Source organism: Plectropomus leopardus, chromosome 3 (assembly GCF_026936395.1).
Source record: "Plectropomus leopardus strain MGB_pleo_1.0 chromosome 3, ASM2693639v1, whole genome shotgun sequence".
NCBI classification, from domain to species: Eukaryota; Metazoa; Chordata; class Actinopteri; order Perciformes; family Serranidae; genus Plectropomus; species Plectropomus leopardus.
Window position 1 is genome coordinate 3,289,025 of NC_142178.1, and position 288,358 is coordinate 3,577,382.

General features: G+C 39.6%; 4 protein-coding genes across 11 annotated transcripts in view; 3 read left to right on the forward strand and 1 right to left on the reverse strand.

The window, feature by feature from the left end:
- The first annotated feature begins 7,955 nt into the window (after nt 1-7,955).
- Nucleotides 7,956-58,569, forward strand: LOC121941947 (SEC14-like protein 1). 3 transcript variants are annotated; one of them, XM_088075348.1, is made up of 18 exons: nt 7,956-8,343; nt 8,707-8,722; nt 10,082-10,171; nt 38,979-39,128; nt 40,102-40,233; nt 42,899-43,027; nt 43,613-43,886; nt 44,123-44,232; nt 45,090-45,279; nt 46,834-46,922; nt 47,175-47,245; nt 48,496-48,667; nt 49,221-49,355; nt 49,502-49,636; nt 50,800-51,051; nt 51,630-51,808; nt 52,262-52,288; nt 54,687-58,569. In XM_088075348.1, the coding sequence occupies exons 2-18, from the start codon at nt 8,717-8,719 to the stop codon at nt 54,790-54,792; spliced, it is 2,247 nt and encodes a 748-aa protein (XP_087931474.1). In that variant the 5' UTR covers nt 7,956-8,343; nt 8,707-8,716; the 3' UTR covers nt 54,793-58,569. The 3 variants fall into 3 exon arrangements, with proteins under 3 accessions (XP_087931474.1, XP_087931476.1, XP_087931475.1); XM_088075350.1 differs by lacking the exon at nt 8,707-8,722; XM_088075349.1 differs by lacking the exon at nt 52,262-52,288 and having other exon boundaries at nt 7,957-8,343.
- A 3,149-nt stretch (nt 58,570-61,718) lies between these two features.
- LOC121942501 (endonuclease V-like) lies at nt 61,719-206,915 on the forward strand. Of its 3 annotated transcripts, XR_015776169.1 has the most exons (11): nt 61,719-61,842; nt 64,017-64,188; nt 67,468-67,602; nt 70,803-70,842; nt 73,379-73,491; nt 95,104-95,172; nt 95,395-95,523; nt 126,548-126,617; nt 183,888-184,030; nt 199,272-199,446; nt 205,866-206,915. XR_015776169.1 is itself a non-coding variant. In XM_042485721.2 (9 exons), exons 1-8 carry the CDS (start codon nt 61,799-61,801, stop codon nt 126,614-126,616), a joined length of 771 nt encoding a protein of 256 aa, XP_042341655.2. In that variant the 5' UTR covers nt 61,719-61,798; the 3' UTR covers nt 126,617; nt 176,503-177,008. The 3 variants fall into 3 exon arrangements, 2 of the variants coding, with proteins under 2 accessions (XP_042341655.2, XP_042341654.2); XM_042485721.2 differs by lacking the exons at nt 183,888-184,030; nt 199,272-199,446; nt 205,866-206,915 and adding an exon at nt 176,503-177,008; XM_042485720.2 differs by lacking the exons at nt 183,888-184,030; nt 199,272-199,446; nt 205,866-206,915 and adding an exon at nt 134,546-135,001.
- A 5,243-nt stretch (nt 206,916-212,158) lies between these two features.
- Nucleotides 212,159-218,025, reverse strand: LOC121942379 (neuronal pentraxin-1-like). The gene is made up of 5 exons (XM_042485564.2): nt 217,476-218,025; nt 216,913-217,120; nt 215,345-215,586; nt 214,781-214,960; nt 212,159-213,425 (listed from the first exon to the last, which is right to left on the reverse strand). Exons 1-5 carry the CDS (start codon nt 217,902-217,904, stop codon nt 213,204-213,206), a joined length of 1,281 nt encoding a protein of 426 aa, XP_042341498.1. The 5' UTR covers nt 217,905-218,025; the 3' UTR covers nt 212,159-213,203.
- Nucleotides 218,026-254,123: 36,098 nt separating this feature from the next.
- rptor (regulatory associated protein of MTOR, complex 1) overlaps nt 254,124-288,358 on the forward strand; it is a 256,587-nt gene continuing 222,352 nt past the window's right edge. For all 4 annotated transcript variants that reach the window (XM_042484972.2, XM_088075352.1, XM_088075351.1 and 1 more), the window contains exons 1-4: nt 254,124-254,568; nt 258,004-258,178; nt 284,577-284,679; nt 287,693-287,775. In XM_042484972.2, the coding sequence (XP_042340906.1) occupies nt 258,011-258,178; nt 284,577-284,679; nt 287,693-287,775 (354 nt within the window). In that variant the 5' untranslated portion in view covers nt 254,124-254,568; nt 258,004-258,010. The remainder of the gene's footprint in view (nt 254,569-258,003; nt 258,179-284,576; nt 284,680-287,692; nt 287,776-288,358) is intronic.

A 288,358-nucleotide genomic window follows, 5' to 3' on the forward strand; every position in this document is an offset into this window, starting at 1 on the left:
AGGTCTTAAGTCTAGCCTTAAAAGTGGAAACGGTATCTGCCTCCCTGACCGAAACTGGAAGAAGGTTCCATAAGAGAGGCGCATAGTAACTGAAGGCTCTGGTTCCTATCCTACCTTTGGAGACTTTGGGAACCACAAGTAACCCTACGTTTTCAGAGGGCAGTGATCTTGAGGGTTGGTAGGGAACTATACTACTATACTACTGTAACAGCTAAGACGGAGCCTGACCATTTAGAGCTTTGTTAGAACGGAGAAGGGTTTTAAATTAAATTCTGGATTTTACAGGGAGCCAGTGCAAAGAAGCTAAAACAGGAGAAATATGTTCCCTTTTCTGGGTTCCTGTTGATACACATTCAGCAGCGTTCTGCACCAGTTGGAGAGACTTCAGAGATTTGTTGGGGCAACCGAATAATAGGGAGTTACAGTAATCCAGCCTAGAACTAACAAATGCATCTACTAATTTTTTGGATATGTCTAATTTTTGCAATGTTATGCAAGTGAAAGAAAGCAGTCCTTGAAGTTTGTTTTATATCGGAGGCAAAAGATAAATCTTGATCGAATATAACTCCTTCCTTCCTCCGTTACTGACAGTTGTGCTAGAGGCCAAGGTAATGCCATCTAGAGAAATCACATCGTTAGAAAGGGAGTTTCTGAGGCGTTTGGGTCCAAGAACCATAACTTCAGTTTTGTCTGAATTTAACATCAAGAAATTGCGGCTCATCCAGGCTTTTATGTCCATAAGACATGCTTATAGTCTAGAAAACTGATCAGTTTCATAATTAGTTACAGTTGCATATCATCCACATAACGATGGAAATTTACAGAGTGATTTCTAATAATGTTGCCTAGGGGAAGCATATATAGAGTGAAAAGAATTGGTCCAAACACAGAATGTGTGTAAGTGTATGATGCATTTGAAAGGTATACTTAGATATGCACAGTTTGTTTTGATATTATATATATATATATATATATATATATATATATATATATATATATATATATATATATATATATATATATATATATATATATATATATATATATAATTTTGTATTTTTTATTGTAAATTCTGCATTTTTTTCAGTTGTTAACTCTGAGCACAAATTAATTTCTTTCAAAAACATGGAGAAAAGGTAACATCAGGCTTACACTGCCCAAAGGTTTTACATGGCCCCAAAATTAGTGTAAATAAATAAATAAATAAATTAATGGAAACAAAAAAAATGTACAAGAAAATAACCTGAAAATAATCAAAAGAAAAGGAGAAAAATCACACAGTAACAAACAAGAAAATGACCTACAGTGCTTAAAAAATACATATGATAGATTTATTTATTTATTTATTTTGTGTAACATATTTTTATAAAATATTTATTACAATTATAAATGTAGGTATTTTTTGATAATTTTGTAATAACCTTCCTCTTTTTTTAACAATAATTTTTAGATAAGTTTCTTGTCACCTTTTACAAAACACTTCATGCCAAGTTGGTCATTTCCTTTTTCGCCCATGTTTTCGAAAGAAATCAAACCAGTTTCAAAGTTTCAAAGGCTCAAAGAACTTGTGAAAGTCGTCTTGATGCAGCACAAGGAACCTGATGTCGATCCAGGTTTCAAAGGGTTAATGAAAAATAAAAACCCAACCTCAAACTCAAAATCTATTAGAACAATTAAATGATTGAAAAATATAATGAATCAAAAGTTTAAATATCGTTACTGCTCAGCAGTGTAGTTGTATTAATTTGAATGACATAAACAAACAGGGACATTTCTCCTGTTTGACAAAATCAACATTTTAAATGATTTGCATGGAAAAATCTTTATTATTAATAATACTATGATCTGTAAGTAAAGGAGTGACAGTATCAGCACGCTATCAGCTACCTGTGGGTGTGTGGAATGTTGACTGTTAACATCAGTTTCCTGTTGAAGCGAGGCTGCACTTCCTGCTGATATTGGTTTGTCAGACTGAAAAAACCACTTCCTGCACTCATGCTGCTCTTTGCTCAAACACACCTGCAAGAGACTTCTGTGTCCCATTCAGGCCACATGTTACCACTCATGTCAGCTGATGGCTGATGGTAAAATGACAGTGGAAAGCAAGTTATTGAAACCACTGCAGCAAATATTTTATCTAATATGCACATATTCAAACATGAACCGGACTGATGATTTCTTCATTCAAAGCTCCTGTTTGTGCCAAATCTGCTTCAATTCATATGTTACCTCAAAGTAAGCTACAAGTTATTACATAGGACCAACTCAGACATACATACCTTTTTCTTTTTTTTATTGTTTTTATTTAAAGAATCAGTTATAGGAAGACACTGGAATTTTGTTTTGTTTTATTTAGGCCCTCTGGTGGCTGTGTAATGTTATACATTTAAAGGGACAATTCCGTTCATGAAATGTAGTTTTACACCTGCCAAAAACTAATCCTATCTAAGTTTCTAACTTTGACTTTGACTATCTTGTGACTGACAGGTTACATATGCCTCAAAATGAATGTTTTTTATTAATGGCGGTTATATTTGAGAGTTTATCGCTCATCCAGTCCTTTTTACCAGTTTAAATATACCCTTGAAGAGGTCATTCAAACCATAAAAAGCAGTTTAAAACCTGACAAAAAGTGATTTTACCTCCTATCTTGTGACTAAAAGGTTACCCATGCCTCACAATGAGTTGATTTCATTCATGATGATTTTATGTGACAGATTATATCTCACCAAGTAATTTTTATTGGTTGAAATATCTTTAAAGGGGAACTAGACAATCCATTAAATGCAGTTTTACACCCCCCAAAAAAGAGAATCAGCTGTGATCTTATAATGCAATTGTTTGAATATTTTTTGAGGCAAAATTAAATCACTTCGCACCAGCCTAAAGTGATTTTAGTTCTTGTGAGTGAAAGGTTATATGTGTCAAAATGACTTGATTTCATTCAATGATGGTTATATTTTACAAATTATTGCTCTCCTAGTCCTGTTTACCATTTGAAATACCTTTAAAGGGACAATTCAACCTATAAAATAACATTTTTTGTTTGTTTGTTTTGTTTCTGTTAAGCATCTTTGAGTAATGTGAAAAGCACTTTAATAATAAAATGTATTATTATTATTATCATTATTATCATTACTAGAATGCAGTTTTACACCTGGTAAAAAGTGATTTCAGCTCCTCGTAACTAAAAGGTTATAGATGTGTCTAAACGATTTGATTTCAGTTGTGACAGGTTTATGTGAAAGACTGTAGCTCACTTATTCCTTTTCACCAGTTGAAATCCTATTAAAAGGAAAATTCAACCCATAAAATGCAGTTTATCAATTGCCAAAAAGGGATTTCAGCTCCTATCTTGTGCCTGAAAAGTTATATGTATTTGCCTCAAAATTACTTGATTTCATTCATGATGGATTTTGTGACCAAGTATAGCTCACCCAATATTTTTTTTACCAGTTAAAATACTTAAGTAGGGACAAGTTAACAGTTTCCACTTGCAAAAAAGTGATTTTTAGCTGCTATCTTGTGACTGAAAGGTTATAGAAGCCTCAAAATTCATGAGGTTTTAATTTAAGGGATTATAGCTAACCTAGCTTTTATAGCTTTTATTGGTAACAAAAAAATCTTTTAAGGGACCATTCTGATCCACGTCAGAACTCCACATTAACTACATTTTATCTGAGGTGAGTAAGTACCAAAAAATGATATTGCAAGGGTAGGTCATTACAAGTGAGAAGTCAAGTTCATCAAACTCGTTAGACAGGATGAAGTAGCTGATCCTGAGAGGTCAGCACAAACTGCCACAACACTTGCATGAATTGCAATTTGATGTATGTGCAGCTGTTGCCCAGTAGAGGGCGCTGCATATCCATGTGAATTCCTCCAAGTAATACAGTATCATTTTTTTCCCCATACAATATTTCTTATTGTCTGTTGTGATTGATCCAGCGTAGCATATCTCAATTTTCCACAGGTGCTACTCTATCTGTATCTGTATTCTGTCAATGAATAATTTCATATATTTTCAAACAACAAAAATGGTAATAATAATAGTAATAATAATAATAATAATAATAATAACGATAATAATAATAATAATAGTAATAATTATTATTATTATTATTATTATTATTATTATTATTATTATTATTATTATTCATTTTATTCAGGACACTTCACAGAGGTCAAAAAAAATTAATAAAATAAATACATGAAAATGCATAATAAAATACACACAATGTTACAATTTATGAAACAATAATTAGACATTAGATTAGATTAATTAGACATTAATTACATTAAGAGCAGTTTGGGATTTTTTTTAGATTATTTTTCTGGCATTTTTGCCTTTATTAGATAGGACAGATCAGCAGTGTGAAAGGGGGAGAGCGAGGGGATGACATGCAGCAAAGGGCTGCGAGCCGGGCTCGAACCCACGGCTGCTGCAGCACAGACAGTGCCATTATTGATTATTGATAATTTATCCACTAAGCCCTTAAGGCTTTGACGCCCCTTAAGAGCAATTTTGAAACAGGTGAGTTTTGATGAGTGTTTTTAAGGTTAACCCCCTGTAGGCCTTCAAATCTAACTATTGACAATTCCAACACACAAGTACATGGAGGACGAGACTTCTAGAAGTCTATAAATATGAAGATTTTTTTTTTATTATATATTTTTTATTATATTTCTAACATTAAAAAAATACACACAAGAAGATTACCAACACATCACAAACCATCAACATGCCACAAACAGATGACAAAGACATTATTCATTACTAAAGAAAAAAACAAATAAAAGCACAGTCATCATGATAATCAGTCTTCTAAACATGGCCTAAATCTATTCCATTTTCTTTCATAGTGCTGCACTGTTCCCTGTCTATCTGTGGTATTGCCCTCTAACCTGAAATAATGTTTCAAAAAGAGAAAAAATGAGGGAATGTCAAACGTTCTTTTTCTTTTAGTTCAAAAATAAATCTTTTACCCAGTAAAATAACTCTATTTAGAATAACTGGACATCCATTTCTTAATTCACTCCATATTACAATTCGAGGGCATACAGTTATTCATTTTTGCCTTCACTGGATTGTTGAGAGTGCAGGGAATGATGGGAAGATGAATACAAGGAGGTAATAAAAACCAGGATGTATATGGAGCTGAGATATCGCTGTTTGGTATTTTTCGTCAGCCTGCCGAGCTTATTCTGCTCTGCATGATTTAGGCCTAAATGTTCTGTTTTTACTGACTAAAGTGACCACAGACCAACACACAACATGATGACCTTTTGCAATGATTGAATCCGAGCCAAAGCTGTGATATTTATACACATCCTGTTTTTGTGATAACACTATGAATGGCGTATTCCTTTATCATAATGGATTCTCATCAGATCACATCATTTATGCACACATTCTCCTCCGGCCAGACATTATGTCACCATGCAATAACACTGGGATGGACCTGCTGCTGTTGTTGAGCTGCTGTTGTTTGGTGTGGCGGCTGTACAAACTAGCCTGTCCTTTGAGACACAATCGCCTTACTGCTATCGTCCACCGCCATCGCTGCTAAACCTCTTACATAATTAGGATGTGAATGTATTTAACTCTGAGAACTAAACAGAGGCTTTACGGGCCACACCAGTCCAGACAAGGGTTGTGCAACTCTATACACACAGTACAAAAAATCTGTACTCGTAAAGCTTCAGTTTTAACCCCTTGAAACCTAAAGTCCTGAAAACGATATTTAGAATGATAATAATTTCATATTTAAAATAATGTTACAAAAAAATGCTTAAATATATAAAATAAATATATATTTTTTGGATTGTCAGCACTTTTGAGGTCATTTTCTTGAGTATTTCTTGTTTGTTTTCTTTTACTTTTTATATTTTGTTATACACACACACACACACACGTATATGTATGTATGTATACATACATATATATATATATTATTTCTAGGTTATTTTCTTGTAACTTTTTTTAATAATTTCTTGCTATTTTTCGGGCCATGTCTTGTTAAGTTGCTTGTTGCATGTTTTTAAAGGAAATCAAACCAATTTGAACAGATTTTAAAGGGTTAATTGTTCATAGATAAACCACATAAATGTTTTTTTCCATTTCATTTGAGGGTTTTTTTGTAGCTGTTTTTTTTTTTTTGTTCCAACAGTCATTCTCCCACCACGGATACTTTCAGGGTAACCTTACACCATTAGTTCCTGTTTTTGTTTATGTTAACGGCAGCAGCCATGTTCCGTGTCAGGTGTGTAAGTTAGCTGGTTCATATTTAGGATCAGCACTCGTTTACAAAGCTCCTTTTACATGTCAGTGATACAGTGACCATCGAATGTGTGCGCTGGTGTTGATTACCTGTGGTCTAAAATGGCTCAGGTTTCAAAGGGTTAAAATTGTGGTATCTAGGCCTTTGCCTCTATTCTGGACATACTATTTCAAAATCGTGTCTCTTTATGAAGTGCAAATTTTAAGTTGCTGGAATCTCCCTTTAAGTAAGCAGGTCAGTTTAAAATAAACTCCCACCTGCTCATGCTCAAAGTATATGTTATGTATCCTTTCGGTGAACTGTCAGCAGTGGTGTTGTTAGGCTTTGCTGTCCAAGCCCTCAGTGTTTTAAAATAGCCTTGGATCTAAATATGTAAGCTAAATGTATGTTAAAGACCTTTGGCCTAATAATGATGGTAATGGTAATGGTAATGGAATGGTAAAAGCCCCAGATCTAATGATTTATCATTCCGTTTGTACATGTACTTTAATAAATGCACTTACTTACATTTCACCACTGTTGAAATCAACTGATACATTTGACTGTATTTCCAACTGTAGTGAATAAATGTTTAATGCTAGCAGTTGTAAAGTATTCTGTTTTTACTCAATACAAACTACTTACAAGTGAACTACTACTCATTTTAACACCAAAATTAAAGATCCTGTAAAGGAAAAAAAGAGTTTAAAAAAAGCTGCCAGGATGCATAAAAAAGCATCAATATAGAGCTTGTTCATCATCAATTTAAAAAAAAAAAAAAAGAAATCCACAGCATGATCCCCCATTCTCCTCTCTGGAGGTCTGGGCTAAGCCCCCAGTATCCCAAATTTCTAGGAACACCACTAAATGTAAGTCTCAGTTGCAATGGGTATATATATATATATATATATATATATATATATATATATATATATATATATATATATATATATATATATATATCAGATTATAAGTAAACCTCATGGTGGAAAGCATTCAATTAAATAAAGATAATTATACGGAAAAAAAGAAAGAGAAAAAAAGCTGTAACACACTGCAGTGGAAACCCTTTGAAACCAGAGAAAATTGGCTTGATTTCTTTCGGAAACATGGGAGGAGTGCAATGACCAACGAAAGAAGAAATGACCTCCAAATGATTAAGAAAATAGCCATAGAATAATCAGAATTATTAGAAATATTTTTCAAAAGAAGAATGGTCTAAATAGAAGCAGTGGTATCATGATTTTGACCTGTTGAAACCTGATCATATTGGCTTGATTTCTTTTAAACACATGGGAAGAAGTCAATGAGCAACAAAACAAAACACCCAAATATTTGCAAAAAACAAAAACAAAAAAACAAAAAACAAACCGAAATTAGTTACAAAAAAAACTTGAAAATTACCTGAAAATTGGTTTGAAAGGGTAATCTAGTGGCCGCTGCTCATCTGTTTGCAAAAATGAAAACTACAGATAATTGTGCACATCCCTTGTGACTGCAGCATAATTCATTAGATTCCATGAAATAAAGCAATAATATCGTGCCTTAAGGAGTAGGCTATGTTTCATTCAGGACTGACGGTTAGCTTTGCTCACAGATGACTGTCCTCCGGTGTCCTTCCGTGGAACAGATGTGCTCAGAGGATTTTTATGAACGCAGCTCTGACTGTGGGAGCTGGAAAAAACCTGAGCGGAGGAAGCGGGGCGGAGCGACGGCATCACAGGCATGACTGAGAGAGGAGGAGGACCTGACTGAGACACTCTTGTCCTCCTGCCGACACTTCCACACAGGCGTTAATTCAACACCGTTGAGGAGACTTAGTCCATCGCTGTCTCTGTGGTCATCGGAGTCGGACTGTGAGGAGGACTGCTGCCACCATTAGCCCGTTAGCTCCGGCTACATGGCAAGCTAGCATAATATAGCTAACCCCCCCTTAGCTTCTAGCTTCATCTGAGCACCCGGACCCGGCGAAGTGAGGAGACGAGGAGGGGAATGGCAAGAGTTGGCTTGGAAAGCCCATTCAGAAGAAATAACGACTAACCAGAATAAACCTGCCCAATTTCTTTAGTTCTTTAGATCCACGGTAAGCATCATTTATGGGATGTATTTCAAGTTGACAGCGATGTAATAGAAATAAGCGCTAGCTGACGGGCTAGCCTCAATTAGCGAACACTGTGGTTATGTAAGCTAACAAGTCGGCGTGGCAAATGTTGTTAAACACTGTCAAGGTGGCTGTGTTAAAATAACTACCCAAGTGTCATTATTTGAATTTTAGCTAAAACATAACACTTGGAGATTTAAACATTTTTCCAGCCCGGTTTCAGTTAAAACTGTCGAACGTTGCAGCCTGTTCCTGTTTACATTTTTGACAATGTGTCACCTGAAATCTCTTCATGAACACTTAAGTAACTGTCTCGTTTTGACATGTCTTTGTATTTGCTGACAGATCCTGAAGCATGACGGTAATTGTGTATTTCAGTAGTTATAGTTAGACGTAGCTGACTACTGAGGTTTGTATATTGTTAGCACCAGCCCGGTTATTATTAGTCTGCCTGTCCTGATCCCTGTGTAAGTAGTGCCGGGAATGAAGCTCACACCCCTGCTCTCAGCCACGGTGTTCCCATCCCTGCATTGCAGGAATTACAGGCATGTATGAGCATGCTGGACAGACACAGAACATCAAGTTCAGGCCACACTTTGAGCTTCCTTAAAAATACTAGGAGTAAGCAGAATATTGTCTTTACACGACATTGTTTATTTTTCAGTAGAACACGACATGCATTTGTCTTTTAACCCTTTGAAACCTGAGCAAGTTTGCTTGATTTTTTTCAAAAACATAGTATGAAGACAATCAGTATCAAAAGAAGAAATGACCCCCAAAATAGCAAGAAATTAGTAAAACGTTAAAGAAAATGACTTATAAAAATAGTAAAAAGAAGGAAAAAAGAGAAGAAAATCCACATGTACTAAAATAAAAACAAAAACAAAACAGCAGTTCTAAGCACATTTTCACAATATTATTTTGTCATGGACGATATGATGTGGCACATCCCTACTCCAGTCTCATCTTGTTCTCTCGCCTTCAGCATGTTCCATTTGAAGAATTAGTCTGTCTTTTTTTAATTGTTGTCATTATTGATGTGTAGATGTGACCTGAGCTTCTGTTAAGATAGTAGATGAACCCAACTAACCCGCTCTTCCTGAGGTTTCTTCCTCTTTTTTTTCCCCGTTACAGGGGTTCTTTTTGGGGAGTTTTTCCTTGGGTGATGTGAGGGTCTAAGGGCAGAGGGATGTCGTACACTGTAAAGCCCTCTGAGGCAAACCTTGTTTTGTGATAATGGGCTATATAAATAAAACTGAAAACTGAAACTAAGTTATATTCTCAGTAGTAGCAGTGAAAAGCGATTGCAGTGGTCCAGTCTCTGATAAATGAGCTGGACATGCTGCATCCATTGATCAGTGACATCGTGGTCACAGTTCAGGAGAGTTCCTCTCTGCAACCCATTACTATACATGGTTTTCTAGTTCTTTGGGCTACTTGCCATCACACACACACAGATACACACACACACAAAAGCACCTGGCATCATTCAATCAGTAAGCCAAAGCACACCTTTACTTAATTTCACGCTGAGTCAACTATTGTCGGGCCAGATGCAGCTATAATGCTGAATTTTTGGCACTCAAGTTTGCAAATGGTTATTGTGATGATGCCAAGAGTGAATAAAATATCTTGCATCGCAGCTTTTTTTCTTTCACCAAGGCATATGATCATAGTTTGTTTCTTTTTTTAATTTGATTTTATTCTTCTTTCTGTTCAGGTTGTTGGTGTTGCTGTAATCCCCACCATGGTGCAGAAGTACCAGTCCCCTGTGCGGGTGTATAAGCATCCCTTTGAGCTGGTGATGGCGGTAAGTGTCTTTACCTGTATTTGCAGTGGACTCTGTGTCCACATGAATATTGCATGCCATAGATGTAAAGTTATGTAATGCTGGCGAGTGGGCGTTTCAGAGGTCACTTGGAAGGTAGTCATTGAATTACACACCTTGCATATGATTGGCTCACAGATTCAAAATGCTGCTGTTGAAGGCACACTGCACTGCATGAAGTGTACTTTATGTTCCCACATCACCATTCGAATCCACGGAGTTCGGTGTTGGCTTGCTGCACTGGCAGGAGTGGCTTCTAATAAGCAGTGACAACATAAAACTTAACAGTTTATATCTCAGATTAAAGAAACTGACTTGGAGCATTTTGATTTGCTTGCAGTGTAAACACCAGCAGCAGCCTAAAACAGGCAAGTGATTATCTAGCTACAGTCATGACTGTGTAACTCTAGAGGTTATGCCCCTGCGGCCCACAACACACACATCATGTGGGCTACCTGCTCCATCGGGCTTCCTGCCATCTCAAGGTCTAAGATTTGTTCACTGTTCACTGAGGTGTGGAACCATTGCGCTGTACATCTGCACACTCAGCATCTGAATATACGACACCACTGTGCAGTTCTGTCGAACAGAGGTTCCACCTCAGGTCTGGTGTAAAAAATTCAGTGCCTTGCCTGGCTTTTAGCGTTTGCCTTACTGTGTGTTGTTGACTTTCAAGCATGAGTTCTCATGTTGAGTGCAGAGGGAGCTGTGGATTTGCATGTCCCTCTGGTTCTTATTTGCTCTTTTTTAAATCACCTTCTCAGCAGTGTTTCTAGTGCCATCTTTGCTTTCTCTGCCTGCATTTTGGAACTTGTGTTAATTTCCTCTTTTATACCTATAGTTTGCCATACAAAGCAACTTGCCAGGAAATGGAAAACACAAACTGAAGCCCATTGTAAGAGCCACTTAATCACATATTTTATACTAGGTAAAAATGTTAATGTTGGTACATGACATATTATATAGGTTTTGATATGATTCAAGTTTTTGCAACAGTTTCTGTATATTTTGAATGGTGTATAGTAGAAGTGTAAACTAAAGTTATGTTTGTCATGTACCACAGCTATGGTGTCATAAGGCAGTTTAGTGCGCATGACAAAAGAGGATACGATGACAACATGCTAGAAGATGACGACAAGTCTGCATAGGTGTGGATCGATAGAAGTTTTTGACCGGGCTTTATCGTATAGGAATGTGTTTCGCCGTTTTATGGGAGATGGGAACAGGCATCAAGTTGGTAGTGGAGCAGATGAGATGTGATTATGAAAAGACTTTGCTGGCTGTATTTTTTTTTTTTTTTGTATTCCAAAATAAACCTTGTTAATGTTTTTCCAGCCTTGCATGAGTACTTGGATTTTACATAACGAACTTGAACATGAGTCAAAACGAGACACATTGCAGACTAAAAGGCCTAGGAACTATGGTGTGTTGAAAGGGCCACTATACCCCTGCAAACCTGACATTATCTAGACATAACCGTGCATTTGTGAACAGAGCAAGGCATTGTTTTGAGAATTCACCACGAGTAAGTAAGTGTATGGAGACATTTTTTAAGTGATTTTTTTGCGGAAAAGGAAGAAAGAAGAAATTTACAAAAAGATGGCAACAAGAATGTCTACCTGGAGAGTCAACGAGGTCTGGGAACTTCTGTCGATATGAGCAGGCGTCAAAATGGTCAGATGAATTTAAGGAACGAAAAAAGACTGTTGTTTTGGGCTAAATTACAAACTGACTACGGAACCGCAGTGCAATCTGCGTCATGTCCTGCCTCCTGCGCACTCTACCCAGGCACTGCCCCTCACCTAAGCCAAACAGAATACTTCGAGTGGGTGAGAATGCTTCTGCCACATACCCCCTTTTCAGCAAAATCAGCATGTCTTGCAGGTTTTTAAACACTGGAAAACCCGCTAAAAACAGGCAATAGGCAGTAGACCAGAGTGGTTTACAGGGCTCTGCTGCAGACAGTATGCTTGTCTGTGTGTGTGATTGTGTTTTTGTCTTTTTTCTGGTGAGTCATGTTTGACTTCACAGATAGGCCAATTTTGTATGGAAAACAGAGTAATAAACTAAAGCAGCATGGAGGCCAGTGAAAATGTTACAGCGGTAACCTCTTTTTCATACTTCTTACTTACTTAGTCTCTCTTTCAAATTCAGTGCAGACTCATTTGGAATGAGCGCTGCTTGGATTGAGACAGACCTTGCTTTCTGGTGGCCCATTGTTGCATCGCGCTGGCAAAGGGGACGAAATTTGCATGTTGTATTTCCATTAATGGTGGTGGAAGCAGATCAGAGCAGAAGCCGATAAATAATAGAGACTACTGCAGAGTCATTTGACCTGGGAGTGAATGCCATTGTAACCTCTCCCATAAAACAGCCAGATGTTAATGGCTGTTAGTAGGGTTTTTTATGTGCAGTGGGAAAAGGGCTACAGAAAGTCTCCTGTTGTGTGCTACATGTGTGAAAGGGAAACTCTCGACAGTGCGTGGACCTGATTCTCTGAACATTGTCCGGAGTTCAAATGTTTGATTTAGCCTCTGCATTGCAGTGTCTCTTCCTATAATGTATTTTCTGGACACCACTGGGTCTGGAAGACATGAGAGAATACATTTTCCTCATATTTTCACACATCATTTCTTTATCATTTAACTGAGATCTATTTTCTTTCTAAAAACAGTGAAAGAGAAAGTAATGATAAGCTATTGCATGCTACACCATAAACTATCATTTCACAGTAGATGGATGGTTTACTCTGCAGTGTTTTGACCTCAGCTGCTGTTTCTCAGTAATGTGGCCTGCAGAGCCCTGGCCTGATTACACAACGTCAATTTCAACCAAACACTCTAACTAGTCACAGATTCGTTGAGTGGACTTCCTTTTGTTACATGGTTTAGCACGCTAGGTGCAAAGGGCTGTTTTTTTTTAAATGGGATGAGCTTTCTACACCAGCGAGAATGAGGATGCAGGAAGACTAAATCTCCTTAGCACAGGCAGGATTGAGCACTGGGCAAACAGATGGCTATATATAGAGGGCTGGTACCTACACCTGGGTCTTAAGCATGCAGCTGAAGGGGGAAATAATAATGACAGCAAAGCAGAGTTACACCATATAGTAAGCTGGAGATGACCCACCACATGGGCTTTTTGTCGATGGGACAGGCTTAGTTTTGCAAAAACTAATTGAGTAGCCCTGGGTGTATCTAAACTAGGGCAGCAGCGGATAAGGTAGATGTTAAAAGTCAGGATACAGAAAAACATTTACTTTACGTTTACTAGTGTAATGATCTAATGGTAAGACACAAGCAATGTGGTCACAATAGTGCTGCGCGATATGGAAAAAAGTCTTAACACGATATTTTTTTTATATCAGTGGATATCAGTATGTCATGACTTACATTAAATAACTATTTCTGTCAAGCTTAAATGTTTCCTTTTACTCATAAGTGAGATATGAAGATATCATAAGTTTAATTTTAGTTTAAATATTTATTTTCTGTTAGACATTGAACATGACAAATATACTGTAGAACAGGCATCACCAACTGGCGGTCTAGTTATTAAAATTTCCTCCCAGCAAAGGTCCAAACCTCATACCTAAAATCAGTGTCACAATTAATTGAACATTTTACTTCAAGTACGATTAATGAATGATTATTTTGCTTTTTGCTTTTTTGTGTGAGTTTTTTTGCCCTCGTAGTTCACTAAATGTAAGCAAATTGTGCTGATAATAGGCCAACCTCTCCTGACTGCAGGACTCTGACTTTAACTTCTGTGAATCTTCTGTGAAACTTCTGTGCTATTAATCATTTAACTCAGGGGGAAAAGAACAACTTTTGGGTAGGCCTACTTCTCCTATAGCTGCCAACAGCTCACCAACATTCCCAGTCAGAGAAAAGGGTGAAAATAAGGTAATGTGCCTGCGGCTGTAGGCCCCCAAAACATTACATCTGCCCCCGGTAATAATAATGAGAGCTCAGCGCGAGCGGCTGGATGAGACATGGAGTGATGCATCCTGTTGTTTCTAAATAATTCACCCAAAGCCAGATTAAATCTGAAAATAACACAAAGTAGTCTGTAGATGGCACTTTCCACCAAATGTCTCCGTTTCAGACACTTTGGTTCTGTGAAGCTCCGCTCTGTGTGTCTCACTGCGCTGCTGTTGGACCATCAGCTGTTTAATCCACGATATTGAAACACTGTGGAAGCGCAAACTACTCGGTTGTCAAACACTCAGCTGTATTATAGAGTTAAAGTTGTTCTTTGCATTTGGTTCGCTGGGACGCTATTCGTATTATCATTGGCTGTTCTTGTTGTCTGTCAAAACATGGCTGGAATGCGTTCTATCAACTACATCTCATATTTCAATGGAGGAAAAGTTATTTCGCGTACACCTGTTTTAATGAGACACAAATAAGACAGAAGTTCTGATAACTACTATATGACTACAGCTTTCACTACCGTTGATGTGCAGAGCAGCCACTTTGGGTTTTGGAATCAGGGTTGGTGAGGTTTTTTGCCGATTGGAAATCTAACTTGAGGGGGTGTTCCAGTTGAAATTTCTGAATGGGAATGTGGAAATTCTGCAAATGGAATGCACCATTACTTCTCTGGTTTCTGGCTTTAATGAAGAGGAGCTGATGTTCACAAATATTGAGTTGACTTTCCAAGGCCATGGAAATGACAAATTCTTAATTTAGGTGGTGTTCCCCTTTTAAGATCAGACTACTGTCAATTTCCGATGTGCATAAGGTGTTCATATTATGCAAGCAGGCCTAGGCATTATGCAGAGTGGTTCCAAATAATATGCACATTACTGTATCGGGCCAAAGCTAAGTTCAACCTTGTTATTCTTCCCTCCAGTTCTTCTGTCAGATACGTCTTGAATATTTGCCAGTAGCGGCTTTCCCTTTCATCTGGTGGGGGATTATATTTGACATTTTGCTTTGAGGAATTTGGTGTTCTCTCTCCACTTGACTCTGTTGTTTGGATACTGCCAGTTCTTTGAAATGTCCATTTACTCTTCTGAGGGTAAAGACCAAGGCTCTACATTCCTTCATTAAAGCTGTTAAATGCATTCTTTTAGTTTAGATGATATTTAGCCTTGAGGAGCCACTCTGCTCACTGACAGGTGCTGTTAATGTATTTCAACCTCTGGCTAACACTGCTTTGCCTTGAGTGTACTCTTGCATAAGTCATGTTTGTATCTCAGATGCCCTTCAGCTGTGTTTGTTCTGCAGTGGTTACTGTACTCTACTTGGAACATGTTATTCTCAGTATTCCCAGTGTTGACAGCTTATTGGCACATTTGACACTCTCCTCACAATTTATGCATTCATTCATTCATTTTCCATAACTGCTGGTCCTCGCAAGGGTCGAGGTGGGGTACACCCTGGACAGGTTGCCACACTATCGCAGGGGCGACACGTATTGCCAGACAACCTCTCACGCTCACAGTTACACCTAAGGGCAATTTAGAGTCACCAATCAACCTGACCTGCATGTCTCTGGACTGTGGGAGGAAGCCGGAGACCCTGGAGAGAACCCACGCAGACACCAGGAGAATACATGCTATCTCCGCACAGAAGGGCCCCCACCCACGGACCGAAACCCTGTTCCTCTTCAAAATTTAGTAGTTGAAATTCGAATCTCTTGATTTTGCAATCTGTATTTTTAACCACAACAATTATGACATATTCTAGCATGGGCTGTAAAGGCAATCAATTTTATTCTTTAGAATGAAATTACCCATGTGTACTACGACATGGACATAATGAAGCAACAAAAAAAACTGAAGACTAACTGCCAGTACCTTTGTGTCACTGGGTGGTGTTGCTTTGCTTGTTTTGATTTTTGGCTTGTGCTTTAGACATGACATGTAATTAAAGATTCTGCTGTACTGTTTCACTCAGTGATTTATCATAGGAACGCCTGATGTTGAGGATTGCCTGACACCAAAGAGACCAGCTGAAACAACTCACTAGCTTGGAATGGTGCCATGGTAAAACGCACAACATGGCACCTTCAGTATGTACTCTAAAGGCCCAGATACACCAAATCGACATCAGAGAAGTAGTGGCGATGAAAGCTGCCTATTGCGTCCCCTCCCGTCGCCTGTGTCTTGCTGCGCATAAACACACTGCAAAGATTACAGCCGATGGGCAACAAACTATTTATGTCCTGTGCCTGCATGAAAGGCAATGCACCTCTGTAATGTGATTGTCTGTAATTGTTATTCAAAAAGGGTAACCGGAAGACCATCTTGAGGTTAGTTTGTCAGTTAACATGTTAATAATACAATACAATGTTGAAAGAACAAAGCATATTTACTTTGTACTTTGAACAACAACACAAGCATCAGGAAAGGTTTCTGCCAAAGAAAAACAATCTTTACTTAAATAACAAATTTGTTTCTATTAGGATTGTGTGTTATTGAATATTTCATAGCGTCATACCTTCCTGAAATTTCACTGGGGTTTGCGGTATATCATGGTATAAGTTTGCAGCACTAACAACCTCCCACGAAGAGTGCGGTACATACTTTCAGCTTTTCAGATTAATAATACACAATAGAAACCCCAAAAATATGAAGAAACACACCTATTATCCTTATTCGACAAAAAAAATACAACTGGACACTTTTTGAATTCAACTTTCTCTCTGTCACGGAAGACTGATGAGGCTTAATGGCCTTGCTAACTCATCATAAAACACACTTAATTCAAACTTGACAGACACAAAATTAATCTCATCCAAACAGTCTTGGTAAAGAAGTTCACTGTTCCAACAATCATCAGCTCCGGTTTGATCAAAATAAATCATTTATTCACCGAGTTAGATTTAATAAAACATGCCATTATTCCCACAGTCTCTCTCTGCCTGCTGATCCCTGGCTGAGCTCTGGTGGTATGTGCTGTGCACCACATAGAGTGACTTTAATAGAAAGAGCACCAGCGAGGGCAAACGGCATGGGACACACCACAGCGGCTAGGGCGATTGACACTCAACGACAGCTCAAGATCGACTGGTGGCTGACTGTCTGCTCTGTGTGTCAGAGCCTTTAAACCCTAAACTTCCTTTAGAGATAAAGTAAACTCAGGCGCAGATGTCAGACGACTGTTGTTGACTCTCAGTGGCGGTGTACCAACACAGCTGACTGGGTTTGTTTGAGCTTCCAAAAAGCACACAAACACCAATGTGTATAAGCATTGACCTTGATAGCCTTCTTATCGCTCCACAAAGTTGACTTTTTTTTAAGGGTTTATAAAAGAGTATCACTCAAGTAAGGAAGTACAGAAGCAGTTGTTTTTTTATTAGAATCACCCTCAGCCACAGCGGTCCCTTGAGTTTGCTGCTGCATCTCAATAACAGGAAATGTAGTCGTGCTGTTGCTGCCATTATCGCAGCAGTCCAGTCTCAGAGCCTCTAGTCTGTCCTCAGGGAGTCACATAGGAATGTGAAAAGCACAACACAATACCCCTCTTGCTGTTGTTTCAGACCTGAAGCGACAGTTGTTTCTGGAACACATCCACAGATGAGAATGACTTCAGTAGCCACAAGGGGGAATAAAAAACAGGCTTACCCTGAAATAGTAAATAACTACTAAGTTGATGCTGCCTGTTATAGTTCAGCTTAAAAGACAATAAGTATATCTTAAGTCCCTCAATTCCCAGATCAGTATGCATGCTACAGAGAGAGGTAATTAATTGAGTCTAAGCCTACCATAGCCTAACCTGCTCCATGGAAACGTATGGGCCTAATCCACAAGGACAAAGTGCTTTGGTCTTGCCCCTGTCCTGGTGGAGTTTCTGCAGGGGGGAAGAACAGGATGTGCCATGCTAGTTTAATGCCTGCTGGGCTTGTTGGCACTATCGGCAGCAGGATGTTTCCTTCTTTAGTGGCTAAATCCTCTCTATCAGTGGCAGCACAAACAAATGCATACACTAAACACTAATTGTAATCGTGTGTCATCGCACATTACAGATGTACTGTTTAGTGTAGAGAACATACAATCAAATATATTGGCTTAAAGATGAGGAACCAGTGCAAAAATACATTTAACTAACAGAAATGGCATAAAAAGACAGACATAAGGAAAGAGAATGAAAGGGAGTGGCAGAGTTACCCCAGACTGTGTTAGCAACATTAGGCTGAGCTCTGCCTGCAAACACAGTTGCCTTTGGGCAACAAACGTGCAACTTAAGATTCTCTGAATTTCAGTGTTCACACTCTCTGTTATAGTAAGGTGAAAGCAAAGGGTGACAGGGTGCACTGCACACACCTCCTCCTCAGACAGACTGAGAGCTGTTGTTTGCTCTAACACAAGTTGTTACCAGAGGCTCATTAATGAGACCTTCAGTGTATTGCTGCAAATGATTGTTTCCTATAATCCAGATTGTATGAGCTGCTCTTTCATAACTCAGTTATTGTATGTACCAGCTGTGAAAACAGAGAGTCCTCATCACATGGACACCTGTGATAGTTGGTAGGGTACCTTATCATGAAAGTTTTGTGATTGTTTAATTGTGTTATCAGCTTTGTGTCAATTCATGGGAAACATAAATACCAGGGTGTAAATCACTGGTTTCATCACGATACAATATTATATTGATACTTTGGACAACAATACACTATTTGCCAACATCAAAAAGTCTGCCACTTTGATGATTTATGAGCCCCAAGTTAGGCTGGGCGATGTGACCGCAAATCAATATCACGATCAATTGAACAATTTACCTTGATTATGATTTACAAACAATTATTTTGTTTTTTGCTTTTTTTTTGTTTGTTTTTTTTAAAAAAATAATTAAAAGCTTGATGTTACACAAACTTGAGGTAAATGGGGTTCCTGACAAAACCTGAAACTAAAACAAATTAGTCTGTAGAAGTCTAAAGAAATCACTTTTCACTGCCAGTTATTTGTCTGTTTGCTCATTCAGACACTTTGGTGCTGTGAGGAGAAGCTCCACTCTGTTTGTCTTTCTCACTGCGCTGCTGTCAGACCATCAGCAGTTTGATCCGCCATAATGAAACGCCGTGGAAGCACATACAACTCTGTTGTCAAAGACTCAGCTGTATTTCTGCATTACATGATTTCTCGACACCTCTCACGCCAATGTTTTGGCGTGAGATTTTCCTCGGTGTCCTGAGAGTGTGAGACAGAGCCCAAAAGTGTGAGACTCATGCCAGATGCATGAGAGATGGCAACTTTGGTGGGAAAAGGATTAACAGAATATAAAAAATCCGAAACATCTGGCATGGGTGAGATTACGTCGCTAAGAATTTCGGTTTCGATTAATTTTCAATCAATTGCCAGCCCTTAGCGCCAAGCCAATTTTCTCATGATCTTTTGTCAGGTAGCTCCAGAAACTGATGGCAAGACGAAAATCAGGGCTAAAGTCATGTTGTGCGAACTTGGCATAAGGAAATGTTTTTAAAATCTGAGCCCCTATCATGCAAAGCAGAAATAAAAACAGTTTGGAAGTGCATGTGTCGAATAGATGCATATCTGTGTCTGTTTTGCCTTTTGGTCGGTTAGTTAGCGGCAACGAAACCCAGCTGTTTGAAGACAACAGGGCTCATGTTACCAGGATTTCTGATAATTTTTGCTGCTGCACTTGGGAGCTCTGATCCTGTAATCCGCTCATTCTGTCTTCTTTTACACCATGAACTACTTTGAGCTCCTTGTGCCTCCTCTAACTGTCTATAAGTGGGTCATCCTTAGCACGCTTCTCCAAGTGTTGAAACGCCAACACATTGTTTTGTGCCTGTTTGCTGTCGAGCCAGTGTTTCAGAACTTGGCTCATCCTTCTGTCCTGCTTCACTCTGTGTTGTCTGGCTAAGCGCAGAGTGGCCCTGCCAGGGTGACATCCTGTCCCACCGTGTCCTGACCCAATTCTGGCCAGGTCTGGTTAAGGCTGTTGCAACCCAATTCTACGGCGCAGCAGCATTACTCAATTGTTTTAATCCATCTGTGAGCTGCTGGCTTGTCCGTTACTTCTATCAGCTAATGGTCTCCCGTCTGCAGGCGTGCACTCACAGAAGCTGAGATTCACCTTCCTGTTTGCATTGAGCAGAGAAATAAGGTCATTTTATTCACACTATCTTTTCTCTCATGCCACAGTGGTGTGTTGAACAAGAAAGCACAGATGAATAAAATGAAAACTGGTTACACTTGTAGTTATTCAGAGAGAGCTCATGATTGGAGATTTAGAGTCAAGACAGAAATGTAGTGTGCCTGCCCCAGTGCAGCCCTTGCTGATTTTTTGCTTTCCCCAGCATTTCACCTGTCTGTTCTGATTCAGAGAATTTCCGTCCACTCTTCTGAATGAATCTGAGCTTGCCTGCAGTGTCTAATTCACTTACTCAGCTAGCTGCCGTTTGCCAAAAACAATGAAGAGTTACGGCCTGCATCGGGGAGGGCAGCTTATCTTCCAGCACGCTGCTTCACACAGCATTAATAAAGAACTGTGGCACCATCACGTGACTCTGGGAGCCTATGAGAAAATTCTGGAGCTGATTTCATTCACTGATCGCCAGGACACTCATTCACCCTCATTCTTGCTGCAAGGTCGAGATGCTGCCCCAACAGCTCCCCTCCCCCCCTCTGCTTCGCTCTGCTAGACACAGATGAATGTGTACGCACATACTTTTACACAACGACCCTGTATTTTACACCGCAACCGTGCTACAGTGTGTAGCAGTAGAAAGTGACTCAATCTATGCAGCAGCTTTGTGACGTACAGTATGCTGTCATGGTCTATCCTAAGATGTGTATGCCTGCTGCCTTTTTTCCCTGATAATGTGAGGTTTTATTTTAGGACTGATTAAAGCTCTTTCTCCTTGATTTTAACTTGTAAAAGGCAAGGTTCATCTTTTTAAGTCTATTGGAAGGCAAAAAATCTGAAAAGGGTGTTTACTTGAAATAGAAACCAAAAGGCAACAACTGCCTTGTGTGAGAAAGGACTACTCTGCACTCAGATTTTCAATGTGACCCAGTGTGAGTGGTAGGTGACAAACCACCCCCATACAGCTTTATATTCCTTCCCTACTATGTATCGCTTTTCTTTTCCCCTTAGCTTTGTGTGCATTCTCACAAACCCTTTTTACACAGAGACTGCACTATAGGGCGACAACAAAGTCCTTTCTTTATGCTGCCCTGGCATTTTTACACAAAATCAAACAACAATGGCATCATGTAACTCCAGTGGGTGTTTATTGGCTATATGCTGGAATTGCAGAACCAAAACACGTGTGACATGCATAGCATGTAACACAACAGCGCCTGCCCCCAGGGTGACATAAAAAATATGTATTTGTAGTGCTTTCAAACCATTAACAATGGAATAACATGAAAACAACAATCATTTGATCAGCTGCCATCTCTGTTATACAGCAGCTGATCTTGTCCTCTGCTCGGAGCGGAAGGAGCTCCTGGACCTTATTGTTCTCCTAATTTTTGAGTTAGTAGCTAACTGTTAACATTGGTGGTTCGCACTTATAACAAGTTGGCAAAACGTCACACCTGTTCTGCCTATGATCCCATCCTTCCCGTTTTTCTCTTTTATACAGACATTGTTTCTGTTGCTACCCATTGTAGCAGATTAAAGGTGAGACCACTCTGTCCAGTCCCACCTTATAGACCTTTTCATTGCTATTCTGTTGCTACGGCAGCAGCTTTAGTCCCTGTTTATTCCTGTCAGTTACTTCATTTACAAACATTCCAACAGGAAATACACTCGGACCCATTTAGAATGATTATGATGTCATGTTTAAAAAGGTCTATACACAGAACTAGGGATTGACAATATGGATAAGTGATAGTTTGTGCACATCTGAAGGTAAAAAAGGCTAAGATGTAGCTGAAATTTATTGCAAATATTAATTGGCAGCTTCAACCAACTTTAAAGGTGTACCCCCAGCCACTGCATTGGGGTGTGTAGTTGCTGCCCTCAGTAAATAAATGAAAGTAGTCTGGCTTCATATTGTCAGCGCTATTTATGGGCTTAAAATCTAAGTATTGGAATAATACGTCATGATAAAAATGCCCCATTATCAGCCGATAATTTGTTGGCCTGATATATATTGTAAATCCCTATACAGAACTGCGAGGTGGCATAATTGCACAATAAAAAAAGGCTACATTCATTCCCTACTCACACAGAGAGTGGTCCATTCATCTCTGAAGAGAAGTGATCAGAAATCTCCAGTATCACTGCCCCCCCCCCCGCTGCAAGTTCATCACAGTTAATAAAACAATTGGTTGTTGTTCTATATTGGCAGAGCAGTGAATGTGCTTTGCCAGCACCTCTTCTTACCTTACTGTAAGGCAGGATATCAATAATGCTGCAGTTTCCTGTAACACGTTGCTCATGAGGAGTTCTCATTCTGCAGTGGTTTGGTCCTGTGTGGAGAACACAGTGATGAGTGCGGCCACTCAGGAGGAACAGCATTGATCATCTTGAACGCTTGAACAGATAATGTGTCACAAATTATGTTACACTTTGTTTTCATATTTGTGGCTATAGAGGATATTGTTTATGACAGGCAGTATCAAATTGTATTTTATGGAAAAGATTTAATTGATACAATAATGTTCAACTTCAGATGGTAAAAAAATAAAGTTGTGATTGACATATCTCTTAAAATGCTCAGTGACACTCCTATAAAACCAGCTACACTTGCAGGATGTTCAACTTTTGTGGGGCATATTTCATATTCCTAATTTTGAGTTTGTTTTATTTCATTATTGGGGTGTTTGCATTGCTTATTTCTTTTTGAAAGTAGATTTCAGCAAGACCCTTTTCAACTTATGGTGTCTTTTGTGAGTTATTCTTTTGTTTCTGTTGTTATTTATTTTGTAAATGTCAGTAGTGTTTCAGAAAATTGCTGAAAACTAACCTTCAACAGATTTGGTAAGGCTCCATATCCAATGAGTTGATTGCATACTGGATTCAGATTTGGTAAAATATAATTGAATCGCATAGAAAATTGTTCTAAGACACTTGCCCTGTGTCATTATTTTGAAGCATTTTTTTTTAAATAAGCTGACAGATTTAAGGCTTATTTCAATATGTCTATGTAAGCCTTACACCAACAAAAATGTATATAATTCAGCATTTCTTGTTCTTACTGTAATGACTTTTTGATAGCTGACAGATGGCCGGTCCTGCTGCTTTCTGTTCCCTGGTGCACACATATATCCAGTCATGCATGCCTAACCCAGCACTGCAGCTTAGCTTATTGCACGGCCCACCAAATATTTAGGGCCTTACATTTATATAAGCTCTGTGTGCAGGCAGATTGTCCCCCTCCTCTCTCCATGTTGGTAGTTCCAGGCAGTTCTGCAATTATAATGCGCAGTGAGATCACTGAAGGAGATAAGTGGGTGGTATGGCATGCAGAGACCAAACACTCTGTTGTTGCATCTGTTCAATCAGGAGCTTGTTCTCTCTCCGACCCTACATCCAGTCCACACCTAAGCCCAGATGCATTTGGACCTGCTGGGTGAAGAAACTTTGCATCTTGGCCTAATTTTAGGTAGTGCTATGATTAGCCTTGATTTGCCATTATGACCCTTTTCCATCACACTGACCCGCATCTTCTCTCTCTTTAGATTCAACAATAGGTCAAAGCATTTCCCTGTTAAGGTACAACAAATATTATGTTAAGGACTCAACAAATAAAACAGTATTTGTGCTATACTATATATCCCTGTAGTCTCAGTGTAAAGCTGTTAAACAGGTTGGCCCAGCCATGGAGAACAGGGATATGGAGGCTTTTGGATACATTACACAATCTTTTCCCGGGAGTGGTTTCACCTACTTATGCTCACAGAAGCAGCTCCCTTTTCAAAAGCTCTGTCTGTACACATTCATTCAAAAGCTGTCCTGTGTCATAGTGAAACCATGCTTTTTGAAAAACTAAGTGGTAAAGTTCTACTGCCATTGTTAAGGTCTATACATAAAGATGGATTAAATGTCAGCTCCCCGAAAGTGAAGTCAAAACTGCAGTATAGGTCAGTAACCCCACCCCTCTATGCTAGTGAATGGGTCACAGGCCAAAATAAAAATTGGCACCGGATGTATGGGTAATAAATACAACACCACGGTGATCGCTACTGCGCAGATGTTGGCTCCAAATGAAGTCGCCAGAGCAAGAAGGGTTGACCGTGTAGGGGATATTTTGTATAGTCAGGTCAAGTAGAGACATTTCGTCCATCTTTATGTAAAGTGTATGGTTTGGGCCCTCAAAAATGTGGAAAAGAAAGGAAAATGAACACTGCATCTTTTGACTTCTCTGAACCACAAAAAGTAAAAAAAAACTTAAATTATACTCCTTTCTCACCAAAATTAGCGCATGGATTGCTCGCAAGTTTTTGAAACACTGGTAAACCCGCTAAATATAGGCGATCGACTGCATTCCCACTGACAGTGAACACACTACTGGAGCACAAGAGTCTGCCACTCTGTCTGCTTTTGTTGATGTGTCTGCGCAACGTCATTGACAGGCAGGAGAACAGGTAAACCGTAGACAGCAGTAGGAACAGAGGTCTTTGAGAACTTTTCAGTGGTTTCTTCTCTTTATTTATCTCTTACTTATTCAGCCTCTCTTTCAAACTCGGTACAGATCAATATGGATCAGTGTTTTAGCTGCTTAGGAGGAGATGGACTGTAATTAGTGTTGGCGTGTCATTGCATCTCACCGGTTAAAGAGCTAAAATTATTAAATTCCCGCGTGTGAATGCTGATGGTACATTCTCATTGCATTAAAAAGCCAGATGTTAGTGGCTATAAGCAGGTGTTTTTGTGCAGTAGGAATTAGGCTTTACACTCATTGCAAAGATTTAGATGTAAGGATTAGAGTCCCCAAATGTTTTTGCAGTAACTGTAGCATTAAGTCAATGAAATGTCAGGAAGGGAAATAAGATCTATTCACAGAACTTGTAAAATTTGGAAAGCTTTATCTCTTCTTTACAGTTACATCAAGAATAAGACATTTTGCTTCCTCTTGACCACCGCTTGTACCCTGATAAACCAGCAGAGCCTGCCTTAAATGTAATTCCAGTCAAGAGAAACCCTGAATTTTCCAATCTGCGTGCTCAGTAACTTTCTTCCTGCTCTCCCTCCATCCTCATCGATGACCTAGTTTGGAGTTTATAGCTTTGCTCTCTGAAATGAAAACCAGGAGCAGTTTTCCTCTCCATATGCCGTTCCTTATGCCTCATTCTCTATAACTTATCCACCTCAAACTATGTAAACAGATGCCATCAAGGCCTTTTGCGTCAGGACCATTATATCCAGAGGTGGTTTGAGTGTCTAAGTCAACATGTCTCATGAACAAACCAGACATCTTTCATTTGACCAGTGATAGCCAGGAGTGGCTCACTTATCTATAAGCCTAATTGTCCCTCAAATGTTGTCATTATCTACCAGGCAGCATCTTAACATCCTCTTTGTGAGCAACAACAAATATGACCCAGTCAGACAATGCGCCAAAAGAATGCAATTATGTGACAGGACTAGCATGTGATCTCACCCCCTGTGATGATGTTCCCAACAGGTCAAGGCCCAGGACAGCCTGAGGTGGGGGGTGAGAGCTCATAATGATTTTTGCCACCCAACACTGGTTAAATGACGTCACACCCCGGCCGGCAGCACTCACTCAAAGCCTGGCTTGTTTGTGTCTGACGTCAAGGATGGTGTGTATTTGTTATACAATATTATTGGGTCTTTTAAGAGGAAACATGGGAGAGCAGCTTCAGAGAAAGCCTGTGGCAGCACTACAGATAATGTAGCCTGTTGTTAGTCGTCTGACAGCGGGCCTCATATATCAGTGTGGCTGAATGCATGTGACACCGAAAGATAGTGAAATGTTCCGAGGGAAGTTTGAGTGTTTTAGGAAGCACTTGTTGACATTTGCTATCTTTTCTGTGCACTCAATGTGTATGCCACCGGTTTTACAACAGAAACCAGATGTGTGTCATCCTGACTCATTTGTTTGTTTGAATGCCAACAAAAGGCATAGTTTGTTCTGTATTCAAACATCGGAACCATTGAACCTCTGAAGAGAGAATGTCAGGTGTTTCTTATATAACTCTGTAGTTAGTCACTCTTTTTCCTGCGAGTTTTCCTGTGATTACACAGGAAATGCAGCCAGATCGTCTGCTGCGTCTCAGTTTTTTTGCTTTGTTTGCTGCTATGATTTGACATCATTTCTAAGCTGTCCTAATCAAGTATGTTAATCTTAAAAGTTCCCCCGACCAAAATTTTCCCGTTTTCCCAGCTACCAGAAAAGCCAGCTGATAAAAATAGCAGAGGCCTACCTCTGGGCGGCTGTTGTCTCTATTACACAACCATTTTCATAAGCTACAGAGATGTGACACTGCTACTGAGGAAGCAGGAAGTGTTCTCCAGTCACTGATGGTCCCAGGACACATACAGTTCAAGGATTTTAATCTTAACCATAGCATTTGCTGCAGGGCATTATTCCCCAACAAAAAATAGCCCAGTCTTAACTGGTAATCTGTGTTTTACAGTCTGATGTAAAGTCTCTCCAAAATAAAATGAATGCAAGAGCTTGTTTCACTCAAGTAAAAGGAATGTAGTGCAATCTACATTTAACAGTCCAACAGCAAAATAAATAAAACAATGTAAAATTCAAGTCACCTTCAGGAGGAGTAACAAAACAGTTACTCTTTGTAACAGTAACAAACCTCAAATCTAGCAGTCCAACAAAACATCTTACAGTAAAATTAGTGCAATTTGAAAAACACTCTAACTTTTCTCTAACAGAAATAATTATAACTAGTAGATTCTTTCTGCATCAGAATAGTCCATCCTTAACTGGGCCTTAAGGCATATCGCTGCCTGCTGATATGAGTGCTGTATTTTCATATTTATGAGCATATATTCCACTCATTTATGAAATTATACAAGCTCCTGCACAGCTGACAACCCCGTCCTGTAAACGTTCAAAATAAAATGCATTTCATCAGCAGCTGATGATGCACAGTCAGCTTTTGTTTTGAAAGGGAAGCAAGGAAGTTGTGGTAAAACAAACATCTTTGTACTTCCTCATCTCTGTGACAGAGAGAGACTTAAAACTGCGTATAAAGTCATATAGAGTCAACAAATGCCCTAGCCCTAAATAAAATACAATTACAAGGAAATTAAATGAAGCACTTTTATAATAAAATTTAAAAAAATATTGTTTTAGTAAATAAGTCAAAGCGGAACACGTGGTGCTTTTTGAAAGACCTTGCTCGTCTCAGTCCGGCAGTGTCAATGTTTGTGCCGTGGACTTGAAGCTACTAGTCAACAGTTGGATGTTAGCATTAGTAGAGTTTAAACTGTAACGGCGGTATTAGGGTTAAACCACTGCTAGCTGGATACAAACTAACAGCTCTCCAGTTCATAGATTGCAAAGATTTTCCACGTCGCACTGGGGCTCCGTGGTCACAAAATGTGACTAAATAGTTGTCATCAGAGCTCTGCAGATAGAAAAACACAAAGCCTCACCTGCTCACATTGCCACCACCACCACTCATTAAGTTAGACTGTTACCGTGGCGCGTTAAACACGATGATTTATTCACTGTAAGCTGGAAAAAAAACTAACAACTCTCCAGTTCAGATATTAATCGTAATTGCAAATCGCACGATGTTCATGATATAGTCATTTTGTATATTGCATGTGAAACAAACTGTGATACCTCGATTATTTTCGACATATCGCCCTCCCCTAAGTGGAACCAAGGTTTTTTCAAAGTCTTCTGCAGTCTAGCAGCAACTAGAAAATGTCTTCACAGTTCAAAAATGTCATCCAAAATGCTAATCATGATTATTTCAATCAGTACCGAGATCACAATAAAGGATTAGGGGCAATTTTTTAAAATTTACTTTTACATTTAAATGAGTAGAGCACTGCGTTCACTTTAGGGGTGGGAATCATCAGAGGCCCCACGATAAGATATTATCACAATACTTAAGTCTCGATACAATATTATTGCAATTTTAAATGTTTTGGGATGTGCTTAGTATTTTGATACCATATATCGCAATATATAACTATTTATTACCATGATTTAACTGAAAATTAGGTCCACATAGGAAAGCTTTGACAAGTTTCCAGGCTGTTCATCTCACTTCAATCATTTTATTGCATCAAATTGTATGTAGTGGACCGAAAAAGCAATTGATTTTATTATTATAGTAGGCTACCAAAATATTAATAGTTTTGTATTATAAATATTTCATATAATAAAAACAAAACTACTCTTGCAGTTGATGTAGCGATATGATATTGACACGGAAAATATTGCAATACGATGCCTGTGCATCCTGCTTATGTACTAATATTAGCATGAAAATACAGCTTAGAATAAGTCCAATGCAGTGCATCGCCTATGGATATGCATCCACCCACTGTATATTTAATTTTTTACAGTTCAGGTACCATAAGGTACTGCAACATCACTTTCATGGACGTCTGAGTTGATCCTGGACAAGGACTAGGATTCAGTGAGGTGACTTTAGGGAAGTTATGCTTCTGGTGATTCATGCATTCATCATACTGCAGTTTGTGGTGTTTCTTTGGGTGGTTAAACAAGTCAGTTGTGTTGCTTTGTGGCACAGGCAAAAGTCTCATGCACTCTTTGCATATAATTTGTGTCTCATAAATGCTAAATTCTTCCAAACAATGGTTCATAACTGCAGATTTTTGTTTTTCCTGTCTGCAGTTGCAACATTCAGGAAAGTTTGACACAGCTGCTGCTGACGGATGCAGTGTGTTCATTTGATTGTGGGAAGTAAGAATCATGACCATAGTTAATATTCGATTAATTGTTCTTCCGTAGTCTTGTCTAACAAAAATTGAGTAGCCCTGTGTGTTTGTGGCAGTTTGTTTTCGGTTGTGTAACTGAGGCTCATGTGAAGGCGTTCTAACATACCAGAACATTTTCAATCGTGTTGGTTCATGCCTTCTGCAACTGGCGGTTCCCTCTAGTTCTTTTGAACAGCTGTAAGTTGACAGAAACATTGCATCAGAGTTGTTATGTTACATCTGCTTTGCCTTTGGGGGAAGGTGTTCCTTATTTTTTCATTTAATCCTGTGCAACTGTTCTTGTGGTACCATATTGCAATTCATTGGTGGACACATAACACCCTCCTTCTCTAACCACAGTCACCTTATTTTTCAAACGGCCCTGCACAAACTTTGCCTTCTCTGATTAGTTTTAAGCCACCTAAAAAAAATATATATATATCAGTAGAAGTGGATGCTATATTTAGAATATTTTACCCGCTTTACCTTGCCGTATAACAGCCCTTACTGACGAGGATTTGAAAGCTGTTATATCAAAACACCAGACTCCATTGTGAGAAAAAGCTATTTTACTCCACTGAACGGCTTCCAGTGCCTCTGTCAGCTGCTGTGTTGGTAAAGAAGAGAGAATATTCAATTATTGTGAACACTTAAAATGACATTGATTTTGTTTTAGATGGCTAAAGAAAGTTTTGCTGCAGCTCCATCCACAGTAGGGCATCACTTAGCTTCCGTGTTGGTGTTGTGGGACTGTTCTTTATTTATCAGAGGAGGGGCGTGGCTGGAGTGTGACTTTTTTATTTAAAATAAATAAAATTCTACAATTTTAAGTTGTATGTCCCTAAGCCAAAATTAAAAATACAAGTCTCTCCTCAGTGCTTACATTTTTTCAAATGGCCTTTTTTGCCGTAGTCCTTCTCCCTTCATAAGTGATGAACCGTTCCTATCCGTAAACACGGGGGGAGGCTGCTGCGGTGACTAGGAGCATGCACAGGTCACCTAGTCTAGTTAAGTATGACGCAACACTTCTAGCTCCAATCATATGATCTGGTTGTGTTTGTCCAATTTCAGTTGGACTCATATGTTTACATGTAATTTAAAAGTCCAGTTTTAGTGTGACTAACACAATAATTTGACTTTTTCTAACATCATGTAAACATACTGAATGACATTAAACAGAACTTGTTTGGCATTTCTTCTAGAAATATTGATAGTCTAATTATCAAAGTTATATCAGATAAATTCTCTCTCTCAGTCAGCTAATCAATTAATCGACTTAATCTTCACAGCTGTTCTTCATTTGCTAAAGGTTAAACTGCAGAGATGTCACACTCAAACTTTAATTTTTTCATTTAAAGAAACTTGTAATGTACTAGTGAGCTCTTTTTCCTGTATTTGTTTGGATCCCTCCTGCAGCTATTATGCTTGTGCCATAACTTCAGGCCAGATAATGGCTGGGCTGGTCGCCAGCTCTCTTGTTTTCTTGCCCGATAGTACGTTATGCACCTAGACATGCACCATGCATTCCTTAGCAGTTTTAAAATTGATTATGTATCCCCTCGGAACTCCTGCATTTCCTGAATGTCCCTTCCTGAGCAGAGTAGCTGTTGTTTCCCATACCCATGCCCTTGTCCAAAGGAAAAAAGTTGTCTGTGTTTGCAGGAAGGGATTGATTGGCCATGTATTGTTTTTATATTTTCTCTCATGTGCCCCTGGAAAGCGCATGAAATCTCAAGCCAAATTCCAGGAACCATTAGTCATTGCTTGGCCGAGCGAGTTGTGTCCAAACATCCCATCACCACGGACACCCGAGGACATTGTTCCTGCAGTCTTTCTCTCAAATTCCCAGTTGTTTTATCTAGCTGGGAAACTTGGATAGTTTTTGTGTTGTTATATTTTTTTGTCTCAGTGTGCAAACATTGCTCAAGGAAGAGTTGAGGCAAAGGAAAAATGCATATTTACAGTGGTGGAGTTTGTTTACAATGTCTGTTTGTGTTGGTCTTCGTCATCATCTGCTCCATATCCCAAAGACTGTCCTCAGGCCATGTGAATATTTGTCATTAAACTGCTGCTTTGGCCGGTTATTGACAAGTCACATGATAATCAGGTTTTAATATTGTAAATAGAGCATCGCAGGTGTTAAATTATAGCTTTTTGATTATATATGACACACACTTGGCAATGTTATGTGATGATGGATCCATTATGTGTTATGTTAAACAAATGCATTAGTAGATTTTGGGGCTATCGGCATTGTTTCTCTCTCTCTTACAGTTGGAAAGAAAATAATGAAAATATGTTTTAATGAAATACTCTTGTTGGACCCCATGAAACCTATTTTTTTCCAGATTCTTTTTTTTGTTTTTTGTTTTTTTTCCAAATTCCTCCCTTGTTTTTCATTTTCATTTTTCTGAATTCTGTGTTTTACAATTTTGTCACAATTTGTCATCAGAAAGATTGTCTAATCATGGATGAACACAATACTAACAATTCAGTTATACAATTTTCAAAAAAATATTAACATTGTACTTTTCTAATCAAAGAAAGTGCCTCTATGCAGTTATAAAATCTTTTAAAAATCCATCTTTTTATAAAATTAAGTGCTTCACATCTGACCTTCATGTTGCACTGCTCTTAAAAGCTTAGTTTGTGGGGTATTTTTGACATCACAGAGGGCCTCTATAAGATCCACAGCTCTTACAGCCATCAACATTAATTGTCATCATCAAAATATGAAGTAATCTCCCTTACAATTTAGTGGGATTTCTAAATTAATAATAGATAATTACTTTAATTTATTTTATTTTTATTTTTTTTATTATATTGAATTTAACCTTTATTTAACCAGGAAGGTAAAATTAAATAAAATAAGAAAATATCCATTATAAATTTTATAGATAACCTCTTTTTAAGTACTCTCTGTGAATATAATCCAATTAAATCCAATTAATCCAAATCTGAAAACTAATTTTAACTTTAAGTCCAGAATGCAGAGTTTTTTTTTCTTTTCGTTTTGCTTAAGCATTATGGAAAAAAAAAATCTTATCATGGTAGGTAAAACCCTATTTTTTTATTATTGGCATCCATATTTTGGCAAATTCCACGACATGATTTATTATCAAATTCGGCACTTGTCCATGTTCTTCACTTCAGGTAAATTTTAGGGCGCTGTTTAAAGTGTTACACTCTTCCACATTGTTTGCCAACATTAAATTGTAGGTCAGTATGCACTTGAGTAATTCTCTGTATAAATGCCAGATCATCTAAATATTAACTATGTTGTGTTATTTACTCACAGCATTTAGCTGTGCATGTGAGTCATGCCTCAAGAGTAAGTCACAACATGACGTGTGACTGAAGGAGGGTTATAGATGACATGAATGTAGATTAGATCCTGTTGTTGGTGAGTTGACACATCCTGGATGAACTGTAGCCTCGAGGCTCATTTACTCACACAAGTACTTGTGTAAATATCTGCTGTGCAGTGAACACTCTTTAAAGTTTGCATTTACCTTTGAGGTCAAAGAGGCAAAGGGCTAAGAAATGAACAAGAAGTTAACTGCAATATGTGGTGCAATATTTCAATAACAAAAATCCTACTACAACTATTCAAATGTGCAATAATTCTCCAACTCTTGAATGTATGCTATATTTAACATGTGGCACATATTGTATATATTCTTACTGTTGTTCTAAGTTATGCATATCTATGTTGCTCATTGTAGCTTTGCACACATATTTATATTTATAACTTACATACTAGTTTTGTGCATTGCATTGTAGCATAAGGCACAATTATAGTTTACACACTTTCAACACTCAGCACTTTATCTGTATAATCTAAATATCCCATTGCTGTTTACATACTATTGCTAATTTTGTATTACTGTATTTCTTTACATTTATATTTTATTTTATTCTTTACATTTTTTATTTATTTTATTTTGATGGTTTACTATTGCTGTGTTGCTATGTTGTATTTATATTTTGAAATACTTGTGCTGGTAGTTATTTCTACTTGTAGAGCGTCTTTGAGTACTTAGAAAACCGCTATATGGGGCCGTCTCTTCTTCTTCTTCTTCTTCTTACTGTTTTTATTTTTATTTTTACTTATTTATTTTTTTTAATTTTAATTTTTATTTTTATTTTTATTTTTATATTACTTGTTATTATATTCCATTTCGGCTTTGGAGCAACTGTAACAAGCCACCGGTGATTAATAAAGTATTTCTGATTCTGATTAGATGTGACCAGATTGTGCTTCCGTGTCTTTTTAAAGCCACCAGTGGAGCCAGTCAGCATGCTCTTACATTCCCTTTTTGAGGATTGACCTTCCTTTTTCCTGTTTTTAATACTAAAACAGCTGAGTTATTTTCAGTGCACAGGAGCAGTAGCTGAAACTTTTTTCATCGAGCAGAGCAAGGCTTGTTCCTCTCAGTGGTTTACTGTCTCATGTAAAGCAAACCCTGTATTTTTGAAGAGTATGTAAGCCTATTGTTTGGGACTGCACATGGCAATTGTGGTTGGGTTTATTGTTGACGTATGGCTGCTTTTAATGGGCGAAAGTGTTGTTTACAGTCAGTGCTGTTGTGCTGACGGCAGTACAAAGCCTGCGCCCAGTGTTCCAGAGCATCAGCGCTGAAAAACAGAGCTCAGCATTCACTCAGTCAGGGGACAGTGGGCAGCTGAGTGGCTCTGTGGCCCTGGCAGCGGTATGCCAGGAGCTGCTGAACCCTACTGACTGCCTACTCGCACACAAAACAACGACATGCTCAACAGTCTTAACCTAACCTTTGTTTCATTGTGTGGACATGCTCCGAGCAAGGCAATTCAGTTTCAACCACTCATAAAGATAAAAAAATGATATTGACAGTAATATGCAAATAGTCTGATGGATACAAGTGGCTCCAGATCAAACATCTAACTTGCTTTTTGTTCAGTTAAATTGAATTTATAATCCATGTTATGTCACAGTTATTTCTGTTATTGTGGTTTTCACAGAATACAGCTCCTTTATCAGGGAGACTCAGCTGACTCTAACTCAGCTAACCCCCGAAAGTCTCATGTGCAGCACTCATTCCTTCAGTTGATCTTGCACAGTCTATTCCTGCTCTTGTCCTTCAGGCGCTCTTCTCACCAGGCATACTGTATATGGGCCATCGGATCACCTCATAGTTCCCTGTGATTCAGGCCGCACAAGATACCAAACTGCAGGGAGCAAAAAATGCTCAGTTCAAAGGGAACTGAGAACTGTGTCAGGAACAACGGTTCATCAGTTCACCAGAAGCTGACAAAAAATGAATTAAATGCAACATTCATAGTTATCCAGGATGACATATTGACATAACTTAATAATAATCTGTAAATAATCAACATGTAATCACAATAACCTTCAAATAATCCACATGATTAGTTAGGGTTGGGCATTTTAAGTAACTTTGATATTCTAGTGCTCACCTTTTATTAATATATAAGAGTAACAACAAAACAAAACAAAAACAAAACACACAACCCACCCAACCTAGACACACCCAAGACTAAATCAAAATATCCTACATTCAGTTAATAGCTAGAACCATCAAATGGCATTACACTGCTGTTTTCTCCAAATATTGAATAAAAGGTTGTCAGATGGCATTATATAATTTTGCCAGCTCATTGCTAATATATCTTATCCTCTCCAGCTCAAGAGTACTGATGAGATCATCAAGCCACATTTTAACATCAGGGATGCTTCTACCTTCATTTACTTATATTAGATTTGGGAAAAAGAGTTCTAAAATACTCCTAAAACAAAATCGAATATAAGAATAGGAATGCAAACAAGCGCAGTCTGAAGTGTATTTGTTGAAGAACCAGGCTTCAATTAACCTGTTAAACAATAAATTGAAAAAATCAGCATGCTTTCTGTTGTTACTGTTAACGATACGGGTTAAAGGCAGCACCAAGTCAATTCATCATCTGCCCTGCATGAGCTAACACGGCAACAGCTGCTGACACTCTGCTAACAGCCAACACTGAGCTGTTTGAAGGTCCCTCTAAAGCTCTACATTAAAATAAGATTTTACCTAGTAAAACAACAACTTAAAAGTCATGTTCACATGTAGGAGTGGCAGGCAAGTACTCTATATGTTGAATTAAAGCTGATATCCTAATCTGCACACGTGTACTCGTGCCCGTCCCTCATATTAATCTCTTCAGGCATGACATTGTGCATCTTATACATTGTTTCTGTGCACTGTGGAACAGACTGCAGCTCTGGTTTCTGGTCTTTGTACCCGATGATGAAGTGATAGATTTGCACTGCCACATTCCACATGTCCTGGTATTTCCTGTGTCTTTCTTAATGTCTGTCTATGCTTCTCTGTTCCTTTTTTTTCTTCATCGTTTATCCGTTTGCTCATTCACTCACAGATAAATGCGTTCATTCATATCCTGGAGACTTCGGTTACAGGATGGAGTTTCACAAGCTGATAAAAATGAGGAAATATCCTGTTGGTTTATGCAGAAAGGACACATGACATAACAGACTCAGACCAGCTCAGTGTTTTGACTTTAACTCGGCCATCTCCAGCAAACTTTATCATGGACATCACTATTTGCTGTTGACTTACAAGTCTAGTCTAGTGTCTAAAGACTTTCCAGTTTTGCAGCAACGCCTATCAGATGGGAGATGAGAGACTGCTGCTGATAAAGAAAACGAAACAGCCGCCACTGCTGCACATTGTGCCAGCCAAGGCCTTGTTGCATAACAGCTGGCTCTCCTCCACACACAAGTTTGCCTGTGTTTTGCATTTATGAGAATACATCATTTGGAGACACAGCGTGACCCTTGGGCTCAGCAGCACTTATTGTGTATTAAGCCCTTTTGTGTAAAGGAATTAAAAAGTTCTTTAGTTGAGTCAGAGCCATTCTTTGCTGTTGCTCGGCTTGAGTGAAAAGTTTGGGATCGTGCAAAGTTGAAGGAGCTTTTGTTCGGCCTCTCATGTGTTTACTGCTTAAAGCTATTCTCTGCCCACCTATTCAAATTCTTTAGTTCCTTTTGGCTCAATACCTACATTCTTACAGGATACGTTTTACTTTTTTTCTAATGAAGTTTATGTAAGCTGGCATTACAAGACTTTTAGAATGTATCCTGAGCCTTTCAATCCTATCTTTTTAAAATCAACATCGGCAGAGCTTCTCTGAATAAGACCTTTTCCAAATGCTGTTAAAAAAGTTAAACATTTTTTAAAACTCTCTGCATAAAATTGAAAAGGGAATAGTTTTAACACCGAAAGTGGAGCATGAGCAGCCACTTTTCAAATTAACTTTTTTTAATCACTGGCCCAGGGGACCGATAGATGGAAAAAATCCACTGGCCAAACATTTTTTTCCCACACCAATGTAACGTTGGCAAACAGCAGACCTGCTGCAATTAATCAAGTTATGTGTAGGTCAAGTTTGCATATTCAACCAACCAAAATGCATGTATATGTACGACTTTAGTATTTAATTATTTATAAATGCAGTAAAACAACTTTAAAATAATCACAGAAGTATTGTATTAATATTGTAATATTATGGCAGTTTGCAGATCACAATTTTGATTTTTTTAACAGATTTTTAAAAATAAATAATGAATGGAAATAAATGGAACATTGTTCTGATTTTAGCATCTAATTGTTTAAAACGTAGTTGTAAACAGTAAAAAAGTAATGACAGATCTATTACAACAAAGGGAAAAAAGTAGAAACTGTCCATCCATCCATCCATCCATTATCTACCGCTTATCCGGGGTCGGGTCGCGGGGGCAGCAGCCTACGCAGGGAAGCCCAGACTTTCCTCACCCCGGCCACTTCGTCCAGCTCTTCCAGGAGGATCCTGAGGCGTTCCCAGGCCAGCTGGGAGACATAGTCTTTCCAGCGTGTCCTGGGTCTTCCCCGGGGCCTCCTACCGGTGGGACGTGCCCTGAACACCTCACCAGGGAGGCATCCGCGAGGAATCCTATTTAGATATCCGAGCCAACTCAATGCGGAGGAGCAGCGGCTCTACTCCGAGCTCCTCCCGCATGACCGAGCTTCTCACCCTATCTCTAAGGGAGAGCCCAGCCACCCTACAGAGGAAGCTCATTTCGGTGGCTTGTTTCCGCGATCTTGTTCTTTTGGTCACTACCCAAAACTCGTGACCATAGGTGAGGGTAGTAACGAAGATCGACCGGTAAATCGAGAGCTTTGCCTTTCGGCTCAGTTCCCTCTTCATCACGACAGATCGGTGCGGCGTCCGCATTACTGCAGACGCCGCACCGATCTGCCTGTCGATCTCCCGCTCCATCCTTCCCTCACTTGTCAACAAGACCCTGAGGTACTTAAACTCCTCCACTTGGGGCAGGATCTCCTCCCCGATCTGGAGAGGGCACTCCATCCTTTTCCGGCTGAGAACCATGGCCTCGGACTTGGAGGTGCTGATTCTTATCCCGGCCGCTTCACACTCGAACCGATCCAGTGAGAGCTGGAGGTCACAGCCCTGAGGTCAGCAAACCGCACCCCCTCAACGCCCTGGCTTCGCCTAGAAATTCTGTCCATAAAAGTTATGAACAGAATCGGTGACAAAGGGCAGCCCAGGTGGAGTCCAACCCTCACCGGAAACGAGTTCGACTTACTCCGATAGTCTGATACCCCATACTCCCGGAGAGCCCCCCACAGGACTCCCCGAGGGACACTGTCAAATGCCTTCTCCAAGTCCACAAAGTACATGTGGGCTGGTTGGGCAAACTCCCATGAACCCTCAAGGACTGGCAAACTCCCATGAACCCTCAAGGACTGGGCCAAGGGTCCAGAGCTGGTCCACAGCTCCACAACCAGCACGAAAACACATTGCTCCTCCTGGATCTGAGCTTCGACTAATTGGCGGACCCTCCTCTCTAGTACCCCTGAATAGACCTTACCAGGGAGGCTGAGGAGTGTGATCCCTCTATAGTTGAAACACACCCTCCGGTCCCCTTTCTTAAAAAGAGGGACCACCAGCCCGGTCTGCCAGTCCAGAGGCACTGCCCCCGATGTCCACGCAATGCTGCAGAGACGTGTCAACCATGACAGCCCCACAACATCAAGGGCCTTAAGGAACTCTGGGTGGGTCTCATCCAACCCTGGGGCCCTGCCATCAAGGAGCTTTTTGACCAGAATTAGAAACTGTTGTTTTAAACAACCTCCATGGCCATTTGAGAATAGATGACTGAGTTTACAAGGTTCACTTGAATGCACCATGCTCAGCATCCAGTTCCACACGCTTTGCTGTACAAAGCAATTTAGATTTCAGAGTTTACAGGGTGCGCTTGAATACACCGTGAGTGTTAAACTTGTCATCTGAGACACAGACAGACAGCAGAGGACAGAAGTAACACGGTTGTAAATGACACCAAAACGTGCTGTAGAGTAGCAGCACAGTTTTTTTATTACGTGACTATTTTGGTACAAACATTTACCCGCCAGTGTGGCGGATAGGCACCTGAGATATACATGCCAAAAAAAAATCTACTCTAGTGGGTGTTGATTTCTGTCCCTGTAAGCAGCCATATCATGTTTGTTTCCAGTCTATTATTCTGGTTTTCAGAAGTAAAAAAAAAAAAAAAAAAAAAGCTTGCTTTGCTGGATAAAATGTATAAACCACTGTGACTCTCTGCAGAAAAGAGATTGCAAAGAGATGTCTCTTGCTTAATCTAAAGCCTATTTTACTACCTTCATTAATAGACTGAAGATGTACCAAAATGCTCCCTCTAATAAATAAGTTGTCTGAAGCACTACTGTTGATTTCTGTCTGCCTGCTTCTCAGCTGTAGTGAGACAGAGAAATAAGACACGCTAGTTATTGAAACCTCACCTCTTTTAGTCCAACGTCATTCACAAAAATGAAACTTGAAACCTAAAAGATATATATCCTCCCAGACTGAAAACCACTGCGTTAGCTGACACTTCTGTTTCCCTCTTCTTTTTTCAGGCCTATGAGCGCCGGTTCCCCACCTGTCACCTCATCCCCATGTTTGTGGCGAGCGACGTGGTGGAAGAGGAGACCAATGAGGACGGTTCCATCAACAGGGTGGAGCGACGCTGTGCCCTGGATGTCGACGCCCCGCGCCTGCTCAAAAGGGTATGTTTCATCACAGATGATCAGCTAATGTGTATCTGAAATTTGAAAAGGGTTCATATGATCATGAAAAACCTGGGAAGTCATGGAATTTGCAAATAGAAATTCCAAGCCTGGAAAAGTTTTGCAAAACTAAGGATACTCTGAAATTTTAGGAAAAGTAATGGAAATTTGTTTCACAAACCTGTAAAAATAATAAATGCTGTGTCCAAGGACCATTGGAAATATGAAAATCCATCAATAATTTCTGTCTTTACAGTTTCTGTTAGTCATAAATGGTGTGATTTTGGTGATTTCTAAAGAAAACATGTGTGGGTTTGGATGGTATGTTTTAAAGAAAAAAAATGGCTAAAATGTTTTGTTTAAAAATCACAAAAAAGCATTTTTTTCCCTCAAATATCACCCAAAATTTTTAAAAGAAAAATTTAAAAAATTCCAAAATATTTTCTTCAAAAACCTTCAAATATTAAAAACAAAAATCGCCAAAATGTTTTCTTTAAAAAATGCCAAAAAATGTAAAGAAAAAAAAACAAGCCGATTTGAAAGGCATGTTTTCTTTTAAGAAAAAAGTCTGTAAAATAACATAAATAACACTTGTTAACACTTGTCTTAGTTATATATACATATTCAGTATTAATCCTGTTCTGAATTTGGTACTTTTTAAAATGATATATATTTTAGAAAAATATTAATATAGTAATGAAAAATGATTAGTATGGATGTTGTTTTCAGAGAATGTATGGTCTCAAAGTCATGGAAAAATCATGGACATTTCTTGGTGAACTCATCACTGCTTGAGGGATTTAAATTGGTTTTCATTAGTTGGCAAGTTTGATTTATGTATAAACAGTTTAATAGTGTGTTTATTTTTTCAAGGCCTACGTTAAATACTTTATGAAGGTGTTTTGGTTACTCATGTCTGTTAATTTTCTTGTTACATGAGTTGTTGTTGTGTATGTGTGTGTGTGGTTTGCAGATTGCAGGTGTGGACTATGTCTATTTCATCCAGAAAAACACGCTGAACCGGAAGGAGAGGACACTTCACATCGAGTCCCATAATGAGACCTTCTCCAACAGGGTCATCATCCATGAGACCTGCTGCTATTCGGTCAGTGGCATACACACCACCATTTAGTGCAAACTGTCGTCCAAAAGCACCTCATAACACACTAGTGTGTGTATTCGCTTGTTCAGATTTACCCAGAGAGAGCAGTTTTTATGACATGCTCAACCCACTGAGTTATACAGAAGCACACGTGTATATCCCCACAGACAAATGAGCAAACACACACGCGCTGTGTAAAGCTGCTGTTCAGCTGCTGAAAGGCAAACTGCTGCCAGTGCACCAATGTTAATGTTTGTGTCTCCTCTAATCTCTTCCCTGCTTCTCTGCACAGAAAGCCATGTTTCGACTTGCACTAAGCATGTCGTTAGCTTTCTCAGCCTCTCTCTCTCTGTGAATTATTCAGTCCGCTCACATTCTCTCAAGTACTGATCTGAAACCAGCATGTCTTCCTTTTTCTCCCAGCTCCAGTTCTGTGTGCCTCATGCTTTACCCTGACCTCAGATCTGCCTTCTTCATGAATGAATGTACTCTGCGTTAATGAGGTCAAGCACATTGTATTAGCCCCCAACCAACTAATGTGCTAATTTTAGGTCCAAGGCAGCACCGAGGATCTTGTTGTGTGCTTTAGCACAGCGTGCTAACAGTAATTGGGATGGACAGCTCAATTAGACTGAGCTAATGGACCTGGCTAAAGCTGAAATATTTTGGTAGCCAAGGGTAATGAAGCTAATAGTATGGTGCCTTCAGAAGGCATAGCACTCTTACTTTCTTTCCAGTTTTAAGGATGTTGTCGCTTGAATCAAAAAGGATTTAAATCATTTGTTAAAAAATATTAAGTATGTCCCAATCAAGTTTTTTTTTTACCCAGATCAGAGCCATGTGATATTGGCCCAGGTTTTAGGGCTGTGCTATATGACGAAATACATTGTCAGACGATTAAAAAAAAGGTCTTTGGTTTCATATTATGCTATATCCTTTATTTTATTTATTTCGTCTAATAACGCTTCCATCTGCATGGCAGAGGGGGCGTCTACACAATGCACGGCACCAAAATAGACAAACATGGAGGACCTGGAAAGCGATACTGAACATGGAGATTCAACACAAGACACTGATATTGTTGTCGTTTTGCTAGCCAACGACCATGGAGCACTACTGAAATTAGCAAATATTATTAATATCTGAACTTGAGAGCTGTTCACCTTTAACAGTGCTGTGGTAACAGTCTAACTTAACGAGTGGTAGTGGTGGTAATGTGAGCAAGTGAGGCGTGTTTTTCTGTCTGCAGAGCTCCAATCACGACTGTTAAGTCACATTTTGCAACCAGGAGCAGCAGTGCGACGTGGAAATCTTTGCAGTCTATGAAGTGGAGAGCCGTTAGTTTGTTTCAGGCTCTCAGTGGATGAATCCTCACACTGTGGTTACCCTTTCCCTTTCTGCTGACATCCAACTGTTGACCAGAAGCTTCAAGTCCACAGCAAAAACATCAACCCTTCTGGCCTGAGATAAGCCAGGTCCTTCAAAATAAAAGCACCATGGGCTCTGCTCTAAGTTATTTAATTATCACAATACTTTACTGAACTTTACGAAGCCGTACTGTATTTAACTTTATACTTTACTGTATTTAACATTATAACAGTATTTTATTAAACTTTGTTATAACAGTACTTCATTTTATCACAGTAGCTACTTTATTTGTAACTGTAGTTCATTTGATAATTTTATATTTAAGTGTATTACAGTAGTTAAGAGGAGATTCCAAAGTATGGAAATATATTTTGTGTATCATGATATAGCCTAAAAATATTGTGATATTATTTTTATGCCATATATATATTTACCTAAAAGTCAATTAAATATGCATCACATCGAAACACATTGTGACCAAAATTCTCTCATCACCCCCAAAAAACAGAAAAGTTTGAGTAAACAAACACAATATGCGCTGCTTGTCCCCGTCCGACCTCTTCTGACATTTAATTTCATGTTGCCGTGCTGGGCACACAGTCTTTGCAAACATAATATTATGTTAGTCTTGTTTTCATATTGATTCTAACTAATGCAATACATGCTGGATTTAACTCTGTGAAGCCATTGGCACAGGTTGCTGATGTACTTTTTAATTTGCCAGAATGTCTCACAGTGATAATTCTGGTTCAGCCGGTTTGCATGAAACCAAACTGGTTTCAGCTCACTCATGGGACAGGACCAGCAAAACCAGAAATCGACCCAACTCTAGGATCTATAACAATATACCCGGATCAGCCAGATACCAGTCCTTTGGATCAGCCCGTGACATCCTCGTAGAATATACAAAGAGTATAAAAAAATTGAAATATTTCTAGATATGTCTTTCATCTCAAGCACCACCCCCATGGAGCTGCCTTGGCTATGCTAGATTTAGATGAAAAACAGATGGAAAATAATTGTGCTTTGTATCTGGTACTGACCAGCTACTGCTGATGATTCTTTTCAGTTTTGTCTAAAAGAGACTCTGTTCACAAACGTGTATGTTTGTACGGCTAATTTGACATGGAGGGACTGGCACACAAACGCCCACTCACAGTGCACAGTGTGAAAATTGCTTGCTATGTGCGTCATCATCGAGTGAAGCTGGGTGTGTGGTTACCATAGTAACCTGGTCATCTTGTTTCTTCATGGGTGTACAGTATAATATACAGTACGTGTTTGTGTGTGTTTGGTACAGGTTCATCCGGAGAATGAGGACTGGACGTGTTTTGAGCAGACGGCCAGCCTGGACATCAAGTCCTTCTTTGGCTTTGAGAGCACTGTGGAAAAGATCGCTATGAAGCAGTACGCCAGCAGTATCAAAAAGGTGTGTGTGTGTGTGTGTGTGTGTGTGTGTGTGTGTGTGTGTGTGTGTGTGTGTGTGTGTGTGTGTGTGTGTGTGTGTGTGTGTGTGTGTGTGTGTGTGTGTGTGTGTGTGTGTGTGTGTGTGTGTGTATTGTACCTAATCACTACATTCACATGTCTCCTGTGTACAGAAACCTGAGTTCCCAGTAGGTGAAGAGTTGCAGGATATCTATGTATGTTGTGTGGATTATGCAAACTGACATCAGTCTGTTGTTTGGTGTTTCTAGAGTTAGTCACTCTGTCTCATGCTGTAATTGCATAAATAAGCTTATATAATCTCTTTGAGTGGACAGGGGTCTTCTGCTTAGCACCCAGTGAGTCATCTGTTAGGATGGATGTGGGCAACGCTGAGCACATTCCCTATAACATCTCTCAGTTTCCATCGCACTTTAGATGGAAACACTGAATGAATAAAGTACATATGAAGATACAGTATCATGAATATTGTTGGTCTTTATGCCAGATTCCTCACATCAGTAGAATTTCTGGGATTTGACAGCCTCTTCTGCTGTTTTTATCCTCATTTCTTCATTTGTATTCCTCACAGGGAAAAGAAATCATAGAGTTCTACCTAAAGGAGCTCCAAGATGAAGGGATCACCCATGTGCCACGCTGGACTCCCTCCTCCCTTCCCCTGCCTCTTCCCAGACCAACCAGCCTCGCCACCAGCCCACCTGTTGACCCCAAACCCGCTGTCACGCCTGCCATTTTGATCCCGCTGCCCACTGATGCCAAGGACAGCACCTCTCAGGATGCCAAGCAGGACAGCAGCGTACTTCAGGCAGACAGCTTAACAGAGATCTTGGCAGGGACTCCTGAAGGTCTGTTCCTGCTGGTGATTAAAAAATGAGAGCCAGCTTTCTTTGCGTGTGTTCTGTGTAAAAGAGAAAAATACTAAGACAATGACTCTATAATAGGTCTTGCATTGACACAAGAATGACAGCATATTATGGGGTTTCATTACAGATGTGTACCACATGTCAAGGCAGATGTATACCAAGTGTCAAGTGTTTGACTAAATAATGTTGATCAGAGATGTTATTATTTCTTGTTTTAGATAAGTTGGATGCAGACTATATCAAGCGTTACCTCGGCGACCTGACCCCCCTGCAGGAGAGCTGCCTGATCCGACTTCGCAAATGGCTGCAGGAGACGCACAAGGGAAAGGTCATTTTTTGCATTCTTTGTAATTATGGAATCACACAGAATTGCCCTTTTTAGGTATGTTGCACTAAAACTGGGCATACACTGTACAATTTTAGAAAACTTCTGCAATGTCAAGCCAAAGCTCACGATTAATGTGCTCACATTATATGGTCCGATGTCAAGCCACAACCTGAGAGTATGTGTAAAAACTGCCCGTTGGCCTCTGCGGACGGTCCTGGCTATTGACAATTGTCAATACAGATGAGCTTAAAGTCTCTGAGGCAGCTAACATTCCTTGTTGTGCATTCTCCATCCAGCGGCATGTTGCCATGGCATTTTCAGATGCTCCGTTTGCCACTTCGCACAGGTGCAATGAGAAAAAAAGGCACTGATATTTGGGATTTGACTCGTGGCTCTGACATTTCAGACATTCATCTGACCATCTGATGGCTGTTCAGGAGTAAAAGATCAGTCCTCGCTCCCCCCGTACACTGCACGTCAAACCACGCCTGATGATGTCAAAATTTGGCCTAACTCTAAAATGAGTTGTGTGGCTCAAAAATCAGGTCAAAATTGTGCTAAAATTATAGTTTATACTAGGATCAAGAAGAGGTTTTTTTTCCCCACATCCAGATTTTAACAGGGACTTCTGATTTTAAATCATGTCTAAGTCTGAAAGCTACCACCTGCTTTTTACATGCTAACATGCTAACTGACTTAACTGTCTGCTGCAATAAAAATGGTCTATTTCAATCAGCCAGTTGACAGTGTCATTGGCAGCGTTGTTGCAGTTATGAAAGTTTTTTGTTCTTTTGTCATGTTTTATTTAATCTGTTCACAAATCGAGTACAGCTCAACGCTCTCCCCTTACAATCCAGATCCCCAAGGACGAGCACATACTGCGTTTCCTGCGTGCCAGGGACTTTAACATTGACAAGGCGCGGGAGATCCTTTGCCAGTCGCTGACCTGGAGGAAGCAGCACCAGGTTGACTACCTGCTGGAGACCTGGACCTCACCACAGGTCCTCCAGGACTACTACACTGGGGGCTGGCACCACCATGATAGAGGTAGGACCTGACAGATGGAATTAGAGTTTGCATTTTATTCAAGGAATTAACGGAAATGCTCCCACCTACAGCCATCCACAGTCATCAAAAGTGCACACCTATGGAAATTAAAGTGCGCTTGTGATTTCTGTTGGCCATTGTCAGAGTTGGCTATACTTGCAGATTAATGGAGGAAGATCTCCAGTTTGTTAAGCCCTGTTTGCACCTTGTGGTAACATGTGTCTTGGATGATCAGGTCACAAGTGGACTGGTGTAAACAACCACCAATACACATTGTCATCTGCTCACTGAAACCACTTGCTGAGGTGGTATTGTATGCGTCGGACCACAAATCTTCAGTAGTGTAAATGCTAATGCATACTGATGTGTCCGTGACAAGGACTGCGTCACCAGTGCAGGAGGTGATGGCTGTTTTGGTGACAGCACTTTCTACAGGGTTCCCACAGTCATGGAAAACCTTGAAATTCATGCTGTCATGATATTGGTAAAAAATCATTTAAAAAAAACTGCAAAAGTCATGGAATTTTGTTGTGTGTAATGAAATTGTTACAGTAATCTTCCCCAGAAAACCTTCCCTGTAATGTAACATACTGGCGAATTTATTTACTGTAGCTTTACATAACCTACCTTTAATATGCATCAACTCAGGGCTGCACAGTATATCGTTTTTAGCATCAAAATTGCGACATGTGATGTCACGTAAGGCGAATCAACTCAAATGCTGCTTGATACAAATGCAAAACTGGCACCATTTTTATTAACATGCCTATCACTGACCAAACTTTCCCCCTTTAAGACAGGTGATGTGTATTTGTGACCCAGTGTGGGCGGTGTTTGCTATGTGAAGTGTGCTTTCAGAAAAGAACCGTAACCAGGTTGACAATTGCTGCAGACACAGTGAAGTGCACTTTTTTCGGAAATGGAAATGCTATTATTTATCCTTAAAAAGTCATGGAAAAGTTTTTCCATGAGAATGTGTGGGAACCCTCTCTCTATAACTGGTCCATTTTACCATGTGTTAGACGTAGACAGTAATGAAATCTGAACACAAGCTGGAGAGGTGTTACAGATACAGGTGTGAAAGGCAATGTGTCTCATCGTAACACGTGTTGATACCAGGTGTAAACAGGCCCTTATAGACTCAAGTTACACACCACTTGCTCTAAAGTTACTCTTAGCAACCCACAGCCTTCAGCCATCCAAGTGAATTAAACATGAGGCCAACTTGTCGGCCCTTCTTGGTCACCCAGATAGTTTACACACACTCACACACACTCACATTCTTCATTTTGATGTATGCTGTGGGTTTCTTGTTGAGAACAGAGTGTGACTGTTTATAGTATAAATCAAATTAAAATGACTATTATTTTCTCATTCTCATCTTTCCACAACTATTTGTTTGGGATCCACGGAGACAAAACATGAAAGCATTACTGTGTGCGTAGTCACTTATTGTGTCCGGCAACAGGGGAACAGATCCTTCCATGTAACATGCAGCCATGTTGAATGTAAATTGTGTTATGGAACGTGTAAATATTTGGTTTACCCCTCTAGATGGTCGTCCTCTGTACATCCTGAGGCTGGGCCAGATGGACACCAAAGGGTTGGTCCGCGCCCTTGGAGAGGAGTCTCTGCTCAGACATGTATGTAATACACTTGAAGCTTGCGTGTATCAGTGTGTATCAATGCAGGTCGATAAGCTTACAGGTCAGGTTGGTGGTTTGGATTACAGATTAGAGAATTAATGTCCTCTGGCATGTCCTGACAGATGTATTAACACCAGGATGTATACAGCACAGGGAATATATAAATAGCCTGTGAATTAGTGATGTTGTGCTCACTGTCAGCTCAGGTTACAGGTGTGAGAGCACTGAGGTCATGTCTTGTCCTTTCAGGTGCTGTCCATTAATGAGGAGGGCCTGAGACGCTGTGAGGAGAACACCAAGGTGTTTGGCCGACCCATCAGGTAAACCTTCAGCACAGATCAGAGCTGAAAAAAATCAATGTGAAAGATCAATGGAAAAATTGATAATCAATTAAAGATGTAATTCATTTATCAAGGAAAATGCAAACAGTTTCTAGTTCTGGCTTCTCATATTTGTAGATTTGCATCTTTTCTTTATTAAGTATTGTTATAAAGTCAATATCTTTGATTTCTGGACTGTTAGTTGGAAAAACAAGTAATTTGGAGACACCTTGGGACCTGAAAATGAATGATGATTATGTTTTACTTTTTTGCCATGTTCAAAATGTAGAGTGACATCTTAGATTGCTATATACAGTAAAGAATACTACATTGAACTAAGAGGAAAAATTAGGTGTGGGAGAAAAAAATCAATACAGTGTAGTATTGTGATAGTATGAGTGGGAATATTGTACTGATACACGGGAACTAAGTACAGATTTTTAAAAAATTTTTATGAGTTATTAATATTGCTAATACAGGTTGAACTTTTTGTGTAATATTCAACTTATTTTGCAGTCTGTCCTGAAAATTACTCACAATTTAAAAAAAACTACTGTTAATGAAAATAATTTTTAGTTGCAGCCCTAGATCGATGCAAGTGTCTCAGTAAAATTGTTGCAAAAGCTTTAAATGTGGATTCAGATAAATAGAAATGCAGGGTTAGATTAATGGGAAAGATGAAAGACGTTTACTTTTTTGACTACCAAGCAGCATTTGAGTCAGTGGCATTCAGTGATGAGTGAGTCCGGAGGAGAATTATGTCCCCAAAAACGGAAAGTATGCAGGACGCTGTGTGAGTGCACTGATTCAGATGGCAGTGGAGAGAGTGAGAGGGAGGAAGCGGAGATGGAATCTGTCATTTGTCAGCCCTCTCAAACAGGAGGCAGGGATAAGAGCCACGCAGGAAGGCATGTGAGCCGTGAATGGCTGTCACGTCACAGCCCTCAGACACGATAGACAGAGGGAAAGGATGTCCAGAATTAGCAAGCTTTGCCTTCACTGCTGTAGCCTCACTTCAGGGTGACAGGTGCTAAGTGGTCGGAAAGAGGCTGTGGCCCAGTTTTGTGTGTGTGTGTGTGTGTGTGTGTGTGTGTGTGTGTGTGTGTGTGTGTGTGTGTGTGTGTGTGTGTGTGTGTGTGTGTGGGTGTGTGTGTGTGTGTGTGTGTGTGTGTGTGTGTGTGTGTGTGTGTGTGTGTGTGTGTGTGTGTGTGTTTATCCACAGTCTAATCCTCTCTCTTCCTCCTCTGTAGCTGCTGGACGTGTCTGGTTGATCTTGAGGGGCTGAACATGCGTCACCTGTGGCGACCAGGCGTCAAGGCGCTGCTGAGGATCATTGAGGTCGTGGAGGCCAACTATCCCGAGACTCTGGGACGGCTGCTTATCTTGAGAGCTCCCAGGGTTTTCCCGGTCCTCTGGACACTGGTAAGATCCAGGAGGGGATCATCACTGGCTCTTACAGTCTTCTCACAGAAAAAAAACTTTATATGGATTTGAAAGATGTTTCCAGTGTGTGGTCCACCCTCATTTTTATACATTAAGACATCATAAATATCAGTGTATCCCAGCGCACTACCAACCCAGTTCAGACCCAAGATGAGTTGAAGCATGCACCAGCTGCTGGTGGTTTGACCAGCTGAGCTCCAGGAGACACCATCAGCTGGTCTGAGCCAAGCTGAGACCAGCCAGTTCACTCCACTGCAACTTTTCTCTGCAGCGTTCTAAAACAGTTTCATTTTGTCACCAATCTGTGGTCTGAGTTGGACTTTAACAGCACCTTTAAAACCACATAATAGACTGAAAATGCCCCTGTTCACAAACCCAAGCTTAACAAACTGATAACTCAGACTATAACCACAACAAACAGTAGTTTCTGCTTGTTATTTTTGTAAATTCATACATTTTTGCCATGGAAAGACTAGGATACAGCTAATTTGGTATGCCATAAAACATACCCACATCTGTCTCTGCTCTTTAGGTGAGTCCATTCATTGATGAAAACACCCGCAAGAAGTTCCTCATATATGCAGGCAATGACTACCAGGGTCCTGGGGGGCTGGTGGACTACATAGATAAGGAGATCATCCCTGACTTCCTGGCAGGAGAGTGTATGGTGAGTGACCACTTACACTCTTAGATTATCATTATGAATATCATTTAATTCTGAATCTGAACATTTTGGAGACGTGACTGCACCCACATTGAGATCTCTGCTGACCCAATTCTGTGTGTTTTTGTGTGTGTGCGCATGTTCTGCAGTGTGAGGTGCCAGAGGGCGGCCTGGTTCCCAAGTCGATGTACCGCACAGCCGAGGAGCTGGAGAACGAAGATGTCCGCTTGTGGACCGAGACCATCTACCAAAGCGCCAGCATCTTCAAGGGAGCTCCACACGAGGTAAGGCTCAGCATGAGAGCACGAGAGTGAGAAGAAAAGATGGAAGTCTGCAGTGATGTTTGAAATGAATATGTAGGGCAGCACATCATCGAGCTCCTGTCAAGTTCTGTTGTCAGGTCTGCCATCTAGTGGCTGTATGTGGTAGATGACTTCTAAATGGTTTTTCAATTCAGATGGGGAACAAATTTGGCATGGCTATGAAGCATAATCTGTCTGCAGTGACATAGCGTTAATAACGTTACATCATTTATACCAGCGGGAGAAATGCATCGTCATACATAATCATCCCTCTGGAAATGGGTTTTATTTCAAGTTGATGAGCTCACAAACTCACAAACAGATGCTCAGTTTTCTCTCACTGCTCGCTGTCACTTAAATTGTTTTTATTTGGCCACATTTAGCTTGTGGGCAATAAAAGCTTGTGCTTGTGTTTAAATCACCACAAACCTACAGACTTCTGATGTATCAAAAATTGGGCCTACAGTGCATCAAAAGGTTTGACTGTGAACATATACTTGCAAATTTATGCTAAACAAATCTTCATGAAAAAATTGACAAAATTTTGCTGTCATGGTAGATTAAGAGTGTAACATTCCAGGATTTTATCTCAAAAACTGATTTTTTGACAGCATTTTGAATTCTGTCCTCATGTAAACTATTGCAGTCTATGGGAAAATCGCACCTTTAAACATCAGTTTTTACTGATGGAGCAAATCAATCTTTGTTAAAATAAAAAAAGGTTGACATCTCTTTGCTGTCAGGATTGAGATTCTTAGCATTTTGTCTTGATAACTGAATTTTTGATAGCAGTTTGAAATCTGCCTGTCCATGCACAGACAGCTGATATCCTGCCTCCTTGTCAGTCATAGTGTGAAGATCTGTTTTCTCACTTTACTTGCCATGAAGCTCACTGGGATAGTGACTTGCCCCTTGGAGTCTGAGGTTATGAGTTCAAGCCTCATGTAATGCAGAATGTACATTCTAGTGTGTACTCATTCATTGTCTCCCAATTTGTCTGCTGTTTGCTGCTAAAAATGCCTGGCCCCGACCCACTGCTGTGCAGCAGCTATAATTTCTTGTTTCTCTTCTGAAACATCTGTCAATTTCTGTCCAGTCTTCTCATGTTCGTCTTCCCTCCCTCCCTCCCTCTCTCCCCCAACCAGCTTCTGATCGAGATCATCGATGCCTCCTCTGTCATCACCTGGGACTTTGACATGTGCAAAGGCGATGTGGTTTTCAACATCTACCACTCCAAGCGGGCCCCCCAGCCTCCGCGCAAAGACCCACTGGGAGCCCATGGCATCACCTCCCCAGTAGGCAACAACGTCCAGCTTATTGACAAATCATGGACGCTGGGGCAAGATTACAGCATGGTGGAGTCCCCGCTCATCTGCAAGGAGGGCGAGAGTGTGCAGGTGAGCTTACACCATTGTGAACCGATGCACAATAGTCCTGTTGTTTTTGTGCCTCCACATCGACAATAGCTGTGGTCAAAGGCATTGTGTTTTTTGGTTATCCGTCTGTCCATCAGTGTGTCATATTCACGTGAACCTGATATCTCAAGAACACCTTGAGGAATATTCTAAAAATTTGGCACAAACATCTGCTCGGACTCATTGAAGAACTGATTAGAATTTTTTGGTCAAAAGTTGAGGTCACTATGAGCTTGCATCCATCCTGTTCCTGTGAATGCAATGTCTTAAGAACGCCTTGAGGAAATGTCTTGAAAGTTATTTAGTTCCATATGTCAGGATCTTACTTATTCAGTCAGATACTGAAATGGTGATCTTGGGTGTCCACCTTGAAACTGTATTGACTGTAGAGATCATCTGTGCTGCCAGAGGAGAAAAAAAGTGTTTTCACAGACATGGATGTAAACTGTAAGAGAAACTTGGCATTTAACCACAAAGCTGTAAATCTAGTTGAAATGTATTTTATGTCTTGGTTTTCAGTCATTGATGTTGTCTTTCCTATTAATGTGTCCTCTCCTCAGGGCTCACATATCACGCGGTGGCCAGGTTTCTACATCCTCCAGTGGAAGTTCCACAACATGCCAGCCTGCTCTGCCACCAACCTGCCCCGAGTGGACGACGTGCTGGCCACTCTGCAGGTCTCCTCGCACAAGTGCAAAGTCATGTACTACACTGAGGTTCTGGGCTCTGAGGACTTCAGGTTAGTAACTGAGAGTGTGTGTGTGTGTGTGTGTGAGAGTGTGAGTGAAAGACATACATTTGTGTCCATGCTATATACATGAAGTGTTTGTGTCCATATTTTTTGCAGTTTGAAGGTGTTTTACCATGTTGTTGTGATAGTTTTAATTTCCAACATTATTCCTTTATGACTGCTCATTTTTACTCCTTCCTTCTTTCAGTTTCCCCCCTCTACAACCTACCACGTAGTGCCACGTATGACATTTAAGATTTGAATGAATAGAATCTGTCATGTTGTTAAAATGACACTGATAAGACTTAAGAGCACCATGAGTTTTCTAGGCCCTGAATTTTGAAATGAGGATGCTTCCCTCCTTCAGAGACTCCTTTAATTCAGCTTTTTTTCTGTCCAATCCACTCCTGTTCTATCGCTCACAACCCTCTCCTCCTCCTGCTCTGTCTTCTTCCTGTGAAGAACGGCTTGCTGTGATGTGCAGAGTCTGTAAGTGGCTCAGTGTTTGCCCCTTTTTCTTTGGCTCTAGCTCATTTTCATTGCTGCTATTTCGAATGCCACCCCCCCTCCCCTCCATGGCAGTCACGCTTCTGATGCAGCAAAGAGATGCTTGTGTGCATCTGTTCCCGCTCATGGCTGTAGCTAGCATTTGCTAACAGGATGTTCCTGCTTTGTTCACTCTGAAGAAAGAAACCTTGCACTGAGATGACAGTCTGACTATCCCCCTGCTGGCCTCAGTCCCCTGCCTGCATGACTAACAGTATCAGGAATCCTAGGCTGGGTTAAGTTCAGCACACTTGTGCTCGACTGCTGTTTATCCAAGTGTGCAACTACGCAGCAGACATTTACACATGCACTTATACAGCACTTCCACAGATATTTCCTTTCATTTCTACTTGTTTTTCTTCACTCATCCATTTGTACTACCAGCTTACTGAATCTCACTTTGCTTTTAATGCACCTGCTGTTTTTACTTTAACATCTGAGACTGACCTGAGATCACCATCTAACTCATCGTAATTGAATTTCACAGGATGTCTTGCTAATGCTTGACGCATCTGTTTGAGTCTGAAATATCTTCATATTTGAAACATCAGCCTGAATTAAGACTGTGGAATGTAGGTAACCCTTTCGTTTGCCATGTCTGTAATGTACCTGCAAAACAACCCATAAGCACATGCCAAGCATTCAGAATGCAATAGCACAGTGGTGTTACAGAGTGATGCTTTTAGACCCTGAGCTCAGGCTAAGAGTCGGTCATGGCCCTGTCTAAATACATATCACACTATAGAGCCACTACCAAGTCTTGTCTTCACGTCGCTTTGCGTTTGTTTTTTACACAGAACCAAACAACGGCATCATGCTGCTCCAGTGTGTGATTTTAAATAACATCTAGAATCGCAGAATCAAAAGGTTATGGCGTTTAGGACAACAGGGTCGGCCTCTGGTGTGACATAAAACATGCAGCACTTTATAAACAATAACAAAGGCATAACCTGTCAATCACAGTCATTTAGCATCTCTGTCATATGGCGGCTGATCTTCCTCTGCTCAGAGTAAGGAGCTCCTGAATTTCATTGTTTCCTCAATTTGCTGACATTTACAGCTGCTGTTATGACCCCCATTGGCCGCTTAAAGGCAAGACATCTCTGCCCCCCTACTCCGCCATCATATCTTACATACAGAATGGCGAGGCAGCATAATGTGCTTAAGTGTAATGTTAGTTACCGTTAACAACAGCAGATTTGTTTGTTTGTTTTTCTAAAATAAAAGATGATCATAAGCACCTTCTAAACTGTAAAAGCTACATGTCATATTTGACCTTCTAAAATATCACAGTTATATTTGTATGTCCTTTTAAGCTTGATTCAAAAACATTGTAATGTATTTTCGTGTTTTGTCATGAATTATATAGTGTGTGTGTGTGTAGGATACATTACAGACATGGGCATCAGAGAGAGTATTGCTAAAATGTTCATGTTGTTTTTTTATCCAAACATCAAGCAGCCAACATTCTACATAAATAAAAAACAGACTTCCTTTTACTTGTTTTTCAGTTATTATTAGTCATTATTTTAGTTCTAAAATGAATGTAGACACAAAAAGAGCAGAATGCATCATGCTTTGCCACAGGCAGGAAGTGACAATGTTTGTGATACAGAGTGGATCTGCCTCTGCTCTCAACAACACACTCTGAATTCCCACCACAGTAAAATACTTCACTCAAACAAGTAAAGAATTTTACATTCTGAGATCCTCTCACACATAAGCATTTATACATAGACGCTGCGTTGACTGTGTTGGCTGTATGACAGCGCGTCTGCCATATTGGATGTGACAGATCTGTTCTGTGAACAAACACAAGTAGATGTAAAAACTGTGGGGTTTTGTGAGTAAAAAGCACTAAATCATTGTCATTATTATTACTTAAATGGATATAAATCATTGAATAAAAAAACAATTCACTGAAGTCAGTTAAATGTAAGCGTTAATGCTTTTTATTCAGAAAACCCACAGTTTTTACTTGTATTTGTTTACAGGGCAGATCTCTCATGTCCAGTATAGTGGACGTGCTGACTTATCTCACCAGCGGGCCAACACGGTCGATGCTGCGTCTACGTATATATGTCTATGCTCACACACTTCAGCCTGTCCACCTGATCCACTGTTGGCTGTTGCAGTTGATGGCAGAGTCTGAGCGTAGTGTTCCACGCAGTGAGTTAACCTCCCCCCTGTAGGTTTGTTGTGGCTGCATGGTTGTGCATCATGAGTGCGAGTCGTGCACACAGAATGCGTTCAGTCAGTGAGCGGCAGACTGCAGCAGCACATGTGCAGTGAACAGTGTGTGCGTAATGTGCGCTCACATGTTCTCTGTCTTTTACATCAGGGGTTCAATGACCAGCCTGGAGTCCAGCCACAGCGGCTTCTCTCAGCTCAGCGCCGCCACCACCTCCTCAAGCCAATCACAGTCCAGCTCCATGATCTCCAGGTAGAAACCAGGAGCTGAGGACCCCCCCCCCCCTTCCACTGCCCTTACCATCTACACAGAAGCCAACTGTCCTCCTGCCCCTATTGGTCATCTTTGGACTCTGTTCCTCTTGCACAGCCAGTCTCTGTGGAACTGAAGCATGCTTGCACAAACAGAAGACAAAGAATTTAAAAAAAAAAATCTGAGGCAAAAAGAAAAAAACAGACTGTGTACACAATTTAAAGGGCTGATTTTTGCACAAAGGTCATATATTTTTTTGTGCCTGACATCTGTGCCGGGCAGCAGTTTGAATCAGAACATAAGCGAATGTTTGTTTGTGTGGAGAGGTCAAAGGTCGGGAGGTGAATTGTGGTGCCTTTGTGGTACCAGAAGCTGCAAGAAGCAATATTCTCATCCTTGGAGCGATGGGGACGTAATGAAGACACTGGAGGCACTGTTACATATATGCATTCACATCTCCTCCTACATTTACAGCACTGAGACGATGCATACCTCATTCATGTGCACTCTCTGAAAAACTGGATGTGCTGTTACATACAAACACACACACAAGCAGAAACACACACGTCTGATGACATGCAAAAATTGACAGTGTTTGCCATATTACCAGAGGATTGTTCAATCTGGTGAATTGTTTATAGGTCAAGCGTGGGTGGGCGGGGTAAACCATGAACTGGACCTGGGTCAAAGACTTTTTTGTTTTTGTTTTTAAATCAGCATGGAGTTACGGAGTGGGTGGAGCTTACCAAATCAAAACAATGCGGATGATGTCAGCAAAGTTGCCCGTTGACAGGAAAATGTGTCGATATTTTCCCGTGGCCGTGTGAGCTTTCTGTCATTTCATTTTATTGTCTCATGTGGCGAGGCCCCACCCCTCCGTCTCACGAGGGCTTTATCACAAGCATTTGAACCTTTGACCCGGAGTCTGACTCTTAGCGAAGTAACTCCTCTAGCAGCAATAACACGAATTTAACTTTCTACTGTGTGAAATATTTCTATTTATCATCAAGATGTTTGTGGATGATCATGGGTGCTGATTGCAGGTTTCTGTTGTGTACCGGCAGACATGGACAAACTGAGCCAGTAAACAAAGTTTCGTGGCGCCACTTCTTGTCTCTGTTACCACCCTGTCAGGAGAGAAACAAAAATAACTTGCCAGATTTTCTCTCCTGAGCACTTTTTAAAATTTTATTCAGAATGATCACAGTTAGCTTTATTCCAGCGTCTGCACGATTGAGGAACTCGGCTCAAAATCAAGCCATGCCTTGTTACTGAGTTGTGAATGTGCTACTGATTGGCTAGTGCTCGCCAGCCAATGAAATGCCTGAATTTGGAGGGTTGTGATGTAACTGGGGCATCATTCATGAGTTACTTTTCAGAGTGATGTAGATTTCAGTGTGCATTATGGATGAATGTTTGTGATTATCATTTGACAGCGCGCCAGTAGATGACATATTGATACTGTACATGTGCTAGTTGGAGTGTGTTACTGTCTTTTGGAGATGAGTACTTGACGGGGTGATGCGGTGTGGTGTGTTGCTGCATGCTCACGTGGTGATTGGGTTTACAGATATTATTATTTAAAGATTTAAGATATAGCCATTTTAAGAGTCATGTGTCAATAAATACCATTTTAGCCTTTGTAAAGCATCACTTAGAAACGTACCTGCTTTTTTCAAGGTCACCACTGTAACAGATTGTGAATTTAGTGAACATTTCTTCATGCAACAGTTTTATTTGGATGAGTAGCGATGAGTACGTTTACATGCACAGTTTTTCCCCTTATTCTGAAAAGACAACACTCCTACTGAGCTGTTTACATGACTAATAAGAATGAATATTCCACTAACACTCCTGTTTACATGCAGCCGTGCATACTCCAATTAACGTCATTTATCACATCAAAAAATGGATAAGTAGAACAGCTGGAGACACTTCTCTTTTTTGTTTTTTTTTTTTGCATCAAAATAGTTTTTTTACTGCAATATTTGCGCATGGGGCTGGGCGGTATGGCCATATATATATGTATCTCACAATATTTTTGATTTCCTCAAAAGCTTCATAAATGGTGGACTGGGCAACAAAATCAAATGTCACAATATGACAAAATACCTAGATATTGATACTGTGACAATATTTTAGGGATGACTGTTTGTACTTGGACACAATATTAACCCAGTGAGATTTTTGATTATCATCAGTAATGTGGATTTAATGACTTGAGTGGGGGAAAACAAGTATTACAACAAATGTAACAGTCTGGTAAGTTTAGAAAATGACATCACTTTACTGCAGCCTTTAACATCAGGAAAAGACAACACAACATATCATGATGTGACGATATCCAGACTCTTAGACGGTATGTGGTCTCATATCACGGTAACAGTGTGTCGTGTATAGTGCCCAGCCCTGTTTGCGCATATCTGAGAACCGATTGAAATCCAAGTATGTCAAAATCTCTAAAAGCAGGTGTGTTTCTCCTTCTGATCAGAAATGAGGGCTTTTGGGCAGCCATCTCTAACCCACAGCTTTGCAAACTGGTGGCGAGATGGTTTGTGTGCAATGTATCTGTGCACTTTGGAGATGCAATGCTGCATTTTAAAGAAAATCTGTGTGAGACTGTGTGTCGCAAACTGCAGTGAAACCCACAACTGAGGCGCATATTTGGAATTGGCTGCATACATGCCCAAATAATGCTCTGAAGACCCAACTATACCAGCACATGAATGATTGGGAAATGCTATATTCGAAAAAACAGCCTAATTTGGAATATTCAAACGGATTATGCTGTTTATATGACCTGTCTGAAATGCAGAATATTCAGAATTATAGGGGGAACACTGGTGTGCATGTAGCCGTAGCCATTGACAGCTTCCTGTAGATGTGAGTCCCTGTAGGGGACAGATATTATCACCATTGCCAAGAGTCATTCTTGTGCTGTTGCCATCTTTACCAAGTGCAGCTGACAGCAAAAGAAGAAACAAACACATGAGACGGTTTTTCTCCCAACACGAGAATTAGACTCCTTTCTTTTGATACATGAAACTGCTTGGTTTTTTTAATTATTGTGAAAGGTCAAGGGTTAACTTTATGTGTTGTTAACTGCAATAACATGGAATGCTTTACTGAGAAAAAGGACCTCCTCAGATTTGGGGTTATAAAAAGTGTGTATGATGGTGTGTAAGAGTGAATGGAAAATGGTGGGGATAAAAGCCTGTAAAAATGTGTGTTGACACTCTTCTTTTCTTCACCTGGTTCTTCCCTCGGGAGGCTTGGGTTTTCCATTTCTTCTCTGGTTCGACTGATGATGAATCATCGGACCAAACTTCTCTTATAGTTGCTTTTGTATCTTTCTCGCTATCATTTCTGTACACTCCAATTTTGCTATTTTCATTTTTCATATATCTCAGAAAGCAGACTGGACCTTGATTGAAGCCAAAGGCATTTAGAGGAAGTGGACTCAGATCAGATGTTTCATTTCCGTCTCAGTTCAGTGGAACCAGAAAACTCCCCGTGGTCTTCTGTCTCCTGCCTCTCTGACTTCAGCTCTGACCACGTGCACACATTTCATCAAGATCTCATCGATGAATGAGGGCTATAACTGTTTGTCTCAACTGTTCAACACATTTCTCTTTCTCTCTGCTTCCTTCTCTGACGTCGTTGCATATCTTCTCTCTTTACCTTGATGTGAGGAATTGTGTAAAAAGTACATGTTTGGATTAATGAGAATATGGCGCCTTTACATTTTTTGAAAACATTAAACTTGAATTATGAGAAAATACACCTGCTTTTGTCACATTCTTTTTTTCTTTTTTTTTCCCCGCACAATTAACTTTGACTAATCCCTTGAAACCGAAGCAAATTTGCCTGATTTCTGTCATGAACATGAGAAGAAGCCACTGTGAAATGACCCCCAAATTATCAAGAAATTATTAAAAGAACTAGAAATTTAGTATAAAATTTGTAAAAAAAAAAAAATAAAATAAAAAAAATAGATAAATAAATAAATAATAATAATAAAATAATGAAATAACAGGACAAACAAGACTTTAAAACAAGTGCTCACAAAATATAATAATTCTGTGACCTTAATTTAAAATATGTAATTAGGATAATTATAGTTTTTCCCTAGCTTTTTCATACTTTTCCCGAGACATTTTCCCTAGCTTTTATTTTTTATTTTTTAAAGTCTAAATCCACTGGTTTTTATTTTTTTGCAATTTGTTGAACATTTCTTAACAAGTGGCTCTTTACCTTTACCTTAAACTGTTTTTGCTGGTGCCTTGAAAAACACCACCAATGTCCAATCGCACCAATTTGCACAAGGTTCAAAAGTTAAAATACTTGTGAAAGGCGCCTGAAAGCAGCACAGGAACAGTGATGTCGCTCCAGGTTTCAAAGGGTTAACTGAGACTGTAACTCTTAAACTGCATCTTTTGCCAAACTGTTTTGTTGTCCACATTGTTAATAGATTGAAATTGCCGAAACTGAGTCGTTGTGTTTCCCTACATTTTATAATCTCAGTATTTGCTTTTCATCACTTGTTAACCCTTTGAAACCGCGCTGCGTTCAGGTACCTTCACAAGTATTTTAACATATAAAATCTGAGCAATTTGGTTTACTTTCTTTTGAAACATGGGAAAAAAGCCAATAAGCATCTTGGCAAGAACTGTTCCTCAAATTGCAAGAAATTAGCAGCTAATTTTCGAAAAAGATCAAGAAAAATGTTCAAAAAAACTAGATTTATAATTCTGTAAGTCATTTTAGAGAATTAATGTTATTATAAACACTTTTTTTGGTAATTTTGGTAATAGGTGTTTTATAGTGTTTTAGTTATTTTTTTCCTTTTCTTGTTATTTTTTGGGGGGTCATTTCTTCTTAAGTTGCTCATAGCCCTTTTCCCATGTATTAAAAAACAAATTTAAAAAATACAAATTAAGCCAATTTGCTCAGGTTTCAAAGAATTATTAATGAGAATTCTAAAAATGGGTTTCATGTTTGCTGCATCACCGACTTTAATGATCAGAAAGATCATCTGTTCCCACTGACCTGAATCTCCTTTTTCCAAACTGCAGTTTTTCATGCTCATTTTTCCCGCTAACGTACGCTCAGTCCTGCCGTCAGTGCGACTGTATGTAGGTGGAAGAAAGTGGTGCTGTTGACTTTCTGAGATTAGGATCAAAAGGATGAGAGAAGGATCAAAAGTAACGCTGAGAATCTTGGCAGTCGAACACCATGAGATCACACAGTTTTGAAGAAACACTATTAAATCATGCCTGTGGAGCAGCACCACAGGCAGCATTTTCCCTCTTTTCAGAATATAGAAAATAAACAGCTGCCATGCTAGGCTCTGATTTCGCAATCGTGGTGTCATTGTCTGCACATGCACATAGAGCGGTGTATCATCTGTGTGGCAGCAGAAATTCATTCTGTGATTTTTGTATAATTTATATAATTTAGAGGAGGAAAAAAGAAGAGCAGAGGACCAAAACAACAACAAAATGAGGCGAAACCAGCACATGAGCTGCGTTCATGTGATGTTGGAAGGTCCTAGTTTCCGAGTTGGTAATTCGTTCTTCTGACTTCTTTGTGTTCATGAGCTTTGATGTTGTAAAGTGGGAACAACATGGAAGCTAAAAAGAGGATGGGCTGCATATTAATGCTAAGAGCATTTAAAGAAGAGGATGATAGCTGTTTCCAGTTAATTTATATTTGGATATATTATTTTATATTTTATATATTGTAAATAAACATGGACAGCAGTTAACATTAATACCACATTGCACTTTAGATGTGATCAAAAATCAATATTTGATACATGAATTCATTAAAAAGGTTCTTTGACCAAACTTTTGGCTGGCATGTTTATGCATTTATGATGTCAAGTCAGCAACTCGTGTTATAAAATAACGTTATCAGTGTTAGTGTACTCACCTGGCATGTTTTATGGTTAAAAATTTGCTTGCCTGCTGCAGCTAATAGATGCATATGTTGCAATGTGCAATTACTAAAAGTAAATGATAGCTATGAGAAACAAAATAATGAAATATATATATTTTTTACCGTCAATTGTTGACGGTGTCTCCATGTTTTCTGCTATTTCTGCTGCCCTGAAACTTCACTCAAACGTCACCAATCAGTAACTCTGGTATCATTGAAATTTCCCAATTTCCCCTCATAATTACGATATTCAAGGGATGTTCATGTGCTTATCACTCATAAATACAGAAAATATGATATATGATATGGAGCACGTGCAGGCAGAATTAGTCTGTGTGTCTTGCTTGTGCATAAGAAGTGGTTGGGCCTTTTACGTGTCTGTGCCCTGGGGCCCACTGTCTCATAATCTGCCCTTGAGTGTCTGTAATATCAGAAAACCCTGCTAAAATAATACAAAACACAAAAGGCAGCTAAAAAAACAGCCCATGCCATGGTAGCTGGTTCCAGTTAGTTATAGCTGGTAGAAGATGGTCTGAGATGGTCCTGACCCAGTTCTTGCTGGCCTTGCTGGTGGTTTGACATGCTGGAGTGAGCAGCCTGTCAAGCTGGGCACATTTATCTTTATGCACGATACATGACAGAAGGCTGAACTGATTTATGCCTTTTGCTTTTCATACTTCCCCCTCATGACACTGTTATGTCTCCAAACTCATGCACATTGTTTGGTTTCTGTTTTACAGGAACTTTATTGGAAAAAGCAGCTAGAGTGACCATCACAAGCTGATTTGAGCAGCTAAACCATCAAAAATGATGCAAAAACATACTTTAAGCTGGTCAAGCTGTTTTTATTTTTTAGCAGGGAAATGAAATGCATGCATAAAGATGTTGGGAATAAAGTTGATTTTTTTTACAGTGTAATTCATACTTTTGACCACAAAATGGCAGGATTGACCCGCTGAACACCACAGTGACATCAGCTGCAGGCCCCGCCCCCTTAGTGACGCCAGTACACGGAAGCAAAATAGGAACTCTCGCTCAGCCGGTGGTGTCCCGTCAGCAGGCTGTCCCAGATGTCCTCTCCTCCTGCAGAAGAGCTGGTCAGAGAGTGGGAGAGGTCAGAGAGCTCTGCTAACCTTTCTTCATCTTCACAGATTCACAGCACAACTGGTATCACTGACACACTGACACAAGTGCAGGCACTGTTTATCACAAACAACCTCGAGTATTAACTTGGTAAAAAACAACAACGAAGTAACGACAGAGTGTTTGACAGGCTGATGATGGATGTTTGTCCTCCTCTGTGTCTCTGTGTTGTTGTAACTCTGCTGTCAGCGCTGTGGGTTCGTGCCTCCTCTTAGTTTGGAAAGACAAGGCCAAGATAACACTGTGATTCTGTATGTGCTTATGCTGCCTGCCACCTCCAGCTCTAATGTGTGTGTGTGTGTGTGTGTGTGAGACTGTGGCTGCAAGTCCCAACACGTAAGTCCACAGCTCCTTTTCTCAGACAGAGCAGCAGAACTTCTGTGCAGATCACTTTGTGCAAATTGAGAAAAAGGAAAAAATGTTTTTAATTCCCTTTAATTTCCCATTGAATTAATCTGGAATTATTTCAGCTTTTTTTTTTTTGGAAAGATAAAATGCCCTTTAACATGTTGCGCCTTTGCAGCATTTTCATGTCACCAATCTTGAAGTCATATGCTTTTTGCAGGGGTATATGTTTACTTCGAAGGTTAAAGTAAGTGCACTTAGTTTTTGCAATGTGTTTTATTTCATTTTGTTCTAAGCCCTCATGTTGTTGACATTTTGTGAATTAAAATTAAATATATGGTAATTTTTCTTACAAACTCTGGACCCTGTGCCTGGACTATATGGGAACCATTGTTACCATATAGACCAAACAATTCATAGGGAACACTCCATAACACTTGAAGAATTTTGCAGAATCACACCCTGTGTTTATTCCTTCAACATATCGTATTGCTCTACAGTATGATGTGTTGCCGGGGATATTTTAGTATTTATAATCATAAAATGTAAACTCTCAAAACATCTGCGTTTAATGTGTTTCTCAACTACTCATAACTAAAAATAATTTTTTAATTATTACTATTATGAACAAATTATATTATAAATCTTTATTCAACCCTTAGGGGCTGTTTGGCACATTTTATGTCATTTTAATTCTTCATTTTTTAAATAATTTTGGCTATGTTCTTGCATATGGCATATACTTTTTCAAGATTGTGTATTTATGTTTAATCTGTGAATTTCCAGCTCAGCTCCTACAATTGACTTAGGTTACAGTCAGAACGTTAAGGTCAAAAAATGGGCCATTGAAACCCATTCAAACGGACATTTTTGACCCCACAGCCATCAAAGTGTAAAAACACTGTATTGCACTGTATTGCACTATGCACTGTATTATTTCTGGGTGTCATTCTGGGCTTTTGCCTTGAAATTTTTCATTTTTTAAATTTTTACTATTTTTCACCTTATATTTTAGCATATGGAGAAAATACATGCTATATCCACAAGGTGCACTGTCACAAACAGTGTTGCTGCAAATCATTGACATATCCCAGACTGTGATCATCAAAAAAAATCAAAAATAATAATTTACATTGCATGTAGGCAAGTATATTGAAAATAATTATTTTTTGTCTTTTTTTCCCCCATCTGAAAGCATAGAGAGGCATCATGAAAAAAAGGCATTTAAACGGTTAAAATACTGAAAATTAATGAATATTTGACACTTATGTTTAGGACTGATGTCGGTTAAAAAAAATTAACTCAATGAAAGCAGAAAATAGAATTATATTATAATATATTTTTAGCCTGATTTTGAAAATGGCGCAGAGTGATACGAGTGTGTGGAATATCATAGCGGGCTATAACAGGTTAATCAGTCCCACTGAGATCGAGATGTCAAATGTAAGAGAGACATGAGTGCATAAATAAAGACATAAAACAAACATTTTAAATTGTACAATATCAATCGTTGTAAATAAAATAATGTAAAATAATTTTAATAAATCATAAAAAAACAGTAAAGCAATATAATACAATAATAAGTCCGTTAAAAACGGTCAGAGTAAAATCAGCCATGGCTTTCAGCAGTGTCCTTAAACTCTGAGAAGTTGCTGTAAAGTTGTCCATGTGATAAAACACAGATCTTGTGTTGAGATTTGTTATTTGTGTCAGTCTGAATGTCCCTGTGTGTGTCCTGTGACTGCACTGTAAGACTAACTGTGGCCTGTGTGTGTCCTGTTGTGTGTGTCCTGTGTGCAGCGAGCAGGCTCGTCTCCGGCTGCAGCTGGTGGAGGAGGACACTGAGGACTGGCAGAGAAGTCCAGACTTCTCTGGCCTGGACAGAGTCGGAGGGGTGGACCTGTCCTTCATTAAAGGGGACGATGTGAACGCCTGCGCTCAGCTGGTGGTGCTCAGCTTCCCCGACCTGCAGGTAACCTGTCCCCTCACATTAATCACTGCACACAGTGTTTCCACAGGAACTGACTACGAGCTCTGTCGGCCTCTGGTGGTCACAGCTGGACACAGCAGCAGTAGCTCTCACAGAACAGATTAACCCTTTGAACCCTGTAGTGACATCTTCTGATGCCACTCTCACCCTCTTTCACAAGTATTTGAACCTGAAGCAAACTGTTCAAATCATGAGAAAAAAGACAAAGAGCAACATGGTTAAGACATATTCTATAAAGTGCAAGAAATATGTAAATTCATTAAAAAATCAAGAAAAAATGTCGACGGGGAAAAAAAAATTAACAATTGGGAAAATAACTATTTGTAATCATCATAATTCCATATTTAAAATTATGTTACAGAATTATTATATATATGTTTTAAGTGTTTTAAATGTTTTTTATCAGGTCTCATTTACCTTGTTTTTTGTGTGTTTGTGTTTTACTTTTTTGTCTTTTTTATTTTCTTTTGTTTTGTTTTGTTTTACTAATTTTTTAGGTGATTTTCCTGTAGTATTTTACTAATTTCTTGTCAGTTTTTGGGGGATTTCTTCTGTCATTACAATGCCTTCTTGCCATGTTTTTGAAAGAAATCAAGACAATTTGTGTCGATTTGAAAGAGTTAAAACTTGTGTCTTTAGTCAAAGTCAAAGGACCTTGTTGATTTATGTTGTAGAATTGCCTCATAATCACTCTCATTGGTTTGATAAATTGTAATATTTGTAACCCAAAAAGTGTGTAGATGTCTAACGTCTTCCCACAGTCAGCCTCAGCCTTTGAAGCATAGAAAGCAACATTAATACACAGCAGAGCTCAGCTTTAATGCACCCAGCAGCTCAAGGTGGAATCTTATTGTTAAAGTGACTGTGGCAATCCCAATTATCATTTCATTTTTCATACAGCCTTTCACACACACTCGTCCTCACTGGTGTTTATGTGTGCATTAATTTGAGCTACTGCCACCATCTCATTATAGAAGCCGTTATCATTAATGTCACTGTATGTTAATGCTACGTGGACCAAAGCAGCCTAACCAAATGCTGTCCAGTAGTCGGATCATTTTCCCTGCTTTCATGCCACTCACCTGAGGCAGCACAGGATCAACGTGTGTGTGTGTGTGTGTGTGTGTGTGTGTGTGTGTGTGTGTGTGTGTGTGTGTGTGTGTGTGTGTGTGTCATAGTCCTGAGGGCTATTGCACAAAACCTGGATAGTGGATCAAGCTGGGATTTTCCAGGTATCCGGGCTGAATTTAGACGTGACTCAGTTGCATGAAAGCAGAGGCACATCAGTTACCATGGAGATTTATTCTGTGCAGCTGGCCTGCTCCTGACCTGACCAGGCTAACAGCCAGGCTTGTTTTATCCTGGAGCCTGACTGGTTCAGTCAGCTGTCACAGAAATAAATATGTTTTTATAATTTTTCCATGGTCTTCCCGGCCTATGTATTTTTTTATTTATTTCTATTAGCCTGCATTAAAACAGGCTTCCAACCTGTGATTCAGTGAAACAGACCTGTTGTTTTGTTGTTGTTTTTATTGTAAAGTTAAAGTGAGATTCAAACCTGGGCCAATCAGTTAAAAGTCAGCACACCATCCATAACACCATCTCCTCTCCTGTTCATGTCACCCTCAAAAGGTCAGTCAATATGTAGCAAATACCGGTAGGTGATTATTACAGTTGTTGAGCTGATTAAAAACGACTGTCGCAGTGGAAGTTGCAAAGGTTATTTCAGTGAAATCAGTGATGAGGTCAACAACCTGCCTTTAAAAACTCAGACTGTTTAACAAGTTTGGTTTTAAATTTAGAGAAAACCATCTATTGACTCAACATCTGCATGTACATAATGCACTGATACGCAGACAGACAACAGTGCTGCAGTCACGTTGCGCTGAGTCAGACTCGAGCCATGAATGTGATGACATCAGACTCGTCTCGATAAAATCAATAAGCGTTTAAAATTAAGACTGTTACTCCAATGACTCAGGACTTCACTGGACTTTTGACTCAGAGTGTGCAACCAATCAACTTTTTAATCTCCTGACAGAGTTTGATCTAATTTGATCTAATTATCCAGCAGCCAATCACAGCCTGCTGACAAGCAGACAGATGATAGCCGACGTACAAAACACTCAGCGGAGAAGATTGGAGATGTGTCACACATTTTTTTCTTTCTTTCTTTTTTTTTTTTTTTTTACATCTTCATCTCACAAAACAACCACATTTGGGGGCTGAAAAGTTAAAAGAAAAACAGTCACCCACATTTTGGGGGCTTGAAAAAGAGACTTGAAAAAAAGTTGTTTGAAAACAGCAACAGGTTGCTAAAAATGCCCACGTATAATGCCTAAAAAGTTGTTGGAAAAACAGTGACAGTTCCCTGAAAACACCCAGGCCTGGTGCCTAAAAAGCTGCTACAACCACAATTATGGGTGGCAACAAAACAAGCAGAATTATGCTGGAAAAACAGCTAAAGGTGGCTAAAAATTACACGTTTGTTGCCTATAAAGCCACAGGAAGGACAACTTTAGGTCAGCACAAACAGCCACATTTGGGGACTGAAAAGTTGCTTAAAAAAACAGCCACAGGTTGTTAAAAAACGCAGATGTTTGATGCTTCAAAAGACAACAACCATTTTCGGTCTGTAGCTTGTCGACTGCCTCGCCTCGGTGTCAGGCCATCCATCATCCCCTCCACCTCCAGAAGACTATGTTAGCTCATATACTACGCCACTTTAAAAATGTTGATATGATACCTATGAAACCTGTAAATGAAACATATTCCTGTTTTGCAGAAATGTGCAGTGCCAACATTTTATTCTTGGCTGATGCTGTAGCGCACAAAGTATATTACAGCATATAATGCTGTCCATTTGTGAGCAGGAAACTTAAACACAGTAGCTTTGGTGATGTTCAGAACATGTTCACAGCCTTAAATCAATAAGTAACAGGTGTTTCTTTTGTGCCAGATGGGGGTGTTAGTGGTTCTGTTGCACAGCTTGTGTGTGTGATTATACATTGATACATTGATAGATTGAAGCATGCAGCTCCTGAACCCTGGCAGTGCCGCTGTCTGAGCTGCAGGACCATGGAAGCATGTATCCAAGCTCAGGGCTGATATTGCAGTAAACTAACACCGTGTCACACTGTGTGTCACACTGAGCGAGCATGGAGGGGATCAGTACGCTGCTCAGGTCACTGGACATAAATGTCTGTGGATGGACTGCGGGGAAAGATTAACCAGTGTTTCTGTCTCCTTGTCTCCTCCCAGCTGCTGCATGAGGACAGTCAGATGGTGACCCTGACGGCCCCCTACGTAGCTGGCTTCCTGGCTTTTAGAGAGACCCCCTTCCTCCTGGAGGCCCTGCAGCGGCTGGAGAGGAACCAGCCCCAACTAATGCCTCAGGTCAGCTTCTTCTCACACACACACACACACACACACACACACACACACACACACACACACACACACACACACACACACACACACACACACACACACACACACTAATGGGGTCATGTTCAGTATTATTTTATGAATGAATGTCTTTAACCTGTTTGAGGACTTATTGTTGTAACTGTAGTTAGGACATTACATGTAATTGGAAGAGGAATGCCTTAGATAATCCGTCCCACTACAAAATTACTACAGACAGTCAAAAAGACTACAGAGACTCAAAACAACCACAAAGAGACTCAAAATGATCCCAAAGAGACACAAAACAACTACAAAGAGACTTAAAAGGACCACAGACACAAAAAGACTACAAAAGACTCCAAACAACTACAAAGAGACACAAAATGACTACAAAGAGAATCAAAATCAGGGCAGTACCCAAAGCAGAATTATGCCAGTTGAATCGGTTTTGGGCTTCAGTTAGATATTTGATGACTGGCTTTGTTGTCCATACAAAGTTTTAAAGTCTGATGCTCAGTGTGACAGTGACATTTATGTAATATTGTAAACAATAGACATCAACAAAAGCCAGAGACTGTTTTTTATTAATTTGCCGTTACCTGTAAATTTACCAAATCTTCACCTTACGGTGTAGTCTCTCTCTCCCTCCATGCTGCTGACTGAGTGACATTTGAGTCAAGGCTATCAGTCGTGCACTTGTTTTTCTCCGGAGGGGTCTCCGACTGATGATTTTAGCCTTCGACTTTCAAGGGATAGCCCCACTCAAAATGAATATTAAGGGTGTAAAATGACCACAGAGATACATAATGACTAAGAAGAGACACAAGGGAATTGAAGGGACACAACATGACTTCAGAGGGACACAAAATGACTAATGAAATGCACAATTACTTCAATTATTTCTATGAAATAGTAAAAAAAAAAAAATAGTTTAGTTTAAGTATAGTATAAAATTTTGGGGTGAACTACCTCTTAAAGTCCAGAGGAAGCTGCTGTTTTGCTGATTCCTTTTTGGGGAATCCAGGATGAACTGAAGTTAACAAAAATGATTTTAACATGAGTTTTGAGTCACTGACAGACCCAATAACACTGACAGCTCACTGACACTATGGGCTCATGTAAATGGTCAAATCTTCCCAAACGTCCTGCACATTAACACACAGACAGAGTTGCAACTAACAAGCTCCACTGTTCTCTGTCACTGTTCCTCAGAAAGTCGCCCTTAATTCATCCTCACCCACTCACTTCTGTTTGTCTCAGCCCACACGCCTCCCACACTTCCTCCCCCATACACACACACACACACACACACACACACACACACACACACACACGCACACACGCACACACACTCACACTCACAGAGTTTTTCTTCTCCTGACATTTAGCCCTGGACAGACACAGTCACCGCTCCCTTTATCTGCAACCTTTGAAGTGAGTGTTTCGTGGTGACTCATGATTCAGCGCTGAAATATGTCCGCAGAGTCACCTTTGGCTCTGAGAATTCAGCGGTGTGGTGGGGCTGGAGGAGTTAGAGTATCAGTGTGAGGATCTTTTCTCTTACTAACTTTGCCTTTTGGAGCTCGAGATAAAGACTTTCTGCTATCTCACTCTGCGTCTGACACCAGGCAGCAGCGCACGCGGCTGGGGTCACACGCTGTAGATCAGAAGAACATTTCACTGCAGACATTTGAACTCATCATATCAGGAAAAACCAAGGTGAACAGATAATAGGTCTCAAATTGCACGAAATTGAAATTGCAAATATAAAATATGCAAAAAAGTTTTTACACTCGCATGAGGTGGTATTTCAGGCGATTTTGAAAAAGCCATGCAATGGAAACGCTCCCACGTATAAGGGGCTCATCTTTCCATTATAGCTCCATAACTCGCCTACGTGGCCTTGGATTGTAAATAATGACGGCGAGTGAGGTAGCTACAATAGAAATAAAGTTACTAATGTTTTGAACATCCATCACCATGCTTCTTGGAATGTTATCACCAGAGGAGAAGTTGAAGAACATCACTCAGTGGAAATACAGTCATCTTGCAATTGTGTTCTATCAACATTTTAAAAATATCGCTTAAGTTTTTTGCAAATCTGTAATGGAAACTTGCCTGGTGCCTTGGCTCCACTGTGTCTCAGCAGCTATGATTAACAATAATAATCACACCTGTACTTTTCCTGTTGTGACGCATCAAAAGAGGTTCGTTCAAGAGGTGATCGGGAGCCCACTTTTCCAGCAGCCTTCAGTCTGTACAGGAATTCACAGAAACACACACATCCTGTTCAGTTTGATTCCTGTTCATTAAAATCTTATCATACACGTATATCAGTGTATTCTGTCTCAAATCATTGTCATCATGACTCAGCAACCTGATAAAGGCGATCTGAAGCTTCTGTTCATGGCTCGGCCTTCATTTCACATGAATTCTCAAGTAGATCAGCATCACATCAATTTGCTTTTGTATAGAAATCATCTGATATGCAGAATAAGTGTCCGCCTCAGACTACATTAATAAATTAAAATGATTAGCCCAAATAATCAAAGAACAGCTTTCAGTCCAGATCAGTCAGACAGCCAGCAGCTTCACATCTGTACACATTATTTAAATAATCCTCACATCCCACTCAGGCTGCTGACCACAGTATTGGTGTTGTTAAATAGTCCTACTTACAATAATTAAACTACTAACAAAATCAAACTACTTACAATAATTAAACGAGTCCAGTGTTAATATAACAGAGTGCGTACAGTCAGTTTATGATGAATGTATTTAGTCTCTCTGATGGCTAAACTTCACCATCAGCCACAACATGTATTATGTCATCAGAATAAAATAAAAAGTTTACGTGAAACATCATATTGTTGAGCCAGCATTTAAACCAATCAGCTACTCAATCAGCTGAGAGCCAGGCGTTTCCCATCATGCCCCGGGTCTTGCTGATGGGTGGAGAACAGCTGCAGCTCCTGGCTCTAACATGTGCAGCCACCTTCATCTCTCGACATAATCGGCGTCCACTTTTGCATGATGTCAGAACAAGTTGGGATGAAGTCGGACATTGTGTGGCGATCGCTGGTGATGGACTCTGCACATGACTGGCTCAGCTCAAACAGGATGAAATGAACAGCTCAGTTTTGATTTGTGTCACAGGTGAATTAATGTCAGTCGTGTCCTCTCCACAGGTGGTGTTTGTGGATGGGAATGGAGTCTTCCACTACAGAGGTAAGTCCAGCTGCTCCACACTGATCTACTCTGCAAAATTCACTGTCAATAATCTGCTCAAAATTCATCCAAATCTCTCATTCTACACAAACTGTAGTTATTGCATTCACCTTTTGGATTAATTGTACAGTTTATCAGTTGATGTGTTTTCGGTTTCCATTGAATATTATATCACATGTCCATAAAATAAATCATGTAGTTGGGGACGGTTAGTTTACACAAAGATAGTAAAGGAGGTTCTTTAAGGAAAAAAGGTTGAGAACTGCTGCTCTAAACGGCATGACATGAATGTGGCGTGTGAGGGATGAAGCTGGCAGGCATCAGGCGGATTTTCAAAAGTAAGGTTTTATTTACCTGAAAATGAAACGTGCTTATCTGACTGAGACAAGTCAAGATGGCCATGAGAAAGACCCATTGCTGTCAAATCCTTAGAACCACTGATGGCACGAGTTGCATTCATATTTTGTTAATAACCCCAAATTATTTAAAAAATAAATGTAAAGTGATGTAGAAAACAATCCTCCTGGAGGGAATATATTGAGATTTGACATATTTTGTTAAAATGTTTTTTGCTTTCTTCCTGAGAGTGAGAGGAGAAGAGCTGGAGTCAGGCCGTGGTTACTGAGCCACAGAGTTCCAGCAGGTTTTTATTTTTTACCCCAAAAAAGAAAGAGACATTATAAACCAATTTTTGAACAACTAGACCTATAAACAGTGTATCTATTCTCAAGATGACAGCTAAACCTAACCCTTCAGACACTTTTCACAAGTGTTTAAACCTTGGAGACCCTCAGCAGATTAGTTTGCTTTCTTTTGAAAACATGGCGAAAAGGGCAATAAGCAACTTGGCTAGAAGTGCTCCACAAATTGCTGGAAATGATGAGTTTTAGAAAATTATTTTTTAAAAGACGGGGAAATTTCCTGAAAAACTATATTTTCAATTATCATAATTATTATTTAAAATAATTTTACAGATTTATTATTATTTTAAGCACTTTTCAGGTCATTTCATTTTTTGTTTTGCTTTTTTTTTCTAATTAACTTTTTTCCCCCATATTTTTAGGTAATTATTTTTGTTTTTACAAGTTTTTACATTTTTTGTTGGGATTATTTTTGCACATTTTTAGGCCATTGCTTGAAAAATCAAGGCAATTTGCTCCAGTTTTTTAAAGGGTGAATAAACAAACTAACCTGTCACTCTTGAGGGGTCATGGGAACGTGGGTCATGTAAACATCATATTCCGTGTAAATATTCTGAATTAGGCTGTCTTCTGAGTTCAGCATTTTCTGAGGAAGAGGTGGGATATACTGGTATTATTTAGTTTTAAGGAGCATTATTTGGACATGTATAGAGCAAATTTGGAATACTGTGTAGGTAGCTTGATTTTGAAAAGCGCATTTTGTTTGCAGAGTGATATGTGTGTGTGTGTGTGTGTGTGTGTGTGTGTGTGTGTGTGTAATATTAAAGTGGGCCCTAAAGGTAACTCATGCCCAGACATGAGATTATTATCAATCTCCTCATCTCACTTTGGGTTAAAAAGCAAATAAATTATATTTTTCTAAGTGTTACAAATATTCTTTTGAGCAATTTTATGAGACAGGGAGGGAGAACAAGATGAAGTACTGCGTGCTTAAATGCAGCCCACAGGAGGCGCCGTACAGACACTGAGGTCAACTTATTAAATCACATATTTAGATTTGGATCCACTTGAGCTCATTTAAAAGCACCGGTTAAGAGTTGAAGGTGAGCGCAGCAGGCTGTGGAGGTCAGCTGGATACATTTCTCAAGCTGACTTACCTCGCTCTAAAAAACAGCCTCGGCAGTGGTTTGTCTTATGTGCATCATTGTTACGGTCTATAACAAAACTAACAAAAGGCTCAACAAAGACCACAGCATATGAAGGACGCCAGACAGTTGAATACCGAATTAAGACAAGACTTTATTCAATACTGGTAAATTACCTTGTTTAAACCCCCTTTGTGATTGCTCTGCTGGTAACCCCCAACCCAAACTAACATAACAAACTAAAACAACAAAACACGGCAATCTAGACATGCCGGGGTGAAAGGAAAGAAACAAAAACCTAGGGAGAGAACCCCCACAAACCTGGCTGCCGTGCTGCCTCCTCCTCGTGCGGCACACGTCTCAGAGAGCAAGCCTCCCACTCTGCACCCCCTTACCTGCCCTCCTGAATGAAGGAATTAGCAACAGGTGCTCAGGAAGGAGGGCGGAGGGAGCGCACAGGAAGAGGAGGAGGACAGCAACCGCAGCAACCGCAACAACACAGTACATAATTTACGTACACAACCGGGCAGCACGCAACATCATCATGCAAGTATTATACATGATTAAATCACACTCTCTCTTGCCTATTGTCAGCTGAAATAGGCTCCAGTCCCCTGTGACCCTGAACAGGTTATAAGCAGTTATGGATAATAAAAGATTGAATATCACACTAAGTCACTGCTGTTGTGTGAGGAGCAGCTCTTGTTGCTCTGGCTTCAGATTTGACGTGCTCTCTATTTGGATTTGCAGAGTTTGGCCTGGCGTGTCATCTGGGAGTGCTGTCGGGTCTGCCGTGTGTGGGCGTGGCCAAAAACCTGCTGCAGGTGCAGGGCGTAAACAACAGTGAGGAGCACCAGTCACAGGTGAGACTTCCTGTTCTCATGTCTGCAACGGCGATACAAGTGGCAGGAGGTATTGTTTTTTTTCAGTTGTAAGTCCATCCCATTCTTGTGAATGGGATGTCTCAGGAACGCATCAAGTGATTTTTTTAAAATTTGGCACCCTCTCGACATCCTGACATCCTCTCGGACTCAAGAATGTACTGGTTAAATTTTAGTCGTCATAGGTCAAAGGTCAAGATCACTCTGTGACTCTGTATGTCTCATTCTTGTGTATCTGATATCTAAAAACACTGAGGAATATTTTTTTAATTTGGCACAAACTTTCAAGGGAAGGTCAAGGAAAGATATGAAGGAGAACTGATAAGGACTTAGGAAAAGACAATCACGGTGTTTAGAGAATCTGACTGTACTCCTCCTCACTCTGTGAGGATGCGACAGCGTATGTTATTGACGTTGGTCTGCTGTGATTAAACTACGATGTTCATATGATGGACTACAAAAAGCACATCCTCTTATGCAGCTAAAAGTTTTTTTTTGTAATTGTTTTATTTGTGTTTTAACTTTATTTGCTGCCTTCTTCAAGCCCTTTGTAATGTGAATCTGAAAAAGTGCGCCATAGACTCTGAGTATTAATATTATGACTTTAATTATTATTATTACTGATATATTTATTGTTATCATTATTATCTTAATCAGGCCTACTTCGCTCTGTGCGTACTCGCCACATTGTTTAATGCACGTTATAAAGGCTAATTGAGGACAACCCGATGAAAAATATTACATCATTACCAAGGTGAGAATGAAAGACAAACAGGAATAAAGGCTGCCAGTCATGGAGGTGACATGTAACATTGTCACACAAGTTGGTTGCTCACAATCACCCTCCTTTCCCTCATATTTATCGTCACAAATCCTTATGTGATTTTGTAAAAATAGCCTAATAAATATAGAAATTTGTATGATGTGTTAGATCCACTACTGTACATATGATCATTCTAACATTTCAAATGTGATGAATTGGAAACATCAGTTGTCTTAAAACATCCCCTCGTGTTAATTTGCTGATTCTGATCTTATAGGCTACGGATACAAGCTCTATTAGAAACAACAGTCAATAGTTAATATTAAATAAACACAAAACATGATAAAATACAATAACAAAATGAGAATATACATAGGATGTATGTATATAACAAATAATATATTATTTGATAATAAATGTATTTTTTCATAAATATAGGCCAGATTATGATTAAGATCTGATTATGAGCCTGTGTCTACAACAGCTTAAGAAGCAGCACACAACTGTGTAAATAGCTCTATGTTGACGTGATCGTGTTTTAAAGTTGTTTCGGCTCATACAGACTGTGGATCTGTGATGTCATGAAACAGCTGATTCCCCAAATAGCGGCTGATGTCGCGCGTCACTTTAAAAGATGTCACTGCAAAGAATTGTGGGGCGGATTCTCTGTTTTCCTTTGGTAAAGGATGGTCTGGTGTATACTATGCTAAAGCCCTGACGCAACTTTCCTTGATATTAGGAGAATTCAAACAGCTCTTATCATGGCAGCCATTCAGGTACTTCAGGTTCATCTCACTCAGTTAGGAACCTTCTTAAGCAAAAAGAGGTATTTCGACTGCAGCCTTGGACTCAAGGATGATGTGATTAGATTTTGGTGGTCAAAGGTTCAAGGGCTGGGTGACCTTGAGTCCATCACATTCTGTGCGTGTGATATCTTAACCCTCATGGTACGCATTATGACGCCAGCTGGTAAAAAAAAATGTAATGTTTTTTGTTTTGTTTGGGTTTTTGTCATAAAATAGCCTAAGTGAACATAATTTTCTAAATTTTTTCAAAAAATCACTTCAGGGTACACTTTTGGGTATGTTACCCTAAAGCAACACCGTACCATAATGGTTAAAAAAAATGAAAAAAATAGGGTGATTTTTTTAAACATTTTGATCAAATTTTGCACAGATCTCATTGAAAATATTCAATGACCATGAGTTTAAAAGACATGCCATTCAAAATAGAAAAAAATTAAAAATGAACAATTTTCTTAAGTTTGTTTGTTCGATCATAACTCTCCGTTAACCAGGATTGTACCACGGTAGAACAGCCCAGACAAATGAATGTGCTAATGAGTTTAAGCATATTTCAGCAAACTTTACATAAACAGTTTATCACAACCAATAGATCATAACCCTCCTTTAATTAAGACAGAGTTATATTTCAATGTGTGAGTATTTGTCGATGCCTGTTGTCAGTTTCCTGACAACACACAGTCTGACAGACTGTATGTTGATGCCATTTGTTGAGTTGCTGCTCTGTTTCTAACAGCTTCTAATTTCTGATTTATCTAATAGTTTTACCCTCCTCCCCTTAGAAAAGTCACAAAGTAATATTGCAGTCATGCTGTAAATGGAAGTAAAATGTGTGTAAAATAGAAGTATACAGTCTGCTCTGGAGCCAGGACTGACAAAGTACAGTGTCATAGCCTCAACTTTAATGTAAATAATACTGTTAATGCCGAGTTATCTAGTTTAATATTTAGAATTAAAAAGAAAATTATGATGACTTTCATGCATTTGAATAGTATATAAAGTTAAATACACAATACTAACGAGATTGGTCATATTCCATAACTGTACGATGTTGCGTCAAGGCAACATTTGCATTTGAGCAATTTTATATTAATTATTATCAAATTAAGTGCTATAAACAATAAAAAATAGCAAGAAATAAAAGGTGCAAGAAAATTACCTTAAAATTAGTAAAAATTAATTAATAAATAAAAAAAAAAGTTAAAAGAAGCAAAAACTACCCTCCACAAAGTTCTCAAAAATTATAAGAATTTTAAATATGTTATCTTAGCTTTTTTACAAATAGTGTTCTAGTTCTAAACATTTTTTTGATATTTGTGGAACATTTCGTACCAAGCTACTCATTACCTTTTTCCCGTGTTTTTGAAAGTAATGGCACCATTTTGCCCAAAGGTTTTAATATTTGTGAAAAGGTGTCTGAAAGCAGCACAAAAAAGTACTGTCCCTACAGGTTTCAAAGGGTTAATAGATACATTATTTAAGTTAAGTTATCAAGGTGTTATCACTTTTTTCTGTTGTGTTGTGTCTGCTTTCTAAAATAAGCAAAATAAATGTCAGAGGGACGAAGCAAAGGACAGAATCCTCAATTACTTTTGGTTGTGCATGAGAACTAACGCTTTCATGTGTGTTTGTGCGTGCATGTGAATATGTGCGTGTATTAGTGTGTGTGCTGTTTTGACAGGGTGACTTTTATTGCAAGCCAAGGCCTTCCTGTGTAGCTCATGCACAGCGAGTCCTGTGACTTTTGGAATACAAATCAAGCTGGAACACATAGCTGTTGGTCAAAGTAAACCTGTGGGACAGCAAGAAGTGGGTTTCATTAATATGCAAATGTTCATTTTGTTTCAGCCTAGAGCCTCAGTGACCTGTTAAGGAAAGAATCAAATGCCTAATGTGCAGATGTCTGTACTATGCTGGTTCAACATAGCCAGAACATCTTCAGGTTATCTGGCTTTATTAACCCTAATGTTGGCTGTCTGAGTAACCAGTGACATGAAGCAGGTTATTAGTGATGTCAGTCAGCTGTGGTTTTCCTCTCCAGCTAGGAGTACGTTCATGTGAAAGTTGTTAAAATGCAAGCAACACCATTAGAATCATGAAGTACTTCATATGAAGATGTAGTGATGTCACCAAAACCAATACTTCAGTACCAACATTCTGAAAATGTGACGGTGCTTGTCTCTCTGCAGTAGCGTAGTCACTGTCATTCACATAACAGTTAAAGTTCTCAGTCACTATGACAGATGTTTGTCATTTAAGGTTCATTTTAAGGCCATTTTTTAAATTTAAGGCCATTTTAAGGCCATTTTTTTAATTTGTGTGAAACTGAGGACAAAAAAGACCCCATCACAACAAGTAACAAGGTCACTGATGCTCTGTAGATGAGAACCAGCAATGTTCTGGGCAGTTTTAATCATCTGCTGTAGAGCTGTCCTGTCCTGGGCCATGCACAAACCATGCTAGTTGGTGATGTTTCCATTCAGTATGTTTTCTCTTGCTCCTCTGAAGAAGTTAACCAGGATCTTAAGATAGGTTCTCTGGGGGGGCTCCGGTGTTAAGCACTAATGTAGAGGAGGTGTGACTGCTAATTCGAACTCTCTGTGCTCTGCATGTGAGGAAGTCCAGTATCCAATTGCAGAGTGTTGTACTAATGCCTGTGTTAAGTTTTCAAATCACCTTCATGGGAGAGATTGTGTTGAATGCTGAGCTGAAGTCGACAAGCAGCATTCTGATGTAGTTGTTCTTACTCTCCAGGTGAGTGAAAACTGAGTGAAGAGCAGTAGATATGGCATCCTCTGTGGATCTGTTGGTTCAGAAAGCATACTGGTGAGGGTCCAGGCTGACAGGGATGTTGTCATTGATGTGCTGGAGAACCAGTTTGTTAAAGCACTTCGTGAGGGTGGGGGTAAGAGCCACAGGGCGGTAGTCATTAAGACTAAACGCTGCAGACTTTTCAGGTATAGGGACGATGCTGGCTGTCTTGAGGTAGGAGGCAACAGTCTCTTGTGAGAGTGAGATGTTAAAAATGTCAGTTATAACATTAACTAGCTGATCAGCACAAGTTTTTAGTATGCGTCCAGGAATGTTGCCTGGGCAGGTGGACTTGTTTATATTCCCTCTCAGCAGGAGTTTTTTCACATCATAATCACATCAGTAGGGATAAAACAAAGATAAGTCTATAAAAACAGATGAATAAGAGATAGATGAACAAGTAAATACATTCAAAACATGAAAAGGTGTTAAGAACAGGACATCAGAAGGATAAAGAATAGATAGATAAAGAACAGCAAAAAATAATAAATGAATAAATAAGTAAAGGTGACTTCACATAAAAGCAAGTCTGTAAAATTGAGTTTTAAGAAGTTATTTAAAATATGTCACTGATAATGACTTTATTCTTATATAACTTTTCAGAGATCATATCTCAGAGATATGTTAAATATATTTTGAATGTGCAGACAGTTGATATCTTGAAATATGAGCAGGAAAGTTACTAAAACACACATGGGCTAAAGTCCAAACTTTATGTATTATTGCTCTTTATTTTATTATTATTTTTTTTCCACCGTGATATTAAATTTGGTATTGGTACCAACTACTAAATTTTCCCAAATTTCCCAAAAAAGATGAGTCAATTATACTGTCAAAAAGTCATATTATCAGACTGGAATGTATAAAAATATGTGTAGGTATTATTATATATGACTTAAGTAGAGAGTGAGTATTTTTTGCTATGAGGTTGGATGAAGACAAGCAACTTTAAAGTGATGCCAGACTCTTTCTGCTCCTGAAGTTAAGGGCTGATGCGTAGTTACCGACTGTGTTACTTTGAGCTGCAGTGATGGAATCAGACTATGAAATCAGCCACACGGTCGGCTCTCACTGCGGGGATAAAATAAACTTTATGTCATTAAAATGCAGCTGAAATCAGCCGTGTGTGTTGAGTGTTGCAAATTATCTCTCACTATGATAGAAGCTCTGTTTTAAAACCAGAGTGGAAAGCCTGGAACAATAATATAACTATGTGGCATATGAAAAATGAAGTCCTCTCTTTTAACAGTAACTCACTTTCATGCCTCCGCCCCTGTGATAGCTGTGGTCAGAGGCATTATGTTTACGGGTTGTCTGTTCGTCTCATTCTTATGAAGGGATTCTTTAAATTTGGCACAAACGTCCATAAACTGGTAAGATTTTGGTGGTCAAAGTCACTGTAACCTGGCTGCATCCCATTCTTCTAAACACAATTTGTTAATAAAGCCCTGATGGAATTTCTTAAAATTTGTCACTAATGTTAATAATAGTAATAATGATGATGATAATAATAAGCGGCCCATAATAATACTAATACTAATACTAATACTAATACTAATAATAATAATAATAATAATAATAATAATAATGATAACAATAGTAGTATTTGTATTGCACCTTTGATACATAAAATGTGTTCTAAAGTATTTTACACGAAAGAGTGCTGAAATTTAAAACCTATCAATATATAGAAATATATTCATAAATAAATAGATAAATGAAATAAAATCATTACACAGCACAAGGAAACCATAACTGGAAATCAGTTGCAGACAGGCCAGAGGCCAAATGTCCACTTGGACTCAAGAATGAACTGATTAGATTTTGGTTGCCAAAGGTCTTCCTAAGAGCATCTTAAGAAGCTGCTTAAGAAGAAATTATGCAAACACAAATAGCACAAAATCAAAAACAAGTACAAGGCCTGAAAGTTATCAAAAAACAACAAACAAGTTAAAAAAAAGCCAAGAAAAGTACATGAACATTAACAAAAATAAAAGGAAAGTTAAAAAAGCCAAGGAAATGACCCTAAAAAAGTATCAAATACATAATTATAATAATTATAAATATAGTAAAATGGAAATTTTCCTCAAGCTTTTTTAAAATTATATAAAATCTTATATATTTTTATATTGTAAAAAATTCTACTATCTACTAATTTCTTTCAATGTACAGGACATTTTTTGCCAAGTTCCCACCTTTTTCCTATGTTTTCAAAAGATTTAATACCATTTGCTTCATGTTGAAAGATTTAAATACTAAATTTAAGCAGCTGAATGCAGCACAAGAAAATTGATATTGATCCAGGTTTCAAAGGGTTATTATTATTATTATATTCATATAAAAGCTTATTGACTCAGGCTGAGGAGCGTGTGACCGCATAGGTCTGCTTTACATTTAGGGACGACAGGTAACTGAGACAAGTTGCACAATGAAAAAAAAAAACAAAACAAAGAATCACCAAGACAACTACTATTTAAACTGTTGCATTTTTTGTTTGTTTTTTTAATAATATTTTAATGATGAATTATATTGTATCTATTATATTATATTATATTTTTTTATTAGAGCCATGCAGCCATTGCAACAGAACCTACAGCTGTGATAGAGAGTGCATGTCCATGTGGCAGTTATAGTCTACATTTTTTGGACACTTTGTAGCAGTTTTATGCAAAAGCAAAACAACAGGATGAGTCATATTTAAATCAAGAAGACAAGAATACTACCTTAAAGAAAAAGACAGTTAATAAATAACAGCTATTAAAATAATACCCAACTCAGCCACTCCCTTGAAAAAAAAAACCCAAACAAGCAAACAAAAAATGACATAACGGCAACAGTATCAGTACTTTTCTTCAGCTATATTTTGAAGCATTAGAAAGTAGAAGGTAATTTTTTATCATTAAAATGAAATTACATTTGTCCTCAATCCTGCATCATCATCAACATCTTTGGAGTTGAAGGATGAGTTGATAAAATCAGCAGCTAATATGACAATTCCATCTGGCTGCTTGGGCATGTTGCTGGTGATGGCTAATTCCTGCAGTGCGTTTTTTAAATTTGCATCAGAGTCTTGTGTCCTGTCTGATTTACTGTTGCTGAGTGAGCCTCAGTCACATCTCATCCACTTTATTCTCCTGCGATTAGACATTAGCTAGAAGAAGAGTTGGTAGAGGAACAGCTCTCGGTCGGAGTCGGGTCAGCCTTGCCCTGATGCCAGCTCTCCTCCCTCTCTTTGTCTGGAGCTTTCGGTTTTGTTTCTTTCCTCTGGTCTGACTGGCCACTCAGCGTATGCTGTTGGTGAGGATCCACCCTTTGTCTGCTGCATTCAGTCCAAACCCCACACCACTTTTCCCATTGTTGATGAGTGCTTCTCTATCTCTATCAAGAAAAGGCAGCCAGCCTTCAGCAGAAGGGGCCATGAAGTCGAAGAAATTGAAAAATAAAGCAAAAAAGTACCAAGGATTTGAGGAGCTACAGGCCTCTGCGTCTACACGAACTGTTGTAGATTGATGGCAGAAGTGATTAATATGTAGCTGTAGATCCTTAGATAACAGTCAGACTATGATGTTATAGCAATTCTCCAACTCAGATCAATTTCCTCTGCTGCACCGCCAGTCCATGTTGACTCAAACTGACACTAATGTGAGATTTAATTCGTAGCCTCCGCTCACATGCATTTTGATAAATGCCGAGCTTTGCGTGGAAATAACTGTATGCCCAGTTTTCTGTTGTATGTTCATTTCTTAAATGAGGGTCAGTGTGTTGTTAATGCATCTGTCGTCCCTCTTGAGCTCCAGTGTTTTGGGTGCGTAACGCTCAGCAAACTGACACCAACATCGTGAAAGAAGCTCCTCATATAAAGAGGCTGATTCTCTTGTCAAGTGCTGTACCTGAAGAAAATATCTTTGTAGATTTTTAGAATAGCACTCATTTCTTGCACTGATGATGACAAATGCTATTGAAAAGTTTCAAAGAGGACCAGCATCATCTCATCCTCTGCTAACTCAGTTAGCAGGCAAAGAGACTCTGCTCGTAACCCCGGTGCTCTCCATGCAGCAGTGTGACATACTAATTCAATTTCGCTGTAGGAGTGTATCCATCTCCCGCAATTACTGTTAGTGGCTTTGGCGTCAGAAAATGTTGCCTTGTCGCCACCAAAGGGAAGAATCTGATCTCTTTGTTTCTGCAGATCATGATCACCTCAGAGGATACAGTTGCACATCTGCTGATACTTATCCCGCTGGCTCTGTTATGTTCATTTTAGATATCAGGTAGCATCGGCACTGCACGTCCATGTTGCACCTTTGGGCTCAAGCTATCAGATTTAGATCAGTATGTGTGCATGAAATTTTAGAATTCCCTCCCCATCCATACTTATGTAATAGTCACTCTGGGGCTCAGTCTAATTTTTCTCAGGGCTCGGCACAGAATTGTGACACCTCAGGTCGCCATTGGCATTGGTGTTCAAGCACTTTTGTAGGAAATAAACTATGAAGTAATCTATGAAACACAAGCTGTATTAGCCTCCTTACCAAAATTGCAGAGAATTAGCCAAGAAGAAATAAGATTAGCCATGACATGATCTACACGTATACTGCAACGCCCCGCGGACTAGTAGTGCGCTGCCATACTCACTTAGATGTCAGAAAAAGTTTTCAAAAACACTACCAGCTTTCAAAAAACAATCTGCAGTCTGATTCTGAAGGTTACAGAGAACTTCCTCTCAGTCGATGTAATTAAATGTGCGAGTCTCGAGAGGAAAAGTGTGTGTGTGTGTGTGTGTGTGTGTGTGTGTGTGTGTGCGTGTGTGTGTGTGTGTGTGTGTGTGTGTGTGTGTGTGAAAGAGAGCACAGAAGATATTAAAGTGAAGATAAAACACTTTGAAGCATAGGTATCGTGTGAGTGCATGCACACATACTGGGTTAAAGACATAGTCCTCGTCTCAGACACCTTTCACAAGCTATTTGATTTTTTTGAAACCCGAGCAAATTGGTCTGATTCTTTCAAAAACATGGGGGGAAAAAACAATGATAAACTTTGCAAGAAATGCCCCGCAAATTGCAAGAAATTATTAAAATGCGACAATAAAATTACCTAAAAATTAGTTTTCAAAAAGAGGGGTGGAATAATAACAATAATAATAATAATAATAATAATAATAATAATAATAATAATAAAAACTTTATTTATATAGCGCCTTTTAAAAACACAGCTTACCATTGCTTTGACAAACAAAGCAAAGCCACGGCAGTAAAACCCCACAGATAATAAAACAATTGAGGTTAGTCAGTAAGAAGGGGCAGACTAAGGCAGAGTTAAGGCAGAATTAAATAGGAGATTGAAGGCAGAAACATATTAGAAAATACAGTAACAAAATACAGGCAGTAGACACAGAATATTGATGATAATGATAATAATAATAATAATAATAATAATAATAATAATAATATGATAATAATAATAATAATAAGCGGGATCAGGGTAGAATAGAAAGTCAGTGACAAGATAAGTTAAAAGCTAATATTAAAAGACAAAATAAAATACTAAAAGCTAAGTTAAAAGACAAATTAAAGGACAAGTTAAAAGATGACATCACATAAAGGTGAGTCTATAAAAATGGTTTTTAATACGTGATTTAAAAGAAGACACTGATTATGCCATCCATTTAGGAATATCCGAAAATGATCCAAAAATAGGGAAAAGAGTCCGGAAAACATAAAAATATGATGAAATATTTAAAATAAAAACTTTAAAAAGAAAATCAGAACTTTTTCGATCATTTTTTGTCTGTTTGTTTTTTTTAATTTAGGTAATTTTCTTGTAACTTCATTGTTTTTGTTGCTAATTTTTGGGCCATGTCTTGTTAAGTTGCTTGTTACCTCCTGTCAATGTTTTTGAAAGACATCAAATCAATTTGTTCAGGTTTCAAAGGATTAACTTTTGAGAAGATCTATATCACTCATGTGTATTAACGTGGAGCTGCAGCCAGTAGATCAACATTTAATTTTGATTTGATTTATTTTGAACAAGTAAAAAAGAAAATAGAGAAATTATTATAGAAACAAACAGACAATTTACAGACAATGAAAAACATAAAGCAAAAGATATGATGACTTGTTTTATTTATTTATTTATTTGAAAAGGAGTGAGAAGAAGTACAAACTTATTTCATCACACCACCTCCCCAAGTCATTAAATTTTAATTAACCGGTGTCCTTAATAATTTAAACCTATACTCTGATCAATTAAACATATATGCTTGCAACCACATAATCAAAATCACATACTGTGCAGCCATTTTGAAACATTCTGTAGATGTTTTTACTAATTTGCAGACTGACATGAACATTTATTGCTGTTTGGACAATAACATAAATACAGCAAATACAGCCACATTAAAAATTCTTGAAAATTAAATAAAAATTAAAAACAACTGTAGATTGGGGAAAATTCAGTTGTTCCAGTGCAGGATAATTACAAAGTAACTCTTGAAACAAGTCAGATGAAAAATTTCTTTTTCCTTCAGCAGTAAACAGTGGACCAAGTAACTCGTTAAGATGAAATATGCACAGTCCCCTGAACAGCTAATGTGTCCATTAAAGGTTGCTCTGAAGTGTCCTTGAACAAAACAGCATGTCTCCACCTGCCCGCTCACTGTACGTTTCCTGCAGCTGAATGCCCAGCAGATGTAAATGTAATGTGTCTGTGCTTGAATAGAAGCAGAGTGTATTCTCATCTGTGCAGTCTGAGACAAAACAAAAAAGATAAAACTGTAGAAAAAAAAACATCTTCTTTGTTCCTCTTTGTCCTCCATACACTTTGGGAAAATGACATCCTTGTTGTTGAAGTTCATGCTGCTCAGCGTTCTTCAGATCTCTTGTCCTCTGTATTTGTCTCTCTTCCTCTCTCTCTCCTTTGTCACCTTCAGTGTCCTCACCCACCCCCCATCCCCTGTCTCCCTCTCAATTTCTTTTTCTCCCATCTCTCCTCTTTTACTTTCATCCCTCTGCGTATCTCTCTCTCTCTCACTGATCGCCTGGCTCTAACTCAAACTACCGTGTTATTGATGACTTGCTCTGTCTTTCTGACTTCTGCTGTTCTGGCTTCAGTCCTACTCTTGCCTCGCAGGAGCCAAACTTCCCTCTCTCACAGGCACACACACACTGTTGGCCTCATCCCAGCCGGGATCGGAGGCCCCGTGCAGCCCCTCCTGTCTCCCTGCTGGCTGCTTGCTGTAATCAGTCATAGTAGAGCGGACACCCCATCCATCATGGAGGCTAAGCTCCCTTCATCACGGTGGCCCATAACCCACAGCAGCCCTGTCAACAGCGGCCCACATCACCACATCTGACTTTGCACCATCTCTTCAACTATGAGACCAAAACTTTAGTTCCTGTAGACAAAAATATTTTTTAAATGCAGTTTGAGTTCATCATCCACTAAGAAATATGAAGAATCCTAAAGAGTTATAATCTCTTTTTATTACATAACAAATAGTACCTAGTCAGTGTCATCAAGTCCGATTTATTTATTTATTTAAGTTTTTATGAGTGTTTCAATACAAGACTAATCTCTGGACTCATATCATCAGCAATCAGTATATTTACATGCACAGTTAAGTCGAGCTACGATTACAGCTCGATTAGGCCGTTTAATTAGACCGCTGTCCTTGTTCCAGTATACAAGCAGCAGGGGAGAATCCATTTATTGACAGAAGTTTTTCCGACTGCCACAGTAGGTGGAAATCTGCCCCCTTTCAGCTAAATGCAAAAAAAAAAAAAAAATCTATATTATTTATACAGTCTATGATTTACATTGAATCACCATCATAAGTGTTTATTTGCAATAACTTCAAGCTGCCGCGTCACGCACATACAATCAAACCACACTGGGTAAACTCTGCCTTCGGGGATTAGTTTTTAAAAAAAATCAATATCCATCAAAGTGTATTCAACGCTATATTTTTTAGAATATTTTCAGCGCTTTACCTTGTTGTAAGACAGCTCTTACAGACGAGGATTTTAAGCTGTTCTATCAAAAACAGAACACTTAATCCAGTTAAAGTCAGACTGAGGTGTGCACACGGCAGAGAAAATCCACTTCCGACCAAAACTTTATTGGCTTTTTAAACAATTATAACATTAAACCAACAAAACAACCATAAAGAAACTACAAGGATACATAAAAAAATAAAATAAAAAAAAAAATATATATATATATATATATATATATATATACACATATATATACACACATACATACATATACATACATATATGTACATACATGCACATACACACACATATAATACACATTAATACATAGACATATACATATATATACATGCACACATACACATAGTTAATATAAATAAAGTTAATTAAATTAAATTAAGTTAACAGAAAAATAAATAAAAGATCAAAATATCAGCATAGAAGTGCAGGGCTAAAGCAGAATATAGCATATTCAGTGTGTATCAAGATACAAAGGAATTACTACAAAAAGGGGCTACTGCCTGATCATGAGATGTAGCCAAGGTACTTGTTCCATTTCAATTCATACCTATCCACCTGGTTGTTAATCCTAAAGGACAGTTTCTCCAGTGCTGCCACCGTTCCAAGCTGTGAAAACCATACATGTACCGGAGGAAGATCAAGCTGATTTCCATTCTTTAACAATTATCTTCCCTACCCAACATAATTGCTGTGTGTATCCAGTCGGCTAGAGGTGCAGGGAGGGTGCTTAGCGGGGATTGGTCCCCCAGAACATACAGACTAGGTGTGTAAGGTATATCTTGACCTGTAATCTGCTTTATATTTTCATGTATAGCACCCACAAAGTCTGCACCTTGGGACATTCCCACAAAAAATGGATGAGTGTACCATGATCATTCTCACATCTCCAGCAAGTTGGACTATCTCTAAGTTTAACTCGGTACAGTCTTGATGGTGTCCAGTATACTCTGTTAATTATTTTAAATTGTACTAGTCTAGTTCTGAGTTCCCGTGACATCTTTTGAATTGAATTGGGGATTATTTTCCATTCTGTATCATTAAAATTTTGCTTCAAATTCGACCTCCCAGGACTTCTTAAGATTAGAGGCTGGTCCTTGCTGTACCAGTAATATTGAGTAGTATTTTGGCGCTTCATGACCAGCTCAAAGATGGTAACTATTACTTTAAGGAGGTCAAACTCTAATAACAGATTGAGGTTGGGCCTAAAATTGTCAATAATAAATGTCTGATTTGAAGATACTTCCAGAAATTGTTATGTGGAAGGTTGTATTGCTCTTTGAGCTTTGCAAAACTTTTTCACTGTAGACCCCTCATACATATCTTTTAGTGCCAGGATGCCTTTTCTCTTACAATTTCCAGAAAAATGTTTTTTACCCGATAAGGAGTCTCAGTTTAGCCAGATGCTGGAAGATGGGTTAAGATAAAATTAAATTTGAAAATAGAAGACAACCTCTTCCAAATCCATCTTAGATGGAGAAATATGGGATGATCACTAACAGTCTCTGGTAGTTGAGCAGTGGTAAAATATATCAGAGGAAGACTGTCACAGATATAGTTCTCTATTTGGAACCACGGTGGTGCCGTTTTCAAGAGTAGGGTCCAGTGGGCGAGGTGTCTCATACTGAAAGCGTAATGATAAAGCAATAAATTTGGAATACCCAATCCGCCCTGATCCACTGGCCTTTGCAATTTTTTCAGGCCAAGTCTAGGACGTTTGTTGCTCCACAAAAATTGATTACATAGTCTGTCAAATTGTTTGAAATATTTAAGTGGGATCTTAACCGGGAGGGCTTGTATAAGATAGTTAAATTTAGGTGCACAATTCATCTTGAGAACATTAGCCTTCCCCCACAGAGATAAGAATAGGGGTTCCATCTTTCTATATCATTCTTAAACCTATCCAAGAGAGGACTATATTAACACTAACCAAATCTTTAATAAGGGGGGGGAATGTTATACCTAAATAGGTAATTCCCTTTTTAGGCCACTGTAACTTGTCCACCTGAAACAATGTTTTAGGGCAGTAAGTTGTCAAGGAAGAGCTTCAGATTTTGCCCAGTTAACCTTATAGCCAGAGAGTCTTGAGAATGATTCCATAATATCAAAAGGGCGGTGGTGACTTTTCAGGCTCTTGAGACAAAAATCAAAATATCATCCGCATACAGCATTATTTTATGAGCTGTCTCTCAATTTGTATCCCTGGAAAATTTCCAGCATTACAGGATGGCTTAATGGCCAGAGGTTCAAGTGCCAGAGCAAAAAGGATGGGGGACAAGGGATCTCCCTGTGCAGTGCCTCTACCAAGTTCAAAGTTTGGGGAAATGATACCATTGGTCAGAACTGATGCTTTGGGATTGGCATATAGAAGCTGAATCCATCTAATACATTTTTGGCTAAATCCATATTGTTCAAGAGTAAGAAATAAATAGGGCCACTCCACTCTATCAAACGCCTTCTCCGCGTCCAAAGAAATTGTTGCCATAGGACCACTCTCACCCCGAGAGAACCACATAATGTTGAGAAGGCGTCTGATGTTGTCTGCAAAACTTCTTGAACGAATAAAACCGACTTGATCGGGATGAATCAAACTTGTCATAATTTTATCAATTCGATTAGCCAAAATTTTTGAAAAGATCTTCCGGTCTTGTCCCAGAAGAGAAATGGGTCTATAATTTTTACAATCAGAAGCCGGTTTACCCTTTTTAAGAATCAAAGGTAATTAGAGCCTCGTTCAGAGAAGGTGGCAAGGTGCCTTTCTCCATTGCTTCCTCATACATACTTAGCAGTAGTACTGAGGCGATTTCATCCACGTAGATCTTATAAAACTTCGGCCGTGTAATCCAATCCTGGCGCCGCCCTCCATGAATTTTTTAATGGTCTCTTTCAGTTCTTCTATCGTAATGGGCCTATCTAACAACTCCCGCTGCTCTTCAGACAGGGAGGGGATTGTCAGACTACTCAGAAATGAAGAAATCTCCTGAGTATCTGCCTGCAGTTCTGATTTGTATAATTTTTTATAGTAGTTTCTGAATATCTCATTAATTGAGGTGGAACTAGTCTGTAGAGTGCCGCTCTCATCTGTGACGCCTAGTATAATACTTGCATTTTCCTGCTGTCTGATGTACCTAGATAACATCCTACCTGCCTTATCCCCTTCCTCAAAATGTTTTATGCCTTGCTCTAAAGAGGGGCAAACTCTGTTCTCTGGGTCAATATGGAATTGAATTCATACTTCAGGCAGGTAAGGACCATGAGATTAGATGAGGACATATCCTGTTTGAAAGTTCTCTCTGCTGTCTGAATCTGCTCTTCAAGCTCCAAATATTTGGTCATACTGGCCTTTTTTTTAAAGGAGGCATACTGAATAATATGACCTCTTATAAACGCTTTAAGGGCTTCCCAAGCCACTCCAGCAGATGGTGTGGATGGTAAATTTGTTTCCATATATAAATTGATTTGGTCACACAGAGCTTTATTAAAATCAACATCCAAGAGCAAACTAGAGTTAAGCCTCCACCTAGGTGTCCTATTTTTTTTTGCAAATGGGAAGGTGACCAAAATAACAGGTGCGTGGTCTGAGATATGTATACTGCCTATAGTACATGATACTGTGGAAGAGACAACTGCATTTGTAACAAAAAAGTAATCAATCCTGGATAAAAAGTATTATGAGGGAGAAAAGAATGTAAAATCACTGGCTGACGGGTTATGGAAGCGCCAAACATCAAGCAATCCCCAAATCCTCACACATGGCCTTCAGTATATTTGTTGAGCAGCGAGGATGAGGGAGAAGGTGGTTTCACAGTCAAGGAAAGGGTCCATAACCTGATTAAAGTCACCCCTAAAATAATAGGAAAATCCCCATTTCTCAACCCTTCTCTCAATTTCCCCAAAAAAGCTTGGATCATGTATGTTCGGTGCATAAGCATTAGCCAGAATCAATGTGAACCCCTGTATTTCTACTAAAATCAATATAAGTCTCCCTGATTCATCTCTATTTTCCTTTATGCATTTAAAATGCAGGCCTTTTCACAAATTGCTACTCCCTCTGCTTTTTGTTGAGCCACTAGAAGTATGAATGTACTTACCCAGCCGACACCCAACTTTTTAATCTCTGCAACTGCTAGATGTGTTTCTTGCAGAAATGCCACATCACAATTTTTAGATCTAAGGAATGATAAACATTTTTTCCTTTTGGCCGGATTATTTAATCCCTTAACATTCCATGAAATCAGGCAAAGCCCCCTATGACTGTCAGTAGACATCATGAAAAGTATAAGCCCAGAGTCCTCTTGCTGGTAGATATAGCCGCCACAGCAACCGTGTGAGCAATAAGTAAAGAAAAAGAACAAAACAACAGTAAAAGTCCAAAGAAAATAAAAAGGGATGAAGGAAAAAGATCATCCCACTACTCCTCCCTCATCATGAGGGTGTAAAAACAAAAAAAGTCATACTGGTCCATAACACGCAGAGAACAGCTGCCATCCAACCCACCTCCACTAAGTAAGAACAAATTAAGAACCAAGAGAAACAATTAACGTGTTCACAGTGTTTAACCAACACCCCCTACCCCAAAACCTGGCTTTCCCCTTTAATGGGCACTATTGTGAAATGACTGGGATTATGTAAGCATATTACTCAAAACAAAGTTAGCAGCTAGTATGAAAGAAAAGAAAAGAAGAACCAAAAATATTACATTGTATGGTTTACTGATAAACCAATGGCAGAATAATGCAATGTGTGCACAGACTAACACCAGGTCTCAGTTAATGTCTCCAGAAAATAGGTGCATCATGCTGCTGCTTTTAACTCGGTTATAAATTAATTTAACTTGACTTTTTACCTGAGGTCTCTGTGAAGAAGGAGAATCATAGTCCAGAACAAGCCATGAATGGGGGGCAACGTGGGTTGCTCTTCGTGAGTAAGATGAATTCACCCAGTAAAGGTCGCAAACAGCAGCGTAAATCACCAGGGAAGTCCGTCAATTAATGTCGAGCGGGTGGGGGGCGGTAGTATCAGAAGGCTCCGTCTACAGTGTGTTTATGAAAGAGAGAGAGAGCTTGTTTGGGGTTATCAAACGTCTTCTGTCCGTCTTTCGTCTTGAACACCAGGGTAGCGGGGAATTTCAGGGCGAACTTAATGTGGCGCTCATGAAGCAGACGTTTGCACTGATTAAACTGACGTCGCTTTTCATCCACAATCTGAGAATAGTCCGGAGAAAAGCATAATCGATGGCCTTGGTGACATTCTCCCGTTCACGAAATGACTCTCAGGATCCGTTCTTTGTCTTGGTATCGCAAGAATCTCACCATAAAAGTGTCGGTGGTTTCCCGTCCGGTCGGTCGATTGGCCGAAGATCAGTGAGCCGGTCAGGATTCGAGCCCTCTTGGGAACTCCAAGCCCAGAATTTCAGGGAGAGAGGCCTGTAGGAAAGAGAGGGGTCCCCTTCTGCATAGAACTGGAAGCCCACGATCCGTGATTATTCGCCTCCCGCGGTTATCGAGCTCATCCACTTTTTGGCGTAATGCATCCAAATCAGCCATGCTAGCTGGCGGGTTGGCTTTCAGAGCTCTGTCGGCATCCTCCAGAAAGTCCAGGCGGCCCTCGATGTCATTGATGCGGCTAGTCAGCTCGGTTAGCTTACCATCCATGGAATCCGTGGCTCTCTTGATATCATTCAGTTTAGTTTCTTGCTGCTCGGATGTCTTCTGGAGAAGTTCATAAATTCTTGCAATATCCCTCGCCATGACGCTCTCGTTGCCAGCAGTGTTAGTATCGTCCTTTATACGGTCGGTGGTAGCATCCGAAGCAGCACCAGCGGCTACATTAGCATAGCTGACACCACGATGCTCTCCCGTGCTAGCAGGTGTAGAGCTTACATTAGCAGCTTTTCTCCCCTTTCTGTCCACTTTTTCATTTACTGGAGCCATGTGAACACTGTTAAATCTCTTAATACAGTATCTTGTCTCTCATTGGTAACTTTAAACGTGGAATGTTGAAGAGGTGGCAAGAGCGAAGTTTTCAAGCAGCCATTCTCCGACAGGCGTCACGTGACTCCTTGAGAAAATCCACTTCCAATCGAATTACGTGGGTTTGTTAGTCCGACTTAGATAAATTTGGTTTAGTCTGATTTCAGTCGGACTAACATGTTTACATGTATTTAAAAGTCCAGTTTTAGTGGGACTAACACAATAACTCGACTTAACTGAATGATAAAGCATGAGGCATGTTGAAATAATTGATGTAGACTTATGCACATCTTATTTTTCAGGAGCTATTGATCTGAATATTGAAGTCCTCCTGATTCAGAACTATTTAGTTTAAATCACTGATATGATATGAGAATTCTCACTCCTTAATCTCCTTAAACTGAGGTGATGCAAACTGCCAGAGAGAAGAGGTATCACTCTGTTGCAAAGCTGGAACACTTGCAGCTATATAAGGTTCTTCTCTCACAAAAGATCTTTGATTTCAAATGATCAGCATGAATTTTTTTTACTAATTTTTCTTTTTCTCTCATCATCAACAGCATCTAAAATAATAAAGAGGATTAAATAAAGAGGATTTTTATAAGTATTTAAACAATTGTTTGGAAGAAATTTCATATTTGTTGGGGCTCCCAGCAGCTCACCTGGTAGAGCAGGCACCCCATGTTCAGAGGCTGTGTACTTGCTGCAGCGCACATGGGTTCTGCTCCAACCTGTGGCCCTCTGTTACACGTCATCCCCTCGCTCTCCCCTTTTATGCTTGGCTGTCCTGTCAGTAAATGGCAAAAAGCCCCAAAATAAAATCTGAATAAAGAAAAATTCACATTTCTTGACAAGTTGTCATTTCCAAAGACAAACATTTTGTCACCAATAGTTGTCTTTTTTTTCAACAATGTTCCTGAAAAAAGGTTTTTTATATATTTTATTATTATTATTATTAAATATAATAAAACACACATACCTGGACCCCTCTGCTCTATCCAACTTCAGACCAATCTCTAAATCTCCCCTTGTCTGAAGTGCTGGAAAAAGTTATTTTTACACACTTGCAATAATTTTTTTAGTACAGAATGATATCGCTGAAAAGTTTCAGTTGGGTTTTAGGCCTTGCCACAGTACAGAAACTGCTATTTTGCAAGTTTTTAATTTTTTAAAAATTATTATAACTGTTGATTCAGGATGCGCTGCTATTTTAGTGACCTTAGATCTAACCGCTGCTTTTGATACTGTTGATCCCGCCTAGAGCACTGTGTAGGTATTAAAGGCTCTGCCCTCATGTTGCTCCAGTCTTACCTGACTGACAGGGGTTTTGCTGTCCACTTAGAGGATTTCTCCTCAAATGTGGCCCCTCTTACATGTGGTGTCCCACAAGGATCCTCTTGGGTCCTTTATTGTATTCTTTTTACATGCTGCCCCTGGGTTCAATCCTCCGTTAGCATAATGTGTCTTTTCATTGTTTTGCAGATGATGTTTGTTTTTACTTGTGCATTTTATACTGCATTTTATGTCTTTTATTGATTATTTATTTTGTGTAGTACTTTTGTACAGCACTTTGGTCAACCGTGTTTGTTTTTTAAATGTACTACATAAAAAAAAATGATCTTGACCTTAAACCTGTTTTCCACAGTATTAAAAAATATATTTTTTGAATATTTTCTGACAAATGCTTTGCAAAAAAAAAAACAAAAAACAAACAAACATTTTAACACTTCTACAAACACTTTTTCAGACACTATATACAATATAGAAAGTATATTACCTACAGCAGGCAAAAGAACTGGTTGTTATAATTGATGAAATCTCTTGCTATAGTTTCCCTGCTGCACTAAATGCCTTTGATCAGTACTACATTTCTCCTGAATAAAAAAAATGAACTCAGTCCAAACTAGAGGATGTCGCTACATAAAATTTTTCCCGGTAGAAAAAAATACTGTTTTCTTTACTTTCCTTTTTCTTAGAGTCCTAAAGCTTCACCTTGATAAAACACACATACTGGGGTTTTTTGGGGTTTTTTTGCATATTAATGCAGTATGTATTATGATCAGACGCGTAGCGGATGTGGGGTACGTGTGGGACATGTCACACTTGCCGTATCTGTGCCTTCTGTCCCCTGCATTTAAAAAAATTTTTTTTTGCTATCGCTCAATTCATTTGTAGCATGTCGTACCCATGGTCGTACCTCATTTTTCCAAGCGGTCTTGAAATGCACCGTGCATAGAGGTGCAAAGATAAAAACGTGATTTAAAATGATTTAAAATCTTGTTTAAAAAAGTCTGTAGTCATTATCGGGTGGAGTAGGCAGTGAAAAAAGTATTTAGCTTTGACTTAAAAGCAGCTCACAGCAGTCAGGACAGAGAACAGGCTGCAGCACTGACCATCAGCCTGAGGCTTCACAGGTGAGGACAGATTAAAACTGGCTAAGGACATGTCTGTAGGATAACAGAGACTCTGGGATTAATTTCCAAAGCTATTGCTGAACTTGTCATGTTCAGCGTTGTCACTTAGCCTTAATTATCTGGCTTCTTACTCTGTAGATGCTTGAGGGCCATTCTGTGTTAACTCAACCAGAGCTTGGCAGCTCAAACTTTTGAATTTTGATAGTATTTGATTTTGATCATTTTCAAAGAACTTGAAAGAGTTGGTCCCTCGAGTGCCATGCTGTGGCTGTTTGTGGTTATCTGGTTCTTTAGCCACTAAAGAGAGACACAATAGAATGTGAGAGGATGATAAGTCACTCAATAAAAGTCAGCTTATTCCTGAACAGTCCGTCCCCCTCACTTATGAAATGATGGCTATGCCCCTAATTATGAAGTCTTTCACTGATGTCGTTAAAGTTGACACATTAAAAACAGGGTCACACTGACAACATTTTTTTTTTTTCTGGTGCAGCATTGTCATTAGATTGTCGACACTTTAACGTCATTCTTGGTTTTAGTGGCAATGTGACACTATTTGTATTTTGTCAGTAAAGAACTTCATTTGCCATCCTTTGAAAACAAAAAAGAAGCTACAGTTAGTTATTAGTTTGGAGCTTAAAAACATATCACAGCTCCAAATGTGTGGCCATGAAAGTGAGGTCACACAGAGGTTAAAGAATAAGAAGAGAGTGTGAAGCCTCCACTGCAGGTTAATGGTTAGTTTTGGTTGGCTGCTGTTTGTATTGGCATGCTGTACATCTTTTTTTGACTTTGATTTTTGTGCCTTTGCCTCCGCAGATAGCTGCTCTGCAGAAAGGAGGAGACAGCTTCCCACTCACAGCCGCCTCGGGCAAAGTGCTTGGAAAGGTATGGCAAAGGACAGACACACGAAAAATAGAAGCAAATCCGTTAACAAACAGTTTGTTTTGTTGCAGCTGACTTCAAAGGACAGCCATCCTGCTAAAAGTCAAACTGCAAAATGTGTATCACAACCACAAAGAGGGAGACATGTCAAGACAGTTTTTGTGTTTGTTTGTTTGTCTGTGTGTGTGTGTGTGTGCGTGCGTGCGTGCGTGCGTGTGTGTCCAGGCACTGCGAAGCTCCGACGAGAGCTCTAAGCCGGTCTACGTGTCTGTTGGCCACAAGATAAGTGTGGACACAGCTGTACGCCTCACACACTCCTGCTGCCGTTACCGGGTCCCAGAGCCCATCAGACAGGTACACACACACACACTTGCACACACACACAAAGCACAAAGCAAGAAGCAAAAAGAATCAGTGATGAGACCAAAGTAGAACTCGTCAGCTGTAAGACATAGTGAGCAGTGCTTGTCACTTGTGTAACAGCGTCCTGCTGTGGAGGGAGGAGGTGTGAGCGTCACGCTGTGTGTTTCTGCAGCAGGGCCTGGGAGGCTTGGAACAATACAGGGAACAATGCATGCAGCCAAATTAGGGATGCTCCAAATTTTAACTATTATAATGATTTTTATATTGCAGTATCAATGCATGTTTCAGATAATAACACAAGGCTTATTGTCAGGGACTGTTCCTACAAAGATACAGCAACAGTGATTATTATTTTTGCTTTAAACCAGACAATCATTTTTCTGCCTTGCAGCATATTGCCAATGCTGTCACTATTATCCCAAAAATATTTTGCTCTGACATCATCCGGTGTGTTGACAGCATTGAGTGGATGGTAGGGTATCATGAAATACTCTGAAGCACTTATTCTCCTGATGCTCTGCACACTTACTGAGGACATGTTGTTTATCAAAACTCATGGAATTCCACTCTCACATTTTCCAGGCTTGGGAAAGTCATGGAATTGGGAAAATCCTTGAAAGCTTTGGAACAGTCATGGGATTTTTTGTAATCAGGGTTTCCACAGTTTAAGGCAAGTTAGATTTAAGACTTTTTCAGACTTTTTAATGCTTCTCTGAATTAAATTTAAGACCAATTCTTACAAGTGCCAAAGTCTGCTGCTGACCCTGGTGCTGGCATCAGGCGTGGCAGAGACAAGAGTACAACAGAACTGGGAAACACCTGGAGTTTGTTGGCAAATTTTCTCAGCAATTTTGTGTAATCAATCTTCATGGAATTTGCACTTTGCCATGTCGCCCAGAATACTAGAGCAAATACTGATTTTATAGTGGAAAAATTCACTGATTACCGATATGACGACCGATATAGTGAATTTTTGAGCTGGAATGAAAATAGATCATTTCTATGTGGATTGTGCACTGACTTTGCACCAATATGACTATGCAAAAGCACACTCAAGGCTGCTTTCTTATACAAACAACTTTTATTTAACAATTTACTTATTGAACATTACACCCAAACAAAAATCTAGAATAGATAAAAATGAAATACACATCAGTTCTGCATGGTCTTTGCTGACCATTTAAGTAAAGAATAAATACAAAAAATAAATAGTTAAAGAAACATCAGTACTGGTCAGAATCAGTCAGTTGCTGACCATTCCTAAACCACCCAAACATAATTTTTTGCATTATATGGTCTGTAAAAAGACCATATAATGTTTTCTTATCCGTGCATAATGGAAAAAATATATGCCGATGTCGATATGCTCCGATGTGCTCTGATGTCTGTGAAAGGCCCATATGGGTCGATAACAGCAGTTGACCGATAATATTGGACTATTGGACTCTGCTCTGAGTATCCCGACTAGAAACAAAATAGAGTCGCTGTTGGTGTTGCTGTTCGTAATCTGTGTCACGTTGATGCAGGAGGCATTCGGTTATTGATTTAAAAAAGAAATCTGTTACCAATGATGTTGATATTTTACAAATTAAGAGTTTTAAAGGTTGATTTAGAACAACTTAATTGTAACTAATGCCTTATTTTTAAATTCATTAATTCAGTGCCTTTCTTCCGTGGATAGTCTTGTCATGTCATGTCTATTTCATTTAACATAGCAGCAAATTTGCTCTCAGTAGCTGTTGAAGAGTTTCCTAACTCCAATATGTGTCGATGGGTGATGTTTTGTCTACCATCACATACTTTTTTTTTAATCATTTTCTGAACTTCATTCTATCAAACTATCATTCTGACTGAACTATCCCTCTCTGGGAGCACTTCTGCTCTGTGTCCATGAAACGCCTATAATATAATTCATATTTAAAGTGTACTACACAGTGCTGCTGGTCTTGTGAATAGTCATGGAATTTCTTATTATGGGTCCTTGATAAGTCATGGAAAACTTTTGACATTTTGTCCACTTTTTTGTGGTACCTTGTGTATCCGGTTCTTTGATGCAAGGTAATGTCAGCCAGTGCAACATTTTCAGTTCTATATTTGCTTTGAATGTTGATTGGTAGATCGTCGGCATCGTTGTTTCGGCTCATCTCTCAGCCAAGTCCTGGAGAAGAGATGCTGCAGGATAACAGACACCTTGTGTTGATGAGACGATTCATTTTTAAGCAGGACAATGATAGCAAGCAAACAGCCAACTCTTGAATTACCAACAAGATGAAAGTCCTTGATGTTTACAGCCACATCTCAGATACCGAGGGACAAATGAAAAAAAAAAAAATAAAATAGAGAGTGGAGTAACATAACAAATGCAGAAGCGTCCATACTGAATAGTTTGAAGAAAATTATGTGAATCATATACTGTGGCCTTCACAGTCTCCGTGTGAGACATCACTCCTGACCCCATCATCAAAAAAACATATGAGGAAATGTCATTAGAGAGAATGCTGCTCATTTCTCGTATAGAGTTTCAGAGACTCAGGGAATCTGAGTGGGCTTGTGGTGGCCGAACACATAACAGTACTACAACACTTTGTGAATCCCACTGAAAATCTGTCGAATAATTTGAAAATTACAGAACTTTTTACAGGTTTTAATGGGTGTCTGTAAAATATTGATTCCATAAAACCTCTGAGAACCAAAATCACCAAAAGCTTTATTCATATGTAATTTAGGGTCTTCCATGCATAATAAAAAGCATAAAAAATGATCAGACATTACCCTCAATTTGAAATATTGTCATTTTAGTTGTTTCCTGAAGCTGGGTTGATTTGGGTGAGGTCTTCGATCCATATCACATAATATGAATAAAGCCACTCAAAAACTCAAAGTCAGCTGTCAGTTGATACTAATTTAACATGCCAAACTGAAATCCCTCAAAGCTCCTTTTTAATAGGTTGCGTTTTGAAACACTCACTGTGAGTGCCGGAGCCACTCTGGCTCAAACTGGATCGTTGGTAAATTTGAAGCACTGTTGGAATTTACCATTCAGTAATTCAGAGCAGTGCACTCTGGGAGTGTCAGAGTGACTCTGGGCACTCTGACACTCCCAGGAGCAGCAAAGTGCTGAACGGAGTGAATGCATGATGACCTTAACTGTTTGTTAATTCAGAAAAAATTCAGAGAAACAGAACGCTCTCTGACTTTGAACAACAGCTCTCTCATTTTAGTGTAGAGCGTCAGACTGGATTTAGGAATGCAGTCAGAGTCAGAGGGCTGGAACAGATAGAGCTGTACCACGCCAACTCTGCTTTGCTCCATGGTTGTCATCGTGGAGATAAGAGACAGCTGACAAAGGAGGGATCCAATGAGGTGTCAATCAAAATGATCTGCCACGCCCACGCAGTCTGGAGAAATGCTGTTATCCTCAAAATGAAATGTTTTCAACTCGCTTTTCTAATAGTTGTGAACATTTCACTCAGATTTTTGTAGATACTTAATGAGACACTCAACTATAATATGTGCTTTCTTACTATTTCAAGCCACATTTCCAGAGGCTAGAATTCTTATCTGACGTGACAGCTCCAACAGCTTTGTCCTCTCTGGACAAACAGCAGCACAGGGTCTCTCTGACCATCCTTTGTTGCACAAGACAGTGTAAGATCACCTACATTATAAATGATTGTATTCTATTATCACCTGTCGTTGGTTGTCTGCCATTTAAATCATGGAAGACTTGCAAGACATTTTTATGGCTCCGTGCTGGCGACAGCCGTGGCTGGAGGCATTATGTTTTTGGGTTGCCCGTCCTGTATGTCAAGAATGCCTTGAAGGAATTTCCTCAAATTTGGAAATTTTTTATTTGCAAATGTTTACTTCGACTGAAAGGTCACTGTGACCTCACAGAACACATTTTTGGCCATAACTCAAGAACTCATATGCTAATTATGACAAAATTTCACACAAACGTCTAAGAGATTAGTATTGTGAAGTAATGGAACAATAAAATGATTCTGTGACCTATAAAAATAAAACTTTCACCTTTAGCCTGTCACTCACTCACTTTTTATGCCTCCACGCTTGTGATAGCTGTGGCCGGAAGTATTATGTTTTGGGATTGTCTGTCTATCCCGTTCTTGTCAATGCTATATTTCAAGAACACACAAACACACACAAATGTTCACTTGGACTTAACAATGAATTATTCAACTCGAAGGTCACTGTGACCTCACAAAATGTTTTTTTGCCCATAACTAAAGGAAATATGCTAATTATGATGATTGTCTAATAGGACAAAATGATGACTTGCTGACATTTTATATCCAAAAGGTCAAAGTTCAGCTTCACTGTAACATCATAATGTTCAGCAAAAACACTTTTCTGGTTGTTATCGGTGCCATAAAAGAAGGGAGACAATTGGTCAGATACTGAATTATTGATAAGAGATCTCTTGTGCTGTGGTTTTGCTGAAAAACTACACTTAATGCCTTTTCATTAAATGCCTTCAAAGTCTTTATTACATATGAATCTGGAAAGACATGGGTGTAAACCACAGCATGACTGGTTGGTGGAGGCATATAAAGTTGAGGTGATAATTCTAGTTTGGGATATAACTTTATGTCAAATTGTTCTTTCTCTTTTCCGGTGAGGTACGGCTCCGTGGTGACAGCTGTAGTTCTTTCTTCTTTATTTGTTTGGCTCCCCTGTTATACTTCTGACACTAGATTGTGTTTCGATTGCTGATTTCAAATGACACACTGTGTAGTTCTTATTTTTACCTGTGGGTGACATTTCTGTTAGTGAGTGTTTTGGAAAGACTGCTGTATTTGCCGTCTATAGCGTAACATCTCCAGCCTATCCAGTGCAGTGCTAAGACACTCAGCAGGATAAGTGGGTACAGAAAATTAGTGGCAGTTTTACAGGTTTCACAGCTCCTTGTGTTTTATTTTAGCCAAAAATTGGTCTCATTTAAGGTCGTTCATGGAGTGGTTTGAACTGATCTCGCCTTGGGCTCTTTGTCTTTCTGCCACTAGGCTGTGCTGTGCTTCTGCTGTTCAGTGTGCTCTAACTTCTACTGCACGAAAAACACACATTCACACACACTGACACACATGCACACACACACACACACACACACACACACACACACACACACACACACACACACACACACACACATCTCAAATCAGTTTCTTTTTGTTTTTTTTTTTACCAGGGGAGCTGCAGTAGCAGCGGCTAACTCATCTCCTCCTGTGTGTGTGTGTGTTTATTTCATCAAAGTATAAGAGTGATGTGTTTAGCTGGTGGGAGGAGCAGGAGGAGAAGGGGGCGGAGGAGGAGGGGGAGGAGACAGCTACAGGGACAGAATGTGGACATCAGAGAGAAATAGGGACACTCACCTTCCTCTGTCCAATCACTGGCCTCTCTGTCTTCATTTTTCTCTCCGTCAAACTGTCTTCCTGTCTCTCCACAACTTCCAAATTCCCTTTTTCTCTCCCGTGTTTGTCCCATGGTCTCTCCCTCGCTCTCTCCCACAGATATTTTCTATTCTCTTTACTGCTGACATCACAGAAGCAACCCCTCACAGATCCACTTCTGTGAGTGTCACATTTGGAGCTGAACTCTGAGTTTGCTTCACTGTTTCGTGGGCAGAGCTAGATTCACATCCCTCAGGCCTGAGAAACCTCAGACGCAACTTGTGAAGAAGAAATCAAAAAAAGCTGTCAGTCCGACAGGAAGACTCTCAGAGTTACATAACAGTTGTCTTTTTGAAGTTTGCAGATAATAGAAGGCGAGCTGCAGTATTCTGTCCCCCTGTCCAGACACTCATTAAGGCTGGCTGAAGGCAAACAATACACACACGCACACACGTGCAGACCTACTTACCAACATAAAGTCAAGTGCATATACATAATGATATGTAAATCTACCAAGTGGATATTTGCACTTATTAGCATGCACTTGGTCAGACTCAGCAGCTGAAGGTTGCCACGGTCTCTGTGGCCGACAGTGTTGTGGTTTGTGTCTGGTTGTAATTCACCCCTGACACACACACACACACACACACACAAACTGAGGAGCGGTCACATAAGGGCACGGTAAATGTTTATGTGTTCTGGAGAGAATCATTGTGAGAGCTTAATGGCACTGACTTTGCCTGCTCTGGAGGAGCAGGATGTGTGGCAGATAATGTGGCCTGATATGTGGATAGACTGAGAAATCTATGGAGAGTAAAACCAGCCTGTTCTCTCCGTGGACTTGTCAAATTATGCCGTTCTGTCAGTGCCTTTGGTGCATGAGCGTGATGCCAAAGCCACCTTCCGCGTCCAACCGGAATGTGGCTGGATGGCGTCAGATGAGAACCACCTTGTACAGAACTGGTGTTGTTTTTTTTAATGGTGGGGGCCAGAGGGCACTGGGTACATCCACATGCAACATGTCCAGGTAGCATCACCGTCCCAAATAACTCACTTTCACACGGGAGTCTGGAGTTCACTTCTCATGTCGATGTATATGTTTAATTCTACATCTTACCATGTGCCTCTTTTGCCTGAACCTAACCATCTGTGACTTTGTTGCCTAATCCTAACCATCATGACGGTCTACACTGTTGTGTAAACATAAGGACTGTGCTGCTTTACAGTAACGTGCTGCGTCATCCCAGGCTGATTGCTGATGATCAACTGTTGCTGCCTTTCTAAAGCAGGGCTAAAGGACCGTCTCCGTGAACTTCTCTCCTTCTGCTCTCTGCGTGTCTCTGCCTGAGCTTACACAGCAAACATTGGACACCGTGCCATTAAACAGCCCCAATAATCTAACAGCAAAATGGCTCAACTCTGTCATTAAAATCATTGATAAAAGTTGGGTAAGGTTAGCTGTGTGATACCAACAGTTATTCCTTTCAGAGTGTATGTGACTCTGTCACAAGTGCAGTAGTAGTTTCATGATAAACAGAAAGAGAGATTGGGGAAAGTAGGGGCTGAGTGAATCAATATGCTGTCCACAGCTCTACAATGAAATGAGATTTTAACATTACCTGTTTTAAAAAGTCAAATGCAGTGAAGCTGCAGTGATTTGATAAAATTTCAACACTGTGCAAAAGCCACAGGGATTGGCTGACTTCATGTGAATTGCTGCGATTGCAACATCTTGAAATCCTGGAGGGACTGTCGAATGATAGTGTACTGTAAAGAAGGGCTGCCCCCTGAAAGTTGGAGATTCAAATGATCAGTCAGAGACCTCTCAGTCAACAGAGATTGCTTAAAATTGAGTTTTTGCTAGTCACTGTGCTGTGCACTGTACTTCTGTAGACTTTTGGAGCGGAGTGAGCAATCTTGACTTTCATAATACTCTTTGATACAGGCTGCTGCGTAGATGCGATGCAGCAGCACAGAGAAAGCAAGATTCTGCACCATAAAGCCCTGAGACAACATCACCCTCTCTCTTTTGCTAGAGGAAGTTAATTTAAAGCCTACAGTAACATAATATAACACAGTGTCTGGTTTATCTGTGATTTGTAGTGTTGGCAAAAAATGTTGTTGCACACTACCTATCTGCTGTTAGCTTTTGTACTTTATTACATGAATGTCACTGTCACACCGAACATCCCACTGATGGTGGGATTTGGTTCAGAGTTAGGAACAGCCCTACTATAATAGTTAATTTTAGCCAGAATTTCCCAAATCTGACACTTTGGACCCCCACCTCAGTCAGCTGCCCATCCAGACACCATCTGCCCTACTTACTATCACTTCATTATGGCGACTTCAAGTATTTTAACTGCCCCCCTGAGTTGTGTATCCCAGCTGTTACTGCAGTATGCATTCGTGAATGGGCCAAATCAGCAGCCAAACCACAGAAACTTTTGCCCCCCTTGAAAATGAGATTCATTTCAAGAGGTTTATCCTAATGGCTCAACTTGTATAACAACAACAGCAGACTTTTAGTTGCTGTCAGAACACTGGCATGCTCCTGTGCTTTTCATCTTATCAGTGTCTTTGCTTCACATACTGTATCTCCCTTCACACCTTTCAACTGTCCCTGCCTGCAGCTCCAGCGTACCTGCTCCTGTTCAGTTCTGCTCATCACACAGCAATAGATAGCATTAGCCTTCAGCTTGACTACATTATCAAACAGCTAATAATGTGTTGGCAATGTTAAATAGACCTTGTTCTCGATTGCCAGCTCTGACAAGTTGGTGTGAAAGAGAAACTTAAAGCTTGCAAAATATAGCTAGTCCCATTACACCTTGTTTTACCATAACATTGACAGGATTGGTTCCAAATACCCCAAAGACTCAGTTAGTATCTGCTGTGACATCATTTGCCACATGCAGTATGGCACAGTGTATTCACATAGAATTGATCATATTGTTGATTGTGGCCTGTGGAGTGTTGGCCCTCTCCTCTTCAGTAGCTGTTGCTGGATATTGGCAGGAACTGAAACAAGCTGTTGTACATGCCGATCCAGAGCATCCCAAACATGCTTAATGGGTGACATGTCTGATAAGTTTGCAGACTGACCAAGAACTGGGAAGTGTTCAGCTTATAGGAATTTTAGAAGGAGAAGAAGGTAGTCAGTGTATGCAGAAATTCTTCAGTTGTGCAAACCAGTTGTTGCATCAGCCTTTCAGTTGGCAGCTGTCTGGCAATCATGCAGGTGAAAATGCTGGATGAGGTGCTGAAGTGGTGTGGTTACACATGATCTGTGGTTGTGAGGCTGGTTGGATGTACTGCCAAATTCAAAGAAACAACATTGGAGACATCTTTAGGCTAATTCATACTCCCTTTGCGTACAAAAATGGATATCCGTTTCAAAAGTTGTGAATGTTACTATCCTCATACTTCCTTGCGTCCTTTATGTTGGCATATATACTGCTAATAGATGGCACTAGACGGCAGAGTTAAGAGTTTCACACAACAAACACAGTGATGTTGGAGGAGGTGATAATATTTTACCTTCTCATGGAGGCAGTGTTGTAGACGCTGGAGATCGGAGAATTTTTTTTTTTTACTAATATAACTATACATTATACTATATTCATGCAGTTTTAATATTTTTTATATTTCCAATTCACCATTCCACCATTATTTAAATTTATGCACCCCCTCCCACAGTCTTATCTTGCTTGAGCCACTGTACACTGCCTGCGGTGTACTGCTCCATTTCGTCCGTATCAGTAAGCTCCCAAAAAACATGCACAAATACAAAAAAGCTGAGCATAAATGAGCCCTTATGGTAGTGAAATGAACATTCATTTCATGGGCAATAGCTCTGGTGGACCATCCTGCAGTCAGCATGCTTATGGCACACTTCCCCAAAGCTTTTAACTGTATCTGTGTAGTTGTGTTGTGTAATCAGACTACACATGTTAGTGTCCTTTTTATTGTGACCATCCCAAGACACACCTGTGTAGTGATGATGCTATTTAATCAGCATCTTGATATGTCACACCTGTCGGCTGGATGGATTATATCGGAAAATGACAAGTGCTCATTAACATGGATTTTAACAGATAAGTGACCAAAACTTAAGAGAAATTCATAAATATTAAATATTTAAATATTAATAATGTATAAAAAGTGAAAACAAAAAACAAAAAAGAAAACAAAAGTTTTTATATTTTATGAAAATTCTGGCAAATTTCTGACTGGAAAAAAACCCAACAAAAAACAGAACAGAAACACTTACTTCACTTGATTAGTAATGTTTTGTTTTCAGACTGTCATAAGATATTTCATGTGCTGTTGCTGTATGGTGCCTGTGCTGTGAAGACAAAATGTCTTTAACCCTGTGAAACCCTAGCATATTGGCTTGGTTTCTCATGAAAACATAGAAAAAGGCAAATTAGCAAGAAATTCTAAAGAAAAAAACAGGAAATGACCTGAAAAAAAGTTTTATTATTAAAAAAAGTTAATGATAAAATTAATGATTATAGTAATAAAAATGATAATGATAATACATTTTCTGTGATGTAGTATGTAATTAAGTATGTAATTATAATCAATATAAATATAGTTTTCTTGATATTTTTCCTGAGTTTTTTAAAATCTTTCTAATGACTCTCTTTCTTTTTCAAAGCTAATTGTCAGGTCATTTTCTTGTCACCTTTCATACATTTTTTAACAAATTGCGGGATGTTTCATGCCAAGTTTCTGTCTCTTATGTTTTGCTCACATTTCAAAGGTTTAAATGCTTGTGAAAGGTGTCTGAAGGCAGCACAAGAAAAGTTTGAGCCAAGTTTCAAAGGGATTTTTTTCTTTGTGTTTAATTTTAAAAAATAGAAGAAAGCAGCAAAAGTTTTGAGAAACTGAAGGAAACGAATATGAAAAACTATAAACATCATCAATTCTCAACATTTAAAAATCTGTTGATTAATTGTTTAGGCACCACTTCTCTCTAGAAAAAAAGGGCATCTTAACATTATTAGAATACTTTATTTTTTATTACATTTCAGCAGAATGGATTTGGGGTAAGGTAGAAATTATGTTTTGCAATAGAGCAGGAAGTCAGTTGCTTCCTAAAGTTTTAATACTCAGTAATCAGACCTGGAGATGTAAAGTTATCTACTGCTTCACATTGTCATAGCAGCTGGATGTTCTTTTCCTGAAACGCCAAGTACAAATTAACCCTTTACTCTTCAGCTTCCTGTCTTCACCAGCCCTCTCTTCTCTATCTAATAACATCCTCTCACTTTACATCCTGACTGAAAGAAACCCCTCCTTTCACAGTCAGAGATTCACAGAGAGAGAGATGAAAGGAAAAGATGACATCATGGTTGGATTCTGCAGTGAAGGCTCATGTGTGGAAGCACTGCAGCAGAATCTCTTATACCACAGTGGAAAGGGAAAACACACACACACACACACACACACACACACACACACACACACACACACACACACACACACACACACACACACACACAGACACAGGAGAGAGCTCAGACTAATTCACGCCCAATCTCAGCCATGCTCCCAAACACCATTAAATTCTCACACTTCTTCTGTATCTGTCGCTTCACCTGCATGCAAGAGGAAGTGGAGGGCGAGCTGACACCTGCCTCCATTCATCCTCTGCCTTTTTTTCTCTGCCATCACTGTGACAGCCAGAGAGTGACAAGCAGAGGTCAGAGACAGGAAGCTTACACATCAGAGGGATGTTGTATTAGTGGCCACTCCGTCCCTGTAAAGGCACACTGTGGGTTGTGTGGTTCATTGTCTGTGGTTGTAGACACTAATGTCTCGTAGTTGTCTTGTGTTTTTACTGCCATCATCTGAAGTGGAACTGACTATGGTGTCCATGTGTTCTTGCAGATTAGCAGAGCAGTCCTCAGTATTATGATACATTACTTCATATTTGGAGATTTAATCACAAGCCCAAAAATGATAAAAGCAGCAGGAAAGTGGATAAAACTGTGCTCATGTTGCAGAAATAAACACCTAGAATACATGCACTCTTATATCTGTCAAGGGGATAAGTTTTTTCATCTTATTCTGCGTAATGGTAATGGTAACGCTGATTTTGCAAGTCCATATTCTAAATAATTCCTGATAAGGCTTCTTGGAAAGAACAATGTAATTTGGCACCAACTATAGAGACAGTGTTCAATAAGCACACTTCCAATACATTCATTTGGTTACACTTTCTGTGACGACCACATCTTTAATGCATTATGAAAGCATTCATGGTGAATTATAATGCATTCATAATGCTTTATGACTACACTCATAAACACACATAATGCTTACTGATGCACTATATCTACAGTCATAAAACATTATAGAAGTGGCTTAGAATGAATTATAATTGTCAAGTGTCTTATGGATGCTCTTGACTAGTTGTAAACTAGAGGCTGAATGATGTGTTTGTGAGTGTAGTCATAAATAATTATGAATGCATTATAATTCGCTGTGAATGCGCTTATAATGCATTATAGATGTAGTCTTCATTAACAGTACTGTGTTACCATTAATTTCAATTAATTTGAATTTACCACCAAGATGCATTGTAATCTGATCATTCAAACCACTTGCCGAGATGGTTTGGGATTCATTTTAAGACACATCTTTTGTAGTGTAAACTAATAAACCCTGATACGCCCCCGACAATGAGTATGTCATCAGTACATGACATGGTGGTTGTTATGGTACCAGTGTGCAAATTTTACCATTACTTACCTGTTTTTATGTCGTTAGACAGTTTAGAATTGTAGGGTTCTGGAATGTTATGATGTAATTGTAGAATGTTACAAATCTAGACTGGTATGATGCAAGTGTAGAGTGATATAGTTCTAGACTGGTATGATGGAGTTGTAGAATTATACAGTTCTAGAATATTACAGGTCTAGAATGTTATAGTTCTTGAATGTTTTGAGGTTATTGTAGAGTGACAGTTCTAGCATTTAAAATTTCTGGAATGTTACTTTTCTACAATGTTTTCTACAAATTTTGTTGTCAATGCAGAAAGACTTAGTTGTAGAATTTAAGAGTTCTGGAATGTTATTCTTCTAAAATGTTTTGTAGAATGTTATAGTTCTAGAATGTTTTAAGGTAATTTAAAAATAGCCCAGTTCTAGACGGGTATGATGGAATTGTAGAATGATACAGTTTTAGAATAGACTAGACTAGAAGTCTAGAATGTTATAGTTCTAGAATGTTATGATGTAATTTCAGAATGACTCAGTTCTGGAATTTAAGAGTTCTGGAATGTTTTTTTTTTACTAATAATTGTGGAATGTTACAGTTTTAGAATGTTTTGAGGTACCTGTAAAATAGCACTGTTCTAGAATGTGATGATGTAATTGTAGAATGATGCAGTTCTGGAATATTACAGGTCTAGAATGTTTTTGTTCTAGAATGTTTTGGGGGAAATTTTGGTAGTATCTATTCAAACTATTTTTTTTGCAGTTTGTTTAATATTTTTTGCCTAGTTGCTCATTATGCTTTTCTAGTGTTTTTGAAAGAAATCAAACCACTTTTCTCAGGTTTCATAGGTTTAAATGCTAGAGAGAGAAGACTGAATGCGGCACAGGAAAACTGCTGTAGATTCGGGTGTGAAGGGATTAATTGTTTTGTTCTTTGTTTAGTTTAGGCAGTTGTTTTGATATTGATAAGTCTTTTAAACCACTTATCAAAGAAAAATGCAGAATATTTGCTGGCTTCAGCTTCTCCAATGCAAAGATTTGATAATTACCCCGTTGGTTGGACAAAAAACGAGACATTTGAAGACGGCACGCTGAGCTTTGTGAAACTATGATAGACACTCATCACTCTTTTCTCACATTTTGGGGAACTTCTCCTTTAATTAGTGTCAAATTACATACCTTTCCCAAGAAACCTAACGAAAACATTAGTAAATAACACTGGTAAAATAACACCAAGAGAGTAGCTTTTCCCTCCTACATGTCCAACTGTGAAACATGCAGCCCTGCAGTCACAAGCTCACTCTGCTGACCTCTCTGCTCACAACACATGTGTATACACAGTGCACCCACAGACACACATAAAAGCCTGTACACATACCCACAAGCACATACACTACACTACACTACACACACACACACACACACACACACACACAGAGAGAGAGGCTCATCTCCTGTTCCTTCCTTCCTCTCCTTGGGCAGTCAGTTAAAAGCTCTAATGGACAGCAGTACAAGTGAAACCTAATTCTCTCTCAGCTAATGTTCCCTGACAAACATACTGCTGCTCTGTCAGTAGGGCTCACTTGGAATTAGTAGGCCTGTCTGTTGTCTCTTTAGGAAACAGATACAGAAAATAATTTTAAAAAAAGGAACGGTTGTAATGGATTGTGGATGAAAGCCCTATAACTCTACCAGCTCCAGGTACCGCCTCCTTTCTGACAGGTTTCTCACTCATAGCAACAAGTATGATATTTCCTTTTAGTCAACAGCAAGGAAAAAAGATATTTTTGACAAATGTGTATGTGTGTGTGTGTGTATATGTATGTGGATATGTTATTAAAAACTAAACATAGGATGTATTCTGAATTGCATACTTTTTTTGTTTAACTTTTAGTAGGTAGTGGCTGCCCTTGCAAAGTATGCTGTGTTGCATGCAGTATGCACATGATCAGGGGTTCTTTGATAAACTTTAACCTCTTTCTCATATATCCGTTACCATGGAGATACAACAGAGACAGAGATCAACCTGGAGAGCTCTGCAGTTGTTACTTTGCAGTTTTTAACTTGTAAATAGTGTATTTTAGCATTTTATACACATTAAATTAGCCTACATGTGAATTTCTCCTGTCATTATTTTCTAACCCCCTTTTTTTGGGTTTTCTTTGGTTTTGTCATATATATATAGTATGGGTATGGTGTGGGTATTGGAATGTACAGATGACCTCAATATTTACTCACCAGTTCCAAGCTGTTGTCAGTTGTTAATGGTTTTCTGTACCATGCATATTTTGTGTCATGCAAAGGCTCAGAGGAGATGAACTCATATGTGATCATTTGTTTCATATTTTTTCTATTAGCTGCTACTTAGGATAAGTTGGGTTGATCTCATTACTTTTGATTTGCACTTCCATCATTTTTTAATTAATATATCAGACTGGGCTGTTGTCTCATCATAAAATTAACTCTGCTCTGTGCACTTTTCTTACTTACCATGAGTGGCATCATTACTTTAAATAAAAAAACAAAACATAAATTTCCTTTTACAAATCAAAAAGGATGGATTTAAAAGTAGGGCTGCCTCCTGAAAGTCGGACAATGAAATCAACAGTTGGAGAGCCAGAGTCAAGTTACAGAGTAAGCGCTCCTCACACCCCTCTTTGGTACAGGTGGCTGTGGGCCCGCAGGCAGCTTCAGTCAGACTGCTCTCATTCCCAACTCATCAAATACCACTGCTCGGTCGGTGATTTCAGCGTCAGACATTGACACAAAAAATCACCTTTCATTGCTGTATGATACATCCAACAAACCCCCAAATTTTACTGGGAGCCTGCTGATCACTTAGTTAGTTAGTTAGTTAGTTGGTAAGTAAGTTTTTTTATTTCGGTGTCATGCCATTTCTGGCCCATCTCACATAAGATTGCATGACGCCATCACAATACAAAGCATGTGTCATCTTCCGGTTTTACAGATATCAGCAAAAAAGGAAAAAGTAGGTACATGAAATAAATTAAGTAACAAAATAATATATGACCAATATTCTTGCAAAAAATGAATTGTACAATGAAACATACATTTTACAAATTTTACAAATCTACAGTTTATCTTGATAAAGAGCTTGTTTTCTCATCTCCCATGCTTTCTCCAAATAACGAGCTAATCAAAATGTTTCACATGTAAATAACCAACTTTATCTTTGTGCATCATCCAGATGTACTAAATCAATATCTGTTTTTATGCTACTAAAAAAAAGTTGCACAGTTCCACATAAAAAGGGCAGTAAAAACAAAATGTGAGCCAGTTTTATTTTATTTTATTTTATTAGCACACAAGATTACGTAAAAGCAAGTATGTAATAAACGTAACAAAAATTGTGCAGGAGAGGTTTAGAAACCTGAATAGCCTCGTAGTAAAAACCTCCCCTCTAGAATTTACAATCTATTCATATACCAATGGTAATTTTCTCCTTGACATGACAGTATAACAAACATGTATTTATAATAAACATAGATGGAGCAGACGCATGCACAGTACACATCAGCACAGTTAATACATTAACTACAGCCCAGATTTTTTTTCAAGTTAGATTTAAATGAGAATAATGATAGACCAGTTTTAATAAACTGAGGAGTGGTATTCCACAGTAATGGTCCTCTTTATTTCCAAACCTAACCATGTGCTTTTGTTGACTAAACTTAACCACATGCTGGTGTTGCACAAGGAAATAAACATAAACAGGTGTTTTACAGATTTAAGTTTATTCTAAAAAAGACATCTTACAAAGAGTAACTGTACATTTCCTGTGAAAATGGAAGTGTTAACAGGCATAATTTGGCACAGGAAGGTCCCAGCGCATCGCATGTAGACTTGAATGACGCTGATGAAGTAGTCGGGATGACAATGTGTTGACCTGGAGGAGGAGAGGCTTTGCCCCGTCAGGCTTTGAGTTTTCTTCTACCTTCTAGAACCTACCTCTAGTGTGTTGTATAGTTCTTCTATTAAGAACTATACAACACACTCTTACTTAATTCTCCCAGTCTGATAGCGATTGTTAGCAAACTTTATGATAGATATTGCTGTGTGGCTCTTCACTTGTGCAACTCTTACACTGTCTTAGTGTGTCACAGATAAACATTTCAGTGTGTTTTATCTCAGAAGTCAAACAAAAAGTAAACACAGCATATCTCACCAGGGTTTTTTGTTTCCTGTTTGTGGTCTCTTCACATTGCTTAATAAAGTCTTTAAATTATCATAGAAAACAGACTGACCCACTTTAAACACCCACCGTGTTTTCACAACGTCCCCATCTTGTTGCCTTCTGCTCATCACATCCAAACATACACATGGATGAGTGATAATCTTCAACAGGTTAGCTTATGTTGCTGTGTCATGTGTGGAGTTGTGGGCTACATCTGGTCCATCAGTCAACATCTCCAGGATCAAATCTATTACTCCCAGTCTCCTCCTCCTCCTCCACACACAGTAATGGGAAGACATTCAGTAATGGGACTCTCAGGAGCTGCATGAGTCGTACAGTAACAGCCTGTTTCCAGACCTCTCCTCTCTGTCTGAGTGCTTGGCACGGAGCGGAAGTCACTAATTATGTTTCTTCTATAGATTGTGCAACAGAAGAGGACGCAGCCTTCAGGTCTGAAAGTGAAGCAGATGTGAAAGTGCCTTAAATCGGCATGTTTTTTTCTTCTAATGGCCAGCAGGGGGTGACTCCACTGGTGTTTTTTAAAATTCAGTAAAATTCAAGTTTTATTTATCCCAGAGGGCAATTTTGGTTCAACAGTCTAGAGACCATACAAACATTTAGAAATAAACAGCAGATAACAGTAAGGAGTATATCCGAGACAATAATTAAACCAATCAATATGTTGACAAGCATAATGGCGCCCTCGTGTGTCCCCTTAAGTAGTGAAAAACACACGAGAGAAGGGCAAGGACTATAAAAAGAATTCAGATGGAAAGTTCTCAATCTGAACCCCAGCTACAAGTGGGCCCAGTGGGTCTCGAAAAGCCAGAGGGTTTGGGCTGAAAAGGTGTGTTAATTGGCTGGTTCAGAGAGATAGAGAGAAAGAGAGAGAGGGAGGGAGACAGAGAGAGAAAAAAGAGAGAGAGAAAGAGAGAGAGAGAGGGTCGGGCTCGATCAGGCTCAGGTTTATTATTTTTAGATGATTTCAGACGGGCTGGGTTCAGGCTTAAACTCGATTTGGATTAAAAGTTTTTCGGCCTGTTAAGACCTTTAGTCAAATTGTATAAAATGACTTCACTTGGTTTGTTACCTCAGTAAACTCTTAACGAGTGCATGGTCTCAGTCACCAGTCTTCTCTGTTACAGCATGATGTTAATTTTTGTGAATTAGGGTCCAATTTAATGTAAAATAGGTAATAAAGCAAGGTTTGGTTTAGGGTGTCTATCCTGTCAGATCCAGCTCTCACTCCTTCACAGCTCCACCCTTTGCTCTAAATATGGCTCCAATAAACCAAGATAGTGACGGCCAAAATGCCAAACTTAAGGCTTCAAAACACATGTGCTCAAGCCAGTGATGTCCTGGTGGCTACATCCACTTCTTAAATACAGTCTACAGAGGTTTATACAGAGGTGGCGCTATAGAGCCACTCCAAAGTCCCTTTTTTATGCTGCTCTTGCAACTCCATGGTGTGATTATAGACAGCATGCCAGCATTACTTCAAAAGAGGCGGGACGGGCATGATGTTTTACACAACAGCTTCTGCCTCTTCTGTGACATACAATATATGTTATGGCAGCTCTTCATGAAGAATAACATGGCATAACATGTCACTCACAGTTATTTACTGTCTCTGTTACATGGCTGATCTCTGCCTTTGCCCAGAGGGAAAGGAGCTCCTGAATTTAATTGTTTTCCCAATTTGCAGACATTTATGGCTGCTGTTCTTCTTTGAGTTAGATGCTAACTGCTACTAACTGTGAACAGCACCGGTTTTGCATGAAACGTTGAACTTTTGTTGTGGTTTGGCTTTTCATTCTCATGACAACAGCGTTTTGGGGGCCTGAACACGCAAACTTTTAAAACCTTTGAAAACGCCACCCCTACTATTGCTGTGTAAACTAGCAATGCACTGACTCTGTGAGAACGGTGATGTCACGCCCGAGCTTTGCACATGTGCATTCGAATACAGACAAACAGCCATGCATGAGAAAGAGGACAACAGTAACAACAATGGTGTACTACTAAGCTGTGTTTGTGCTGGCCAACAGTACGACTTCATTGTCTGTCTTGACAAAGCTCTCAGTTCTCATGTGTGCCTTCGCCATCGTCTTCTTCTTTGTTTGCACTCGCTACTCTGTAGAAGAACGCCTTTATGCGTAGGTGTTCTATGTTGTGTCATTACAAAGTTACACAGCCATGACATGCATACTACAGCATTTTCAGTTGGTTTTGCGGATCCGTCTACACGAGGATCATTTTCACAATGTTATCATGTGAACGCCTATTTTTTTTAAAACACAGATGAACCACTTTTCTGAATTTAGTTGGGCAGTTCTCGTCTAAATGGGGCCGAAATCCCCTGCTGTGGGTCGCACGCATAACATCAAAATGTCTCATCTGTCCCACACATGATCCCATCCTACTGACTGTCCCTTTTACACAGACCTCAGTTCAGCACTGTTACTACCTCTGTTGGCGGCTTAAAGGCGAGACAACTCTGCCCCCCCCATTCCATGATCATACCTTGTATATAGAACTGCAAGACGACACAACAGCATTATATTCCTGCCTTGAACATCCAGTCTAAAAAGGACTTATGGTTCTCTCTCCTTCTGCTGCAGTCACATTTACACTGTACATATGAGGCATATAAAGTTGGTCTTGTCTTGCACACAGTTTCCTGGAACTATCAGAGGGTTTTGACTGGTATTTCTGTGCGGCTGAAGTTTATCCACGGCAGCACTGAAACAATCTCCCTGCAGAGCCGCCCTTGCTAACAGCAGCTTCCCTCACATGGCTGGAAGCTGTGTACAGTTTGCCCACTAAAAGACAATAAATGTGGCATGGCGATCCTCTATCTGTTTTGGGTTTCCATATATCCCTCACCCCCCGCTACCCCCCACCCCCCAGCCTCTGTGCTGAGCAGGAAGACAGGGAATGTGAAAGCTCCACAGCTGCACTCCCAGATTGCAAAAACAGATGGAATTTCGATGTGAGTGATAGGTGATGGGGAGCTGCATGCATAGAATAAAAGAGATTGAGGGATGCACTTTGTGTGTGGCTATAAGGGGGAAAAAAAGGAGGAGGAGACAAGTGTTTGTGTGTGTGTGTGTGTGTGTGTGTGCGCGTGTGTGTGTGTGTGTGCGTGCGCGTGCATGTGTGTGCTTTAGAGAAATATTGCTGATGTGTGTTTTTTGTGCGCAGATATTGAAGAGCAGGATATATTTGTGTGTGAGAAGCAAAGATTTCTGGTTTTATTATTTTTTTGTTTGTTTGTTTGTTTTAGAACTGAAGTCTGCAGATGCAACAATTCATAGCGCTCCCCAGCATGCCATAACAAAATGTATGTTTTTCTGTGTGTGTGTTCTCTCTTATTTCCCCACCACCTGCGTGTGTCAGGTGTGTGTGGCTTGCTTTTCATGACTCCTCACTTTTTCAACTTTCTCTCACCTCCTTGTTCTCACCGACTTTGTCCGTCCTCGCTGCACTGTTCCTCTATTCTGTCGCCACCGTCTCTCATTCATCCATCTATCTCCACCCCCACCCCCTGCTGCTCCTGAATAATTCAGCCCTGCACAGCAAGTGTATTTTTGGTTGTTGTCACCTCTGCAGTAACACAAACACAGCCTATATGAGCGAGCATGCACACAAATACACTTATACATGCAGCCAACATGCACACGCGCGCGCACACACACACACACACACACACACACACACACACACACAAAAGAGGCGTCCAAAAGCAGCAAAAAAGTACTTGGTGAGACAGTTGAGACACGCTAACTACCAAGAATTACAGGGATTTCCAGCCCGTCTCAGCTCTGCTGTCCCAACAATGAATAATAATTTGTCTCACTTTTCTGTGTCTTCTACAGTTACACAAAGTTTGACAGTAAAGTAGCAAGTTAGGAAAGACATAACTTGGAAAGTCGAAGCTTCCACTACCCAGTTTTTTGTTCAGGCAGTCAATGGGAATAAATTTGGAGGTCATCGTTCAGCAATTTAAAGAAAGCAGCTGCATTCATTGATTTTTTTGCTTTTTAGGGAGAACCAAAAAAATCTGAAAATGCAAACCAAACACCAACATCACCTCACAAAGTAAGCAAATGTGTGAGCATGCAATTGCCTATTTAACCCTAATACACACTCATATTGTTCTGAGCACAAAATGGGCTTTTCAAAATCAAGCTATAATATTCATTAATATTCAGAATTTCAACCCATTAAATGCCCGGTCTTTTTTATGATGCCACTGTTTTTAGATGAAAAAGAAACAAAAAAAACATTGAATTATCACAGCCTGGGATATGTCGATGATTAGCAGCAACATTGATTTTTATACATTATTATTTTTTGTGCAGTGTCAAATCCTCAAACTCATACCGTTCTGCACATAAAATTGGCTTTTCAAAATCAGACTATAAAAAAATATTATACAGTCATATGATTTTCTATGTTCTACTGCTACAGTTCTCTTCCAACAATTTTAATATGTAAAGTTGTATTGCTCTTAAGCTCAGCCTTGGCCTTGACCATTTTCACATAGTCAAACATCTACCAACAAAGCTTGCACCTGGCATTTTACAAGTTTTACAATCCTCATGCAAGTCACAATAGATGAACACATTTTCTCTCATTTTTGCCCATATCTGGGATTTGTTCTTATTTTGTTAGTACTCAATGATTTCTGGGATTCAACAATGTTTTCTTATTTTTGCTCAGTAAGTTAAAATTTTATGAGTGATCGAGAGCACAAAATCTTGTTTTCACAGACCACTGATTGTTGTCCAGTGCAGGGAAAAATATGTTTTATATTTGAGCAACATTTAAAAAATGAATATAATGAATATATAATTTCATCAATTTAGATCATGTTTGACTGTAATCCTAATGACTGGATTATTCAATGTCAGGGCTGAAGAGATATTACTATACTTGGTGCATTGATCCCAATTACTCTGATTTCAGTTACTGTGCATCCCTTTGCTTATCAGAGCTGGAATGTAACTAAGCACATGTAGTCAAGTACTGTACTTAATAATAATAATAATAATAATAGATAAGACTTATGTAGCGCTTTTCTAGGTACTCAAAGACTTAAGTAGATATCTGAGCAACTTTCACACTACCTAAGTATTTTTATCTCATGCCACATTTCACTTCTTTTTTTTTTTTAGATTTTTTTTTGGCATTTTTGCCTCTATTGGACAGGACAGAGTGACAGTGTGAATGAGGGTGGGGGGAGAAGGGACGACATGCAGTAAAGGGCTGTGAGCTGGAGTCGAACCCCAACCGCTGCAGCAAGGACATTGCCTTCATACATAGGGCGCCTGCTCTATCCACTGAGCCACTGAATGCCCCAGAATTTCACTTCTACTCCATTACAGTTCAGTGGAAAGTACTGTACTCCACTACAACAATTAGATAACTACTTTACAAATTAAGAATTTTGCCCACAAACCAAAATTATGAAAATATGCAAGTGCAGCTGAAATGATTGGTTGATTAGTCAGAAAATTAATTGGCAACTATTTTTTATCATTGTCAATATTTATGGAAAAAAATTAATGGTTCCAACTTCTCATGTATGCTTTTTGAATGAGTACTTTTACTTCTAATACTAAAGTACATTTCCCTGAAATCATATTTACTTTTCTTAAGTTAATGAAACAGTACGTCAGTATTACTTCTGCAGAAGTTCTTCTTTTAGCCTTTTTGGTGTCATCTCTTCAGTCTTTGCACACAGCACCTCACCTGCCCTTATGCAGTCTTCGGGGGGCATACCTGTGCTAACAGGTGACTTATGATCAGCACTAAGCACACCTGGTCAGAGCAGATTTGGATGGTTAAGAGCATTTGGTTCATCTGGAGCTGACTTCTCTTATATTTTCTCTTACTAGAAATTTTTAGAGAAATTTAAGTGAATGTTGCTGCATGAAGCCCATGGAGAGTAGGGCAATATTTGTGCATTACATTGCCATGTCAGTTTTAGTTGGATTGATCATTCAGCCCTAATCAGCACTGAACACGAAGTACAGCTGAGACTGTTGTTATTTTTGCAGGTATTTGGTTATAAACCAAAGTACCAGACAAACAGAAATGGCGAGCTGCAGGGAGCACTAGCAGAGAGGTCTGGAGATCACCACAGTCATTAGCTTTCATTTTCTGGGGTCTGCATTTGATGGCAATGCATTCAATATTTATGGAAATATTTTTGTCTGGTGGGCTGACTGTCTGACCAACATTGCTCTAAAATATGAGGATTTACTACTTTTATCTTTTTATATATATATTTGTGTGAATTGAACATCTTTGGGTTTGGACTGTCAGTCAAACTAAAAAGGCAATCTAGAGTTGTCACTTTGGGATCTGGGAAACTGTGATGGGTGTTTTTCCACTGCTGTCTGATTTTTTATTGAACATTTTATAGACAACTGATCAAAAAATGCATCTGATTAATCAGTATTGAAAATAACTGACCAAAAAAAAATAGCCTGCTTGTTGCTTGAAAACCTCTTTGGGGGCAGCTAGGACATCACCAAAAAAAAGAGAGGTGGACAAGCTTGTATAGCTATGAAACGATCACGTCGGACAGCTGACGGGGTAAAACATCCGTGCAGATTGACAGCGGTGCTGCGCTGGTGCCAGCTGTACCAGTCGGAACTTTTCTGAACATGCAGAGAGGATGTGACTGATTTCAACCACAGCTCCCCTTCGGGCCCCAAGGCTGTCTAAATGTTAATATATGGCTGTCTGACATTCTGGTGCTTCAGCCACTGGTCTCTGGACCTCCGCAGAGAGACTGGAGGAGGGCTGGAGAGAGACCACAGAGCTGCAGGGGGGCTGCGAGAGGGGGACATCGAGATCTAGAGGAAAAAGTTTAACGATTGGAGCGATAAAAAGGATTTGGTGTGAAAACAGTTGGTGGATTCCAGGGAGAAGAGGAATTATAAAACTGATTTGGAAAAGGAAGGAGGGATATGAGAAGGTGAGCAGACTGGCATCGCTTCAGGGCTTGAGGGGCTTTGGGGGGCTGGAGGATAAAGACCTGCCCTAGGCCACTGGACCAAAGCCAGGACTCAGACACATTTGTGTGTGTGTGTGTGTGTGTGTTTGTGTGTGTGTGGAGGGAGCCAGCAGTGCACATCTGTTCACCTGTGCATTCCCACCTTGCCAGGGACTGTGAGGAAGCCAGTTCTGATCGGATCACACTTCAGCTGAGAGTTTTTCTTTGCTCTGCAGCAACACAGCTGTCACATTCTTTTCAGTTTACTGCAGGGTTTTTTTTGCTCCTTTTTGTCTTTGTCAGGTACACACAGAGCAATAATTTATGGCGCTCGCAACCAGACAGGGAATTTTTTCTTTTCTGCATTATTTACAAGGTTTGTTTTGGTTTGAACTATCTAATTAGATCAAACATTTTGGTTTTAAAATTTGGGTTCTTTTCCAGCAGCTGCCTCAGTGACAATTTTTCCTGCTATAAAGAATATATTTTGGAAATGCTCTCATCTTGCTTTCTTGCCAAAACATTTGAAAGAGAAGATGGATACCACTCCCATGTCTGTAGCCTGAACAGGGTTCCTACAACTTAAAGCCCGAAATACACTGTGTGTGGGTTGTCTCAGATAAAAGATAACCATGGTGAAAGAAACATGGCAATATCTTTGGTCACGGCTCTAAAGCAGTGGTCCTATGTCGCACAGTGAAAGAGGTTCAAGGATGGCCGTTGTCATGGTTTTGCGATCAAAGACAGTCTAGGATCTAATTCTGACAGTGTCAGAAATTTGGGATAAGCATCTCACTGTGTGACTGGTGTTACCACCTACATCTACTAACCAACCAACAGAAATGCAGCATGAAATGATGCACTGATCAGCACACCTATGGAAGTGAATACTAAATGCTAATAGATGCAAATACTTACTTTGAGCTTATGTTGCAAAATTGGTGTGCCAAGTTGACCACTTTTCCCAGCCATGACCGTGTTCACACTCTCTTCCTCTTCTTGAGACTTTATTTTCACTTTTTCGTTTGCATTTTGCACTTACCACTACAGCGGTGTAGATGTATGACGCACGCCTGCTGACGTTTTGTTCTTTCATGTTGATGTCAATAGAAGCACGTCATAGCATGCGATTCAGTAGGTGATGTCATCACACAGTCTGCATACATCAAACTCAATGTCTTACCCAAATTTATTAAGATCCATGTCACACAGTGTAGCTGTACTAAACTTTTAAGATTGCAAAAATCTTACAGTCTGCAGGAGGCTTAACCCTCTGAAACCTGGATCAGCATCAGTTTTCTTCTGCCACGTTCAGACATCCTTCTTAAGCATGTAAACCTTTGAAATGTATGAAAATGTATTACTTTTGATTTCTTTCAAAAACATTGGGAAAAGGAAATCAGAGACTTGGCCTGTGCATATATATATATATATATATATATATATATATATATATATATATATATATATATATATATATATATATATATTAGTGCTGGGCATAGATTAATTTTTAATCTAGATTAATCTCACTGCAATCCTGTAGTTAATCTAGATTAATGTAGATTAAAATTATAGATTTGAATTTTGCCAAAGACATTCAAAATAATATCTATCTATCTAAATGATGAAAATGCATCACAAACTGCTTGAGAAAGCTGTTCTACTATAATATTTGGTAAGAAAATAATGTTCCATAAGATTTACTTTGGTGTTTAACTTTTTTTATTTTGTTAAACACAGACATTTAGGAACACAGGTTCTGTCTCCATGTGGAAAAAGCTTTTCCTGCTAACTGGAATGAACAGCAGAGGGTGCAACCTCTGATAACATGACCCTAACTGAACTGTGGGCCTACATTAGAGGTCATGAAGAAGACCATTAACAGTCAGTAGCTTTGTGACACGGCTTGAGCCAATCACTCCAGTCTCTGCTTCTCCTTTTTCCACCAGTCACTCAGGCAGACCAGCTTCCGCCTTGTTCACGCCCCCTCCGTGTAATTCGACCAGGTATACATCTGCGCTTAAACAACAAAGTGAAATTGGTGCCTTGCTCACTGTATAGACCCAACTTAGTGAATAGTTTATCGCGCGATAATTTGCTTATCGCGCGATAAGAATCCCGCGTTAATGCAGCACGTTAACGCCGTTAACGGCCCAGCACTAATATATTATATATTATATATAATATATATATATATATATATATATATATATATATAATTACTGATATTTTTGTTTTATTTTATTCACTTTTTTCTCTTTTTTACTTTTACTTTTTTGCTAATTTTAGGTATTAGTCTTTTAACCTTTAAGAACTTCCTTTTTCAAGTTGCTCATCGCTCTTTCCGTATATTTGAAAGAAATTGAGTTAATTTGCTCAAGTTTCAAAGAGTTATTTTGCTCAAGTTGTTTTAGAGGCAAATTCACACTTTTTAAGACGTTTTTAATGCCACACCATCAATCACTCTTTGATGGTGTGGCATCTCTTGTGGGGAAAACAAAGGGAAGAGCAGAATTGGGAAATACCTTGCAGTTGTTTTTTTGTGAGCAACTGTGTGTTTTCCATTCTCAAGTCAAGTCTATTATTTTGAACATGATGTGAAATTCATTCATAATTCATTCATGTATCCATAGCATAAGCTCAGTTTGTTAAAATAAGAATCCTCCATGTGAATCACAATGAGCTGTAGACAGTTATATGGATTAAACAAAGCTTTGGTGAAGATAATTTGCATCGATTTTCAATTTCAGTCCTAAATGCAACATCAAAACCAAAAACAAATCATAAATTTCCACCTCCTGTATCTTGGCATTTTCAAGACTTAAAAGATTGTTTCAAGTAATTTTAATTCAAATTAAGACCTTATTTTTAAGATTAATGAATTCAGTGCTTTTTAAGACTTTTTAAAGGATCTGTGGGAGCCCTGCTAAATATGGAGCTGGAGCCAGTTAAGCATGGTGTAAAGACTGGAAATCACTGGAAACCACTAACAACATGTAACAAAATCCACCTACCAGCATCTCTAAAGCTCACTAATGAACTCCCCGAGTTAAGTGGCTGCTGCTGTTACTCTTTGCAAGAAAGCAAAAAAAGAGAAACCTGCATCCTGTTGGTCAGTGATGAGGATGACACTGGGGTCCCTTTGAGGTTCACCTCTGACTATTCACAGTGATAAAGTCAAATCTGAATGTAAGTAAAGCTGCCTGTTCCTCTCCCACAGGACGAAAGCACAAAATGTAGTGCTTGTAGTTAAATATTCAAGATGGGCTATAAACTCTAACATACCTTTTAATGACAGAAAATAAAGTAGAATCTTCATGCGAGTAAAGCTGCCCACTCTAGCTCCTACACAAAGGAAAGAAATAAAAGGCATAGTGATGTGTTAGTTAAGTTTGCTTAGTTTAGTGCTAGTAAGCTAATCAGCTACTATATTTACTGCTGGAAGATACATTGTTATGCACCTTTTCATTGCTTTTTTCTTGGTTGTGGAGCAGCGATGGACTCTTCATTTCCTGTCAGCAATGCATTAACAAACATAGCAATGGAAAATATACTTGGCAAAAATGTAAATGCATCTTTTTTGTTATAGCTTCCATTTGACATAGGTTTAAGTTAAAGATCCAAGACGGACATAATTCGGACATAATTCTGTGCAGAAATTCTTCGGTTGTGCTAAATAATTGTTGTGTCCGCTGCTTGGGTGGCACACAGTGTTCTAGTTTGTTCTCATTCTGAACTGATTTCAGCATAACATCTAAATGCTAAAAGCCACTTTTCGCGTCTGCATGATACGCCACTGGAGGGCGTCAGCTGAGAACGCAGCTGGAAAGAACCATTTCTGGTGTTATTAAACACTGACAGACAAACAAAAAGGCAGTTCATTAATTTTGGCTGGTAAAACATATGCTTGGCTGGTAGATTTTTCTTACCTAATTGGCTGGTGAATCAAAAAGTTAATTCTGGACACTAACTGTCAGACTGTAACGCATCAACCAAAGTTAGCAGCCACAATCACCTACAGATGCAGGAAAGCTGAATGTGTAGCCTCTCCCTCCCCCTTCGGAAAACGTGCTAGGTTTTCAGAAGTGTATTAGTACTTTTTGAACATTTTCCAGCACATTTTGATATTATCACGATATATTGATTATTGCGATAATTTTCGTCACGATTATCGTGATATAAAAATTTAATATCGTTACATCTCTAATAGCGACAAATACTCATTGTTTTGCCGACATGGATCAAAGGATCGTCTCCGGGTTTGTGTCCCGCAAGTAGGGAATGGCAGATGGGACGGATGGCGCAGTGTTCATGTTGTTATATTTGGTCTGTGTGCGCATGTTTGTGTGTGTGTGTCTACATGAAAGCCCAGCTCAAGCAGCTGTGGGCTCCTACACATATATTTTCTAATGGCACTGCGAATAAGCATTCTCAAACCTGCTGTTCTGTTCCATTCTGTTTTTAGGTTTTCCGACATTTCTCCAGCTGTAGCGTTCTACCTGTATCTGCCTCTCAACTCAGAGTATTTTTACCCACGATTCCTAGCTACAGTTTGTGCAGGGACAGAAAACAGTGCGACAGGTTTATCACTGTGTGCTACACTAATTCTCATCACCATAGGTACTTTCTATTCAGAAGACTGAACAAACATATAATGAGTATGATTCAACATTTCCAGGCAGTGACGACTTCATTCAGTTACTCTGTGTGTGTGTGTGTGTGTGTGTGTGTGTGTGTGTGTGTGTGTGTGTGTGTGTGTGTGTGCGTGCGTGTGTGTGTGTGTTGATTTTTATTTGATTTATCAGACATAATGGCTTCACTTTCATTGGTACAAAAGTGTTTCTCTCCCATATGACACACACACACACACACACACACACACACACACACACACACACACACACACACACACACACACACAAACATGCATCTAAATGGCCTAACCAGCATCAGATGACTGTGTGGAGCAGTTTGATCAGAGGAGACCAGGTTTATGGATTCAAACAGCTTCACTGAATCACAGCACTGATCAAACGCTGATGTGTGTAACCTCTGTTTGATGCACAAATTGGACAAAAATAATCAAAGTGGGCCTTATTTTTCCTTTGCCATTTTGACATTTAATAGCAGCAGAGCGTCGCCTTCGTCAGGTTTTTTAGAGATTTGCTTTGATTAATCACCAATCAAGGGGATAACACGTATGAGTGAGAATACTAATCTCTAACACAGTCCCAAGACATTCAAAGACAGACACAAATCACAACATAGAAGTGACTGATTTAGCCTAACTCCCTCAATAGCCTTCCCTGTCTAGTTTTGTTATACCCGAGTTCCGCTAGAATTTGCATGTGTACGTAGGTTTTTTTAAACATGAGTAAACCTGCTAAAAATAGGCTCTAAGTGCCTCTCATTGCCAGTAGAGCAGAGCTGTGTACAGAGTTCTGCAGTAGACAAGCATGCCTGTCTGTGTGTGTGTGGGATCTCAGAGCAGACTGATTTGGATTAATGTTTTAGCACTGCTTGGGTAGCGATAGGCGATACTTTGTGTTAGCACATAATCGCATCGTGCCAGTGAAGGGGCTGGAATTAGCATGTTCACTTGGGTGTGAATGTACAATTTCCCATAGCATTTACACTAGGAGGCCAGAATTCTGTTCCCTGTAAGCAAGGCTGATTCCAAACTCCATAATCTCTCATGATAAATACACGAAATATTTTTTGTATGTGCCTTCTAATCTTATTTATTTATTTATTTTTATTGGATGATGTGTTCTGTATAGTGTCATTTTTTAAAAAATTTAACATTATTTTGGTAGAGGCTCTAAAGAAGCCGCATGGGTTTCTCTGTCTCTCCCTGCACTGCATGTCTTTGTCATCCTTGTGTGCCTGTGTATGTTCCAGTCTCCCCTACTTTTGTCCCACAAAACAGCACAACTCATGTTAACTAAGATGCAGCTGCCTAACATTTCAAGTGAAAATTCAGACATTTTTAGGAAAAAGTCAGGGATCAGCTGCACTGTCATTTTTAATTCACCAAGGTTATATGACATATAAATCTGAAAACAGTCAAAATGACCGTCATGACCGTTCTAGTGTTAAAGAGCCCGATGTTAGTGGGTGGTAGTGGGTTTTTGTCAGTGGAAAAGAGGCTTTAGCTACATATGTAATGACAGGCTTTTTCTCAGTACACCAGTGAACAAAAAGAGCTTTTTGCGACAATATATACTCAAGGCACTTTAAATAAGAAGTAATGCTTTTCCATATTCTCCAGTGACATGTTGCAGGTTAACTTCATCTCTAAATTCTCTGAGGATGGGATGCAAACAATTATAGGGACAAATCAAAGGACAGCTGTTATGCAGGTTCTATATCCTTAATACAGAGCTTTTAAGGTGTCAAACAAGTTGCTTGACTAATTTTAATAGAGGGCTAATATAGGTTAAATGTGCCCTAAAAGCTTTGTAATTTAAGTAGAACTGAAAAAAATATTGTTTTGTGAAATGTGATACCTGAACTTTAGAATAGAAATGACAGACTGGGATGTGGATTTAAAAAGATACTTGCAGCAGTGATCAGAATCTTGGATAATCCTAGAATTGTACAAGGATGTTAACACCATTCGATAGCCCAACTGTGGGTCCTTGTACACTTTATTAGATGATTATGATATGTAAACAACTGCTGTGTGAAAGCGCTTTACAACCAATCGTTAGACAGCTTCTGTCCTTGCAGTTTGATTAATGATGACAATTTCAAGATACAACCACCACAGCACATGGTTCCTCTGTTGTCTTAACAATACTGATTTCTTATCAATTAAGGCTATCTAGAAGTGTTGTGATATACATTAAGCTCCTAAATAAATATTTCTATCTTTGTTCATTTGTTTTTCACTCATAATCACACGCTCAGTACGTTGTTTGACCCTCTTTTTTTTAGCAGCACTGCTTATGCAGCCAGTGTGTTCCAGGCGTTACACTGCACATTTACAACTAAGCTGACCACTTTCACTGTTCGGCAAAGACCTGTTTCTCTGTTCCATATACTCTGATGCATTCACTGACACTTGAATTACCCACTCGCACGCTTTCACACGACACTGGCCTGTCTCTAAACAAGATAACACAATCTTACCAACGAAGGCACAGAGTAGCCAATCCGAGGCAGAGTTGGGTGGGTCATGAATCCTGCATCCTTTACATCTCCATAGCATGAGTTTTGTTGTGTTCTGAACCATTATTTAGAAAGAGTTACTCACAGCTCACTTTTATAGTAAATTATGTATCTCTATCATTTGTGGAGCCACTGAAGGGATCACAAAAAGACTTTTCAGATGTTTGGATCTGAGTACAGGCGCTGTAACATCCTTAATGAGAAGGCAATGCTGCCGCAGTAACATTTGTACAAATAAGCGGCTCTGTCTCAGTCATTTATGCTGTTTGTCAGATTTGGCAGCAAACAGAGGAGCTTAATTTGTTCTGTGTAAAGTCAGCATCAAGGCACTTAATTTTAATTTCAAACTTCAGAGGAACACGTTCAGTGTGTGAGTGCATTGATGCTCACCTCTGATCGCAGCTGAAAACAGTTTGTGACAGCTTGCTAAATGTTTTTCTCTCACTCCCTCTCTTCCTCTGGCTCCCTCCATCCTCGTTCTCCCTCTCCTCTTCCACAGGCCGACATTCGCTCCAGGGAATACCTTCGCACAAACTTCCCAGCGGTAGAAACGTCAAACAAGGAATGAGGTAAGTGACAAAACGCACCATATATGTTTCGGTTCTCACACTCCAAAGAAAACACTCGCTAGTACACGTACACACACACACCTACACACCCACCCACCCACACACACACACACACAAACACAAACACTTTGGCAAATGATGAGAGAGGAGTGATTTACACAGGCTTAAAATAGGCTTAAAAGCCACAGCAAGTGACTCATCAAGGAATTTCCCCAAATCTGAAAGTAAAGCCACGTTTCATGGTAGAAAGCCCAATTATTCTCATCTCATTTACTGTTTAAGTTAAGCAAATTTCTTATCAAGGAGGATAAACACTCTACTATCTTCAGAAAACTGATTTGTTTCTGAATATGACAGAAAACAATTTGTCTCAAAATTTTCCTCTTTCAGCTTTATTAGCTGGGGCGCAGCAGGGACAGAGGAAAGATATAGCAAGAGAATAATTTAAATCAACACTGTCAAATTAAACGTATACATTACAAACAGTCTACAAAGCATAGGTTCTACTTATTTTTTGTTTCATCCCTAACTGGCAGTAGAGTTGCAACGGTGCGTGATTTTTACGGTACAATGATTGTCTTAGAAAATATCTTGCTATATGATATTACACTATTATTGTTATTATTATTAATAACACAGTAACAGTGACCCCTAAAGAAAGGGGAAAAAAGAGAAAAGATTTGTATGGATGTGGGCCTAACAGTGTTGTTTGAGCTGGATCAGGAAGGAATTTGCAGAGCTACCTTGTTGTTGTGGTGTTGGAAGCCACGTGCTCATGTTGTGCAAACATAAACTTGCAGCGTCATACCACCATGTACATTGTTGATGTCACAGTAGCAGAATCTTGGAGCATAAAAAGCAGAAGCAGAAGGACTCCAAAAATGTAAAAATGGACGTGGAAGTCCTCTGACAGAGGTTGCAATATGTGACGACATGGGATGAGAACGAGTTGCGCACACACACACACTTATATCAGCTCTGCTGATGAGGTAAAGTTTGGTGTGTGTTTGTTTGTGTGTGTGTTCCTTTATTGGGGTCAGATCATGGTCAGTGTGTGGACAGAAAATGCAGATGAAACCAGAAGCTGGCCAGGATGTTGGAAAAATGATTTTAATGGCGGATTTTGGTGGAAGAGTTAAAAACAGCACACATACATTGATCTGCACGGAGCAATGGTTATCTCCGTGATGTGCTAACATGTTTGATGTGTTTGCATCCTCATTTTTTGCAAATTGGAAATCTTTATTTTAACATTTATTCTGAGGGTGTCAGCCTCGCTTCTCTCTGCCATTTTCTCCGCCACTGCTTGTGTGTGTGTAGTGCAAGCTGACGAGTCTTACAAGTAGTCGGGAAGGAGAGGAGATGGTCATTTTCATGTGAGATTCTCCAACCGGTGGCATTTTTTTCTCAATAACGGTGAAAAACAAATTGTACAATAAGCATAAATTCAAATTACACAATGACTGTAATTGGCAGGGAGGTCAAAGGTCAGTAGCAGCAGTAGTCCCGCAGCTTGTTGGGATTGCAGTTTCTTGCTTAAGGAAGGGAGCTTGAACTCAGGCTTCCTGTTTCAGTGAAAGTACACACCTCCATCCTGCTGCAGCACAGGAGCAAGTTTAAGACTTCAAGAGCTTTTGACAAGTTCTCTGCTTTTTCGGAGGGGTGTGGACGGGGCAGAGGTGAGCCAAGGACGCCTGAGGTTAAGCAGAAACACACAGGCAGAAAAAGAGCAGGAACGATGAGGAGAGAAGGAGCCTTTGATCCTGTGATTCTCATCCGCAATAACAGGCAGCGCCGCTCACTTCGAGCCTTCCTTCCTCATTACCGATCAAAGCCGCAAACCATTTGCACACTCAGAATCTTCGAAAACTCAATCATCCTTCGCTCTCACTCTCCACAGCCAAGTATTTTTAAACGTGCACAGAATTGAACACTCAGGACAGGAAGTGCTGCAGCTCACACTCACAGGGTTGTTCACAGTTGCTCCCACGCAGGCTCACGAGGGCTGTGTGCACTCCCATATCCCTCAGCAACCCCGCTGGGAAACATAATGGGATGTCCGTGTTGATCCTCTCAGAAGCTCCCTGACGTGGTGAATCCTCTGAGCGCACTCGGCTCTTTGATCAGCCCCTCTACAAAGAGACTGAGACAGGGAGGGAGGCTTTGTGCTGAGTCGGCAGGGCTGTAGCAGGTTCCTCTAGGCCTTAACCCAGCTTTACCCTCGCACTCACTCAACAGGCTGCAGGAACATTCCAGCACACACACTGTACCTCTGCAGCTGGGGCTGCTGGGACATGTGATCTCTTACTAAACATCAGAGCAGGACTATTATTTGTATCTGTGTATCATTATCACTAAGAAATTGCACATGGGTACATACCCATGTGCAATTTCAGATTGATTGGGTAACCCATCGAGGAGAAAAATGGGTGCAGACTGACAGACAGACAGACAGACAGAAGGTGGATTTCCATTAACCCTCAAATTGCGCAAATTTAAATTGCAAATACAAAACACTCCTAATGGAAACATGTCAATTTTGAAAAAAGTCCCATTAATCACCAAAAAGTTTTTACACTTGCATGAGGTGGCGATTTGAAAAAGCCATATTTCGCTGGCTGCATGCGCCTGAAAGCTGAAGGACAGCGTCAGATAATAATGCTGCCGGTAACTGCATAATATAAGGAGCCTGAGAGTGCTTATATAGCGGGCGGATGGTAAAGTGGATGGGTCCCACAAAAAACACTTTTGTGTGAGTTTGGAGTTGGCTTCCCGCATGGATGTGTGTGGGGTTTTTTCAACACCTTACCATGTGCCTCTTTTGCCTTAACCTAACCATCTGTGACTTTAGCGCCAAATCTCAATCAGCATGACAGTTGTCTCTTTCAGGTAAACATAAGTTTCAATCGTGCTGCTTCATCCCACCATGTGCATTTGTTGACATCATGGTAACGGCATCCCAGAACATAAACAGCTGATACACAAGGATGCCTAAAACGTCATAGGCTGGCGCAGAAGGGCCTGAAAGAGCGGCACCATGTGATGAGTTCGAAGTGAGAATGTGTTGGGTTCATGCAGGGAGGAAAAAATTAAAGTGGGGCCACTTGGGCCTGCAGTGTGAACGTAGTGTAAGAGAAGCTGCTGTAGGTGTTTGCTGGATCTTCAAAAAGGTAAAATGATTTGCCCAAACTGTTTTCCTCAACTTCGATCTAACTTGTGGGCCCTCTTTGTGTGCAACCTGGCAATGATGCATTCACTTGTGTTCTGGCATGTTGTTAGCATGGGTTAGCAGCTCTTTCTGGCTGAGTCAGTTTTAACTGCAGCACCGAGCTCCACAGTAACAGGCTGAACTCATTCCAGTGTTCACCTGCAGGTAGTCTTGCAGAGCGAGCGGCTCCACAGCGGACTCTGAGTTGTGTCCCTGGGTGGCAGAGGAAGAGAAACAGCGTTTCTGTCTCTGTCAAAGAGAGAGGAGAGAGACATGAAAGACAGAGCAGCAGGAGAGGAGATGAAGAGGTCCGAACAGAAGAGGGAAACAACAGGGGTGCAGAGGGAAGGAGGGGAAGAGCAGGAGTGTGGAAAAATCAATGCCTGAGTAAGAGAAGAAAAGAGAGGAGTCAAGGCAGGAGGATAAAAACTTCTCAGTGTTTGGAGTGATGGAGTGGTGCTCTTGTTGTTTCTGGATTTAACTTCCTTTGCTGCTATTGATTGCTTTTATTGCTGAACAGCCATTTGATTTGCCTGATACCTAAACTATGGAGAGCGGGACATCTACCCCCTCTCTCTGCTGCTTTGCTGTCTCTGTTTTATGACAACAACAAAGACAACAACTATTTGAAAATCCATCATGCATTTCTTTAATATATCACTCACTGCGTTTCTCCTTTGACCTCACATCTCAACTTGTGTCTGACTTGGTAATGTGAAATGTATGAGCCAAATTCTGTATTTGGTACTTTAGAGTTAAATCTAGGAGACGGGAACTTTTACGGGAACAGCTTCGTATTCGGTCCTCTTAGCCTTTGTTTCTCCTTTGCAGTGGAGGTCCTCAGTAGGACCACTGGACTCTGGAGTTGACATAATCATTCTACAACAGTTTCAATCATGATTTAATCCTTCTTCTTCTTGGCAGTACATCCAACCAGCCTGTGTTCTCTTTTTTTAACCAAGTGATGTTTTTTGTGATGTGAGATTGATGTCAGTTCAACGTTACCAGTAGTTTCATATCTGCTATTTGCTCTTTTCTAAAAATAGGTAAATAAATTAAAAGAAAAATACATTGATAATAATAATAATAATAATAATAATAATAATAATAATAATAACATTTGTGGCATTTGACAAATTAAATGAAAAAGAAAATACTTCACTTAATTGTTCAACACTATAATCAGACAGGAAGCACAAGGAACTCAACAAGGAAGGAAGGAAGCAACAAAGGTCCCAGCTGAACTGAGAACATTGACATAAGATATTCATCATCACCAGTTTGCTACCAGAACAACCCCCAAAACCAAACTATATTTTGCGCGAGTCAGATTTGTCCCATCGGCCAAAACTATCACTACACCATCGGACCATCAGTCCTCTGGTTAAACTTTGAAATCATTTCAATCAACTGTATGCAGTTATACAAACCTTACTGCCCTTTTTGAAAAACATTTGTAAAATGTCATGGAAAACATTGTGGAGGCAGTCAGCCTAGGTCGGAGTGATGAGCTCTGTTGGGAGCAGACGCTCTCATTAAAAAGTTATAGTGATACAAGGACACAGCTTGTTGCTTCAGGTACTATTCAGCTCAGTATTAACTGGAGGACTGAGCTGCAGAGGCGATGAATGTTTCACTGGCTGTGTACCTGACATTTTTTAAAACACCATCACCCCATCTCACCTCACTTTAATTCAGATTAACCTGTTAAGGCTGAGCTATCGACCAGCTGGGCCACTGTGGGAAAAAAAAAAGTGTGTGCATGTGTTTTTGTCACATCATGCTGGATTTCTGATGACTTTTTTCAGTAAAAAATAAAACTGATGTCCCCATTTTGGAAAAAAAAACCTCACTTTTATTCATTTATTTTTGACTAAGAAGCAAGTGCGTATGCTTGATTTTGCATTATTTTGGGACAGCCATCAAGAAAATGTTGACAGTTTTTAAATGATAGTTTGTGAGCACAAATAATGTGATTTGAAAAACAAAGTAGAGTTTTTTTCCCGCTTTCAGTCTTACACATTCTTATCCTTACTCATCAAATATCGCCACTCAATGCCATTCACCTCTACATATAACTTGCTAGGTTTCCTCCTGTGTCTGTTGTTGACATTGGAGGATGTCATGTCAATTTATGTCTGTCAAATGCATTGTGTCTTTTCAAAAAACACTTTAGTTTTCACAGGAAATGTACAGTTTTTACCCGTTCGAGGCATACAGTCTTTTTAGAAAAAAAACAACTTGTGAAGTTAGTATAAAACTACTTATATTTTGGTTTAAATCATTGTGCAACACAAGCACGTTGTAAGGCTTAAAGAAAATCATCATGGTTTGGCTCAACATTCATACGTGGTCACTCCCACGTATGAGGGCCTTGCCTTTCCATTATCGCTCCATAACAGGCATACGTGGCCTTGGATTGGAAATAATGACAGCTAGTGAGGTGGCTGCAATAGAAATAAAGCTGCTAATGTTTTGAACATCAATCGTCATGCTTCTTGGAATGTTATCACCAGAGGAGAAGTCTGATAACACCACTTAATGGAAACATCATCTCACAATCAACATTTCAAAAATATCGGTTTAGTTTTGCACAAATCTGTAATGGAAATTGCTTATAGTCAATGTTGTGCTCCATGGTGTCACATGATGGACCCGGTCGTTGTAATTCCTGTTTTGGCCAGTCAGTGAAATTGGCTCAAAGCCTGGCACTGGTCCTGGGGCCATAAGGCTATGGCAATAACAAACCTGGGCAGATTCAAGTCAGCTAGGGTTTACTTCATAAAGTCATTTCTCCATTTCAAAGATAAATCCATTTCAAAGTTTTATTTTTCATTTCCACATATACATAGTGCTGCTTTGAGGTTGGAGTTCATCTGTTATAGTTAAATAGTTAATATTAGTTGACACAGTGTCTCAAAGTCTGCTTAACCTGAGTGTGTGTGTGTGTGTGTGTGTGTGTGTGTGTGTGTGTGTGTGTGTGTGTGTGTGTGTGTGTGTGTGTGTGTGTGTGTGTGTGTGTGTGTGTGTGTGTGTGTGTGTGTGTCTGTGTCTGTGTCTGTGTGCGTGTGTGTCCAGAATGTGTCCTGAAGGACTATAGCCTCTGGTAGTGTGTATTGGGCGCTGGGCCCAGACTGACCCAGACTGTGGAACTAACAGTTCTGACGCCAACTCTGTTTCTGAGAGACGGTTAATAAAACATGTTCAGGTGACTCAGGGGCTCAGCGGTCTAATGATACTTTTTTTTTCTCTCCGTCTGTCTCTAGCTCTGTGTCTCTGTTCTCCAGGCTTGTTCTTTCTCTCTCTCACACACACACACAGTGAATCAAGGTTAATGTGGAGGACTGAAGGATAGGCTCACTATTTGTCAAAGTCTGTCTTAAAGCTGTAGTCAGGTCATGTGGATGTTGAGACAGATTTTGCTTCCTAATCACTCCCCCTGTTTATACTGTCCATTAAAACATCCCTAACAGGCTCTCAGTGTTAGAAATGGGGGACAAAATCCACACTCCTTGTTCTGTGCAAACATTTATTCCACAGTTAAACCAGAATTATTACTTTAAAGCTATGGTTGGTAACTTTTATATAAAAAACAACCCACAACTTGTTATCATATTTGTTGAAACTGTCTCTATTCACACAGCACTAAATGAGATGGATAATCTGAGAAAAAAATCCTACCCCTGTGTCTACTCTTTGGCCTTGTAGGGCTCAATCGCATCACTGTAAAAGATTAAAAACATCAAATTAGAGCAAAGTCTCACAGCTGTCAATCAGGATGTTTCTAAGAATTGAGTACATATCTTGGATTTTAGGAGTATCAGAGTGGGTCATACGTAGGCAGGTTTCCATGATCCCTCAAATTGTGTGAATTGAAATTGTGAATACGAAATATGCCTAATGGAAACACATCAATGAAAAAAAAACAACTCCTGTTTATCTCAAAAAAGTTTTTACATTCGCATGAGGTGGTATTCCAGGCGTTTTGAAAAAGCCATATTTTGCAAAACTGCAATGGAAACATTTTTTCGCTTATAGATCGTATGATGTGCAACACTGGGTGGCGGTAACGCGACTTTATGGATGCAAACTGCCATTAAACCCAAATAAGAAAGATGTGTGACCGTAGGTGTGGACGGAGGAAGAGACCGAGACAAAAAAAGAAGGCAGTATTAGATTGGCTTTATTGAGTGGCTAAACCTGCCAATGTTGTGAACATTCATTGCTATGTTTCTTGGAATGTTATTGCGAGAGAAAAGTTGCGTAATATTGCAAGAAAGTTGCATAACATTACCTAATGGAAACTGTGTTGCAATTGCGTTTTATTGAAATTTCCAAAATAGTGTTCAGTTTTGCGCAAATCTATAATAGAAACCTGCCTAGTGATAATTTGAGAAAGTTTACTTTTGTATAAGTCTATACATTGTTTTTAAGAAAAATCCTACATAGTATACCCTTAAGCTTGATATGGTGTTCTGCCCCTAAGCAGCCAAAAAGCAGACTACCGCTGCTTTAAAGGACATATTTGTTATTACTAGCCATCATTAATTACACTAAAGATATGTTTCAATAAATAGCCAATGTCAGATGTTACTTATCAGTCTAAATGAAACTCTGTGAGTTCAGCATCAAACTGCATCTTTTTACTTTTCAAGAACCGTCTCCAATATTATTATAATAATTTTGCTTCTACTTTCATCTCTTCCTCTCTTTGCTGCAGAGTGTTGCTTCTTTCTGGGAGCTGCTTGTGATGGAGATAACGGTTGTCTTCCTGGAGCTACTGCCACCGCTGTGTTTCTTACTGACTAATTCACTGAGACTGTAACTTCTATGCTGTATCTATTGACTCTGTGCTCCGGCTAACTCAACTTCTTCATCCTCTCCTGTGGCTCACTGAAGGCTACAGTGACTCACTATCGCCTCTCAGGCCAGGATGTATTATTACAGAAGGGACAGCCTTACCCTGGCTGCTTAGCAGTGAATATCTCTGCAATTCAATATATAGGCATCCTGGACATAACGTCAAAGGTGTTTCTTCTCCACAATCTGTTGATAGGTTAGTTCATTTTTTGAATGTTGTAAAGTAAAGTTATGTCCAGATCTAACAAAATGCACCTTTAAAACCTATGTTGTAAAGAGTATACTTCTGCCATTAAAGCTTGTTTTTTCATGACTTCTGTTTCAAGAACAGTTGCATGGAGAGTCCATTTATTCTGGCAATATCCAGTCAACTTTTATATGCTTGATCATCAGACTGCAAAACTGCAGCCCTGCTTGTAATTTAGTAGTTTAGCTGTAGTTAGTTGTAGAATAGTCCTTTCCTTTTCCTCAAAATCCTTGAATCCTTTTATCAAATGCATTTTATCACATACTTTGTGAGTGCTAAGTTTTTGTCACAGCATTATAGCAGTTTGCAGTGCTGTGTCTTCACAGTTTGTGTATGCATGAACATCAAACAGAAAGCACTCTCTTTTTAATTTAATGTCAGAATCGAAAGCTGGAGTTATGAAACCATTTTTCTCCACTCAAGAATCTCCCCAGGTATTTCCCCTATGGCTCTCTTGTTTCCTTTTCGTATTTGTCCTTGTTTTACCTTCCTCACTCATTGTTCCCTTGTTTGTTCCAGTTCCACTGGCTCAGCATCATCAGGATGTGTTTGTGCTTTGTATATATTCAGCCCTCTCTAATCGCTTCTGTGCGGCTCCTCCCTTATCTGGCTGCAAGATGAAATCATTGGCACATACTGCTTTTTGTTGAGATATTCACAGATGGAGTCATTAGTAATTTTTAACCAGTGAAGGACAACTCTCAGCCAAGAGGCTTTTTTCTTTATTAATTGACTTCTCCAGTATTTTGGGCATGCATGTTTTTCTGTCTTTTTTTGCTGCTTTTTTATCACTTGACCCTCCATTGCCTTGATGTGTCTTTCCCTCCCTGTGGAGAGAGCTTCACTGTGTGCCTGAGGCAGCTGCAGGCATCGAGTGAAGCCCGCATAGTACAGTAACTGTGTGTGTGTGTGTGTGTGTGCACAGAAGGAAATACTCAACCTGCTTTGCTTGGGGGCCACTTTTGCAAAATAACAGAAGGCCAGGGGCCAGTTGCAGCAGGCCCACAGACATGCTTCTAGGACATTTTTACAATTGATTGTAAATTACAAATGATTATAGGACATTTCTATAGGACAAGTCTCTAGGATTTAAGAATGTTTCTGCAATTTTCAGACATTTTTAGAATTTTAGGACATTTTGACTTCGACTTTTCGAGGATCTCAGGATGTTTCTAGGATTGTATGACATTTCTAGGATCTTTGGGGTGTCTGAAATATTTTAGCAGATTTCTTGAAATTTAGAACATTTCTAGGATTTCAGGAAATTCCTAGGATTTTAGTACATTTGGGTTTTAGGATGTGTCTAGAATTTGGGGCTTTCAAGGATTAGCTAGGACCTCTGTTCGGGGTGTGGGTTTCCTCCACTGGCACTTTAAAAAAAAAGTTCTATTTTGATGCTGTTTATGCTCTGTGGCCCCTCGTGTTTTCTAAAAGTTAAAAAAAAAAAAAAAATCCAGGTTGATTCACTTTATTTTTATAGTGAATTAGAGAATGGTTGGGGTTGACATCCTGTCAGGGACCAGATTTGGCCCACGGGCCGTTAGTTGAGCATCACTGGTGTACAGTGTCTGTGTGTCTTGGTGTGTTTATGCATTGCAATTCACTGGGGGAACAAGAGGGAGATGATGGCGAAGGAGATAAATTGCAAAAAGGTCAGAAAGTGGAAGGGTGGCAAGGGGGTTTGCACCTGTGTGTGTGTGTGTGTGTGTGTGTGCTGATTTAGGGGGTTGAGAGCACAGATAATAGGAAGGGAGATAAATCATGAGATGTTTGAAAGTTAAAGGGTGGGTGGGAGCGAGAGGGAGAGTTGACATCTTTGGACTTTGAAAGAGTTTCTCTCCCTGTTCATTCCCTACATCGGCATTCTGTCATCTGTTTCCACGCCAAAAGAAATACAAATTACATAGGAAAGAGAAAAAAGGGAAAGCAAAAATAGTGTGTGTTGCACATTTGCAGAGCAAAGCCTTAAAGACTGACTCCCTGGGACGAGGAAGAGGGGGGTGATGTGGAGCTGAGGGAGAGAAGCTGATGCTCGATGTGGACGCCTGCAGACAGAGGAAAGACCCTCCCCTCTCTATTTCTCTCTCCATCCATTCTCTGTACTGTCTGACTGAGGCAGCTGAGGAGAAACCGCATCCATTTCATCACGCCTGGCCTCACACAGAAAAACCCTCAGTGTCGTGTTTTGCGTGGCCTCGCCTCCCTCTGCCAGAACGCCACCATGCGCCACTCAAGTGTTGATAAATTGCCGCCACCTGCCTCATTTTTCACCAGCGCCGCCTGGTCGTCAAACACATACGCACTGACACAACCCCCCCTCCAGTGCACTCCTCAGCGATAACAAGAACTATCGCTGAGCCCTGGGAATGAGAGATGGGAAGAGAGAAAAAAGAAAATGGGTGGGTGAAGAAGTGGGTGGGGTCTGGGGAGGAGGCAGATGGAGAAAGCAAGCGGAAAACATGGCCTCATTTAGTCGTTGACAGACAGGTAGACAGTTTGCCAATGACAAAATCACTGTATGCTGAAGAAAAAATGCTCAGTTTTATTTCAGTTGACTAAAGTTTAGTTATTTTCAGTTTGGCTGTACAGACTTAAAGACTGCTGCTTTTAGTCATGCTAAGAAAAAAGGTATAAAAAAGCTGGAAAGCCGGAGTGTTTGAACCCTGGGAAAATTGCCTTGATTTCTTTCAAAAACATGGAAAGAAGGCAATGAGCAACAAAATCTACTGATTTCTTGCAGTTTGCAGGACAAGTTTCTCATTGCCTTTTTCCTCCTTTTTTGAAAGAATATCAAACCAGTTAGCCCAATAAGTTCAAAGGTTTAAATACTTGTGAAAGGCATCTGAACGCATTACAAGAAAAATGATGTCAATCCTGGTTTCACAGGGCTAACCAATATTAATGATTCTTCTAGCTGCTTAATAGCAGTGTCATATTTTTGGATTTATGGTTACCTGCTCTTTCTACATGCCCAATCATGGAGCTCTCGGTCAGTTATTTTCCATTTACCCAGGTTTTAACGGTCTTCAGCACTAGCCATGCTCACCTCATGAAGCCAACTTAGTTCACCTGATCCTCATTACTCTCAGCCAGCATATATACCCCAGCACCACAGTATTGCTGTCAGATTGTTCTTCGCCATGCATGCAAGACTCTCTGTACTTTCTTCCGGACTGACCCTCTGTCACCTGACCTCGACAGCTGCTTTCGTGTCCCTGGTACGTTTGCCTGTGGCTGCTTGGCATTACCATCCGACAACCGTGCTAAAATAAGAGTGTTCTGTTAGCTTCCTGCAGTCCAGAGACCTGCAGAGTCATCCCTCTATGTGCTTTTGTTGACACAGCATCCTGAAACAATATGTGACAACTTGGGATGAGAACATGTTGCCCCTGGTTGTTTGTATGCTTGGACTATATTCTTACCTGGTTCCAGATTTTCTGCCTGCGCAACTTTGTCCCCTAGCTTCTCTTCCATGGTACCCTTGCTAGCTGTTGACCTAGACTGTGTCTGTTGGGCTAAAGCAACCGCTTACTCACCTGTCTCTCAGCCCGGTTTGCCCCGCCAAGGACTTTGTAAAGAGACCTTGCTGAAGTGTTGAACTGTATTGTGTGCTATTCACCTGCCCTGTTCTGTACCTGCTGTGTAGTGGCATTAAACATCATTATCACCTGTTCCTGGTATCCAGTGTGCATTTGGGTTTAAACACAACCCATCACAAGCAGTGGCTTATAAACAGTGTCCCTGTTTCCCATAAACACCTCGTCGTGGGGCGTCGCTGGCTTAATGCATAGCAGGTGCCCCATGAATGAAGGCAGAGTCCTTGCAGCAGCCGCCTTGGGTTCGACTCCTGCTCGAGGCCCTTTGCTGCATGTCGTCCCCTCTCTCTCCCCCTTTCACGCTATTAATCTAATCTGCCCTATCCAATAAAGGCTAAAATGCCAAAAAATAATCTAAAAAAAAAAAATCCTTGTCGTAACCACTCCGTCATTTCCAGTGGCCATTACTATAAATCACACCCTGAGACAGTTGTGTCTGAGGGGTTGAGTCATGCCATAGATTTATGTGGTACACTACAGTGATCAGAAGACATCACTATGGCAGGAGAAAGGTCTGGAGCTGACTCAGACATATAGAAAGACACATGGCAGAGTTAATCAATAGAAAGTCTGTTTCTCCAGGCTCCCATCATGCTTTGACCTTTTCACAAGGACTTTCTTCCTGCTGGCAGATGATGTCAGTGATGCAGTCATGCTCGGATTCAGATTCATTAGGTGGAAAGATCATGTTTTTAAGAGGTAGATGTGTATTGCACCATCTTGATTTACTTCAGCTTTTGCTCCTGGCTCCAAAATACAAGAATAGCTTCAGAAGTTACCCTCTACACAATGTGTTTATTTAGTTTAATTCAGGAGAAAAAAACTGTGACATGGCTAAAATGTTTTTCCAACTGGCTGCAGTGGAGAAGTTGGCATTTATAATGAGAAATTTACGGATGGCCGCAGCAGATTTTCCAAATACACCTTTACGTTACGGGACCTGCTCCTGCCCACTGTACTGTAGATGGAGCATTCATATCAAGCTGCCTCTCACCGTTACATGCTGCCACTCAACCACAGTAAAGAATATAGAATCCAGTAATAACACTGTTGCATGACATCCCTGTCTTTCACCACAGCAGCTGACAAAAACAACACATGGGGTGACAAAATCATCAATAAAACATGGATACCATCTTAGGTGCAAAGCAGTGCTAGAATGCTTAGAAGTCTCAGAGTTATTGGTTAAATATGTCAGATTGTCACCTCTTTGAGAATATATCTGTGTAAAAGTGTAATTGATAGAATGTTAGGGATTCATATTTAGTCGGCAGAAATGTCAGAAATTTGCTTAAATTTGCTTGCTGTGAGTCATTTACAGACACAGGCAATCTGAGCATTGAAATGTTGATTTAATTTGAGTGTATTCAGGATTGGTATGATTGTTACTGTATGTTTACTATGATTTAACCTTTCAGAAGACACTCATTCCATAAAATGTCATATTTTTAAGGTTTTCTGATAAATTAAAGGGGCAATCCACTAATTTCACACGTGAAGTCAGTTTATGGAATACATGTGAGGAGCACAAAATGCCCAAACTCCATGCACTATGTAACTGAAGGTGCCCCGTCTCTCTCTTTGACTTTCTGTCTCTCTCTCTCTCTCTCTCTCTCTCTCTCTCTCTCAATTCATTTAAATTCAAATAGCTTTATTGGCATGAATATTTTAACAGAATTGCCAAAGCATCAGGTATAATACAGTTCAATAGGGATACATTAAAATAAACAACACAATGCAACAGAAATAGATACATAAATAATTATAACACGAAAATGTCAGAAAACACTAAAGACATGTTTTGTGTGTGTGTGTGTGTGTGTGTGTGATATGTCCGCTGCATATAGAAGTAGTTAATGTTTGTTTTGCATTGAAAAGAAAAACAACATAAATTAACACAAAATTGCAAATGTTGTGGGGAAAGAAAAAGACTAAATCAATAAGGCAGGGTGTGAGTTGTGAGGAGACTAGTTCCAGCTGTCAGGTTGTTGTGCTGGTTGTCTCTTAGGCTGTGACATGAAAAATACATCATTCTCTCTCTCTCTCTTTCTCTCTTTTAAAATCTGACTGTCGTCATCTACTGTAATTTAATTGTTTTTTTTACGACATCTATTGCACGTCTTACCATCCTGGAAGAGGGATCCCTCCTTAGTCCCTCTTCCTGAGATTTCTACCATTTTTTCGCCCCGTTATAGGGATTTTTGTGGGAGCTTTTCCTTAGTCGATGTGAGGGTTTAAGGACAGAGGGGTGTCGTATGCAGCCCTCTGAGGCAAACTGTGGTTTGTGATAATGTGCTTCATAAATAAAATTGACTTGACTTGAAATTGACTTGTTGAAAACCCATGGTATAATGAAAGTTTCAGTAGAGTTCCATGATGGGAAACATAGGATCCAGAGTTTTTTAACTTAACTCATACTAGGGACTTAAAGTCAGGATGTCTCAGCCTCTGCTGCTTCAATTTTCATAATTTTTTAAAAAAAAGATCTATCTTGCACAGGTCTCTCTGCTTTTTGGATATGCAATAGTAGATCACTGGAGTAGAGCTTTGAAAAGGTCAGGTCCAGTAGAGCATTTTAGTACCTACAGATGAATAATTTTATGTGATGGGCAGGTATTGCTCAGCCCATGATGACACACTGTACTCTGGCAAGAAGCCTGCCACTGCATGCAAACTGTGTATCAGAGTAAAGTAAAAGTGTCCCGAAGGTGTATTTGAGTGTAGCTCAGCATTTGTTCATCCACTTATGACATTCGAAGAATTTTCTGTAAGGTTAAACAGAAGCGCTGTGTGTATATTGTGTTATGTATTTCTGTTGACTCTGAAAGAGACAAAAACAAGTCCCTGCAGCGTTGTACCTTTTCTGCACTGTTGTCAGTAGCGTCTTGTTCTGTTGTGGCATCCTGACGTGTGTGATTGATAGATGACCGGGCCAACACCGCCTGCCACTTGAGTTATAATGACAGGTTAGCTGCTGCAGCACCAGACAAATGGCCTTGTTTTCCTCTGATAGAAACCCGGGCACGAAGCACACCCACTCAAACCAACCGCCCACACACACACACACACACACACACACACACACACACACACATTCACACACACACGCGCACACACACACACACACACACACCTGTATATCCTCACCTCTGCACCCTCTCATGCACACATGAACAGCCCGGGTGTCCTGCCATCCACTTTAACACCAACTCCAACTTCTCGCATGCCCTCGTTATAAACCAGAAAATCGATGGTGCCTTATGTTCCATAAGGCTTCTAAAGACAAATCAATTGAGGCCGATCTATTGTAATAAGGACGCGTCAGCCTTGGATGAGGCAGAGGAGATGCTGCTAACATCAGTTATTAGATTTTCCGGCGAGGAGAAAAGAGGCTCAGCAGACAGGGCCAGGGCTTTTGTTTTCATTGAGTGGCTGTTATGTGAAGTCCACCCCTGCTTAGTAACTCCATCGTCGCTGCCAGCAGGCCACTGCTCTCCCGCTTGTGAGGTGCTTCAGTCAGCAGCGATGCTCGGATCGTCAGGAGTGGGATTAACACTCTCAGAAGCCTCTTCCACTGACTGCAGGCTTTAGACATTAATGAGATTCCCACCTTAGCTTTGTTGTGTAACATTGAACTCTGTGTTGAATCTATGAGCAGAATGTTAAATTCATTTTCACAAATACGGTGCAACAAAAAGTGAATTATTGGTTATTGGTCCAGCAGTTTGTTGAGTTGAAATCCTCAACCTGCTGGGTCCCCAAAACCCCTACCAAACTGTTCCTTTACCTGTTTCCTTTATCCTAACCTGTTGTGCAATGCTATTATCAGAAAATAGTACATTATGGATGTAACTCTCAGCTTTGTGTGTTGTGTTCAAGCCCCTGGGAAATGCACTGGGCTTTGAAGTACATTTTACATAGTGGCCAAAAGTTTAATACCATCTGAGTCTGTCACATGATGCCATGGAGCCAGAGTGACTTTTTCTAATTGACTTACATTTGGAGAGAGACATCTATAAAATTACTAAATGAAACCTAAACTTTAACAAGGAGGAACAACAAAATGTTGCATTAAAATTTTTGCTCAGTGTAATTTGTCACTGCTTGTGAGGCACTATGACATTAATTTAATCAAAATTAATGTATTGCGGTGTGGAATGAATAGTGAAGTTCCAAGGAACTGTTTTTGTTTCCACAGTATACTGTGGCATTTAGTTGCCTCATAAACCCTCTCACCCTCCCTCCCTCAAACTGTTTTCGTATTCCAGTGTACATCTTTCAAAATATTCAGACAACATGTTCCATTACGGTGGCTCAGAATTCTTCAAAGCCCTGTTTACTCTGTTTTTTGCTCCATGAAAAGTAATCAGCTTTTCTTTAGACTCACGGGCTCATTCACATCAATGCTGTCCCGACATCTCTGGGAATAATACCTGGAAAGATGATTTGTTTAACTTTGTGCATATGTTTGTGCGACTGTGTTTTTGTGCAATTGATCAGACTTGGCTGATGCTGATGAATATTAATAATCCTACGGAGTGCATTAGCTAGACATCTGCCCTGAACACTTCAGTGCACCTCATCACAGTGAATTGAGCCAAGCACACTGCATAAAGAGCAGCTTGTCTGTTCTCCTGCTGTATATGTCATGTGTCAGGTAGAGCTTTGCTAAACCACTCAACTAGTCAAACTAGTCCAGTAGTATGTAAGCCTGTGCTTTGTAATGCTAACATAATTTTACTTAACATAAACCAGATTTACAATAGTAAATGTGTAAAACACATTTACTTATTTATCAGTATTATAAACACTGCATGGATAATTATTGTTGAAAAAGCATGTAGGAGAATAGGCCAAAAAATGGGGACTGGCAAACCCTCAAATTGTGCAAATTGAAGTTGTCAATTTAAAAAAAAAAAAAAAAAAGCACAAAAAAACTCCCATTTAGGCATTTCCGAATCCTCACCATCACCTCCAGGAAATCCCTCATACGTAGGAGCAGGGGCTCGCCTTTCCATTACTGCTCCACAACACGCTTATGTGACCTTGGATTAGAAATAGTGACGGCTAGTGCGGTGGCTGCAATAGAAATACGGCTGCTAATGTTTTGAATATCCATCGCCATGCTTCTTGGAATGTTATCACCATCTCACAATTGTGTTTTATTGGCATTTTGAAGTGTCAGAGCTATGTTGACTAGCTCTTTACTAGTTTTCAAAACCTTGCATTAGTCAGTGTATCCTCATACAACAGCATGTGTTTGTATTTGTTTGTGATATCTAATGAATTAGCGCCCCTCGAACAACATCACGTGCTTTATGTAAAGTTACATACATACATAATTATTCTTAAGTTACGTAGGTTAGATTCAGGAAAGAAACATGGTGACGAGGTACCTTAAAATAACTTACCTCTAACACTGTCAATTCTAAATACCTGTACTCGCTTCCAAAGATGTCAATACCCAACGTATCCTCAAACAGCAGTTCTTATGATATCTAACGAATAGCACTCAACAAATAGCATTGTCACTTAACATACTTAACATACTTAATACATTACATAAGTCAATGTAAAGTTAGGTTAGGTTCAGGAAAAGAAACATGGTGATGAAGTTAATTAAAACAATTCAAAGTTCACTGGGTTTCACACGGTCTGAACACCAGTCTCCTGAGGTGAAGTCCTGTGTTTGTCGAACCCACTACCCCAACCTGTCTCCTTACTCTGACTTTTGATCTTTATAGCCTACTACTTTCCTCTTTACTCTCATCGGTATATTGGTCACATGTACACATGGATTTCCATGTATTACTGGCTCATTATTGCAAGTGTTAAATGAGTTGTGGTCCATTACTTTTCATATGTATACTTACAAAAAACAGTGCATGCAAACAGCCTTCAATAGTAAAAATGTTCAAATGTGAAACCACTTCTGACTAGCTGTCTAGCTAGCTGTCTTGCAGGTTATTTTTCCAGTTGTGCATTTAATTAGCTAAACAGATAGTTAGAAGAATACTTGGTGTTTTAGTTAGGTACCTACATCACCAGCTGTATTTCTGTCAGTCTAACTTTAGAGGTAAATTTCTTGATAAATGTCCATCTCCATCTGTCCACTGTAGCTATGGATCATAGCTACTATGGAGGACACTAGTTCATATGCATTTTTTAAAGGGTCCAGATAAAGCATGGCAGACCTATCAAACACGACATTATCATAATTTGTTGTCAGTGTCAGACAATAATTCCCTGAAACACCGTTATTGTCTGTGGTCCAAAGGTCAACATGTTGCTCCTGGGCAGGCAAGTTGTTCCACTTTTCTCCTGGGCTATTAACACCCACGACAAAGTTGATCTGAGGAGGTCATGCACAAAAATAATCAACAAGTAAACTAAGAACAGAGCATTATCATTAGTGTTTTTCCAAATGAATAATAAAATATTAATGACAATTATAAAAGAATGCTGAAAAAAACAGTTTACCAGCTGCTTTTGACCTTTACGGTCCATGATATTGTTGTGCAAATTTACACTTGAAGTTCACATTCATAATTCACAATTTAAGTCTTGAACTACAGTCACAATCCTAAAACTGACATAGTTTATGTTAATTTCTTTTTTTTAAATAGCTGCTCCAAACTATTACTAATGTAAAACTAACTATCCATCTCCAGCCCCAAATCATTGCAACTGCCCACCTTCTAAACTAAATAAATTACTGTACACTACTATAGAGAGGATCACAAATAGAGATAACTTTTAAAAGCCAAGAAAACTACTGTAAGTATATGTTTTACCACGTAAACATATATGACGTTATGCAGAAAGTGGGAAAAGACATGCAGTATATGTAAACTGTAGATGCAATGGAGATTTTTATTTAGCCTGCATGAACCAAATTATGCAGCAGTTCAAAAACATCAAGTATAAGATTCATGCTTCCAAGCGAGCTGGTACAGGCTCCACTGCTGGCTCCTTTACAGTCACTACAGCTGAGAGATGTGTTTGGATTTAAATTCTGCAGAGCATATGATTTTAAGAAAGCAATAATAGGGGGAAAAAGACCAGAACTTTACAGCTGATGATTGGTGGTTTTCTTGAGAGGCAGGGTTGTGGGCCCGTCAAATACTCACTGCAAGAGTAATTTCTTGTGATCATCATTTACTCGCAGATATTTCCCAAGACTGGTCGAATGCTTCAACTCGATATGTTGTTGCAAACAATGTTGATGGGGCTGTGGTTCAGACTTGTACTTTCAGACCTGGTGGGCAAAATTTGCATATGATTTTGTTAGAATTCTTTTGAATGATTTTTTTTTTCATGAAAATCCTACAAATAGTCTTATGAATGTGTTCAGCAGTGCTTGTAGCTGAATTCCCTGAAGTGTAATTAGCATTAGCCATACTGTTGAGTTTTGAGATGGCATTTACGGCCTTGAATGCCATGAAAAGAGTGTTGTGAATTGTTGTGAGAGTGAACACCACATGTGCATTCAGTTTACCATTTACCACAAACTGAGTATCTTTAATGAATGCACACTTTTAGCACTTTTTAAGGTATCCATGAACTGTTCCATAAGACTCTGAAGGACTTCAGTGACAAACTGATTGCCAAGCCTTAAAATTTTAGAAAATCACCATACCTTAAATCATATACATCTTTGTCCACCAGAGCCATCCATATTCCATGGCAGACTGTAACCTCACATTTTAGGTATGCTGGAGCTAAAGTGCCATTTAAAAATAGTGTAGCTCCTTTAAAATATAAAAAAAAAAGAATAAAAGCAATAGCAATAAAGACTAAAGGTTGTTTGCACATAACATCATGACATCATGTCACCGTGAAGAACTGCAGATGGTGGGCAGGAAGTGATTTCTGCATGGAGAAGCGCTATAAAAATGCCAAAGTTTTGTGCTGTTTACAGCTGCTCCAGCTGGTCCGAAGAAAACTGGAAAGAAAAACAAGAGTAACTCTCAAGTCCCAAAAGTATTGGCACATATAGGCAAGAGTTTAAGAACACTAAGGTAAGGTAACATAAGGTAGGTAAGGTAAGGTATAGTGCTTTCAGAATTGTTTCTCCCCTCTGGTCTGACTAGCTGTTCGGCACAGACCACCATTGGGATTACGAAACACAGGATAAGATGTAGATTTCCTTTGTGCAAGCACTTACAAGGGAGTGTCATCTTGATGTCGTCTTGATGGTGACGGTGGACACAAGGCAGCCTGGGCTGGGTTCGGACGCATTATCAGTAGTGTATCTTTGGTTTTGCGGGTGTTTCGGCCATTCACACTATACACCCTCCTTAAAGGTGGCCAGCTACAGGGTGATCAAACCTGAGCTTGCAGCCCATACCCACTTGTTCATAAGAGCCGCCTTGTTGTTGAGAGTGGCAGACATCTAATGGGACTATGCATGGCAGGGGCGTCCTATTCCCTGAGTCAAGCCTAAGCTGACTGCATACCTCCTGGTCTGCTACTTTGGAGCCCAGCAGGGGTCTTTCCTCTTGATCAAGAGCCACTGACTGCTTTTGTTCTGCTGCCTCCGCTGCAGCTGTGATGGCTGAGCATTGATTCTGGCCTCTTATTCCCAGCTCTACAAGCAGTCTGGTGGTAGATGTTGCCACAAATCCTGGGAACCCCACTTCCACTGGGTGGACTTCAGTGTTCCAGCCACGATGCTTCGGAAGCTAAATCTGCATAGGGAAGCTGTTAACGCTCGTAAACCTCATCCACTGAGTCCTCCCAAGGTACCGTGAGCTTGATGATGTACACCTTTCTGAGAGAAGGAGACCAGAGTACCAAGTAAGGTCTTAGGGTGGTGGTAGCAATCTCAGGAGGAAACATAAGCTGTTGGCCAATGTCAGCCAGCATCTTTTAGTTGGAGATCCTCTCGCAGTCCACTGCACTCAGTCCAAGCCACAAACAGCTTCTCCCAATGCTGACAACTGCCACTCTGTCGTAGAAAAGTCATGCCTCAGTAGAGGGAGCTGTGGTATCGACTAAATAGAAAAATATAAAAAGTAGCAAGGATTTGCGAAGCTACCGGCTGCTGCATCTACACGTGCTGCCATCGCCATAGCAACGCCATAGCATTTCTCACAGAGAAATGGCAGCAGACATGCATTAAAAACCCTCCATCTAAAGTCTGGAGGAGCGCAGGCAGACTATGCTTATGTATGCAGTGACAACTTTATTAAAGGTAAAGCTACAATCATTTTGCTACTTAACTTTATACATCTGGCTAAAATTTAAAGAGATACAGACCAGAGTTGCACTATTTCTGTTACAATATCACTCAGTAGAGTTGACCATAGTCTGATGCTAGTGCTGCATCCTTCCATGTAAAGTCACTTTAGAGATGAAAATGCAATATAAAAAAGACCGATTCTCAAGCAAACGCACTCACCCAGGAAGAAACAAGACAGCAGTAATGCAATGCTACTTCAGGTCCGATGTTGTTGACCCAGCCACACACAAAATAGTTATAAGCCTCAAGACTCTTGTCACCTTCTCTTGACTAGCCATTTCTGATATTGATTGCCTCCACACCAGACATATCAGTCAACCCCATGTCAAAAATAACTTAAAGTATAAGTATCATATTCATGTGACTAGAAATTTTCTAATGATAGCTGCAGCATGCAGGTCCATCTAAGGCTTTCAAACGATTACCAACCGGTGTTCTTTACTTCCTGACCCTAATCTGACTTCCATGTTATCAGAATCACGTGACTGCAAACAAGCTGAATAAAAACAATAGAAGTGCGCTCAGTAGCGTGTAGATCTCTGCCACAAGGCTGTTTGAGCTGATCACAAATGCATATGCTCTGGTTCAAAATAATACCAAACTTTTCTTTGGATGTAAGTTTTGAGCCACCACAAATACCAAAATGTATCCTGCAACAGACAGTAGGGTGTGTTGTTTGAGCCGAGCCGATTTCTAGAAAACTTAGGGCCCTTATCGGCTAATTAAAAACACATGGAAAAACTTGAAGCCAATTGGTTTAGTAGTTTGCAAGATTAGCTGTGGAGAAATAGAAATACACACTCACACACACACACACACACACACACACACACACACACACACATTCACACATGCACACACACACAACCAAATGAACTTACCCAACCTATTACCGCCGTTCCAGCTGGATTAAGAGTATTGTTCCCTAAAGATATTCTCCTGAGGTCTGTCAGCGTCTTCTCATTCACCGTGAAATTGTGATGATTCATAGTACAATGCATTAGAAAGATGTGGCTTCCCAAAGACATGATGCATAGAGGGTTCTTGTTTTTTTCTCATTTTGGAGAAAAACTGCTCAGCTGTTTGAGAATACACCCAACCAGGTTGTTTGTTGACAAGGCAAATTATGCTCTTGTGTTTGCCTCATGGAGAGTGTTGTCAAGCACATGCCACAGGCTCCTTTTTCAACTTTAAAAAGTTGAGATTTCGTGGTGCGGCCTCAGCCAGTCTGCCTTCATTTGGCTTGGGGGGCTTTTTGTCTGGCTCACGCAAGATGGTTTGAGTAACCCAACCTTTGGCAAATCTTCCCATTGCCACATTTGGCAGGTACTTTGAAAGAGAACAGCGCGTCTTTAAAATCTCATTGACTTTCTGCTCTCACATTAAACATAACTGCATTCTCAGTTCCACAAGCGTACATTATCACTACCCAGCCACATAAAAAAGGAAAAGGAATTGAAATATAAGTACACTGACAATGAAAAGTGTTAAATGGAATGGAGAACACCTTACTGATGATGTTTAATGATGATGTTGAAAATGTTCACTTACTCTTCATAAAGCCTTGCCAAAGGAACAGATTGCCAAAAATCTTTATAGTCGACCTGGCCATCAAATTGAGATGGCGGCTCTTGGAGGTCGGTCACTCATTGAAAGAAGAAATAAGCACTCACTTGGCATGCTGAATAGTCCCGTCTTGCGCAAATCCATAATCACAACATGAGAATGGTCTACTCAGTTTAAACAACAAAAGTTATAATCGTGATAAAATAACTTCAAAAGCAGGGATGGAGATTGATATTTTTTATTGATATTGATACCATTATCAAGATTTCTTAACAATCCGAGTCCTTATCGATACCACCATTGATAGTTTTCTGTTATTTGATGAAAGACAAGTCAAAAGCTCGTTTTTACCAGAACTGGTTTTACTGTCACTTTCAGTAATGTTTTAGTGATTAGATAATAATTATTGTATTTGAATAAAAATATTTACTGTGAAAATCTTGGCATTAGTTTTAATTATGTCTTATAAGATGATTAGAGCTCATGATAGGATGTTAAACAGGTTGTAATTATCCATTTATATAACTGGAAAAACAAATGTCTCACCCAAAATCATTTGTATTCAAGTTTTGTGACAAAAACTATTTTTTTTTTTTCTTGATGTTACATTTGATTATATTATGATGTTTTATTTACCTTTGCCTGATAGTCATTTTACTGAGCCAACCCTGAACAAATCAGACTAAAGCCTTACACAACTTCGTTTATTTAGCTAACTAGTTCTTATCCTGCTGATTTCAACTCGTTTTCAACATTGGATTTCTTTTTTTAAGTGACAGGAGTTCTACTAAGTTTGGGTATGCTTACAGACAGCTGCTGTGAGTGGATGATGATGAAGACTGTGTTGCAGCAGCAGCAGCTGACAAAGTTGAAGGAGTTTTTTTGTTTTTACCTCAAAGACGGTCAAAGGTTCTGCATAGAGGTTTAATCTGACGTACAGTTGATTAATATGGACCAATGATTTGATTTAAATGAAGTGACTCGACTCGAGATTTAATGTCACATTATAGGTCCCATGGGACTCAACAATAGTATCAGTAAACTCAAATGTTATTGATTTTGGGGTTTTAAAAGGTGGATCATTAGTAGAACCGGGTTTTGATCCCCATCTGTTTTCAAAATGAAAGTACCCGTGGAGTATTGAATGGTGGTCTGGATATTTTTTGATTGTTTGCAGCTTGTAACGCCTCCCACTAATGTATGGTTCTTTAAATGGATGTACAGGAAAAACTGTCAGGTTGATATCAAATGAAACGGAATACAGGCTAACACATACAACGTAGCAAACTTGTATTACCAGAAGAGTTCCTGAGAAATAGGCAGAGATGATGTGCCAAAAATTATGCGACCCCCTCTGCCCACTGGCGATAGTGGTAAAATGTGCCACATGCGGCACATTTTTCACAACATGTTGTTGGATCTGCAGAAGTGGATGTTGAAGTCTCGTTAGTGGCATGATGGTTACCACATGATAGACTTAAATTTAAGCATGCATGGTACTGAAAAATTCAGCAATAACAATTTCTGTAATCAAATGGAACCTGCTCTCAACAGTAACTGAACTGACTGACTCCTCCAAAAAAGCTAAGATTGTCACACAGAGAGAGCTACTTTGCCACAATGCTCATGGTGATACAAAAGTATGGTGCGAGATCTGCTCATATAAAATTTGTCCTGAAATAACTTTTGTTTTGACTTGGCACAAAATGATAATAACATGGACTCCTCCTGTGGAACCAAGTGCCTTGGCATATCAGATGACTAACAGTACCAAGTTTTTTGGAAGGTTTGTTGGCACAGCTTTATGTAATATAAGGTACTCTACCATTTCCACTAGCTCCTTTCCTTCTGAGGGATACAGAGGAATACCTTCAGCATGTGTCATACCACAGGTGCTGTCTCAGCTGAAAATGCCTCAGAAAAGTATTCACAACATGTAACAATCAAGACCCGACTTTTTCATAAAAAGTCGGGTCTTGATTGTTACATGTGCCACTTGGCTATCGATTTGTGTGGGCAGGATTGCCATGTGTTTTTGGTATCATCATGGTGGACGATGATCCTCCTCAAAGTAGAGGAAGAGGAGATGTGTGGTTCCAATCTAAAAAATAAATGCATCCAAATAAATGCACCACAGACCGAATATGGTCCCAGTTGTAGTAATTTAAAAAAAATATGTGGAGGTGGTCCGTTAGGCTTAACACAACTTTTACTAAAGCTTGTGAAGTACATGTGGTGGGGAGCAGGCCTGCATACAATTCCAGCCCGCTATATGATCAGACACACTCTTTTATAGACTAACAAAATAACGTCAGAAGCTTTGGCATGCATTAACCGTAACCGTTAGAAACACCCTAACACGTGCCTTGACCCAATCCCATAATTATTACCTGTTAATCTGTTGCTATTCTCTGCTCTCCAAAAGGGACAACAGTGGTCTTAAAAAAACAGCCAAAACACATTCCTGGTATTCCTCTGTCATTAACTGAGCCCAACTGTATTCTATATTCATAGGAGCTTCTGCATGACTATAAACCTGTGATTACTCAGAGCAGATAAGAAGATATAACTTTCAGATATAAAGTGAGGTATGATATGTGAAATGTAACAATAACATATCATTAACAAAGTAACAACCATAGACTGTATATAAAGATGGACAACATGCCCCCACTCACCCCTGCTTTATGCAGAAGTGAGGTCAAAATATCTGGGATACGGGCATTGCTGTCATGTGCTAGTGATGTCATTATGAGATGGATTCTGCGCAGTAGAGATATCCGCAGTGGGGGAGTTCCTACCAAAACACTCACCCGACCAGTCGCGAGCAGCTCCATTGAATATGAGCACATTTGGCTGTCACCAAAAAGCAAGCTTATCATAACAAACACTTGAACAAACATCTGGGACAGAAACCATCTTTGGGAAATAATTATTTGGTGTGTACTTTGAGTTTTTAGTTTTTTTCATTCACTAACATGGAGGGGCAGGCTTTGGTGACTTATACTGCATTCAGACACCAGAGGGCGATCAGGAACTGTCATGTTGTCCATCTTTTTCTACAGTCCATGGTAACAACAAGTACATAGAACTCACCCAATATATACTATTATATATATTATAATATTATATTATAATATAATATATAATATTATATTAATATAATAGATTATAATAATATAACTTGACAAGACACTTGGTGGTTTATACATATTACATTAGTATTTATTTGGACATGAACGCAATGAACAGGACCCTTAAAGGTCCTGAAAACAATGAAAGTTCCTCTCGTTTGTCAGTGCACACTGACTGTAGATAGTAATTTGCTGTAATGTCTGGTGTTTTGGATGAGTGGTGCCTTTGTATTTGCATTTTGGTGTTTTTAAAATGGAGCTGTAATGTACATAAAGATGATGTTTTGAACTGTGACATCAGTATTTTGGGGGCTGTGGAAATATGATGGCCTCTTGCTGAAACTGTAGTTGTTGCTGTAATTTCTGGGGCCTTCATTGTCTGAGCCGCAGACGCTACTGACATTGCAGTCAGAGCTGCTGTAGTTGCCAGAGCTAGAATCACTGGAGACCAAGTTGTTGTCATTACCACTGTTACTGTAGCCATTGCCATAGCCAACGTTGCCATGGTAATAGGGAGGTCAGTGCGGCAATTTCAAAAGTGATAAAAGAATAGCTACTGTAAGGGCCTTTTGTCTGCAAAAATTAAAATCAAACTTAAATCAAACAATCAAAGGGCTGCTGATGCACAATGGGCATGTGTTGTACACAGGCAACAAACCAAGTTTGTGCCGCACATGGCGATAATTAGCTGCTTCACAGGGCGTAAAATATACTAATGTACTAATTATATGTGTTAACAATGATCATCCCCTCCACTGATGAAGAGAAAATACATTATATAGGTAGAGGTACAGTTACTTTTCACGGATATCCGAAGCAAATCAGTTCATGTTAGCATTGCTATTTTAAGTTTAACGGGCACCTCACTAATAAAAAAAGTAAATAAATAGCCAGCAAGCCACCATGTTCTGACACATTTTAAACACCCACATAAAGTAATATTGTGTTTTGGAGCATTAAACAGTAAACTTAACTGCAAAGGTAAAACTACGCACTCCAGCACTAGGCATGATGGGAATGTGGGAATCGCTACAGTAAGTTAGCATCTCTTCAGGGGGAGATCCCGAGGGGGCTGAATGTTTCTGAAAATGTTGTGAAATATTGTGGGATGTCAGAAGGCTAGCATGTATTACAAAGTGGAGATGATGGTACGATGTAGTATGGAAGCTACACTAATGATATCTATAATTTATCCGCAATAGTACCATTGTAAATGTGAGTAATGAGAAAGTAAGTGCTTACATATTTCAGTGGGTATGTCGCTGAGACCACAGCTGATAGGTTAGTGGTTTGTTCACATGAAGTGACGGAGGTCTGTTTTAATGGGTGCAGAGTGGACACAGAGCATGCCATGTAATGCGATGCGGTTCAATATCTGACGCTCACATCCAGTTAGGACACGGTGTAAGACAAAATTTAAAAGGTGATGTAGGAGATTCTAGAAACATGCAAAAAAAACTTGTATTTGTAAGTACATAATTTGAAAAAGCTGCTTGTGTGCTTGCCTAAAACTAAATTTTTGCTAAATAAACGTGTTAATCCTGAAATTGTGCTGTTAAACCCACATTATTATACCAGCATTACCAACAGGTCAGAACCTGAATCTAAATCTCATTTGGAATGTGAAAGCTGGCACAAACATTAAATGAGCCCACAGGATGTCCTGGGGCACAGAAATAACATCTTAGTTCATAATATGAGAGGCATTATCCCTTAAGGAAATATGGAGACCATTCAGAATTCAAATTAAATGCATGACATTCATATTGATGAACTTAGCTCAATATTTAGACATCTTGTGGCCCTGCAAATGAGCCATAAGGCGAAGGTACAAATGTAGTCCAAGACCAATATTTCAATTTGAAAACCTTTTTAATTTGTGTTATCTGGTCAGAATTTTCTAAAGGGTGTGGTGCATTGGGGCAATTATACACACTCGTATTGCTCAGCACACAAAATGTGCTTTTCAAAATCAAACGAAAAATATCATATGTTAATATTATTTTCTACTTTTATTGAGTTAATGTTTTAACCAACAGTCCCGATCATTAATATCGAATATTAATTAATTTATATTAAATATACTGTATATATATATATATATATATATATATATATATACATAATAAATTAATATGATTTTCTACTTTTATTGAGTTTTTTTTTTGTTAAACCAACACTAGTACTAATCATAAATAATACATTTTCATAAATTTTCAGAATTATAACCTTTTAAATGCCAGGTTTTTGTCATAATGCCACAATGTTTTTAGATAACAACCCCACACCACACACACACACACACACACACACACACACACAAAAATGAATTATTTTCAATATACTACATATATAATGTGGATTGTTTTTTTGTTTTGATAATCACAGTCCGACACCCAGAAATAATACAATGCATGTTTTTATGCTTTGATGGCTGTGGGGTCAAAAATTGCAGTTTGAATGGGTTTCAAAGGAGCATTTGTTGATGAATGTAACAATTTAGTTTCCACAGTGTATTTTAGACTTATTGTAGGAGCTGAGCTGGAAATTCCATGAGTAACCAAAAATACACGATCTTGCCAAAATGTATGCCATATGCATGAACACAGCCAAAATGATCATAAAAAGAATGAAAAGTCTGTAAAATGCACCAAACAGTCCTAAAAGGACTGCCAGCTTACTGTCGAGCTATCTGCAGTTGTTTTCCTCTAATATTGTCATCTCCCTGTCTGTCTGTCATCTTAATTCACAAAACACCCACGCACTTTCCTGTACACTCTCCCTCTTTCTGTTACACATTGCACACATTTATGGCCACAGACACTCATCATAACCCCCTGAGGAAATAATGGATGCAGCTCACAGGTTCAAACCTGGAATAATCACATGCTGATCTGCAGCGTCAGCCTCATCTCAGCCCCGCCATCAGTAGCTCCTGTGTCGTAAGCCCTCTCACACACGTGCTCTTTCACTCACATTTCACACCGTACCCCAGAGATCCACTCTGCATCAATGTGTGCTCACAAGTATGTTTTATTTTACTTGTTTATTGCAATATGCCATCACGCTCACTGTGGGAAAACCAGCAACTCCTACGCACAAACACCTCCCCTCACTCACACACATCATTACTCACCATAAAGAAGCGGCAGCATGCAGGCTCCTTCACCGCAGCCCACCATAATGCCTGGCCTCCCAGGCCATTCATAAGCCGTAATGTGCGTGTTGGTGCAGAGTAGATCAACATGAGTGGTGGAGGCTTGTATCAGCTGCGAGTTTCCCGAAGACACTACATCCAATTCCATGCATCACACCCACTACAGCTCATTTTCCACAAAGTAATATGGTATATTACTACGGGCGAGGCAATGGTGTGATTTGTCGATGAGATGAGCCCTGAATCAATGATGTTGATATTTGACTGCAGACTCAAATGTCACACGAATGTGTTTTTTCTCCCTTTGTGTTTGCAAACACGTGCAGAGCTGGTAGATTTATGAATGACGTGGTGGTGTAATGCTCCATAGTTACAGAGCTCGCTGTGCTTGGTGGTAAATCTTGGCTGCAGGAGAGGCAGTGGTGCAGATTGTTAGGTGCACAGATTGTACTATTCGTTATGTCAATTCTTTTCACTGATGGAATTTAACACAAGGACCCTTCATCTCTCCTCCTCCTCCTCATCCTACCCTTCAGTGTCAAGGCTCAGCTGCCTTACAAAGCCTGCGCTTTTATGTCAGCCAGCTTCAAACATCCTTTCTTTCTCTTTGTTTAGTTTCTGTCTTTCTCACCCCCTCTGCCTGTGTCCTATTTGGAACGTCTCTTTACTCTGTCTTCATTTCCTCTCTTCCTCACTCCCTCTGTCATCACACCTTGCTCTTTTTTCTTCACCTGCCTTTGCCTCCCTCTTTCTCATCTCTCCCCCGTCCCGGCCGTCTCTCTAACTCTGCCTCCCCTCCATCACCTTCTCACTCTGGTACACAGCTGTCAGACATAGCAGCGAATTGTTTCGCACTGACCCAATCAGAATTCAGTATGAGGGGGCATCTCTTCAAAGCCATGTGGCGATTGGTAAGCAGCTGCTGTGGAGCAGAGAGAGACGGAGAGACGGACAGACAGACGGGAGGCAACGGGGACTCAACTTCTCACTGTTGACTGATTTCTCTCTGCCTGGAATTCCTGATTAGGCGGGATGCTGTAGGTGTTGTTAAAAGGGCAGAACTCTGAACGTCTGAATTTACGGTGGCAGTGATTAAAGAACTCAACCTGATAAAGTTGACTTCATTGGGCAGTATATGGTGTGAGCCTCCAAACTGAAATATGATATAAAAATGTGCTTTATTACAAACCCCACAGTATCTGTCAACCACCACAATAGTGGAATGTTCCTTTTCACTTCCACTAGTTGAAGAGAGGGCAATATTATTTTTTTTGCAAATAATTCTCTTGGGGAAGGAGCCAGTGGGCTTCAGCAGGCAGGCTGTCGATGTTAACAACGCCAAAAACTGTTTTTGGTTTCTGCTGCTGCTTGGATTTTGGTGTGTTAGGACAAAATATTGTACAATCTCTTAACATGTCATTAACTGTCCCACTGTATAATGTATACATTATTAGCACCACTGCTGCTGCTATTGCTGCTTTCCAGCTAGCAGGGAACGTTCCTACAACATTGGCTAACGTTACCTACAAGTTGTAATCATGTTTTAAAGAAACAATTTAATTTAATGTTCAAAGAACTTTTTAAAGATTAATGACCGTTCCTTTGTTTACTCCCATAAAAGGGCATTGGTCATGTGATTGCAGCCTTTCAAAAGTCATGAGACAAGTACGACATTTGGGGCATTACTTTTCAGAAACGTACAGTTTTTAAGAACAGCCTGCTGTGCGAGTAGCCTTCTGTTACACTTACTATTATTAATATCATTGTCACCAACTTGAGTTCAACATTGGGGGTGGCAAAAACATTCTGGTAAAGTGATGTCATCATGCTCTTACTACATTAGTTTCAGTGTAATGGTGTATTATACCCTAAATATATACATCGCTTTTGATACAAGCAACAACTTACTTTGGTTTATAATTAAATAATTTCATTATTTATGACAGATCCCTGCCTGCACTGTGCTGCGTTGGTATGTAGCCTATCTTAGATTCCAGTAGTTTGATAATGTTCCATAAAGACTGCACTGTTAATACAGGAGCATCTCTCTCTTGAGCGCAGTGGGCTGGAGAGTGTTCGAATCAGAGACCACAATGAAAGTGCCATTTTTTTTTTTTAAGGGAAACGGCTAACAAATATGGGTTCAAGCAGAATTTTTTGTAAGATGAAGATGTATTTTTTTTGTAAGTTATTTCATCCATATGCTTTCAATTCATTTTGACTTTTTGACTTTTCAACACTATGGGACATTTTGGGATCACACTGAAACTGTTGAGCTTTGATGTTAGATACCCTTCCTTCATCAGCAGGATGTGGCTACTTATTCATTTTAAGTCATTTCAAATTACTCAATAGCCTGTGAAGTTTGCAAACATGTAACGTCCTAAATTTTTCCATTGAAAAAAACTATTTTATTCTACTAATATCTTATTTATAGCGACACTGAGCTGACTCGGCATGTTTGTGTACATCTGTGCAGTATTTATTCAGTGTGAGAAATCCTTCAAAAGAAGCACCTGGATCCTAACCGCATCACTGTTATGCCACCGTTTAACCCTCTGGTGTAGAATTGCTTAGATGATATCTTAAAATAAAGAGTGAAAACCTGTTTGGGTTGATCTCAGATCACTTTATGCTTTGGTTCTTGCAAACCTTATATTTCACAGGCCCATCTAAATGAATATTTGGCAGTTTATGACCAAGTTGGATACAGTTTAGTGGAAGCAGCAAGCACAGCCAACCAGCATGACCAACCTTCTTATGCTACAGCTAAACAGTATACTTAAAATATGTTTCTGAAAACACCTGAGGTGAGAAATAGGTGATCCAGTAACAGAATGTTGGTGTCACATTTGATCAGCACTTCCTGCTTTGACAGTTTGTTCGCAGTTCACAAGCAGTGACTGGCATGATTGACAGCTGCGTTGCAGCTCTGATTGGGTGTTTTGGTTTACATGGAGAAAGGCCAGGAGTCAGATTTTTTTTTTTACAGGTTAACTGTCTCATTTAGGCCTAGTCTACACATACATGGATATTTTTAGAAATACATATTTTCCACCTCTGGTAAAAAAAAAAAAAGCCTGTCCACACCAACACAATATAAAAAAAATTTCCATCCACAACAAAATGGAAACGCAGGCTGTCAAGCACATGCCAAAGGAACACGTGGTGATATAATATCTACCGTAAGGCCATGCTGGCCAATCAGAAGCCTGAAGTCATTAACAGAAAACACACAACAACAACAACAACAATAGCGCATCACAGGGAAGACTGAAGTGAAGTTACACACACCCTGCCTGTGTGAGCAGGCACATCTAGAGAATCAGCAGCTCACCAATTTTTTCAGCGTACCACGCACATTTGTCTGCAGAAATAGACAGACAAAAATGTGTTTTGATAATTATATTGAATCTATAACACCTTTTATCACAGCTTCAATGTCTTCATCTGTCAAAATGATGTGAAAATACAAATGCATTTGTTGCACTCAAACTTCCTTGATTCCTTTTCAAAATAAACACACACATGACAACATCTCTGTGGACCCAATCTCATCAGTTGTTCACACAAGGCATTTTATTGTCAAACATATGCAGGAGCTGCACGACCATAAAAGAGTGGAATATGCACTTATAAATGTGGAAATACAGAACTCATAGCAGCAGGGAGCCCTCCAGAAGCGTCACAGCTACAATGCTGAGCGTGAAACACACTGCATGGCGAGGTTGCCGTCACACGCTGCTCAGGCGTGCAGTGAGTTACAGGTGGAGATAATGAGGCACACTCTGAGGTCAAAAACAAGGAGGCAACACAAAAAAAGAGAGTCTAAATATCTCCACCCTGGCCGGAGTTTTCCAAAATGTCCGTTTTCAGTGACTAGAAACTCTGGTTGTGTGTGTATGGAAGGCCAAAATGCACAGAAAAAGCTACATGTTAAAAAATACCCATGTATGTGTGGACTAGCCCTTAGTGCTGCGTGAATGTAGTGACAGTGTCAGCAGATATCAATAATACAGGGTTTTTTTTTAAAAAAAAATATGAGTTACTAACAATAGCTTTATTTAGTAGATTTTGCTGATCTGTTAACATCAGCTGAAAATCTTTTTTTCTGACTGAGATTCCTCAGCTCTGATTCTCGTTAATATCATCAGAAGCATAGCAAGACTGCACATTTTTAACAACTGCAAGACTGTTGTATCAGACTGCATTAGTTGTAGCAAGGTGTACCTTATAAACTGCAAACTGGGTGCAAAAGGAGCATTTTAATGTTGTAGCTTGTGAAGGTGGAGAAGGTGAATTTCCCCACTGCAGGACTAATAAAGGATTATCTTATTTTATCTCAGTCTTGTACTTTATTACCTTAGTAACTGTACTTACATCTACTGCTACTGCTAGTATTACTACTTTAGGTGTGTGTCATAAATATTAGGCAGAAGTGTCAACTCCTATAAAATGTGCTGTAGATGTCATTTTGAATCATGAAGGCACAAGTTCCTAAAAACTCACCCTCTGATCTTGACTTGCGGCCTGTCACCGCAGCGCAGATGTTGCCCATAAATTTAGGTGTTTCTGGGTTGTTTTTTTTTCCTCCAGAAGTCGATGAGCGGTTTGCGTAGGTAGTGAGCATCTCCCGGGGACTGGATCAATGGCAGGTGTCTCTGTCCCTGTCACGCTGCCATGTCCTCATCACTCAGGTCACTGCTAACGTCACACAGCGTAGGTCTGAGACCTGCCACTGCATCTGATACACTCGTCAATTCCCTTTCATCATGGCTGACGTCCCACTCATCCCTTCACTTTGAACTACATGCGGTTTTGTAAGTTTTTCAGAATCTCCTCAACTTTATACCTTCATGAGTTTTTTTTCCGTGTTATGTTGATGTGAATACTGGGAAAGTAAGACCAATGCTGTCATAAAAATGGACTTAAAAAACTGAGGAAAAGGTGCGTTTCTGCGACCAAACCGGCCGCCTGCATTTTCATGAGATTCTGTTTAATCAGCCTGCTCTCAAACGAAGTCATGAAGGAATATTGAGCACAGAAGGAGCTCAGTATGAGTTATTTTACTTCAGCTCATTTGATTAGTTAAAGGTTGGGAAAAAAAGGCTGAACTTTGATGAAATCCGGAAGGTTTTGGGAATCTGTGTGAAATAAAAAGACCTTGAGGCCAAACCACGGCATGAGCGCACATTTTTTAAAGGTTTACATGAACGCACCAATTCAGACACACAAATAGCAGCGAGATGCATCATATTTGCCTTACACAACATTTTATCCAAACCCAAGGTAAAAAGGAGCCTGCATACACTTTGACTATCAAAATGAATCCAGTAGAGATGACACTTTATAGTCTGGCGTGCAGCAGAGGCATTTAATATTATGAATGTTACTTATAGTTTAAAATTGTTATTTTGTTTGTATGAAATGTACAGTATGAGTAAGAAAACAATACTGATGATTTATATTGATGATTGAGCTCTTAGAGGAGGTTTAGAGTTCCAATCACCAGTAATGCAAATTTGTTATTTAACCATTTTATGGGACCCTTTGGAACACAAACACATACATCTTTATTTTAGGTTTTTCAATACTATTACTTTTCAATACTACTTAGAACACTGAAACCACACTCATGTCTGTCTGTTAACCCTTCAAAATCAACATCAGTTTTCTAGTGCTGTGTTCAGACACCTTTCACATATAAATCTTTGAAACCTGAGCAAATTGGTTTGATTTCAATCCTTCATGACTGGGAGCATACATTTTTAAGGTAAAATGTTTTGTTTTATACTTTTCATTCATAAATTGGTGCCTTCGCCAGGGATAAATAAATTATGACCAGAATGCACCATATTGCACCATAAAGATTTTTTTTTTTTAATAGTTGACTATTTTCCTTCAGGGCTCTTCAGCTTTGCCACACACCCTTAACACCACAAAAAGAAATTTAGTTGAAACACAATTTTCTCACTAGCACCCATGAGTATCAAAAGACGGCCTTCAGTGACTTTCCAACCAGCCACAGTTAGCCCAACAACCGACAATCTATATCTATATTCATTTACTGCATTCAATCTCAACAGAAGCAAAACAAAATTTACCAAAACTTTCACATTCATTAGTCCCCTTTTTCAACAATCGCTAACTCAGTCGAAATGAAAATCTTAATTCACAGAGGATAAGATGTGAAATGTACAGTAGTAGCCCTAGCACACCATCACCCAAGTGAAAAAGCTTTAAATAAGGTGCACACAGGCGCTCCATGGTTTGCTTGCAACAGCATCCGACATTAACTGCCCATGCTGTGCAGCTCAGTTGTTCTGTTTCTGTTAGAATCAGAGGTTAATTTGAGCAACAGCACCACCAGTCGCTGTTTGCTCTCAGCATCTCAGGTTTTGTAGCCGTTTCTTCTTGCATAAATTGAATTAAATACCATGCTTGAATATCAAAGTTAGCTTAAAAACACTGTAAAAAGTTTCCTTGTCCATAATGCCCTCTGCACTCACTATAAATGATGTCATTTTTGCTGTAGGACATGTGGCTAGTTTACAATGGAAGTGGATACCCAGAGATGTTCAGAGAAATCCAACCTAAAATATCTTATATAAATAGCTCTGAGAACCACTGATCTCAGACAGAAACAGCAGATTTTGAAGCAGCCCTCAGAGACACAGAGAACACTGTAAATAAGGTTTTGTTGTCTGTCACATATATCCCTAATTTGGAATGATGAAAAAAAGGTTGAAAAATAGCAAAACTTTTCTTTAAAGAAGGTTCAGATGGATTCTGTTCCCATGAGATAGTTTGTAATGTGCATTACACAAAAATGCATGCTGCCAACAAAACATACAGTAATGTAAAGTTGATATTATGAGCTGCCAGCAAAAAACGTAACATTTATATACAGTATCTATAGTTCCTATCTAAAAGATCAATGTATTTGTCTTATAGCTTTAGTCTTCAGATTCTTAAAAATCCTATCTTCTACATAAAGAGATGCAGAGCCTGCCTCGTCTCCTTTACAACAAAAGTACAATATGTGTATCGGTCAGGAAAGGTGAGTGAAAGCTGTTGAGCAAATCACAGGGCATGTTTCTGCAGTTTTCCTTCACCTTTTAGTTGTTACATAAAACTGTGAATCCAGCGACCTCATCTGCATCAGTGAAAACAGCTCTGCCCCTCCACTCTGCTGACACTGTCTGAACAAGATCCTTGGCCTCTCTCTGCACCCCTCAATACATACACACACACACACACACACACACCCAAAGACCATAAAGGGCAGCCTTCGCAGGGCACATCAGGGCCCCCTTCCCTCTCTCACACACAGTGACAGCATCCACCATGATTCATCTCTGGCAGTGTGAAGTGTAAAGGAGATTATTACCAGTGAAGGGCTCAGCCCCCCTGAAGATCTACTGCTCTCCTGTCTGCCCTGCAGAGGAAATGGGAAAATATTGCTAATGTTTACAGCCCTGTGTGTGTGTGTGTGTGTGTGTGTGTCCGTGTGCGTGCATGCATGCGTGTGTATTTGTGTGTGCGTGTGTGTGAGGGGGGGGTTCATGTTATGTGTACTAGTAATGCCTGAAGCCTGACCAGCATGGCTAAGCAGTTCCCAGGCTTGTTTACTGTCTCCAAATGTGCTGACATCAGGGGGTTTTGAGTGCAAATGTTTTTGTATGCATGCGTTTGCTGAAGTGAATGTGTGCTGTGTGTGCGCGTGTGTGTGTGTCTGTGTGTGGCCATGGGTGTGTCATCATGTGTAAATTTAGTTTTGCTCATCAATAAATCCAGCAACCAGCTGGTGTTGCAGCATGTACAGCAGGGATACTCAACCTGCTTTGCTTGGGGGCCACTTTTGCAACATGACAGTAGGCCAGGGGCCAGTCACAGCAGCCCCATACATGTTCCTAGGATTTTAGGACATCTCTAGGATTTTATGATGTTTCTAGGATTTTACAACATTTCTCAGATTTTAGTGCGCTTTGATGATTTTTGAACATTTCTTGGATTTCACGACATTTCTAGATTTATACGATGTTTCCAGGATTTCAGGATGTTGCTAAGATTTAAAGACATTAGGGACTTAGCTAGGACCTTCATCGGTGTGGTGCAGGGGATTCCTCACTGGCACTTTTTTTTTTAATAGCTCTTCTTTGATGCTGTTTTATGCACTCCAGCACCTTTTGTAGAGTAAAAGTACAAAAACAATTCTCATTTTGATTCAATTCATTTTAATTGTGAAGAGAAAATGGTTGGGGGGTCAGCGGGCACCCTATGGGGGGCCCCAGATTTGGTCCACAGGCCATAAGTTGGGTATCAGTATGTTTACAGTGTTTCTCTTTTCTTCTTTCTCTGTTCGTTGGCTTCACATTTGATATTCAGACTAAAACAGAGCTGAGGCCCATTTAAAATGACCAAACAAATAGTTTCATTATGACAAAATCATCATGCTGCTCTGATCACTAACTGTGCTCAGTGAGAGGAAGCTGACTAATATGCTAATCTAAATAAAAGCCTATTTGCACATATCATGTAAATGATACAGAGGGTCACTCTCATTATTTCTTAATGAGTTGTAGAATAAGGGCCTCTATATCAAGACTGCACTCAGTTCACCAATTAGCATAAAGATTTAGCAAAAGTACCCAGAACAAGTTGCTATAATTGTGGTTAGAGCATGCAGGTGGTGCAAGGAGGAATGTGCAGAGGCCCAGTTTTTCTCATTTGTCCTCTTTCTTCTGGCTTTATGCCACAACAGGATTTGCATTAATTGCCAAAGATTAAATTTGTTAGATTGCTCTTGCAGTGAAAATTTATTGAGTATGGAATTTAATATAGCTTCCCCTTATTATTAGCATCTTAATGAGATTTGATTATCACTGTGAAATTTGAAAGGAATGTCAATTAATACATTGTTAACAAAATGACCATAAATTAAAAGGTAAAATTTTTTTTAAAAAAGACTGCTTCCCCTTTTCCACCAACATTATTGTGTGTACACAGATTTTTGAACACTGGGTAAAGCCACTAAAAATAGGCTTTAGACTCCTTTCCCAAACGCTGAAGCATACAAGCATGGTTTACTGTTTTTGTTTTTGTTTCTTTCTTTGATTTGCTAGTGTGTCATGATTGACATCACAGACAGTTCAGAAAACAGGTTAGTAAACACTAGAAAGCAGCATGGAGGCCTGTGAAAATGTTACAATGTTTTGTTTTTTTTTTCTTGCATATTCAGCTGAGCAGACAAAGTGGGAACAATGTGTGAGCTCTACTTGGGTGGAGACAGACAGTATGTTGTATTGGCGTGTCATTGCATCTTGCTGGCAAATGTTGTCTGACAGACAGACTGCGGTAGGCCCATGAAAGCAGAGCTGTCCTTTGCTGTCGAGTGCACAGACAGTCGGGTCAAACAGGTTAGCAGAGATGATGGTTCACCTGGCTACTGAAGGCCAAAGGTCAACCATTTCATTGCTTTTTCTGTTTCAACAACAAACTGCTTAAGTTTTGTTATAAAATCCCATATATTTTAATACAGTATATTAAAGGCTAATAAAACATTAAATCTGTAAAGATGAACAGAACACAAGCACCAGAAATATAGAAAATATATATAAAAGATCAGCAATGCTTACAGTGAACAATAAACTGAATGTACAGGTCGAGTTTACTGAATATGAACACAACTTTAGCATAAGACTAAATAAAACACGTACTATACAAAGGCTACAAACTAGCCTATTAGTCAGAATCTTCAATTACAGGGGAGAAGATCAAAGTCTTCATAAACAGGATTTAAAATGATGCTCTAAAATCATTTGAGGCTTTAAAATTGCTTTCTTGATGAAACTGTGAGACATATCAGGAGGTTTAACAATACTGGTGCAACTTGCTCTATGTGAAATCAGGTTTGGAGAAAGCTTTGCAAAGATAAAGCAGATTGGTGCCTTGAGACCCAAGAGATTTGCTGGGTTTATAAAGAGACAAGCGAAGATAAATAGAGATAAGAGAGACTTTGTCGTCATCCATCTATATACAGTGCAGCACAGCACATAGAGGAACAAAACTGTGGACAAACAAGGACGTGACTGATTTGTTGTGTGGTCCAGAACATTGAGAGCTTTGGACAGAAGAAGGACAATCTCAAGTTGGACTGGCAATGAAAGTAACAAGTAGCCTAAAACTGTTTCTAAAGATAATTCTGAATGAACCTCGAACCATGAGTAGTTTTAGTAGGAAAATTGTTGAAGAGGGAAATGCAGTAATTCTGCCTGTTCATATCAGGCACTGTGAGTTTCCACTGTCAGATTGTCAGCATAGGGAGTGTTTCTTACTAGAAATGCTATTAATGTGGTCCCGAAAGTTCAAAGTTCAGTGACCCCTAAATTTTTAATTTACATTTTAAATGACTGAGTTTGATGTCTTTGCAACCACAACCAGAGGTATACGAGCAGTTTATCAGAGTCTATGGGATTCTTACTTAGATCTTAAAATTAAAATATTTTTTGGGAGTGTAATCCCTGTTTCCTAGGAAACACACAGAGTCTGACTAATAACTGGAAAACAAGTTTTCAGGACTGTTTTACTTAAATACATGATTTAGAAAATATTCTGTGTTGTATATCTCTATTCAATGATTTTCTGGTGATTTTATTCATTTATTAGGCACAGACCATTTAGAAACTGTGCTGTTGCTCAAGTGACTATACCATAGCAAAACTACAGATTAAAGATCATCAAATTTAGAGCCATTTATGCATTAAAGGGAGCTCTGACAGAACAGCTTTGCCCAGTTTTTTTTATTTTTTTTTATTATTACTTGTTTACTTTGAGATTGTATTTTTATTTTATTATCCATCTTCACTTTTGCACACTTATTTGCACATTTTATTCTTTTTTATTGCTCTTTTTAATAATTTAATCATTCATGCTTTTTGTTTATTTGTTTGTTTTCTGTACATACTGTACATATCTTTATTATTATTGTTGTTATTTTATTTTCTTCTATTTTTGCTGCTGTAACAAAACAATTTCCCTCACAGGATTAATAAAGTATTTCTGTTCTATTCTATTCTATTCTACTCTATTACTTCAGAGGCTATCTATAGCTCAGTAATTTGCTTCTCAGTCATCTTTACTAACTTCATTCTAGGAGCAAGCTAGTAAATTAGAGGAACTAGAACAGTTCTACTCAACTCAAAATGACAGGAGGCCAGGGGCCAGTAATGGTGAATAGAACATTTATTGGATTTTAGGATGTTTCTAGAATTTTAGGACATTACTTGGATTTTATAACATTTCTACAATTGTAGCATGTTTCAAGGGTTTTAGGATGTCTCTATGATTTCAGGACATTTCTCAGATTTTAGGAAATTTCTCAGATTTTAGGATTTTTCTCAGATTTTAGGGCATCACTTAGATTTTAGGATATCTCTAGGATTTCATGACATTTCTAGGATTTAAATGGCTTTTTTTTCTTTTCTTTTTTTTTACAATTTTTGGACATTTCTACAATTTTCGAAGGTTTCTAGTTTTAGGACATGTCTACGTTTTAGAACATTAGGGGCTTAGCTCGACCTCTGTTGAGGGGTACAGGGTTTCTCCTTTTTTTAAATAAACATGCTCTGTTTTGATGTTGTTTTATGCACTCAGGCAGGCACCCAGCACCCTAATGGGGGTCAGATTTGGCCCACAGGCCTTACGTTGAGTATCACTGAACTAGAGGAAGAATGGTGTCATGTTGCTTGTATCTAAACTAGAGTTCTGTGAGAAGTTACAAAGCATTGATTTTCCACTGGCTTCAGCCCTTTATTAGGAGTTACTTACATTTGTGTGTGTGTTTGCAAATACATAATCCTTTAAAATATTTATATAACTTAAATAAAATAAATAAATTAAAACGCTCCCTGTTTATAATTAAAGTTGCATCCCTGTAATACCCCCCTTATGCATCATCGTGTCTTATATCTAATTTGAAAAGATGCCTAATAGCCTATTAGAGAAACACTCCCCAGCTCTAATTGCTTGAGTTATAAGCCATCAAAGCCCCAGTGTACACTTTAAAAAGGTGTTGGTTCCAAAACTCCATGTTTCTCTTTGATAAACAAGAGGCTTTTAATAGCAACATATGCAATATCAAAATGTGTCGCCGTAAGCATATGTGTAAAGGCCACACTCGACAGCATGGGACATTTTTAATGTAAGTAGCATCTATTTTAAGAAATATCAAATGTGAGTTGGAAGCAAATAAAGACATTTGAATGGATTACTTTCATTTTTTTAAGTCAATCTGTCATTATCTTTTACATGTAAAAGCAATGACTAATGACTTTACATCAGTGACAACATATTGAGTTCAAAAGCATAACATGCAATGTGTTTTGCTCTATGAAATGAACAGATCTCTAAAAAGACGTCCTTTCTCTGTGATCTACATTCATTGTCAGTTTCATATTTCACAGAGGAAGAGCAGCAAATGATGCCATCTCCTTTATTTTCCTCTTTGTTCTTCCATCTCCTGAATCTGTCAGATCGGATGCAGATCAGCCGCAGTGTCTTTATTCTGTGACAACAGGAAGTGTATGGGGAAACCGCTACAAAACAGTGATTCACCTCATTACTTATTAATCAGCTCTGAGAAAAGTTAAACTGTGTGTTGTTGAGAGATCTATGCCTTTTGCTCAATTGTTGAGAAAACATTTGAGGTGACATTGACATCTTGGGCCTTACAGGGGAAGTTTATTTGTATAACACAATTCATACACATTGGCAATTCAAAGTGCTTCACAAGTAAAAGATTTAAAAAATCAAAGATAAAAGAATTATAGAAAAAAACAAATGGAGAATAAAACAGTTGGAGGAACACATGAAAATAAATGATTTAACATGAATAACAGAAAAAACGAGTGCATTCATTTAGTTCACAACATATCTCAGGCCTATCTGAGAGGTATTTTGGTCTAACACAACTTGGGTCTTATGTAGTTTTGGTTTTTATTTTTACCTCTTATAATATCACTTTATTTACATATGTAGAAATGGAGACAATTGAGAGCCCAAGCCTGGCCATTATCCTACTTGTGTGCATCCAAACCTTTGAGGGTGAGAGAGATGCTGTTTCTCAAAGTCAGGATGCGGCCTTGGTTGGAGGAATCCTTCCTTTAGCAAGGTACACAATGTACAATTTTATTTTTGAGTCGCATGACATATCTTAGAGTCAGACCCAAATTTAAGTTTCATCGGCCGTCGTTGGCCGTGCAGTGTGAAGGGGGGAGCGAGGACCTATCATCTGCTCCTGATCTGCTGTCGGACAACAAATTAATTTCTGATGTCAGAAATTTTGGTCAGCCACCACAGACTCTTACACAGTCCAAGCAGAGCCACGAGTCGATTCTCCAATGTCAATGCCGTCAAACAGAGCATCTGAAAACACCATGGCAACACGACGCTGGACATCCCCTGAATAATAATGTTAGCAACAAGTAGTCATAACGGAAGTGCAGTTTATGGCTGGCAGCAACTGCACAACAAGGAGCCCTGGCATAGCTAACATTAGCTATCAAGTGCATTACAGTAAAAGTGACTAGTTTACATCCAGTTCTCTCTGCATATTGGACAGGCCATACTGTCCACATCTTTCAAGACATCATCACACACAGAATTGCACAGATTATCAAGGCAGCACACTTCTGCCTTGGTAGCATTGTTGCTAATACCTGCCTTGGAGCTTTCAAATTAATCTTAATTGACAATTGTCAATAGACAGGACAGTTCACAGGGGCCGAAGGGATGTATAGTGTGAGCTCTCAGGTCGTGGCTTGATGATCAGACTGCACAGTGTGAGCACATTAATTGTAAAATTTGGCTTTACATCACAGACAATTTACTTACACAGTATGAGATGGAATTAGCATCAACATTTCTAAAATTGTACAGTGTATGCCCAGCTCTAGTCAGGTCCTTCAGAGGACAGGCAAGACTCCTTGCCGCTGTGATACTGTCAGATTGTGGGTACTGTTTGGATTCACAGATGCATCCTTGAAAATTCTTAGAAGGAAGGACTCTGTCCTTGGTTGGATTTGGAGGATCCTTGACACCAGAACAGTCCTTTAGTGGGATGCAGTGACGTAGCATCCTTGAAATTTGGCCGTTATAGGATCCTTTCTTAACTTTGAAAGACACCGAGACTGTCTCATAATGAACAATCAGTGTGTGATCCCAGAGACACTAAAGCTATCTGCTGTCTCTAACCAGGCTTTGATGCTTTGATGCTTTAGGCATCTGATCATCTCATGTTGTTGACTCTACCTTCCCCAAAGGTTCTCAGTTGTCTCCATGTCAGCTGTTTACCTTCCACCACAAAGACATACTGAGGCAGCATAGACGGAGCTGCATGGCTGGGTCGGACTGGGAACAAAATTCTGCCCTTGCAGTTTTAATCTCAACCAGTTCCATTGTTATCTGCCACCAACAAGAACACTCAAAGCCACTAGTTCAATAACTACAAACAAATTCACCCGTTTCTCATCAAAACAGGTAACAATGCAGGTCAATTAACGCAAAAAACAGTATATCAACTAAGACTTGCATATACCTGCATCTTCAGAGGATTTACAGTACAGGACAAACAAATTCAACACCAAAAATTTGGTAATGGCAGTTTTCATCTGGACTGGCCCCACTGCTGCTACCTTATGCAACAGGAGTACTCACAGCCAATGGTGCAGTGACTAAAGAATAATGTATTTCAAAATGGACCCCTGTATTTTCATTCCACTTACTCTGGTCTTTCTGTCTTGCTTTCATTTATTTTACACTTTACCTCTCCTGCTTGACCTCTGACATCACCCCTAATCAAATGGCTGTTCTAACATCAAGTGGGCTGCAGCCAGTGAGTCTTTCTTTCTTTTTCCTGACATTGCTTGGCATTTACCAGAAATGCTCAGTGGCCACTCTGGTTCCTGCTGAGTGGTGTCCTGGGGATTTTGACAAAGCAAACCTTACAAATGTTCTGCCAAAATTTGCTGTTGACAGTACTGTAAAAGAGACTGTGGTGTCAAGAGAGGCCAGGTGTTGGACTGCCCTGTCAGAGTATATGTTCCAGTCCAAATCTGACAACATCAGTGAGTTGTCAGAAGTAGTGACAAGCTTCATAGCATTGCCGGTCAAAAATATTATCTCTACGGTGGTCATGCAGTCATACCTGTTCCAGGAATCAAGGTTATGGATCCCTCCGTGCTGCTTTGGGTGGCCGCACTGCTGCTTGCAGTTCAGGACTTGCTGTCAGATGTGTGAATGAATACAAGGTGCTGTCCTATGGGCTGAGAGGTAAAAGTTTATAAGCATACTCTTTTCCATTTATTATTATAGTCGCATACTAACTTTATATCACATCCTCTGGAGTATGCCACCCGCTGCATTTAACTGCACATACTGAGAAATGTGATAAATTAATCATTGAATCTTGAATCTTATTCAGATGTGTTGTAAATAAGCCAGCAGTTTAACCTTATTATTTTATCGATTATGACTTTATTTGGAGGAAGAACTGAAAGTAAATGCACTGAAGTGTTGGTATGTGCCCTTCATTCTAAATTAAAACTTTTCATGTGCATCCATGGCCACTTTGGTTGGTCAAAGTTCAAATACCAAGTGTCAACATGTTCTCATCCCAAATTATCGCTTTGCCATTGAACTTTCATGTCTACGTATTACACGCTAGATAACCTCCTGCATCTGCTGTTGATGTTCTGGGATGCCACAGCAAGTGTCGGGGTGTACATTAAGAAAAAAAGCATCATGGTTTGGCTCAACATTCATACAGGAGGCAAACAGCAGGTTCCTGGGTGAAAGTCTTGGGTTTGTTGGACCCATCCACCAACCCTCCAACACTCCCTAAAGGGACTTTCCTGTTCCTTACATTATGTTGTTACAGGCAGGGTTTCCAACTAATGCCATCCGCTGGCATATCATACTGCCACAACAGGTGTTCTCCAACAGCTTTATGAATTAACACCGCCTGTCTGCATATTAGCAGCATATCATAACACTAGGACAGCATGCACAAAACTTGGACGCCCTAAATCAATGACAAAGCAGTGGCATTTGATGAATGAGAACTGGCTGGTATTAATTTTGCCCTTCACCTTTTTTCTCTTGCAAATACATGGGAGTTTGTTTAAAACCTATCTGATGGTCTCACTGCTGGCGTTTCTTGCACCATCTGACTCAAATTTCAGCAATTATCCTGTGAGAACAATGTCATTATTACTAATGGGGATGATGGCTGAAAGCTGCAAAAGACCCAGGTTACAATAAACTGTAATAATCCTTTAATCCTGCCATTGGTAATGCCCAGATATACCTAATGATCTGCATGGTCATACAAGGGAAGACAAAACAGCACTAATTATAGTAACCTTATACCTTTTTTGTGCAATACTACTACTTTTTACAAACCCTCAGTTTCACAGAAAAGAGGTGAAACAAGCTACTTTGTGTTGTGCTGCTCTATTAGGACAGACTCAGGGGTGCTGTGTGTTTTATTCACCTGCAGTGATGATTTTGCAGAAAAAATGTGGCCACTTGAGTCATCAAACACATGCATACACCCACATGCACAGAACTAATAATACCGCTTCATAATCATCCACCATGACATAGTGTGTCCATATCTAATAACTAATATTAGACATGTACGCCCTCCGGCTGCTGCGGACGCTGCGGGGGCCTCATATTCTTTCCTCGAACACTGACCCTAAGTCAGCCTTATGTAATGTCTGCTCTCTTGCCATTACAACTCTATTATGCTGTCCTGTTATTGCCCATTCAGCACCTTGACTAACGCTGTGGCCGCCTGTACCGTGATAACAGCTCGCTGTCTCATTCTCCGCCCAGCTCTCTCTTTTCTGCTATTTATCCATCTTTCTTTCTCAATTCCTGATTTTTGTTTCTTTTAGCTGCTCTGTCGCTCAGTGTCGCTCTCTTCCAGTTTATTTGCTGATGGCGATTGCCTTTGTAATGCACAGACAATGTCCTGGGTGGCTATTCAGTGCAAATTGCTTTGTGTTGTGTTGCTGTAGGGTCCAAACTAACTGGACCGGGGAGGCAGGCTTAGGTCTCCACAGTTTGAGGGGAAATAATGGCGGAGGCTGCTAATGGGCCTCACTGTTGGGCTCCAGTTTTTGCTGTTACAGCACAGAAATAGCATGGCATGATAGCATGATGTGTTCAGTACTGTGTTAATAAAGCCCCTTGGAGTAAATTCACCTCTAAGCTAAAATTAATCTCCTATACCATCAGATCTGGATACTTTCCTATTAAGGGATCAGGACCTGTATTCATGAAGCATCTCAGGGTAGGAAAAAACTCCCAACTGGCCAAAAATATTCAGCATGATGCATGTTTGGTCCTATCTTTTGGACCAGGAGTGAAAGCATTTTATCAGCTTTCTTCCCTGCTGAAAAAAAAACAGCTAAAGACCAGCAGCAGGTTTTAGCTGGTTGAAGACGGTCTTAGATGGTCCTGACCCAGTTTTTGCTGGTCTTTGATGGTTTAGTTGGGTGGGCCACCAGCCAGACATGCTAGTGTGACCAGCCTATCAAGCTGTACACATTTATCTTTATGCATATCGCATGACAGTAGACTGAATTGATTTATGCCTTTTGCATTTAAGACTTCCCCGTCACGATTTCTCTATACTCTAGGACATTGAATTGGTTTCAGATTTACAGGAACTTCAATAAATAAACCAGCCAGAGTGACCATCACAAGCTGATATGACCAGTTAAACTATCAAAAATTATGTAAAAACATACCTGAGGCTGATCTAATAAGCCCCTTTTTTTTCAGCAGGGCTACCTTATGACAGGCTGTTATCATGCACTGTTCCTATCTATACGCACGAAAAGTAATACAATAGAGTTTGTTTATCTACGTAATCAAGAGGGTATATGAATGATCATGTAACTAATGAAATGGAGTGAGGAGAAAAGTAGTATGAAAAGCCAAAGTCCACATAATGAGGTAGGTTGCGGTGGTGGATAAGTCCAACAAACACACACGTTTTCCCAAGGACAGGGGTCGGCAACCTTTACCACTCAAAGAGCCATTTGGACCCAATTCCCACAGAAAAGAACACACCGGGAGCCACAAAACCCTTTTGACATTTAAGATGATATAACACTGCATATAACGTTTTGGGGGGTTTTTTGCCTTTATGCTATGTATAATCAAACTACAAAGTGTTGCATTTGTGAAATCAATGAACTCCTGCAAATTGGTTAATGTGATTTCTCCTCATGAACCTCAGCGCACAGCGTCTACACATCAGGGCTGTATGACGTCACCTTCATCTTTACAGAGGATCGGAAGCTGTCGCCTGTGAGGCGTGCGCGATGCTTGTTTTTAATAAAGTTCATGTTGGAGAACACCTGCTCACATACATATGTGGATCCAGAGATCGACAGGACTCCAAGCGCATACTTTTTCATGTTCACATAAATGTCGGGGATAGCATTCCATGTTTCGAACACAAGTTTGTCCGGTTTGGGGAGATTTTCAGTATCACTCCAATTGTGATTCTGAGCAAGAACGGCCTTCTGACAGGCAAAACCTTCAAGGTCTGCTGTCAAGTGTTTTAACCTGGACACCCATACGTCTTTATCGGCTATGTCGGCCATTTCTATCTCAAGATCAGGTTGACTCACACCTGCCAAAGCAGTGGTATTCGTTAGGGATGGATCAATGCTTAAGGGAGTGAGCGTTTTTTTCCTCTCTAAACTCACAGAATCGTTTCTCAAACAATGTTTGCATTGTGATGATTGCAGAATGTAAATACTCCGAATTTATCATCTGAAATCTTAATAAAAGATTCTTTTATATATTCTCCATCTGTGAGCGGCCACAAAACTAGCATATGTATTTGAATTTGCAGACTTCATCCACTTCTTGAAATGATTTTTGCTCAGATCAACCTTCCGCATCAGTTCCGAAACTTCCGAAACAGATTTTTTCCTCTTATCTCCATCCGGATATTTTTGAGCAAAGGATGCGTGTTTATTCTGGAAATGTCTTGTGACATTTGACAGTGGACATCTTGTTGTTTGCTAGTTTCTTATTACATATTAAGCATACTGGTAAACCAATCTCGTCAGCAGTGAAAGCAAATGAACCTGCCCACGTAGCATTAAACATTCTGTTTTCTTCAGACACTTTTCTTAGAATTCTCCATAGTTGGCCTACTTGGGGTCGAAATGTTCAAGAAATCGCGCACTGGCGGGTGCCGCACATTGGTGGTTGTGACACATATTAAGAGCGACAAAAAACTTTAACACGTTTTATGTAGATGTTACAAGATCACCATAATCTTCAAATTTAGAATTACGTTTTAAAAACTAACAAATTAAAACTAACGAATTAAAAAATATGCGGCTCCGTAGCCACGGGTTGCCGACCCCTGCCCTAGGAGATGTGTGAGAAATCGATTGAGCTTTGAGTTTTATTATTTTTTATTGAAGGTGCGCCACCCGACCGTGTTTCTTTTCCTAAACCTAACCTAAGCTACATAACTTTATTTTAAGTCTGAAACATGACGATGCCCAAAGTTTTCCTAAACCTAATCTACATTATTTCAATTACCTGGACCTAACCTACATACCTTCATGTTAAGTGCATAATGTGACGATGCCCAATCAGATTTTTTCTCAAACCTAACCTATGCACTTTTACTTTCCTAAACCTAGCCTTTGAAGAGTAACAATGAGTACATAATATGACAACGCCATATAACACCATGTTTCTTTTCCCAAACGTAATGTACATAACTTGTAAACCGAACGAAACTTAATTTTCCCAAAACTAACTTACGTAACTTTATGTTAAGTACATAACGTCATGATGCTCAACCATTTCTTTTCCTAAACCTAATCAATGGAACTTTATTTTCCCAAAACCTAACTTATGTGGCTTTTCGTTAACCTATGTAGACCTAAACTTTGTGAATTTACATGAAGTACACAATGTGTTGACGTCCAATCATGGTTCTTTTACTAGACTTAATCTGTATTACTTGAATGTTGTGTGTGCATTTTTGTAAGATATCATGTGAACCACTGTATGAGGATAATTTGCTCAGGAAATCCTATCTCTGCTTATATGTCAGGACATGATGATTTGGGAACACTTGATGATGAGAAGCTTATTGAAAAATAGTTTTGACAGAGACCAAATAATATTTGAGACTGACCTTGTGCGAGACATAGAACGCACTTGCTGTCCTTGCAAAAACCGATCTCACAGTGTTGCACTTTATTGTAACAGCGATGATTCTGTTGTTAATCAAACTTTACATAAAGATAATGTGCACGGCGAGGGTCCTCGGTGACAGCAGACTATCACAGCCCCCTGGCAGGATGTCAGCTGCATAATGAAGGATGTCTCAACTTAATTACAACGGGTAAAATATTTTTATAGGCTCTTATATCCTGCAATTTTTTAATTAGGCTATTTTGAATAATAGCTGGGTTGTAATATTTGAGAGAAGAGGATGCATTGTAATAATATATGCTCATATTGTTATGGTGAATCTCCCAAGACTGTGTGACATGTTAGAAATAGCTCATTTTCCTCTCATGTGGTGCACCCAAGTCAACTAATGGTGCAGCTGAAGGAGGAATTGGACAGTGAAAGAAGGTTTGCAATATTTGCAAGATGCGGCACTGTTATAGGAACTGTAACATGTGGTGGTTGAATGGGAGAGCGAGGCTGGATTTTGTGCATCTGAGTTTTTAGCAATTTGAGCTCAGAGCAACTGCTGAATAACTGAGATGTAGATAGTAATGTATTCTTTTTCGTCTCTTCTTTTTTTTCAGGTTGCAAATGCAGCAAACAATCTCAGGAACTCTGCAGACCAGCGGCTGCAGAAGGCCACTTTGAAGTCCATCATCTGTGTGTGTGTGTGTGTGTGTGTGTGTGTGTGTGTGTGTGTTTGTTGTTTTTCACACACACACACGCACATACACACACACACAAACACAAAGAGAGGAGAGAGCATGAGTGCTTGTTGTAACTTTCATGTGCTTTTAAAAGTGCAGCTGTTTTAGTCTGGGCCAAGACGCCGCCAGATTAACTGTATCTTTTTATGCACTCGGCCCATATTTAAACTGGATATGGGTCAGAGTGGCTCTTTTTATACACTGTTCTCCTTACATTTTTGGGTCACTCAGCTTTTCAAACAGGGAGCCTTGTAAATAAATCATAAACGTCCCTGGTCTGCTTTAAAGTGTTGGTCATCAGTTGATATATTGGTTGTGTGAATTGTGTTTCATGTTCAATTATACAGTGAGCTAGACGAGAACAGTAAACAACATGCAACACACACTGCCACTGGCCATGTTGTGCATAATGTGTCGTCACTGAGTGTCTCTCTTTACATGAGTCAGACTTGGCAGGGGCACCGCTGTGCCAGGCCGGTCCCAGCAAGGCGAGCGGAAAGAAGGGCAGGGAGGAAGGGGGCTGACTCTGCAGGGATGGTGGCTAGGAATAGAAGTGGTCAGATGGGGCTGTATTGATCAGCAGGAGGGGTCAGAGGATCAGCTGGCGGAGGGCACGGACTGATCCCACGTCAGAGGGATGACAAAGCGCAGGACACTGGGAAAATACTGTAGATACAGTACAGCACGGACAGATTGTGGCATTTAAAGGAGGGCAAATTGTTTCATGCTGCTTACGTCACATAAAGGCTTATTTATAATTCTTTCATGTATAAAAATAGCATCATGTTTTCATCCACAGTTGTCACATGTTGCCACTTTGCAGTGGACTTCTTCGTTTACGTATAACCTTCCAGGTATCCTTTCACATCTGCTGTTTATGTTCCAGGATGCTGTTACCATGATGTCAACAAATGTACATGGTGGGATGACGGGGAACATGGTTACGTTTAGACAACACAAGCACCTGGCAACCAAGGCTGGGATGTCAATGAACGCACATGCTAGCACAGATAGTTAGAGTTAGGGGAAGGAGGCACACGATAAAGTAGAGAAAAAAATCATCCCATTCAGACGGGAACGATACCAGACTCCCCTATAAAAGTCTGAGGTTTGCTGGACCCACTGGGCCCAGAAAGACTTTTTCCTATAGACTTACATTTGGAAAGAGACATCTGTAAATCAGTGGATGATGGGGTTTTTGTTGGTTTTTTTTTTAGCATCACAACCCCACAAAATGACTCATTTCACCACCAGGAGTTAATTCCTTTGGTCGGATAACATTTATAAAGTCTAAAAAAGCTGCAAAATTTAATTATTTGATAACAAATCAAGCTAGCAAAGCGCTAAACGAGAAGTCAACCTCTCTGCTAGCGGAAGTTGGCCACTTAGTCGCCCTTGGCTGTGCTCGACAGCTGCAAGTCTCTAGTGCGCCTGCTCCATAGGACCAGCAATGTGGAAGCAGTGCTGATCATCCAGGTAGTTTTCTACTGCGGAAATATTTATTTTATTTTAATTTTTTTGCCTACTCAATTGAGCAACTTCCATAGGAATGAGTGGGGCCCCACTGGTAATATATCCATGGCTTTGAAGCCAATTTTCGTAATGGCCAAACAGTGGTATTACAACCTGCAGCTCAAATAGACTTTCCCATAGACTTACATGGCTAAAGAGACATCTGTAAATCTGTGGATACATTTTTTTGAACATTACAACCCCTGTAAAATGACTAATTTCATCACCATGATGTGATCCATTCCATCCAATAACATTTAGAAAGTTGAGAAGAGCTCTAGATTGAATCACTTTATCCTTACTGAAGTTTACAGAGCAATGAATAGGCAGTGTTGGGCAGTAGCGACATTACTAACATTACTTTATTTCACAGTAGTTGGGTGGTAACGTTGCTATTTTCCAAGTCCAATAGCTTTTCAGTAGCATCAAGGCATGAAGACTTCTGTGTGACGTTACATAATCCTGCAGTTTAATGTGCTTGCTGCTTCACGAGACCGGGCCTACTCTGTCTCTGATTGGCTACATTGTGCTTCTTGACATGTCTTTCATGTGTCTTTCTGTGCATGTTAGAGGTAAATACAACTAACAGCACAAGCTACAGATATACAAGATACAGGACAGACAGGAGGGAGTGGACCTCACTGAAAGCAGATGGCAGACGTCATCTACACGTCAGTGTTTCCTGATAGAGCAAATCAGGACATTGTTAGACTGTAAAAGAGGGACAGCAAATATGGCTGAACAAGAGGCCAAAGGCAATGTGAAGTGCATATTTATTACTGATTTACTGAGTGGATTTGCAGTGGACAGTAGAGATATAGGCCATAACAAAGGCCAAGAGAAGAGCAAGAGATACAGAGAACAGTATGCAGGAGGAGAGGAGAGAGTCTCATACTGATGTCGTGTTATTTGCAGGACATGTTCATGTTCTAAAGTCCCATAAAAAGAAAAGTTTTTACTAAGGTCTATTTTGTTGCCTGCCTGAAAGTTTTTTCTTGTCACTGAGATAATGCTGATTTTACATAAAGTTAAAAACAAAAAGCAGCTTTGCAAGTAGTAAGCTACTTTTGGCATTTTTTGTAGCTTAGCTTGCAAAATTTTTCTGTGTAGCTTTAATGTGGTAAAACTTTATTTCGATGTAGAGTAACAGGTAGCTAAGTTTACTACATTTTCCAAGCAGCTTGCTCTGCACTGTAAATCAGAAGCAGCTGGCTCAGCTGAAGAAAGTCTCTCGTGCGCTTGCTTTTTGAGCCGCACGGTGCTGAAGCTGTGCAGATTGTGACGGTACTTTTATACGCAGCAGTTTTGGCTTCATGTGCCACTGAGCAGTTATTAAGAATGAACAGGGCCTCACATTAAATGCTATGTCCAGGTTTCTTTATACATCCAGTCATCAAACTAGCTGTTTTCACCATATTTGCAGGAAATTTTCAAAAGGAAATGTAAGTTGCCATTAAAAAATTGCAGAGGAAGAAGATGCAGCAAAAGGCATTAATTAAAAGAGCACCAGTGCATCCTAAAATGAGTGAAAAACCACATGGAAATAGATTTTTCTGCTTGTTTTATGTATTAATGTGAGGAAGGCTACAGTCTCCTCATCGCCCCACACAGATTTGAGGTTCTCTTCTGCTGCTATTTTCAGCCTCGTCAGTGGAAGCTTTAGTGGATGTTTAATTCACAAGTGCCTTGAACGTCAGGATTTAGTCTGTTTCCATTGCACTTTGTTTGCATTTTGCCTTTATGGATTGAATAACTTCTAGCTCAGCCAAGAGGAGAAAACTATTTTCAAGCATTTCAACTTTGATAGTTTGGTTTCAACTTTTGTTCCGCATAAATTGAAAATGTGCATAAACAGATGGATGGAAATCATGATAAAAGAGGCAAAGCTACCGCTCAAAATTCTTTCTTCTTTTGAAACAATCGATGCTTGATTTCAGACAGAGAGGTAGACCAAAGCTAAAGGACATATTCTATTTCAAAACCTTCCTACCTGTTAGAAGGCATTTATTTCCATTGCCACCTGCTTAAATTTTCAGCTGCGCCAACCATCGCCAAATATGAACATTTAACAAGTCACAAGTCAGACAAAGCTAAAGCTTTAGCAGTATTTCCATTACAGGATTCCACCTCTGCTGCTCTCTGTTTCCTCCTCAGTTTTCCCACCTGCAACCCCTCCATCTTCTCCTCCGTCTCCCCTTTCAATCTGCGTTTCAGAGGCCCTGAGCAGTTAAAACTTGGGTGGACATCTTTGCTTTTTGGTTATTCAGCACCTGAGTACTGTGACAGAGGGCAGCGATCCTGCTGTCCTCTTCTGACAGCTCTGCCACAGTTTTCTCAGCAGCTTTTCTGTCTCTCCTGTTCCCCACATATTTTTTTTCAAAGAAAGCTGGTTTGTTTTTTGCTCACCATCAACTCTGACCTCCTTTTATCTCCACAATCCAATGTCTAAATGTTTTTCTTAGCTCTATAATTGTCCTGTCTTTTTTTCCTAGATGTTATTTGGTGTTGAAATATTTGATTTTTTCCTGACTTTTGTGGCTCATAATATCAAATATTGTTTTTTACAAGGCTGTAGCCCTGATCCCTGTAACCTGCTGTAAAATGAAGTTAGTCATTTGATAACTTGCAAACAAAGGTTGGACTTTTAGTACCTGGCTTTTGGAGTTGAAATTGCCGACATATGTTTCTTTAAATATATATAATACAGCATATAATGTATATTATGCTAGATATAACATTTATTTATTCTAACACAGTGATGCTATAAATTATATTTAGCCAAGAGGTGATGGTCAATAATGCAAAATCATTCTAAATCTAAAGTAAACAGAATGTTCAAGTAGTAAATGCTGCTTCTCTACATTATGTTAAATATTGGACATTAAGACACAGGAATATGTAGCAAAAGAAGAGACAGAAGCATAATAAATTGTGCAATATGAATTATCGCAGCAGAAATATGCAAATACTTTTGAAATTGGTGCAACATGACCAGAGAAAAAAAATGGACTGTGGCTTTCACTTTTGATCAAGAGGTAAAAAACCAACAACTACCAGAATGCACTGCGCTGCACGAGACCAATAAATGCTCCCGCTTGTGTGTGACAAAATGCACACTCCAACCAACACATTCTCATCCCATGTTTGTTTTGCAGTGGACTTCTGCATCTTCATATTACACTCCGGGTATCGTTAAGTGCTTTGCTGTTGCCATTCCTACCCCCACTGTTATGAAACAAAGCTGGTTAAAAATCGTCAATGTAATTTCAGAGGCAATGAAGTCCACAGGCTTCAGCAGGAGGGACACTCCTCTTTAACATTGAGAACCGTGATATTTCTTCTCTGTATTCTCCCTGTACATTGTGAGAAAAAGGTCTGTGAAAGCACAAGACAAGAATTAAGGAAATGCTTTAGAAATCAATCCTCCGAACTTTTGAAGCCCCGCTATGTACAAATGAGAAGATGCTCTAAAACCGTGGCTGCCCTTGAGACATTTCTCTTAGCGGATTTGCAGCAATCCAACAAAGAATGGCGAGTGAAACAGAGGTGAGGGCCACAGCTCTTTGTAAAGAGAAGAGCGAAGTTTTCAGTTTTCTTTTGATTGCAGTCGACGAGCTTCAGAGATAGACACTGAGAGTTTAGAGAGGCGTCTGCAGCAGGATGAGGAATCTCTTCACAAGAGACACATTAACAATCTGGAGACACTGAGGACCACTTAAAGAATTACAGAAGGTATTTTGTAATCAATCTTGCAATTCACTCTTAAATTGTCTAGTCTGGGATATCTTACATTCCCTTAATGTCGTCTGATAACCTGTAAAAAACAGGCACAAATTTTGGCTTTGGTTATATAGCTAGCTAGCAAAGATATTTCTTTCTCTGCACAGCACCAACACAGCAGAGAAATATCTAAGTCAGTGTTTATCACCAAGAGTGTTTTAAACATGCTTATGTATTTTAGGGTGGATATTTCTACCTTTATTATTGACTGTAGTTAATCAAAGGTGTTTGTTCATATCATGGTAAGTTTTATCTGTCTAAATCTATTTTGTTACTCATAAATGTCTCAAATGTTTTGTCTTGCAGAGATTAAAGAAGTTAAGTTCAACAAGCTCCAGTCAAATCTAAATTGAAACAATTTACAGTAGAGTCAAGCTCTGTCATAAGCAGCAGTGGATAGAGGCTCAGTACAAGTAACACCCGTGAGAAAAAAAGTATTTAGAAGGAACTATAGTGCTTTTGATGTTGAGTTTACTTTTTACCTCACTATATTTGCCATTTATACCTTTGTTACAACTAGTCTACTCTGAATGTGGAGACTGAGTGTAGGGGGAGAGCACACAAGGAGCACCTCAACTGCAGACACCAATTTGCCAGCTGCTTGGAAGAAAAAGAGGCACCACCTTGTCTTCTGACCGACTCGTCACATAGTGTCACTCTGTCAGTGACCTCCTGCATCTACTTATGATGATTTAGGTATCCCTCTGCATCAGCTGTTTACACTCCGGGATGCCATTGCAGTGATGTCAACAAATGCACGTGGTGGGATAAAGCAGCACGGTCCTTATATTTACAGTGCGGACTTAGGTGAGGTTAGGATTAGGCACCAAACTTAAGGATGGTAAGGTTTACGCAAAAGAAGCACATGTTAAGGTGTGGAAAAAAAACACACATCCACACTGGAAGTGAACCTCGGAAAGTCAGTTGTTTGTGGGACCCATCCACCTCCTCACCCACCCACCCTATAAGTGCACTCGCACACCTTGTATTATGTCGATGTCATCAGCGTTATTACCTGACACTGTCCTTCAGCATTTCACGCACACACAACCGGTTCTGTCCAGCTGTGTTCTCAAGTGATGTCACCCGTGTGTGTTGCATGTAGACGCACCTGCTGCCACCCAGACATCCTCCAGCATCTGATAATAACGCCACTGGTTCTGTCCGAGCACATTCTCACATGCCGCAATCCAGCTGCATTCCAGTTGGATGCAGAAGGTGGCTTTTGGCGTCCTGAACACTGAAAGCACAGACAGAGCAGCACTATTTAATGAGTTCAGAGGGAGAAGGGGAAGATTTTGACCATGACGCAATGATGATGAAGCATAACCTAGAATAAGATGCAGCTTCCAGCGACAATTCCTGACTATATCTGGCTGCAGTTTTCATACCAAATCTAGAAAAGAAAATAGGAACATGATGAGCTGCTGAATGCATCTCCTAAAAACTCCAGAGATTCCCAGTTTTCAGAGGTGTAAACTCATAAGGAGTGAAAAAGGTGATGAGGAAAGCAACCATGCAGACTGGTGCTGTCCAAACTTTCTCCAATGCTGTTTAGCTCATCCAGACCTTTTATTCTGTGTAGTAGGAGGGATTCAGCTTAGTTTAAGCGGTTTATTATAAAACAGAGAGAGAGTGCATCCTCGGTATGTTTGTGAGAATGTACGCAGGAACATTGTCACAGATGCTTGACTGCACAGAATCACAGGGACTGGCTACAGATTCATACTTTGCTTTTTCTGTGGTCCAAAACGATCTCAGATTCTCTCAGATGAATTACTTCCAAGAGAAGGAAGAGACGAAGTGCTTTCGGTCCCTTTCATCCCGGAGGTTTCCTCCAGGTGATTTCTCACCACTTGGTTTAACCATCAAACAGTGTTTCATGTGGTCCTGAGCTCTTCTTGCACTGAAAGTCTCTCCAGACATGAAATATTAACTGTATGTCTGTCTGTGTCTCCCTCCTGGAACAGCTACAGTACACCTGCAGGGCCCTGCGGTGCTTTTCAGCTGGAATCAGATTAAAAGGGCCAAGACAAAAATCACGTCACACAGAGCTCCACAGAAGATGAACAGAAAGAAGCACTTCCTCTTTTATGTGCCTCTCTGACTGAAGGTAACACTCTTTGATGCATTCGGGACACTGTGTGCTCATGTACAGGTGAAGATGTGTGTTTGTGTGCATTGGTGTGTGTGCTGGCAGCGGGTGAGAATTCCCAAGGCTAACATGCAGGATTTCCTTGGAAATTCAGTTTTGGTGAGGAGTTTCATCTCCGTCTGCCTGACTCTGTCCTCTGCTTGGCTGTCTCCTGGCGTTCTTCTCCTCCACCTGCTGTGCTGCTCTTATGAGATGAAGTGCAATTTGACGCTTCAAGTGTCAAGTGTGTGTCACAGACTAAAAGCCACAAAGATTTTCAAAGACTTAACTTGTATAACCTGCATTTTTGGCCACTTAGGGACAAAGGAAAGTGGCTGTTAACATGACCCTGACATGTTATCTATCTATGTTGTATGTGTGAATTTTCTCAGCGGATAGATCTTTATTTACACATCTAGCGGATACAGAACAGCATTAGCAGTCATTTAGTTTTGTGTCGAGTTAGTGTGAGGTTTGGGTTTAAATGCAGCACTCTGAATATATATATATATATATATTTATACACCTTTTCAGGATAAGTAAAAACTTGAAAGATAAGGGCTAGCATTCTGATTAATGTTTTCACTACTTTTCCAGTTCTATTTTAGTTTCCATCCATTCTCAGGAAATATGTCTCCTTAGCTGCTCCACTATGCTTGTCAACTTGTCACTACCTTTGTCTGTCTGCTGTTTGCTGTCATACAGGTAGTGAACAGGGCATTGTAATAGTGATTATTTTGTAAGGGTTTTTTTTTTGCTGTTGATGTTGATGATGTTTGTTTTTGTTTTTGGTCTTAGGCCTGTGTCAGATGTCCTTGTTAGTTTCAGGGCTGCAAACTCATAAGGAGTGAAAAAGTTGACAAAAATGCAAATCCTCTAAGGAGGATCTGGGCATATGTCCTCTCGGGAAGAAATTCTTTAAAATATCAGCTTTAAAATGTGGATTTCTACTTCATTTCAGCATAAAGATCAAGGAAAAAACCCACCCAAGAACATTACTTCAGGCCACTAAAGTGTTGCAAACAGGATTTAGATATGACATTTATTAATTGATTTTTACAACCACTACAACTAAAAATGATCTGTCACAAGGTGATTTCAATCTAGCTTCTGTTGTTTTCCCATTTCTTAGGCAACCAAATTTATGCTTCTTTAGCAAGCATTCTGTTTAACTACATCAAAAAGGTCCATTCAGCTGATTGTTTACATTATTGGCATTTATTTTAGAGATGCACTGATTGTGACACTCTGAGCTGACAACAATTTGTCATACAGCCAATAACAAAGATTCTTATTTTTTAAATTTTGTTTTGATTTATTCCCCTTTTTTGCCAGAGAAACAGAGACAAAAAAACTAAAACTAGCATTGCATTACACAAAGTCAATCATACGCATTTCTTAAAACCTAAAATAACCGTCTTTCACATTAAAATGATGTATTTAATAACTGTTTCAAAAGGCTTTTAACTATATGTATCATTATTTTCTCTCATATCTTCTTTTATATCGCTGTGAAAACATCAACACATTTCTCCCTCAAATAACTTCTAATTCAATTTTCTTGCCATAGATTAGATGGATAGATTTGTTGTCCATAATTTAGCATTATCAGCTATAGTGCTAGACATTTCAGTCAATCTAGTCTAGCCCAAACCAATATTTTTCTGTCATGTTAATCAATCTAATTTGAGACTTTTCTTTTTATGATGAATCATTACTCGTCCCGCTACAGTTTCACAACAGCGTCCCCCTGTGTGTGACCGACTCTTGCAACACCGACCATGCACACACACACACACACTCACACACACATACATATTAGCTGAACAGTCTTTCATATGATGTGTCGTCTTTATTGTCAATGACAATGAAGACAGATTTAAGTACAGTTTTTGTTTTTAAACTACATTTCAGTCTCACCAACAGTATTACATGTTAATACAGTCACAGCTGGCATTTAACGATGTCGGTGCTGTCTTCTCATCTTCTCATCTTAGTCATGGAGAAAGAGGTTGTTGACGAACATTTATAGCGATATTTTTCATCAACAGACTGAAAACAGGTTGATAAGGGCTTTTTTCACAGAAAGCAGCTGCCTGCTGTGTCCAAACCTGCTGTGAACAAAAACCAAAACAACGGGCTGATGCTAAATGTTTCATAGAGCCTGCAGAGTTGGTTGATACATATCTGTGGGTTCATCACTACCACGCTTTTTATATACGCACAGCCATTTGATCTATCGCCATAAAATAATGATTATAGAAGCTTTAAAGGGGAAGTTCACCCCCAAATGAAAAATATATACTTTCCCTTGTTGGTGCTTTTTATCAGTCTGGATTGTTTTGGTGTGAGTTGCAGAGTGTTGGAGATATCGGCCATAGGGATTTTATCCCCAAATTAATAGAACTAGATGGCATTCAGCTTGTGGTGCTAAAATTGCCAATGCATTTGAAAAACTCAACGCGATGTCTCTTTCAAGAAATCATGACTCCACAGGCAATCCACAGATCTTGTTGTGAGCAGATTCATGTTTGCAGTATCATCATTCAGGAGGGAGTGTGCATTTATTGATTTATGAAAGATGTTCATTACAGTGCAAGTTATTAACATTAACATGTTTTTTCTTGACTAAGCTGTAAGATTAGCTAGCTCAGTGGTGCTAGGTAGGTTTTTATAGCAGGAAAAGCACAGGTGTAATCTTATTAGGGATGGCACAGTTACATTAAGTGTACAGGTGAGCCAGGGTCCTGGAACCAATCCCCCAGGAAGTGCGCCACACTCTGATGCTAAATTTACGTAGTGGCTGAAAGTGGAACTACAGCGTCATGTGATGCACACTGGCCAAAAAAGACTTTTCCCCGTTTGCCTAACATTGGGAAGGACATCCTTAAATCACTGGATAATTTTTTTTGAGACATGTTGACTTTTCATGACGCATTTTTAAATAGCCATGATTAAAAGTCCTTAAGATGTTAAATACAGTTGTAATTACTATGGTTAATTACACCTGTGTTTTCCTGCAATGACGAGTGAAAATATGGACCTTGAAAAAAGACCTTTTATGAACATTACAATATTACATTTTTGGCTAAGGTTGATATCTAAACCTTCTTGTGTTTTTTCTTGGTTTCTTATGTGTTACTTTTAATACTCTTTCTTGGTGATCACAAGAAATTTCTGACAGCACATCACAAAAAGTGTGTCGTACGGTGGTGAGTACCCTCAGAAGGTGACTTCTTTGCTTGTTCATCAATGTGAAAGTCAGTTTGAGGCCCGGCTAAGTGGAACAGGGAGGAGAAGAGATTCTCAGGAGTCCCTTAGGGGAGACGTGCACATGAGAGAAGACCAGAGGAGGGATTTTTAATGAATCTCTGAGCTACCTGTGTGTGGTTAGAGGGAGGCGAGGGATTTTTGCAGTGTGCATAGGGCTCAAGTTGTCTTTCTTTGGGACATCACAGCAGTAATTGGTAAGGGGGTTGGGAGAAATCGACCCTGAATAGCTTGGCCTTTAGCCCACATATAGCCATCTCTGGTTCATGAAGTCATGTTCTACTGCAGAGCATCAAAACACTTGTTTTTCTCTTTAAGGATGATTGCAATATGACTGCTTGTTTGTGTTCATTTTTTAGACTTGCTTTTAATCTGAAATTCTATGCATGCGCCACATTTAAAGATAAATTAATTGTTTTTGTGCTGCTGCATTCCTTTCTGCTACAGTACATTTTTGTGCAGAAGGAGTTTGATGTTTTTTTTTTGGCAAAGTTGCAATAGGACATCAATATTACACTCCATTCACCATGATATATTAATGTGCTGGTCAAGAGTGGCGATGCTAGTTGAGAATCATGTTTCTTCATGATTCCTGCTTCACCATGTCAGAAATCACAGGACTTTCCCTAAGAGACCAGTGTGAATTCTGAGTCATTTTAAGGCATGTCCTCATCATGTTTCTTTTCCCAACCTTTACCATTGGAAGATAATTCCCCTTAACTTACCCTCAGGACCACTACATTAATTAAATAATTTTATGCTAAGGAAGCGATATAATTCTTGGGGCATTGATTTGTAGGATATCATACCAACTGTTGTGTAAGATTTATGAACCATCGTTGATACGTTGAACTTTCATGACGTGCTCTCGGGTCCTTCTTTTGGGAGGGATTGGGGGGGTCCTCATAGGTATCAAACAAGTCCAGCTCCAACATAAATATTTTTAACCAGTAGCAAATGTTCCAGCAGGCAAAGCAAAGTAACATGCCACAGCGAGCTGGGGGTCTGCAGTTATTCAAAAGTTCTCTTATTGTAACAAATCCCTTCAAAAGATCTTAATAAAGGGGAGCCCCCATGGCAGGGACACCAAACAAGGTCCACAGCATTCCCTGATGGAGTCCGCTTTGGGCCCGAGGCTTGCATGTCTTCTCCATCATCTCTCTTTCTCCTTTCTGTCGTCCCTTTGAACCAACCAAATACCCAAAGCAAGTCAGTGTTGCAAACTTGTCACCTTACACTGAAATTTGCTGTTTTTAATGAAATATAGGTCATTTGTTTGATTCATGTGGAGGCAATGAGTGGGTGACAGGTTGCACTGTATCTGCACACTGTGTGGCAGAATGTCACATTTGACAATAATTGTATCGCAGTTCTTTGATTGATACTTGCTGTCCAACATAGTTGTGCTCGCTCTATATAGCCGGCGGCTTGGCTTTATTATCAGTGGCACTGGTTGAGTAATGTTACCACAGAAAAGAGTTTTACGCTTTCTGCAAGGAGAGTGTGGTGGCAAATTGCTGAAGTAGATTAGAACGATGGAAGTTTCGTTTAAAAGAGAACTAAAGAGAACTGAGAACTAACGCTTCTCAAATAAATGAATGAGGAGAGATTAACAGCAACACCAGAAGTAGTCACTGTGCATATACATATAAAAAACAAAACTTAAGAAGAATTTAGTCCAATAATACTTTTCAATTTCCCTTGCTGGCAAGGCTTAATTTGTGCCAGATCCTGCCGGACCTCCCACGTTGAGACCGGAACATATTAAATTGGATCCTGCTTCACTATGAAAATATGTAAATAGATTTTTGTTTGACATTTAATGTTACCTGTGTTGTAAGCCTTTATTTTCCACTGAAGTCACACAAAAATCCTTTGTTTGCCTATTTTAGAAGCATTTTAAATTGTATTTTAAAAGAGAGAAAGAGAGGGCACTTCAGGTCACGCAGCACACAAAGTTTGGGAATTTTGTGCTCATCATGTGAGCTGATGTTGTGATTTGAAACTGTGGTTTGAATTAAGATAGCCTGCCCTCAGCCGCAGGAGGAAACTGGTAAAATGGCAGAGAAAAAGAAAATGATGTTTGCTGAATTTCCTTAAACTAGCTGACCAGTCAGACCCTGAGCAGGCCAAATTCAGACCCAGGTGTGGTGATTGCAAAAGGACAAAGAACTGTGTGAGACATGGAGTAAAGAAACAAGCAGGGGAGAGGAGGCTGAGGGCTCTGTGGATGTTTTATGGCCTGTTTTGGACAAATAAGCATGAAAGCAGGAAGGATTTTTTATTGCTGGTCTCTGCTGTGTCTGTGTTGATTACTGGCACTCCAGAGTGTTGGTGCTGTCCGCTGTACTGAAACAGAATGAAGGTACAGATTGACAGATGTCATTTAGCCTGCTTGATCTTCGTGGTTCTTAATAGAAAATTCGACCCTAACTCCTAATTTCCCCCCATTGTAGAAACCTGGCTGTAGGTACAAGACAGAGTTACCATAGAAAGCATGTGCTGCAAACTGTTAACAGCTGTTTCTGAGCATCTCATCCTGCTGATTTTGAGTGAACAGAATAGTCTGAGTAACAAATCTATATAAATATTACTCTATTTGTGAAGACAGTGTTGTTTAGGTTTGTTTAGTTGTAACAGCGAGCACTCATGCAGTCTGAAATGTTGCATACACTGTGGATTTTTTTATGCGTTCCCAGAGCATAAAGAGAAGATGCAGAACATGATGGCTGTATCAGATTTTGGCTAAAGATGCAATACTATATGTGATGGAAGGATTTCTTCATCTTTTGTTGTTACAGTAGAATACATGGTGCTTGTTGTGAAATGCACAGGCTTCTTGAAAACAATATACTCCAGTTACAGTGATGTAAAGCACTAATGGACTGCAGAAACCTCACTGTAAAATCCTTTCACTGTTTCCCTCTCCATCACATGACTGATTGTTGTCTCATGGTGCTTCTCTCAGCCTAAACCAACTTGTCATCCATCCAACAGACTCGCACGCACAGGTGAGCACATGGTGTTAGAAACACATCAGTAAGGATATTTTTGTCCTGTATTCTCCTTATCTATCATCGCTCACAGTCCTCTTTATTCCCTCTCCTCTCATGTTCTCTCAGCATGAAGCTCATCTATCCGAGGAAGACCTGGGTCTTTTCCTCCTGCTTGCATTTGAAGTCTCCTCTCTCTATGCCTTGTCATCGTGCGCTTTGCAGCCACATGGCTTCTGCTTGGCTTTCACTCAGTTGCTGAATCATCGCTTTGATTCCCTTCGTTCTGTCTGTTTCCCTCCATCATCCGCCAGCTCGCAGTCCCCAGCCGCTGATCCAAGAAAAAGTTGCTGCTTCTCTCTGCTTGCTTATGTAATTCCAACTTATTTATATGTTATATTATGTAATGTTTTTGCTGCAGTGGCAAACAATATCCTTGCCAGTGAGGTTTTATGCAGAGATGAATCATGTGGACCAACAGTCCTCACTACTAATGAGTAATCAGCAGGGCTTGTTAGGACCATGAGGGCATTCGTTGGCATTATAACCGCACTGGTGGGTTAGCTAGCTCTCCTGGCCCTCACTGTCTTGATGAAGCTTTATAGTACGCAGCCAGCATTTGAACAAAGCTCATTTAGCAGCAGAGATTTGGCTTTGTTGACTTTGCATTACCATTTAATACAACAGATGTCTGATTTAGAGTTACATCTGCAGTCGTGCTGTTGCTGTACACTTTAAAGCTGCGCCTTCTGTTCACTTTAGATGCCGAAACTGGATTTAGGAGACTTCTGAGAAAACAACGAGTCTGAGAAAATAACCTGATGATGTTAATGGAAGGTCTAAGCAACAGATTTATAACCAAAAAAAAACTGCCTTTTGAGTTTTGAAAGAAAGGACCTGTTTTAAGCAGGGAGGTCAAAATAAGAGACAGTGTCACCATATAAATATAGATAGATAGATAGATCATGTTTCCTCTGATGAACCCACACCGACGGGTCCATTCTCTCTCCCTGAACGCTTCAGTCTTCCCCTCATCCAAACAGCAAGTACTCTACCTTTTGCTGATATGTTTACTTTGGTGGATATCATAGCAACCAGACACAATCAAAGCATCTTAGCTGAAATAAAATGCTTCAGCTGGGTGTTTCCTGAGCAGCGCCTTCTGTGTTTTAGCTGGAAAAAAAAGCTTTGGTGGACGCAGGGCCTTGATTCTTGTTGTAACCCTTTAAGACTTGTGGGGGGTTACTTATTTCCACTGTGTGTTTTAATGCACAAGCGTGCATGTTTTTATGTTAAAGGAGGGGCGGTCAAACAATTAATTTTTAAATTTGTCATTAATTGTAGAATTTCTATGCTTAATTGTGATTAATCATATTTTTTAATCGCATGTTTTAAATGTTGTTATTTAGCATTTCAAAACAGTTATGAAATTCATATAAACAAGGTGAAGCAATTCTGACCATATTTGTCTTGATTAGGAATAAAATGACTCATGGGTACCCACAGAACCAATTTTCATTGAGATATCTTGAGGTCAGAGGTCAAGGGGCCTCTGTAAACTGACCACATCATTTTTGCATCACCAAAATGTAGTCTGAATTTGGAGTGTATGCTAATATATGATATGATACATGGATCATCACTAAAAGTCTCTTTAAAACTCAGACCAGTGCATCTTCTTAAAGACGGAATGCCACCAAGGGATAAATGCAAGTTTAAAAAATTAACGCATTAGTTACTGACTTTAATTGCACCGTGATAAATGCCTTAATGTTGACAGCCCAAGTTCCAAGTAGGCTAATTATGAGAAGTTCTCGTTTGCCATTAAGTGTCACTAACAGGCATGTAGAATCCAATAATATGAGCATGAAGAAATCCAAGAATCCTGCACACTGTCAATTACTACTACTCACTTTTAGTAAAGTTGCAACTTCGTCAGGTAAAATTAATCTGGTCAGACAGCAGGTTACAGATGAATGGGGTTAAAATGTTATGTCATAAAGGAGTGTGTGTGTATGTGTGTATTCTATATCCCAGTGAATATGGATTTTTTTTTAAAAATCACAGATGACCTAATTACTTTGCATGTCTGTTGGCTTTGTTCCCAGATGGAGGCAAGGCGAGTGGGCAGGTGTGTGTGTGTGTGTGTGTGTGAGAGAGAGAGAGAGAGAGAGAGAGAGAGAGAGAGAGAGAGAGTGCTAGTTTAATATGTCACTTATGTTCCCTCACTCCCCAGAGGCCACATGGAGGGGCGAGTAACCGGCCTCACAGAGTGGCAGATTTGGGCCAATTAAGCTGGAACTGATGCATATATACACAAATTGACACACACACGCGCACACACACACACACACTCACACACAAACACACATACTGTAGCTGTAGCTCTGGCCCGACCTGACAACACCCTGTGGATACACCCTCCTGATCTTTCATACACACACAGACACTGTTCCCTTTTGTTCCACATTTCACAGGCACTTAACCAGGTACTCAGCCTGTTTTCTGTCCACACACACACACACACACACACACACACACGTTGCAGCAGTCCTGTCTCTTCTTTCCTCTCACATGCAGAACATACACACATATCTCCTGCAGTACATTTCTAACTTTTGTCCTCGACTTGGTGTTTTTTCTCCTCTGGATAAACGGATTGATCCGATCCTGCACAGATTCCCCTCCAAGGGAAATCTGCTTGGGAATATTCATATCAAACATCGCTTGTCCTCTCCTCCTCTCAGACTGTGACTCTGAACATCGGCTTAATGTCATACAAGGCTGAGAAAAGCTCCAGTACATCTGTAGCTGAATATTCTCCCTTACTTAAATCCCCACAGTGAGACAGCAACACAGGCTACTTACTCTGAGCACAAGCTCCTGCTGTGTGTGTTTGTGTGTGTGTGTGTGTGTGTGTGTGTGTGTGTGTGTGTGTGTGTGTGAGAGAGTGTGTGTGTGACTGTGTGTCTGTGTGTGTGCTCACATTTAAGCAAACAGGAAAGTCAGGGATTGTTTTTTTTATTTTGTTTTTGTCATGAATGCCCGCCCGCCTGCCGCACCAGCAGACACAACCGCAACAGAAATTCTCGATCCCGATTCAGGCTCGTTCAATTATTCATACTGCTATTGCGGTGCTCTGGCACAGGGAGAGGGAGGGATGGAGGAGGAGAGAGGCTGCGAAGGATTGGAGGGAGAGAGAGGGAGAAACAGAGAAGAGGAGGGGGGTATTTCCTAAGAAAGGAGGCTTTACAGATGGAATATGTATGTGTACCCAGTAGCAGCATCTACTCTGTTTCACTGCTGTCAGCCCGGTCCTGCTGCGCCTCCTCTTATAACCTCCCTCATCTCCTGTGACTTTCTCCCCCTCTGCCCTTTATCTTCCTCGCATTGCTCCATTTGATCTGTCTTTCTTTTTTACATCTCCTCGTTTTTTTCCCTTCTCCTTTTCCAGACACTTTCCTGTTCACCTCATCTGTCACTCTCTATCATTTTTATTTACACCAGTGATCCTCAACTTAAGGCTCCTTGCCTCCAAAAGGGTACCAAGTTGCCCGACAAACATTTTCTAACTCACATTAGAAATAAAGCGATTCATACTGGGAATTGTTTTTGCTCTTTTAGTATACATAAGGTGCCAGAGTGCATAAAACAGCATCAAAATAGAGATTTTTTTAAGTGCAGATTTAAGCCCGTAATATCCTAAAATCTTAGAAATGTCCTGAAATCCAGAAACACCCTAAAATCCTGAAAATGTCCTAAAATCCAATAAATGTCCTCAAATCATAGAGATGTCCCTAAATTCTAAAAATGTCCATTCTAAAATTTGAGAATTGTCCTAGAATCTGAAAATTGTCCTAAAATTAGAAATGTCCTAGAATCCTCGAAACATTTTTAAATTCACTTCTGAATTCCAGAAATCCAAAATGATCATCCAAAAAAATCTTTAAAATGTCCTAAAATGTGAGAAATATCTTATAATCTGAGACCAGTCCTAATTTAAAATGTCTCCAAATCCTAGAAACATCCTTAAATCCTAGGAACACCCTAATATCCCAGAAACGTCCTAAAATCCCAGAAATGTTTTAAAATCTGAGAAATGTCAGAGAATTTGAGAATTGTCCTAAAATCAGAAATGATCTAAAATCCTAGAAACATCCCAAAATAAAAGAAATGTCCTCAAAGCCGACAAATGTCCTAAAATCCAAGGAATATCCAAATCTTAGGAACATATGTGGGGCCCCCTGTCATTTAAAAAAAAAAACCCGAGTCAAGCCAGTATCCTCAGTTGACACACCTTCATGCTCCATGACACTTTAACTCGTCCCCTCCTCAGGGCCCTGATCACACAATGGGCCCCACTATTAAAGTCCTCAAAACTCAAGGGAGAACCGCGGTGTTAATCTCGATCCAAGGATGCTTTGTAGTGCTCATCCTGCTGACCTTGAATATGTGATCCACAACCTGTACTCGGTCAAAATCATTGTTCAAACCTTTTGACCTGTATGTCTCCAGGCACCTCATTTTCCTTCTTTTGACACTTGTGCTTTTACTTGTTATCCCCTCTGAGATCCTCCTGTCCACACCCTTTTTTCATGTCAATGCAGCAGACCACTTTCAGCCCCCGCCTCTGCCTCCCTGTTATGGAAATCACTGGCCTCCTCTGGTGGATGGCCCGTTTCTGTGAGATATAGGCTGTAAACTGGCTCCCCAGTGACAGGGAGAGAGAGAGAGAGAGAGAGAGAGAGAGAGAGAGAGAGGAAAAGAAGAAGAAGAAGAAGAAGGCAGTGAGGAAGGGAACATGAGCGAGTGCAAAGAATTTGTGGGGAATGTGGGAGGCTGAGCATGCAGGAGGGCAAAATGAAGAAAAAGCATTCGCCTGCTGAGTTGGGTTCACAGTGAGAGAAATAAAGATGATGAAGCAGGAGGATGGAATATTAGAGAGAGAAAGCTGCAGGGAGAGAGATGGGCTTATAAAGTAAAGCACACAGTGCACAGGAACATGTGTGGGAACCAACAGCAGCAGTATGACTCCTTACTGTACACCTCTGTGTCATGGTTACCATGGAAGTCCTTGCACCACAGCACTTTGTGAATGGTTTAGAGGTTAATTGTGTTATTATGACTTAATAAATCACTTACTAATTCTGTTTTGATCAATTTAAGGTCCTGAAAACATGACTTAGCTATGACATTAAATATTCACGACTAAACGAAGGATAATCATTTTTAGGCTTTTAATTATTAAGAGTTTAACACTCAAAATAAAGTTAATATGATAATTCAGACTGTTTTGTGAGATTTGACTGACTGTGACTGTACTACCCACTGACTGTTACTAACTAACACATTAAAAATAAGGAAATTTGCAGTTGGTGTTCTATCCTCCACATGGCACTTGCTTTGTTTTTATGCCTCTGCTACCAGTGATAGCCGAGGCCAGAAGCATCATGTTTTAAGGTTGTCTGTCTGTTTGTCTGATTCTCATAAATATCTGAAGATTGTTTCGATGTAATGATGACATTTGGCACAAAAGTCAACTTGGACTCGATGAACTGGCTCAATTTTGTTGGGCAAAGGTCACTGGGACTTTGCATCTTTCTCATTCTCATGAGCACAATATCTCAACAAGTCCTTGAGGTTTCCTCAAATTTGGCACAAACGTCCTCTTGGACTCATGACTGAACCCAATAGAAGCTGGTGATCAAAGGTCACTGTGACTATGCATCCATCTCATACTTGTGTTTGCCATATTTCAAGATCACCTTTAGGGAATTCCTTCAAATTTGGCACAAACGTTCAAATGGACTCAACAATGAACTAATCAGAATTTGGTAGTCAAATGTAAAAGATCACCGTGACTTTGCATAAGTCTCATTCTCAGTAATGCAGTATCTCAAGAATGCCATGAGGGCCCATGTTTAAATTTGGCACAAACGTTCACTTGGACTCAAGACCGAAGTTTGCAGAATTTGGCGGTCAAAGGTCAAGGTCACTGTGACTTTTCATCTATCTCATTCTCATGAACCCCATCGCTCACCAAGGCCTTAAGGGAGATTCCTAAAATTTGGCACAAACATCCCCTTGGACTGATGACTGAACCCAGTAGAAGTTGGTGATCAAAGGTCAATGTGACTATGCATCTGTCTCATACTTGTGTTCACATTATTTCAAGATCACCTTTAAGGGTATTTCCTCAGATTTGGCACAAACATTCTCTCTGATTTAACAATGAACAAACTACAATTTGGTGGTCAAAGGTCAAGGTCACTGTGATGGTTTGTCTTTCTCATTCTCATGAACACAATATTTTATGAAGGCCTAAAGGGAGTTTCCTTAAATTTGGAACAAACATCAATTTGAACTCATGACTGAACTCAGTATAATTTGGTGGTCAAAGGTCAAAGTCATGTTTTGGACCATAAGAATTCAAACACTAATTCTGAAAAAAAAAAAAAAAAAAAACCCCACACGATTGTCTAATATGATCATCATCATAATGTTCTGCAAAAATGCTTTTCTGGCCATTATTCAACATCATATCTCAGAACAGAAGGGGAGACATTTGGTCAGATACTGAATTGGTGACACTAATCTTAAAACTGTGCTGATTGTAGAGATTCACTGCTGGGGGAAGCATCCCTGTTTTCACAGACATCAATGTAAGCTGTAACTGCAACTTGAGTGGTTCATAGAGGCATACAACCATGAGGAGGTAATTCTAGGTAATGTTGTCACTTAAATTCATCAGGACAAACCCCTTCAGTGGACCCCTCAAACATTTACACTAGAAAAATGTATTATTTTACTATTTGTTGTTATAAAACAATTTCATACCATAATAACTGCAAATTGAGGGATAATTTTAAAAAAGGCCTTTGTTAATTACTTGGTATTGCTGCAGACTTGGTAGCTAATTAGAAAATTAGACACTAATGACCTGTTATTAATGACTTGCTAAACTGAAATGTTACTGGACTGTTAGAAAGTGAGAGAGCCATGCGCATTCATTATTGACTAACCTTTTTTAACTGCTGGCTTGTGAGTGTTTTTTCCACACCTGGTAAACCAAAGTTGTTCCTATGAATGGCCTTAAAAAACATATTCACCAAGTGATTCATGAAACATACTGCTCACCTCTGTATTCAAGGTTTGTTTATATTGAACGTGTCATGTTCAAATTTCACTCTTAGTATAGATTGCTTTTTTATTTGTTTGTTTGTTTTTTGATACAATCTAATTTTATCCACAATCTCCTCTCTCTGTAAATACCATGACAATGCTGTGGATGGCAACCTCACTATTGCCCTCTGTCCTCTGTCATACTGTCATACTCTGTTTTTGTTAATTCATTAGAACAGCGTTCCATGTTACTATTGTACAGCTGCTTATAAATGAATGTCACTGTGTTGCTGATGGTTTTACAAATACAGATACATAATATATATATATATATATATATATATATATATATATATGTACAGTATATATACATCTGTAGTATGACTCATTTCACTATCTAGAAAGTCTGAAAGAGCAGCAAGATTTAATTTTTGTTAGACCACCATTCAAGTCAGCGAAGCACTAAACCGGAAGTCAGTCGCTCCACCGGCAGAAGTCACCCGCTCAGGCACAATTGAAAGCACTCGGCCGCCATAAGTCGTAGTGCGCAAGCCTTATAGATACCTTTAGATCTGAAAAAGAGCTCTCATAGGAATTAATGCCCCATGAGAGCTCCACTGGTCCACTGGTCCACTGAAGGCCGCCCCCCCCCCCGCCTTCAAGGTGGCGACAACCGGAATGTCAAGCCCAGATGACATGTACAGCTGCGGACACATTCCATTGGTAGTGTACACAACAGTGTCCACCACCAATACAAATGACGAACGCAAGGGTTATCAGAGCCCTGTTACAATGCTACACTGTAGCACTACTGTGATCCTACCTCTGGTAAAAATCCTTGAAAAAACAATTTTTGGCTCCCCCTGCTGGGATGTACCAGGCTGTTTACATTTGTGGATAAAATCAATAACACCTGAGAAGATTTCATTAGGTTATTGCCAATGCACATGCTGAAGAAGGGCATCTGCCCCAAAACGTTCATGTGGCAATAAAATATATTCAAATTGGAGGGCTGTCATTTTTGATATTCATTTTTTGAGGAGTCAGCACCCTTTTTTATCATTTATATTGGGAGTGAGCACATTATATTTGATTTTCACACGGTAGTGAATAACTATTAGACCAAATGTAACAGTGATTCACTTTATAAGTAACAAGTTGTAGCCTTGGCATAACCCTTACCCTAACCTTAATGCCCTCTGTTAATGTAATACTTAATAGCTAGCTAACTGCTTACTTACCATTTTCATTACAGCTTCCGCGTGCAGACCAAGGAGCGAAGGGGGCTGATCATGGAGTAACATTTTAGATATGTTGGGTGGGTCGTGCTGTTAGAGGGCGGGTAACATAGCTGCTCCAGCTGCAGTTACTTTGAACTTAAGCCTTTAAGCAGCAGTCCACAAACCAATTAGTGACATCACGGTAGCAACCTTTATTATATACAGTCTATAGTCTGTTTCTCTATAGGCTATGAACATTGAAAGTAACAAAAACTGGAGTCATTACTTGTAGTGTCTGTGCTCACTTACTTGGCGATTAAAGCAGGTTCTGAGTGTGTAGTACCTACAGTGCAGCAATGTGTTCTGAGAAGATAGTTCCTTGAACAATATTTTGTAATTTAATCTCTTTTTTTGTTTTACCTTATTTAGTGGTAATATTGCATTATAATATTCATTTTCTGTTATTTTTATAAGTATTTTCTCTTTATTTATTTTTTCAATTTAAAGTAAATAAGTCATCTGTTTTGTTTTGAATTTGTAAAAAAAAAGTTTCCCAGTGCAAGCTACTCCAGTGTCTCCTCCTCTGATGAATCCGTACATTTGTCTGCCTCACAGATCCTGATTTCCACGGGAGAGTTAACCTGAAACGACCTTTTAAATGAGATCAGGCCTCCCGGCGATGATGACTCCTCCTTTTCACCTTCCTCAGTGTTCCTCCAGCTTCCTCTTTGACATCCTGTTGTCGTGCGTCAGCCATGCAATACATATTTCATGGAGGATCCAGTGAGGGGTAAGTGGCAGTGGGTTAAGGCTAGGCGCATTAATAAATCAAAGCAGATCGGGGGGTGGCGTGGTGGGATTTCACAGACTTTGAGCTGTCATGGCAGCCGGCATGTGTGCTGCACTCATGGTTGTTTTTCTTTTGTGTTCGCTTGAACTGAAACTTTATTCAATCACTTGTTAATGTTTGTTTTATGAGCCTTGAACACCTAAATCTAGCTTTAAAAAAATAGAATTATTAATCAAGAGATAAATAAACACCAATTCATGTAAAACACACAACTAGAGAGAGGTCTGGTAAGCGGGAGCAAACCTGGAATCACCTGGAAAAAGTTATCTCCATCAGAAAGAGGAAACACCTGAGAGCTCCCTGAAGTACAGGCAAGAGCATCTATGTTCGGAGAGCTGGGTTATAACTCAGCAGGGTTTCACATCAAACGCACACTTCAAAAGGCTTCCGCATCTCAAAGAAGTGCCTGAATTGTCAAGATTGTCCAGACTTGTTTGGGATGAAGACAAGCTCATATACTGTTGATACTAATATCTCAAAGAAATGTTTATTCCTCATTCAGAGTTTATTATTTTGTATGAGGGAGACGTCAGATACCCTTGCAGCAGTTAATTAGTAGAAAAAAATAAAAAAAACAAAGAGAAACTTCAATCAAATCAATAAATAAATGCTCTGACAAAGTAAGTTATAATGGTGGCAGGCAGACCGACCACAGTGACACTGTGTGGAGCTGCAATCCTGCACACAGACTGAACCAACCTCTCCATGATGTTAAATGGGCTCCAAGCTGAAACACTTTTAATTTAAATGAAATACTGTTGTTTTCCTGTGCCTTTGATTGATTACTTTCTCTTTTGCACTTTTAATTCTTTTATAAATTTGGTCTATTTATTAGTGTGTTCTGAACTGTAAGTGCTCTCAAATTGTATTCCAAGTCTTTTCTATTTCAATTTCATCCATTACTTGATTTAGTTTTCCCTTTTAATTGCATTTTTGAATAATGTTTAAATTTCATTTCCATACTTCTATTATAGCTGGGGTATTCAACATTACCAGGCAAAAGAGTACTTACTATATATAGTATACAACTGAGTTGCGTATTAAACCAGGGTAACAGTAACATGTAAACATGTGTAAACCTTTTTGGTGCATACATTACTAAGCTGTTTTTACAAATATTATTTGCAGATTCATATATTTATTCATCATGTTTGTTTGTAAGATGGACAGTGTTTATAGTCTCCTGCTCGAAAACCCACAAAGTATGTCTGCACACTTGAAATATTTGGCAAGTACTTCTGTGAAAACCCAGTATCTGTTGTGGAGAGAATGTAAAGGTTGGTTAGCTCATATATTAGGAAGTGGTTAGGTGCTCCCAGGTGTCTTAAGTAGTGTGGCGTTGTATGGGAAAGGGATACTTCAGCTGCCAGTATCTAGCTTAACACAGGAGTTTAAGTGCACCAAGGTCAGGGCAGAGCTGTTGTTAGCCGGGAGTAAGGATGTAATAGTCAGGAGTGTGGTTCCAAATCCTTCCAAGGGGAGAAAATGGAACCCAAGAGTGGCAGTTCAGGATGCAGAGGCTGCACTTAGGCATGCAGAGATAGTAGGTAATGTTCAATGTGGCCTGGGGACTTGAGCCAGGCAAACCTGTGTGGAATACAGCAGGCCCCAAGGAAAGAAGAAAACTGGTAGTGGAACAGGTGCGTAGGCAGGAGGAGACTGTAAGGGGTGCTAAGGCAGTTGCTCAGGCGAAGCAGGGTCAGTGGTTGAATTGGGAAAGTGTAGAGTGGAGGAAGCTTAGCTGGAGGGACCTGTGGAGCATAGAGAAGAGTCGCATTAGATTTCTGATAGGGACTACATATGACGTGTTGCCAGCCTTCCAGAACTTGAAGCTCTGGGTAAATGGCAACCCATCATGCCCATTGTGTTCAGGTACTGCAACTTTAAGACATATTCTGTCAAGCTGCAAAATTAGTTTATCACAGGGTCGGTATACGTGGCGACATAATCAGGTGTTGAGAAGCTTAGCTGCAGGTATTGAGGGGACAAGAAGACAGGTGAATTCAGGAGGTTTTTAAAAGGATAGTCTCGATGTCCAGTTTGTACATGAGTGTGAGAAACAGAGAGGCAGTAAGTTAGGGAGGAGGCAGGGGTATGGTTGTGGAAGGAGCTTGTGACTGGGAGATGCAGGTAGATTTGGGAGAAAAGCTTGTTATTCCCCAGAAAATAGTCTGTACTAATTTGAGGTCTGACATAGTGCTGTGGTCGGTGAGTCAACAGATTGTTTATTTCATTGAGCTAACAGTCCTTTGGGAAGCCTCAGTGGAAGAAGCCTATGAAAGGAAGAAACTGAGGTACATAGACTTAAAGGCAGAAGGCACTTAAAGCTAGGGTTTGCCCAGTTGAAGTGGGATGTAGGGGATTCTGTAGCTGGATCAGCTACCTCTCTCCTCCGGGAACTGGGAGTAAGGGAACAGAGCTTGAGGAAGACAGTGAGGAAAATGTCAGATGAGGCAGTTAAATCCAGTCAGTGGATTTGGATTAGGAGGAACAATGGTAGTTGGGGACCAGCAGGGGGACCCACTGAAGAGACAACTCCTTGAGATCTGGCGGAGAGATCCACCAATCAGTCCTCTCAGGAGAAAATCCAGGAAGTGTGAGAGTATTTAGGTGTGGGAGTGGCCTATTTGAGTCTCTTTGTGTGAGACCATGCTGCCATCCAAGTAAGTGTGTTTGTTGATCCAGTTCATCCTTATTTTCCTTAGCTTGAGTCTTGTGTGTGAGTTTTAGTATATTGGCAATTGTGATGCATGTGCTAGGAAAGGTAGCATCAGCACAGTCACTACCTGTTGAAGGTGGCATTGCTGTTTGGGCTGTGATAGCCATGTGATAGCCAGCCTAGCTAGCCTAGCTAGCTCAGCTTAGCCTCCTGGGGAATAGCCATGTGTTAGCTTAGCTTAGCTTTGTATCTGTGGTAGCCAAGTAGTAGCATAGCCTTGCATCTGTGATAGCCAGGTGGTACTGTCACTACCTAGAGCTCGCATAAACGGAGCCTGGGTCTGTTGAAGGTGGCAGGGCTGTTTGGGCTGCATAGGAGCAGTGAGAGCTGGCAGTAGGGGAGTGGATTTGGGACGTCAGAGTTCACTGCCTAGCCTCCTGGAAGTGTTGTGGGACCAACGAGGTGAAACACTGATGAAAGAGGGTTCCCACCTGATGACCCCAAAGATGTGTGATGTGTGATAATTGCTGACCCTAGGATCTTCATTGAGAGCTTATCCTTCTCTGGAGCACAAGTTTCTTGTGTTTTAGTTGAATAAAAAAGTACTAATAATATATGCTAATAATGCAGTCAGTCAAATTGCACTTACAGTTTATATCTGTGTCTGTGAAAACATGGATGCATAACATCCAAAAGATCTTGAAAATCAGCACATTGTCGAGATTAATGTCACCAATTCAGTATCTGGCCAACTGTCTCCCCTCTGTTCCTGACTTATGATGTTCAGTAATGGCCAGAAAAGTGTTTTTGCAGATCATTATGATGTTACAATTGACCTTTGACTTCTTGGATTAAGTCAGAATTTCATCATTTTATACTATTGGACATTTGTATAAAATTTTAACTTATGAATTCTTGAGTTATAGCTAAAAACATGTTTTATGAGGTCACTATGACTTTGACCTTTGACCTTTGACTATCAGAATCTAATCAAGTCATTCTTGAGTCCACTTAAAACGTTTGTGCCAAATTGAAAAAAAAATCCCTCATGGTTTTCTTGAGATATTTGCTTTCACAAGAATGACACAGACAAGGTCTCAGGGACCTTAACCTTTGACCACCAAAATCTATTTTTTTGAGTCCAAGTGAGCACTTGTGCTAAATTTAAAGAAATTCCCTCAAGGTGTTATTGAGATAAAGCATTCACAAGAATAGTCCGGACAGATGACGGACAGACAACCCGAAAACATAATGCCTCCAGCCGCTGTGGCATAAACACTGAAATAAAACCTGAAATAAAATTTCAAAATGATAATTTTGATGCCCCCCTGCAGTAACTCTGAGGCACTTCTAGGGGTCAGGGACCCGTGTTGAATACCCTAGTATTACACACATTACTGAAGGATGATAGTTGGAATTCTGTGTTGGTGGATCCTGGGGCCAAAATTTCCATTTGGGCCCCTGCAGACTCCCTGTCACCTTGTTGGATCATTGTTTATGAAAAACAACCAACAAAAGGTGAACCACATGCCTCTGAGGAGGAGTCAAGGGCCCTGGGGAAGTTGTCTAGAGGTGCAAATTACAAATCACCTTGCATATTCGAATTTGAATTCTGACAGTCAGGAAAATGTTAAGCACTCAGAAAGTAAGTGGGACTGACACAATTATGCAGTCTATCATGCAAGAGTGACTGAATCAAATCTAATGGGATAGCTGGGGCTAATTATCTTGCAGTATCAAGATTTAAAATCAAATCCAGCTGAAATGTACTGAGAGCAGAACATTATGGGCAGCTGCATGGCATTTTTTTTAGCCCAATGAGCAGCTTAGCTCGTGGAAACGACAAAGTCCTTGCTTGGAAATTATGAAAAACTTATTGGCTACCTGTGGCTATAACTGCTGTAAGACGAATTACCTTTGCCAAGGAGGCTATGTATTGGGTTCAGTTTGTTTGTTTGGCAGCAGGATTACAGAAAAACCACTTGTTCAATTACCATAAAAAAATTGGTAGAAGGGCGTAGTTTAGGCCAAGAAAGAATCCATCAAATTTCAGAGCAGATTCAAATGGATTTTTAAACGCAAACCTCACTCTGGTCAAACCGTAAAACTAGGCAGTGCTGATCAAATATAAACCAAGTTTCTGCACTGCAATGTCTTTTGCGTTGGCCCACAGAAAAACATCATCTTTGCAGCACTCCAAACCTGCGTTTTCAGACTTATTCACCAGTTCAGCATTTACAATTGTAAGAATTGCATGCTTTCCTTGGCACAACTTATTAACTTACTTAACTGCACATTTGTTATAATGAGCATGTCTCCAGTGCCTAAAGTTCAGTCATTGTGTGATGGAGCAAACCTTTATTCTTGGTTTTTCAGTTGTTCGGAGTGAACTGAAACGGGATGTAATGGTTGACCGCACCATCTGACAGCGGGGGTCAGATCAGGGTCTGAAAAACAGAACACACCGCTAAATATGCACAGGGAACTGCAACCTGACTAGCTAAAAATGCCTCACCAAAAATCAGGAGCTCAAAAAAGAAAAACCGGGCTACAGAAAGAGCACAAAAATGAGAGGAACGGAGAGGCAATGGCTAAATTTAAGTCTAAAAAAGAAAAATGAAGACGCACCACTGGATAGACCAGCAAAACTGGACGTTTATGCTGGACATAGAACAGCTGCAAAACGTGCTGATTTTCCATGGAGCGTTGCTCACTTCTTGTCAGCGCCCATTTTGAGCAATCTGACTGTTCACACTCGTCAAACGCAATATGGTCCTATTCTATTCTGTTAAATTTGTATGAATAATTTAAGTTTCTTCCTCCTTACAAGTTTAAACATAACATTTTAATACGTCAAATGTGAGTGAAAACAACAGAAAATGCCCTGTTAACAATTATATTTCAAACATATTAAGATGTTACATTAAGATGTGTCATTTCCAGATTCGGAGGGACACTGATGAAATAGTATTTGGTAAACAGCGTATTCACATAAAAGCCCACCAGATGGCAGAATTAAATTATGTTTGAGTAAACTGGGCATAAAATTTAGTGTTGCACCAGCTCACTGTGAACCTTGTTCCACTGTCCTTTATACAAAGCTCAGATTTCTTGTGTTGAAGAAGAATTTTGGTTCAAATTTATAATAGGCAACTGTTTGCTAACACGTTAGCCAAATGAAATTAAAAGGTGCCCACTTGTTAATGTCTTCATGGTTTATTACCTCTGCCACCAAGTTGCCAAAAAAAAAATCAGTTAATGCAGGTTATGTAGATTAGAAACTTCATTGCACAAAGGCGATTATGGCATTATCTTGGTCTAATATCAGTTTTATCCTCCTTCCGTTGAATCCCACCTTGTATATAGGGTACAAGTTTCCTTCTGTTTTTTGCACATGCATTTTCCACCTTCAGCTCCCTCTCTATTGATGGAGGAGACTTCTCTTTTGAACTTGCTTCTCCCACACTGTCAAATATGTCCTAATGCTCTTTTAGGGGAAAATTTTTCTTTGTCTTCCTGGGGTGGTTGGTGAACTGCCGTTGCTGTCTGTGAAGTCCACGGAGACATATGTGTGATATTCAGGCTATATATAGAGAGGAATAACACCTCTGTTGTTCAAAGTAGAGGCTGAAAAAGGAGTGTGTCCTTTCTGTATAGGTCTAGACAGGTCTTCGTTTAACAGAGAGTTTTTGTCCCACAGTGAGTCCTGACCAGTGGAGCGCTCTCCTGCCGTGGCCTACATTCACCTTGATCCCATCTTGCCCAGGGAGCCTCATTATCCTCGCTGCATCCTTCCTGGAAGCTTCTGCTGATCAGTAAATGCCACAAGTTCCACTCCCCGCTGTCTGTGGGAGCTCTCACCATGGAAGGAGAACGGAGAGGAGGAGAGCCGAGGAAAAAGACAAGACTCTTTCTTTCTCACATACCTCTGGGGAAAAAGCTTGCTGTTGGCACTCCACTTTCAGGCGTCCGCTGTGAGTCAAATCCATCAGACCATTTCAAGTCTCGGAGCTCATTGATGGGCTGTCAATAGTCCAAAGGCTTAACCATTTTACTGTTCTTTGAAGGAACACACACTCTTTCAGCAGGCATTCTCCTCAGTTTCTTTGTCAAGCATGCCATGCCATCCCCCCCAAAACTCTCATTACATGGTGCTGCTTTGTCACCCCAATGTTAACAAGAGAAATTGCTGCAGTTCTGAATTGAAGCATTATTCCTGTCTTCCCTCTGCCACGGGGGACAGCTTATGAATTAATGAGATGTCAGCAGAGATGTCATGTCTTTATCCACTCAATCTCTCCAGAAGAAAAAACAACCTCCATGGAGGAATTGATATAACATAGCACCATGATTCTTGTCTGTCTCTGGTGGTTTGACTCAGGGGGCCTCTTTAAAAATGCTTGCGCCTTCTATTTTGTTATGGCAGATATATACATTCTCAATAAAAGAAGTAGTCATAAGTCAGTGGATCCCAATTATTTTGGTATCATAATCAAATAGATCACTGATTCAGACTGGTTAATGTTTGTATGTGTACCAGCTCTTTGTAGGCTCAACATGTTCTCATCCTAAATTTTCACGTTGCCGCTTTGCAATGGACTTCCACGTCTACATGTTATGCTCTAGGTATCCTGCATCTGCTATTGACATTCCGGAGTGCTGCTACTGTGATGTCAACACAAGCACATGGTGGGATTATGCTGCAGGTGGTTATCTTTAGGCAACAAAAACACATGGCAACCAACAGCAGGGTGTCAACAGACGGCACAGATGGTTGGAATTAAGGCAAAAAAGGCACACGGTAAGGTGTAGAAAAAAACATCATATTCAAATGGGAAGCAAACACCAGACTACTGCAATAACGTCCCGGGTTTATTCAATCCATCCACAGGCCCTCCTGCCCGCCATATAGGGATCTTCATGTTTCTTATATCACATCATTGCTGGCAGTTTTTTAACCTGACACCATCCAGGGGCATATTATGTGGATGCGACAGGTTCTGTCCGTCTGCATCCTCAACTGACGCCAACTCTCCACGAATCATGCTGCCATGGAAGGTGTTTTCCGCCATCCAGCAGCATATAATAACACTGCTTAACGGTTTTGTTCTGACAATGTCCAGCTGCATATCATGCAGACGCTAAAGGTAGCCATGATCTTAAGCCAAAAGCACTGCAAAAGTAGCAGTATTTTAGAACAGACCAGTTGGCCTGTAGCCTCTCAATAGTCTTTTAAAATTTTTAGGCATGCTAGTGGCATGACTCCAGGGGGGATGACAATGTCGGACTGTCAGTTGGTCGAGTTGAACCAACCCTTTGGCTCAGTCTGAACTATCTTAACAACTATTGAATTAATTGCTAAAAAGAAATGGTACCAATGCCCACAGGATGAATTGTAATCTCTCCCTGACCTTTCATTTCAGGCCATCAGTTTTTCCCTTCTTGTCCTATTTATTTTGGTCGCTAAGTAGCAAATGTTAGCTTGTTGACACTCTAAGGTTAGATGGGGATCATGGTAAACATTATATCTGCCAAACATCAACATACTAGCATTATCACTGAGGGCAGGTTAGCGAGCTGACATTAGCATTTAGCTTGAAGCACCACTGTGTATAAGTAGTGACAGCCTCCTAGAGCCACTAGCTTTGCTGTAGACTTATAGTATTGAAAACTTTACCTAAAGATAAAAGGTGTCTTAAAAAATAAACTAGAACACCTTCTCTTTAAATCCATATGAACCACAATATCTGTTTACATTGCCAGGTGAATTGTTGCCCCAGAATATAATGCTCTGCCAGCACAACATTATGTACTATACTGCACCTTTGTAGCAGAGAATTACTTTTCACCCTTCAGAAGTGCCTCTGTACTCTGTGTCCTTCAGTCACGTGCTTTTCTTAGTGCTTAGGTCAAGGCTTTATGGAGCAGTAATAATGCAATCAGTTTACTGTCTGTGCCAGCAAGGGTAGGCGTAACCCCAACATTTCATCATGTGGTGTCGTCAGTCAGGATTGTTCATGAAAGTGGTGGCTTGATCTTTGTATGCTGTGTCCGTTTAGTGTAAGATCATCTTTTAGGCCTTCTGGATCTATTTTAGTCTATTTGCATCTGCACAAAGTAGTGTCTGGAGCACAAATGCATTTGCAGTGCAGAAAGAAATTCTGTCAGGGATTAGCAGTTGTACACCAGGAAGGTTTTAGCAGAGTAAAGTAAGCAGACCTACTGATCATAGCTGTGTGGCCATTGACGTGTGTTATGTGTGGCTGCATCAAACTAAGAGCATCCTCCAGGCTAAGGCAGTAGTGGGATAACCTGTTAGTCTTAAAGGGTTATATTACAATAGAGGATTTCTTTATTAGGTGGTAACACAAAACAATGTTTATCAAGGTTAAATGTCTTGTTTCAAAGAATTTTATCAGGCTTATCTTTGCAAAACTTTCTGATAAGTCTTGAATATGTTTGAACAATTCTTCCAAAATTACAGCCTCTTTGGCCAACTACACCCCCATTCATCCTTCATCTGTCCTGGTATTTTCTATTAATGTAATTGGCTGATATACCCAAGTGTTTTGGGATCCATCTGCCAACATGGCTAAGGGACAGAATAAATTGTTTTCTGCTCCTGTGAGTGTGTTTAATGCTGCAACAGCAATTGTATTGATGCCTTGTATTAATGCCTTGTCATTCTTTGAAAATGCTCTTGACCCTGGCTGCTGGCTGCTGTGCATCATGGGAGATTATGGTGATGCAGACTTTCTCTCAGCTGAATAAAATCCACCTCAAAGACAAGTTTAGGATCAACATTTATTGAACAGAAACCCCTGCAAGGACCTACAACTTTGCCTTTCCCCAGTAATGTTTCAGACAAGGCCCAATGAATATATTCATGAGCAAACCACACTGAGGAGTGGAACTCAAGTGTGTTGACAAATGCTAAATCTTCAGCTTAAAGTAGAAAGTTCAAACACTGGAAACATGAACATTTCTTTAAAACTAATAAATGATAAATGTTTGTACGTAAGCTTATTGTATATGAGTTGAAGTTTAAGTTGCAGTACTTATAGCAGTTGAAGTGTCAGTTGGATTTGAAGTGTCTGTTTGAGTGTAAGAACTGAAAGCTGTGAAATTCTAGTTTTAAGTTAAGCCCTGTAGGCAGTCAAACTGTCAGTGGTGTATATAAACATTTAAAGTAGCTGAAATGAGTGCTAACAAGTGAGAGCTGAAAACAGGAGATGTCCATCCTGTTCTCATTCCGAAGTCGTCATATACTGTTGCTTTTCCAGTGCTTTCAGCATAAAATCCTGATGCCAAAAGCCATATATTGGCGTCTGTATGATACACCGCTGGACAACATCATCTGATAACACAGCTGTACAGAACAGTTTGCTGTGTTATTATATACTGCGGATGGTTGGCGTCAGATGAGAGCGCAGCCAGATGACAACAACATTATATAAGGAGCATGCAGGTGGTGGATGGATCAAGCAAATCTTTTCATGCGGGAGTGCAGTGTTCCCTGCCCTTCTGAATGTGATGGGATTTTTCTACACTTTACCATGTGCCTATTTTGCCTAAACCTAACCATCTGTGCCTTTGTTGCCTAATCCTAAGCATGTGCTTTTGATGACATCCCGGTGTTGGTTACCATGCTCTTTTGTTGCCTAAACATAACCATGTCCTTTTGTCGCATAATCCCACCATGTCAGTAGAAGTATCCCAGACTGTCAACAGCAGACTCAGTAGGATACCTAGAGCATAATATGTAGATGCAGAAGTCCACTGACAAAGCGGCAATATGTGACGACTTGGGATGAGAACATATTGGATGGTATACAGGTCACAAGACTCAGGGCTTGTCCCCTGGACTTTCCTCAGCAGACTGTTGTTCAGAACTCTGTGATCTTTGAGTCATTTTAAAGTATTTTATCACCATGTTTCTGTTCCTAAACCTAACATAGTTACTTTACTTGCCTAAACTGTCATGCTTCTGTGTTGGGTCTTGTTTTTGTTTATTTATTCATATTGTCAATTTTCTGTGTTGGCTCATTTTGTTAATCTCTGTCCCATCTATTATTTGGGGTCCCCATGTCCTGTCGAGCTTCCCTCCTGTGTGATTACCTGCCTTGCACTAATGTGTTCCACCTGCATCTGATTGCCACACCTGTGTCTTGCTATCATCTCCTCCCCTTGTGTATGGACTGTTCTGTGCCAGTTCATCCTTCCCTCTTGTAGCAAGCGCTCCAACAGTATTTTCCTCGTATTAGCTTTCTTGTGCCAATTATTGGACTGTTTTTTGTATCTGCCTTTGCCTTGCTGACTGATCACCCATGTACTGGACCTGATTTTATGATGACTTACCTGATAAGATATGTGCCTTTGTATGGGAATGCATTGCAGAAATGAGAGTAGCTAAAATATCCGATGAATTGTAAACAACGGAAGCATTTGAAATTTCAGTTGAAGTTTGTGGACTGTTAACAGTTAAAGTGTTGGAATGTGCGCCGTGAAAGAAGTTGCATTGTCAGTAAAAAAATAAAAATCAGTTTAAGATCAGACATAAAGATGGTTAAAGTAACTGAGATGTCCATTCCTTTCTCATTCCATACTTGTAAAATACTGCCACTTTGATAGAGCTTTTGGTGTAAAATCGTGACGCCAAAGGTCACTTTTTGAGTCAGCACCAAGGTCCATAGAGGGTGGGCGAAAGGGGATGGATCCAGAACACCCGGACTGTCATGCTGGAGTCAATAGTTTGTTTCCTATTTGAATGTTATGTTTTTTTCTGCACCTTGCCACCTGCTTTTTTTGCCTAAATCTAACCATCCATGCCAGCATGTGTGTTTGTTGACGTCTCAGTGTTGGTTGCCGTGTGTGCTGCTGTTGCCTAAAAATAATCACACACGGTGTGATTCCACCATGTGCTTGTGTTGATATCACGGTTGCAGCATTCCAAAACATCAACAGCAGACCCAGAAGGATACCTAGAGCATAATATCTAGACGTAGAAGTCCACTGCTAAGTGGTAACGTGATGACTTGCGATGAGAACGTGTTGAATATATAGGAGAGTATTCCCCTCAATAACCTCCACATCTACCCATTGATACACCCACCTCATCAACAGCCACTACACCACTGCCTATAGCTTCATCTCTCCTAGTAATATTTCAGTGAAAACTCAATGAATTTATTCATAAGCAGAGCCCGGTGGAGTTGAACCTCTTTAGATAAAACAGAATGTGATAATAAGACAAAATGTGGTGTATATGAGCAGAAATTATTCAGCACGATGTGACATGATAAACATTTCAGGACCTAGATGTGTTTTTAATAAAGAAAATACATGTCAGAAAACAAAGATAACAGCTGTCTACTGTGAGGAGCTTTTCTTAAATGGGGTCCAATAGCAGCAGAACGAATCATTTTATTCTAATTCTGATGTTTTTTGCTTTCATCACTTGAAGTGATTGTGTCTCATTTAAATGCAGAAAATGTCAGCATGTCTTGAATGTAAGTGTTTGGTGCTACAGCAACAGGTCATCTGGATAAAGTGACACTCTAAGTCAAGCTCAAAGTGCTGTAGTTTGAGTTTAGGCTGCTCTCACTTGAACTGGGCCATTGAAAAGCTGATATGACAAAGCACTTTTCTCCTCCGACAGGCTCGCTGTCGTTAGTGCAGGCACTGCACCTCACAGCAGCAACAACAAAGCAGCAAGCAGGTTATCTTCTGCAGTCAGCTTAAAAAGAGTCCATGCACACAAACACACAACCACCCACACACTTTCATTTCTTTTCTCAAGCGCCCTCTGTGTGACCTTCACTGACTTTGTGCATTTCACTTTTCTGGCAATTACCTTCTTCACTGTTTGACCATAGTGAAGCTGCACCATCTGATCAGAAATTCTTTCTCCTGCACCCACTCACTCCGCATTCCCTCCCCTCCCTCATGCTCCCGCAGGTTTCCACGCACATGACCAAAGCCAGGAATGCACTGTGACATTAAGTATCACAATTTTATTACAAAAATTAAATTCTTCATCTCTCAGTTTTGCCATGCTTGGAGCATATAACAATACAGTAAAAAACCCAGACCCAGAGAAGATAGTAAAGCAGATTCCAACAATGCTTTCACAGCACTCTGTCATTCATGCTGTTACTATACACATACTGTAACATTCCTAATACAGAGTAGTACAAACACCTGCCAAAACACATCATGTCAGATAACAAACTGTAATTAAAGTACATTTACCAGAGAAACAAGGAACTCAACCCAGCTCAGAAAAGAAAACAGAACCCAATAAACATTGAATTTGCAACTGAAAACATACCAAATGTGCTGAATATTTGTACCAGCCCAAGGCACCCAGGCTTTGTAGCAATGTTGGCAAGTTAACGACATTCTTACAGAAATACTTGAAGCGAACAACGATTACAAATTGACTTGTCCCACAGTCTGACTTTGCAGTGTCCTTCAACATACCCTCTTCTCCTGGCGATCTCTTTGTCAGTCACAGTGCAAGTTCCGGAGGGGCGGGGCAGAGTGAAGGAGAACGGGGAGATTGTGGTAGTGGGGAGGGTTCGCAGGGAGCTGTACCGCTTCAGACATCACTTCACAGCGCCAAACACTGACAAGAATTGGATGGACAGCGTAATCTCCCACTTTACAAAGAGAAGGGGGTGGGAGCGGTTATGTAATTCCTCACTTGGATTGTGAATTGTCCAAACATAAGGCGCAGATTGCCAGCTGCCAGTCCTAGACGAAATAAGCCAAACGAAAAGCTTAGGTGTGCTTTCAACGGAATGTCCGAGAACACAAAGGAGAAACAGATACCAAATACATTTTTTGCTGAGGTTTCTGAGACAATTTTTTTCCTCTAGATGAAGCGTTGTTTTGCACATAAATACCTAAGAATGATAGAAATCCCAGATTTAAGCTTACCAATAACTCAAAGAGTCTCTAACAAACGTCAAATGAAGACAAGAACGACAAAAGCTCAGAAATACAGAGAGGCCTCTCTTGAATGGTAAAACGCAGTTCAGTTGAGTGAACGGCAAGGCTCGAAGGTCCATTTGGTCGCTCCGCCAAATATTTCGATGTTGTTCTCTGTCCAGGAGAAGACATTGCCAGCTGGTGCTTTGCTGTTGCAGGTCGCCAAGTTGTAGATCTCAGCGATAGAAAGTTTCCTATTCCAGATATTTAAGTTTGCTAGTTCACCGACGAAAGCTTGTGTCGCGTCAAAACCTCCTCCCAAGGTGTCCTGTGGAACAATGTAGAATATGTTATTCATCAGTACTATCAAAGCTTACATTGAAGTATTTGTTATCTGATCAGAGAGGAATGCTTGTTGTAAAAGTTACATTCCTATATCTGTTTTTATTGTAAAGCAAGTAGAGATGCTGTATAAATACTGTGAAACCATCAAAACCCTCAAGCTGTACAGGACTGTGCCTTTAACCAAGCTGTCAGGACTTCTTTGAAGTTGTGATCTAAGAAATTTACTATATAAAGGTAGAAAATAGCTACAGTGCAGGTACAGTCAATCCCAGCTGCAATCATGGTATGAAGATGCCAAGAGCGCAGCGAGAGCTAAAATGCCACCAGACAACAACATGACTTAAGAAGCTGGAAAGTCTATGTCGGATGGGTGGGAGGGGCAGTAGATGGGTCCAACAAACACCAGACCTTCACCTGGGAGGCCAGTGTTTGCTTCCTATATGAATGTAGAACGCAACAGTGATGTTTTTTTCTTAACCTAACCACGTACTGTTGTGGCAAAAGGAAATAAATGTAAATATGAGGTGTTTTACCAACGTGTACTTTTATTTTGAAATACCTAGCATGTCATCTGCAGACGTCAAAAAAACCCTGGATATGCGGTGATATGTGACAAGTTAGGAGTTAGAATATGTTGGTGAAAGACCTGAAATGCCGACCAATCAAAGCTGATAGGGCTTTAAAAAGACAGGCGCTACAACTTAGTGTCTCAGACAGAGGACAAATACAGGTGCATTTAGGCAGGCAGTATGAGAAAAAATTAGGTATTTTTTGAAAATTAAAGAATGTAGACGTGTTCTAGTACAATCCACAAGCATGAACCTTAGCATTATAGCATAAAAAATAGCATAAGATGGAACCTTTAAGTTTCATTTGTGCACATGAGATTATATGATAAGACTTTGTTATTTGTGACATCACCTGAGAGAATGATTGTTCGCAGATACAGCTGAAGCCTGAACAGAATTAGCTGTCTGTAGTCCAACAATGCAAAAATTTGACTTAGGAGCAAATTAGTTATCTTTTTGTTGCTGAACTTTAGTCTGGGAATCTTCTGTAAGCATGCATGACATGATTTTATTTCATTTAAATGCTTGAGTATATCTCTTCACAGTGGATATGTGTTGCTCTGTGCAACATGTTTTTGTTTTTCTATGTATTTTCCAATGCTGGGATGATAAATCAACCTAACTGGCCTCCTCTTTAAGGTCTCCACAATCTCATTCCATAAATACCCCCTCCTTTTATCTTCGTCCAAAATTAAGTGCATGATTGTATCAGAATTATTTTCAAATATGTGCAGAAGTTGTAATCACTGATTGGAAAATAAACACCCACCTGCTCTTGTCCCAGGACCAGCACTCCCTCTGGTTTGATGGGATGGTACGGTGCCAGATTTTCTCCACTGCCCCGCATCACTCCGTCCTGGAAGGCTTCCCACATCCCGTCACGGGTGGTCCACGTGATGCACAGGTGATGCCATTTTCCATCGTTGATGAGAAATGGCAGCTTTGCCACCTGCAGCAGAGACATGGCAAAATTTACATCTTTTAATCTCTCTTGTCTCACTTTAGCAGCAGAGTCACTCCTCCTCCTGGAAACTTATCACTTCCACTCCCTCTTTTTTCACTGCTGAAACCCTTTCCCTGTCACAGATCTTTGCCTCTATAAAAAGACCCTCTGTTGCTCATCTATTCTTATTCCATTTCCAGTTGTGGCACAGAGAAGTTGATAGGTTATTCTGAGTCATCCAAACACAAAGTATAAGAACTTTTTCCTTCTGTGGCACCCACTGTAAGATGTTGTGCATCTCAGCGTGGTTAATGGACATGCAAAAAGACACATGATGCCCTGCAAAGGTGAGAAATCATTATTTCTCTGTAATAATCAGCTTTAAGTTACCTTGTCATTAATAAGAATCTCCATAGGGTTGTTCCCCCACTCGATGAGCACCAGCTCGTTGGACTGACCCGGCACAGCGTAGGAGAAGGGTGTCCCAACCCCAGGCGAGGCGTTGGACTTAATCCACAGACACACGCTGAAGGAGTACATCTCAGGGAGGCTCCTCTTGGCTTTGGCGTACATGTAGTTGGTTCTCAGAGGGAAGGTGAGCTGAAACTTATCTGTTGGCCGGGTGTCTTTACCTGTTGATGAAATATGACTTATCATAGAGAAATTTCAGCATTTTGTTTGTGTATTTAGGGATTAAGTAAAGGCGAAAACATCATAAATGCATATTAAGTTTTACATACAAACTCATGATGAAGATTATTGGATTTATATGAGTAAGCCTTTGAAAACTAAGCAAATTGCTTGGTTTCTGTTAAAAGCACGGGGAGAAGTGAGCAAATTGATGAGAAATGGCCAAACATTTGTAAAAACAGAAATTACCTGGAAATTATGTGAAAATAAGCAACAAAAAAGAATAGTAAAATAAGCACCAACAATAAAATGACCTCAAGAAAGAGTTACAAAAATAGATAAAAGAAAGAGAAAAAACGTTGTTTTGTTTTTTTTTTTTTAAAGAAGGTTGGTTGTGTGGAACATCATTTTAAATATATAATTATAAGATTTATAAATATAGTTCTGTTGACATTTTTCACTAGCTTTTTCATATTATCTAACAATCCCCCCAGCAATTTTTAGGTAATTTTCTTCTCACCTTGTAATTATTTATTTATTTATTTGCATCTTTCGGGGCATTTCTTGCCATGTTGCCCATGGCCTTGTTTACCACGTTTTCAAAAGAAATTAAATCACTTTTTCAGGTTTCAGAGGTTTGAATGCTTGGGAAATACGTCTTAACGCAGCACGAAAAGCTGATGTGAATTTAGGTGTTAAAGGGTTCTATTCATTGAATTAATAGAAGAAATAGCAGGAAAACGGCTCATCTTAACATTTTTAATTTCTCCTTTTTTAGCTATCTCAGATGAAATGTGAAACTGTTTTTTTCAGTGATTTTCTGTGTTGCCTGTGTAGGAGGGCTCTGTCTCCACCCTCTCTCGCACAAAACAACATACGCACGCGCATTTTGCACATGCTGAAAGACTGAACAAGCCTTGATATGTGCTCCAAAAAACGCGCCAGCGCGAGGCGCACCCTGCAAACTTTCTCTGCCTGTGACCTCTGCATTTGCATACCGGCTCCCGTGAAAGTTAGACAGTCAGGGTTTTGGCTGTGAAAAACATAAACTCAGCGAAGCAAAAGTGCAAACAGGTCTTGAGATATGCAAAGCAATGCAGCTATCCTCTCCTCCCTCACAATCTCTGTGCGCAACGTGATGGTTGCGGCACAAACGGCTCCACGTGAGTCTTGTTACACTTAAGATTTCTCTTATTTTCGCAACATTGCTCAGTCTCTCTTTAGTTTAAACCAATTAAATGACACCTTATCTTGTTAAGAACTCCCGCAGAGACACATTCAATGCCGCCAAATAGCGCGCTCTATTCGCCCCGAAAATCCAAACGCACCTTTCTCCAGGTCCGTGATCCGGTGGTGCAGAGAGGTGAGCGTGGACTCCACTCTGTTCCGCTGCTCAGTGTCGTTTCTGGAGGCCGGCTTGGTCTCTTCTATCGTGTTGACCCGGGACAGAACCTGCTTCTCCATGTCGTCTATCTTGTTTTGGAGCAGATCTTTGAGGCTGTTCGCCTGCACGGTGTTGTTCCCTCGGCTGTATTGCTGCATCGGACAGAGGGACACACACACTGGGTTACAGGAGGAAGACTTTCTTTGCTGTTAAACTCCCTGAAACATGTTCCCTCTACTCTATGTAAAGCATGCTGCCGCGTGTTCCTATATGTTTGTGCGTGCGCTGCGCCAAATTATCCAAAAGACAGCTACCCTGCGCTTGGTTTACTTTACATGATCCTTCTCTCTGTCAAGATAAAATAAACTCGTATGGTTCCATGCAGAGGCGGCTCAAAGCCAGAGCTATTTTGCAGCAGAGGCATCACCCTCATCCTAATGAACAACCAGGGAGGCTAATTTAATTAACTTTTGACCCGCTCCGCGCAGCTCTCCTCTGCTCGCCTACCTCTAGATTCTCCAGTCTCTGTTTGAGCGTCTGTAAAGTCTGTCCCAGCTGGGCCAGAGTGTCCGTGGTGCCCCGGGATACATCCCCCATCGTGTTCTTTCCCCCCGGCCGTCTCCCGCCGGGTCCCGCCGCCGGGAGGCTCTGGCTCTCGCAGCGGCTCAACTTGGACGTTAGTTCCCTGATTGTCTCTTTTTGGTTCATAATGGTCTCCTTTTGCTGCAGCACGGTCTCCCGCAGCTGCATGACCGTGGTCTTCAGGTCCTCCGCCGGCCCGCTGTTCTGCATCGTGGCCGCGCACAAGTCCATATCCTTGGGCACCGACGTGCAAATAAACTGCGTCTGTCCGAAGTCTTGCGCGGAGTTCTCCAAAACAACCAGGCAGGAAAGTAGAAAAAGTTTCCACGAGAATCCGTCCATGGTTCCAGTCATGAAGAGAGAGCGTCTGGGAGTGTGAGAGAGTGAGTGTGTGTGGTGTCTGTGAGCTTTCAGCACCACGGAGCTGTCCACTGAAGCTGTGCGCTGAGCTCGCGGTGTGCAGTTTATATAGCGGACAGACCGCAGCGCACACTCACCGCATCACTGAGGGGAGGCAGCTGCTGCTGCTACACCTCCACAGTCCAGCCCCTTATTTAAGGTCGTCCCACTGTTTACTCTGCACCCACACAGGCAGCGAGCAACGACACCGGCTCAGTGGAGGAGAGGAAAGTGTGGACCTCAGTTTAATTCAGCTCTATCGTCATGTCGCGCTCCATGTACTTGAGCAGAATGAAAGAATGTTTTTCAGAGATCTAAAGTGCAAATATAAAAATAAATAACTCTGAACACACTGAACACACACAATAACTCTGAAATTATTCCGACTGCCAATGAAACAACCCTAAAAACAAAGTCCCTAAAAATATGAAATAAAAATAAAATAGTACCTGGTACAGATATGAAGATAAAAGGTGCCAAATGAGGTGTGCAAATACAGTCAGATACAGTCTTATAATATTAGACTAGTTTTGCTTTGGAAGTGTAAACAGACATGATATAGATTCACATCATCATATGTTGTCTTTCTATCCTTCATATGACTTTAGAAGCGATGGAATAAGTACTGAATCCTCTACTTAAGTAAAAATACTACAACAATGTAATGTTTTATAGGTAACAGCCATGCGTTTAAAACCTCACCTTAGTAAAAGTAGCCTACTGAAGTACTGTCAGCAAAATAGCTGACAATTCTTCAGTATTGTCAAACACATTACTATTATACTTTTGTTAAGGCTACTTAACAACTTAACAAAGTATTATAGTAACAGTAATAATGATTATTTTTTACAGAACACTTTTCAAGGTACTTAGACACTTAACAAAAGCTTTTAAAAAGATATCATAAACTAGAATACACTAAAATATACACTAAAATACACACATTTACCAAACTATACTATTCCTTATACTATAAAGTTTTTGAGTCTTATAGATATGTCTGTCTATAGCAGAGTCCTTAAATCAAATTTTACTGCACACATTTTTAATTTAAATCAACGTGTTGTATTTTTGAAAAATAAAAATAATAGCCGGTTTAATCTGCCTAAAATACAAATTTAAAAAAAGAAATAATAAAAGAAATAATAATAATACAATTTTTGATGAAATGGAATAATCTTTCCAAATAATAGTAATAATAATGATCATACACTTTTTACTTTTTCCAATAGAATATAATGTAAAGGACTCCAGACTAAAATGACTGGGGCGATTTTTCCCTGAACAATGCATAATGTTTAAAGCTGGTAATGGTTTTGCAAAAAAAAAAAATCCAAAATATGGAAAATAGCAAGTAATAAATGTTAAAAGTGGTGGAATTAGTCATTAGTAGAGTCCATTTTGCTTTCTAATATGTAGTGTGGCATGTACTGTAACATACAATGCTTATACTCAAAGTAATTCTATAAGACTGACTGAAAAAAAGATAATTATTAACCGACTTCAAATATTTTTTTCAGTTGGAAACACACAAATCAAGTTATCAAGTACGATTAGCACAACTGCCTGGAAACCAAGCTGAGCAAACTTAATTCACTTAATTCATTATTTCATGTTGGTGAACATTTCTATTTTCAGTGATATAAACATTTTCTGATAAGATTTTATTTTTTATTTTTAATCTGTCTCTTATTAGTTAGAAGTTGAATTCATTAACAGTAAAATGAAGAGCATGGCAGGCATTTTAAGCACTATTTGATGAAATTGTTGGTCCACCTTAAATGAAATCTGCTCCCCATCTTCAAGAGGAGTCTGTCCCATGGAGTCCCCATCACCACCTCTCTCTCTCTTTCTCTCTCTTTCTCTCTCTCTCTCTCTTTGTCTCTATCACCATCAAATCTTACTGGCTGACCTTGTGCTGAAAATGTGGTTTACAGGGTCACAGTGTTTGCTTGGTAATGAGGTTACAGTTGAACAGGGTACTCACGATTCTCCACACATGTGGGCAGAGTTCTGTGGCCAGTTCTATAAAGAGACAGCCTTGTGTTTTTTCGCTGAGCTCAGAAGTGTGTGTGAATGTAGGCTACAGACTGTTGTCTTCCACACCTCTGAGAGCAGCAGTGAAGACACAGAGGTGTTAATTGTCAAAGAAGAACAAAGTTTGGAGCTCTGTAGCCTACACACAGTCTGATGAGACATCCTGCACGGATGGCAGTCATGTTAACTCTTTAACCTCTGAAACCCAAGAAAACTGCTTTGATTTATTTTAAAAACATGGGAGAAAACTTGGTAAGAAATGTCCCACAAAATAAAAAAAACATATATATTCAAAGGTGGCTATTAATGGATTTTTTTAATGGTAATATTTAAAGGTAAAATGTTTAGAAAATTCTATAGATTATTCTAATTATATATTTAAAATGATGTTACAGAATTTCTTTAAAAAAAAAATTGACAGCACTTTCTTGAGGTCATTTTCTTAAGTGTTGTTTTTTGTTGTTGTTTGTATGTTTTTCTTATTTTCGTAGTTTTCTAAACTTTAAACTTTTTCATATTTTCTTGTTCATTTTAGTCCATTCCTTGTTGAGTTGCTTGTTGCCCTCTTCCCATGTTTTTCCCTTCACTATGAGACAGAGGCACTGAAAGAAAAGTGAAATGTTTCCAAATAATCGAAAGACAGTTACATAACCACCCCCAGCGGCTTTTACAATATGAAATAAGATGCACAGGAGAGAAGGGGGCAACACTCTGGCATCAAACTAGGATAAAAAATCACCAGTGATGGCCGTGACAGAGGACAAACAACTCTGTAAAAACATCCTGACCGAAAGTGAACTTCATCTGAACTTCAGCTGGATTTTTACCATCACAGTGCAGGGAAAGGATAAGGCAAAAACCAAATCAATATGCAAAATCAATAAAGATATAGGTAATCATCCCTAAAATAACACATTGCAGAGTGCATCCAGAGTTTCCCCTGAAGCAGTTTAACTGAACAATGATAAGAAATAAATGTCTTTTGCGATACAAGTTGTTTTCCCTAGATTCTCTTTAATCTTTGCTCTTTTTGTGAACATCTTTAAGCTTCTAAAAACTGTAAAAATGAAGCAATAGTCTGTCAGTGGGAAACAGCGCTCTTAAACTACAGTATAGGAGTTGCGTTTCAAGCAGCCCATTTTGAAGTCCTCAAATGCCGCCGCTTTGACAGTGCTTTTAGCATAAGATCCCAATGCCAAAAGCCAACTTTTGTGTCCTCATGATACACCCCGAAATGTCAAGTGGCATGTCCAGATTTTTTTTTTTACTGTGGTGGCCCAAGTGGGGGACTGACGTAAGCAGGGGTGGCAGTAAGTACGAGCGCTGCTGTGGTGCAGATGGCATGTGTCGGCATAGCTTTTATTTACCATTTTTTCCACCCACGATAACTACTGTAATTACCAATATTGCAGTATTGTAGTGTCTAACATTCCTGTTTATAGTTGAGTTTCAAAGATAAATAGACCAATCAATCACAACACAGCAGAGTGACACCACACAGAAGTAAAATAAAGTTCCATACTTTATTGAATTAATTGTTCCTCCAAAAGTAGATAGCATAATGGCAAGTATGAGCTGGAAACAAAATTAAAGTGCCAAAAAAATTGAAATAAATAAGCCCATGTGAACAATTTTTTTAACAGTTGCATCAGTTTATTTGTATGTAAAATTAGTCAGGTGAGACATGACTCTGGCATATTACTGCCTCTCAGGTTTCAGATTGAACTGCACCTATGAACTTAAATTTAGTCCAAATTGACTTGGCAGATAGCTAATCATCATGGGGTGGCACCTGGGCTGGCCTGTGCAACTTATGAATGAGATGCACAGGTTTGATGCCACCTGAAGAGTGACCGTCTAATCTGACACAAACCCCTTTTTCCTCCCTCAGTGTGGCAGTGTGGCAGTGCGTGAATCTGCACCATCAAACAGAACCCTGCAAACAAATGTGCAGTCTTAACATTTTAGCAAGCCTTTTATTTTGTATAGTTGCATTTCAAGAGTTGTTTTTTTTTTTTTTTGCATGACGCCTCTGCAGCTGCTGGCTAAGATGGGATGAAAATTGACCCAGCAGTCCGCTTTAATTTGTTTAATTATCGATCCAGCACGTTGTAATCAGCAAGGTGCCAAGCTGAAGGCGAGAAACAGCACGTATAACAAATGGTTAATGGCAGAGCCTAATTGCTGGGGACCGGAGACAGGCATGTAACAAATTTTCCTTATCTCAGCACCATTAAAAACCAAGCAATACTTACCATTAGTACTCGCAGCCTGAACGGATCAACAAGTCATGCTTCATTCATTATGTGCAGCAGATAAGCAGCGATACAATGCTCGTTTAGCAAATGAAGCAGTTTTGGATTGTTTTGACATGCGAGATTGAATGGTAACAATAAAGCTGAGCTGTGCTGAGACAGCCCACCTCACATACTGTCAGGTTACAGTAAGGGATGAGCAGTTTGCCACGGATAGATCTATTCAATATTCATGTGCGATCCCACGCAGAAAAAAAGTGCTGCAGCACCATATGTTCAGCCGTGTTTCCTCTCATGCTCACCATGTGCCTGCCGCATACTCGCCTGTAACACTGAGAGAAAAATGCATCACATGTCAATCAGCTTTTGCTGAGCTTTCCAGAGTGGAACTCATTTCATTCATTGCCAGGAACTTAGGAAACTGTGGCACTGTGAGCATATTGTTATTTTATTTATTTTTGAAAACCCATTCTGTCTTCCTGAGAGCAAAACATACCAGTGGGACTTGATAGTTTGCAGCTATATTTTGGCATGTTGTATTTTAATGTTTTAATGTTTGGCAGGGAAATAGAGACAATCACGAGCTGACCCAATCCTTCTTCCACTTCTTCTAGCGTTCAGAGTGTTTGGAGCACGAGGTCAGATCTATGCCTGCATCAACCAGCAGGCCGAGCTGGACTCCGGGGACCCGCATGGAAAAGGACTGAAATCCATAATGATCAGTCTCTCAGGCTCACTGAATAATGCAAAGCTTTATAATAGAACCCACTCTCTAATGGCAGAGATAGATAAGAACAATTTCACACACTGGCAGCAAACTGCTTGCTTATTTATCCAGCCTGCAAGAGAGGGAGAGGGAGAGAGAGGGAAAGAGAGAGCGAGAGAGATGATGTATCATTTGCTAAAATATACCACCAAAAGTTATTGTTTTTTAGTGTACCAAATTAAAAAATTCTGCTTTTCTCTGATCACAGTCCCATTTTACTCTATTTTACAGCTCAAATAAACTGCAGTTTTATCTGTTAAACCTCTTAACTTGCTCTCTCTGTTTGCTCTGTCCAGGTTCCACAAAGTAAGCTTTACTTTCCCTCTGTACACCCTTTACTGCCTCACTTCTGACTGCTGAGAATCAAGACGTGCTGCCAGGTAACTGAAGCCTCAGCACAGTGGCTCAGCTGTCTCTGCTGCACTGACATCTCCATTTCAACCATCCCACAGAGAAGGAGATGAAGGGGGAGTCAGGAGGGAGATGTCCTGTGGGACGCCTACTCTGTGGAGCCGTGTGCTGCTATGCATGGATTCCCACTGGGGACAGCATGAGAGGGGTGGAGGAATGGAGAAAAGCAGCAAAAGATGAAGGAGGGCATCCATTCATACATGCACACAGACAGCTCCAGTCTTATGAGCAGTATTCAACTCATGTACAAACACCAGCCCATTCTTATTTCGAGGTTGTCAAATACCGCTGCTTTGTCAGTGATTTCGGCGTCAGACACCAATGCCAAAAGCCACCTTTCGTAGCTGTATGTCAATTCGTTATGCAGTGGGACAGAACCACTCCTTGTGTTATGATATGCCACCGGCACCTAGCTTGGCAGTATGATACATGGACAGGTGGTGTCAAATCATTGCCCAGTCGGATGGAATCTATTGAGGCCGTTTAATACACCACTGGAGAGCATCAGGTAACATTACTGGTAGCAAAGTAATTTATCAAACTGTGGAACAAAACCAGAGCCCAACCATGATTTTGTTGATTAAACCTAACCACATACTTTTGTTAATGGTCCAACATTGGTTGCCATGTGCTTTTGTTGTCTAAACCTAACCATGTGCTTTTGTTGATATTGCTGTATTGGCTGCTATGTGCTTTTGTTGTCGAAACCTAACCACAGTCTTCTGCTGACATGCAGCGGGCATCCCACAACATCAACAGCAGACACAGGAGGGTTCCTAGTGTGTAATGTGTAGATGTGGAAATCTACTGAAAAAGTTGTGATATATGATGACTTGGGATGAGAGCGTGTTGCAAACACAAACATTATAAATCGATTCATCTAGGGCCATTATTTCCCTCAATATGTGCATGTAAGTATGAGTCACAGGCTGATTGATTTGGCCTTAACCTTTTACTCTATGATCAATTGCTCATAACTCCTCTGACTGGAACATTGTTTTATTGATGTCCAGCCACACCAGAGAGTCATTCACTAACTTATCCCCTCTCATTAAAACCCAAAGTGACATAAACAAATACCGCTGGCATTATGTGTTCCACTTGGTGCTAAGCTAACCTCATCATAATTCTCCAAAGCCTGCACATTAACGCTGCTGCTCCGACAGTGCTGTTCATCAAGCAGCTTGTGTTGGCCTTGTTGGACTCCCTCCAGAAACAACATTTCCCCCATTAGGCCTTCCTCTCAACAAGTCTGCGGCCAAAATGTGTCCAAAAGAGGAAGTGGGTTAAGTCTTTTAACATAGACTGACTGAAATGAACTGAAATCTGTTTGTGTGAGAGATGTGTGGGGAAATTAGATGTTTTTAATAGCTGGAGGCTCTTGGGTTTCATGTTCTGTGGATTTTGGGAAGAGGAGTAACAGCTTGTACTGCTTTTAGATTTATTTTGTCGTTCTAAACAGCTTGTACTCCAAAGACAAACATGATGATAATAAAGGCCTCAGTATGCTTCAAACAAACCAGGTCCCGTGACAATAATGGACAGCTTTCTTTTTGAAAAAGTGCAAGATGAAGGTTACAATACTGTAACCCTAGTTCTGTTGCCACAGGCAGAACTCTCTACTGGACTCTCTAGGTAGTTCTCTCCTCCAAACATGAGCGCGCATTTGCTCACTGAAATTTGTTGTATATGTTGCTGGTTAATCAGGACGTGCCTACCTGATAATATCTGGAGCAGTATACACTGTATAGGAGCCATATCCTACACTTTCTTAAACGAGCGATGTAGAAGCGACAGGGCCCTAGGTAGTGGGCTCCTCCTGTGCAAATAGAGCTACAGATACAATATTGTAACTTTTGTTTTATGTCTACTTGACTTTAAGGGTACAGTAGGTAAAGCCCGATGAATAAACAGCCTAGCCACATTGATCATGACTGGCTAGATTGTTGGGCAATCACCATCACGGAAGAGTTAAAAGGATGTCATCATGTGCCTTGTTTATATACAGCTCTCTCTCTCATCCCAAATCATCAAATATCACAGCTTTGCCAGTGGACTTTGGCGTCTACTTATTATGCTTACTGTATCCTTCCACATCTACTGTTTATGTTCTGGGATGTCAATAAAAGCACATGGTTAGGTTTAGGCACCAAAGGCACGGGTGGTTAGGTTTAGGTAACAAAAGCACATAGCAACTAATGCAGCGATGTCAACAAATGCTTCTGGTTAGGTTGAGGCAACAATAACAGGTAGCTGGTTTTAGTTGGCTTTGTACTCATTGTGAACAGCAGGCTCCTGGCTGAAAGTCTGGGGTTTGTTGGACCTATCCACTGCTACTCCCACTTGCCCTATGGGGACCTTCCAACTCCATGGATTACATTGTTACCAGCAGCATTTCAACCTGATGGCATCCAGTTGCGCATGATACAGCTGTGACAGGTTGAGTCCGGCCGCATTATCAACTGACACCGCCTGTCGCGTTTAATGTTGCAATACCTGGTGCCGACTGATGAAGTAGCATAATACTGGGAAAGGTTCCATCTGGCTATGATACAAACTGACGCCACCAAGCCAGAATCTTGCACCAAAATCACTGACAAATTGGCGATATTTGACCAATAAGGGTGGGCTGATATCTACTGAGGGCTCTGTGTATTAGGGTAGGTACATCCTGACTGGCCGCCAACATTTATGCAAACTTCAGTGGGTAAATGCATGCTTGTAATTTTAGGAATGTATTACCTGTAGAGTCCAGTAAAGGGTGGAGCCTGTGTGAAAAAAACTGAAAGTAAAGTAGCCAGTAGATCTCTCGATAGTGCCTTTAAATAGCAACAGTTAAAGGGATGGTCAACGATGTCATCCAGCTGTCTACTTGTTTGCCATACCCTGCAATACATGGAATGTTTCTTAAACAGTGTAGCCTCCTCTTAACTGTCACTAGTTCAACTCCTTAATGTCTAACAACTACAGGTAAAATAAGCAAGGCTTCCAGAATCAGGTCATGGGTAACAGAGCAATTTCATCACTGACCTATTGCATATACGTGAGGATTTACAGTAACTAGGCTGCTACTGTGCATGTAAATCCATTCTCAGATTACCTTCGTAAGTTAATTATTTGTGCCTGTGAAATGGTTTTATAGATTTTTAAATGGCTCCAATTGCTTCCTTGATCTGTTTCCAAGACTTCTACGAGTCTTTCTAGTTTTTCTTGATAGAAAAAACTTAACAAATGGCAAACTTTCAGGCAGCCTCTCCAAAGGTGTTAACAATGTTGTATTCCGTTGTTCTCAAGTAAAGTGATGAAAATAGATCTTTAACCCTTTGAAAACTGAACTAATATCAGTTTTTTGGTTTTTTTTTGCTGTGGTCAGATGCCTTTCATGGGCTATTTGACTCTTTGAAACCTGAGCAAATTAATTTCTTTCAAAAACATGGGGAAAAAAGGCAATGAGCAAATGGGCAAGAAATTTCCCATAAACTGCAATAAATTAGCAAAGACGACAAGAAAATTGCCTAAAAATTGTTTTTTTAAGGATTAGTGCAAAATCAAGGATAAGGATTATTACTGAAAAATAGATATTTTTTTCTATATTTATAATCATAATAATTTCATATTTAAAATTATGTTTCAGTAAAAAATACACCAAAATGCATCAAATAAATTTTAGATTTAATTTTTTTCTGTACTTTTTAATGTCATTTTTGTGTTTGTTTTTCACTTTTTTTTTAACTTATTTTAATGTGACTTTCTTGTGACATTTTGCTAATTGTTTAGTCATGTTGCTCATTGCCCGTGTTTTTAAAAGAAGTCAAAGCAATTTGCTCAGGATTTAAAGGGTAAAAGAATGAAACAGACTGATTGAGAGAAACCTGCCCACTTTCACACCATTTCACACCAGGCCATTCGTTGCATAGAGTGGGCCTGATTTTTTGGAAGTTACACATATTGTTGCAATCCCGTATTAATACATTGAAAAAGGATGTTCCAGTTACTCTAAGGCGATCCAACGAGCATGTCAAATGAAGCATTGTCAGGCCTTAAATCTGATCGCTAACAGACCGTTCACTTTTATTACTACAGATAAAATCCCTGAGGGTTTTCATCTCTTTAAATCTCTGTTTACATCCACATATGGTGGAGCGGAACCCTGTTCAATCTTTCATTTTATTGCAAAGAATGATTTTTTTTAATTAAAAAAAAGATGAATTAATTAAAATTTAAAGCAACACAGTGAGGTCTCACAGCCCTTGTGTGTGTGTGTGTGTGTGTGTGTGTGTGTGTGTGTGTGTGTGTGTGTGTGTGTGTGTGGCAGGCATGTAATATTATCACAACACACTGTATTTTGCTTGTAAAAGGTCACTTTTTACCTGTCCGTGAAAATGTCATTACTTGTGCTGACTATTAGTGGCTCTGAAATACACACACGCTTAAATCAGAGCCATTTTGAGGTGTACTACATCATCATCCTGACAGATATAAACATTAAGCCTTCTAAAATTTTATACAGTGCTATAATGGAGCAACAGTTCCCACAGAGCCCGCAGTCTTAAAGACGAGCCTGAGCACTTAGCATTTAGTGGCAGAGCGAGGCCGTCGCACTGTGGGAGCAGGTGTGTTTTAGGACTCAATAACGTTGTGAAGATGAAACCCTGTAAAGCAGGAGGGTCTGGAGTGGAAGAGAGTAAAAGGGAGAGTGAGCTCTCTGCACTTCCCCTCTCAATTACATCAAGTGACCAAAGCGTCCTTGTAAAATACAACTCTCTCTGCCACGGCCCTTCTTTGTGCTGGGTTATTTCTCCCAAAAGGAGATTAAATTGTGACTGAGGTTGAAGTGAACCTAGTTTACAGAGTAGGAAAGTGAAGGACATTTCATCACATCAAACAGAACATGGTAAAAAATAAAATGTTACAGCTGTTCTTGTTTCTTTAATCATTCGTCACATGGAAGTCATGCAAGGTACATCTCCACTGATGTGATCCCATCAGCTTCTTTAATCCTAAAAACCTGGATCGACATCAGTTTTCTTGTGCTGATTTCAGACACCTTTCACAAGCACATATACCCCAAAAAAGTGAGCAAATTGTTTTATTTTCTTTCAAAAACATGGAGGAAAAGGCAATCAGCAGTATGGCAAGAAATGAATTGCAAGAAATTTATACAATGTGGGAAAAAAACTGTAGTTCTGATTGTTATAATATTAAAATTATGTTACAGAAAGAATTTATATTATCATTATTATTATTATTATTATTATTATTATTATTATTATCATTATTATTATTCAATTTAAAAAAAAAACTTTTTTTCCATTTCACTTCGTTTGTTTACTTTTTTAAAAAACTTTCTTTCTTTCTTTTTTGCTAAGTTATTTTCTTCTAACTTTTTACTTATTTCTTATTATTTCTAGTACAGGGGTCATTCCTTGTTAAACTGCCTTTTTCAATCTTTTCCATGTCCACAACTGACAAAAAAGTAAGCCCAATAAAAATTTAATAAACACATTTTGCTGATCACACAGTTGATAGATAGATTGCAGCAGACTGACAATGCTGCAAAGTGACAGGGGAGACAAACAGCAGTTTTTCTTCACAGCATCTGAACAGTCAAATGTTCAGCAGGGAAAAGTGACTTCCTTAGACTTCTACAGAAGACTTTGTTTTACTCTGTTTCAGTCAGACTTCAGATGGAACCCTTTATAAATATGACGATGCATTGCTTGGTCTCTCATCCAGCTGCTTTCGTTATTATCAGGGGTGGATTTAATGATTTGGGGGCCTGGTGCCCCAGCCAAGCTACCTTGCTTTGATTTCACCCATTCTCTAACTGGGAATGGTGGTGGGCTGTAGAAGAAGTTATGCTGCTCTCTCTATCCGCAATGTCACTAATATAGCCTAGTACAGGTAGAATTGGAGGAAATTTGTTTTAAATTGCACCTTTTTTTTCTGGGATAGTGTTATATTTCATTATGTGCATGTCAGTGTTATGAGAGATGTCACATTGTTCACAGTTAATCAGAGCAGAGTGTCATCATCACTCACGTTTGCTTTGGGTGCATTTTTCAGAGCTCTATATTATTCATAAAGCTGCAGCAAAGCTGGGAGATCTCAGCATTGTGCCACACAGTTTATTTATACACTGTACAGTCAATGAGGAGCAGTGACGAGCTGCACATCAATAATACAGATGCAGAGGGGCTCTCGATGAATGCCAGATCATCACGTTCGAGCTCACAAACCCACCGCTTAATAACCAGAATGTTGCTTAATTCTCAATAGTAATAAAACGGAATCTCCAGATGCTGTTGCTTTTCGTTTCAACCACACCCTAAGGCATTGTATATTATCATATTTTCCCTTTTAGTAAGAATGTGCCAATTCTACTGAAAATGTCTCACAAGTTCCCCTTAAGTGTAGCATGTCCTGTCACATCGCTCTGTGTTTGATTCTATTTTCTGCATATGTGGACATTTAAGACCTTGAGCGATGACAAGTGAGCCAGTATGATGTGAATTCAGATGCAGCTCCTTTAAATCAGCCCGAGATGCTGCCTGTATCGTCAACCTTTGATGTTGAGCACAAGGCCACTTGACTCTCCCCGTTTCTGTGCGAGGCGCTTGCTCTGAACAGCTGATGCTTTGTTACACTCATGTTTCATTAATCTTTTCTGCTGTCGAGCAGGAGCTATACAGCATGCTGGGTTTAAATGAACGTGAATCATATGTTAAATGTAAATTAGTTAGTGAATATAAAATATCCTGTCTTCTATTTGAAGTCATTTCAATCTAACTATGAGCTTACCAGCCTTCATACTTCTACTCAGAAAGTCTGTTTGAATCAGAAACTCTGTGATTAAAGAATTGAAAGAATTCAGCGTGCAGTAAGAACTGAGAATAATGAAGTTGAATCGGCTGATTCTAAGATGTAACATATGATGCAAAAGCTGATGGACACTGTCGTTGTTTCCTAAGCAGCAATGATGTGTAGACGATGAAGAAACCTCCGCTGACACCGACTTGGTTGCATAAGAATCAATTTATTACAACAAAGTTCAGCATCCACCAGGCACCATGGTCTGCCTGGGAAAAGATTCGGGACCAATGTGAATCTCTTCCTCTTACAGCTCATGCATGTGTCTTATATAGGTACAAGCATCTACAGATCTATCAGTAAACATTCCTTCACCCATTGTGTTCACTCACAAAAACCCCAAGGGGACACATTCCATGTAATTTAAGCCGGGTGTCCATACTCCAGCCATCAGACCCCAAGGCCTAACCATCCCTTAACCTTTGATCTCAAGATAAGAACCATATAAACAGAGCATAATACACCTCAACACATCACAGCAACCATGGCTAATTTGCAACTGTAAATCAGTGCTGCATGAATTATATTTTCTATTCATATAATTAATATGTTGATATTGAATGTGTCAATAAGAAATTGACTGACAACACATTTCATTTGTTTTCCACCAAAATGTCTGATCTTGAAATGTATTATCAATTCATCAATAAAGAATAATTATACTTTCTCATCATAAATGCTTACTGCTATGTTTTGACAATCACAACATTTGGTTACGAAAATATCGTGGTCTTGGTTTGCACCTTGAAACCTTGATCCACATCTCTTCTCTTGTGCTGCATTGAGATGCCTTCCATAAGCTATTTAACGCTTGAAACCTGCGAAAAAGGGGTTTGATGTCTTTTGAAAACATGGGGTCAAAGTAAGCAACCAACTAAGCTAGAAAATACCCCCCAAATTGCAAGAAATTAGTAAAAGGTGACAAAAAAAGACACAAAAAAAATATATTTTTACAAAAGAGGAAAACTGAGAACTTCTGGGGAAAAATATCCAGAAAACTATAGATATTATTATAATCACCATATACGTATATATACCATATATTGTAGCATGTGACCATATGATGTAGCAGGATCAAGGACAAATGAACTAAATAAACTTTGTTTAGAAAATGACTAATAAATGAACCTTCTACCTTCTTCTTAAAATTGTATCATAGAAAAAAAAGTATTCTTTTTCCCGGTCTTTTAATTTTAATTTTAATTATATTTGGGGGGTGGGGGGGGACATGTCATGTAGGACATGTCTTGTTGAGTTGTATTTGAAACAAGTCAAACCAATTTGCTCACATTTAAAGGGTTAAACCTGTGAAACCCAGGCAAATTGGCTTGATGTCTTTCAAAAACATTGAAAGCCAATGACCAAATTGATAAGAAATGACCCAAAAATTTGCAAGAAATTACACACAGTAATATTACTTGAAAATTATCAAATATAGAAATAAATAATAAAAACATTAAAAGAAAAAAGAAAAGGAATTGACATGAAAAAAGTGATTGGAAAATTAATCATTTTCTGTGAAATAATAATTCTTTAAAAAAAATGTAAAATAATTTTAGATATACAGTTAAAAAGAAATATAGTTTTCTAAATCTTATTTTTTGCGATATGCGGGACATTCCATGGCAAGTTGCCCATTGTCTTCTTCCCCATGTTTTTCAAAGAAATCAAATGACCCAGACATTGGCAAAAAAATTAGTAAAAAGTTCAAAAGTGGGGGGCGCTACTGAGCGAGCAATGGAGTAGACGGTTTTTTGCTGAGCTCCGCGGAACAACCTTTTAAAAGTTTGATTTTCAGCACATTTTGCTAAAAAAACACTCAGTGGTGATTCACTTAAACTGCTTTGTACTTAGTGAAGCAGTAAAATGTCTGGGAAGTCGACCAAAGGAAGACAGACAACTCTTTTAAACACGAGGCCTGCAACTCCTACCGCTGCCGCGGCCTCCATTGAAAAGGCCTTCCTGGGAAGTGTTGACTCGTCCGCGGCGACACCTACGATGGACACCGAGTCTCTCAAAAGTGAGCTTCTGTCCTCCCTGCGCAAAGACTTGGTGGACATTCTGAAAACCGAGGTCCGGGCGGTGCTGGAGAGTGAAATGTCAGTCATCAGATCCGACATTAATGCAGCCAGATCCGAGTTGAAAGAATACAGAGAGTCAATTACATCCGAATTGTCTACGCTGAACGTTGTGGTAAAAAGTATGGAGGAAAGTCTGTCAACATGCACGGATGATATCTCACATCTGCAGAAAGAAGTGCAGCGCCTCACTGCAGTAGCTGACACACTGCAAAACAAATGTGAAGATTTAGAGGCGAGATCGTGGAGGAACAACATCAGAATAATTGGAGTTCCTGAGGGCCAGGTCTGTTCAGCATCCTCTGTTTCAACTCTGCTTCAACAGGCGTTTGATTTGAAAGATGCGCCGCTGCTGGACAGGGCGCACCGATCACTTCTCCCGGTTCCCAGGCAGGGGACTCCGCCATGCGTCATTGTGGCTCGCCTCCACTATTACCAGGACTGTGCAGATATCCTGCGCCTTGCTCGGGAAAAGCAACGAATCAAGATGAACGGGATGACTATTTCAGTTTTTCCGGACTACACTGCAAAAATAGCAAAAGCCTGTGCTGCATTCAATGACGTCAGGCGACAGCTGCGTGGGATTGACGGGATCCGGTTCGGAATCCTTCACCCAGCCCGCCTCAGGATCACGTACAAAAATGTGGAAAAAACTTTCTCCACGCCAGAGGAGGCCCAGATTTACATCTCCCGGATCACCGCGGGTGGCCATCCAGAAGCGTAATGACTCTGGTTGAGCAGAGACTACAACTTGATGAGACAGTAAGACTCTAACAGATGGACCTGTAATGATACATCCAGGTCAGTCTCTTAACCGAGTGTCTGTAAGTTTTTTGTTTTTTTTTCCACTCACCTAAAACACTATGCCACCCCGCTTAGTTCTCAGTTCCAAAAATGTTTAACAAATGTTGTAAATTAATGTGTGTGAACTCTGTTCATTCATATTGTACCATAGCTGGGTAATACTCCTGGTGGTGTAATGCGGGGATTAAAGGCCCCATGTTATAATGGCTGTTGGCTGTAGAAGAGGCATAGATAAGGGAAATGCCTTAGTTTTGGCATTTGGCGTTAGTTAAATTGTGCCCTCTCTTCCATGATTGTTGTTCTGCTGTGTTTAGCGGGCAGTTTAGTGGTTACCCTGTGCACCTTTGTGCTGTTTTTGGTTTGTGATAGGAGTGTTGGTGCAATCTACCACTTTTTGGGAGATCAGCATAGGTTTGGATACCCGGGTTTTTTTTGGGGGGGTTTTTTTGTTTGTTTTTTGTTGTTGTTTTGTTTGTTTTACTCCTTTCAATGGCAGGGATTCTATTTATACTCAGGTTACTTAACATTGGACTATGTCTAATACATTCTCTTCCATTGGCTCAATGCGCTTTATAAACTGGAACATTAAAGGAATACATCATCCCATAAAGCGCAGCTGTATCTTCACACATTTGAAATTCTTGGGCTCAGAAATTATGTTTCTACAGGAGACTCATCTCCGGTCTAGCGAACACTCTAAATTAAAGAGAGGATGGATAGACCAGATCTACCACTCAAATTATGGTGACAGATCTAGGGGCACAGCTATATTGATTAGAAAAGGTGTCCCATTTGTAGCAACTCAAACAATATCTGATACCAAGGGGAGATATGTCATAGTTGTGGGGAAGCTGTTTGGGACTGAAATTATTTTAGCCAGCATCTATGGTCCGAATTGGGATGACCCACAGTTTTTCTCTAATATCATGGCAAATCTTCCCAATCCCAGTAAGTACTACTTGATTTTAGGTGGGGATTTTAACTTGGTGTTACAACCTAGCATGGCCAGATCCAATCCTAAATTTCAAAACAACTTATCTAAATCTGCAACTGTAGTTCTGTCGTTCATGGATTCTTATAAATTATCAGACCCCTGGAGAAATCTCAATCCCACCACCAAACAGTATTCTTTCTTCTCCCTGTCCACCGTTCCTTCTCTAGAATAGATTTTTTCTTGACCGACAATAGAATTCTCCCTCTTGTTACTAATTGTCAGTACCATAGTATTGTAATTTCTGACCACTCCCCTGTCCAACTAGATATAAGTTTTCCAGATAGTATTGTACCCCAACGTACATGGCGTCTCGACCTGTTTTTGCTATCTCGTAAAACATTCCAAAATTTTATTTCAGATCAAATCGATTTTTTTCTTGAAGTTAATAGTACACCAGGTATGTCCTATAGTTCTATTTGGGAAGCGCTTAAAGCCTTCCTTAGGGGGCAAATCATTTCTTACTCAGCTCATGTGAAAAAGGAACACGATCGTCACCTTTCTGATTTGTTTCAACAAATACAAGAATTAGATAACAAATATGCTGCTAATCCTAACCCAGAATTACACAAACAAAGACTTTTATTACAAGCAGAATTCAATAATCTTTCCATTAAACAAACTGAAAGACTTCTTTTGAAAACAAAACAAACTTACTATGAACACAGCGATAAGGCTGGGAGACTGCTGTCCCACCAACTCAGACAAACTTCAGATAATCATATGATACATGAAATTTTCACATCGCAGGGCCTAGTGTCTAAGCATCCCAAAATTATAAACGACCAATTTAAACAGTTCTACACTAATCTCTATACATCACAAGCTTCGGTTAACCCATCTGAAATTCAGGCGTTTTTAGAACAGCTAACCATTCCAAGGATCAGTCCAGAGGAGCAGACCACTATGGACTCAAAAATTTCAGTTGAAGAAATAACACAGGCCATAAACTCCATGCAAAACGGAAAAACACCCGGCCCAGATGGGTTCCCAGCAGAATTTTATGAGACTTTTTCATCCAAATTATCCCCTGTCTTAAGTAAACTTTTTGAGGAAATCCTCTCTGTGCAAAAGTTACCCCCCACCATGACTCAAGCAACCATAATCATTTTGCCTAAAAAAGATAAAGACCCCCGCGACTGTGGTTCCTACTGGCCAATAAGCCTCCTTTACTGTGATTATAAAATTCTTACCAAAGTTCTTTCTCAACGACTCGAAACAGTGATTCCCAATATAATAGACCCAGATCAAACGGGTTTTATACCAGGCAGACAATCATTTTATAATATGCGGCATTTATTTAATGTACTATATTCTTCCCACTCCTCCCGACATCCAGAAATTGTTGTTTCCCTAGATGCGGAAAAGGCATTTGATCGGGTGGAGTGGGAATATTTATTTACAGTACTGGAAAAATTTGGTTTTGGCTCGGCCTTTATTTCCTGGGTTAAAATAATTTACTCTTCTCCACTGGCCTCAGTGCGCACGAATTCAGTGACCTCCAGTTATTTCCAACTACATCGTGGCACAAGGCAAGGTTGTTGTCTATCGCCATTCCTTTTTGACATAGCCATAGAACCCTTAGCCATAGCCTTAAGAAAAGAAGATAAGGTCGTTGGAGTGATGAGGACTGCAAAAATACACAAAGTGTCACTATATGCAGATTACCTTTTATTATATTTATCAAATCCCATGGACTCCATACCCATACTCATTGACATGCTGAATTCATTCGGTAGAATATCTGGTTACAAATTGAATTTTTCCAAGAGTACTCTTTTTCCTATCAATTGTCTGGCAAGAACATTAGACTACAGTATCTTCCCTTTCAGTGAAGTTGAAACATTCACCTACCTAGGGGTCAAAATCACACGTTCGTTTAAAGATCTGTACAGCCAGAACTTTAAGAACTTGTTAGAGCACACAAAACAAGATCTGTTGCGGTGGTCTCCACTGCCTATCTCTTTAGCTGGAAGGGTGAACACAATTAAGATGACAGTCCTGCCGCGTTTCCTATACTTATTTCAAATGATCCCTTTCTTTTTGCCTAATTCTGTATTTAAAGAATTGGATAGCCTAATCTCCTCCTTTTTGTGGAACAAGTCTGTCCCGCGAATGAGGAAAACTTTTTTAGAGGTGTCCAAATCAGCTGGGGGCTAGGTTTGCCCAGTTTTAAATACTATTACTGGGCAGCAAATATAAGTAAATTAATGTATTGGGTCTCTACTTGGGAAACAAATCAGGGTCCTGTTTGGGCTAGCATGGAATTAGATGGCGATCTAGCAATTTCACCTATTTCATTATTGAGTTCTACAATACCAACAGGCCCACATCCTCAAATCTTAAATCCTGTTGTGAAACACTCCCTGAAAATCTGGTTTCAGTTCAGGAAACAGTTTCATATTAACCAGTTAAGCTCTTTCTCCCCCCTGGTTAACAATCACCTTTTCCCACCGTCTAAAACTGACACATCATTTCAAATTTGGCACAAAAATGGTCTGGTTTTTATAAAAGATCTCTATCTCAAAGGAACATTCATGTCATTCGAAACACTGCAAAATAAATTATCATATTCCCCAAAAATATTTTTTTAGGTTTCTACAAATACGAAGTTTTGCTAGTAAACATTTTAGACTTCCTAATATATCAGCAAAGAATGTTATTGATGATATACTTGCTCTAAATCCCTACAAAAAAGGTAATATTTCCAAAATCTATACTATGATTCAAAATATTAATCCACCCTCATGGGGCAAAACAAAGCTGGCTTGGGAACAGGACTTGGGCATTAAACTCTCTGAGGAATTCTGGCAGCGCAGCCTAGAAAGCATTCACTCTTCTTCCTTTTGTATTAGACAGTGCCTTATTCAGTTTAAGGTGCTACATCGCCTACACTACTCAAACGAAAAACTTGCTAAAATATATCCTAATGTCAGCCCAATGTGTTTAAGATGTCATCATAGTTCAGCTACTGTAGGTCATATGTTTTGGCACTGTCAGTCTTTGAGCAGTTTTTGGCAAAAAGTCTTTGAGGTTCTTTCACGTATAAGTGGCAAAACAATTGCCCCATCCCCACATATTTCGATCTTTGGGATCCCTCCTCCAGAAATTACAGTTTCTACATTTCAAGCAAAGGCCATCGCCTTCGCTTCATTAATGGCCCGAAGACTCATTCTCCTTCAGTGGAAATCAGATAAACCTCCCTCTTTTATTAATTGGATTAAAGAATAAAAAGAGATATAGTCGGCCTAACTGCTATAGAAAATTTAGTGTGACCTGGCACCCATTCATTGAATGTGTTAAAAACCTGAATCTATCATAAAATGTTTCCCTGTCCATGTATGTGCAATGAAGTAATATCCTTTTTTTTTTTTTTTCCTATGTCTCCAATAAATATGTGTAATACATTAATCGCAGGTGCTTGCATATGTTTATTTAATTATAGATGTATTCATTCAACAATTATTATTGTTACTACTATTGTTATTATTATTTTAATGTATAGTTTGTATTATTTATTTTTTCTGTCTTGACTTTTGGGGGTGGGAGGGGGGAACATGTTTGTCTATAAATGAAAAACTATAAATAAAGCATTAAAAAAAAAAAAAAAAAGTTCAAAAGTACCTGAAAATTAGTATAAAAACAACAACAACAAACAAAACAGAAAATGACCTTGAAAAGGAGCTTAGGAATTGTAACAATTCTGTAACATTTTTTTTTAATTATTTATTTTTTATCACAAACATGTACATGTACATTTCAAAACCAAAGTCAGCTCATTGCCGGGTACATTTGATTTTTCAACTCTAGCACCCCAACCCCTCCTACCCAGAGAGATCAATTCTTGAAAACTGAGAATACTCTTTGCCCCATTAATATGAAGGGTTAAAATCCCTTTATCCTCCCAAGCTTTGTCAATAAATTACTTCCCTCCTGAAAGAAGATGACCGTTATTCCATAATGGAGATGATTTGCACCAAACATTTTTACATTTTAGAAAATTTTCTGCTGTTCTGAACACTTGTAGTACATGTGTTAGGATTGGGCCATAATATAATTCACATTTTTTGATAGACACACCTGTAAGAAGAAAATTCTTGCTACTGGCATAATTAATTCTTGTTCTATATTTTTCCAGGATGAAATTCTATTCTCATCTATCCAGTAGCAAAGACTTCTTAGTACAAATGCCCGGTGGTATAATTTAAAATTTGGACATGCCAACCCCCTGTCTGATTTTTTGAATTGAAGGGCTGACCACTTTATACGTATTATTGCCATTTCAAACATAGCGCCTTACTAATGCATATTCATTTGAATGACTGATATACATGCTGGGACAGATGCAGACACGTGTCTCCATCTGTTGATATCTTCTTCTATTTTTTCAGAATTGAAGAGTAATTGGTTTTAGCAATAGACCGTAGGTAACTACTAACATTAATCCGAGGAGGAATAGACACCTTACTTCTGTCTGTCAAAATCAGCACTGATGCTTGTTAACATCAGTGCTGATTTTGACAAATTAACCTTGAACCCTGAAAGAAATCCAAACTGCTTCAATGTTTCTAGGACACAAGGAAGACTTTGCGTCATATAAACCATGGCCATATAAACTAAAGTGTCGTCTGCATAGAGTGATATTGAGTGTGATGTCAAACCTATTGTGATAGGGGGAATCTGAGGACACTTTCTGATTAATTGTGCAAGCGGTTCCATAGATAAATTAAAGATGAAAGGGGACAGAGTCCCCTTGCCGTGTGCCCCTTTCTATATCAAATAAATCTGAGAAGCCTCTTGCACATACCTGGGCTGAAGGATTAGCATAGAGTGTTTGAATCATACTGATAAATTTATAATAAGCACATCTAATTGCTGGTATGGATATTTTAGCTTCTTGTTACTTGAGGGTTAGTGCCAAAAGATGGCTTGGCCTGCTGCTTTCTGCGTAGTATTTATGTTTCGTTACACGCATCATATATTCCACCCTGGCTCTCAATATATTATTCAATTCTGCTTGTTTTGGTTTGAGCTTGTTTTTTATGTTTATTGTGTCTAAAGTAACACATCCGCCTTCTAGTGTGGATATCTTTTGAAGCCGGCTTTTATGTAAATAGGAGCTGAACCATAGAGCATTATTTCATATAAATCCCTTGATGGAGGCCCAAACCACTGTCATATCTAAGACACTATTTTGGTTCAAATTTATAAATTCAATCAATTTTGGTCTCAGCTGCGTCAGGTAGGCCAATAATTACAAGGGGAAATTACTGGATTGTGATCAGATAAGTCCCTGGACAAAAATTCTATTGAATGTACTGAAGGCAGCAAACTAGAGGATATAAGAATATAATCTATTTGTGAGAACATTTTATGTCTTGTAGAAAAGAACGTATAGTCTCTAACCGATGGATTATGTACCCTCCATACATCAATTAAATTTAGGTCCCTTATAAAGAGGTTAAGTGCTTTGGAGGCAGTTTCTTGACAACTTGATAAAGACGGAGAGGATTTATCCAAGTAATTGTTGATGAAAACATTCATATCTGAGCCAACATATAGTCGGTAGTCATTTAGCTTTAATAATTGTGATGTAAATGAGGGAAATAATTCAGCCTTGAATGTGGTTGGGGCATATATACTAACCAAAGCAACTTTGCCCTGAATGGAAGAGCAGCAAAAAGCCAGACAGCCCCCAATGTCAGAGCCAGTCTTTTCAATTGATATATTGATGCTGCGTCTCATTAGGATCATAACTCCTTTTGTGCAAATACCATCAGCTGATGCTACAATAGGTTTATAAAAATGGTTCTGAACCCTGGAGATATCGTTAGGTTTGAGATGAGTTTCCTGCAACACTGCAATATCAATCTTCTTTCTATGTGAGAAATCTAGAATCTTTGAACGCTTGTAAGGAGAGTTTAGCCCTCTTACAATAAATGACACAACAGTAAAACTTTCCAGCCTGTCTATGTTGTTAATATTCCCCTGCATCTGCTGTAATTTGGTGGTGAAGCCCTGATTTACCCCTCTCCCATCCCCTCTCCCATTTAACCCCTTAACTCTTAACATCTGTGAGTGTCGCTTAGCAATGTCAAACACTGAACACTAACTGCCCCCCTCCAGGATTAACAAATGAGAGAGAATAATAATATAAATAGTAACCATAGAAAAATAAAGATACAAACTGGGTCCCCTGGTCTATCACACCATAGAAATAGCAATACTTGAGAGCATGAATGTAAATAACTTGAACTATTCCTACCCTCCCTCAAAGAGAAAATAAAAAAAACAACCACAATTAAGTAAATACATTTTGCAAATGAACAAAAATGTCATGTCAAGGAAATTATGTTAAGTTGTTTTTTGTTTTGTGTCTATGTTGTCTTGTGATTTCCTGTTTTGAAATCCTAACTCTCCTCTCGTTTCAGGTCACCTCACTTCTTCCCTTTGTGTGTTTTCCCGCCGTTGTGATTGTCAGCCCCGCCCTGATTGTCTCCACCTGTTTCCCCTTACCTTGTGTATATATAGTCTGCGTCTCCCTTTGTCCTGTGCCAGTTCACCTTGTCTTGTCAGCCAGTGAACCAGCGCCGTATTCATGCCCAAGCCAAGTCTTGTTGTTGCTCAAGTCTTTGTATTGTTCAGGTTTGAAACCTATTATTTTGATACTTTGTTGAACTCAAGTGTTCCTGCGACCTCGTTTGAGTGAATTTGTGTTGATACTTTGTTGAACTCTAGTTTTCCTGCAACCTCATTTGAGTGAATTTTTGTTGATACTTTGTTTCCTTATCACAGAGAATTTTTGTTGTTACTTTTCCTCTTCGGAGTGATTTTGTGTTTTGCATCTGTTTTTGTAGAGACTTTTTGCTGCCTTTTATAATAAAGTGTTTTTGACTTTGATATCTGGTGTTGTGCATTTGGGTTCATTCCAGTTCAGTCTTGTCAAAAAATAAACGGCCCATAGTCTGTGGGCCATGTACCATCTCTGTGCACTTGACCATCAGCCAAATATGTCCATGAAGTCATATCTGGTGCTCAGTACTGTAAACCACTTTACTAAAGTCCATAACCAAAATAAACTTACAACTTGTGCTATTTAACAGGAAGTACTGTTTTCTCAGCTCCCTCTTGGTAGCAAAGGGTATATATAATTGGCATTTAGGTGTGCTGTATGTTCTCACAAAACAAAAAGCATATTTTTCATTGACTCATAACATTACCATGTCATTCTTTTTCTAACAAATTATCTTAGTCATTGTGTGGAGTTTCACAGTATTCCAAACAAATAGGCTCCTAACTGAACTAAGTAATTACTGTATATGTAGTAGTAAAGATTTCAGAGCATCCTTTGCCTCCCCTGCTGAGTTGAATGACATCCTGGAGCCCTTGTGATTCACTTTCAAAATCGGCAACCCTTCCATCGGAGCTCAGCGCGGAGCACCCTGTATTCCTGCCGTTCCTGCGTCGTCCGGGGGCTGTAGTCTGCGAAGAATTGCAGCTGAGTGCCACCGGGGAAAGTGGGTCTGGCTTTCCTCGCGCCCTCGAGGATAGCCTGACGGTTGGTATAGCACAGTAGCCTGAAAATCATGGTTCACGGTTGCCACTGCTTGCTTGATTAGCATAGCTAATTCTTCGGACGACTTGTTAGCTTGGCACTTCCTGCTGGATTTAAGTTTTTTTGTTGAATCTTGTTCTCTTTTTGCTGCCATATCTTTAGTTGGGTCTTTCTCTTAATCAAACTTGCGTTAAAATAGGCTTTAGGTCCCAGTAAACACAAGAACAAGGGGGGGGGTTTGAGTCAGGCTCAGTGCCGTGCTGCCATTTTGCGTCACACCTGACTGGAAGTAGCCTCTGGAACATAATTTTAAATATGTGATTACAATAATTAGCTATCAATATAGTTTTTCCCTAGCTTTTTTTTTGTTTTCCCCTGGACACTTTCCCCTAACTTTTCAAACATCATTTTCTAAATCTACTAATTTCTTGAAATTTGTGGAATATTTCTTACCAACTTACTCATTGCTTTTTTGTCTCATGTTTCTGAAAGAAATCAAACCAACTTGCTCAGGGATCAAATATTTAAATACTTGTGAAAAGCGTCAGCACAAGAAAACTGATGATCTTCAAAGGGTTAATACATAAAAAGTCCAAAGTGACTTAAATCAGAAAACACAATGTGATTATTTTTTCTAAATTAAACCACAGGCGTCAGTGTATTTTGTCCTCTTTCCTTTAAGTGACCGTCAGAGTTGCCTATAGGAGGTTGCACCACTGACTAAGAGCTCATTTTCTTTGCTTATTAGAGTACTTTTTCGTTTGTTTATTTTTTTCTCTCAAACAGAACATTCTAGCAGCTTTTTTTCCATAATAGCTAGACAAAAAGAAAGAAATTTGCAGAGGCTGTGACTTATTTTCTTGATTTAGTTAAAAAATATTTAGCAACACTTCATATTCAGGTTCTACAGGTCTCATAAAGACAATACTGAATACATCATTATCAATAGTGGCTTTATGAATGCTGGCTGCATTAATTAATTATTGACTTGAGTGTCAAAGCACTATTGTACAGTAGTATTTTAATAAAAATCATTCAAATACATGTCAAGTCAACCCACACAGGTCTTACTGATTGCATTAACAATGGCTCTGCTCTGTTCAAGTGTCTGTAGCAGCTGAATTCATCTCTGTCTGTCTGTCTATCTATCTATCTATCCATCCATCCATCCATCATATATCTATCCATCTGTCCATCTATCGTCTATCAATCTATCTATCCATCTATCCATCTATCCATCCATCCATCTATCTATCTATATCCATCTATCCATCCATTATCCATCTATCTATCTATCTATCTATCTATCTATCTTTGATTCTGTATTTTGTTCTTTTGTCTTGTACTTGTAGGGCTCTTCAAGTTAATGAGTGTGTCCCCTGTCCTCTCCAAGAGACAAAGGAGGAGTGCTGGCCTCATCACCTCTGTGTGTGTGTGTGTGTGTGTGTGTGTGTGTGTGTGTGTGTGTGTGTGCGTACATGTGTGAATTGTTACGTCTGTGTGTGAGCAGAGCCCAAAGTGTCACCGATTCCTTCCATCGTCTGCCTTGTCAAATACAAAGTGACATCACCATTATTAAAGACATCACTTCAGAACTCGGGGTCAAGGTCAATCAGCCCTCTTCTTCTTCTCCTCCTCCCCCACTCACTGTCTCCTGTCTCTGCTGGTCTCCGTCTCTGTACCATGTGTGCGTCATCAAGTCTTCCATCAGATAAGCATTTTTCCTGAGTGAACTCGGGTTGTTTCTCATGCTAATTGTTGGTAACCAAAGTGAAATGTCACTTTGTTAACTCGCTGATGCTGTGGCAGCTAATCTCTCACTGAGCATTACCGACATTCATTTTGCTGGAACGAAGACACACAATGTCGACACCTACATTCATTCAATTGACTGGGTGTTGTCTAGTCACATCCGAAGTCATTGATCAGTGCTAAATGGAGACATGTCTGGAGGATGTGTGCTCCGTGGTGCCTGTTCGGTCATGAATGAATAGCTACCTGTGTAAGTGGCTATCGATTATCTTGTCAGGAGACGCTGCCAGCAATTACAGGAGAGCTGCATGAAAACAGAGGTCATTTACATATCTCTCAAAGCTAATTATTGACCACACTGGGGAGGTTTTGATAAGAGTATGATCATCAGATACAGTTGTGATTTAACCCTTTGAAATTCGAGCAAGTTGGCTTGATTTATTTCAAAAACGTGGGAAGGGGGGAGTGTGCAACTAAAAGAAATGGCCCAAATATTAGCGCAAAATTAGTTAAAAAGTTAGAATAAGAGAAATAAACATTTATGAAAAAGAAAAAGAAAAAAGAAAATAACTTTAACATAGTACCAGAAAAAGGGGATTAATAAATATAGTTTCCTGGACATTTCTCCCTTTGATTCCTCCCTTTGATATATATCTAATAATCCCCCCCATCCCAGATAATTTTCAGATCATTTCCTTGTCACTTTTTACTCTTTTTTTTCTGTTTGTGGGACATTTCCTGCCAATTTGCTCATTATGCTCTTAATTAAGCTGAAAATAATAAATATATAAATAGAAATTAAAAAAGAAAATAATTCAAAGAAAGTGCTAAAAAAAATTCTGTACTTAATTTTAAATATCTAATTAAGAGAATAATAAATATTGTCTCCTGTAATAGCCTTTTTTAGTTGGTGGGACATTTCTTGCCAACTTGCTCATTAGGTTTTCCCCTAGTTTTTTGGAAGAAATCAAACCAGTGTTCCCAGGGCTCAGAGATTTAAATTTCGAGTAAAACACGTTTGAATTAAGCACAAGTAAACTGATGTCGATCCAGGAATTAAAAGGTTAAAATTTATGGTTTAAGCCTTTCTGTGGCTTGCGTGTGTTGCAAAAATATTCCACAATGCAACAGTAAAGTCATCAATATACATCACATCATTACAGCATCACATTTATTACATTTACTAATGCAAAGCAATTTACAACTAGTGTAATCAGCCAATTGCAAGACTCCAGCAATGGAACACATGTAGAGTTTCTGCTGTTCTGATGTCAGTGGAGAGTTAGTTTCATGATTGTAGAGCAGCACACGGTCATGATTCTTTTAGGCGGTAGCCGGGCCTCCTCCATAGTATTAGCAGGCAGATTGGCAGCAGCAGAGCTTAGTGGACGGGCTGGGGAGTATGGTTTAACTTTGTCCTGGGTGTAGGATGAGCCTGAGCCATTCTTAGCCTGGTAGGCAAGTGTCTTGAATCGGTTTCAAGCAAGCAAGAGGAGCCAGTGTAGAGTGTGGAGGAGCAGGATAGTGTGGGAGAACTTGTGAAAGACCAGCTGGGCTGCTGTGTTCAGGATGAGCTGCACATGCAGGCATACCAGCCAGGAGTGAGTCGCAGTAGTCTAAATGTAAGATTACATCAGCCATCCGTGTTTTCATTAGAGTATGATATTTTGAAAATTAGTATAACCGCCTTGCAGTTGTATCCCTCTGTGTACCAGTCAAGTTGCACTTACAGTTTACATCCATGTCTTTGAAAACATGGATGCTTTGCACAGATCTTCCCCCGTCTATAATCCGCACAGTGTCAAGATTAGTGTCACCAATTCAATATCTGATCAAATGTTTTCCCTTCTGTTCCTGGCACTAAGTAACGGCCAAAAAAAATGTTTTTGCAGAACATTATGATGTCACAGTGAAATTGACCTTTGACCTCTTGGATATAAAATGTCATCACTGTATCATTTTATCATACTACACATTTGTGTGAAATAATTCCTGAGTTATGGGCAAAAAAATGATTTGTGAGGTCACAGTGACCTTGATCCTTTTCCTTTGACATCCAAATTCTAAACACTAAACACAATTCTAAACAATTTGAAGAAATTCTCTCAAGGTGTTCATGAGATATCACATTCAGAAGAATGAAATGGATGCAAGGTCACAGTGACCTTTGACAACCAAATTCTAATCAGTTCAAACTTGAGTCCAAGTGGACATTTGTGCTAAATTTGAAAAACCTTCCTCAAGGTGTCCTTGCAATATCACGATCACATGAATGAGACATACGAGATCAGTGACGTCGACCTTTGACCACCAAAATCTAGTTAGTTCATCATTAAGTTGAAGAGGGCGTGTGCGCCAAACTTTAAAAATTTGCACACAAGAATGAGACTGATGGAAGGTCAGTTATCTTGACCTTTGACCACCGAAATCTAATCAGTTCATTTAAAGATCACAAAGGATGAACAAGGTTATTTACACACCTCCATTTTCAGAAAAGTTGCTGACAGAAACACCATACTACATGCTGATAGTTTCCACCCACCTTGGCTCATCAAAAATATCCCTTTCAGGCAATTCCAAAGGCTGAGACGCATATGTGACTTTGAATCTATGGATATGCAGCAACGCTTCAGACAGAGAGGATACCAACCCCAGATCCTCGCCCAGGCCGATAACAGAGCTCTGTCAGTGGAGAGGAGTCAATTGTTCAGCCCAAAACCTAAACAAAAACAAACTCAGAAACCTTATTTTGTTACATGCTATAGTAAGGAAGCTGTACAAATCAAATATATCATCAAGCAAAACTGGGACATCCTTGAGAGCAACCGCTTCTTACGTGAGGTCTTCACTGAACCCCCAGGGATCAGTTTCAGAGGGGCTCCTACAATCAAGGACAAACTTGTCAGGAGTTTTCTTCCTGCTTCCAAACCAGACATATCTGTTGTTTTCATTGTTTAGCCCCTAGAGGCCAAAAAAGCTGTTGTATGCTCCCCCAGTGCACACCTGTGATACATGCAGTTATAATTACTCTCTTTGTCTCAGTGTGTCACTGCACCTGAAGAAGGTGCAAGCCAATATGCGATGGTGTATTTTTAATGTCTATAGCCTTGTGAATTAAAGTCCTTTTATGCTTTGCAAACCATCCTGAGTGCCTGGAACTGGATCTTTTACACCCCTGTTTTTTCTGGTAACAAGTTCCTGTCCTTTTTTTCTAATCAGTTCATTGTTGAGTCCAAGTGGACAGTTGCACCAAATCTGAAGAAATTCCCTCATCATATTCTTGAGATAGTGTGTTCATGAGAATGGGACAGATGGATGGACAGACAACCCAAAAACATTTATGCCTCCAGCCACGGCTGCCCTGTAAACACACTTGCACTCTTTAGATTACGTCACGTCAACCAGACGCCCTCCTTCCGCGTTTCATGCGCATGCAATTGATTCCATCCAACCGTGTTCTCAAGTGATACTGCCTGTGAGCATTGCATGTGGACGTGCCTGGTGCCGTTCGGCTGTCCACCAGTGTATAATAACAACATAACCAGTTCTGTGCGAAAGGGGGCTTTTGGCTCATGTTCAAACGCCAAAAGCACGGACAGAGTGGACATATTTATGAAGTTCGGAATGAGAACGGATTGCAACAGCACAGAAAACTTGTTTAATAAGTTAAAAGAAAAACATACATACCTTAAAGCCTCTGGAAACATGGTTTTAAATAATAAGAATGCACATATTATATCAAAGCTGAGTGTGTCATTAAGTATCTACTAAAGTCTGAGTGAAAATAAATGTTTCCAACATTGGGGGAGTTGAAAACATTTCATTTTGAGGATAACAGCATTTCTCCAGACTGTGTGGGCGTGGCAGATCATTTTGATTGACACCTCATTGGATCCCACCTTTGTCAGCTGTCTCTCATCTCCACGATGACAACCATGGAGCAAAGCAGAGTTGGCGTGATACAGCTCTATCTGTTCCAGCCCTCCTTTCGTTCCTAAATCTAATGTAACGCTCTACACTAAAATGAGAGAGCTGTTGTTTGAAGACACAGAGCGTTCTGTTTCTCCATGAATTAACAAACGGTTAAGGTCATCATGCATTCACTCCATTCAGCACTTTGCTGCTCCTTCTCCTCAGACGGAGTGCCCAGAGTCCCTCTGGCACTCCCAAAGGTGCCGTGCTCTGAATAACTGAATGGTACATTCCAACGGTGCTCCAAATTTACCAACGGTCCAGTTTGTGCCAGAGTGCGTTCCGACACTCAGATTAAGTGTTTCCAAATGAACCCTGCTGAAAGGAGCTTTGAGGGATTTCAGTTTGGCATGTTAAATTAGTATCAACTGACAGCTGACTTTGAATTTTTGATTGGTTTCATCCATATAATGTGATATGGATCAGGGATAACCACATCCACGTCAACCCAGCTTCAGGGTACTGAAAAAACTAAAATGACAACATTTCAAATTTGAATTGAGGCTAATGTCTGATCATTTCTATTATGCATTTAAGACCCTAAATTACATATGAAGAGAGTTTTTTGGTAACTTGGGTTCCCAGAGGCTTTAAATGTGTGATTTTCGGCCATATGTTGTATTTACAGTATATGATGATTTCTACTGTGTGCAGCCTGTTTTCTTAGTACCAGTTTTTGTTTTGTTTTTTGCTGTTGTTTTATAATGTGGTGATTTTTGTTGTGCTCATCTCTGCTTTCCTAGCATTTCGCATCCAGCCTCAGCAGCAATCACCAGTCAGCTGGAGTCTAAGTCTGCATCCAACGTCAGTTTCCGACAGCTACAATTAACACCGACTGTAGCTACAGCTTCTCTCAGCCAGCATCAGATGCAGATCCAGTTATTCCGCTGCAGTCCCAGCCTCCACCTGCTCCACCTGCCTCTGCAGCTCTGTCCTCAGCAGCTCAGTCCTCAGCCTCCAGCTTTGGACAGCAGCCTGGTTCCAGCCATTACCTTCAGCAGTAACCTTTAGCTTTCACCTGCAGCCACTGCCTGTAAGATGCAGCCTCAGCCTTTGCCTGTAAGGTACGGCAAGTTTTTCTCCATAGCACCTTTCAACAATGGGGCAGTTCAAAGTGTTCCGCATAAGACATAAATGACAAGATGTAAAAGAAACACAAGGAAATATAAAGAGACACATATAATGCATTTAGGCTAACCTGTCTCAACCTCCACATTCATTTTCAGGACCCAAAAATGGAGCTCATGAATTAGCCTCCTTTTGGAGTCTCCATCAGACAGCAACCAACCAAAATAATTTAAAAATATTTTTTATCAGGAAAAAAACAAAAATAATACTTATATGCATATACAATATTTTACACAAAAATAAAATTATTTTTTGATGTTCCAATCTTATCACTGCAAAAGCAGCAGTATTTGATGACTGCGGAATGAGAGCAGACTGGAATAGCAGGATTTTGGGCAAGGCACGTTGCTTTTGAATTTTAAGAGAGGTATTTTTCAAGGCTTTGGGCAGAACAGATTAAATTTGATGGACTTCCTCTGAATTTGGTTGGTGAGTAGTTGTTCTCAATCACTATGTAAGCTCCAGCACAAATTCTCTACTGCAGTGATTTCTAGCAGTGACAATAGCTAGAAAAAATATAGATTTATGGGGCGCTCAGTAGCTCAGTCAGTAGAGGGGGCACCCAATGTGTAGAGGCTACATCCTCACCACACACACACACACACACACACACACACACATATATACACATTTATTTATTTATTTATTTATTTATAAACATACACATTTTTATTTTTTTAAAATAATGATCATGATTATATATTTAAAATTATGTTGCATTTTTAAAAATTACTTTTAAGCTTTTATTTAACAATTTATTTATTCATTTATTATTATTATTATTATTATTATTGTTATTATTATTATTGTTATTATTATTATTATCATTATTATTGCAAAGTTTCAGGTAATTTTCTTGCATATTTTTGGGTAATTTCTTATATTGTTGCTCATTGCCATTTTCCCATGTTTTTGAAGGAAATTGAGCCAATTTGCTCATTTTTCAAAGGGTTAAGCCCAGCTCCTGACTACAGCTTCTGGAGTCTGCCACAGAACTTACCTTCAATCTATTTAATAGCCATTTCCATCAGCCTTCACCTATATGCTCTGGCACTCAGCCTCAGTTTCAGCCTGCAGCTTTTACATGTCAGCTGCAGGCTGACTGCAGCTTGTGGCATGGAGCCACTGCAGGCCCAGCTCAGCCTGGAGCCTCTGCAAACCATCTGCAGCCTCCACCTCAACTAAAACCTGCATTTTCTGTCACAGCCTCTACCCACAGCTTCTGACAGCCAAGGAAATAATTTGATGTCTATGTAACCATCAACCCCCAGTGAATGGCATTTAAAGCCCACACTGCAGCAATCATTGTCTTACAAATTTCCGCTGCGGACTTGATAGATTTACAATTCATATTCTCAGTCAACCTTGAGTGTGAGTTATGAAGGCTGAGGCTTTCACTGGAGCTGCTCCCAAAGTAAATTCTGATAGTCATTATGCAACAGAGAAACAAAGCATTAATCACGACAGCAGTGTTTTCATCAGCACTGTAAACTGGCCCTGAAAACAGCTATGGGATGCATGATTAAGACCAAAAACAAAAAAACATTCTGATGAACTGCCAGTGCATTGTTTTAAATGTCCATATTTCTCGGGATATTATCTATAATTTCTTCAGTTTCCATATATGCCCACTTCTCTGTTTAAACTTAAGCTGAACTCTGACCTTTCCATTGACACCTCACTTGAGCCAATAGGACAGGGGTTCTCAAACTTGATATTCAAAGGTCTGAATCTGATTTCTATTCAAGGCCAAAGATCTGGAACGATTGCTGATAAGGTGATAGTTTTTGCCCTGCAGCTAGGCCGCTCAGAGAGCAGCTTCAGCAGCTCTCTCTGTCATAGATCTCATAAACAATTTGTTTTTGTTTCATTGGAAGATTTTAACTGTCGAAGTTTTGTTGTCCTAACTTCTCTATTCTGAGGATATTGCTGTATGAAATGTCTGTGCTTTGTGTCATAGTAGCATTTAAGGTTTCCACTCTTCACAACTCCAGCTGTCTCTGTGCATATCAAATACATGGGCTTTGTGCTGGATTGGGGCAAAAATGAAAGCATTTTTTGTTTTGTGCTCTGAAAATGCATCATATCATGATGTGCACCCTATGTAATTATAACTTTAAAAAAACACCCCACAAACTCTTCTGATAAAAAAGGCCTTAAAATGTTGCAACTTGCATCGCTTTTTAATTATTTTTTTTTTTTTTTAGAAAATCTGCCTCAAAAGGCTGCAACAATCATTAAAACAGCCCGCAAAATCCTATGACAAAAGATTAATGCTCCCTCACAGCTCTCCAGTTTCCTTCTAGCTGCGTCCCGTCAGAGCACCATATGATAGCAAAGCTTCTTCTCATGAGACCTTCACTTCCTTGAATCCATCCATCCATCAGTCTCTTCTCTCTCTCGCTTTGTTGCAATCAGTCCATGGAAACTGGATTTTGAGCCTTTTCCTGTCTGATTTAGCTGTGGGAGCAACTCCAATGCACAGGATCTGGCCCGGGTGATCATGTTTCACTCTGTTTCCTACATGACAGAAATGGGGATGAGGAGAAAAAGCACACCAATCTTCTCTTTTTTGGTCCTCCCTTTGTTCGCCATCAGCACTCCCAGGGTCCCAACCTCGATCACACCTTGGAGATTGGATTGGTTCCTTCCTGCTGTGAACACAGGGACAGGGAGACGAGAGGTACAAATTCGGGCGGATGTACCTGTGAGTTTCTTCCACACCAAATTGCTCCTGCGCTGTCAGTGCGGCACGCTGAGAGGCCACGGCGATGATTGCTGCGCTGGCAGATGCACTGAGAGTGATATTTTCACGCTCCATCCATCTGGTGGAGCATTTTCATGTTTTCTGATGAGCTGACAACCCAAAGAAAGGCAGTTAGTCATCTCAGCGCAGCTTTCTCCTTTGTGCCGGGCTGTGTTGTGCTTGATTGAAGTCATAAAGGCCCCAGAGCAAATCTCTTTGTTGACCAAGAACAAACTGGTAAACATGTTGATTGTACCCTCCTCAATTAAACGTCTCTCAGTGATGTCACGACCAGCGGCCTGAACGTGTGCATGCAGACGTGTTAGATGTGGACTCGGGGACAGACGCGAAGCTTTTTTCTCTGCGCCTCTTCTTTGAAAAACAAAGCTTTTGCTCCTGCTGTTTGAGAAATGAGTGTGAAGCTTGAAAGCAAAGGATGCTGAGGACAAATCATCTGTTAATACATTCCACTCATGCAGGTGTGGAGAGAAGCAAACCCCACCATGTCGTTGGAGAAGAACAAATAACACCTGAAGTCACATTGTTCAAAATGTCTATCATCCAGTTATATTTCTGTTATGTTTGAAAGATACTCTTTTCCATAACCCGATCAGAACCCGATTATGTTCCAAACACACACACAAAAAAATTGTAAAGGTGGATTTCTGAGCCCAAGTTTTATTCAAAGGATACTTTATTATGTACTTGTTTTCTGTCCATTCCAATCTTAATGCAGAAACAACCTAATCTGAAAAGGGGGAAAAAAAAGTCTTAATAGACAAAAAGCAAAAAAAAAAAAAAAAGATTATTATTTTTAATGGATTGTAAACTCATATCAATGAATAAAGTGATTTGTCATCACGACCCAAAAAAGCCTCTAATTCTGAAGTATCTCCTGTAAACAATGTGTTGAAAACCTCCTGAGGTGAATATTATGTGAACATAAACAATAAGATGCATTATAAGTCAAGTATATCAGAAACTCAAATTCAAACAGCTTTTTGCTATATAAACAGTATTTCTCTTTTCATTTTCTGTCGACACTCATCCACCGTCCAATCGACAGATTTTTTTTTTCATCCTCACTAAAAGTGATATTTTGACATATATATGTTATATAACATCCCATATTTACTTTAAACCCAGTTTAAACACAAATTATGTAAACTGCAGCAAAATCACAGGGGATCAAAGTCTAAGAGTTTCTTTAGGCATGGCAGTTAGCAAACAAAACAGTCTGTTTGAAGATGCCTTATGATCAATCCTGATACCTTCCTCAACTTCCTATTTGAAGTTTGGCTCTCTGACTGTTGTATTGTATTGTTCTTTTTCCCCCAAGTTCTATTGCTATTTGACTAAGCCGCTGACTATAAAAATCACCATAAAACAACATTAACATGATGACAGGTCACAGTGGACACATGTAAAATAATCCACTGCAGTAGTCCTGCAATAAAACCTTTGAGAAGCTTAAGATTTTAGATAGTTTTTGATACTAACAGACAGGGGTGTAGTGGTTACAGAGGAGGAAGTGAGTACACTTTCCTTTATATTCCAATGGCTTTTTGGCTGATCAGTAGGTATATTGTCAATGGCAAGAAACTTATACCATGTACAGTATATCTGCCTATACGCTCCACTATACCACTAATGTCAGAAAAGTCTTGATTTAACAATGTTTCATTTTCTAGCCTGCAGTTTGACTGCTGGTGGACAAAAAAGCCTACTGTAGAATGTTATGTAAGCTAATAATACTACACCAACACAAATGGCCCCAGAAATGGCCAATAATTTGGATTAAAACCACTCTGACATAGTTTCAGCAGAGTGCACACTACATCGTCAAACTGCAGCAGGACTGCTGCATAGGCCTATAAACAATGAGTACCTTGGTCAGCAATGTTTGTCAAATTGCAAGAAATTAGTAGATCTTGAAAATAGTTTTTAAAAAAGCTATGGGAAAAGGTATAGGATTTTTTTTTCTTTTTTTCTAATTATCATAATTACATATTTAAAAATATGTTACAGAGTTATGATAATTTTGAAGCATCCTTTCCAGTTCATTTCCAGTTCATTTCCAGTTCATTTCCAGTTTTTTTTTTAAAAATGTTTCTTTTTCTTAATTTAAAGAAACAAACAAATTTTCAGTTTTTTTTCTTGTATGTTTTGATCATTTCAGTCAAATTTTTTGGTCATTTCAAATATCTAGGGAAAAAAAGGAAAAAAATCTATGGAAAAACTATACTTATAATTATCATAATCACATATTCAAAATTATGTTACATAATTATATTTATTATTATAAATTTTAAGGTTTTTTAAAACTTTTTTATGTGGTTGTATTTTTATTTATTTTCCTAATTTCTTGTGAATTTTTGGGCCATTTCCTCTTGTGTTGCCCCTTGCCTTCTTCCCATGTTTTTGAAAGAAATCAGACAATTTACTCAGGGCTCAAGGGGTTAAATTTATGGACACATGTTTTTATGTCATTGTCAGCATAACATTTTTAAGCAACATTTGTTAGTTAAAAAACAACAACAAAAAAATATTAAGATCATTACTGGCACCCCCGCGTATTTTTGTTTTTTTTTTTTTAGAAAAAAAGTAGGCTAAAATTTACATCAGTGTCAGCCACATAAAAGTCGAGTTGGTGTGTGTTTACATTTTTCCCCAGCTTTATTTAACAAAAAATATGTACAAAATATTTGAATTATTTTTTAATGGGGAAATGCTTTGTGTTTACATTTAGGTCTGTGACGGAGCAAGGGCGGTGACGTTTGATGACAGCCTCGCCGCCCCAACAGTGCATTCTGGGTCCAACCCAAGATGGCTGCGCCCTTGCAGAAGTGCTGAAGAAGTGCCTCGCCGGAGAAATTCTCGGGTTTGTGTGTGATTTCCATCAAAACCAAAACACCAAATCAGCCGCTGAGCCCGCTGGTTAGTAGAAGAACACCGTACGATCCCAGTTGTCGCTGAGTGTGGCCGGTGCGTCGCGTGGCTGTGGCAGACTGTCCGTGTGAAGATGGGCCTCGTCTCCAGCCCCTTCCCATAGCGAAGAGCCGTGGGGAGAGGAGCCGCAGATTCCCCTGCAAGCACGCACCCGTCCAGCTCGGATTTGACGGCTTTGACATACTCTACAGGCTGTGGACGCTGCCCTACAACTTTCTCACCAGAATTGTTTGTGCCACCGTGTCTGTCATCGTCCGGAGACAGAGACGTTCCCCAGCCCGGGTCGACCATCCCACCGCACCAAGGTCCTGCACGCATCTGCACGCTTCTCTGTCCACACTAGCGCCATTTCTGCACCTCTGCTCAGCCTCTCGGCTCGCGTTGCGTCGCGAGCAACGTCGAAAAAAGCTTTAAATAGCACGAGCGTGTCCTGCAGTTTGACAGCAGACTGCGGTAACACGAGCCCGCGTCAGACGGAGCGTTCACGTTAGCCGCGCTAACTTAGCTAGCACTTAGCTAGCTGTCCCGCCGGTCCGGTGCTCGCTAGCAAACGGCTCGAGCTGAAAAGTTGAATACAGTCAGGCTGTTTGAACGGGTTATCAGGCGCACACAACACTTAACAACGCCAGCTCCAAATCTGTGGCTCGAGCAGGGCTCACGTGGCCAGTTTGAGCCTCTGCATGACATCATCCAGGTGCCGCTCTATCTGACCATATACAGTTATATCACTGCAATATAGCATATTATGCGATACTATACTACTATAAACATTACTACACTTTATACTATGTATTATAACCCACAATATGTTGACAATAATGTAGCACGATGATACATAACATTACATTATTACGTTGACCCTTGCACTATATGCTATCAGATGCTGATTACTTGTAGGGACTGTTCTTTATTTGTTAGAGGCGGATGGGGGGTGGTGGTGGTGGCGGCTTGGGTGTAACTTTGTGTAACTTCAGCAATATAACTACAGAATGCTCTTTTTCAAATGAAATCACACCAATTTGCTCCGGTTTGGAAGGGTAGCTTGTAAAAATCGTCTGAACGCAGCACAAGAAAAACAGCTGTCGATCCAGGTTTATCACCATACTGTTACTTTATCAGCACCACTCATTTTTACTATGTCATTTTCTTGTATAGTTTCTGTTCTTCATTCTATTCTTATTTTAGTTGATGAATTTCTTATTTCTTATTTCTGTCCTTGCACTGCTGCTGCAACAGCTAGATTTCTGCTGGGGTTCAACATACTGTAGGTGTATCTTATCTTATCTCATCAGTGTGATAGTAACCTGGATACTTCACAGCAGAGCAAGGCAGCTCCCCATGTGAGTGTGTTTGGTTTCAGTTGTTGTTGTGATTTTCATTCTAGCAGCACATTGACGGCAGTGCATGAAACATGACTCATAACCATCATCGCTTGAACTGAGAGAACTCTTTAGGTTGAAGGTCATGAACTGGAACACTCAGCAGCCATTCAGGTTGAAATGTGCAGAACTTAAGACCAGCTCGCCCAAGGGTATTCTGTTCTTGCAACCACTAAGTAAGTGCATCGCTGGCATTAAATTAGTGGAGAAACAGATATATGCACAGGATTTCACATTTCCTGCAGAAAGAGTTCAATATGCTGGAAACATCACAACTGCAAAAAAACCCTTTTAGATGGAAATAAGGTCATGCACTGTGTAAGAACTCGTGTCAATTCGATATCTACTTTTTGTAATATCTTACTTTAAGGAGCAGAGGCATTTCTGTACAAAACCTTTTTTTTTTTAGTTAATGGTCCAGTATGTAGGATTTAGAGAGATATATAATAATAAAATAAATATAATACAAAGTATGGTTTCTTTAGTGTATAATCGCCTGAAAATAAGAATCAGAGTTTTTTGTTGCCTTAGAATGAGACATACATCGGGAGAAGGTCCATGTCTGTGAGGATAGTTATGTTGCACTGCCATGTTTCTACAGTAGCCCAGAACGGACAACCCAAACACTGGCTCAAGACTGGGCCGTTTGCGTTTTTGCCTCGGCCCCCGTAGTTAGAAGCCTGTCTGCAATGAGCAGCATCAGAGATACACTGATTTGTAACGTGAAACTGCTGGTTTTTTTCAGTGGTGTTTTTTTTTTTTTGGCTTAAATCACTCAGTTCTTTTGTTTTGGACAGGAGGAGACCTCTTTGGATATTTAAGCTCCTGGTAAAAACCTCCCAAATGATGAACACTGAAGCAATTCTAACCAGGAGAAGTTTAAGCTGGTTGCAACCTGCAATCCTCATGGTTACACACCACTAAATCCGCCTGAATGTTTACACATTTCACCTTGAACCCTTTAACATGAGAATCAATATTAGTTTTCTTGTGCTGCATTCAGACGCCTTTTATTAACATTTAAGCCTCTGAAACCTGAGAAAATTGGTTTGATTTCTTCAAAAACACAGGAAAAACATAATGAGCAACTTGGCAAGAAATGTCCTGCAAACTACAAAAAAAAAAAGAGTAAAAGTGACAAGGACATTTTCTAAAAAATTAGCAGGGTAGTATTATTAGATATCAAAAAATAAGGAAAAATGTCTAGAAAGCTATATTTATTCTTCTCAATTATATATTTAAAATCAGGTCAGATTTTTTTATTCGCAGCACTTTCTTTTTTTTTTTTTTAAAGTATTTCTTTTCTATTTTTCCAGCTAATTTTCACTAACTTATATTTTAATTGTAATCTATCAAAACCTCCCCAAACAGCATAGTCAATAATGAGCTTTGAAAATGTCCTGCAAACTACAAAAAAATAGTAAAAGGTGATGAGAAAAAAATGATCTCAAAATGAGCAGGGGGAGGGGGGTTATTAGATATGTTCAAAGAACAAGGGGAAAATGTCCAGAAGTCTTTATTCATAATTCTTTTAATTATATATTTAAAATTATGTTTCAGAAAAGTGTTAAGGCCTGAAAATGATCTGGCAGTGAAATATGTTACACAGCTGATTCAGCATGACTTTCTGATAGGAATGTTCATTCTAGTCGGCTCTTTTTACCTCTTTTAAATTAGTGTACTATAAATTTAAAATTAAATTGACTTAGCACTTTCTTGAGGTCATTTTTTAGTTTTTTGTTTCGTTTTGTTCTTTACTTTTTTGTTTGCTTATTTTCAGGTAATTTTTCTTGTATGTTTTTGTAATTTTTTTGCACATTTTTGGGTCAGTTGCTTGTTGCCCTCCCAAGTTTGGAAAAAAAAATCAAGCTAGTTTGCTCAGGTTTCAAAGGGTTAAGACAATAAGCCAAAGTTTTAAAATGTTTACTGTTCTCTAAACACATGCAGAACTTTGCACAGATAAATTAGTTCATTATAGGCAAAAACATTTGATTGAAATTAGGAACTACATAATCAAAGATAAGAAAATTGATATTGTTTGGTATCTAAAAAGTATTACGTTGTGATACCAAACTCTGTTGTGTGTTTACTCTCTTATGCACCACCTCTCTATTTTTATCCGATGTTGCATTGTCTTCTTCTTGCCTGATGTTTTGGCTTTAGCCGACACATGCTTTTAGGTGATCTCATGGAGACTAATACAGTAGTTCAGTAGTAGGTGACATTTTCTTGTTGTGAGAGTCGAATACCAGCTGCAGCTAAAATGATCACATTGGTGGTTGGTTTCCCACCGCAGCCGCACAGCATGAGGCCACAGAGATTCATCAGATCTGTGTTACTAACAAGAGCTCTCTCCTGTAGGGCCCTGATGAAAATGGACTCAGACTTGCTTCATTCGCCGGCTGTGGGCCTGGCAGAGGAAGAGGAGGCCGACATGAATGACTGGAAACTTCCCCTGGCCTTCATGAAGAAGCGGCACTCAGAGAAGATTGAGGGCTCCAAGGCTTTGGCGCAGAGCTGGAGGATGAAGGACAGGGTAATTTTTTTCTGCTCTTCTCTGTGTGGAGTAATTCAGCAGGTTAAGGATGCCCTCTGTGCTCAGCTGTGCTGTGAGTCTGTAGAGGCTCTTTTATCCTGTAGCACTCTCAGTCTAGTGCATGCAGAGTTGTTGAGGGAATAATCTCATGCAGTCTTGTGCAATAACTGCATGTTTATTTTCTAATGTTTTCAAAAGTGGAACTAATAAAACAGTAAATCCAGAACAGAGGATTACAATTAATAATTTATTACCCCAATTCCCATATACATTTTTAGAAAGCATAGAATCATTTCATAATTACGATAACTTCAGGATTTCCCACACATTCATCTATTTGTGGCGGCCTGCTGCATGTGACAAATAGATTTTCTTGCTGTGTTGAAATATATCTGTACTGTGTGATTATTCATGGCACCACACTCTCGGTGCACAGAGTGTACTGTTAGCACTTACTACTATTGGAATTAGGAGTGGGCGATATATCAAATATATTCGATGTATCGCGTCCAGCTCCTCCCGCGATGTATAAACTGCATTTATTGTGACCATCGAGTAGAAATTGTGTCGTTTTTATGAGCCACCGGCATTTCGGTTTTCTCGCTCTCTCCTGCAGCTCTCTCTCTTTTTCACACACAGAGCAGGGCTTCTGCAGGACTCCAGTCACAGTATGGAACACTACTGTGATTTGCAAATACTATTAATATATTACTTCTAGAGCTAGTAGTTTGTTTCCAGCTTACAATGAACTTAATGAGTGGTAGTGCGGGTAGTGTGAGCGAGTGAGGCATGTTTATCTGCTGTGCTTGCATTGCGACTATTTAATAACATTTTGCAACCACGGAGCACCAGTGCGACTTGCAAATATCAGTACATGAACTGGAGTGAGCCGTCAGTTTGTTGCCAGCTCACAGGGAGTGAGTTTTCACTGTTAAAGACGCCGCGGCGTCGGTTTAACTGCCTGCTAATGCTAACAACAACCTGTTGACCGAAGTACTTATTCATTAAATGTTATTATAACAGCAGTGTATTCAACGTTATTATCTGACAGTAGCTACTTTAGCTTTATTGTACTTTATTTAACATTTTTGTAATTGCAGTTCATTCAGTATTTTTTTATTTTAGTAGTTAACAAGTAATGATTAAAGGACATTTAAAAATATTGCAATTTATATTGCGTATCGCGATATTGCTTTAAAATATCGCAGTATTATTTTTAAGCCATATCGTCCAGCCCTGATTGGAATATGACGTCTATAGTATTTATCCACCTACTGCAATCAGTTCCAGTGCTAGATCAAGGTCCCAACACTACCAGTACATTTAAAACATGAGACTGTATTAGCAGACTGCAAAACTAGGCAAAAAAGAGAGGCAAAATCATTATCTCAGTGGAAAAGGAATATTTAAACATTTGGCGCTTATTTCCTTAGATGAAGTGATATGAGGATATCTCATCTGTCCACTAAGTATGCTGCCTACAAACTTAGCTCATTAACATGTTATATCTTCAGAAGGGAGCAGGATGGTCCCCCAAGCATTTTCTAATAAGCAATAAAAATTAAGTGATTCACAATGAGAATTGTTTTTGTGCTTTTAGTATACATATGGTGCTAGAACCCATAAAACATAAAAATTGAGTTTGTTTGTTTGTTTGGAGTTTTTGTTTATCACAAAAAATTGCCAGTGGAGGATCCCCCACAGCCTTTGAAAAAGGTCCTAGCTAAGACACTAATGTCCTAGAATCCCAGAAATTTACTAAAATCCTAGAAATGTCCTGAAGTCCTAGAGAAGTCCTGAAATCTTCAAAATTTGCTAAAATCCTAGAAACATCCTGAAATTGTAGAATTTTCCTGGAGTCCTAAATGTGCCAAAATCCTAGAAATGTCCCTCAAATTTTAGAAACGTTATAAAATCCTTGAATTGTCCTGAAATCCTAGAAACATCCTAAAATCTAAGAAAATTGTAAAACTGTAGAAATGTCCTAAAATTCTAGAAATGTTCTAAACTCCTAGAAACATGCTAAAATTCTAGAAATGCCCCAACATGCTGGAAACGTGCTAAAATCCTAGAAGTATCCTAAAATCCTAGAAATGTTTTGAAATCCTAGAAATGTCCGAAAATCTAAGAAACGTGTTTAAAATCTAGAAATGTTCTAAAACCCTTGAAATGTGCTAAAATTCTAGGAAAGTCCTGAATCCCTTGAAAAATGTACCAAAACACTTGAAATGTCCTCAAATTCTTGAAATATCCTAAAATCTTAGAAACATGCTAAAATTCTAGAAATGTCCTAAAATCCTAGAAGCATGTATGGGGCTGCTGCGATTGGCTCCTGGCCTCATGTCATTTTGCAAAAGCAAAGCCAGTGGATTATCACTGATGTAGGTGCTTAGCAGCCGAGGTGCAGAATTGAGGTTATCCAAGTATGCTTAGCTCTGATTGGTGCTTGATGAGAAAGGATGGTGCTTAGGATTGGTTATGTGGTCATCTACATCTCAAAATTTCAGTCCATTAAAATCAAATGCACCAATGCTACACACTGTGCTTCGAGAGGACATCAGTCTTTAAACAGCAGCAAATCACTGGACACCCTCGTCTTTATTATTGTGCCGATTCATTTCATTGTGCTGGAGGCCACCATCGTACACTCTGACAGGGGAACCTCAAAGCTTTCCCTCATGAAAGGCCACAGTGTGTTTCAGCGCTTATAAAGCTGTCATTTGATCCGCTGCAGTGCCACCGACCTGATTCTTGCATTGCCTCATGGCTACACAGCACTGCCATTACAATGATGGCAAATGCTACATTGTCATACATAACCCTCACCTACTCTGCACCTAATGTAGAATTTCACCCTAATGAAAATTTATCACGTCGCTGCGGACATGGGTGGAATTACGTGGTAATGCCTGCCGGTGTCAAGCTTCAGGGAAATGTTTAATAGGACGGCATCATTAAATGTGACTCTGCTATTGATTTAAAAGAGGTAATAAGAGTTGGTTGAAATGGGCATTCCTATCAGAAAGTCATGCTAAATCAACTGTGTAACATTTGTCATTGCTCAGAGCGTTTTTGAGCCATAGACCCTCATTTGTACACTTGGAAGAAGAATGTGTCCTGTCACATTTCTGTGCTCAGAGAGCTGCGACTAAAGAGAGCTTTTTGTGTTTTATGCAGTAAGAATTTGGCTTTGAATGGAACTCTGGCCTGGGGTTGAATTCATCTTTTAAGCTGGCAATAACTGCAAAATGATGGATTTGAAAACAGTTTTTTCAAAAGTTATGATTTGCTGAATGATAACGATATGAGTGGATGCAGAAGGAACTTGTTTTTGACTCATTTTCTGCACTTCTTTACAAAAATGTTCATTCAAAAATAAAATTCAGGTTGGCTTTCAGAATTATTTTAACATTTAGTTATCTTATCATATTTCATATTTCTTAGAGAAGCCCAGTAAGTTTGTGAAATGTCCTTTTCAAAGGGATAGTTCTGATTTTTTGAAGTGTGGTTGCATGCGGTACCTATCCACAGTCGGTGTACTACATACAGTAGATTTCAATCTTCACTTCGCCAGTTTGGAGAATCAGGCTGGAGTCTCACACAGAAGCTAAGAAAGGGACTGCTATGGAGGGGTCGGCAACAAAACATATTTTAGTCATCTAAAAAAATTTTAGGTCAATGTTATATTGAGAATATTACCACAGCTTCAACTTTATGTCAAACAGTGATTTTCAACAGGAAAATGAAGCTGTTATATCGCTCTCTTCAAAACCAGACCCCATTGAGAAAAACAGTGATTTAACATGGCTGAACACGCCGCTGGTCTATTGCTGCTAGAGCTCTGACCGAGCCCAAAAAATCAGGCCCCACCCTATATGAACCGACACAGTTTCTGTCACATGTCTCTGTCTGACACAAGCCTGACCCATGGCGGCAGTTTTTTGCCCGCGCGTGTTTGGAAACTCGAATTTGTACTGTAAAAATAGGCCTATAGTATATTATATTTTATATATTATAAGATTATTATTTCTAAATATTAAAATGTATAAAAAGCTAAGGGCTGGTGTGTTTTGTCGTACCACTTCTCCTCCTTTCCTGTCTGTCATCTTGTGCATGACAGGTTCAGCAAAGCATGCTGCACCCCTCAGTGCATTTAATACGCATATCGACGGTGATGCAGCGCGCAGATGATGATTGCTCTCAACTGCATGTTATTTACTAGGGCTGGGTGAAAAAATCGATTCATCAGTGCATTGCTATATGTTTTTTGCCAATTCAATGTTGATTCATAAATTCCTGAAATTGATTATTTCCGTTGTTTATTCATTAAAATGGCGACTGTGGGGCGAGATAACCGTGTGTTAAAATCTGCACCGACAACATTAAAAGCCGATGTTTGGATACACAAAGTCGATAGTAGTTACAGTGTGTGTGAGCCTCGTGAGTCAGTGTTAAAACACTACAGCAACACGATGGACCTACGTAACCGTTTGAGCTGACACCACGCAGATGTTTTGCAACCTGTTGCTAATGCCAAAGCTGTGGATCACACACAAATGCAGCTTGACAAATTCTGCATAAATTTTTATTACTTTTGTTAAGTTTGGCTTAGGCAAAAATGTGCACTTTTCTGTACTTTATAATAATGTAATGGTAAAATATGTTTTGGTGTCAGTTTATCTAAATCAGTACAGATAATGCACGCTTTATTGAACACAGAGGGTTTTTGAATGAATTACCTAGGTATTTCTGTCATCGACACACATAACTGAATCGATATTGAAGCAACTGGATCAATATCGAATCGAATTGAAATCGAACTGGATCGTGACCCAAAGAATCGGAATTGAATTGAATTGTGAGGCTCTTGATAATACTCAGCCCTATTATTTACATCTCTTCCACTGCTGGGGAGGGAGAAGCAGAAACTGCCAACCATGAAACAGCTCACAATAGTTTCATTTAAAAAAAAAAAACAAAAAACAATAATTGGAGAGGACCCAATTCAAGCCTGAGGGAATATTGAGAAATTACAGCTCAGCCCGAAGCAGGTGGGTCGAGGTGACCCCAATCAGGTTTGGGCAGAAAATCAAAGGTCTAATTGCTGCGTCTAACAGTCATATTCGTAGTGTTATTGTGTGATTTCGGTATTTGAAAGGGATAGTTCTGATTCACCAAAGTCACACAAAAACACAAACTATGTGATCGAAGCAGTGGCAGACCAGCCGCTCCTGTGTTCAGTGAACTAAAATGACTGTTTTTGTCAATGGAGTCAGGTGGCTTTGACAGCACAGATGGGCAACTGAGGCCCTTAATTGCTTTGCTGTCGGCAGGGGCTATCTGATGGAAATTTAAAGCAAAATAAAAAATAATTTGGCTTATATTTTATTAGAAATCAACGGAAGGCCCCTCTTCCATTAGTGTAAGCTTTCACAACAAAGTGATCGGACCCAGCCAAAACAATCAAGCTTAGTAGAAGGCAGAAGGTAGATTTATTGGTTTCAACCAAGTTTAAAAAATGAAATTATTTTTGTCCTCGCTCCTGCTACATCTTTTGAGTTTAAGGATGAGTTGATTAAAATCAGCAGCTACTATGAAAATTCCATCCAGTTCCTTGGTGATGTTGCTGCTGGTGGCATCGTTTAATTCCTGCAGTGCATTTTTGACTTTGTGTCAGAGTCTTGTGTCCATATGGCTCCTACAAGGTCACTCATCCAGTCCATCCAGTGATGGCCCACCAGCAGATGGAGACATGAAAAACATGTTAATTAGTTAGTTAGTTAGCTCGCTAGTTAGTTGGTTTATATTTCTGCCTCATGACAGTCTGGCCCATCCCATAGGGATGGAAATAACAATAACAATGCAAAGCATGTGTCATCTTCTGGTTTTACAAATATCAGCAAAAGAAAAAAGATAGATACATAAAATAAATTATGTCACAAAATAATATGTGACCCATATTCTTGCAAAAACAATGAATTGTACAGTGAATTTTTTTTTTTTTTTTTTTTTTACAAATTTTACAAATCTACAGTTTATCTTGGTTAAGAGCTTGTTGTCTCATCCTCCATGCTTTCTCCAGATAACAAGCTAATCTAAATGTTTTATATGTAAATAACCAACTTAATCTTTGTGCTAAGCCATATATACTAAATTAATATCCGTTTTTATCTGACGAAGCAAAAATTTGCACAGTTCCATAGGAAGTTCCGTAGCGCATAGAAATCTTTGCTATTTAGTTAAATTACATTAAACAAGAAAAATAAGAAAAATCATCTGACAATACCGATAGTTCATTTTCAAGCCGATTATTGGCTGATACAGATGATGTTGATAATGATCATCATGCATCCCTATAGTATTATAATAAGATTGGAATTGGAATTTGAAAAAACTATAAAATAATAAACAGAAATGATCAGATATGACAGCAAACGTTTCTCAGCATAGATTTTTATTCTGGACGTTGGGCTCGGGCACTGCTCCCAAGTCTTAAAATGGTCTGAAAAAAACCCTGATGTTTTCCGGCGTCAAAATGTTGACATTTTCTGAGCAAACACCTTGGTATTGCCTATTGGCAATAGCGTACGATAAATGGACTATATGGAAAGGATAATGTGAAGGCAAAGATGTTAAGTTTTATGTTTTGTTCAACTTTTGCTTGAAATCTTGCTATGAAACATATTCAAAGAGTACATAAAATACTTGTATTTATTCTAAGTTCTTGTCATTTTGGATCTGGTGATTTTCCTTTGGCGCTGGCTAAAACCTCTTTTGGAGGTGCCCAAAATTCCTCTGTGCAGAAAAAACCCCTTCTCCTACCTGTTTGCGCCTCCTCTCCTAACTGTGCGGCGTGCATAATACCACACAGGCAAGCAAAGCAAATTTCAAGGTCACTTAAATACCAAAGGAGCGCTGCTTGCACCTGTTGTTGCGTCGCCACAAAAATAAAGCTCTGGATGTTATTCTGCAGCCTTGGACATTTTCTTATCAGTCATTTAGGGGTAATAGCAGAGGTGCTGTGGGTGATTTGAGGTGATGGGCAATATCTTCAGCATTTATGATACAAGCGCGTTGGTATGCGAACAGTTAATCCTGGTGAGAGCAGCGTGGGGCTTAGGAGTGGGCTGTAAATGATGCTCTGCACTGTGGGAAATCAGAGGTCTTGCTCTTGTCGACATATACACACACAAACACACTCAGAGGTGTCTCTGGATGAACGCAGGAGGAGAGAGGGAGGCTCATCACTTGCAAGGTCCATTGGTCAAAATGCTGTGTTTATTCCCCTGTTGCGGCAATGAAAGCTATTTGTGTGTGTGAGTGAGAGAGAGTGAGTGTAGCTGCAACCGCCCACAGCTGTTTGTGTGTCCCACTCTGTTTATGATTGTGTGTACTTTTGCTGTACCTGCCAGGTGGAATCATGATAACAGTGTTAAGATATGGTGTATGAATAGCACTCAGTATTGGAGTTGAGTAGCGTCTAAGTTCAGGGCTGACTTAAGATGACGAGTGGCTCCTTTAAGGATCAGAAAGCTGCCTAATTGTTGGTCATAAAGAAATTAAGAGAACATGGACTATTTTTTGTGACAGTGATGTTACCGGTAGTAAAAGTAATTAACCCTTAGGGACTGTTTGGTGCATTTTACACAGCCACAGCCATCAAAGCATAAAAACATGCATTGTATTATTTATATAATATATTATATAAGACTGTGATAATCAAAAAAATCTACTTTGCATGTAGTATATTGAAAATAGTTCTTTTTTTTCATCTAAAACATAGTGGCATCATGACAAAGACCTGGCAATTAAAGAGTTAAAAATCAGAAAATTAATGAAAATTGTATACGGCTCTAATTATCCTCTGATTGTTTCCTTTTCTGAGCTGTCAGAGCAGCAGTGTCAGGCTGACAGGGAGTGACTGCGTTGCAATGATTTAACATGTTTGTTTGGTTCCTATCAAGAAACAAAAAAAGCACACCAACAGAAGCTGTAATTTATTGCTTTAGGCCTATTATAATCCTCAAACTCACAGTAAACATGACGCCTGCATGTTGACGGCAAATTCACATGGACCTTGACCTGATGAGGCAAGACGACTGCTGCACAGGCTTTGACCAGTATTGATCCACAGGTGGATCCAAGAGCTTACAAACAACTGACTGACATTGTAGGCTGTAATCAAGTCAATAGGGAAAGCAGCCCTGTTTTTCTTTACGTCAGTGATACAAAAGTGTATTTTTCATAGTTGAGAGAATCAGATCTGTCACTTCCACTACGCACTTTCATACTTAAATAAAAATGAAATTGCATTCCCCCTAAAAGACAAAAACAGTGTAAGTCCATAATAAATAAAGTGGTGAGTAATGAGTTCTAAAATGCAGAAGTCCTTTAGCCTTTTAGCAAGTCTGGTTCACTCGTCTTAAAGTCTATGGGTTTTTTGAATGGGTTTTCGGTAAAATGCCTTAAAAATAGGTATTTGGACGTATTGTTCTGCAACATCAAATATGTCCACGTAAACCCAAGTTTTGAACTTTTAATGTTTTACTCATCTTAAAAAAGACGGTTGCTAACAAGTGGCTAAATTGGACTACATTGTTTGTCAGGGATATCAGATGTCGTCACGCTGGACACAGAAACTCATTAAATCCACTTGTCCTCCTTTACAGCTTTACAGAGTCGCAGTCCGCAGTTTTTACAGTGTTTGTAGTTGTGACATTTGAGTTGTGCGACCGCGATGTAGTTCATGTATAGCCTAACAATAGCTTTTTGCTTCTGGCGATTTCATTTATGCCTCCAAACTCACAAAAATTAAGTTCATCTGTGAATATTATCATGCTAAACCAAACATGTAAGTCTCATAAACTTGTGTTCATCAGAGAGATTATTTTTTCAAAAATCCCATAAGGTTTTTGACAAGGGAACCATTGTGATGCCTACTTCCTGGTTGGCCTACAAAAATACGTCAGCCCTTCACCACTCAATAGCAGAATAAAAAGTAGAAAAAAGCCATAAATAATAGTAAATCAGTTGGCACATTTTGGCTTTAAAGGAACAGTGTGTAAGATTTAACAGGACTTACTGGCACCTAATGGTGAGAATCGCAGATTGCAACCATCTGAATTGTCTGGTTAGAAGTCCGCTTATTTTTATTAAATTACTCAGCTGAGTTATCTTCTTCTCCAGAACAAATGGGCCCGGTGATAAAAAAAAAAAAAAAAAAAAAAAAAAATAAAGTTTCATGTTACAAATGAATGTTTATCTGACCATTTAAGTCACATTGGAGATGACCCGCTAGACCATCATCTGCTAATGTTTGCTCAAGTTTTCTTTGACAATTTAAGATCAAGATGTTAAGGAGGTTTTTAATCAGGAGTAAAATGATCCGCAGAGGTCTCTTCCTCTCCAATAACAAACAGACCTAGTGATTTTAACTGGAAAAAACATTGAATAAAGCAGTTTCATGTTAAAAAAAATACTGTTTTTTTCCGATCCTCTCCTCAAGGAGGAGCTGCTACCCACAGTAGCAAATGCAAAACTCAGTGTCCCTATCAAGAGCCAGGTAGGCGTGGGCGATATATAGCGGCTTGTTCCACGTGCAGTATATAACATAACTATATCACGAACATCAAGTATAAATTGGCAGCTGTTTTGGTTCTCTCACTCTCTGAAAGGGCTCTCTGCCTCTCACAGACACATACACAAAGCAGGGCTTTTGCAGAGCTCCAGATAGTGACTATTTAGTCACATGTTGCAACGATGGAGCACTACTGTGATTTGCAAATACGATTAATATCTGAACTGGAGAGCTGTTAGTGTGTTTCCAGCCTACAGTGAATGAATCCACACGGTTAAAGACGCCCGGGTGTCTGTCTAACTGTGCTAATGCTAGCATCCAGCTGTTGACCAGAAGCTTCAAGTCCGCAGCAAAAACATCAACACTTTTTGCCAGAGACGAGAAAGGTCCTTCAGAATAGAAGCACCATGGTTCCCACTTTGATTTATTTATTTAAACAATACTTTTTAAGATGTCATTATAAAAAATCTGTATTTAACTTTCTTATAAGGGTGTTTTATTAAATGTTATTATAACAGTAGTGTATTTCACTTTATTATGACAGTAGCTACTTTATTTAACTTTATTGTAACTGTGGCTCATTCAGTAATTTTGTATCTTAGTAGTTAACATTAGTTTAAAGGACGTTTAAAAATATAGTGATATATATCATGTATCCCTATATAGCCATAAAATGTCACAATATTATTTTAAAGCCATATACCCAATATAATTACCCTATTTTAAGAAAACACATTTGTTATATTCAGTTTGCCTATATATTCCCTTAAATATTACTCAGTGGACTATAGATTAGAAAATGTCTAAATTGGGCAAGAGTAAGCCTTTTACACAGAAGAAATTTTGACTTGTGTTCGTGGGAAAAGGGGAGGTGTTACTAATAACATGAATCATGGCTCGGTTCTCTTCAAGTGTCCTAATAAGCCTTGATAGTGGGCCAGCATGCACATTACCAGGTCCCTGATGCTGAAGCAGCTAAATGGAATTCAGCCATTATAATGGGATGATTTAGGGTGTTTCTGTATCCATGGTACACCAGAGGACACGCACCCACTTCCACAGCAGTTAACATTTCTAAAACAGAACCAGGCATGCGTATGCTCAAAGACAGATAAATGCAGACTTTTCTGCTTCTGCTCCCATGGGTTAAACATTATTTTGAAAAACAGAACTGCCTCAAAGCTGGATGTGAGTTGACCTACGCTGCACGCACAGAAAGCTTTCTCTCCCTCCTCATTATGCTGCACATTCCCCTGCGGATCTGTAAGCTGGATGATGTCAGAGCAGCTTGACGCAAACTTTATGAACCCTGCCAGCGTCCTGTCTCCCTCTGATGCTCATGTGTCCCGGCCCAAAATCCTGTCAAATATAGAGAGGACGTCACGCAGGCTTATTTTTAGGAGCATGTGCGCATGGGAGCTGTTGAGCTAGTTCAGCGTGAAGGTGGATTGGAATTGATTTTACCTGCCAATAGCAAACCGAAAGGAATCTGCCTTGGTGGCAGTTTTGTGTAGACAGTGCAGGGAGATTAGAATAAACATGAGAGCAAGAGCAACAGGCAGCAGGACCCACAGTCTGATCTGAGGGGCTGCGAGAAGATTCTCTAAATATCTGTACACAGTAGGGGTCAACTGATGCTGTTTTTTCAGGGGCAATACCAATTAATTTGTTGTTAAGGAGACCGATAACTGATATTTGGAACTGATATGCACTTACACTTAAAAATGAAAATCTTTCTGTCAATATTTAGAATTTGAAATATAACAAACTACAACACAAAACTTTTTTTTTTGAAATTCTTTTAGCAAATGTTTAATCACAACTTAAACTTTTAACATCAAATACAGCAAGTTCCCCAGCAACTTTTTTTTGAAAATTTAAATAAGAAATGAAAAAAAATTCAAATGGCTTCCTAAGGTTTTACAGTAAAAGTAAAAGTTCCTCCCATGCTGACACTTTTTTTGTTGTTGCACTTTTTAATTAATTCATTTTATCTGCAATCATTAAAATAAAATGCTGATACAGATAATCTACAAAATGCCAAATATCGGCCCCTATGATGATGGCAGCGCATGTAGATGCAGCAGCCGTAGCTCCTGAAATCCTTGCTACTTTTTTCTGTATTTTGCTATATTTTTTTTATTTTTGTTGACACCATGGCTTCTGGTTATTTAAATCAACTCGTCCTTCAACTCCAAACATGTAGCAGGATCAAGGACAAATGTAATTTCATTTTTTAAACTGAATCACTTACCGAATAGTGCCAAAAAATGTTTATTTTTTGTTAAGCAAACCTGTGTTCATTAAAGTATAAAAACACGAACACATAATAAACATCACAATGGTCATCAACTGTGGTTGCAAGCACACCATTATTCTTCTATTTCTCTGAATATGACAATATTCTGAATTTGATACAGGTCATGTAAACTGCATATTGCATTTAAACATTCAGAATTTTCCAATTTAGCATTTTCAGATTATGTGCCTGTAATGTACTCAGTGTGTTCCCTTTAATTGCTTTACAGTGAACATCTCTGATAGGTTCACCAGTGGAAAGCTTTTTATGTGAAACAGCAGCAGCAGGAAATGTTAAGTTTGCATCAATGCAACACAGCTCAGTAAATACAATATAGTTCTGAAGGCCTGTAAAAATGAACTCCAAATTGCAGAGATTGAGTTACAAGCTACAGAAGAGGTGAATAGCGAAAGAAAATAAGGGTTGATGTAGAGTCTCATCATGGCTATATTCTGCAGTTTGGATGCAGTAGAGAAAGATTTTTTCACAGGCAGTGTGATTCACAAGAAATTAAGTATTAGTATCCATGTTATGATTAGGTTTTTGGAGTATCCACTGCAGGTTATGTGCATGCACGTGTTAATTATACCCTGGATACGTAAAACTTACGAATAAGCCCTCACTCTGATTTTCAGAAACCCAGATAAAGCTTGTGGCATGTGACCACCTGATCCTGATCCTTGTGTCATGTATGCAGGTGCTTCCTTAGCTTGTCAATAGCATGTCTATACAATGTGCTGACAAAAACAGTGGACATCTGCACTTCAATACCTTATTGACATGTTGCAAAAAAGATGAAAATCTTGATGAAAAAGATGAAAAAGTCTGCTCCATGCCAATTTCTTGTCTCAAATATGAACAAAACCAGGATCAGAGTCCAAACTGGAACTCTGTGTCTGTATACATTTGACAGTGATGTATTCCTTTTCTTCACTATCAGACACTGTAACACAACAAAGCTTTGCTTTAACTATGACTCATCATCCGTGATGTTCTTTCACAATACTTGAGTATTTCTCATCAGTGGTCTATAGTTGTTTCCTGGGTCTTCCCTGATGCCCACAGCACTGTTGTAATTAACACAGTGACAGTATAGTGTTGTTGAAACGCTCGGTTACAGCAACAGTGTTGGATTGTCAGAGCCTTTTGTAGCTGTGTGAAAAGGGTCTGTGGGTGTTTGTGTAACAATCTTTTTTCCTGAGATATTTTAAATTGTACATATCAGGTCATTTGTCCTTATCAGAACTTCCATTTGGATGTACAAATGGCTCACAGCAGTCTAGTTTTGATCTTTTATTTTTAGCGGGACTGGGATTTTTTTACTAATTAAATTAGAGTTGCACCAATTTATTGGCTGCACATCAGCATTAGCCGATATTCATTAAGGCTGGACCCAAATATTCGGCTATTAGAGTATTTGTTAATTGGGCAGCAATTCAGTTTTCAATGTAGGCATTCAGATATTCTTTTTGTTTTTCAGAGGATGAATGCCATCTCAGTGTTTGTGATCCTGCTGCTGCGCCTTTCACACACAGTAACAGGAATGATCTTTTTACCTAGCGGCTGAGTTGAGCCATTTCTGTGTCGGTGTGAGCAGCACCATAATGCAAACACTTGAGTTCCCCCACAGCTCACCCTGAGTGGAGCTCTGTCCTACAGCACAGAGCAGGTGAATTTCAATATTTTGCATAAAATAAGGACATTCATCATTTCAGACGCATAACGACATTTAACAGACTAATTGAGAACACTGGCCACAGATTATTGTACTGATAACAGTCAGAGGTTTTTTAAACTTCACTGTGAAGTGTCATAAAGCTGTCAAGCAGTCAGAGGCACACCGGGCTCTCTCACACATAACATGGCTTCAAGCTCTCCCTACCTGACAGGGAAGGCGTGAAGCACGCAGCCTCTCTCACACCTGACAGTGAAGCTCTAGGCTGCAAGGTGTGTTAAAATGAGTGTTGGGCAAAGGTAAATTATAAAGTTATCAGTAGGGCTGCCCCTTGAAAGTAGGAGATTTAAATTATTAGATGGAGACCCTCAGATGACTTAGATTACTTCAAGTGGAGCCATTGTTTTGTTCTGTACAGTGTAACTCTTGGGGCATTTTGGTCCCCAGATTTTTGCTGCAGAGTGAGCTCTATTGACTTTCACGCTACTCTTTGCAGTTGTGGATATGCAGACAGCGGCGCGGAGGGAGAGAGAGACTGTGTAAGGTGAAGAAGTGGTGAATTTACAGCTCACAGCAAGTTATTATGTCACAGTCGCGAGCTTTTGTTGATATCTAGTGTCAGTAAAAAAATGTACATTTGCAGCCCATTGTTTTGTGATTAGTTTGTTTACTTAACGTAGCAAATAAGTAAGGAAATTTGTGTTTGGTAGATTATTTAGCCTGTTTATTCCCTTTTAAATGGTGCCACATTTGTAAGGAACATGCATTTGTGAGATGAGCTGCAGAGCTGAGTGTGTGGGTTGCACCCATGAAAAATTTGCCAAATCTTCTCTGCCAATGCCAAACAGCTTATTATGCTATTGACTCTTGTTTGGTGGATTGGATGATTGAAGTCTGAAGAAACAAGACATATTGGCAATTTAACAATTTATTCATTTAACAAATAGGAGCCTCATTAGCGTGTGGAAGAACCATACACAGCCACAACAGCCTAGCACCACCTCCTCATGCTGATCACCAGCCTGGTCACACTCTGCTGTGGGATGGCATCCCATTCTTCAACCAGCATTTGTTGCAAGTCAGCCAACGTGGTTGTGTTGGTCACTGGCATGATTCTTGGAGCAGACACCAACTGACCACTGTAGCAGGGCCCGTGCTCGCAGGTGCTGACAATCAGGTGCCAATCAGGCACCTGATTGTCAGCACCTGGGGGTACCAGAAGCTCAAAACAAGAGTCAGTAGCAACAGCAAGAAAAGCTGTTTGGCATTGGCAGAGAAGATTTGGCAAATTTTTCATGGGCGCAACCCACATACTCAGCTCTGCTGCCCATCCCACAAATGCACGTTCCTAACAAATGTGGCACCATTTAAAAGGGAAATAAAGAGGCTTTCCAGCGGTATAAGATTTATTACCAAGAAGCATTGTTATAACAGAGAAATAATCTACCAAACACAAATTTCCTTACTTTTTGTGCTTAGCTTATATGACGTGAATACTATTGTCATACGGAGCTATATGAGATCCCACTAAAACTGTAAAAAGTAGTATGGAAAACAAACTGAATCATCAAATATTGTATTAAACAGCCAGATATGATTTGACTGGCATCATTCTGAGTCAGGTACAGCCCTAGTTACCATGTTGTGTTCAATGTAATCTTGTAAAATGTAAAAAAAACCTGAATAAATCTGGCAGGAAATTATTATATATATATATATATACTGTATATATATATATATATATATATATATATATATATATATATATATATATATATATATATATATATATATATATATATATATATACTGTATATAGTAAAAAGGCTTCCCTCCCTGCTAGTATTCACACATCCCATTGCTGCTGGGTTTTTCCACTCAGGAATAATGAAATCAATGTCGTCAATATCCAAGCCCATTGTAATAATGTGGAAATGAGACAGGTGGTCTTTGTTGCTTTATTGTCCGCATCATTAGTTGAATTCAGTCAATGTTCACAGTTCATTAGGCAGCAGCATATAGACTTTCAGCCACAGAGGCATGAAAACAAAATGTATGAGCAAGCTACTGGAAATAATGGCACACTGGTGATTTTTATATCTGTGTTGAGTTATTGCAACTGTCCTTGAACCAAAAGCTCCAGACTGAAGACTGCTTGTTAGCAAGCTCCCATCCTGCTGAGAAGAGACACTGAAGAAAGCTGTAGTTCTGACACTGGCCTTGACCTGACCTCTGACCTCTGAGCGTATAATCAGGAGGCTCAGTGTGTTGATATGCTCAACATATTTTTATCCACCTGTGGGATTTCTGGGTTTCGTTTAAGTATACTGTGTAATCTTACCAAGGCGATTAGCTGCATGGAAACAACTCTATCTCTGTTTGTATCATCTTTCATTTCCTCCTCAGTGTAATTAGGGGAAGGATAATGCTGATGGTTTTTATTGGGAATGAAGATAAATGTACAGTAACACTCTGTTCTTCTGCTGGAGATGGATGTGGAGACTCTGGTAAGTGAACAGTGTCAGAGAAAAATTGCCTGTGGTCTGACTTTGTCATCACAGTCAAACCATCATGTATCACAATCTTATGCTTTTATTATACGTTCTCTGTATAGACTGTGTAAGCCGTCCTGGTTGAGGCCCTCTTCAGCTTTTTTGAAAACACATTTCTGTTTTGATGGTTAACTAGAACAAAACTGGCACATCTGTTTGTCACTGTTAATCCATCACTTCATTTCTTCCCACCAGTAGGGCTGGGCGATATGGCATTTTCACACCAAACCCGATTTACGATTTTAATTAATTTTTTTTCCTTCTTTAAAACAAACTACAAATGACAAAGAAATAACTCAAAACAAGTTTTGCTTTTGATTTTAGCATTCAAAATTAAAGGCAAACTGAATTTCCCTTTTGGGGTTAAAGTGCAAGCTGCAAACTTGTTTTTAACACCGAAGGCTGCAGTAATTTCACGCCGCTGCGGCGAGGACACAGCCTCTATACATGGGGCGCCTGCTCTATCCACTGAGCCACCAGGCGCCCCAACTTGTATCATATCTTTAGCAATATACAGCGTGACTGTATCAGTAATGGCTTTCAGTGTTTCTACATCACTGCACTCGTCTATATTAGTTACATTAAGAGAACAGCAGAACTAATTCTACGGCTGGCAACAGCCCACCATCACTCCAAGCTAGACAATGGCTGAAATCAAAGCGAGGCAGTTGGGCACCAGGCCCCCAAATCACTAAATCCGCCCCTGATAACAAGGAGCGCAGCAAAGAGCAGCAGAGAGCAGCTGGATGAGGTCTGTCACTGCACTGCTCTCAGTCTGCTCTGATGGATCTATCAATCAGCTGTGTGATCAGCCAGGTGTGATGTTTGTTGGTTTTGTTTATTAGGCCCACTTTTTGTCACTCTTTGAAAATAGTAAAATTAATCACTTGGTCTCAGTTACTTTGGCTCGGACAGGAATGTGTGGCACGAGCTGCGCTCTAGTATCTAAATACACACACACACCTGGCGCACAGTCTGTATACAGACACGTTTTATAAAAACAAAACAATAACTATTTTTGTGCATTTTCAGTATTTACTCTCTAACCTGCTGCTGTTGAATATTCCGTCAAATTTCCCTATTTCGTATATTGGGGTGGACGTGACATCCTGTCCTCCGTGGAAATTACGCACGTGGTCAGTGGCTCTAAATTGGGAGAGATTTGGGAGAGATTGGACGCTGGGAGGACAGGGAAAAACGGGGGTGTCCCGGGAAATAACTGTGTTGCCTATTTCTCACCTAAAAAGTTTTCAGTAGCTTATTTTAGTTTACTGTTTACCCGGACTACAAGATCATAAGGTACCAGCTGGCAGCCATATTGTTTCTGGACAGGAAACTCATATTATGTCACCCACCAGCTGGAGCATTTATTGGTCTGGTGCGGCACAGTGCATTCTGGTAGTTATAGGTTTCTGACCTCTTCAACAAATGCAAATGCTACAGTCCTTTTTCTCTGTTTTCTCTGGTCATGTAGCAGCAATTTCAAAATAATTTGCATCTTTCTGCCACACAGACAACCCACTTTTATGAAAAGATCAACTTTCAGCAGTGAAATACTTCTTTTATAAATTTCTTGCTTCTGACTCATTGACTTGCTTTCATCCTATTTGTCTAAAATCTTCGTCACTTACCATTTTTTTATACATATAAAAAAAAAAATCTTTTTGTATTTCAACAGTAGTCTTGTCAGGCCTTTGAGCTGAAACGTCCAAAATCTGACCTGTTGCTGCCAGCTCGCTGCGGCACGTGTGGAGATTGATGCCCCATTATTTTAATAACCTTCGTTTATGGTGGGCCTAACAAATGGAATAATCAGGGACCATTGATCGACGCAGTGAGCGGTGCTGGGGGCATTATGGGAGTCATAAAAGGGTGCACAGGGAAAAGGCTGGAAAGTCCCCTGGAGTCCCGTGCAGTTATTAATGAGAAGAGTAAGGCCACCAATTATATGCACAAGCTCAAAGAGGAAGACATGCACACAGTCACATGCATGTCCATTCCAAGTCCCCGTCTGTCTCCATCTCTCTTCAGCTCCGTGACTTTTTATCACAGCAATCGGGACGAATTTGTGCCTGAAAAAGCAAAGTGCTGTTAAAGCACTTCACTTTTCTGATGCTCTGTCTCTTTTTTTTCTGTCCTGCTCTCACTTGCTCACACAGACTGATTATTGGAAATCCATGGGGTCCAGCGTTCCTGTTAAAGATTTAACTCTGTGTAGGCTTCCCTCTCACATTAATGCTAACAGTCAAATTAACAGGCTGAGAAAGAGACACTTGTTATGGGTCAAAAGGTGCTTTGTTTGCAGTGGGAATCCTCTCTTTGCTCTCCAGCTTTCACTCATTTTTCTTATCACTGTTTCTTTACAGTCTTTATTACAGTCCTACTGTCTCTTTGTGATTTTCTAAGTCTGCGATTAATAATTTTATTTTAGAATAATCTATAGCCTTGTTATTAATTGTTTAGAATTTGTCAAAAACAGACATTTAAGAATCAAAGTACATTCGAATAACAAAACAGCCGCTTCTCAAATTAAAGAAGCAGGAATCTGAGAATGGTGTTCACTTTTGCTTGAAGAATGACTGAATTATTAATAGTTTGATTATTTTCAGTCAATTTTCTGTCAATCCACTAATCAATTTCAGCACCATATATTTTCTTATTGTCTTTTAACCCTTTGAAATATGGATCATCAGTTTTCTTGTGCTCTCATCAGACACCTATAACAAGCATTTAATTGGGGCGTGAGCAAATTGGTTTGGTTTCTTATAAAAAACATGGGAATAAAGAGAATAAGCAGCCTGGCAGGATTAGTAAAAGGTGAAAATGACCTGAGAAGAGAGGAGAAGCTGAAAAGCTGAGAGAGACCGAGAGACCGAGATATTAATTATCCAAAACAGGGAAAAATAAAAATGATTTTCACAGTCATTAAAATTATAAAATTAAATTGTTACACAAAAAGTAAATACTTCTGTTTATAAATATCATATTTTTCATATTTTGTAAGGCTTTTTTGTTCAATTGTTATGTTTTTTTATTTTTTAATTTATTTTTTAAAAACTTTTTTCAGGTAATTTTCTTGCAGGCTTCTGTTAGGCATTTTTTTTGCAAATTTTTTGTTAAGTTGCACATTGCCCCCTTTCCATTTTTTGAAAGAAATTAAGCCAATTTGCTCCAGTTTCAAAGGATTTATGAACAGAGACTTTGTTTGGTTCAATTTATTTAGTTCAGTTTATTTATTGGACAAGAGAGTTCACACTTTATTGTTGTGTTTTCATAGCCAAAACCTATGGCTGTCAAAGGGTGGGTACATTTTTTGGTCTGACCCATCAACTGACCGACTGAGCAACCTATAGTGCTGCTGGTAACAGCTGAAAATCTCAAACTTTACTGAAGGTCCAAGTTTTCATTCCCATCTCGTGCTCTTCATCGGTGGATGGGTTTGAGCAGTTCATCTGTTGTTGAGGTCATACTTGAGTCCCATAATAATAACTCCATCTGTTGATGAAGACCAGTTAAAAGCCCCACAAAAAGCTAGTTAGTGGACCTTGAGAGTTGGTTTCTACATTGACCTGCTTGCCTCCCAGTGAAAAAAACAGTTTGTATTGACCAGTCCAGTGCTGCCTGTCTTTATCAATGCTTAATTGACCTTAATGGGGTACACCAAACAGAACAAGGTCTAAGGTCTGATAGGAACTAATTCATTTCCATACATATGGTTATTTACCAGCATTTTACCTCATAGGCAGCCAGCTTTTTCCAAACCTGGTTGATAAATGGACTACTTGTTTTTGTTTTCTGTGTGCGTGAGGCAATATTGTGGAACAAACAAGCAGATAAATCAATGAGAATAATGTGGAGCCTGTCTGCGTGCAGCCGTCACACTTGAACGCCACGTTGCACCGCGATGATGAGCCGAAACAGAAAAACACTGTTCCTCATTCATCTGTATTATCTCATGCAAATGAATATCAAATGGATTGTAAATTGCTTGCGTTGGATACTGGACGGAAACAAATAATGTCACCAGGGCTGTTTATATTGGAATGTTAATTGTATCACCATCTAATGCCACTTAATTGTAGTTGTGCTCAACAGCAACATGATACCACTGTGGTGCCAGCAGTGTCGTCTTTGTATCACTCAGGTGGCAAAATTGACTACTACTTAGTTAAGGACTTATATCTGTAGTTTTTGTGTATTTTGAGTGAAAAATGTCATCATAAAAAATGAAATGATAGCTTCCCACCTCCTCAAGAGAGTCAACAGTTTTTCTTTGACATTTTAACTGCCATAACAGTAATGTCTTTTCCCTCTCTCTGGTTTGTGCATTAATACGTCTCCAAAGTGCGCTGTCATTTCAGCTGTTATATTTTAAAGGGCAAACCTGTCGCGGTTCTTCCCACGCGAGTCTGCGTCTTTGTAGTATCTTTGAGATATAAATGTCTTTTCCCAGGATATTGGTGTAGATATTTTGCAGCCCCTGCAGAGCTTATAGAGAACAGGCACACTCACACACGCATTGTGTTTTTACTCAAATGACAGACGTGTACTGTAGAAGGAGATTACACTTAGGCTTTGTGCCAATGGAAAAAAGAATTGAAGTTGTCTTGTTGGTACATTCCACTCAACTGCAGCACGTGTTTCTTTCATAAAGAATGATTTAGAAGTGCAGCTCGGACAAGATAATTGGAAACACAGTAAATAGTCTTCATTAAATTCTTTGACACTGAGGTCCTGAGGTGTGTGTCGGGACATTGGATGACTCTTCAAAGAAAATCTCCAGTTCTTTGAAGGATATAGAAAGTGGAAATCTTTACAGTATGTCCTGTCAAAGCTCATTGAGTTTGAGATTTGGTGACTCACTGGGGAGGTCATTGTTGGCTTTCAGCCCCTTTAAGTGTTCATGAATCAACTCATGAGCTATCATTGGATTTATAGATATCAGATCCACAAGTTGGCAATCAAGAGATACTTTTGTCGGAGAATCTACTGCAAGTGCAACTTAACAATTGCTAAAATTCTTGTTATTGTTGTCATTGTTGATCAGCTATTTGAGATATTTTGTCCACCCACTGTAAAAATGCTAGTGGCAACATTCCAAAGGTTGTGACACACCAAGCCAACATCCGAGAACTAGCAGTGACGAAAGCCCCATGCTGCGAAGCATCATTTTGCCACAGAAACACATCAAACCAACGGCCACCAAGGATGTTCTGACCGGACCTGCATGAGAGGAGAGTCCCCTCCATACCAGCAGATGGTGGTCATCTGTATTCATAAATCAAAATGGGACACCAGAAGACCGCCAGGTAGCCAGCTAATACTAGTTAGCCAGTTAGCACATGAACAACACAACCCAATATTGAAAGAACAAAGTATATGTTTACTGTGCACCAGTGAACAGCAACACAACCCATCAGGAAACATTTCTGTTAAGAGCTCAATGGTAGTAGAAAAACAATCTTACCTTATATAACCAGTTTGTTATAATCTCCTTCCTTCTTAACTTAGCTCTTTGCTTACATTTTTCATTTCTATTTCTCTTTTTGTGCGCTGTGCTGAACAGCCAATCAGAGAGATTTTATTCACAGATGGGCTCCACGGCTGCTACCGCTAATTCATCATGCTGAATCAGCCGTAAAAAAGCCGAAGAGGGCTGATGACGGCCGATGGTGCGGGACACACGGTTGTGACAAGGGCAGCAGGCGCTCATTGTTGGCCCAACGTTAGCTCGGAGTTTTACAGCCTTAAAGATTGCTATTTCAATCTCTTAGTAAGCATTTTACCTCCAAAATATCAACATTGTCATTGGCAGGTTTCCATTAACCTTCAAATTGAGCAAACTGAAATTGCGAATATAAAATATGCCTAATGGAAACATTAATTTTGACAAAACTCCCATTAATCCAAAAAAAGTTTTTACGCACCCATGAGGTCGTATTTCAGGGCAATTTAAAAAAGCTTTAATTCGCAAAACTGCAATGGAAAAACTTATTTGTCTTTTCTAGGTCACATGGTGCTATGGTTATGTGCTTGTCAGTAGGAACTGGCTCCATGATGCAACAGGAGCTATAAGAGGTGTTATTGCATCACATAACTCTTCAAAAGTTCAGCAGATCATCTGGAAGTTTTGAATCCACAATTCCTCTGTGAAATCGTTGACTATCAGCTCCCAGAAATCCCTCATATGTGGCCGCTCCCATGTATAAGGGGCTTGCATTTCCATCATTACTTGCAAAACAAGCCTATGTGGCCTTGGCCTCACAGAACATCACTCAGTGGAAACACAGTCATCTCATCATCAGTTGTGTTTTATCGACATTTCAAAAATACTGCTCAAGTTTTGCACAATTCTGTGATGGAAACCCACCTTATGTGAGCATGTTAGCATGCCAGTGTTGATTGTTGTTTTAGCTCAAAGCACTGCTATGCTGAAGCAAGTCTTGTAATATCACACTACTGTCACTTTGGTTTCATTTGTCACAATAACCAGGGGATTGTGTCCATATAGTTGTGTACCCAAGCGTGTTGTTGTTTTTCTTTTTTCATAAGGATTGGTTCGTGATGTCCCCATGCAGGCGGGAAAAGGCCGAGGGGTGGGGAGGTCAGGTGAAAAATGAGTAAAGCAGTGCTATACAGTGCACATGTGTGTATGCATGTGCCTGTCTAGTCCTCTCTTGCTGAGTCCCACTGGCACACTGACCTTTTACTGTGTGGGTGGGAAAGCAGAAGGCACCTTAATTACCCTTACAACAACAGCCCTCCTAACCTTCTTCAGCCATGGGATGTCACGTTACCTACTGTACACACACAACATGTGCTCTATAGGTCCACATTACACACTGAGACAATATCTCACACTGCCTGGAAAAGGTCACTTGGCACCCTTGCCTTGACCTATATAATAGTGTTGTATGTGCAAAAAACTGTGTTCGATTGTCTTCATTTCTCAATCCCAGTAGGGAAAAGGGTGTATCAGTTTAAATTGTTAGCCACGTTAGCAGCATGGTTTTTGGGATGGTAGCTTTGGTCGGTTGGTTGACCATTTTGGTCCAAACATTGATGTTCCCCAGAGAATGATTCCTCCCGGTGTTGGTAATATCCTGCCATCACCTCTGTGCCATCAACATTTTCAAGTTTTCAATATCAAATATTGGTAATGGAAAACATTTTTTGTACAGATATTCATGGTTCCAGGAGGATGTATCCTAATGTTTTGTCCTCTCTTCTTGGGTCTCCATGAGGTTCACATTTGTGGCTTTGAATGAAATGTCTTGCGGCTAAATTACACTGGGCCCATCAATGCCGCTTTTCGTGCCATGGAGAAAGGAAGTAAGTCAAAAAGGGGTTGAAACTCGCACAGTACTTGTAGTATTTAGAACTTTATTGCAATAAAGTTCCAAAAACTGCCTGGGTTGCACAGAAACTCTTAAAGCAATTAGATTTGTGTAGAGCTTTTTGAAAAAAAAAAAAAATCTTTAAAGCAAAACTGTAACCAGGGAGTTGCAAGAAAGAATTGCACCCTCAAGGGAACCCTGCATGTAGCTGACCTAGAGCTAATTGGAGCCAAGAGGGTTTGCAGGGCCTTGTGAAGTTCAAAGGCCATCTGTCTCAGAGTAAACACTCACAGGCTTTGATTCACTAAAGGACAGGCTGATGAAGCAGTGATTGGTCAGTTCAGGTCAAGCAGTGCCATCAACAAACAGTTCTCCTGCTGAGTCCATGGCTGGTATTAGTGGCAGAGATGAGAAAGTGATGAATCAGTAATCTAAACCCTCCTCTAACATGTTGAACCTATTAACTAAACCAAAGAATACCTTGGAACTACACTCTACCCTGTAGAAAAACACATTTCTTACTTTTTAACAGAGTTAAAGCTATAGCTGAGTTTTTTTTCTTAAATTTGCTGAACTTTCACTATATCCAGTACAGTAGTACATAAAACTGACAATCTTTGAAAAACATGCCTTCTGCCTCCTCAAAATGTTCTTCATGGCATTTGCTAGATTCCAGAATGGCTGGCCGAAAACAACCACAGAGGTGCAAACTTGTCACCTTTCGGTGAAAATCACAGTTTTGAAGCCAGGATAGGTCGTTTCTGTGATCTAATTAGTTTTTGAGATATAGGTGTGTGTGTGTGTGTGTTTGTGTGTGTGTGTGTGTGTGTGTGTGTGTGTGTGTGTGTGTGTGTGTGTGTGTGTGTGTGTGTGTTTGTGTATCTGCAGCTTTTGATGTAATAATCATACAAACTTCACACATTTCCCAGAAACGGAACAGCAAAATTGTCCCAAATTGTCCGACATCCTACAAATGTAATATGAAAATGAAAAAAGATCTCTGTGGTCATTGTTCTTTTGTTTATTTACTTTAACACTTTAACTTTAACTTTACTTTAACTTTAACTTTACTGCCAACAGGTTTCAGTCAGCTCATTAGAAAATATCTCAGGTTTTGGCAGAGCGGGTCATAAGCGCGTCAAAGCAGCGCTCTGAGTAAGTTATAAATAATTTATAGAAACATTTCGCCAAATATATATATATATATATATATATATATATATATATACATATATATATATATATATATATATATATATATATATATATATATATATATATATATATATATATATATATATATATATATGTATTAATAAGTCCACCTTCTACCTTCTCTTCCACTTTCTCTGTCATTCTCTCTCTCTCAAACACACACTCAGCTTTATCATTCCTTGTCAGTTTACAGAATTGTTTTTAGGCACATAAATATCTTGTTAAGATAGATTTATTTTTTGCATAAGCAAATGCCTCTTGTAATGAGGATTTCTCTGCAGCAGGTTCATCTGTGTTTCAGTAGCCTACCTGCTCAGCACCAAGGACAGCGCAGGGACAGGTTGATAGCTGGGACCCCGACAGGCTGAAAAGTCTCTTTTCTCACTCTCTTAAGAACATTCAGTTCAAGCTGGATAGGGTGAAAAATGTGTTTTTTTGTCTTCTTGTTCCTTACAGCTCAGTGTTTAAGCTTCACTGTACAGAATGATATATGTTCAGAGCCTGACACTCGAAGGCTGCTTTCACATTCATCTTGTGACATCACAAATAGTTTAGAAGCCAGTCCAATGTTCCTTTACACATGTGTGATGTGGAAACTCGAAGCCTCCAGTGCACATACACTCCACATTTTTCATTTTCATGTAATATTTTTGGGAAGTTACTGTTTTGAAAGCTGAACATTTTAACCTTCCCACAAACGCAACAAATCCCTGCAATTGTAATAGCTATTACAAGTCTCCAGCTTTTAATTTTAGGGGTTTAAATTTCATTTGAATTTTAAGGGTTAATTGTGGCAGCCCACCACAAATAAATGAATGTGTGGAAAACCCTGGTTATAGGTTTGAATATGACCAGTACTCAACCCTAGTCTTGTCTGTGCACTCAGTGTCCTCTTCATTGCGCCACAACAGATATCAATTATACATTTGATTTTTATTGCATGAGAGAAAGGAAAAAGCATGAGAGTGCATGAAAAGTGTCAGTTGAGTCCCACTCAATCCATGGGAGTTGGCAGCTCTGCACAACTTACTTTAAGCTAGTTACATGCACTCAAATTGTGTAGAGCTAAGAATTGCATGCACAGATCAAATTTTACCTGCACTACTGTACATATGCATGTGGTAATTGGAGCTGTGGTGCAAGTGTCAGGACTTGCCACATGACCCATGAATCGATGGTTGTTCTTTTCCAGATGGCCTGTTTCTCTCTCCTTCCGCTCACTTCCTGCCCCGGTGGTCCTCTGTGTCACGGGTCATTACCTCGTGTGGTTTCAGTTTCGACATTTTGGCATTAATTTATCTTCAGACTGCCCCTTGGTGTGATCTGCACCTTTTTGGGTTTAATTCATGCAATCACACAGTGACAGTGACAAACCGTACAGACTGCACGTTACAGTCCTTCATGGAGTGGCACTTGTCTCGGAGACATAAAGAAATCCCTGTGCCAGACTGAGAAAAAGTGGAGGGGAAAAGAATAACTCATTTCTCAGTAACTACAGCTGAGTGTCTCTTGGGCGAGACACTTAACCTTCACCGCTCCACTGGAGCTTCAGTGGCCAGCAGCAGCTCGATGTGGTTTACAACACTGACTTGAGTACAAGCATATGTGCTCAAACTCGTTTCCCAGACGAATAAAGATTTTATGTGGTTTTGAATTATTAAGAATGAATCCAAGAGTCTGTTTAGATTGGAGCACTGATGAGTGATGTGAGGATAATGTTGTGTTCTGTGTCTTCTCCCCCAGATGAAGACTGTGAGTGTAGCACTGGTGTTGTGTCTCAATGTGGGAGTGGACCCTCCCGATGTGGTCAAGACCTCCCCCTGTGCCCGACTGGAGTGCTGGATAGGTGAGTCGCACAGCATCATAAATGTAAAACAGACAAGCACTCAAACGCAACACAAAGTGTTGGATATGATGAAGTGGGTTCTTCTTAAATATGATGCTTACAGTATTTTTCAGAATATGACCTATCTTTTTTTTTCTTTTTTTTTAGTTTTAACCATACTTTTTTAGCACCATGTCTTCATAAGGTCATGCTAAGGAGAAGGGCCCTACTTAAAACAAAAAAAGTCTTTCCTTTGGGTTTTTAAAAGAATCTGCGTTCATATGATATTATTGTGAGAATGATTCTTGTGTACACGGATCCACAAAAACAATTGAAAACGCTGTAGTATGTATGCCAGGCCAGTGGTTGGTGGTGCAGCTTTGTAATGACACACCACAAAAGAACACCATGTGACTGAGGGAACTGCAGCTGTGACGTCATTGTTCTCACAGGTTCTGTGCATTGCCAGTTTTCACGACGACAGAAGGGTTGCGTTTTCAAAAGATTGCACTCTGGAACCTGGTTTCAAAAGCTTGGGTTTTCAGGCCCCCTGTACTGTTGTCTTGTGAAAAAAACACTAAACCACAACAAAACTTGCTAACAGCAATGCTTGGTTAATTTGTGTCTTTGGCTGGGCCAAAAATGAATTATTTTTATGAATACTGAATGTTTCTCATGGAATACTCTGGTTCATATAGTCATGAAAAACCTGAAAAGTCATGGACATCAAATAATAGCAATCTCCAGGTCTAGAGAAGTTTTGGAAAAACAAACAAACCAAGAAAGTTTTGTAAAAATTTTGGAAATTTGCTGATAAAATACCTGGAATAAAGAGTATACTAATTTTGTGGGAAAGGGGAATACATTCAAAGTGGTAGCATTTCATCCCGTTATACTGACAATAACCATATATGACATGCCTGTATAGAAAATGTATTTTATTTGTTTATTTAACCTTTATTTGACCAGGAATAGTCCCACTGAGATTCAGAATGCAGAAATCAAGGGAGTCCTGGCCAAGACAGCAACACACAGAATTTCACACAAAAGAACAAGCATCAACTGATATACACATGGGCGCTTGTATGTGTGCATGTGGTCTTATGCAAGAGTGAAAAATGTTCTAGCTAGGTATCCGGAAATTGAGGAACTATGCTTAAAATCTGCAAATAATGAGCATAACAATAAGCAGAAAAGCCAGGGTTTCAAAGGGTGACAAGCAGTGCTATGCCATTTAGGACTACCATCAACTAAATGTTGACAGTGAAAGTTTTAGCTCTTACTTTGTAGCATTTAGGGACATTCTCCGTCATTCGCTTGGGAGTTCAATTCATAAAGCCTCTTTCAACTAAGGATGAAGCAGTCTGCCCCCACCAGAGCCACACAACATGACACAGAACAAAAAGAAAAGAAACATCTTCATTGAATGGGAACCTCAAACCATTGTTTAGCTCCCCTGAGACCACTTGACTGTTAGGAGAGAGGAAGACACATTAAAGAGGGAAAACAGCTCTTAAAGTTTCTGAAACTTTCTCAGGGACTGCTGAAGATGCTGACATTGTTTAGACCTGCCACTTGGTGTCTGAGGTGGCGTTTGGGAATATTAAGGGGCAAAAGCAGAGGTGATGTCCTTAAATGCACCATGGCATTTAATTGATGACACATGCGGCAGCTGTATGCTAGAGGGCTTACATCTGCTTTTAGTGGTGCATGTAAAAACTTCCTTCATACACTGGCACCGTCTCAGTTTCATCATAACAGGAAATTATAAAATGGTGTACGGTGTTTTCCCTAGAGCACGGGTGCCAAACTAAAACCCTGTGGGCCAGAAGCAGCCCGCCACTTTGCACACATACTATTGCTTCACTTGTGAAGGCGAAGAAGTGCCAGGAGTAGGGCTGTGCGATCTGACGAAATATATCATCTAATGATAAAAAAAATGTCTATAGTTTCATATTATGCCATATTGTTCATTTTGTCTATGACAGCTGATAACGCTCTGCATTTGTAAGCGTGGCCGATGGGCCTCTACACAATGCACTGCACCAAAACTAAGAAATATGGAGGAGCTAGAAAGTTATACTGAATGTGGGGATTCAGCACAAGACACTGACACACACAAACCAGTGCTTTTGCCGAGCTCCAGACTGTAACTATTAAGCCACATTTTGTGACCAGAGAGCACCAGTGCAACTTGGAAATCTTTGCAATCTCTGAACTGTAGAGCTGTAAGTTTGTTTCCAGCTCGCAGTGGATAAATCCTCATTCCATGGTTAACGTTAAACTTTCTGCTAATGCTGACGTCCAACTGTTAACTGGTGGCTTCAAGTCTACAGCAAAAACACTGTCACTTTGGGCCTGAGACGAGCCGGGTCCTTCAAAATAAAAGCACCACGGGTTTTGCTTTTATTTGTTTAATTATGACAATATTTTATTTAACTTTACTATAACAGTACTTTATCTTCATACATACTTACTCCCAATAATGACATTAAATCACCAAAAGTTATAAATGCATCCTCTTGTTGACTTATTTGTTGTGATAATGCATTGCAAGCAGGCCTCATTCATCATAAGGGCAGTGGTTTAATTTTCAGCATAAAGCATATCAGTATCTCCTGCAAACTTGCCAATACATTCTTCTCTGCCTGCTGAGCGCAATTTGATCCGTCTTCAATCTATATTCTGCTATTCTTCATGCTGTATCGATTCCCTCTCATCAATATTTCAACCTGAGGGGGCTGCTGCTTTTTTTCCAAACCCTGCTTTTGATTTAACAAGAGATATTCCTTTGATGTTGAAATCATAAACTCCAACTTACCTCTGAAATTACGGCTTGGAAGTGTCTTCTGCCTCAGTGTTCAATAATGTTGGCCTGCTTGTTTAGATTACATCATTTTAAGATTGACGGCAATTTAAATAAATGATAAAATCATGCTTGGTTTGTTTGCTCCAGAGTGAGCGTGTGTGGTTTTGCTATGCTATGACTGTTTCATGCTATGTGTGATGTTTACAGTTTGTGTTTTCTTGCCAGATCCTCTGTCAATGAGCCCACAGAAAGCCCTGGAGACCATTGGGGCCAATCTGCAGAAGCAATATGAAAACTGGCAGCCCAGGGTGAGTGGGTTCACCTGAACCAGCCTCCCTCCTGTTCTTGCGTGTTCTTATAATGATACAGTCATCACATACACTTAGTCTCGCCATAATATGATACACACAGTGTTGAATCAAATAAGGCTTCCAATAAAACACTTAGAAATTAAATCAAATGAATTGTAGGCAGTCCTGGACTCGACCTCGGTTGTATCAAAGTATTACTGATCGCTTTTTTGGCATCCATTAAGTCATTCTCATGTGTTTTCTAAGATGTTTCAGAAGTTCTTTTATAGATGTTGGCAGGTATTTCAAGTATCTAGAATGTCTTTTAGGTTTTGCCAACTCTGTGAACCTTACTAATGTTAGTTACCCCTCCTAGATCTGTATCAGAAAGGGCTTTTAACACAGTGGCATCTATTGATTCGAACCATGTTTTTTTTGAGTATCACTTTAAAGACATCGGTTTCTACTCTCTGATGTGTTCAAGTGTGGCAAGCACAATCCTGTACAGATCAATCTAAGGTGACACTGTTGGCAGATGAAACATAGTGATGTATGTGAGAATGAAAATATGGTTAATGCGGCTGTTGGGGTGACTCTGTGG

What these genes read in the sequence shown, in the direction of transcription:
- LOC121941947 (XM_088075348.1), top strand. An exon ending in AGGAGACGCACAAGGGAAAG is followed by an intron (nt 44,233 to 45,089) that starts GTCATTTTTTGC and finishes CTTACAATCCAG; the next exon opens with ATCCCCAAGGACGAGCACAT. An exon ending in CTGGGCTCTGAGGACTTCAG is followed by an intron (nt 51,809 to 52,261) that starts GTTAGTAACTGA and finishes CTTCCTGTGAAG; the next exon opens with AACGGCTTGCTGTGATGTGC.
- LOC121942501 (XM_042485721.2), top strand. Translation starts at nt 61,799, where the DNA reads ATGTCCTCTCCTCCTGCAGAAGAGCTGGTCAGAGAGTGGGAGAG. An exon ending in TCAGCTTCCCCGACCTGCAG is followed by an intron (nt 64,189 to 67,467) that starts GTAACCTGTCCC and finishes GTCTCCTCCCAG; the next exon opens with CTGCTGCATGAGGACAGTCA. An exon ending in TCCCAGAGCCCATCAGACAG is followed by an intron (nt 95,524 to 126,547) that starts GTACACACACAC and finishes CCTCTTCCACAG; the next exon opens with GCCGACATTCGCTCCAGGGA.
- LOC121942379 (XM_042485564.2), bottom strand. Translation starts at nt 217,904, where the DNA reads ATGACTGGAACCATGGACGGATTCTCGTGGAAACTTTTTCTACTTTCC. An exon ending in GATCACGGACCTGGAGAAAG is followed by an intron (nt 215,587 to 216,912) that starts GTGCGTTTGGAT and finishes TTTCATCAACAG; the next exon opens with GTAAAGACACCCGGCCAACA. An exon ending in TGGTCCTGGGACAAGAGCAG is followed by an intron (nt 213,426 to 214,780) that starts GTGGGTGTTTAT and finishes ATTGTTCCACAG; the next exon opens with GACACCTTGGGAGGAGGTTT.